Source organism: Notolepis coatsorum (genome assembly GCF_963971535.1).
Source record: "Notolepis coatsorum genome assembly, chromosome: 6".
Taxonomy (NCBI): Eukaryota; Metazoa; Chordata; class Actinopteri; order Aulopiformes; family Paralepididae; genus Notolepis; species Notolepis coatsorum.
Genome location: NC_140170.1, coordinates 32,605,768 through 32,858,941, shown reverse-complemented (window position 1 = coordinate 32,858,941; position 253,174 = coordinate 32,605,768). Strand labels below are relative to the sequence as shown.

The 253,174-nt window shown below is 43.2% G+C and overlaps 2 long non-coding RNA genes across 2 annotated transcripts; both read left to right on the top strand.

Annotated features, from left to right (window-relative positions):
- The first annotated feature begins 20,258 nt into the window (after positions 1 to 20,258).
- Positions 20,259 to 97,569, top strand: LOC311230382. Its single transcript, XR_014619799.1, has 3 exons — positions 20,259 to 20,354; positions 40,458 to 40,525; positions 97,432 to 97,569. It is a non-coding gene; the product is annotated as an uncharacterized lncRNA (long non-coding RNA).
- Positions 97,570 to 110,200: 12,631 nt separating this feature from the next.
- LOC311230368 lies at positions 110,201 to 158,443 on the top strand. The gene is made up of 3 exons (XR_014619793.1): positions 110,201 to 110,261; positions 121,074 to 121,141; positions 158,092 to 158,443. It is a non-coding gene; the product is annotated as an uncharacterized lncRNA (long non-coding RNA).
- Positions 158,444 to 253,174: the final 94,731 nt, after the last annotated feature.

Below are 253,174 nucleotides of genomic sequence, written 5' to 3'. Positions count from 1 at the left end.
GGGGTAAGGATTCAGAGGCGCCAGCCCCTAGGGGGGGGGGGGGGGGGGGGGGGGGGCGTTTTGGATTTGTGGTGAGTATGCGTACGCAGCGTTGCCTATTAAGTGGAGGGGTAGGTGTGCGTTGGGGTATTTGGTGCCAGCTATGAGAGTGTCAGATGTTTTGCCGACGATTCCCAAGTCAAGGAGGAGGAGGATGGATGCGGACCACTTTTTCAGGGTGGCTTTTCCCTGGTGGGGGACGTATGCGAACATGGGTGAACTGGACCATCTAGCTCGCGTGTTTGAAGACATGGCGGCTACGACCGCGAAAGGTTTGACCCTGGAGGCTCAGGAGTTACGGTCCTTAAGACTGATGGAGCTGCAGTCAAGGACAGGTTTGGACTTCCTGTTGGCAAGTTCGGGAGGCACGTGTGCATTGATTGGTCGGGAATGCTGCACATTTATCCCAGAAAATGACGTAGGTGGCATACAGGAGGTTATAGAGCATTTGAAGAATATTACTAGGGAGATGCAGCCCGCGCGGGAGGACTCGTGGGAGGGCTGGGGTCAAAGTTGGATGGGCTATATAGGATGGACAATTGCTAAGTATTTGCTGTGTGCTGTGGTGATGTTTGCGGTTATAGTGGTTTGTGTGAATGTTATCAGGGTGTGTGTGACGTACGTGTTCAGGACTCTCGGCGCGGTTGGTTCTGCGTCTGGGGACCCACACCGCTCGGTTGCGCCTGCGTATGCGATGATGGTGATAAGGGATGGCGCGGAGGGTGGCAGGGTGGGTGTGGGCGTTCCAATAAATCCGAGGTGCCCGGCGTCCGCGCTGGCAACTATTCTCTGATCTGGGTGGTGGACATTCAGGGTTGGGGAGTGGGAGGGCCGGGGCGTGCGTGTGGGTGTGAGGCGGGGGACGTTCCTGGACGACCGTGCGTTGCCGTTGGCAAGATAGGGTTGTGTATGCAATTGTGTTTTTTTTCCCCCATAGTAGGTACGTTTGGTTTGACTGTGTGATGGGGGGCGGTGTACCCGGGGTTCGGTGTTGGGTCTGGTCGGCTATGCATGGCCGTCCGGCAGGGCACTGGACTCTGGGGATGCTGGCCTGAAGGACGGGTGAGGTTGCCGGGATGCTGACTGCCTTGTACCTGTGGTGAGGTGGGTTTAGACCACTGTGGAGGGGCTGTCAAGGTCTCTTCAGTAAACAGGGTTGACACCTCACGGCGTGCGTGGCGCGGCGTCCGTGGCATTCTTTAGGTTACCTCTGGGGGACACGTGTCTGGGTGGCAGGTGTCCCCTGGGGGGTGTGGTACTAAATAATGGAAAAGAATGTGAAAAATGAATGTAACTATATTAATCAAGATGTTTTTGTTTTCCGAGGAGTATCAGAATTGGAGCAGGATCAAGCGGAAGTAAAGGAGAGCGGAGATTCAACAAAAAATAGGAACCCAGTGTGTTGACAGAGATCGAACGAGAAGAAAAACAGGGAGTAGAAACGGGTGGTATCACACACATGTATCAATTACAATTGTCTCATGTTTAAGAGTGTATGAGGAAAGTAAAAAGATACTCATACAGTGAATGAAAGGAACCTCTCAGGAATTTGATTATAAAGACAGAGTAAAGTACAAGTCCGGTTGATCAATTAACAAGAACTGTTGTCATTGTGTGCTCTGATCTCCAGCAGTTCGATTGGCCACGCGGAACACCACAAATCAGGTAAGAATAGGAATTTCAACTGAACAAGGGACAGAAGAGAATAGGAAGGGCCCACAGTGCCACTATTGGCTGTCCGAGTAGGAGTTAGTCACAAGAAGCATAGACACCTACACTTAGATAGGGATTACACAAGCTATTGTTCTGCCTGTTGCCATTGTTACAAGATAAAAAAGACAAGAGAAAAAATGGGGCGAAAAAGCGCATATAAGAAAATAAAAGACACAACCGACGCAGGTAAGTCGACCGTAATTGGGTGGATGGAAGAAAGTCCAGTACAAATTATTGCCAATGAACACGACACGACAAAAGGTAACAAATATTATTTGAACAAAGCAATTTATATATCAAAAAGATGGAATAAAAGATGGGAGCTTGAGAAACGTTGGCCAGTCGATGGTTCTTTTGATTTGGAGTTAATAGCTCTTATAGGAACACTAATTAAGGCATACAGATATCAGGGGAACGATGAGGAAAGAGCAAAGAAAAGGTTGCAAGAAACAAGCTTTTTAAAAGCTTATGCACGGGAAGCTGAGAGAAGAGAAAGTGAAAAGAAGGCCATTGCAAATGGCAATGATGCAGACAAACCTGTAGAGGGGGTAGTCCAGGTCACCATAACTCCCCTGGCCCCTGACACAACACCTGTCACCGCCCAAAGTGCAGTGCAGTTAGCCTCACCCACCCCAGCCTCCTATCTTATGGCCCAACAGGAAAGAATTGAGGGAGCTTTAGCACCCCCGCCATATGTCAGTAGGAATGGGGAGACAATATACCCCATCCTACCTTTATTAGAGATGATAAGCCCTTACCAGTTGACAGATGATCTGGGGAACAAAGAGAAGGGACAAGCAAAGACATCTATTCAGCTGACAGCTAGGCAACCAGATAGGTCAGCCTGGACTTGGTCAGACAGAGAGGGTGTGGCCGCCTCACGGCGACCAGACAGGTCAGCCCAGACTGGGTCAGTCAGAGAGTATGCGGCCACCTCACGGCCAAGGGAAAGGATAGAAGAGACGTCAGAGCGAACTAGAGTGATACAAGCAGCTGAAAGAAAGGGAAAGGAAGGCTATGAGGCAATGTTAAAAGAGAAAGAGTGGGAAAGGGTGAAGGAGACCTACGGCCAGCCTCAGAGAGTTTATGACCACCAGAGAGTTTATGACCACCAGAGAGAGTATGACTATCAGAGAGAGTCTGTCCGCCAGCCAGAGTACCTCAAAAGTCCCCCAGCTCCTGCGCCCCACTCGGTATACCGAGATCTCATTCCCCCCCAGCATTTTGCTTCCCCCCAACCCCAGTCCCGCAAGGGGGTAGCCCCTGGCAGTCACGAGATTGGTCTCACGACACAACAGTGGGCGGCTATAGATGCAGTAGGTGAGAAGCCGGAGGCTATCGACCTCGCACTTGGGGGGCAGATGACACGGATACAAGAGGATCTGACAGAGATAGAACAGGCGCTCACGGACTTGGACAGGGACCAAGTGGTCCTAGCAGGGCAAGTTCCCGACCACGCAAGCATGGAAGCGGAGGGAAAGGAATATCAGGAGTTCATGAGGGTGCGGGCTGGCATTGAGGGAAAGCAAATTGCCCTGAAAGACAAAAAAGGAGAGAAGCAAGAGGCCCTCCAGAAAGTACAAGAGGCTGTAAGGGAGAGAACGCAGACCAGATCACAGACGAAAGACAAGCAAACCCCTATCCGCATGACTCCTATAATAATAAGAGGACAGGACCTGGAATATCACCCCCTGAAGGCGTCGGACATGACACAGGTGACTGAGAAATTGCCGCCCCTCCAGAATGGGGCCAACCCTTGGATTGCCCAACTGGAGGAGTTGATGGTCGGCACAGAAATGGCAATGGGGGATGTCAAGAAAATATTGACAAACATGATGGGAAAAGACGGCATGGAAAAGATACTGGAGATGGCTCGCCTGCATGGCCATGTGGGGACTGGAGCGCATGATGCGGACCTGTTCACAGCGTACAGGGGAGTAATGTGGGCGGCCCTACGAGAAGCCTATCCAACGAGACTGCACGCAGACCAAATTCAGATTGGTACTTTGGAGACAATAGTGCACCCCAGGCTGTACGTACGACAAGCCTATGCCGCGTGGAAGAACACAACTGGTCAGGAGGCGGGACTTGACCCTATGCATGAAGCCTCGTTAAGAGCCAAGATTGAAAACGGCCTCCCCCTAGAGGTAAGACAAAGATTGGCCGAGGTGGTGTCATTGTCAAGGATGGCGCTGGACTTATATATTGATCAAGTAGAGCATTACGTTGACCTGTATCGGAAAAAAGAGCAAAGAGCAAAGGAGAAGGATACGGAGCAACAACGTAAGATCATGTATCAACAGCCAACCGATGCAGTGAAGGTAGTGGAATACCTTCAAGCCTTAGTCCAGGCCCCACAACCAAGAGGTGGGACAGGCTATGAAGGGGAACCACAGGAACAAAGACGGGCTCAAGTGGGAACACAAGGGGGTTATGCGCCAGACCAACAACAGAGGTCGAGAGGAGCAGTCGGGTGGCAACCACGAGGAAGAGGTGGAGGCAGAGGCCGGAATCCGAATGGATTTCCGGTGCGGAAGGTGGTGTGTTGGACGTGCGGGGGGATTGGTCATATCGCACGGGAGTGTGGACAGGACTGTCAAGCCAGAGGGGGAGACCAGGAAAGAACTTGGCAAGACCAAGATCAACCCCGAGTCCAAGACCAGAATGCGAACAATGGCCCGGTAAATCCAGCAAGAGGGCCAGATGAACCACTATGAAGAGGCCCAGAGAGTCCAATGGGGAGGTGTCAGCTGTCAGTGTCGTCTTTAAGGGAGGAGCCTATTGTGTGCGTAACGGTGAATGACAAATCTGTCAAGATGATGGCAGACACCGGTGCGGCCTACACGGTAGTACAACCCCAAGACGCGACGCACCTAACCATGTCCGGTCGATACGTACGGACAATTGGATTTGAGGGAGTAAACCAGCTGACGGCTGTTACCGAACCTGTGACTCTGAGATATCAAGGCAGGGAAGCGACTCTCCCTGTGCTGGTCTCGGAAAGCACACCTATTAACTTACTCGGCCGAGATGGGCTGGGGTTACTGGGGATGGACATTAAATGTACTGCGGAGGGTTGCGTGATAGCCGAACGAGAAGACCAGTACTATCAGATGGTACAACGAATTGACAGTCAACCACCAGAGATCTATTGTCTAGGGGGACTGGACCAAGAGCTACTTGGCCCCGCCTTACAATGGGAGAAATTTATCACTGCCAATATGCCTGAAGCAAGGGATCCAAAGACCCCCTATCACTGCACTCTGCAGTATCATAGAGATGCAAACTCGTCACAGACTAAGGAGTGGCTGAGGGTGCAACCTGACAAAGTACAGCTGAATGCTACCAATATCATATTGGGGCCACAGGGAGCAGCGTTACGTATTGCACGGAGCAACTATCTGCTTAAAGAGCACGGCATTATGGATAGTGTTCCCCATGTGACTTTGAAGGTAATCAGCTCATGTGATCAACAACACATAGGCGAAATGATGAAAAAAGCTGAAGGGATAGAATTTGAACAGATGAAAGAAAACAAACGGATCTGGATAAGCCCTGATAAAAGGTTTATTAAGATCATGGTTCAAGGCACAGGGATGGGTCGTCCCCAAACTGTGCAATTATCCCAAGAGACACTGGGAGAACTCCCTAATGCATCAAGCCTCCAAGAGGACATGATGGAGGCGGTGCCTGAGACGCTGTGGGCAAAAAACAGCACTGACATTGGACTAATCAAGTCCGCTCAACCTGTGAAGGTGGAGCTTAGACCTGGGGCCACCCTGCCTTGGAAGAAACAGTATCCATTGAAGGAGAAAGCGGTGGCTGGAATCGAGCCACAAATTAAAGGACTTTTAGCTGCAGGAGTCTTACGGAAAACAACTGATCCCCGGAGCAACACGCCGTTGCTACCCGTGGAGAAGCCTGATACCTCTTACCGGCTGGTGCATGATCTAAGAGCTATCAACGAGGTGTTACTTGACTATCCATCCGATGTCCCCGACCCCCATGTGCTATTGACATTTATCCCGTCGAAAGCTAAATACTTTACGGTTATAGATTTGTGTAGTGCATATTTTAGTGTGCCCTTGAGCGAGGAGTGCCAGCATTTTTTTGGTTTTACTTATAAGGATGAATATTATGAGTATACTAGGATCCCGCAGGGACTAAAGCATTCGCCACACATATTCAACAAAATCCTAAGGGAGGATTTAGAGGGGTTGGATAAAGTCGTGACCTCTAGGGTCATTCAGTACATGGATGATCTGATACTGTGCGCGGACGATCAGGAAACATGTCATCGCGATTCCGTGAAACTGTTGCAACTGTTGGCGGAAAACGGCCATAAAGTGTTGTTGAAAAAGTTGCAATATTGTAAACCTAAAGTGATCTATTTAGGACAAACTATTTCACAGGGCCATCGGGCTATTTCAGAAGAACATTTGGTGGCCATAAGGACGGCGCCCAAGCCTGTGACGGTACGACAGCTAATGGGATTTCTGGGTATAATGGGGTACAGCTCTCCTTGGGTCGAGAACTATACGGAAATAGTGAAACCATTGAGAGAGATGCTGAAAGAAACGGGCGTTGATAAACTGAGCAGTAAAGTGGTATGGACCGAAGATGGCTCACGGGCATTCGAAACAATCAAGTCCCGACTGTTAGAGGCGCCGGCCCTGGCGTTGCCTAACTATACCAAGAAATTCATACTCTACGTCTCTTCTTCACCAGATCAGAAGCAGGCGTGTGCGGTGTTGGCCCAGAACACAGGGGTGGGGGCGCGACCGCAGCCGATGGCGTACTACTCAATTGCCTACTCGGAAGTAGAGATGGGGATGGCTCCATGCTACCGAGAAATGGCTGGAGTGTATACGATGTACGAAAAAGCCGCAAGTATTATGATGGGATATCCAGTGGATATCATGGTGAGGCATGACTTAAAGAGTCTGTTGGAGTCCGGTAAATATGCACTAACGATGCCTCGCATTAAACACTACTACAGACTTTTGGAACAGGAAGATGTGACGCTGGTCAGGTGTTCCATAACGAACCCGGCAGCTGACATCCCTACGCCTGAGGATGGAGAACGCCACGACTGTTTAGTCGAAGTCGAGAGGTACTCTAAACTCAGAGCAGACTTGCAGGCATTTCCATTTAGCAGTCCAGATCTGGAGTTATGGACTGACGGCTCTTGCTATCGTGTTGGCGAGGGACTAAAAGCAGGTTACTCCGTGGTAAGGTCACAGGGCGAAGGATTTGTGGTAGAAAAAGCCGAAGCATTATCACAACCTTGTTCGGCCCAATTAGCAGAGTTGGTCGCACTGACGGAAGCATGCAACATGGCAGAGGGCAGAACTGTAAATATTCATACAGATAGCGCCTATGCTCACGGTACCGCATTTTTACATGGAACAGTGTGGAAAGGGCGAGGTTTTAAGAAAGCTGACGGAAGCGCCATAAAACATTGTAGTCAGATTAAACGGTTGTTAGAAGCAATTATGAAACCAAAGCAGATTGCGATAATCAAGTGTGCTGCCCACCAGTCTGACGAGTCAAAGATAACTCGAGGAAACAAAAGAGCAGACGAAGCTGCCAAGGAAGTGACAGGTGCTGACAGAGCAGGTAAGGTATTGGTTATCACACACGGAGTTGAGTTAGAGGACAAGATAACCTACAAGGATGTTTTGACTTTCCAGGAGGAGGCTAGTCAGGTAGAACGGAACCTCTGGATAACCAGGGGAGCTTGTCAGGATGATTCAGGTTTGTGGCGCAGCGTCAGTGGATTTGTGGTGGCTCCTGCTGGCCTGGTCGGACTGCTGATCCACACGGCTCACGACTTTTGCCATGCGCACAAAGGAGAGGTAAGGAGAAAAATCAGAGAATATGGCTTTTGGGCGCCAGATTTGACCAGTCAAATTGATCATGTGATACAGAGATGTGTAATATGTTTGAAAAACAATATACGTAAGGGGATTAGTGTGTCACCAGGACATATCCCCACGCCCAATGGCCCAATGCGAGACCTTGTAATTGATTACATTGACATGATTAAGCCCATTAATCAGAAGAGATATATTCTTGTCGTTGTCTGTCGTTTTTCAAGGTGGGTGGAGGCGTGCGCCACCCGGCACAAGGATGCAGCATCTGTGGCTAAGTTCCTATGCCAGGAGGTATGTCCCCGGTTTGGTTTAATGGACAGAATCAGCAGCGACAATGGAAAAGAGTTTGTCGACAAAACTGTACGTTTAATACTCCAACATTTAGGCATAAAACAGCGATTGGGGGCCGTTTATCATCCGCAGAGCCAGGGGATGGTGAAACGCATGAACGGGACGCTAAAAAACAAGCTGGTAAAGATCTGTCAACACACAGGATTGAATTGGTTGAACGCTCTCCCTCTAGCACTGATGGCATGCCGGTCAAGCGAGGTTCGCGGACTGCGTCTGACACCGCACGAAATTATGTTAGGTCGCTGCATGGTAGTACCAGGTTTGCGCGCGACAGGCAAAGGTCCAAGTTTGGACAAGTATTTAGACGCAAGTGGTTTGGCGCGAGACGAGAAGGGCCATACAAAGTCGTTCGAGCCACCGAGAGGGCTGTACAAATTCAAGGATCGCCTATGTGGTTTCACGTTACTCATTGTGTAAAAGCAATCGATACGGACCAAGAATGGGAACCTGAACCACAAGACCTTGAAGGTAAAACCGGGGCGTCGCAACCAATACATGAAGGCGAAGTGAAAGCGGCGGAAGATGAAATTGGGGTGGCGCTAACCCCAAACGATGGGGAAGACCCGGATGATTATGGCGAGCCAGACCGAGGGGGCCACGATTGGCCACAAGTAGAAGATGAAGGTTTTTTACAGGAACCAGACAGAGGAGAAGATTATGAATTGGAACATAATAATTTCTCCTCTGTGGACTTGGAGAAGGTACCAGAAGAACCGGAGGAACCAGTGCTTAGCACAAGCCCGGAACGAGATACTCGACCAAAACGAGTCATCCAGAAGCCTCAACGGTATACATAGGCGAAAGAAGGGATAGTGTAACTGATAGGCCTTGGAGAGGGCGTGTATATATTAATTTTTCATTTTTCATTAGCTAAGCTCTCTCCTTTTTTAGAAATGTTTAGATAATAAATGCAATGTAAGGTCTTTTTTTTCAGAGTGGATTGCACAAAACAGACACATTTGGTTAAAAAGACACATAAGTATAGTCTAAACCTGGTAATTGGTACGATCACCTTTTTGCATAAAGGGACGGACCTAGACTGAAGTGAAATTGATATAACTGATACATTGTGTATAACCTGCAAATGAGTGGAAATTGTTAAACGGTGTGAGTGAATAGAGAACTGTGTAAACATAAATGGATTCATAGTCGGTCAGTGGAAGAGGGAGCTAATGTGGGTGTTGAAAGCAATTGATACTAACAAATATGGAAAATGAGTCAGAAGGATTCTGGAAAGGTTTGGTTCTGAGGTAATTAGGCTAAACAGTAAGGTTAAAGTAATTATAAACAGTTTGATTGAGAAAATACTAACAAGTATATTGGGGATCATTAATCCCCAAACCGGGGAAACTGTGGTAGATTTCCACCAAAGCAAACTGTGTATATATTATTATTGTACAACAATCACGAGCTGCCTGTCTCAGACTTCCTCAGGGGAAGATGAAACAGGCGGGCGCTGATTAAGTGAGAGATAGTGACCGTTTGATCTTCCTGGGAAAGTCAACAAATGGGTGATTTTACAACCCAGTGCTCTAGAACCATCTGGTCAGAACAGATTGAATACAAAGATACTAAAGAAACTGCCTTGTAAGGCGCCAGACAAGTCCTAGGGGAGGGGCAGCTGTCTCTTCTGAAACAAAGGGACAATTTGATCAAAGGGGGACCGTTTGAATCCACTCTGTGACCTAATCAGTTCAAAACGTCACTGTAGTGATTTAGCCAATGGAGAGCTAAAAACAAGTGTTCTCCAATGAGAAAGCTCGAGGCGAGTTTTGGAAACGCCCGCTTGCCGTAACATTAGAGGCGGAGCCTAAATTTGGATATGGCCAAACTCCTCGCTAGGAGAGAGACACAAAAAAACCCACGAGACCAGACCAGGAAGCAACTACAGAATACACACTCTTTTTCTCCACTAGACCCAGCAGCAGAGAGACCGACGCAGCAAATCTACCGTTGAAGAAGCCGAGACACGAGAATGTTTATAGACAAGCCTTTTTATTGAGAATTTAGCCTGAATTCTACGAACCTCCGGCATAGGGGATGCATCTCGTAGGTTCATTGCACATTATTTCTTTTGTAACATCTGATTGAAATCCTTTTTCATTAAAAACGGATTCTCTTCAAACTGCTCGGACTTCGATTTATTCAACGGCCGCGCCGTGGTTCTCTCTCAGGTGTACGAGCAGAAACCAGATTATACATTGGTTATCTGCATTTGGCGAGAGTAGTACTTCCAAGAGCTTTGTAAGGTTTAAATCACAACGCAGAGTAGGACGATTAAGCTAGGAAGTTACTACACCTGGCACTGATGCCATCTACACCTGTGGCCTTCTTGATTTTGAGCTCACCCAGCATCGCAGCCACTTTGACTACTGACACCTTGCTTAAGCAGAACGAGTTTGCCTTAACCCCTCATTGGCTATAGTAGTTGGAAACAAAGTCATCACCAAACTGCTCTGTCTTGGGAGGTAGGTTAGAGACAAGCTTACCTGCTACCGATGTAAAGAAGTTATTAAAGATTGTGGCTACATTCTTTTTATCAAACTCCATTCCCTTGTCTGTGGACAGGCCTATGTTGGACTCAGTAGTCCTTTGGTTGGCATCGCCCCCACAGCCTAGCTGCTTGAGGGTTTTCCACAGTTTAGTTGGGTCATTGCTGTTCTCCTTGATGGTTTCTGCAAAGTATTCTCTCTTAGCTATCCTGATCATTTCCTGAGTCTGGTTCCTGAGTTTTTTGAAGTGATCAAAGTCAGCCTTATCTTGAGAACGGTTAAACTTGGCTAGGGCAGAGTCCCTCCGTTTGATACTATCACCTATGGTGTGGTCAAACCATGGGTCTGATCGCTGCTTCACTCTGGTTTGTCTAAGGGGGGCTACAGAGTTTATAACCTTCAAGAACAGAGATTTAAAAGTGCCCCATGCTTGGTCTACCTCATTGGCCCTGAGAACTTGAGACCAGTTCACTTGCTCTAGCTGGGCCCTCAGAATGTCCCCTGAGTAATTCTTGAGGGATCTGGCAAAGATAGTTTTATGACCAGTAAAAACCTTTCTCTGCACCTTCCTCGAACAATAAATGAGATAGTGGTCACTGATCCCATACTCTATGACCCCACTCCTGGGGATGTTCACTTTGTCTGTAACTAGGATTAAATCAATAGTAGTCTTGGATACATCAGTTACCCGAGTGTGCTCTGAGATCAATTGCTTCAGACTGAACTGTTTACAGAAATTGGTATAAACTTTGTGGGTTGGAACAGAGGGATTTGTGACATCAGTATTAAAATCGCCCATTAATATACATTCTTTCTCCTCCCCTCCCCAAGATGACAATACAGCCTCAAGGCTCTCATAAAAAGAGTTCGAGACTGGGGGTCTGTAGCAAATTCCAAATAGAATTGGCTTGGAATGGGGCTGGTAAATGTCAAAGAACAGGGATTCGATTTCATCAGTAGAGACCGATCTAAGCTCATAGTTTTGGAGGCCCCTCGTCACTAGAGGCCCACATTTTTATTTTTTTTTATTTTGGAGATCGATGTCATACTGTGACACTGAATGATTGGCACTGACTGACGCTCTCTGATTGGCCACTGACATGTTTGCCCAATTGCGTGACATTAACATTTTGACAGCGGTGAATCTTCTCCAGTCCTTGCGTGCTTTTGTTTCCTCACAACGTGACCAATTTGACATTTATGAAAAAGCAGCTCTGAATGCAGGTGTTCTCCAAACCTACAAGCGTGACCTACAACGAAGTAGAAAACGTAAAACCTTTGCAGATGAAGGGGGTGCAGATGATGTAAGCAGCCTACGTGATGGACGGAATCAATTCAAAGTTGAGACGTTTTATGCAATCATAGACAAACTGGTGAGCTGTCTTGATCATCGCCTCTCTGCCTACAAATACCTGTATGTCATGTATGTCCCTATGCCATAAATGTCATGATGTCATGTATGTTGTGTATGTCATACATGTCACTATGAATTGAAAATGGGGGACCCTGATGTAAACAAGACAAACGTCTTTCTCTGGTCTGCATCCCCTTAACAATTGTGTGTATTGATTTGAGCCGTACTGTATTGTACCCATTCTGCAATCTGTTAAATAAAGTTTTCATTCATTCATTCATTCAGGTGCAGCAGTTTTCCAAAACCGCAGATCCAACTACCCAGCCTCTGCCAGGGATAGGACCATTGGAGGCAAGAATCGCTACTTTAACAATGATTTACGTGCGTTCTGTTTACCAAATGGACAGACAGTCACGAGGGAATGGATCATGTACTCTCCATCAAATGGTAATATCTATTGTAACAGTAACACAGGACAAAAACACATTTCAACCCCCTCCCCTAATTATAATTTAAATTGACATTCACATTATATTCTTGTCTCCAAAGTGTATGCATGTTTTTTTTTCTTCCTGAGGATGGCGCCATCCCCCCATCTAAACATGATGTGTTTCTTTTCTCTTCTTGATTGATTGATTGAAAACTTTATTAACAGATTGCAGAATGGGTACAGTACAGTACAGCTCAATAATTGTTAAGGGGATGCAGACCAGAGAAAGACTTTCGTCTTGTTTACATCAGGGTCCCCCATTTTCAATTCATCATAACATATATGACATACATCACATACAGATAGACAGTACTGCTACATCTATACATTTATGACATACCAGATTTGCAAATACAGTACTGTTTGTGATACGAAAAGAGTCCAGAAAAGAGAGTATATACATTTGACGTAGAAACTGTACATTGGAGGGTAGGTGGGTGGGGTGGGTGGGGGGGTTTCATGTATATTAGAGGAATTACGGTATTTCCCTCAATGGATTTACCATAGGCAATATATTTTGTTATTGTTGTTATATGCTGGCCTGGCTGTGCAGTAAATACCATATAATGGTATGGTGTTAATGTTTACCAAGAGAGTAAGCCTACCTCAGAATTGTATAAAACGAAGTTATTATTATTATTATTATTATTATTATTATTATTATTATTATTATTATTATTATTATTATTATTATTATTATTATTATTATTATTATTATTATTATTATTATTATTATACCAGTATTGTGATTGCACTATTTTACTTTATTTAACTTTTTTTTACCACCTGTAATTGCACTGTTTACTATCGTATTTCATACAGTACTTAATGGTATGGTGTTAATGTTTACCAAGAGAGTAAGCCTACCTCAGAATTGTATAAAACGAAGTTATTATTATTATTATTATTATTATTATTATACCAGTATTGTTGTAACTGAGGGGTACAATTCCCTGACTGTATTACATAAGTATGGTATCATTAAACCACTACTGTCTTATGTACATTACTACTGGCCATACAGTACACAGGTATCTTTAGATGAACACTTCCCACAATGACTCGGTTCCACACAAAAGTTTTAAGAGGGTTTAAGAGTATTTATTAGCAGCAATGATAGTACATAATATACTTTACTTTGGATGCGCTTATAAGGCAAAGGAATGTGCGTAGGCAAATCAATAACGTATGTCCATTCTCATATTACGCAGGAGATAATAATACAACCTGAATCTTAGGAATTATATATATGGTACTCTAGTAAGGTAGCGGGATACTGGTAGGGTCCCTCCGGTTGTAAGCCAGCAAGGGGAGAGGATTTGTCGGTAGTAGAGTCTGGGTCAACGATGACTAGAGAGACTCCAAGTACAGGAGACGGTGCAATAATCTCTTGATCCGCAGACGAATACAGCTGTTCTCCGTAGCATGCAGCTCCGCATGGAAGAAAGCTAGCCAGCCTCAGGCTTCTGAGAGGCGGGCTCGACGTTGCTCCTCACAGGGTAAATCCCACACAATTGTGGGTGTAGGCGATTCTCCGCTCCATCAATTACAGGACCAAAGCAAATATAATCCAGCCGAAAAGGGCTATGTAGTCGTCGGTAGGTTATCCAGTGTACATGATCCACACGGTCCTCGTCTAGGGCTCCTCGGGTGAAAGCGCCAGGGTAAGCAGCCCAGCCTGGATAAGCACACTAGCTGGTACGAGGAAACGTTGGTGATGCTGGTCACTGTAGAACGGTAGCCGCACGATACACTATACATAAATAGACTATTACTGAATTAATAGAATAGGTCGAACTCGACGGTACAGCGTTAAACTCTGACACTTCAGTTATTAATTCGCACGCGGTCTCAATGCTCTATTTGGGGCCAAACAGGCCATACTTCACCGCACGTTGTATCGTGGGTGAGGCTTCAACTTATTGGGTAACTTTTCTTCTGTATTCACCTGCGCCGTATTTATACGTTAAGGTGAACAAACTAGTACCAGCCCTATTCCTGTCTCGTATCCTTGCGCAGAGCCGTTCATGTCCAGGCAAGTCTTTGGCGGTGACTTTGAACCAGACCTTGGAGGTATGGCAATGGCGCCTAAGGGACCGCTGTCCAATAAGAGAACGAAATATTATGGTCTGTACTAGGTTAAAGGGATATTCCGTGTATATGTACAAGGAATACACAAGGGATATCAAACGATATACAAATATTATGCAATATATATCAATCAATAAATATATATATTCGGTTTAATCTGATCCTTCGCAACAATTGTGATTGCACTATTTTACTTTATTTTACTTTTTTTGACCACCTGTAATTGCACTGTTTACTACCGTATTTCATACAGTACTTGGTTTCAATAAATGAACCCAGTACATTTTACTGGGTTCAAACTGACACAAAATGTTGATTTATTCATTATGATCTGTTTGAAAATTAGAAATATAGGCCTCTCTCTTATACATGCCTCCTCCTAATACAAGCCTGGTATCCACTATAGTTGAAACAAATACAAGCCGGGGTTACTATTAGAGGAATTACGGTATTCTATATATTTTTTAAAGTGACATATAAAAACGCCACTGTGCGTGCGTGCACGTGTGTGTGGGGTGGCCTCCACAAGAATCTGGCCCAGGGGCCTCTGAAGTCTTAATCTGGCCTTGCCCTCACCCACAGTCTGCGAATCAGAGGCAGAGTAGGGGAGTAGGGCGGGTCTTCACGGACTGCATGTTGTCTCTCTCTTTCAGTTCAAGTCGGAGCAGAGTTGGCAGCGCATCTACAGTAAACTCGCTCCCAGTTTTATCTCTGTGAGATAAATGTAGCTATTAGCCTATTTTTGCCAGCAGAAAAATATGGCATTTTCAAAGATGGTCAGTAAAAGAGAAGTCGACTGAAAAATATGCGTTCATCCTGAGTCCCAGCCAGGGGCGTAGCTGGAGATTCTGGGCCCCATGAAAGAAACAATTTGTGGGCCCCCAATCTATAAAAAAATGTGGGGCCCCCAATCTATAAAAAAATGTGGGGCATTTATTTATTGATGAAAACGCATAATATGGTTTTTACCTATTTTTTTTATAAACAGCTTTGTGATAGAATAAAAAAAAATGCACAGTGCATTTCCATAGCTGTGGATGAGTCCACTGACACCACTGAGAAGCCTGAAGAACCGTTCATGTTCTGAAGAACTGTTCATGTTCTGAAATGTTATTGCTAAAGATTGAGAAGATTGGATCAGTTGTACTTTTTTTTTGAATACTTGAAACCCTTTTTTTGTGGAATATTTGATGCGGCCCAGCCTCACCCAGACTCTACCTCCAGCGGCCCCCAGGTAAATTGAGTTTGAGACCCCTGATCTACATTCATTGCACACACATCCACACACTCACTTTAAACAAACACTCACCTTTAACATTCATTTTAGACACTTTTTAACACTTACACCATATTTTTTTATCTATTTATTACAAAAGGATTTGCACTACATCCCTACCTCATTTTTTAAATTTCTTTATTAAAGTTTGCATTTTTTTAAGATTGCATGTTGTACTACTTATAGGTTGTACTTTCATTTGTATATTGTATCATTTGTATAGTGTTTGGACTTTATTCTTTTTTACTGTATGAAGCACATTCTCAGGGGGCTGATTGATTGATTGATTGAACATTTTATTAACAGATTGCAGAATGGGTACAATACAGTACGGCTCAATACACACAATTGTTAAAGGGATGCAGACCAGAGAAAGACTTTCGTCTTGTTTACATCAGGGTCAATTCATAATGACATTTTATGACATACACGACATACAGGTAGGTATACAGTAGGCTTACTGTTACATTTGTGACATACAAAATATACAGTACTGTTAAACAGAGATCCTAACAGAAAATATATACATACCGAGGGGGAGGAAACTGTATACATTAGGAGGGGGTGGGTCACGGGTGGGAGGGTTCATACAGAACCAAGCATTTCACTGTAATAATGTACTTTATATGTGACTAATAAAACAAAACTTGAACTTGAACAAAGGTTTGCGGTGAACACAAATCTAAGGTTTGAAATAGTTTGCAAATGTTTGCCTTGGTCGTTAAACTTCTACGCACCTCGGAATGGTTGTTAACGTTAAACAAATAAAACTTCAAATTCACATTCAAGGTACTCAAACGCGCTGATTGTCTTCCACTACGGTAGGTGGCGCTGTCGCGAAAACACACGATGGTCTCCTGCTGGGCTGCAGCCAAATGCCACGTACACCAGTATCAGCCGCTTCCTGCCAATAGGGTCCAGCTGCAGCGCCGGAGATTCCTCTCAAGGGGTAAGCCTGTGGCAGCCACGAACCTACTTTCTATAAAAGCAGCTCGGAGGTGCGCTGTTTTAAGTGAGCGTGTGTTATTGGATTGAATGATTGATTGATTGATTGATTGATTGATTGATTGATTGATTGATTTGATTGATTGATTGATTGATTGATTGATTGATTGATTGATTGATTGATTGATTGAAAATGTTATTAATGTCCGGCGTCCGCCTTGTTTCGAACTGGTTATGCGTTGGCCCTCTTTCGAAGTGGGTTATGCTTGGGTGACTGCAACTTGTTCCTGTTTGCGGACGACTCAGCCCTGCTGGTCTCTGACCAGAACAAGTTACAGGTTGAAAAAGCCCTCAGCTCAGAATTAGGCAAAATCTGCATATGGCTTGCTGATAACAAACTATCATTACACATGGGCAAAACAGAGTCCATTCTCTTCAGTTCAAATAACAAACTCAGCAAGACCGACGGCTTCTCAGTTACAGTGGGTGACAATATTGTCACAAGGAAAGACGAAATTACCTACCTGGGTTCCATCCTAGAGGCAAATCTTTCCTGTGACAAAATGGCATCCAATGTAATAAAAAAAGTCAACCAACGAACTAGATTCTTGTACCGGATCTCCTCTCTGGTAAACAAGAATACCCTGAAGACTCTGGCAGGAGCACTCATTCAAGGGTACTACGACTATGCTTGCACCTCATGGTACCAAAGCACCTCAAAGGCACTAAAAACAAAATTACAAACATCTCAAAACAAACTGGTCAGACTACTGCTTGACTTTACTCCCAGAACCCACCTCACCCCTGCCCACTTTGACAACCTAGGATGGCTTAGAGTAGACGACAGAGTACAGCAACTTGCAATGGGCCTGGTCTACAAGATACACTACACGACCAAGGTACCCATGTACATGTCAAAATACTTCCCAAAGGTCAGTGAATACCACGACCACAATACCAGAGGGAGCTCCACAAATCATGTTAAACCCAGATTCGGCTCAAACAAGGGACAAACACGTTTCGCAATTATGCCACATCAATGTGGAACGCCCTACCCACAGCTGTAAAGGAATGTGAATCACTACCCACTTTCAAAACCACTCTCAAAGAGCACCTATGGGAGGCTGCAATTCGAAACTGGCCAATGTAAATGTCCTAACCCAACCCCCTCCAATGTACAGTAAATGACCAAGTATGGTTTTGTCAATATTCCAATGCACAGTTTTGCTTGTACAGTGTACCCCACCCACCCCTCCTACCCAGCCCCCACCCAACCACCTCCAATGTACAGCCCCCCCCCCCCCCCCAACCCCACCCCACCTACCCAACCTCCTCCAAGGTACAGTTTCTACATCAAACGTATATACTCTCTTTTCTGGACTCTTTTTGCATCACAAACAGTACTGTATTTGCAAATCTGGTATGTCATAAATGTGTAGCAGTACTGTCTATCTGTATGTCGTGTGTGTCATATGTCCTGATGAATTGAAAATGGGGGATCCTGATGTAAACAAGACAAAAGTCTTTCTCTGGTCTGCATCCCCTTAACAATTGTGTGTATTGAGCTGTACTGTACTGTACCCATTCTGCAATCTGATAACGTTTTCAATCAATCAATCAATCAATCAATCAATCAATCAATCAATCAATCAATCAATCAAACGCTCACTTAAAACAGCGCACCTCCCAGCTGTCTCCCTGCACAAAAAGGGCAGCAAATTAGACCCGGGTAACTACCGCCCTGTTTCTATCCTTACATCCATCTCGAAAGTCATGGAAAAAATAGTATACGAACAGATCGAAAAATACCTCGCGGAAAAAAATCTAATCTACGAATTCCAATCTGGCTTCAGAACATCCCACTCCACTGACACATGCCTTCTCTACTTGAACGACCACATCAAACAAGAGGTGGACGCGGGCAAATACTGCGGCATGGTCATGCTGGACCTACAAAAGGCCTTCGACACTGTCAATCACACCATTCTGATTGACAAGCTAAAAGCAATTGGTTTTGATAGTTTATCAGTGAGCTGGATACAATCCTACCTGGAGGGGAGGGAACAGATGGTGGAAGTAAACGGTACCCTATCCCCCCCCCTCACAGTGAGCTGTGGTGTTCCACAAGGAAGCATACTAGGACCGCTACTATTCCTAATTTATGCAAATGACATGTCGTCAGCTTGTGACTGCAACTTGTTCCTGTTTGCGGACGACTCAGCCCTGCTGGTCTCTGACAAGAACAAGTTACAGGTTGAAAAAGCCCTCAGCTCGGAACTAGGCAAAATCTGCATATGGCTCGCCGACAACAAACTATCATTACACATGGGCAAAACAGAGTCCATTCTCTTCGGTTCAAATAACAAACTCAGCAAGACTGACGACTTCTCGGTTACAGTGGGTGACAATATTGTCACAAGGAAAGATGAAATTACCTACCTGGGTTCCATCCTAGAGGCTAATCTTTCCTGTGACAAAATGGCATCCAATGTAATAAAAAAAGTCAACCAACGAACGCGATTCTTGTACCGGATCTCCTCTCTGGTAAACAAGAATACCCTGAAGACTCTAGCAGGAGCACTCATTCAAGGGTACTACGACTATGCTTGCACCTCATGGTACCAAAGCACCTCAAAGGCACTAAAAAACAAATTACAAACATCTCAAAACAAGCTAGTCAGACTACTACTTGACCTGACTCCTAGAACCCACCTCACCCCTGCCCACTTTGACAACCTAGGATGGCTTAGAGTAGACGACAGAGTACAGCAACTTGCAATGGGCCTGGTCTACAAGATACACTACGCGACCAAGGTACCCATGTACATGTCAAAATACTTCCCAAAGGTCAGTGAATACCACGATCACAACACCAGAGGGAGCTCCACAAATCATGTAAAACCCAGATTCGGCTCAAACAAGGGACTAAACACGTTTCGCAATTATGCCACATCAATGTGGAACGCCCTGCCTAAAGCTGTAAAGGAATGTGAATCACTACCCACCTTCAAAAACACTCTCAAAAAACACCTACGTGAGACTGCAATTCGAAACTGGCCCCTACAAATGTCCTAACCTAGTTGTACAGTAAATGACCAAGTAAGGCTTTGTCAACATTCCAATGTACAGTGTAAAATGTGTGTGTGTCCCCTACCCAACCCCCCCCCCCCCCCCCCCCCCCCCACCTCCAATGTACAGCCCTCACCCAACCCACCCAACCCCACCCCACCAACCTCCTCCAATGTACAGTTTCTACGCCAAATGTATATACACTCCTTTTCTGGACACTTTTGTATCACAAACAGTACTGTATTTGCAAATCTGATATGTCATAAATGTATAGATGTAGCAGTACTGTCTATCTGTATGTCATGTATGTCATATATGTTATGATGAATTGAAAATGGGGGACCCTGGTGGAAACAAGACGAAAGTCTTTCTCTGGTCTGCATCCCCTTAACAATTGTATGTATTGAGATGTACTGTACTGTACCCATTCTGCAATCTGTTAATAAACTTTTCAATCAATCAATCAAAACTCTATAGAAAGTAGGCTCGTGGCTGCCACAGGCTTACCCCTTGAGAGGATCCCCCGGCGCTGCAGCTGGACCCTGCTCCTTCCTGCAGTGAGTGTGGTCCTGCTGCTGCTGCTGCTCCTCTGTGCTGCTCGTGTCTCTGGTGGGACCGACCTCTGAGCCCCGTCCTCCTGCTGATGGAGGCTCGGCAGGTAGTGACTGACATGTGTTTTCTAGCTGCATGGAGAGAGTGTTGGAGGGGAGTTCTCCGTGATGTTATCTGTGTTGTTAGCAGCGTCCACAGCTGCTGCGTATCGTCGTGGTGGTTGATGTTGGCTAGTTAGCAACATTAGCTCTCTCTCTCTCTCTCGTCTGGTTTATTTGTTGTCGGTCTTGCTACACGTTCATTCCAATAGTTATTTTCGTTACTGTTAGTAGTTTTCCTTCTGTATCTGGAGCTAGTATCTTCTTAGCTGGTACCTCTGTATCTGGAGATAGTGTTACTGTGTTATCTTAGCTGGTACCTCTGTATCTGGAGCTAGTGTTACTGTGTTATCTTAGCTGGTACCTCTGTATCTGGAGCTAGTGTTACTGTGTTATCTTAGCTGGTACCTCTGTATCTGGAGCTATTGTTACTGTGTTATCTTAGCTGGTACCTCTGTATCTGGAGCTAGTGTTACTGTGTTATCTTAGCTGGTACCTCTGTATCTGGACTGCGGTCAAGTGAGCCGTCTTTTGCTTTTGCGTGGTCAAGTGAGCCGCTCTTGTTTTTCGAGTGCGCGATTAGTTCCAGGTTTACGGTAATGCATTAAAACAAGCCTGGGACGCTGTTGTAATGAACCGATGTGACTTTTGAACACAGTCTCACAAGTAGATCTTACAGAAATACTTAATATGACATTGAATGCGCATCGAATCAATAGGACGTTTAGTCTAATCAATAGGACGTTTCGTATGTGCAGTATTATTGAACATCGAATCAATAGGACGCGCAGTATATTCGATCACTAAACTAAAGCTACAGACAATTCCACAGAGGAACACTTCCGGTGAGGATTTCAAAGTAAAGGATGGCATGTGGTTCATTTCTATTATTTCATAAGTAGTTTATTACACTGCCATGTTTGTACTTAATACTTCTCAAGACTACTTGCACAAATAATATTAACTACTTTTACTGTGTACTTTGAGTAATTTGAGTTTCAAAGTCCTTTTTATAGAACAATGAGTATTTTCGACTAACTTTGATGTGGGATAAAAAAAGATTTTCCCATAAGCACTTTATGAAACTGCCATGGTTGTACTTAGTACCTCTTAGACTACTTGTACAAATTATATGAAATATTTTTACTGTGTACTTTTTGAGTAATTTGAGTTTCAAAGTCCCCAGAATCAGCATTTTCGACTAACTTTGATGTGGGATAAAAAAAGATTTTCCCATAAGCACTTTATGAAACTGCCATGGTTGTACTTAGTACCTCTTAGACTACTTGTACAAATTATATGAAATATTTTTACTGTGTACTTTTTGAGTAATTTCAGTTTCAAAGTCCTCAGAATCAGCATTTTCGACTAACTTTGATGTTGGATAAAAACAATTCTTCCCATAAGCACTTTATGAAACTGCCATGGTTGTACTTAGTACCTCTTAGACTACCTGTACAAATTATATGAAATATTTTTACTGTGTACTTTTTGAGTAATTTGAGTTTCAAAGTCCCCAGAATCAGCATTTTCGACTAACTTTGATGTGGGCTAAAAAAAGATTTTCCCATAAGCACTTTATGAAACTGCCATGGTTGTACTTAGTACCTCTTAGACTACCTGTACAAATTATATGAAATATTTTTACTGTGTACTTTTTGAGTAATTTCAGTTTCAAAGTCCCCAGAATCAGCATTTTCGACTAACTTTGATGTGGGATAAAAAAAGATTTTCCCATAAGCACTTTATGAAACTGCCATGGTTGTACTTAGTACCTCTTAGACTACCTGTACAAATTATATGAAATATTTTTACTGTGTACTTTTTGAGTAATTTGAGTTTCAAAGTCCCCAGAATCATCATTTTCGACTAACTTTGATGTGGGATAAAAAAAGATTTTCCCATAAGCACTTTATGAAACTGCCATGGTTGTACTTAGTACCTCTTAGACTACCTGTACAAATTATATGAAATATTTTTACTGTGTACTTTTTGAGTAATTTGAGTTTCAAAGTCCCCAGAATCAGCATTTTCGACTAACTTTGATGTGGGCTAAAAAAAGATTTTCCCATAAGCACTTTATGAAACTGCCATGGTTGTACTTAGTACCTCTTAGACTACCTGTACAAATTATATGAAATATTTTTACTGTGTACTTTTTGAGTAATTTGAGTTTCAAAGTCCTCAGAATCAGCATTTTCGACTAACTTTGATGTGGTATAAAAAAAGATTTTCCCATAAGCACTTTATGAAACTGCCATGGTTGTACTTAGTACCTCTTAGACTACTTGTACAAATTATATGAAATATTTTTACTGTGTACTTTTTGAGTAATTTCAGTTTCAAAGTCCTCAGAATCAGCATTTTCGACTAACTTTGATGTTGGATAAAAACAATTCTTCCCATAAGCACTTTATGAAACTGCCATGGTTGTACTTAGTACCTCTTAGACTACCTGTACAAATTATATGAAATATTTTTACTGTGTACTTTTTGAGTAATTTCAGTTTTAAAGTCCTCAGAATCAGCATTTTCGACTAACTTTGATGTGGTATAAAAAAAGATTTTCCCATAAGCACTTTATGAAACTGCCATGGTTGTACTTAGTACCTCTTAGACTACCTGTACAAATTATATGAAATATTTTTACTGTGTACTTTTTGAGTAATTTGAGTTTCAAAGTCCTCAGAATCAGCATTTTCAACTAACTTTGATGTGGTATAAAAAAAGATTTTCCCATAAGCACTTTATGAAACTGCCATGGTTGTACTTAGTACCTCTTAGACTACTTGTACAAATTATATTAAATATTTTTACTGTGTACTTTTTGAGTAATTTCAGTTTCAAAGTCCTCAGAATCAGCATTTTCGACTAACTTTGATGTTGGATAAAAACAATTCTTCCCATAAGCACTTTATGAAACTGCCATGGTTGTACTTAGTACCTCTTAGACTACTTGTACAAATTATATGAAATATTTTTACTGTGTACTTTTTGAGTAATTTCAGTTTCAAAGTCCCCAGAATCAGCATTTTCGACTAACTTTGATGTGGGATAAAAAAAGATTTTCCCATAAGCACTTTATGAAACTGCCATGGTTGTACTTAGTACCTCTTAGACTACCTGTACAAATTATATGAAATATTTTTACTGTGTACTTTTTGAGTAATTTCAGTTTTAAAGTCCTCAGAATCAGCATTTTCGACTAACTTTGATGTGGTATAAAAAAAGATTTTCCCATAAGCACTTTATGAAACTGCCATGGTTGTACTTAGTACCTCTTGACTACTTGTACAAATTATATGAAATATTTTTACTGTGTACTTTTTGAGTAATTTGAGTTTCAAAGTCCCCTAAGTCCTCAAATTACTCAAAGTACACAGTAAAAGTAGTTAATATTATTTGTGCAAGTAGTCTTGAGAAGTATTAAGTACAAACATGGCAGTGTAATAAACTACTTATGAAATAATAGAAATTACGTCCTATTGATTAGACTAAACGTCCTATTGATTCGATGCGCATTCAATGTCATATTAAGTATTTCTGTAAGATCTACTTGTGAGACTGTGTTCAAAAGTCACGTCGGTTCATTACAACAGCGTCCCAGGCTTGTTTTAATGCATTACCGTAAACCTGGAACTAATCGCGCACTCGAAAAACAAGAGCGGCTCACTTGACCACGCAAAAGCAAAAGACGGCTCACTTGACCGCAGTGTATCTGGAGCTAGTGTTACTGTGTTATCTTAGCTGGTACCTCTGTATCTGGAGCTAGTGTTACTGTGTTATCTTAGCTGGTACCTCTGTATCTGGAGCTAGTGTTACTGTGTTATCTTAGCTGGTACCTCTGTATCTGGAGTAGGGCTGCAACGATTAGTCGACATAATCGACGACGTCGATTATAAAAAATCGTCGACGAGAAATTGTTGCGTCGATTAGCCATCAAAAAAAAATATATATAATTTTTTTTTTTTTTTTTTTTTTTTTGTGCACTACCTATCTTTGTGAGAGTGGCTTCTCAGGGTTCCAGACAACATCATAACATGATGATCCCATAGCAAATTTTGGACATTGAAAACATTGTTCCCCTGCAGGAGATGATGATCAGACTAGACACACAATACATTACACACGCACTCCTCTCACTCACACACAGCGATCAGAGTAAGACACACACATACACACTCCTCTCACTCACACACAGCGATCAGAGTAAGACACACACATACACACTCCTCTCACTCACACACAGCGATCAGAGTAAGACACACACACATTCACACTCCTCTCACTCACACACAGCGATCAGAGTAAGACACACACACATTCACACTCCTCTCTCTCACACACAGCGATCAGAGTAAGACACACACACATTCACACTCCTCTCACTCACACACAGCGATCAGAGTAAGACACACACACATACACAAATTACACAGTACACACCTCTCACTCACACAGCGATCAGAGTAAGACACACACACATTCACACTCCTCTCTCTCACACACAGCGATCAGAGTAAGACACACACACATTCACACTCCTCTCACTCACACACAGCGATCAGAGTAAGACACACACACATACACAAATTACACAGTACACACCTCTCACTCACACAGCGATCAGAGTAAGACACACACAAATTACACAGTACACACACTCCTCTCACTCACACAGCGATCAGAGTAAGACACACACACATACACACACACACGGACTCCTCTCACACACAGCAAACAAAAGTTATTTAAAGTACACTTCCACTTTAATTTGTATTATTTAATTTATTTATCTTGTTATGAGTGATTGCTGTATTGTTCTTCAAATACATTTTCATTTAAAGTGGCTTAAAGATCCAAATTCAAATGTTTCATGAGTCATTATTTTAATTTGCTATGGGATCATCATGTTATGATGTTGTTGTTTGGTCCTGACAAGAGTCTCAAAGTCTGGGGTGATGGTAGACAAGCAACTCTGAGGTCATGCTCAATGTCCAATCTGTTCCTCTGCTCTGTCTTCAGCTGGACCAGAGCTGAGAAGCCACTTTCACAAAGATAGGTAATTAAAAAAAAAAAAATCCTTTTTTTTTTTTGTTGTTGTTGTTGTTGTTGTTTACATTGGTTTTCGATTAGTCGACTAATCGAAAAAATAATCGGCAGATTAGTCGACTACCAAATTAGTCATTAGTTGCAGCCCTAATCTGGAGCTAGTGTTACTGTGTTATCTTAGCTGGTACCTCTGTATCTGGAGCTAGTGTTACTGTGTTATCTTAGCTGGTACCTCTGTATCTGGAGCTAGTGTTACTGTGTTATCTTAGCTGGTACCTCTGTATCTGGAGCTAGTATCTTCTTAGCTGGTACCTCTGTATCTGGAGCTAGTGTTACTGTGTTATCTTAGCTGGTACCTCTGTATCTGGGGCTAGTGTTACTGTGTTATCTTAGCTGGTACCTCTGTATCTGGAGCTAGTGTTACTGTGTTATCTTAGCTGGTACCTCTGTATCTGGAGCTAGTGTTACTGTGTTATCTTAGCTGGTACCTCTGTATCTGGAGCTAGTGTTACTGTGTTATCTTAGCTGGTACCTCTGTATCTGGAGCTAGTGTTACTGTGTTATCTTAGCTGGTACCTCTGTATCTGGAGCTAGTGTTACTGTGTTATCTTAGCTGGTACCTCTGTATCTGGAGCTAGTGTTACTGTGTTATCTTAGCTGGTACCTCTGTATCTGGAGCTAGTGTTACTGTGTTATCTTAGCTGGTACCTCTGTATCTGGGGCTAGTGTTACTGTGTTATCTTAGCTGGTACCTCTGTATCTGGAGCTAGTGTTACTGTGTTATCTTAGCTGGTACCTCTGTATCTGGAGCTAGTGTTACTGTGTTATCTTAGCTGGTACCTCTGTATCTGGAGCTAGTGTTACTGTGTTATCTTAGCTGGTACCTCTGTACACTGGCGTAACTCTCTCTCAATGTGTGCCGGGGACAGATTTGGGGGCGTGGCGAGTGACGTCGATGGGGGGGGGGGGGGGGGTTAGGGCCCGTAGCCGCATTTCTGCAGACCCCTCTCTGATTGGTTGAACTCTATTTCTGCAGACCCCTCACTGATTGGTTGAGCGAAGCCCCTCTCTGATTGGTTGAGCGTGCGCATGCGCATGAGCCGCGACAAGCTCCTCCAGAAACTCCTCCAGAAACTCTGTTAAGCTCCAGAGAGAGAGGCTGAAAACCCACAGTTCTTGCCCGACGGATGGGAGCGAATCCCGGATCCGAGGTTTCTGATGACTACCCCCAAAACACGGAGGTTGCGAACGCAATTTATACGCATGGAAGTATTGATTACGCCATAACGAATCATTAAAAAAATATACCGTTAACTGGAATATGTTGTGTGTGTGCCTTTCTGAATATGATTTGGGAGGGTTATAATAGAAGAAAGACAGTGTAAACAATATAACGTTATGTGAATAAACTGCGAAATAATAACTAATTCCTTGGTCAATAGAAGTCTCTGTGATACTTTCTGAATATGATTTGGGAGGGTTATAATAGAAGAAAGACAGTGTAAACAATATGTTTGACGTATTTTAACACACACCTAGGCTGACGACCCGAGCTATTATTATGCAAAGACAAGTACTTTAGCGAGTGGGTACTTGGCCCTTGCAGGGCAAGAATGCGACCCCCATTTACTGCTCTTTGCATAATAATAGAACAGGTAGTCAGACTCAGCTCTTTGGACGGTAAAACGTGGGGGGGACACTATCCGCCGTCCCCGGCGTCAAATACGCCCCTGCCTCTGTATCTGGAGCTAGTGTTACTGTGTTATCTTAGCTGGTACCTCTGTATCTGGAGCTAGTGTTACTGTGTTATCTTAGCTGGTACCTCTGTATCTGGGGCTAGTGTTACTGTGTTATCTTAGCTGGTACCTCTGTATCTGGAGCTAGTGTTACTGTGTTATCTTAGCTGGTACCTCTGTATCTGGGGCTAGTGTTACTGTGTTATCTTAGCTGGTACCTCGGTATCTGGAGCTAGTGTTACTGTGTTATCTTAGCTGGTACCTAGATCTGGAGCTAGTGTTACAGTGTTATCTTAGCTGGTACCTCTGTATCTGGAGCTAGTGTTACTGTGTTATCTTAGCTGGTACCTCTGTATCTGGAGCTAGTGTTACTGTGTTATCTTAGCTGGTACCTCTGTATCTGGAGCTAGTGTTACTGTGTTATCTTAGCTGGTACCTCTGTATCTGGAGCTAGTGTTACTGTGTTATCTTAGCTGGTACCTCTGTATCTGGAGCTAGTGTTACTGTGTTATCTTAGCTGGTACCTCTGTATCTGGAGCTAGTGTTACTGTGTTATCTTAGCTGGTACCTCTGTATCTGGAGCTAGTGTTACTGTGTTATCTTAGCTGGTACCTCTGTATCTGGAGCTAGTGTTACTGTGTTATCTTAGCTGGTACCTCTGTATCTGGAGCTAGTGTTACTGTGTTATCTTAGCTGGTACCTCTGTATCTGGAGCTAGTGTTACTGTGTTATCTTAGCTGGTACCTCTGTATCTGGAGCTAGTGTTACTGTGTTATCTTAGCTGGTACCTCTGTATCTGGAGCTAGTGTTACTGTGTTATCTTAGCTGGTACCTCTGTATCTGGAGCTAGTGTTACTGTGTTATCTTAGCTGGTACCTCTATCTGGAGCTAGTGTTACTGTGTTATCTTAGCTGGTACCTCTGTATCTGGAGCTAGTGTTACTGTGTTATCTTAGCTGGTACCTCTGTATCTGGAGCTAGTGTTACTGTGTTATCTTAGCTGTTACCTCTGTATCTGGGGCTAGTGTTACTGTGTTATCTTAGCTGGTACCTCTGTATCTGGGGCTAGTGTTACTGTGTTATCTTAGCTGGTACCTCTGTATCTGGAGCTAGTGTTACTGTGTTATCTTAGCTGGTACCTCTGTATCTGGAGCTAGTGTTACTGTGTTATCTTAGCTGGTACCTCTGTATCTGGAGCTAGTGTTACTGTGTTATCTTAGCTGGTACCTCTGTATCTGGAGCTAGTGTTACTGTGTTATCTTAGCTGGTACCTCTGTATCTGGAGCTAGTGTTACTGTGTTATCTTAGCTGGTACCTCTGTATCTGGAGCTAGTGTTACTGTGTTATCTTAGCTGGTACCTCTGTATCTGGAGCTAGTGTTACTGTGTTATCTTAGCTGGTACCTCTGTATCTGGAGCTAGTGTTACTGTGTTATCTTAGCTGGTACCTCTGTATCTGGAGTAGGGCTGCAACGATTAGTCGACATAATCGACGATGTCGATTATAAAAAATCGTCGACGAGAAATTGTTGCGTCGATTAGTCATTAAAAAAAATTATTTATTTTTTTTTATTTTTTTTTGTGCACTACCTATCTTTGTGAGAGTGGCTTCTCAGGGTTCCAGACAACATCATAACATGATGATCCCATAGCAAATTTTGGACATTGAAAACATTGTTCCCCTGCAGGAGATGATGATCAGACTAGACACACAATACATTACACACGCACTCCTCTCACTCACACACAGCGATCAGAGTAAGACACACACATACACACTCCTCTCACTCACACACAGCGATCAGAGTAAGACACACACACATACACACTCCTCTCACTCACACACAGCGATCAGAGTAAGACACACACACATTCACACTCCTCTCTCTCACACACAGCGATCAGAGTAAGACACACACACATTCACACTCCTCTCACTCACACACAGCGATCAGAGTAAGACACACACACATACACAAATTACACAGTACACACCTCTCACTCACACAGCGATCAGAGTAAGACACACACAAATTACACAGTACACACACTCCTCTCACTCACACAGCGATCAGAGTAAGACACACACACATACACACACACACGGACTCCTCTCACACACAGCAAACAAAAGTTATTTAAAGTACACTTCCACTTTAATTTGTATTATTTAATTTATTTATCTTGTTATGAGTGATATTGTTCTTCAAATACATTTTCATTTAAAGTGGCTTAAAGATCCAAATTCAAATGTTTCATGAGTCATTATTTTAATTTGCTATGGGATCATCATGTTATGATGTTGTTGTTTGGTCCTGACAAGAGTCTCAAAGTCTGGGGTGATGGTAGACAAGCAACTCTGAGGTCATGCTCAATGTCCAATCTGTTCCTCTGCTCTGTCTTCAGCTGGACCAGAGCTGAGAAGCCACTTTCACAAAGATAGGTAATTAAAAAAAAAAAAAATCCTTTTTTGTTGTTGTTGTTGTTGTTGTTGTTTACATTGGTTTTCGATTAGTCGACTAATCGAAAAAATAATCGGCAGATTAGTCGACTACCAAATTAGTCATTAGTTGCAGCCCTAATCTGGAGCTAGTGTTACTGTGTTATCTTAGCTGGTACCTCTGTATCTGGAGCTAGTGTTACTGTGTTATCTTAGCTGGTACCTCTGTATCTGGAGCTAGTGTTACTGTGTTATCTTAGCTGGTACCTCTGTATCTGGAGCTAGTATCTTAGCTGGTACCTCTGTATCTGGAGCTAGTGTTACTGTGTTATCTTAGCTGGTACCTCTGTATCTGGGGCTAGTGTTACTGTGTTATCTTAGCTGGTACCTCTGTATCTGGAGCTAGTATCTTCTTAGCTGGTACCTCTGTATCTGGAGCTAGTGTTACTGTGTTATCTTAGCTGGTACCTCTGTATCTGGAGCTAGTGTTACTGTGTTATCTTAGCTGGTACCTCTGTATCTGGAGCTAGTGTTACTGTGTTATCTTAGCTGGTACCTCTGTATCTGGAGCTAGTGTTACTGTGTTATCTTAGCTGGTACCTCTGTATCTGGAGCTAGTGTTACTGTGTTATCTTAGCTGGTACCTCTGTATCTGGAGCTAGTGTTACTGTGTTATCTTAGCTGGTACCTCTGTATCTGGAGCTAGTGTTACTGTGTTATCTTAGCTGGTACCTCTGTATCTGGAGCTAGTGTTACTGTGTTATCTTAGCTGGTACCTCTGTATCTGGAGCTAGTGTTACTGTGTTATCTTAGCTGGTACCTCTGGAGCTAGTGTTACTGTGTTATCTTAGCTGGTACCTCTGTATCTGGAGCTAGTGTTACTGTGTTATCTTAGCTGGTACCTCTGTATCTGGGGCTAGTGTTACTGTGTTATCTTAGCTGGTACCTCTGTATCTGGAGCTAGTGTTACTGTGTTATCTTAGCTGGTACCTAGATCTGGAGCTAGTGTTACAGTGTTATCTTAGCTGGTACCTCTGTATCTGGAGCTAGTGTTACTGTGTTATCTTAGCTGGTACCTCTGTATCTGGAGCTAGTGTTACTGTGTTATCTTAGCTGGTACCTCTGTATCTGGAGCTAGTGTTACTGTGTTATCTTAGCTGGTACCTCTGTATCTGGAGCTAGTGTTACTGTGTTATCTTAGCTGGTACCTCTGTATCTGGAGCTAGTGTTACTGTGTTATCTTAGCTGGTACCTCTGTATCTGGAGCTAGTGTTACTGTGTTATCTTAGCTGGTACCTCTGTATCTGGAGCTAGTGTTACTGTGTTATCTTAGCTGGTACCTCTGTATCTGGAGCTAGTGTTACTGTGTTATCTTAGCTGGTACCTCTGTATCTGGAGCTAGTGTTACTGTGTTATCTTAGCTGGTACCTCTGTATCTGGAGCTAGTGTTACTGTGTTATCTTAGCTGGTACCTCTGTATCTGGAGCTAGTGTTACTGTGTTATCTTAGCTGGTACCTCTGTATCTGGAGCTAGTGTTACTGTGTTATCTTAGCTGTTACCTCTGTATCTGGAGCTAGTGTTACTGTGTTATCTTAGCTGGTACCTCTGTATCTGGGGCTAGTGTTACTGTGTTATCTTAGCTGGTACCTCTGTATCTGGAGCTAGTGTTACTGTGTTATCTTAGCTGGTACCTCTGTATCTGGAGCTAGTGTTACTGTGTTATCTTAGCTGGTACCTCTGTATCTGGAGCTAGTGTTACTGTGTTATCTTAGCTGGTACCTCTGTATCTGGAGCTAGTGTTACTGTGTTATCTTAGCTGGTACCTCTGTATCTGGAGCTAGTGTTACTGTGTTATCTTAGCTGGTACCTCTGTATCTGGAGCTAGTGTTACTGTGTTATCTTAGCTGGTACCTCTGTATCTGGAGCTAGTGTTACTGTGTTATCTTAGCTGGTACCTCTCGTACATTCATGTGTTGGCATTTTCTTTTTCAAACACCACAACCTCCAATGCATTTCTATGGCTTGTTTTAGTGCAAGCCCTACGTGCTTTCGTCATACGTAACGTAAGTCATACTAGGCTGAGCCTGAGCGCGTGGCATTCATTTGACATCACGTCCGTAATCACGCCAACCAGGAAATAACTAACGCTAATAGTTGTTGACTTGTCGTCGTCGGAAATTGATAACAATCACCACCAGATACATTCAGTGCTGGATCTAACTAAATGGATTTATAGAGACACATTTATGGAAAGTTCAGCCCCAGACCACAAAGCTTCAAGTCAAGTCAAGTCAAGAGTTTTAATTGTCACGGCATACAGGTATACAATGAAATGCGGGTGGTCTTGCCCGCAATGATGTGCAATACAGTGGTACATATAATAGAATCAAAAGAAGGAAACAACATTGTGCAGTAACAGGTAGCAGGTAACATGGAGTGACATCTCGGTATCTGTACATAGTTATTTACAGAGCATGTGGGACATGCTAGTTAGCTTTGGTAGTGCAATACACTGTTCCTGTTATTCTAATTTAAAGTGTCCTTTCCTTTGGCCATAAGTGTGCGTGTGTGCGACATGAGTGTGTGCCCGCTCATGTTAAAGTGTTAAGTGGCTGCTCGTGTGTGAGCGTGCACAGTGTGCGTGTCGTGTGTGTGTTCATGTGTGCTTGTGTGTGGACAGTTCAATGTTCTGAGCACTCAATGTTCATTGTTCATGGCTCTGATGGCCTGGGGGAAGAAGCTGAGCCTAAGCCGCTCTGTCCTAGTAGCTGGGGTTCGCAGGCGTCTGCCTGACCTCAGCAGCTGAAACAGGCTGTTATTGGGGTGGTGAGGGTCTTTCATTATCCTGCAGGCTCTGGATTTGCACCTCTTGTTGTATAGAACCTGCAGGGGGGGTAGTGCAATACCCGTGGTACGCTCGGCTGAGCGCACCACTCTCTGTAGGGCCTTCTTGTCCTGTGCCGTGCTGTTTCCATACCAGGCAGTGATGTTTCCGGTCAGGATGCTCTCTACAGCTCCTGAGTAGAAGGACTGGAGTATCTTCCCCGATACTCTGAACTTCCTTAACTGTCTCAGGTGGTAGAGACGCTGTTTCGCCTTCTTTACTACTGTGACTATGTGTGTTGACCATGTCAGGTCCTCTGAGATGTGGACCCCCAGGTACTTGAAGCTGCTCACCCTGTCCACGGTAGCCCCGTTTATCATCAGTGGTGTGTGTGTCTCCTGCTGACCTCTCCTATAATCCACGATCAGCTCCTTGGTTTTACCAATGTTCAGGAGCAGGCTGTTGTCCTGGCACCAGCGTTCCAGTACCTCAACCTCCTCCCGGTAGGCCTTCTCGTCGTTGTCCGAGATCAGCCCCACCACCACCGTGTCATCTGCGAACTTCACTATGGAGTTGGAGCTGAACTTGGCCACACAGTCGTGTGTGTAGAGTGAGTACAGCAGGGGGCTCAGAACACAGCCCTGGGGGGACCCGATGCTCAGGGTGATGGTGTTGGAGGTCTGACCCCCCACCCTGACCGCCTGGGGTCTTTCGCTCAGAAAGTCCAGTACCCAGGCGCTCAGGGCGGAGCTCAGACCTAGCTCGATCAGCTTGTCCACCAGTCTGGTGGGGACTATGGTGTTGAACGCTGAGCTGTAGTCAATGAACAACAGTCTCACATAGCCCCCCTTCTGACGGTCAAGGTGCGAGAGGGTGCTGTGCAGTACCTGGGAGACCGCGTCGTCGGTGGACCTGTTTGACCTGTATGCAAATTGCATAGGGTCCATATCACTGGGGAGGGAGGCACAAATGTGGTCCTTGACCAGCCTCTCGAAACATTTCATGACCACAGAGGTGAGTGCCACCGGTCTGTAGTCATTTGGACATGCTGGGGAGGGTTTCTTCGGCACAGGGATGATGGTAGACATCTTGAAGCAGGCAGGGACCACTGACTCCGCCAGTGATTGATTAAATATGGCGGTGAACACAGGGGCCAGCTGGTTGGCACAGGTCTTGAGTATACGTCCTGTTATGCCATCTGGGCCAGCAGCCTTCCTGGTGTTCACCTGCATAAATGCTCTTTTCAAAGGGTTAGCGTGACACGTGGCGGCGCAATGTTCTACTGGCAGCAAAAACAAGTGAGTCTCCGCCTCTGCGTTAGGATATTATGATATGAAAATGTAATTGTAGTGCGGTCAGACCCGGTTACGGGTTGTCTTTTCCCTTTATTTTCTTCTGAGTGCTTTGTTTAGATTAGATTAGATTCACTTTATTGTCATTACACAGTACAAGACAGTGCAACGAAATTGTGTACGTCCAACCAGGATGTGACAATCAACAATCAGTTGCAATAAAACACATGTAAATAAATCTGTGAAGTAAAGTAAGATAAGATAAGATATTCCTTTATTGATCCCCTTGGGGAAATTCAGGCATCATAGCAGCATGGGGGAAGGGGGGGCGGGGGTACAGGTAGTAAAAACAACACAAGCAGTGTAAACAATAGGTCAATATAATTTACTATCTAACTAACTGAAATATATATTCACAGTATTCACAGTGTCACATAAGGTGCAGTATGCATAAAGTGTTATAATTTACTATCTAACTAACTGAAATATACATTATTCACAGTATCACAGTATCCACATAAGGTGCAGTATGCCTAAGGTAGTGTTATTGTCCTCCTTGGGTTCCTATTAGTCCTAGGAGCCTGGAGGCCGCTAGTCGCTGCCCACTGTTGTGGAGCCTGATGGCCGCTGGTATGAAGGACTGTCCAAGGCGGTTAGTTGAGTGTCGGGGGGGTATGAGTCTGTGGCTGAACATGCTTCTCATCTTGACTAGCTTGTCGTAGAGGGGGTGGTAGGGGTTCTCCATGATGGCAGCCAGCTTCCTTCTCATCCCCCTCTCTGCCATCACCTCTAGTCTAGGTAGCTCGACTCTCACCACGGAGCTAGCCTTCCTCACCAGCTTGTTGAGCTTGTTGGTGTCCCTTGAGTTGATGTAGCCTCCCCAGCATGCCACAGCATAGAAGAGGACGCTGGCCACTACAGACTGGTAAAATGACTGCAGCCATTTATTGCACACGTTGAAGGACCTGAGTCTCCTCAGGAAGAACAGCCTGCTCTGTCCCTTCCTGTAGAGGGCATCTGTGTTATCCGACCAGTAGGGATGGGAATCGAAAACCGGTTCCGGTTGGAAACCGGTTCCTAATTGGCCGATGCCTGGAACCGTGTGGCTCCCGTGACTTTCGATTCCCTTATCGCTGCCAGGTTTTTCCTAGTTGCGTAATAATGTTAGCGTTAGCATGTAGCCATGGCAGACTCTATTTGATTCATTAAGGGCTCGAAATTGCCTGGGTTTTGGTAATATGCTCCCGAAATGCTCCCGCTGTTTGGCTACTTCTATGTGCAGTGAAAACTACTTGAATGCTTTAGAACATAGTCATTGATTTAGTTTAGGGTGAGCTAAAATTAGCCGCGGAGCTATCGCTAGCTAACGTGAGCTAACGCTATTTAATCAAGCTCACAAAGAGAGATAAACAGCTGACAGCGGATAGTACAGGTACAAATACAATAAAACAGCGGGTGGGGACTGTTGTGTAAACCTTGTACTCTTTAGTTCACATATAATAAGAGCCGGCTTGTTTGTTTACTAAGTCTCTACTCTGAGTCCGTCAGACAGGAAGTACCATGGTGCAACATACAAATGTGTCCGTGTAGCAACACAAGCCAATACCTTACAGGACAGGGGCCCGGGGAGGGAGCTCTGTGTGTCTGTGTGTGTGTGTGTGTGTGTGAGGCAGAAGTCAGAGGAATAACGACTGTTATTCAATAGATTAAATTAGTTTAAGAATAAAAAAATAAATACATTTTCAGAGAATCTCAAATACATTATTTTATTTAAGTGTAGGCTATAGTTAATGTTTTATTTTTTACAGTTTTTGTATTTTTCTGACATGGTAAATGGCTGCTTTTTTATATAGCGCTTTTATCCAATTACAATATACAATTTGTTCCTTACATTTTACCCAATCACTCACACATTCACACAACGACGGCGCAGGCAACCATGCAAGGTGCCAACCTGCTCATCGGGAGCAGTTAGGGGTTAAGTGTCTTGCTCAAGGACACATCGACACGCTGCCCGGGAGGAGCGGGAATCGAACCGGGAACCTCCGGATTGCCAGACGACTGCTCTACCTCCCGAGCCACTGTCGCCCCTGACATGGGGGCTCAACAATAAATGACAATCAGAAATGTCAAGTTGCATGTTGTTATTCTAACCAGCTTAGTTCTGTTGCATTTCCAATTTATTTATTTAAATTATAAATTGATCAGGTATCGATAAGAGAATCGAATCGATAAGCAGAATCGATAATGGAATCGTATCGATAAAATCCTATCAATTCCCATCCCTACCGACCAGTCCAGTTTATTGTTCAGGTGTACCCCAAGGAACTTATGAGTCCACCACCTCCACCTCCTCCCCTCGGATGGTGATGGGAATCGGGGGGGGCCTCTTCTTGCCAAGTGCAATGGTTGGCACAATGTGCGATGGTGAGGATAAAATAAATATTCATTTTAAATAAAATAAAATAAATCTACATAAACTATGGGCTATATACACAGGTATGCAGTGAGGTGCAGTGGGCTAAGTAGTGTTTTGATTCAGTAGTCTGACAGCTGAGGGGAAGAAACTATTCCTGGCCCTGTTGGTTCTGGCTGGGAGGCTGCGGTAGCGTGCCCCAGAGTGAGTACCCCGCAGGCGGGTAGCGTGCCCCAGAGTGAGTACCCCGCAGGCGGGTAGCGTGCCCCAGAGTGAGTACCCCGCAGGCGGGTAGCGTGCCCCAGAGTGAGTACCCCGCAGGCGGGTGAACAGTCCATGGTTGGGGTGAGAAGCGTCTCTGTCTCTGATAGGGATGGGTATCGTTAGGATTTTATCGATACTACTACTCTTATCGATACTGCTTAACGGTTCGGTACTTTATCGATACTCTTATCGGTTCTTTTTGGTTCTTTTTTTGCAAGAAAAAAAGACAATTAATTAAGAACAGAATCAACATTGCTTTATTATTTATAAATACAACTTTATAAATAAGTATTATAAATAAATATAATTTCTTCAGCAACAGCAGCAGCAATGTTCTTTTATATAACTTTATAAATAAATATAATAAATGAATATAATTTCTTCAGCAACAGCAGCAACAATGTTTTAAATGTGTCTGACTCTGAATTATAGACTTTTTATAATAAACAACAAATGCAAAAGGCTAACAGAACTGTGACACTCGTTCACCCTATCCTCTGTCATCCTTCCTCTAGCTGCTAGGGTGAAAGGACTTTGGGTGGTGGAGGGAGGTAGAGGGAAGGATGTGTGGTGGCCCTGGGCTCACTGGCCTGGGACACATTGGTGGCTGACGCCTCAGCTTGACGATCTATAAAAAGTTTAGATTGTAGTATTTGTAGCTAAACAATTATTTTGTTTATTAGCCTATTTGTAATAATTCGTTATTAGCCTAGGAAACTCCGTATCTTGGCTTACCGGCGGCAGTGGACGTGGATGCAGATGGAACACTGCGCGCAAGGCAGTCGAATACGCGCATTTCTGCACACTAATATCATGTTTTGCCAACAGATGTTTTGATAAATTGCTCGTATTGCCACCCTTACTGGCAAATGTTTTGTTGCACTTGTGGCAACGTGCGTTGTATATCCATACTTTCTTTAGAACGCTTCGCTCTATCCGCCATCACGAGTCACGGTGCATGCAGACTCAGAGCTGTCTGTGTCTGTGTGCAGCGCGCTTCAGCACAATAGTATCCAGCTGCAGCCGTTCAGACCAGCGCTTACAAGCCCCGCACATATTGTAAGCGCTGGTCTGAACGGCTGCAGCTGGAAGCATCTCCTTCAGCACGGAGAACTTTCATTAAGGAGTACCCGTATGTAGCACTACTAGCGAGCGACTCGCGAGGAGTGTGTGTAATAATGACTCGCTGTGGCTCGCTTCTCGTGCAGAGACAGAGAGAGGATAGATCGTTTGCAACTTTTAAATAATAATAATAATAATAATAATAATAATTTCTCTAGAGTATCGATAGCAGTACCGAGGACGTCGGAGCTTATAAATACTCCGGTATTTTCTAATATAGTACCGGTTCCCGTTTAAAACCGGGGTCCGGGGGGCATCCCTAGTCTCTGATGATGTTCCGTGCTCTCCGTAAGAACCGCTTCTCGTAGACTGATGAGATGGGGGGGGGGTCTTGTGACGTGAATGCATAGGGGAATAGGAGCGAGTGTTTTAATGATCTGATCTTAATAACTGATCTCCATTTTGACGCAAATACACCAGAATCGTCATTTAGAAATGAGATCGCATAGATGTATGAATCGAGATCGCGTTTTTATCGTGCAGCCCTATTTGCAATTGAATATTTCAAAATGCTTTACTAGTATCCTCAGGTCACATGGGTAGTTGCCTCTTTGACACCACCGGCACCTACTGAATAGCCAGAATAGGAGATGAGCCATGAAGTTTATTTATGTCTATAAATTAGGGTTGGACAGTATATATGGTATAAACGGTATGAATTTGCGCTATGGTATGGATTTTGACTATACCTTCATACCTTGTGACCGGTAGACTAGAGCAGCTAGTCACAGCAGTAGCAATGACGTTAACGTTACTTGACGATTCACTCGACGTTTGCAGTGGTCGTTGCATATTGTTTAATTGTACTGAGTTTTTCTCCACTTGCTCATGGACCTTGCCATATTTCTTCTTTATTTCAGATCCCCATTAGTCACTGCCTCAGCAGTGACTATTCTTCCTGGGGTCTAGATACAAACATATAAAAATCAAACAAGAATAATCAATAAAACAACATAAAAACAAATATCAATAAAACACCAATAAAATATACAAACAAATATAGAACATTAAACAAATCAAAACCAGACATACAAACAAATGTAGAACAATAACAAATATACAAACATATAGAAACAAATCAAATATCAGGCGGCTGGGTGGCATAGCGGAGATTGCGTTCGTCACCAATGCAAGAGACTCCGGTCTCGACTCCCCGAGTCGGCATTGCCTGCGGCTTGGGCCAGTCGTCATACTATCTCAATTGGCAGAGGTAGCGTGTGGAAAGTCGATGGGTGGCGATTGGACGTTGTGGACAGCGACTCCTACAGGTCGGTTGGGTGACGCCTGTACAGCAAAGACAGGAAGTATCGGGGGCAGCGTGAGCCCCCCACGCGTTACTCCTCGCCACTGAGTTCGAGCTGTTGCGGTGAAAAGATGCGACAGGCTGCCTCCTCGTGTACCGGAGGGGACACGTGATGCAAGGCTTCTATCCTCACTACAGCCGACCATTGGGAGGCATAGTCTAGCAACGTTCAAGACAGGGGAGGGGAGAATTGGCAATACGAAATTGGGATGGGAGAAAAATAGAAAATGGGGAGAAAAAGTGGATAAATCAAATCAATAAAACAACAAATATCAATAAAACAACAAACGGAGACAACTCAGAGAAAACTAAAAACGTGCTCAAAAACAGCACGACATTCCATACACTAATACTCTAATACTCCACCGCTCCAAATGTATCATCAAGGACCAGTCGCACCCAGCACATCACCTCTTTCAGCTCCTTCCCTCAGGGAGGAGATACCGGTCAATACATGCTAAGAGTACACGATTTAAGAACAGCTTTTTCCCCCAAGCAGTTAGACTGTTAAACACTCATTGACTGTCCCCTCACGTGCACCATGCACTTACCACTGCACTTGATAATCTCTGATTACCACCCATTATGCACTTTATTATTTAAAATATTCTGTTATGTACAGTGTTATGTGTTATGTGTTCATGTATGTATTATGTACTACGGTCTGTGGGAGCTCCCCTGAAATTTCGTTGTATACTGTGCAATGACAATTAAAAGTCTATTCTATTCAATGTGGAACGCCCTACCCAAAGCAGTAAAGGAATGTGAATCCCTACCCACATTCAAAACCGCTCTTAAAGAGCACCTACGGGAGGCTGCAATTCGAAACTGGCCACCGTAAATGTCCAAACCCCCCCACCCCCTCCTAATAGACGGTCTCCTCCCCACCGTATGTATATATTCTCTCCCCGCCGTATGTATATTTCTCTCCCACCCCCTCCAAATGTACAGTCTCCACCCCACGTATGTATATTTCTCTCCCACCCCCTCCTAATGTACAGTCCCCTCCCCATCATATGTATATACTCTGTCAGGATATATGGGTAACAGTACTGTATATTTGCATATCGTATATGTCACAAATGTAACGGTACTAAATACCTGTATGTCATGTATGTCCCTATGCCATAAATGTCACTATGAATTGAAAACGGGGGACCCTGATGTAAACAAGACCAAAGTATTTCTCTGGTCTGCATCCCCTTAACAAATGTGTGTATTGAGCCGTACTGTATTGTACCCATTCTGCAATCTGTTAAATAAAGTTTTCATTCATTCATTCATTCATTCATTCATTCATTCATTCATTCATTCATTCATTCATTCAGTCAGTCAGTCTATGCTTCAAATTATACTGTGATATAAATGTTAGACCATACTGTCCAGCCCTACTATAAATGCTGTGGATTTATAATAAGTGTATGGATGATAAGTGGATGCCCACTGTACTTGAGTAGGGTGAGTAACCTACATGCCATTACTGCTTTTTATCTATTGACTCATTATAGCTATTTTATTATCTTGAAATAATATAATGGCAAACGGGTGCTATTTGCAGATTTGAGCTCTGTGTTTGTTCTGTTCGCCCTCACCTGCTTGTCCAGAAGCTTATGGGGATAAACCCCTCAATAATCAAATGGTTCTATTCTCTTCTTACCAACAGGACACAACAAGTCGAGGTGAATGACACACTCTCTGAGGTCAAATTCTGCAGCACCGGGGTGCCTCAAGGTGCGGTGAGCTCCCCTCTCCTATTTACACTGTACACCAACGAGTGTAGCAGCAGGCAGCCTAACAATCATGTCCTGACATTTTCAGACGACACACTTATTCTGAGACTATTGAAGGCTGGCGACTGCCCCTCTACTTACTTTAAAGAGATCCACTCCTTTCAGGTCTGGTGTGAGAGACATCATCTCATTCTCAATACCACCAGAACCAAAGAGATGATCTATGACCCCAGAGAAGTGAGAGTACATGACTCTGTGGTAATTGGTGACTGTGATATAGAGCAGGTTGCATCATATAGATACCTAGGAATCCACATGGATAATCGACTGAAATGGGATGTAAATGTTGACGTTCTGTGTTCCAAACTAGCCCAACGACTGCACTTCCTCCGTAGTCTCAGACTGTTTGGTGTGAGCACGGCGATCATGACCACATTTTATAAAGCTGTCCTAGAAGCGTCTATACTTTCCGTAGCCGCATTTCTGGCAGACGCTCTCTGATTGGCCACTGTTGCCCAATCGCGTGACAAGCTGTGTTTTTGCCCATTTCCGCGTCGAACAGCCTGCAAACTACCTGGCGTTCTATCGCCATGCTCTAAGACAAACTCTAACCTTAACCAACTTCGAAAGAGTGCCTAAGCTTAACCGTCGAAATAACTTGCCGTCACGCTCTAAGACAAACTCTAACCTTAACCAACTTCGAAAGAGTGCCTAAGCTTAACCAGTGTAGAAACAGGCGTCGGCCAATCAGAGAGCGTCTTGCCAGAAATGCGGCTACGGAAAGTATAGACGCGTCCTAGAAAGCCTGGTGAGATATGGGATGGCAGCGTGGTTTGGTACGCTCACAATACAGTGTAAGTCGAAGCTTGAAAGGCTAGTGAACGCAGCGATGGAGGTGACCGGAAACACCAAGTATCCGTCACTCTAAAATCTATCTTGGAGAAAGTAGTGGTCAGCCAGGCACAGAGAATTCTTATCTCGAATATGAAGTTCTTCCCTCAGGGAGACTGTTCAGAGCAAGTAGATATAAGAGCAACCGCTACAAGCTCTCCTTCCTTCCTACATCCATCGCTCTCCTAAATAACACTAGAGGTCTATTCCTTTGAGGCACCACCTAACAGTGGGCTGTCACCTCTTTCTTTCTTGTCCAAGTCTTAATCTGTTGTAATTTAATTAGGGCAGGGTGCAATATGAAGCTTTTTGAAATTAGTTGACCTACTTATGTATGGTTAGACCATAATACAATAATACCTAATTCATGCGTGACTACTTTTTCTCCCTTTCCTCTCTCTCTCTCTCTCTCTCTCTCTCTCTCTCTCTCTGTGTGGTTAACGTTACAGTAACATTCATGTTTTTTTTAGGAGCAGCAGTACTGTTAGGCTACTGCTGGCCATTCATCAAGCGAGACATTGCTGATTGTTTATTTATTTTATAAGACTATGACTACCAACTGCCTAGCCAGCCGTGTATCAATCTTGGATGTAATGATAACATTACCACATTGGCTGTTTCGATGGCTCATTGATTTAACTACTGTAGCTAGCAAGCAAAGTTACTTACCGTTCTTTGTGCAGCTTCAAATGTCGAACGAAGTTGGAAGTTGTTGCGTCACCGTCTGTGATTTTTGACGCGCACGTTTTGCATACTGCAGATTTTTTGTTGACCACCACTTAGTTTTTATTTTATCTTATCCACTTTTTCTATTTTTCTCCCATCCCAATTTCGCTGTGCCAATTCTCCCCTCCCCTGTCTTGAACGTTGCTCGCATATGCCCCCCACAGGCCGCTCATAGGGAGGATAGAAGCCTTGCATCACATGTCCCCTCCGATACATGTGGAGGCAGCCTGTCACATCTTTTCACCTGCCAGCGGCGCGGACTCTCATTGGCGAGGTGTAACGTGTGGGAGGCTCACACTACCCCCGCCATTTCCTGTCTCTGCTGTGCAGGCGTCCCCCAACCGACCTGTAGGAGTCGCTGTCCACAAGGTCCAGATTACCACTCATCGACTTCCACCCGCCAACTCTGCCAATAGGGAGGTGTAGTCTGACGTCACTGGTTGTTCCACCCATATAGGGATTCATCATTGGGAAAATGGATTATCGGCTATTGTAACAATTCTGCCGCATGAACAGTGGCAAGCTTTCCATTTTTGCACAAAATGAGTTCCCTTCTACTACTAACATTATTGTTTAAGCATTTTTGGTTGAAATAAAGGTAGTTATAAGGTTTTTAATTTGTTGTAAAAAAAAGAACTACACTTACCAGCAGCCTGTTGTTCACTAGGCAGCCTGTTCAGTGCTGTCGTCTGATCCACGTCACGGCCAGCTGATACCACGCTACCTAGCTAGCTAACGTTAACGTTACCTCGCTAAACGTACTAGACGTTAGCAATGTCTACTGTCGTTAACAATTAAAAAATTGTGGCATGTAGAGGCGTTTCGGGACCGAGTAAAATGTACAGGTCCTCTTCTCAGACCTGTGCACTGCATGCATCATAGCTAGCTACACGTCACGTCCGGCTGATACCATGATAGCTAACTAACGTTACTGTGCAGCTTTACTCCCGCTGCTGGGGTGAAGGGATGGATAGGATGCCACTCAGTTGTAAAAAGGTTTTAATTCTTTTCTCCAACAGGTTACAAACCTTGAAACAAAACACACATTCAATCAATAACTACCACAATACTACTATCATTCTTAAAACAAATCGCTTACACACATTCACCAGTCCTCACTCGTTTCCCTTCGCTGCTGTCAAATTCCCCGCAACTTCTTGTTTACTGTTTCACTGACACCACGTGACGTATCTCGACCAATTACAGCCCACTCCTCGCTACGTCCCTGGATCACATGTGAAATGAATACACCTCCATTCACAACTTTAACCAAGCATACAGTGCCTCCATACATCCGAAATGACAATATAATTATAACCATAGCTCAACTACCACTAATCAACATTCACATAAACGCACAGCATAAAAAACAACACAAAAAAAACATTACTTATTTACAAACACAGACTAAAGTGCACCTAACCTCCACCACCACAATAGAAAGCTGCACACCTCCCACTTGGTATCCTGGTCTTTAGACCCAAGGAGACCACAACAGATAAACACTCTCCCTTGGTGGTGGACACAAGCCTCGGAACAAAGTTCCTCGGACACAAAGTTCTCGGAAGCGGCCCCAAGCTCCCAAGCTTCGAGGACAGACCCTCTTTTTGAAGATGAAGAAATGCCCCTTCAAGGACAAAAATGTCACATATTTATTTTGTTACAGCTTGAGTTTGAGATGTAATGTCTTCCATTTATTCTGTGAAACTGAAATCTCAGTTCCATTGCTAACAGGCTGTTGTAGTTTCCAGCTGTTTCAGAGAGCTTCTGTGCTCACATTCCATTCTTCCCAACTGTGCTATTAGACCATTGTTCTCTTCAGCATGTTTCAGCCTTTCAATTGAGGCAGAATCCATGACATGGGCAATGGCTGCATCATTCTCCTTCAGCTGTTGACCGAGTCCAGCAAGTAATTCCTTTCTTTGACTTATTTGAACGTTGATGCAGTTGATTTGCTCATCTTTGGCTTGCAATTCATTGTGTAGACAATGATGTTTGTTAACTGCCTCTCTCACTTTATCTGACTCTTTATGGAACTGTACGTGGAGATGCTCCACTTTCTCCTTCAGGGCAGAGGCCCCTTCACACTCATCATGGTGGATCTTCTCTCTCTCCTCAAGACTGTACTCAGTCATTTGCAACTGTGCTGATACTTTATCCAATTCACTTTTTAAAGAATTAATCTCAGACTGATGACTTTCTTGTGACCGTTTCATCATAGTATGTAAAGAGGCCTTTTCTTCCTCTAATGCAACACATTTCTCAGCCATGGTTAGCGACAAAATTGACAAATCTTTATCAGCACACTCTTTGCTTGCATCAAGTGCTTGGCCTCCCACTCTGCTCTCTCTATGGCTCCACCTCGGATTCGCCACTTGTTCACCGCTCGGCGGACCCAGCTGATGGCCCCCCCACAGAGCTTGGCCAAGCTGCTGAACCTTACACACAGCCTCTCTGGCATTGGGCAACACCAGGGTTTCGAGCGCCAGACTCGAAACCTCACCAGATTGCTTGGGCTGACTTCTTTCACGCCTCCCACTTTGACCGGACTGAACCCATGGCTTGAGAGAGAAGCCTCCAGCGGGGAGGATCTCTTCCACTCCTCTCGGGACCTTGTCCAGTTTCTGAGCCCTTTTTCTTTTGGTGTTTACCAGCTCGCAGGAGATCTCCTCCACCGTGATCGCTTTTGCTCTCATAGAGTGTGCAAAATGAGTCTTAGAGTTGTGGATTGACATCTCCATCTCCTCAAACAGATCAGGGTGCGTTCCCCCCACAGTCTTCCCTAGCGGGCCGTCCCACAGCACCAGATCTCCCACTCTCTTCATCCGCTGTGGAGCAAGCCGACCCTCCCGGTGGCTGATCAAGAGCTCGATCTTCTCTGGCCGGACCAGCTCCTCCGTTTTGACTTCTGGGAAGAATCTTTTAAGCTGCTTCGGGCTGACTACTCTGCCTGCTCGGGCGATTTCATCCAGGCCATAACAGACTATCTGGTGGGGACTCCATGTGTCCTCTGAAATACGCATCCTGACCTTGAGCAGGTACCTTTCTGTCTTGACTCTCACTTTCATCCCACCAACTCCATGCACAACCAACGTTATCTTCTCCCCTCTCAGTCTGAGTCTTTTGGCAGCTTGGTGGGTTATGTAGTTGGTGTCGGACGCAAGGTCTACTAGGGTCCCAATAGTTTGCCCTCCGTTTGTCATGACCTCCATGATCATCATAAGCACAGGATGCTCCCTCAGGCCATTTTTTCCACGGAGACTACCACCCTTACTGCTTGTGCTCATTGACACTGTTGTTTGGTTGGTGAATGCCCTTAAAATCTGGTCCGCTGCTTCGGGGGAGACGTTAGCAAGTGCCTTCTGTTGCACTTCTGAGAGTGTTCCCGTGTTTACGCCGCTTGATTCAACCCTTTGCTTTCCCATTCTCCTCTCCTCTCCTTTTTGCCCTCCTTCTGCAGAGCACATGAGGTAGTGGTGGTCGGAGGTCTCTCCCTTTTGGCAGCACTTCCTGCAAAGGAACCTGTCGCTGCATTCTCCATCCCTCTGATGGGATGTCAAACATCTCTGGCAGGCTTCATTCCTTTCGACGACGTCTCTCTTTTCAGCCAGACTGAGCGCTTTAAACCTTTTGCAGAAGAAAATTTTGCCTCCGTGCTCCTCATCTCCACACACGCTGCATTCTTCTCCAGTCGCAACCATTCCTGTTGCTTGTGTGAACGTCTTCCACTCTGGCTTGCTTGGCTTCTCGAACACTTCTGAGGGTCTTAGCTGCACCAACGCCTCAAGGACTACTTCTTCATTTTTTAAGAATTTTAGGAGAGCGTCAAAGTGGCCTTCAGGGGTGACATTGTTCACAGGTGCAGCTTTAAAGGTGAGCCAGCTCCTCAGCTCACATTCAGGCAGTTTGCTTTCAATAGCTTTGATAACAAGTGGATTCTTTATAGCTCCAATATTTCCTAAGTCTGTCAGGTCAGTAAGGGCCTTCTCAACAGCTTGGATGAGCTCTATTGTTTTTCTCGGCTGGTTACCTTTTGCCACCGGCAACTTCTCCAACTCTTCAATTATCTGAATAGCGATGGTGGTCTTATTCCCGAACCGGTTTTCAAGGACCCTAAACATATCATGAGCTGTGTCGTAGCTTGAGAGCCTAACGCCATTGATGATTCTCTCCTCCACACTGTCTAGGAGCTGGAATTTCTTTACTTCGGCTGACCCAGATGGATCTCCCTGTCGCTGGAGGTTTTCCCAGTCTCTTCGCCAACGGTGAAAGTCTCTCATGCAACCATTGAACTTTGGTAGCTGTATTGGGTGAAGGCGAACTCTCTGTATGGCTGCTGCTTGTGAGCCTCCCGCTTCCAGGCTTGCTATGCTAGCGCTGTGTGCTACCTCCCATGCTTTCCGCTGCGCCTTAGCCAGCTCGGCACGCTCTTCTGCGGCGGCCTCTGCCATTACCAACTGGATCTCAGCTGCCTTTTCTCTGGCATCTGCGGCCCTCTCCTCAGACCCAGCGCTAACTTCGGCTGCCTTTAGCCTGGTCTCGGCGGCTCTTCTTTCAGCCTCAGCGGCTCCTTTTTCAGCTTCTGCAATGTCGGAGGCGGCCTTTAGCCTGATTTCAATGGCTCTATCAGCCTGCTCTTTCTGGACCCTGCCGAATTCAACCACCCACCTTCGCCAGAGGTCAATCCTCTTGTCCTCCAGTACTTGCAGCTTTTTTCTAACCTCGCACGCAGCGCCTTCAGGGATCCACCCTTCCCAGACAGCTAGCAGACTTTCTGCCTTGGTGATGAGAGATTCCAAGAGTGTGACTTGTTCTTTACCATTTTCGTAGGTGATTGTTTCCAGGTTAACTTCTCCCGCACCTTCATAGCTTCTTTCTGCCCGTCCAATGGCTGCTTTTAGCTCGGTCTCTGCATATTTTGACCAAAGGTTGGAATGGATTGCCTGCTTCACCTCTTTTAATGTTGTATCACACTCTATGGTTACCCTCTTCAAGTCTGCTTTGGCTTTATCATCCACAGCCTCCATGTCGCCTGCTTCATCAATCAGACAGGCCTCACACACATAATTAGCTGCATGAAGCCTTTCTGCGTCCTCAGAAAGGGATTTCCACTCACTTTTCAATTCCTCCCGCAGCATAGTTGGCGCCATTCGCAAAATGCTGTTGGCCTTTCTTGTGAAAGCTGCCTTCACTTTGGCCCTCTCTTTCTTTAATTGATCCATTTTTATTTCTTTTTATTTATTTATTATTCATTTGACCATAAAATAAATAATTGTAATAATAAATAACCTAATAAATAATAACCTAATTGAGCGTACCCGTAACTCCTTATCTACCTTGTGTCTTCCGCCCTCTCTAGCTGCCTAAACTAGCTCAGAAGCTACTTCCCTGACTATCCTAGCCTAACTAGTCTTCAGCGGCGTTACCAGGCTCACCAGAGGTCCCCCCAGGGATACCGCCCAAAAATGGAAAACAATACAAATAAACAAAGTGGAGTAGGTTTCACCTTCTCCCGCCGGCTTGCCACCCAGGTACACTCAAACTAAGCTAAAGGTCTTGAAATTAGAGGGCTACTAATCAGCATACACCTTTATAATATGATTGGCATCATCGCAGGGCTAGTAAACAAACTATAGTTTTTATCCTCAACTGGATGGGGGACCCTGATGTAAACAAGACGAAAGTCCTCTCTGGTCTTCATCCCCCCAACAACCGTGTGCACTGAGCTGCACTGTATTGCACCCACTCTCCAATCCGTTAACAAAATGCTCAAACAAACAATCAACTGCCTTCATTGCTTGTCCACGTTAGCTTTGGTATGCTATTTGATAGCCAGTTTCAGTAGCTTGGCATTACTCCTGATCGCATTTGAAGTTGGCACTGACATCTGTCAAACCAAGTTTTCATTCATTCACTCATTCAGCTGCGTTAGCTTCCTTAGCTGTGTTAGCTGCTTGCATTAACATTTGAACCAGGTGAAAGTTCCTGCTCGCTGACCCGTATGGTCTGATGCGCGAGTTATTCCATTTACAACGACACAGGAGTACCTCATATCCCTCGGTTATTTTGTCCTTGTCTGACGGCGCGTTTCAGCCACTCTTCTGCCGCCGCCCGTGGTTTGTAACTGTGCAGCTTTACTCCCGCTGCTGGGGTGAAGGGATGGATAGGATGCCACTCAGTTGTAAAAAGGTTTTAATTCTTTTCTCCAACAGGTTACAAACCTTGAAACAAAACACACATTCAATCAATAACTACCACAATACTACTATCATTCTTAAAACAAATCGCTTACACACATTCACTCACCAGTCCTCACTCGTTTCCCTTCGCTGCTGTCAAATTCCCCGCAACTTCTTGTTTACTGTTTCACTGACACCACGTGACGTATCTCGACCAATTACAGCCCACTCCTCGCTACGTCCCTGGATCATGTGAAATGAATACACCTCCATTCACAACTTTAACCAAGCATACAGTGCCTCCATACATCCGAAATGACAATATAATTATAACCATAGCTCAACTACCACTAATCAACATTCACATAAACGCACAGCATAAAAAACGACACAAAAAAAACATTACTTATTTACAAACACAGACTAAAGTGCACCTAACCTCCACCACCACAATAGAAAGCTGCACAGTTACAAACTCAAAAACCTTATAACTACTACTGTTGTGTCCATAAGTTCCCTGGCAGAATACTTTGTCTGTGAGGACAAAAGTAAATAAGAACGATATATATAACGCTGTATAGCATATTCTCTAAAAAGTATACAAAGAGGAGATGACCATTTTAAATCAGGGCATGTAGAGCCCGCCGTAAAAACAATAACGTTATAAACTATACACAATATGTACAACGAAACAATGATTTACATTAGTATTTACAGTGATTTAATATGCAGTGAATACAAATAATGATAACGTGGTTGTTGCTTTTAGAAATGGTGTTTGGCTTCATCTGATAAATGGATATGATCACCAGAGAGATACTAGCCACAGATTCAGGGTCAGTTATTTTCCCATTGTACGAATTGTTAAGCTTATCGAATGCAGTGTTAATTTTGGCAGCTATTTTCATTTTAGTTTTAGGTTTAGTCAGTTTTAGTCAACTAAATATCTGAGCATTTTAGTCTTAGTCAGTTTTTGTCTCAATTTTGTCTTTTTTGTTTTCGTCTAGATTTAGTCGACGAAAACGGATGACATTTTTGTCTATTTTTAGTCAATGGAAAAAAACTTGTCAGAAATAGTCAACATGGAACATATTCTGATTTAAATTGCGTATTTATTTTTTAACCTAGGGGAATCTGAGTCGGCTGCACAAGTAATACACAGGAAGGGTGCACTCACTGTCGATCTGTGAATGGAGAAATAACTTAATAAGACATTATCTCTTGCCTTGCTCACCTGGCAGCGATTTATTTTAATGCTAAATATTAAATAACAGTAAAAGCAGCCAGTAACAGTGTCAACAACACTAACTAACAGGATACTGTCTGTGTTGTAAACAAACACACAGTAGTACAGTAGTACCGGTAGTTGAACTTGAGTAGATAATAGTAGTGCGTATAGTACACACAGTGGCAATCTGATTGCAATCTGCTTGCATAAACATATAAAATGATAAATCACATTTTGAGGTTTGTGTGTAAAGTGCCACATGGTGATGGAGGAGGTCTGGTTAGGGGTTAGAGTTAGAGATGGTCTAGAGGTCTGGTTATGGCCTATTAACCAGACCTAGACCACCTCTGACTCTAACCCCTAACCCAGTGCTTCTCAAACTTTTTCTGTCAGGCCCGCCTTTGGCGGACCAAAATATTTTGGGGCCCCCCCCCCCTCGCCCCAACAAAATAGTCATGAAATGGGCCATGTTTAAATTTATTGAAATAACACCAATATCGTGACCTTTCAAATTGGCCCTATATTTTGTTTTCAGAGCTGTCATGGATGAAAAGCCAGCTTCACACAGACACTGTATGTGGTGCTGAATGGTATCAACACCTTAACTGCTGCATCATGAGATACTTGGTGGGCCATGAGATGAGATAATAATAATAATAATAATAATAATAATAATAATAATAATAATAATAATAATAATAATAATAATACATCTATTTTATATAGCGCTTTTCCAGGTGCTCAAAGACTCTTCACATGGGCAGGAGAGACAAACTATGGCAAAACAAAAAACAGAACAAAACAGAACAAAAATAATACATTATACAAAATAAATACAATACAAAATAAAATAAAACCGACAGAATTAGAGGTCAAAAGCAAGATTGAAATACTTGATTGAGATACTTGGTACTCAGCACCACACTCTGAAACTAGCTCTCCAGGTGGATGTATCAGATGAGATTTCAAAGAGTTCTTCCAAGAGTTTGGATGGAGATGTGTCAGGAAGCTTTGTCTCAATGTTGTCTGTAAAGTTTTTTTTTATCCAGAGTAACTTGGTGATCCTTTTCTGTGTTTTATTAAATAATGATTTTCAGATTTTGAGAAATGGTATTTTCATGGAGAACAGTGCGGCTGCAACAGATAGCACTTTAGTGATAATTATTTGTAATACATTTTTTTTTTCTTTTTTTTTTTTTTATAAATCTCAAGGCCCCCCCACTTTGAGAAACACTGCCCTAACCAGACCTAGACCACCTCTCTGACTCTAACCAGACCCCAGGAGTATATGTTCAGCCTTATTATCTTCTGGAAATAACAAGCACTGATTGCAATGAAGAGACCCTTTTTGGACCATATGTCTAAACCTAAGGTTACTTTGCGTGCCATGGACAAGCTGTGCCTGCATTTATCTTGTTGTTCCACTATCCACATACACTTTGTCCACCAGGTTGGATACTTTAGTCTTTTTTGGCACTCTGAACCTTTTATCAAATGTTCGCAACATCATTATGAAATCCTCATCTTCCACTGTGCGTGCAGGGAGTGCTGAACCTTTAGAGCTGGTCTAGGTCTGGTTAGGGGTTAGAATTAGAGGTGGTCTAGGTCTGGTTATGGCCCCTATTAACCAGACCTAGACCACCTCTGACTCTAACCCCTAACCAGACCTAGACCACCTCTGACTCTAACCAGACCTAGACCACCTCTGACTCTAACCCCTAACCAGACCTAGACCACCTCTGACTCTAACCCCTAACCAGACCTAGACCACCTCTGACTCTAACCCCTAACCAGACCTAGACCACCTCTGACTCTAACCCCTAACCAGACCTAGACCACCTCTGACTCTAACCCCTAACCAGACCTAGACCACCTAGGCTCTGACTCTAACCCCTAAGTTAGGTTTGGTGATGGTCATTGGTCAGTGCTGGGCTGCTGCTGGCAGCGGTTTATTCTATAACAACAGGATACTGTAAACTAAACACAGTAGTACTAGTAGTACACACTGATTGCAATCTGCTTGCATAAAAACATTATGTAAAATCACATTTTGAGGTCAGTGAAGTGCCACATGGAAGAGGTTTGGTTAGTGGTTAGTGTTAGAGGTGGTCTAGGTCTGGTTAAGGTAACTTAGGGGTTAGAGTTAGAGGTGGTCTAGGTCTGGTTAGGGGTTAGAGTTAGAGGTGGTCTAGGTCTGGTTATGGCTAGGGATGCCCCGATCACGTTTTTTGCCACCGTTACCGATCACCGATCATCTTGAGCCATATCGGCCGATACCGATCCGATATCGATATTTTTTTATTAATTTTTTTTATTAATACAATATATATATTATATAATTATACTTGTAGTTGTATTATCTGCGAGATATCGCCACCACGCAACAAGTCAAAATGCTCGCTATCTCCACTGTCTGTGTGTATACTCTGCTTTGATCAAATCACATTCAGTATGCCCTCAGCAGGCTCTGCAGATTTACCCTAGACTCTGCAGATATACCCTACTCCCTCAGCTATCCCCGTTTGTGACTGCGATGCAAGCCGGGGCTCGAATACGCATCGAATGAGTGTTATAAGACATTGATATCAGGAGCTATCTGTAGCTACTGCTAGCCGGCTATATATAACGTTAAGACAACGTGAGCTAACAGAGGTATCATACACTAGTACTAGACTATTGCTGGAGCATTTGTTGATATCAGGAGCTATCAGTAGCTAGCCGGCTAGATACCGTTCGGTTAGACAATGCCTCATCATGTATTAAACTAAAAGTGAATAGTTGACTGGGTCATTTTATAACGGTAGCTAACGTTAGCTCATGGAGGTCTCGTCCCACTAGACTAGACTAGACCCGTGTTTACATGCATGCGGGAGGGGCTGGAGGAGGAGGAGCAGACGCCGCAGCTCTGTGTGCAGCTCCCGGTGTCTAAGACAGAACTCAGCGAGTGAGATCGGGTTTGACGATCGGCGAAAATAAAGCATTATCACCAATCACCGATCGCACATTTATACTGATTATTGGCCGATAACGATCGGTGGCCGATCGATCGGGGCATCCCTAGTTATGGCCCCTATTAACCAGACCTAGACCACCTCTGACTCTAACCCCTAACCAGACCTAGACCACCTCTAACTCTAACCCCTAACCAGACCTAGACCACCTCTAACTCTAACCCCTAACCAGACCTAGACCACCTCTGACTCTAACCCCTAACCAGACCTAGACCACCTCTAACTCTAACCCCTAACCAGACCTAGACCACCTCTAACTCTAACCCCTAAGTTAGGGTTGTGACTTAGAGGTGGTCTAGGTCCGGATAGGGGTTAAGAGTTGGTCTAGCCCTTTACATCCATCTATCTAAATAATAATAAATTATAATGAATGCTACAATAACAACCTAAATTAAAATGTTAAGTTTGTGTCAGTGAAACTTTCAGTCTGTCTGTAAAACTGAACTGAAAACGTAATGAACATATTTTGACCAGTCAATGGATAAAAGCAATCTGAACCTTACTCCTCCCAAATATAATGAACATATTTTGACCAGTCAATGGATGAAAGCAATCTGAACCTTACTGTCCTGTCCTCCTCCTCCCAAATGTCTCAAACACAAAACACCGTCTTTGATATCTGGAAAAGAAAATGTCAGCATTACCAGTAACTGGAAAGTGGTAACCATTACCGCATTCACAATTGACTATTTAGACTTGTTCTTGTTCATCTTGAGAAAAGCACTTTTTTCCAATATGTCTCTTGCTCTGTTGCGGCGGCCATTTGAGAGGTAACCAGTTACACTGAAGACACGTTCGGCAAAGGCTTGGGATGCTGGCAACGCCAGGAGATCCAAGGCCAGAGGTTTCAGATGTGGAAACACCATAGGACTCTGAGAAATCCAGAACTCGATAGCAGATTCCTCAACGTCTGTGTTAGCACTAGCAGCCTGGTGGTTGGACAGCCCTTCTTTGTAGTTCAGAATCTCCTGTCTAATGTTAGTGGTCTTGGGCGTCTTTGGCCTTGCTGGACGACTGGCACTGAAAAACTTGAACCTAGGCCGCTTTGCCAAGGGTGTCTCTGCTGAAGCCATGTTTTCCAGTTCCTCATCATCGGTCACCTGCTCCACTCGCACTTCCACTCTTCGGGACATGCTGTGAGCAATGTAGTCTTCTGCCTTTCGTAGAAGATCCTGCATTCCCTCGTCTTCATTCTCAATAAGGGTCTCAGCTGATACATGGGGGTCAACACAACATGCTGCTGCAGCAAGAGGAGAGAACCTGACGGCTGTGACGTCAAGGAAAACGCTGAAACGATTGTGCATGTTGAAAAGCATCTTCTGTGCCAGTGAAGCTGCCTCTCTGTAGGTTCTAGCATGAGCTACATTGAATTCAGACAGATGACTTCTGAGATCCAAAAGAGCAGCGCAACGAGGGAAAGGGATTGGGTGTCACTTTGCAGCATCTTTGTGTGCTCAGCCAATGGCAGTAGAAGGTCTCGCAGCATGCCAATCTTCTGCCACTCACTGGGCTGCAGGCTGTCCCCGCTCATGGATTCTGCTACAGCTGTGACGTGGTCCTTGAGTTGAAGACAACGCGCCATCATGGCGTGACAACTGGACCATCTGGTGAGACAGTCTTTGAGGAGGATGAGACCAGACCTCTGCAGCAAGCGCTCTGTGGCCACAGATGATTTGCTGAATTGGTTGACCAGGTGCCTTGTTTTGTCCAGCAGTCTTGGGATTGAGGCTTCCTTGTTCAGCAGCATGTTCACTACAAGCTGGAGGGTGTGCACAAGGCATGGGCTCCTCTCCATTGCTCCATAGGCAGAGTCGTCCCTACATGATGGAGATAAGAAAAAATACAAATGCATAGTTTAATGATCCATTTATTCTTTTTAACTTATTTATTCAATTCACAATGTTTAACCATTTAACGTATTAACTTATTTATTATGTATATGAAATTCAATTATAACCAGTTACCTATTTATTATTATTCAAATGAATATAGAATTATTTCAACTTCAAGCATCCTCTCCTTCCTGCAGCACATCGTTGTTGTTCTCCTCAATGTCACTCCTCAGAAGTCGTGGCCTCTTCTCCTGCAGTACGGAACGGGAACACAGCCACCATGGTGCTGCCATTGTCAGTGATCGTCGTGAGGATTTTCTCTTTTGGGATCCCCCAGGCTTCTATGCACTCCTCCACAAGCGCACTTATAGCTTGAGCAGTGTGGGGGTGAACCATTTCCTTCAGGTTCAGGAGAATATGTTCAGGCTTATTGTCTTCTGGGTTGAAATAACAAGCACTGATTGCAATGAAGGATGCAGTGAGACCCTTTTTGGACCATATGTCTAAACCTAAGGTTACTTTGCGTGCCATGGACAACCTGTGCCTGCATTTCTCTTGTTGTTCCACATACACTTTGTCCACCAGGTTGGAAACTTTAGTCTTTTTTGGCACTCTGAACCTTTTATCAAATGTTCGCAACATCATTATGAAATCCTCATCTTCCACTGTACGTGCAGGGAGTGCTGTGCGGCCGATCCAGGCGGCGACTGCCTCCTCTCTGCTTAGTTGCTCGAGGGAGTTCTGTTTGTACAAGGCGCCAAAGAAATCACCTGTGGATGGAGGCTTTGGCTGTAGTGTCTTGGGTTTCTTCACATCTGCAATCTAAGACAGGAATAAATAAAGTCAGAACAGATGCAACTTCTGAAAAGTCTAACTCTTCCACTATAGGTCAGAGGTTACGTAGTAGTACCTGGGACTGTATATTCTAGGGTGACCATATTGTGATTTCCAAAAAAGAGGACACTGCCCACTGAGTGCCCACAGCCTCAAGATACTTAAAGTTGACTCAAAGATGCCTTATAATTTTAATATATTTAAAGTATGCCTCCTCTGTAACTATGGATATAAAATTATTATTTATATAACAGAATTATATCTCTATAACCAAAGTTACTCAACATGCTTTATTATGCCTAGTTATCTGACAAATCTCAAGAAAATAACTTAAAAATCAACCTATAAATAACAAAATAGCTCTTTTCTTTCAAGCCTTACTAAATATGAATTCATGTTCTAAATAATACCTCTTTCTGTATAAAAAAATGCACCTTTAAAAATTTAGCTTCGTATCTTTTCAATGTAATGTAAATTATAACAGTAACCTCACAAAGATACGAATTAATAAAGTAACTAATAGTAGTAACTTAAAGTGTAATATATCCACCACAAATGGCTCCATGATATACTAGTCCAGGGAACAAAATAAGTACGCGCCAATGGCGGGCAGATTTAAGGTTTGGCGAGTAACAATGAGACGTGTGCCCGCCACCTGGCGAGTAACAAAATAGTTCATATCGATACTCTTATTTTGAAAATCCTGTGGCGGGCGGGTCTCATTTCCGCCCCAAGCGCAGCTCCAGCTATAATAACTATGGCTCCGGCAGCTAGCAACGCTCAGTTCATATCGATACTCTTATTTTGAAAATCCCGTGGTGTCGTGATTCATATCCGCTCGGCTCACAACACAGCAGTACTCATCTCAGTAGTAGCAGCAGTAGCGTCTGGAACACGCACATTGCAACAGAGCAAGGCTAGTGTGCCTATTTCACCACCCAAAACAAATCCCTGCTGTTTTATTCCGCAACGGGTCAAATGCATATAACATGCTTTGCAATCCTCGCCATTCCTTTATGACCACGTCGTGTTTAAGACCGGAATTAATGTTACGTTAGCATAAGCTAACAACAAGCTAAAACCCTGTTCAGAGCGATACAGAGAACAGCAGAGTGGGGACTGGGAAGGAGGGGGGGGGGGGGCATTCTCCCTTCTGTATGTGTGTGTGTGTGTGTGTGTGCGTTTGAAAAGATATGATGGAGTCAGGCGAGTATATTATATTGATAGTAAATGTACTGAGGGTGGACAGATAATGTTGATATTTAAACATAAATACAATACATAATAAATGTATGCATGATCATCATGCAACATAAAACAATTACAGGAACGGTTTGGGAGAGGAAGGGGTTTTAGGTTGCGTGTTCCAAAAAAATTTACTTAAAGTTTAAAGCTCAATATATCAAAACGTGGCACTTTATAGTGAACAGGAGGTCTATTTGTATTAAAAATAATAAATAGTTTTTCATTTAAATGTCTGGAAGAGCTAAAAAAAGAAAATTCCCCTAAATTTCTCATTTAGGGGCACAGACTATTTTTTAGTGGCACATTTTTTAATAACAATTTTACCATTATAGTGCAAAAAAATATGTTCCTCCTGCCTCATTACTTATTTAACATTTAAGTGCGTTTGTTTTCAGGTTTGTATCTTTTATAATGAACCAACAGAGTGTGTAAATCACTAATAGAACAAAAACAACAAACTGTGTGTGTGTGTGTGTGCGTGCGCTTGTGTAGTGCTCCTTGAATGAGATCACCACAACACACACGCACAACCATTGCATTAATCAGGAGGACAAGAAACTCTCCATACCTTTTTGTTTCACAATGAAAAGTGCTTTATAAATAAAATGAATTATTATTATTGTAAATAACCCCATGAAAGGTTTATTATTTGTATGGGTAATTACCTGCTTCTTTGTGATGTTACTGGTTTCAGGGTGTGCCTAAAGTGATCAATGTGTTGGGCCATTTATAGAGATCTATGCCAATTAATGTTTATGTACAGTATATCCGGGACTTTTTTTTATAAGAATTGAGAGGCCTACTACGGTATTTGTTATGTTACCTTTATTTTGAAAACCGTGTTGCGACGCAACCTTGTTTAAGTTTGCGCTTTTGACAGTGAAATGTTCAGTTCAACTTAGCTCGAAGGAAAGACTGTAATCAAAAAGGTTTAATTGACCCGTATGAGGCCATAGCACTTACGGTAGGACTTTGATTGTTTATAGAAGATGAATGTAATACTATGCAAAACGAGAAATAAACAGTGATTTTACCAGCAGTAAGTTGCAAGCCACTTTCATACGGGGAACCGTGACAATTATTAGTATTATCTTATTTGTATATTGTCTCATTATTAGATAGATAGGTTGATACTTTATTGATCCCTGGAGGGAAATTTAAGTAGACAGTATTTCACGTCCTAACACCAGTGGGCTACTCACGGCTGAACGTTAGAAGTGTCCGTGTCAATCATCACTGCCAGGTCCGACTTAATTTAATCGGCTATGGTCTCCACATCGGACGTGGTTGTCATAAGATGGACTGATATCCGCTCTGTTGTTCTTGCAGAGCAAAATTAGCAGCTTAAACTTATTGAAAGGAAGTTCACATTCAGTTTCGATTTGAATGTTTGCTAGGAATTATGGGATTTGGTGTTGGATGTATGGACTCTACCAGACGGGGACATGGTATTTAATCGCACGATAGACTACAACTACCAAGTATATAGCGTGACCCAGATTCACTTCACACGCAAATCTTTTTTTTCCACACACGGATCGCAGTAAATTCATTCATTGCCGACAGATTTTTTCACATCACCGCAGCGCGGCATTATGTCTCACTGTACAGCCCTGGTTGTAGGCTAATGTTTTACTATTTGTTTGTATTAATTTAGGAGTGAAATGCGAATGAAGGGTTGAAATCACTACTCGCAAGGTTGCCCCCAAATATTATTTACCACTCGCACGGGCCAAATTAAGGGGCAATTTGCGATCATCTCGTCGCAGTGTACAGCCCTAATACATGAAGAGAAATTTCGTCCTGGTTTTTGTAAATTACATTTTTGTGTCCTCAGTTGTGGTCAACGATATGTAATTAACTATTTAGTCGCGTTAGCGTCACGTGGTCTTCAATAACGTGACGTCACGTCTCGTTGTCGTCATGAAAAAAAAAATTGGGAGAGGAAGGGGTTTTAGGTTGAGTGTTCCAAAAAATTTTACTTAAAGGGGAACTATCTTATAAATGGCCTTTTTGAGTGTTTAGCATTGTTTCCTAGCTATGTGAACTTATATTAATATGATCTATGTCTCAAAATTCTCATATTGGCGCATTCTTCCAATTCTCCTCTCACAATATTCACCCTCACTGAACTGAGTCATTTGAAAATGTGCGCGATATGTGATGTCAGAGAGACACCGCTGCATGTTAATGTTCAGGCGGGGCCGAGCCGCGCAGTGGTTTAGGAGCCCAGGCTCAAAACGGCTCGAGATCTTGAGGTAGAAAAATGCTGTTTTTGAGGACTTGATTAGAAATACAAAACAATGAATAAAAAAATATATATATATTACAGAGGTGTTCCATAGACTCACAGGAATTGTGTAAAAGTGCCCAAATAGTGAAAGAAATAGTAAAATAGTTCCCCTTTAAAGTTTAAAGCTCAATATATCAAAACGTGGCACTTTATAGTGAACAGGAGGTCTATGTGTATTAAAAACAATAAATAGTTTTTCATTTAAATGTCTGGAAGAGCTAAAAAAGAAAATTTCAAATTATATTTTCGTTACCTTTTTTGAGTTGATCTAAATGTTACTGATTGTGTTAAATGGGCTTATGATATCATCTCTTATCGATTGCAGGCACCTGCATTGTATCGTATCGTGGTAGATATCGGCAAATATCGTATCGTTGTCCAAAGAATCGATATCGTATCGTGATGAAACTGGTGATTCCCACCCCTAGTAGAGTCCATACACCCAACACCAAATCCATAATTCCTTACACGTAACGTGTCTGGCTGTGTGATGTTGACTTGTCAGCATGAAAATGACAGCCAAACATGGCACTGCAACTAAATAACACATACAATAGGCACATTTGTGACTGTTACAAATATAACACGTTTTATACTTGTGCTACAAGATTTTGGCCTGTGCTACAAAACTGTATGGACGTATGGACTCTACCAGACGCGGAGATGGTATTTAATCGCACGATAGACTACAACTACCAAGTATATAGCGTGACCCAGATTCACTTCACACGCACATTTTTTCCCCCCACACACGGGCTATCACAGTAAAAAAACAGATTTTGTCATAGCACCGCAGCGCGGCATTATGTCGCACTGTACAGCCCTGGTTGTAGGCTAATGTTTTACTATTTGTTTTGATTAATTTTGGAGTTAAATGCGAATGAAGGGTTGAAATCACTACTCACAAGGTTGCCCCCAAATATTATTTACCACTCGCATGGGCCAAATTAAGGGGCAATTTGCGATCATCTCGTCGCAGTGTACAGCCCTGATACATGAAGAGAAATTTCGTCCTGGTTTTTGTAAATTACATTTTTGTGTCCTGAGTTGTGGTCAACGATATGTAATTAACTATTTAGTCGCGTTAGCGTCACGTGGTCTTCAATAACGTGACGTCACATCTCGTTGTCGTCATGAAAAAAACCTTTGATGAAGATCTTTCGTCATCATTATCGTTGACAAAATTAACACTGATCGAATGTAAGGGAAATCTGATCCTAGGTCTGCGACTAAAGCCAGGCGTCTACGCTGTGGTGACGTCAGTCAGCAGTGCCAAATAGCAGTGTAGTTTCCCAGCGAACGAAAACATAAACGTTGTTATTTTGCTACCTTTACGATTAATTGCGAATATTTTCATGTTGAGCTATAGATTGTGGATTAGGGCTGACCCCTATTAGTCTATTAGGCAACTAATCGGTCGAAAGGAGCCGTAGTCGACTGCCAACCCCTTAGTAAAAAATAAATAAAAAATAAAAAGAATTTATAATAAAAAATAAAAATCTTTTTTTATCATTCTTTCCAAAAGAAAAGAGGCCTAGAAGCGTGGCTAATGCTAATGGCACACATACCAGAGGCTAACTGCCTACGAAAACAGGCACAGAGGCACTGAAAGAGGATTTCACCCATCTAATGAACAGACTAGACAAATATCGAGATGTATCCATCAGTGGACCAATTGCATGCTTTTGCAGAGGACAAGAAGCCTTCAGTCGACTCCTTCAGACATTAACACCCCCCACAGCCCAAATGGAATGATAAAATAAAAATAAAAAGATACATTTTTTTTCTTTTTTTTTGTCGACTAATAGTCGACTAACGGCACATTTTGGCCAATCATAGTCGACTATCCAAATCCTTAGTCGGGGACAGCCCTATTGTGGATGAATACGCACAGAAAGGTACACCATACCAACGTTAATGCTTTATTTATCTAAAACGAGCCGATTTAGAAATGGTCAATGGGGAAATACATTAAGTAGAACAGAAGGTGGAACAGGAAAAAACGAAAATGACGTAACCACTACACATCCCTATAGTTAGTATGACGACCGGCCCAAGCCGGAGGCAACGCCGACAGCCGGAGTCGAACCCGGTGTCTCTTGCGTTGGTGACGAGTGCAATGTCCGCTGCGCCACCACGTAGTTTTTATAAGCAAATGAAGCAATCTTTGGTATCATTTTCCACTGGATCCGTCGTTCTGAATTGTAACGTTACTTCTTCGTGTGTTTCTCTCGCGCAACTTGATTGGATGCTGTCGGATTGTTTCAAACAAAGTGGATCTGGGAAATGAAGTGTCTATTAGCTGGAAATGAATTAATTCACGGCACATTTAATAACATAATTTTTTGAGAGAGTCCGCACTGGCAGGCGAAAAGATGTGACAGGCTGCCTCCTCGTGTGCCGGAGGGAACACGTGATGCAAGGCTTCTATCCTCTCTACAACCGACCAGTGGGGGGAATAGTCGAGCAATGTTTAAGACAGGGGAGGGAAGAATTGGATACACGTAATTGGGATGGGAGAAAAATTGAAAATAAGGAGAAAAAGTGGATACAAAAAAAACAGATATATGAAATGTTCCATAGCGTGATATAAGGTTTGATCCATAAGGTGACACTTAAATCTGTCATAACCTGAGACTAAAGGGGCTTTAGTCCCGGACTAAAGTTAAACCGACCTTAACCATAGCCATGATGTAACCACTCCTGCTCCAGAAACTGTTGACTAACTGGTAGGGCTGTAGGCCTACCGAATGCTTCGAAGCTTCGATCATAATGTTGACATTCGAATTCTAAATCAACATTCAAATTATTATTATAATATTTTTCAATCTGTTTAAACCAATGGGGGTTTTCTTCACAGTTGCAGTTAAAGATTAGGCTACACTAATATTATAATATTATACTATAAGACGTCACCATCACTTTCATACCAACCGTGCCCTTATTGGATTGTGTATGTTGACTAAACTGATTAGTTATATTCATTAAAGAAAGTTGATTTAATAAAAGAGACTCATTTAATCAGATTAATCACTTTATTCAAATTGAGGATTTAGTTTGAGAGAAAAAAACGTCCCTTAAAAAAATTTTATTAAGTACATTTCTTTTTTATAGACATTCGAAGCTTCGTTCGAATACTTCAATCGAAGCTTCGAATGTTAAAAAATGGCATTCGGTACAGCCCTACTAACTGGTGCTTGAAACAAAGTGGTTTAAGTCTAGAACTGTAGACCACTCTGGACTACACTGTGTTCTTAAACTATAAAACCCAGCTACATACCATTATAAACCTCTTACATGGTAATTAAACCTGAATAAAATCACCAAATTTCTCCTTCCTCTGACACTCTTCTCCATCCAGATAGCTGTCCTGTCAGGTCTGGGAAGAAACCAAGAGGCTTGGATGGAAGAAAAGGTATCTGCTGTGACCAGTGTGAGAAAAGCTTCAGTTCAAAGATGAATCTCAATAAACACCAACGCATTCACACAGGAAAGAAACTCTATTCCTGTGACCAGTGTGGGAAGAGCTTTAGTCAACTGAGTAATCTGCAATCACACCAGAGAATTCACACAGGAGAGAAGCCCTACTCCTGTGACCAGTGTGAGAAGAGCTTTAGGCAACTGAGTGCTCTGAAAACACACCAGAGAATTCACACAGGAGAGAAGCCCTACTCCTGTGACCAGTGTGAGAAGAGCTTTAGTCAACTGAGTGCTCTGAAAACACACCAGAGAATTCACACAGGAGAGAAGCCCTACTCATGTGACCAGTGTGAGAAGAGCTTTAGTAATCTGTCTAGTCTGAAAACACACCAGATAATTCACACAGGATGGAAGCCCTACTTTTGTGACCAGTGTGAGAAGAGCTTTAGTCAACTGAGTACTCTGCAAAGACACCAGAGAATTCACACAGGAGAGAAGCCCTACTTTTGTGACCAGTGTGAGAAGAGCTTTAGTCAACTGTCTCATCTTAAATCACACCAGATAATTCACACAGGAGAGAAGCCCTACTTTTGTGACCAGTGTGAGAAGAGCTTTAGTCAACTGTCTCATCTTAAATCACACCAGATGATTCACACAGGAGAAAAGCCCTACTCATGTGACCAGTGTGAGAAGAGCTTTAGTCAACTGAGTACTCTGCAAAGACACCAGAGAATTCACACAGGAGAGAAGCCCTACTCCTGTGACCAGTGTGGACAGAGCTTTAGTCGACTGTCTCATCTTAAATCACACCAGAGAATTCACACAGTAGAAAAGCCCTACTCCTGTGACCAGTGTGGACAGAGCTTTACTCATAAAAGTGCTCTGCAAACACACCAGAGAATTCACACAGGAGAGAAGCCCTACTCATGTGACCAGTGTGAGAAGAGCTTTAGGCAACTGAGTGCTCTGCAAACACACCAGAGAATTCACACAGGAGAGAAGCCCTACTCATGTGACCAGTGTGAGAAGAGCTTTAGTAATCTGTCTAGTCTGAAAACACACCAGATAATTCACACAGGATGGAAGCCCTACTTTTGTGACCAGTGTGAGAAGAGCTTTAGTCAACTGAGTACTCTGCAAAGACACCAGAGAATTCACACAGGAGAGAAGCCCTACTTTTGTGACCAGTGTGAGAAGAGCTTTAGTCAACTGTCTCATCTTAAATCACACCAGATAATTCACACAGGAGAGAAGCCCTACTTTTGTGACCAGTGTGAGAAGAGCTTTAGTCAACTGTCTCATCTTAAGTCACACCAGATGCTTCACACAGGAGAAAAGCCCTACTCATGTGACCAGTGTGAGAAGAGCTTTAGTCAACTGAGTACTCTGCAAAGACACCAGAGAATTCACACAGGAGAGAAGCCCTACTCCTGTGACCAGTGTGGACAGAGCTTTAGTCGACTGTCTCATCTTAAATCACACCAGAGAATTCACACAGTAGAAAAGCCCTACTCCTGTGACCAGTGTGGACAGAGCTTTACTCATAAAAGTGCTCTGCAAACACACCAGAGAATTCACACAGGAGAGAAGCCCTACTCATGTGACCAGTGTGAGAAGAGCTTTAGGCAACTGAGTGCTCTGCAAACACACCAGAGAATTCACACAGGAGAGAAGCCCTACTCATGTGACAAGTGTGAGAAGAGCTTTAGGCAACTGAGTACTCTGCAAACACACCAGAGAATTCACACAGGAGAGAAGCCCTACTTTTGTGACCAGTGTGGACAGAGCTTTACTCATCAAAGTGCTCTGCAAACACACCAGAGAATTCACACAGGAGAGAAGCCCTACTCATGTGACCAGTGTGAGAAGAGCTTTAGGCAACTGAGTGCTCTGCAAACACACCAGAGAATTCACACAGGAGAGAAGCCCTACTTTTGTGACCAGTGTGAGAAGAGCTTTAGTCAACTGTCTAATCTTAAAAAACACCAGATAATTCACACAGGAGAGAAGCCCTACTTTTGTGACCAGTGTGAGAAGAGCTTTAGTCGACTGTCTTATCTTAAATCACACCAGATAATTCACACAGGAGAAAAGCCCTACTCCTGTGACCAGTGTGAGAAGAGCTTTAGTCGACTGTCTGATCTTAAATCACACCAGATAATTCACACAGGAGAGAAGCCCTACTCCTGTGACCAGTGTGGACAGAACTTTAGTCGACTGTCTCAGCTTAAATCACACCAAAGAATTCACACAGTAGAAAAGCCCTACTCCTGTGACCAGTGTGAGAAGAGCTTTAGGCAACTGAGTGCTCTGCAAACACACCAGAGAATTCACACAGGAGAGAAGCCCTACTCATGTGACAAGTGTGAGAAGAGCTTTAGGCAACTGAGTACTCTGCAAACACACCAGAGAATTCACACAGGAGAGAAGCCCTACTTTTGTGACCAGTGTGGACAGAGCTTTACTCATCAAAGTGCTCTGCAAACACACCAGAGAATTCACACAGGAGAGAAGCCCTACTCATGTGACCAGTGTGAGAAGAGCTTTAGGCAACTGAGTGCTCTGCAAACACACCAGAGAATTCACACAGGAGAGAAGCCCTACTCATGTGACCAGTGTGAGAAGAGCTTTAGGCAACTGAGTCATCTGCAAACACACCAGAGAATTCACACAGGAGAGAAGCCCTACTTTTGTGACCAGTGTGAGAAGAGCTTTAGTAATCTGTCTAATCTTAAAAAACACCAGATAATTCACACAGGATGGAAGCCCTACTTTTGTGACCAGTGTGAGAAGAGCTTTAGTGAACTGTCTAATCTTAAAAAACACCAGAGAATTCACACAGGAGAGAAGCCCTACTTTTGTGACCAGTGTGAGAAGAGCTTTAGTCGACTGTCTTATCTTAAATCACACCAGAGAATTCACACAGGATGGAAGCCCTACTTTTGTGACCAGTGTGAGAAGAGCTTTAGTCATTTGTCTAGTCTTAAATTACACCAGATAATTCACACAGGTGAGAAGCCACATCATTGTGGTTTGTGTGATAAGAGATTCAGAACATTAGCATATTTGAGTAAACATGAGAAAATTCACTTGGAAGAGAAGATTCAGAGAAATGTCAAACCTGTCGGTTCATAAACAGGCCCTGAAGGTGTTGGACAAGAAACCCTTTTGCCACCACCACTGTACCATCCTCCAAAAACATGCCCTGCTAAGCTGGGAAAACATGCTGAAACTAAAAGATGCCAGCCTGATATATAAAGTCCAACACGGTCTGGCCCCACCACCTCTCTCACAGTTCTCAGGTCCTTCACACACACACTCAAATCATGGCTGTTACAAAATCAGGTCTGTGACCATAACCATTAGCAAGTCACATCGCAGTCCAGCTGTATGCTTGCCTACTAGCCTGACTGTCCTTATTGTGATTATGTGGTTATATGATTTATGATTATGTATATGTGTGATTATCATATGGTGTGCCTGCCTATACAGTGTTTATACATGTATAGCTTTGATTCGTCCCTGTACTGTCACGATCGGGGCTCGGGCCTTCCTCTGCCGTCATCCGGACATGCCCATACATGGGCTTCCTGCTGGAGCGTTCCCGCGCTGCCAGATGAGGATCAATCAGCGCGGCTGCAAGTGATTCCCTCATCAGGCGGCCCCTCCAGCACCCTTCTTCCTAGGACCCCCGCTCCAGCACCCTTCTTCCTAGGACCCCCGCTCCAGCACCCTTCTTCCTAGGACCCCCACTCCAGCACCCTTCTTCCTAGGACCCCCGCTCCAGCACCCTTCCTTCCTGGACCCCCGCTCCAGCACCCTTCTTCCTAGGACCCCCGCTCCAGCACCCTTCCTTCCTGGACGTCTGGAGCCTAACAAGGAGAACCCCTGCTCTCTCTCTCAACGCAAGACCTGTTCTCTCTGCCTCCAGCTGCACTGGAAGTGCACCTGTTCTCATTCCCCCCAAGAACATTATAACCCCTGTCTATCGCACATTCCTGTTATAACTCTGCCTGTTTGGGGAAGAACAATTAAAGAACCCTAAACCGCTCCATTCTCTCTCCTCCTGTTTGCTATTGGGCAAAAACCCCTATCCTCACATGTACACTGTTTTTATTTTTATTTTATTACATTTTTTTTTATAGATGCACAAAATGCCTAGAGAGTGAATGTACAGAATATGTTTTAAACTGTTTTTATATTAGCTTTAATATCCTTCTATTTTTGTCCATTTTCTTTTCTGTTTCTTTTCTGGCTTAAACATCTAGCCCAGGGACTACACCTGAAAACGAGCAACCCTGTTGGCATATTTACAGTTTTTTTTATTTGTATTAATTTATAAATGTATAAACTGTTGATTAATATGCACGGTCCCTCAAATAAACTGACTAAACTAAACTAAACCTGCACATTCTTAGGAGATAAATCCTACTGCTGTGACCAGTATTAGAAGAGTTACACTCATAATGATGCTCCTGAAATGATATCAACGTCATTCACACAGGAGAGAAACTATACCACTGTGGGGAAAACTTCACATGAAAAATAGGTACCATTTTAACTAATGTAGCAGGAATTTAAAACCATCCAAACTGATAATACACAACACACAGGGAACAAGGTCTACTATTGTGACCAGTGTGGGAAACGCTTCAGTACGCCATTACAGCTATTAGTCCATCAACAATCATAACAAAAATAGTGGTAGTAATATTTGGTTGTTCTTTTGAAAATGAAAAACTACTACCAAGAGCTTTTGACCTGCACAGAAGCCTCTGTGAGAGAGAAGCAGTAAGACACGGTTTTCATTGACGACAACAGTTGTGTTTCTGTCACTCTGAGGAGTGAGACAGACGGTGTGGATGTTCCAGGGACAATAGTCATGATATAAGAGTGAACACACATTTATTTAACCTTTATTTTACCAGGTAGTCACTAGACATCAATGATCTCTTTTTCGAGCAAGACCTGGCCAAAATGGCAGCAAAACAAAAACAAACATACAATACATAAACACAGACAGAGACATAAAAGGCAAAGTGGGGCAAGGGGATACGTTTGAGCTGCAGCAAACGAGATTGAATGGGATTGGGGGAGATAAGGGTAAAAAAGGTAGAAAGAGGAGGGAAGGTGAGGCTTTGCAGGAGGTTGCTGGGGAGAGAAGGTCAAGTTAATAAATATAAAATATAACACCACATTGTTCTGGTGTTTTAAATACTGGCAGGGTGTCCGCGGATCCTTAAAAAGTCTTAAATTTGTTTATCAATAATTAAGGCCTTAGTTTGTCTTAAAATGTCTTAAATCCATTTTCAGAGGTCTTAACAATGCCATAGAAAGGAAAGATAAAATGCCATGTCATCTTATGTTTTATTATGAAATCTGGGGAAAAACGGTTAACGGGAGATAAAGTCGGGAGTTTTTATTGACCGTGATGTAGCATCACGCAGACCGGAATGGGGCGGAACCAACACAGGTCCTTATGTTGGCCGGGAACCATTTCAGCAATGACCTGCACAGAAGCCTCTGTGAGAGAGAAGCAGTAAGACACGGTTTTCATGGCGCAAACTGGATTGTCGAGCCAGTTCTCGTTAAATTGGCACTTTCCCATATTAACGAGTGCAAATGCTAGACTAAACGTAACGTTACCGTTATCGCTTCGCCTTGCTAACGTTACGTTTAGTTTAGCATTTGCACTCGTTAATATGGGAAAGTGCCAATTTAACGAGAACTGGCTCGACAATCCACTGTTTGCGCCATGGTTGGTCCCAGTCAAAGACCATTACGAGGCCTGCTGCAACAACATGGTTGGTCCCAGTCAAAGACCATTACGAGGCCTGCTGTAACAACATGGTTGGTCCCAGTCAAAGACCATTACGAGGCCTGCTGCAACAACATGGTTGGTCCCAGTCAAAGACCATTACGAGGCCTGCTGTAACAAAAAAAAAGAGCAGTCGAGTCGTACATGCTGAGCGCTAAGTGTACCTCTGCAAAAACGGCGCCTGCAAACTACTATTTCGCATTTCTTTTCGGCCCCGCCATCTCAGGTAGGACTATAACATCTGCACCAACAGAAGTCTGGATAACATTCGGCTCCACGCCAACGCTTGAAGCTGAGGTCTTAACTTGAAAATAATCTATTCACGGATGTAAACAAGGACACGTTTAGATAGATAGATAGAAACTTTATTGCCATTTCAACACTGTTGATTGGGATTTGTCTTGGTGCCACGTACAGTACAGACAATGTTAAAAACATACAATATAAAAACACAAGAATACAATATAAAAACACAAGAGTACAATATAAAAACACAAGAATACAATATAAAAACACAAGAGTACAATCCCCACAATAAAGAGTTTTACACAAACAATTAAAAAGAAAAAATGCTACAATACCTAAAATAAATTGCTCTGTGTTCCAGTTTTAAAGTGCATATTGCCTTAAAGTGCATGTTGGCTGGTGCTAGCCCTTGTTGTGCAAAGTGCCTGTACATTTGTACTCGAGTTCAGGTGACGGACAGCCTCGGGATATGTACTGTTTTTAAAACGGGATGTCCTGCACCTGAGACTTTGGAGTCTTCTGCCAGAGGGAAGGGGGTTAAAGAGGTCGTAAGCAGGGTGAGAAGGGTCCCTGATCACCTTTTCCCCTTTCCGCCGGATTTGTGTGGCATAAATGGAGGCCACAGAGGGGAGCTCACAGCCGATGATTTTTGACGCTGTGCGTACAGTACGTTCTAAATGTCCCCTATCATGGACGGTGGTGTTTCCGTACCACACAGTCAATGAGAAGGTAAGGACACTCTCTACAGTGGCTCTATAAAAACTGAGCATCGCCTCCCTGGACACGCCAAACTTTTTAAGCTGGCGCAGGGAGTGGAGCCTCTGGTGGGCTTTGCTAATTATGAGGCTGGTGTTAACTTCCCATTTTAAATTATCACATATGGTGATGCCGAGGAATTTGAAGCTGTCCACCCTCTCCACCTGCTGGCCGTTTATGTACAGAGGAGGGTGGACTGCCTCCCCGCGCCGGAAGTCAACTATAATTTCCTTTGTCTTGGAGATGTTCAAAAGCAGGTTGTTCTCCTTGCACCATACAGCAAAGCTATCGACTTCAGCTCTATAGGCCGATTCATCCACGTTCTTAATTAGTCCCACTACTGTTGTGTCATCCGCATATTTAAAAAATCTTTTATGTTTGAACATTTGTGTTTATGTTCGATGAGAACTTCACCCACTATGTATTTTTTCCTCCCACCCACCCCCTCCTAATGTACAGTATCCTCCCATCATATGTATGTTAGGATCTATGGGTAACAGTACTGTATATTTGCATATCGTATATGTCCCAAATGTAACAGTACAGTACTATATACCTGTATGTCCCTATGCCATAAATGTCATGTATGTTGAGTATGTCATAAATATCACTATGAATTGAAAATGGGGGACCCTGATGTAAACAAGACAAACGTCTTTCTCTGGTCTGCATCCCCTTAACAATTGTGTGTATTGAGCCGTACTGTATTGTACCCATTCTGCAATCTGTTAAACAAAGTTTTCATTCATTCATTCAACCAAAGCACAAAAACAAAACAACTGGATGAATGAATGAAAAACTTTATTAACAGATTGCAGAATGGGTACAATACAGTACGGCTCAATACACACAATTGTTAAGGGGATGCAGACCAGAGAGACTTTCGTCTTGTTTACATCAGGGTCCCCCATTTTCAATTCATAGTGACATTTATGACATACACAACATACATGACATCATGACATTTATGGCATAGGGACATACATGATACAGGTATATAGTACTGTACTGTTACATTTGTGACATATAAGATATGCAAATATACAGTACTGTTACCCATAGATCCTAACAGAAAATATATACATATGATGGGGAGGAGACTGTACATTAGGAGGGGGGAGGGGGGGGTTTGGACATTTACGGTGCCCAGTTTCTAATTGCAGCCTCCATAGGTGCTCTTTAAGAACGGTTTTGAATGTGGGCAGGGGTAAAGTGGGTTTTAGGAGTGAGGTTAAGCAGTAGTCTGACCAGTTTGTTTTGTGATGTTTGTAATCTTGTTTTTAGGGCCTTTGAGGTGCTTTGGTACCATGAGGTGCAATCATAGTCGTAGTACCCTTGAATGAGTGTTCCTGTTAGAGTCTTCAGGGTATTCTTGTTTACCAGAGAGGAGATCCGGTACAAGAATCTTGTTTGTTGGTTGACTTTTTTGATACCCTGGGGAGGGTGGTAATAGTCATGTGTTCTGACAGGTATCAGTCCTATGGTGATAGTTATGTGTTCTGACAGGTATCAGTCCTATGGTAATAGTCATGTGTTCTGACAGGTATCAGTCCTATGGTAATAGTTATGTGTTCTGACAGGTATCAGTCCTATGGTAATAGTTATGTGTTCTGACAGGTATCAGTCCTATGGTAATAGTTATGTGTTCTGACAGGTATCAGTCCTATGGTAATAGTTATGTGTTCTGACAGGTATCAGTCCTATGGTAGTATGTGTTCTGACAGGTATCAGTCCTATGGTAATAGTCATGTGTTCTGACAGGTATCAGTCCTATGGTAATAGTTATGTGTTCTGACAGGTATCAGTCCTATGGTAGTATGTGTTCTGACAGGTATCAGTCCTATGGTAGTATGTGTTCTGACAGGTATCAGTCCTATGGTAGTATGTGTTCTGACAGAAATGTGGCTGTTGCACTTGCTGCTTGGCCCCTGGTATATTTTGTATAGCCATTATTTGCTATTTATGTTTGGTCACCCCTTTGTTGAAATTTATCCAATCCAGTTACTCCTTTAAGTTCAAGATTTTTAAGTTTCCAAGTTATGTTTTAATAAACATCTTTGGACCAATGTGTCTCTAAACTTAAACTAATTGGTGTCGTTGCATGATTTTTGCCATTTTGTTATTGTGAAATTGGTATTAAATTTAATTCTGAGTGGCATTAAAAAGTCTTAAAAAGCCTTAAATCTGACTGGGCTAAACCTGCAGATACCCTGACTGGGATCATAGGAACTTTCTGACCTCAGTATGGGGTGACCAGCCAAAAGCCAAGATGGTTAACAAACACACTTTGTACACACTGGAGGGGAAAACTGCTTCTCGTATGGATTTTTATATATTAATGTAGATACTAGTGTTTTTTTTAATCCAATGTCACACATATTGTCAACATTCCTAGTACTACACAATAAGTGTTTAGTAATGTTCCATGTATTGTCTTCATTGGTATTATATTAAAGGAATGGATGTTCCTTATATGAATTTATCATCTTTAGTGGTTTTTATACCATCTAACTGCTTGTGGGTTTATGGAAATTGCAGAGCAACCTGTTGCACAAGTAACTAACTATTTTGTCATTGTGTGTATATTGAGTAATGGCTGTACTATTGATGAAACTATCAAAACGTTATAGTTAGAAACTGGCCCCGGTAAATGTCCAACCCCCCCCCCCCCCCAAACCCCCTCCAATGTACAGTTTCTTCCCCTTCGAATGTATATATATTTTGTATGATCTCTTTCTCAAACTGTACTGTATATCTGTATGTCATAAATGTCTTGATGAATTGAAAATGGGGGACCCTGATGTAAACGAGACAAAAGTATTTCTCTGGTCTGCATCCCCTTAACAATTGTTTGTATTGAGCCGTACTGTATTGTACCCATTCTGCAATATGTTAATAAAGTTTTCAATCAATTAGGGGAGAGTGATGTAAGAAGTGCCAATTGTTACTTAAAGTGCCTTTAAAGCAAGGGGATTACAGTAATGCCCCCAACTAAAATATGTACATATAGTTTAGGATGCTGTGCATCCCTGGGGACAATCACTTTGGATCTTAAATAAACTGTTTCAGAAATATAGCTTTAGAAAAAAAAGTGGTTTTGTGGCACAACTTGCCCCCGGTGCGGGGTAAGCTGTGACATTAGAGAGAATACACTGGGGTAAATGTGCCATTGATAATTTTAAGTAAAACAGATCATTTTAATCTCAAAAGCGGTAAAAGCATCCTGCAGATCTTCATCTCCTTTCCAACCTGACGTATAGTCTTCCCCTGTTGCACCTCTTTCACTGCTCTTTCCAACTTCTCAAGAGGAGTTGAAACCCTGTCTGTCTTCCTTTTGTATCTGCGTGGCATGATGTATTTTGGTCTAAAATTAAGAATATCACATAGTTTTAGTGATCAAATGTAAGAGAATACAATGTACTATAAAATACAATAAAGTAATATATATAGTTAATAAGTTGGGGCAACTTACTGTGAAGTGCCACAGAACAACAGTGACCCTTTTGGAAATTGACATCCTGTTCGTTCCTTTATAACCAGTATATTCTTTATAGACCTATTTTTCACATGTAATTATATGCTTCATTATTCAATTATATGCTTCTGCGTAGAGAAGAAGGAATTGACGATGGACAATGACCTACCAGGATGACAGAGAGGGTGTGAAGTGCCACAGAACAACAGTGACCCTTTTGGAAATTGACATCCTGATTCGTTCCTTTATAACCAGTATATTTTTTAAAGACTTTAAAACTGAACTCTGGTTGGAAGACAGTGAAATGATTGTTCTGCTTAAAAAACGAAACTGAGCCTTTAATGTCTGCATAGGAGGTGTCTGTGAGAGCAGGCCCGCAGTGGGGAGTTAACCCTAAGGAATGTGGCCCTGAGATGCAGCAGGAGAGGAGAGTAAACTGTAATGTTAACCCTTACAGGGAGGAAGCAGGACAGACATGCATTTATGTTCTGAGGTGATGGGGCCCCCGGGGAGAGTAAAGGCTGAGGTTGTGAAATTTTAGAGTAAAGGGGAGTCTTGAAACGATAGAGAGAATCTTAAAAACATATAACAATTAAATGTTAAATGTTTACAGTAAAAGTTTTCATAATGTCATGCTTATAATTAACTCAGTAGAGAATAATACTAAATGATGTGTAAACTGTTTTTCTGGAGGAGGGCATCTCTGAAGATTCTCTGCTATAACCTCTAAGGAGTCTTGATAAGAAATCTTATGGATGGCCTCGCCCGGTACTGCCTGGTACCACATGGTTACCACAGGCAAACCCTTTGTTTGTTCTGAAAAATGGAGGGACTTTCTCTTACTTAAAAACACTAGGTAACTAAAAGTAACGCTAGTAAAAGGAGGAGGAGAGTCCATACTGACTACGTATTGTATTTTGGTTTGCTAAGCGAAAATGACATCCCTGTGACATCACTGTTTTTAGACCAATCGGAATATGATACAGGATCAATATAAAAATGAATGTTGCCCATTCAAGAGGCAGACCTTTTTGAGAGATTTGAAGATGTTGCTTGCAGACACCAGGCACAAGCCGTGCCAGATGAGATGTTTTTGTTTTATACTTCTTTTAACTAAATTGGAAATTTCCAATGAAGTCTCATTTGTAACTTGCCTTTTCTAATTAAAAATACTTCTTTATAATATATCTTTTTGTATCCATTCTTCTGACCAGACGGACGGGTAAGCATTGAAATGTGTTTTGCATTGTAACTTCACCCTTTGCGTTCTGATTTATGATGTAAAGACTTTAGAAACCAGCCGACAACCACGCGGTCCCGTAATGTTCCTGATTAATGATGTAAAACACTTTAGAAGTGTGGCTTTATCCAGACCGAGGCCTAAGGAGAAAAAATGTATATGTATATGGACTAAAGGTGGGTTCTGTATAAATGTGATTACCATACAGTGGTAATATGTGTAACCGAATAAGTGAAATGGATATCCTATGAATAGGAAAAGTCCTTCTCAGTGCAAAATAGAATAAGAATACTCCGCAACTCCAATCAATCAACCGCATGACTGGAGGGGACGGAGGGGTGCGTGTGTGGGCTTGGGTCGATTGGGTTTAACCCCTGCAGTTTGTAGACGCATTGAGTCCTGGACATCACAGACGTCGCAGGACGCTGCTTGAAGTTGAGATGCGGACCAATGAGTTATGGGGTTATCAATCTGACCTAGGCTTATGCCAGCACTTATCATGGCGTCCCTACGTTGGGCATTTATACTAACTAAATAGGTGCTAACGGCCGAAAATTAATTATAGATTTGACAAAAAATTAAAGTAGAAAGCTCTACTGGCGACTCGAGTGGAAGGCTCTACTCGGGGATATCACAAATGAATAGAAAGCTCTATCTTTGTGATTAAAGCAACGTTTACTCACAACTAAAGGGTAACGTAATGTTTATAGAGCTCTGGGGGGAGTTACAAGTGCAACATAATTTCGTGCTTTGCTCACAGGAATGCAGGCTAACTGGATGGCTACCTAGCCCAAAGCTACGTGACACGCAGCCAAAACGGCCGTTCACTGAATGTTCACTGGATGGCTACCTAGCCCAAAGCTACGTGACATGCAGCCAAAACGGCCGTTCACTGAATGTTCACTGGATGGCTACCTAGCCCAAAGCTACGTGACACGCAGCCAAAACGGCCGTTCACTGAATGTTCACTGGATGGCTACCTAGCCCAAAGCTACGTGACACGCAGCCAAAACGGCCGTTCACTGAATGTTCACTGGATGGCTACCTAGCCCAAAGCTACGTGACACGCAGCCAAAACGGCCGTTCACTGAATGTTCACTGGATGGCTACCTAGCCCAAAGCTACGTGACACGCAGCCAAAACGGCCGTTCACTGAATGTTCACTGGATGGCTACCTAGCCCAAAGCTACGTGACACGCAGCCAAAACGGCCGTTCACTGAATGTTCACTGGATGGCTACCTAGCCCAAAGCTACGTGACACGCAGCCAAAACGGCCGTTCACTGAATGTTCACTGGATGGCTACCTAGCCCAAAGCTACGTGACACGCAGCCAAAACGGCCGTTCACTGAATGTTCACTGGATGGCTACCTAGCCCAAAGCTACGTGACACGCAGCCAAAACGGCCGTTCACAGAAAGGCGAACTGGATGGCTACCTAGCCCAAAGCTACGTGACACGCAGCCAAAACGGCCGTTCACAGAAAGGCGAACTGGATGGCTACCTAGCCCAAAGCTACGTGACACGCAGCCAAAACGGCCGTTCACAGGAATGCAAACTGGATGGCTACCTAGCCCAAAGCTACGTGACACGCAGCCAAAACGGCCGTTCACAGAAAGGCGAACTGGATGGCTACCTAGCCCAAAGCTACGTGACACGCAGCCAAAACGGCCGTTCACAGAAAGGCGAACTGGATGGCTACCTAGCCCAAAGCTACGTGACACGCAGCCAAAACGGCCGTTCACAGAAAGGCGAACTGGATGGCTACCTAGCCCAAAGCTACGTGACACGCAGCCAAAACGGCCGTTCACAGGAATGCGAACTGGATGGCTACCTAGCCCAAAGCTACGTGACACGCAGCCAAAACGGCCGTTCACAGAAAGGCGAACTGGATGGCTACCTAGCCCAAAGCTACGTGACACGCAGCCAAAACGGCCGTTCACTGAATGTTCACTGGATGGCTACCTAGCCCAAAGCTACGTGACACGCAGCCAAAACGGCCATTCACTGAATGTTCACTGGATGGCTACCTAGCCCAAAGCTACGTGACACGCAGCCAAAACGGCCGTTCACTGAATGTTCACTGGATGGCTACCTAGCCCAAAGCTACGTGACACGCAGCCAAAACGGCCGTTCACTGAATGTTCACTGGATGGCTACCTAGCCCAAAGCTACGTGACACGCAGCCAAAACGGCCGTTCACTGAATGTTCACTGGATGGCTACCTAGCCCAAAGCTACGTGACACGCAGCCAAAACGGCCGTTCACTGAATGTTCACTGGATGGCTACCTAGCCCAAAGCTACGTGACACGCAGCCAAAACGGCCGTTCACAGAAAGGCGAACTGGATGGCTACCTAGCCCAAAGCTACGTGACACGCAGCCAAAACGGCCGTTCACAGAAAGGCGAACTGGATGGCTACCTAGCCCAAAGCTACGTGACACGCAGCCAAAACGGCCGTTCACAGAAAGGCGAACTGGATGGCTACCTAGCCCAAAGCTACGTGACACGCAGCCAAAACGGCCGTTCACAGGAATGCGAACTGGATGGCTACCTAGCCCAAAGCTACGTGACACGCAGCCAAAACGGCCGTTCACAGAAAGGCGAACTGGATGGCTACCTAGCCCAAAGCTACGTGACACGCAGCCAAAACGGCCGTTCACAGAAAGGCGAACTGGATGGCTACCTAGCCCAAAGCTACGTGACACGCAGCCAAAACGGCCGTTCACAGAAAGGCGAACTGGATGGCTACCTAGCCCAAAGCTACGTGACACGCAGCCAAAACGGCCGTTCACAGGAATGCGAACTGGATGGCTACCTAGCCCAAAGCTACGTGACACGCAGCCAAAACGGCCGTTCACAGAAAGGCGAACTGGATGGCTACCTAGCCCAAAGCTACGTGACACGCAGCCAAAACGGCCGTTCACAGAAAGGCGAACTGGATGGCTACCTAGCCCAAAGCTACGTGACACGCAGCCAAAACGGCCGTTCACAGGAATGCGAACTGGATGGCTACCTAGCCCAAAGCTACGTGACACGCAGCCAAAACGGCCGTTCACAGAAAGGCGAACTGGATGGCTACCTAGCCCAAAGCTACGTGACACGCAGCCAAAACGGCCGTTCACAGGAATGGAAGCTGACTAGCTCACCATCGGCTAACGAGCCAGTGCTAACACCCATGAACTGGCCCTAGCCAGATGGAAGCTAACTGGCTCACCATCGGCTAACGAGCCAGCGACTACGATGTCTCACAATCATTCCCACATCATAGAGGACGAGGAATTACCCTCGGATGAGGGATTGGGAGTTTTCATACCCGACCTGGGTCTGGACTACCTAGGAGAACGGGAGGAACACCAAGAGTCCCCTGAAATGTTTGCGGGAAGTGAGGAATTCACAGAACCAAGCAAATCACAATACCCAGAGCTGCCGGCTGTACAGCAGGCAGTAATTGGCACAGAAAATAAACCTTACGGTTGTGACCAGTGTGGAAAGAGCTTCAAGACGAAGCGTCACCTTAAACTACACCACGTGGTACACACAGGAGAGAAACCTTACTGCTGTGACCAGTGTGGAAAGAGCTTCAAGACGAAGCGTCACCTTAAAGGTCACCACTTGGTGCACACACAAGAGAAACCTTACTGCTGTGACCAGTGTGGAAAGAGCTTCAAGACGAAGCGTCACCTTAAACTACACCACGTGGTACACACAGGAGAGAAACCTTACTGCTGTGACCAGTGTGGGAAGACCTTCAAGACGAAGAGAGAGCTTAAAAGTCACCACTTGGTACACACAGGAGAGAAACCTTACTGCTGTGACCAGTGTGGGAAGACCTTCAAGACGAAGAGAGAGCTTAAAGGTCACCACTTGGTGCACACACAAGAGAAACCTTACTGCTGTGACCAGTGTGGAAAGAGCTTCAAGACGAAGCGTCACCTTAAACTACACCACGTGGTACACACAGGAGAGAAACCTTACTGCTGTGACCAGTGTGGAAAGAGCTTCAAGACGAAGCGTCACCTTAAAGGTCACCACTTGGTGCACACACAAGAGAAACCTTACTGCTGTGACCAGTGTGGAAAGAGTTTCAAGACGAAGCGTCACCTTAAACTACACCACGTGGTACACACAGGAGAGAAACCTTACTGCTGTGACCAGTGTGGGAAGACCTTCAAGACTAAGGCAGAGCTTAAACCCCACAGACAGCGGAGACAGCCATGCAGGGTGCCAACCTGCAAAACTGGAGCAGTTAAAGGTTATGTGTCTTGCTCAGGGACATTTCGACACACTACCTGGGACAAGCTGGAATCGAACCAGAAACCCTCCGATTGCCAGACGACCGCTCTGCCTCCTGAGACACTGTTTATGCAGGGTGAGAATGCGGTCAAGACGGAAGCGTCAATTAAAGAGCAAGGGTTGAATCATGAAGATTCTCAACGTGAACAATCCATAGATCTAGACCACAGGGAACTGACGGTGGAGGAATCACCACAAAATGAGGAGAGTGATGACGACTGGATGGTTATGTGTGTGGTTATGTCGGACCTGACATTTGAACCCACAAATGGAGACCCTGTTCTGCCACAGGATATTGGAAATGGACAGAACCAAGAAGATGATGTAGTCATTTTTCCTCTTTATGAGGCGCAAGGCTCCACCTCAAAACGAGCATCTCCCTCCACTGACATAGAGGCGTTCAGCTCTCTAGACGAGTACCTAAAGGCCAAAAACATCAATTATGAGCACTGTTCCATTTTCTATGGCCCAGAAGAGGAGGATGGCGACATTCAGATCAAGGATCAGAGCCCGAGGCCACAGATGACACCTTCAGGTGAAATTGAGTCTGAGCCTGAACAGGATGGGGAGCTAAATACCTCTGAAACTGAACACAGTTCTGATTACTCAACATATTGAGTAATAGCTCAAGAGAAGCTAGCACAAGGAGACGCTAGCTCACCAAAGGGGCTTCAATGGCCCAAATGATGGAAAGATAAATAAGAACCCCCGGTCAAGATCCAGGGGAAAACATGGGGGAGAAACTAACCCCAGAGCAGCAAGCAGAGATAAGGGCAACAAAGGGAGAAATTACCTTCTGGGGCCCTGACACATGACACTCAAGCAAGTGCAACCTGCACTTGACGGGAAAAACATGGGGGAGAAACTAACCCCAGAGCAGCAAGCAGAGATGAGGGCAACAAAGGGAGAAATTACCTTCTGGGGCCCTGACACATGACACTCAAGCAAGTGCAAACTGCACTTGACATACCGCTCATCTGTCAAGAGGAATAATATATAGTGTTATTGTCATTTAGGAAGAAACATGACATAGAATACTACATGCATTTTGTATATATTTTAAGTATAATATGTAAAGATGTCCGTCCTTGCTCTAAACCCAGAGTAAAGTAAAGTGAATTTGTAATCTATTTCATTCAGAAGGGATTTCCTGACAGCAACCATTTGGTAGGTTAGCACCCTACCAACCATATCAGCTGCATGAGATGTACACTCACCAGCGCCTATGGGTAACAAATTGAGACTCTGCAAACTCTCATCAAGCTTAGCACCTTGACGCGGGGGGACAGAGCGAGCATCAGGGTCTCTGTATCCGACGGGCCTATCAGATTTGTGGAGACTTGGAAGCCTCAGCATACAGGACGCTGTGGTGCTTAGGCAGCCAAGTCACTGGTTTATAGGTCTGTCAAAACGGATTGGAGGTTCCAGGGCTTAGAACATGAGTTCAAGTGAGTTGGGCTGTATACTAATTAAATAGGTATCAACAGCCGAAAGAATATTAACTGAAATAACTGCTGTCAGGTGCCTCTGGAGTAGAATTAGTTACAGATTTGAGTCAACCTTACTCAAGATTGATCTTATCGGCAGAACCTCTCCAACCAAGACTCTTCCTAATGTTCGAGATCTGGAACAATGGTGACGTAGATGGTCTGCAGAGCGCAGCAGACAGCCAAAAGTGAATTGGTAAAAAAATCTATCAGGAACAAGAGAGGGTTGATAAGTAACAGCTTGAAGTAGCGTTTACTCACGACTAAAGGGTAACGTAATGTTTACTTACAGTCGAAAACGTAGAAGGTTCTACTCAAAGAAAGAATCACACTTAAAGTATATTTTTGTGATTGCAGTGAAAGTTCACTCACGACTAAAAAGTTACATAATGTTTACTTACAGTCAAAAACGTAGCTCTACAGTAAGCTCTACACGCGACTAGAAACCTAAAATAAAAGGCTTAAAGTCATACTCGAGTAGAAATCTCTACTCGGGAAATATCACATTTCAATAGAAAACTCTATTTTTGTGATTACAGTAGCGTTTACTCACGACTAAAGGGTAACGTAATGTTTACTTACAGTTAAAAACGTAGAAGGTTCTACTCAAAGAAAGAATCACACTTAAAGTATATTTTTGTGATTGCAGTGAAAGTTCACTCACGACTAAAAAGTTACGTAATGTTTACTTACAGTCAAAAACGTAGCTCTACAGTAAGCTCTACACGCGACTAGAAACCTAAAATAAAAGGCTTAAAGTCATACTCGAGTAGAAATCTCTACTCGGGAAATATCACATTTCAATAGAAAACTCTATTTTTGTGATTACAGTAGCGTTTACTCACGACCAAAGGGTAATGTAATGTACAGGTAGCAGGTCACCTGAACTAGAAGTAACCTAATGTTTACTTAGGTTAAGTCCTGCATAGGTCCTGCTACTGTGACGGAAGTGGAACCAGCGTAATCATACAGGCTGGTGTTATCAGCAGGAGCTGAGTCTACAAGAGGCTACATAGCCTGGATCTACAAGAGGCTACCTAGCCTGAGTCTACAGCGGGCTAACTAGCCGGAGCTAATACCAGACATAACAGTAACTAACTACCCAGTCTGGACCGAGACAAGCACAACACAGGGTAGACCCCCTGTGCAAGAAGGAAGTGGACGGAAACAACAGTCCAAAAGGTCTGTGAACAATGTGCGCTGGTAAGGGGGACAAAACCTGAACCAGTGCCATCGAGAAGAATAGCAGGATCCTGGAATGAACCGACCTCCCTCCTTAGGATACACCAAGGAGACCGACAGTACAGTTCGGACCGAAAGGATCAGAACCTGCCCTATTTCGGGCCAGGAGCATTCTTAGACGGGGGGGGGGGGGGAGGTCCCCCGGAGTCAGCGGACGACGCAGCGAATGGCAAGAAGGAATATACTGACTCAGGTCAGAACTCGGAAATGGAGGAAGACCAGGATAGGTCAAGCTCCAGAGCATCCTCAAGGTCCTCATCTAGACCTCCCAGACCTCCTAGACCTCCCAGACCTCCCAGACCTCCTAGACCTCCCAGACCTCCTAGACCTCCTAGACCGGACAGAGAGACATCGGCCTGGACCCAGGTTACAGGGCGACGAGAGCCCTGAATGGACCTGAAAGAGAGAAAAGAAATGAGTCCTCTGTGGACTGCATCTGTGAAGTCCTGCGAGGCCTACGGACAGGGTCACACGACCAGGCCAACCACCCTTCAATAAAGGACTGCTGCTACAATTCTCGGGGACCCGTGGGGTCGCCCGAGAAGTAACAATTCAACCTACCTCAAACTATGGGAGAGATCCAAGAGGTCGGAGGGGGTGACCCCAAGATGACCAAGATGACCAAGATGACCAAGATGACCAAGATGACCAAGACGACAACAACCTGGGTGCATCGGCCGGGAACAACAGATGCAAGTCTTCCCGCCGGATACCAAGCCACGACGTGGCCCCTATCCTGTCGGGCCGTCCAGCCAGGGAACAACAGATGCAAGTCTTCCCGCCGGCTACCAGGGTACCGAGGTACCAAGATGGCAGAGGGGGTGTGGAGAGTCACGGCCACGTGACCCCGCAATCGCCATCTCGTCCCTCCAGTACATACGCTAATTGACGATGGACAATGACCTACCAGGATGACAGAGAGGGTGTGAAGTGCCACAGAACAACAGTGACCCTTTTGGAAATTGACATCCTGTTCGTTCCTTTATAACCAGTATATTCTTTATAGACCTATTTTTCACATGTAATTATATGCTTCATTATTCAATTATATGCTTCTGCGTAGAGAAGAAGGAATTGACGATGGACAATGACCTACCAGGATGACAGAGAGGGTGTGAAGTGCCACAGAACAACAGTGACCCTTTTGGAAATTGACATCCTGATTCGTTCCTTTATAACCAGTATATTTTTTAAAGACTTTAAAACTGAACTCTGGTTGGAAGACAGTGAAATGATTGTTCTGCTTAAAAAATGAAACTGAGCCTTTAATGTCTGCATAGGAGGTGTCTGTGAGAGCAGGCCCACAGTGGGGAGTTAACCCTAAGGAATGTGGCCCTGAGATGCAGCAGGAGAGGAGAGTAAACTGTAATGTTAACCCTTACAGGGAGGAAGCAGGACAGACATGCATTTATGTTCTGAGGTGATGGGGCCCCCGGGGAGAGTAAAGGCTGAGGTTGTGAAATTTTAGAGTAAAGGGGAGTCTTGAAACGATAGAGAGAATCTTAAAAACTATATAACAATTAAATGTTAAATGTTTACAGTAAAAGTTTTCATAATGTCATGCTTATAATTAACTCAGTAGAGAATAATACTAAATGATGTGTAAACTGTTTTTCTGGAGGAGGGCATCTCTGAAGATTCTCTGCTATAACCTCTAAGGAGTCTTGATAAGAAATCTTATGGATGGCCTCGCCCGGTACTGCCTGGTACCACATGGTTACCACAGGCCTTTGTTTGTTCTGAAAAATGGAGGGACTTTCTCTTACTTAAAAACACTAGGTAACTAAAAGTAACGCTAGTAAAAGGAGCGTATTGTATTTTGGTTTGCTAAGCGAAAATGACATCCCTGTGACATCAGTTTTTAGACCAATCGGAATATGATACAGGATCAATATAAAAATGAATGTTGCCCATTCAAGAGGCAGACCTTTTTGAGAGATTTGAAGATGTTGCTTGCAGACACCAGGCACGATGAGATGTTTTTGTTTTATACTTCTTTTAACTAAATTGGAAATTTCCAATGAAGTCTCATTTGTAACTTGCCTTTTCTAATTAAAAATACTTCTTTATAATATATCTTTTTGTATCCATTCTTCTGACCAGACGGACGGGTAAGCATTGAAATGTGTTTTGCATTGTAACTTCACCCTTTGCGTTCTGATTTATGATGTAAAGACTTTAGAAACCAGCCGACAACCACGTGGTCCCGTAATGTTCCTGATTAATGATGTAAAACACTTTAGAAGTGTGGCTTTATCCAGACCGAGGCCTAAGGAGAAAAAATGTATATGTATATGGACTAAAGGTGGGTTCTGTATAAATGTGATTATCAAGTAAAGCCATACAGTGGTAATACGTGTAACCGAATAAGTGAAATGGATATCCTATGAATAGGAAAAGTCCTTCTCAGTGCAAAATAGAATAAGAATACTCCGCAACTCCAATCAATCAACCGCATGACTGGAGGGGACGGAGGGGTGCGTGTGTGGGCTTGGGTCGATTGGGTTTAACCCCTGCAGTTTGTAGACGCATTGAGTCCTGGACATCACAGACGTCGCAGGACGCTGCTTGAAGTTGAGATGCGGACCAATGAGTTATGGGGTTATCAATCTGACCTAGGCTTATGCCAGCACTTATCACTTACCAAACAGAACATCTGGCACAACTTAAAGGAAAACTCCAACATTTTGGGAAATTAGCTTATTTAACATCTTCCCTGGAGTTAGACAAGAAGATACATACCTTTTTTGTCTCTCTGCATGCATTAGGCTTAGGGAATGCCCGCACCGTTAGCGTAGCTTAGCTTCATCACTGGAAGTGGGTCAGACCTTTACCCTGAAGTTCCCTACAGTCACGAAATACACTCCAAATACAACTCCAAAACGTTCCTGTAAACATGTTGTGACCTGTGTATTTACCACGTGGAGAAATAAAAAATAATTGAATTAGACATTTACGTTTTCTAAGCAAATATACTCGGAACTATTTTTTGCCGAACCACTCCTCTCTGGGCTCTGTGACTTCACGTCACCAGTGCTACTTTCTAACGTCGAGGTCAGTGTTTGTTTACATTTTCATTTCATTCAAAGGATCCAAACCGATTGAAGTTTATGGATACCATGACTGGTAAGTTTTAAGGCGCTACACAATAAATTAGTTATAATAATACCACAAGTGTGGATTCACTCGCCCAAACACTGTAGCCGTGCATCGCAGTCATGAAAGGGGCTAACTAGGTTGATAGTCCAGCAACGTTGTGACTGTCCTATTCATCAATCTCACAATATTCGCTAACGTTAGACAGATGGAATACAGCCTTCCATCTAAAAACATAAATGAAAACTTACCACAGTCATGGTATCCATAAACTTTGGATCCTTTGAATTAAATGAAAATGTAAACAAACACTGACCTCAACGTTAGAAAGTAGCACTGGTGACGTGAAATCACTGAGCCCAGAGAGGAGTGGTTTGGCAAAAAATAGTTCCGAGTATATTTGCTTAGAAAACGTAAATGTTGAATTCAATTATTTTTTATTTCTCCATGTGGTAAATACACAGGTCACAACATGTTTACAGGAACGTTTTGGAGTGTATTTCGTGACTGTAGGGAACTTCAGGGTAAAGGTCTGACCCACTTCCAGTGATGAAGCTAAGCTACGCTAACGGTGCGGGCGTTCCCTAAGCCTAATGCATGCAGAGAGACAAAAAAGGTATGTATCTTCTTGTCTAACTCCAGGGAAGATGTTAAATAAGCTAATTTACCAAAATGTTGGAGTTTTCCTTTAACCCAGGCCCTTTGGCACAAATCACCCCAAGCCTACCATTTTGAAACAAATGCATCCCCCAGCTGTTTTGAGCTAGCATCATGCTAACTGTATAGACTCATGGTGTAACTTACTAAAGCACTAAAACATGTGTGAACTGTTTTCAAAGTTGACTATAATTGTTCAAACACAGCAATCAAAAAACCTTGATCATACAAATTTTACTTTGGAGGGCAAAACAATGTTTTTTTAACTTAAATGTGTCTCCCTTTGCAGGTTGAGTGAAATGGATGCCTCTTCAAAAATATGTTGTCACATGACCAACTTCTTCTATGGTTTTCTAGATAACAGGTGACACTACTTGCCCCTTGGCACAAATGACCCCACTCTCCCCTATAGGGTTGGAATCAATTCAATCAAATAAAAATCAAAACAAGTTGTTTACTTTATGATGATAGAACATCCATTCACATTTACTTGTCATTAGGCTGGATAGTAAAACCTTTTCATGACAGAAGTTGTACAATATTTTAAATAAAATCTACATCTTGAATTAAAAAGTGAATTGATCCAAACTCATTAGAATGTATGATATGCTAATATGGGGCGACAGTGGCTCGGGAGGTAGAGCAGTCGTCTGGTAATCCGGAGGTTCCCGGTTCGATTCCCGCTCCTCCCAGGCAGCGTATCAATTCTCTTCGGTTCAAATAACAAACTCAGCAAGACCGACGGCTTCTCAGTTACAGTGGGTGACAATATTGTCACAAGGAAAGATGAAATTACATATCTGGGTTCCATCCTAGAGGCAAATATTTCCTGTGACAAAATGGCATCCAATGTAATCAAAAAAGTCAACCAACGAACTAGATTCTTGTACCGGATCTCCTCTCTGGTAAACAAGAATACCCTGAAGACTCTGGCAGGAGCACTCATTCAAGGGTAATACGACTATGCTCGCACCTCATGGTACCAAAGCACCTCAAAGGCGCTAAAAATACTGCAGGCTTGACCGTACTCAGAACCCACCTCACCCCTGCTCACTTTGACAACCTAGGATGGCTTAGAGTAGACGACAGAGTAAAGCAACTTGCAATGGGCCTGGTCTACAAGATACACTACACCACTAAGGTACCCATGTACATGTCAAAATACTTCCCAAAGGTCAGTGAATACCACGACCACAACACCAGAGGGAGCTCCACAAATCATGTTAAACCCAGATTCAGCTCAAACAAGGGACTAAACACGTTTCGCTGTAAAGGAATGTGAATCACTACCCACCTTCAAAACCACTCTCAAAGAGCACCTATGGGAGACTGCAATTCGAAACTGGCCCCTGTAAATGTCCAAACCCAACCCCCTCCAATGTACAGTTTCCCACCCCGCCCAACCTCCTCCAATGTACAGTATCTTCCCCCTCAAATGTATATACTCTCTTTGTAAACTCTTTGTACTCATTGTATATCAGTAGAACTGGTATGTCATAAATGTCTAGATGTAACAGTACTGTCTATCTGTATGTTATGATGAATTGAAAATGGGGGACCCTGGTGTAAACAAGACAAAAGTCTTTCTCTGGTCTGCATCCCCTTAACAATTGTGTGTATTGAGCTGTACTATATTGTACTCATTCTACAATCATGGCCGCCTAGTTATAGTTGAAAGTGGGGGTGCAAAATTATATATATATTTTTTTTGCAAGGGGTGGTTTGGAGGGGGTCCGGCACGACCCCCTCCACGGCAGATTTTTTTTACATTTAATGAACACCTGTATGTGCAATTTCCTGCAATATAGAGCCTTCAATCTTGACCAAAATAAAGCTGCTCTTTTCACTATAAAACTCAGTTTATATTGCAGTATGATAGCTATAATAATAATAACTTCACTGCGAGGGCTCTTTTAGCTAACGCTAGCTAGGCACGTATGATAGCCAATTACTATTATAATAATAATAATAATAATAATAACTTTCCCATCCTCCCAAAGCCCCTCCGGCCCCGTTCTCATCCGCAGCACCAACAACAACAACAACAACAACAACAACTAATTGACGCTATCAATAGCCCCAGTGAGCGCGGCGGCTGAATGAATGAATGAATGAAAACTTTATTTAACAGATTGCAGAATGGGTACAATACAGTACGGCTCAATACACACAATTGTTAAGGGGATGCAGACCAGAGAAAGACGTTTGTCTTTGTTATAATGTCAGCTTTATATATATATCTAGGGTTAATATTGATGCAGTATCTATATTAACCCACTAGAGGGAGCTATCGCCCAAGGCACATTATTTTGTGACTACAGATATATACGTGAGGTATTCTCCGTATCAGGGGCCGGCGTTCTTACCTGTATGACTAACGTGCGCAGAGTGTAAGACGCACCTGTATTGTATGCAGTGGTGCGTTATTGAAATCATCTGGAGTGACACGCACCACACACAGCTCCCGCGAATGCGCATTTAATGTCCCCTCGCTTGGGCACAGACTAAAGGCCTCTGCATGCTACAGCAAATTCAAAGCAACTTCGACACAACATCGACAAAGCAACGGTGTTGCAGACACTCTACCTTTATGCTTCTGCAAAATCAACGCGCAGCCTATGTAACATTGTACCCCGTATGTAGCTAGGTTCCCTAGATAGATGACGCTTCCCTTCTCAACCAACCCATTGATAAAAGCAGAAAAATAAGTATCATTTTTACTTCCGGGCGGGGGGTTTCAAAATAAAAGAGCGAGTCTAAAAGCACCGTAAATACGTTTATTTTTTACAATATCTAACGTTACACGAACCTAAACTAATCTAAAGTTAGTTTAGGTTCGTGTTAACTTTGGATAATGTACAAAATAAACGTATTTCCGGTGATTTTAGACGTCGCTCTTTTATTTTGAAAACCCCCGACCGGAAGTGTTATAGTGTCTGTTGCTAGCAGCTTGACTTTCTGTGCTTTTCGAGCTAACGTTACCGTAACATCATTAGTTTCCAATGGAGAGGACCTCGGCTCACATGCAGCTCAAACTACCTATTGGAATAAATTACTTGATTGATGTTTAACTTGTCCCTGTGTGTGTCCAGTCATTTCGACTAGCAAACGTTGTATTTAACGTTACCTCAGGACGGATACCATTGTATTTACTTGGTTAGCTAATGTAGCTAATGTGGATAGCATTTTGAATAGACCCAATGCTAGCTGGCTGGCTACATCTTTATTTACTAAATTATGGAGGCTTTTTAATCGTCAAGGTAAGAGGATTTGTCATGATCAACTGAAGGCGTATGCTATGGAACAATATGTGCTTGGGTTTTCAGAAAAAGGCGAGCTATGTGACGCTGATTATTTAGCGTCAACGCTGGCTTCAACAATGGAGGATATTATTCTCTGCGGGACTAATATTATTCTATGACAGCCCCGCCCCCATTCGCTAACCAACCAATCACTGCTACGCAATATCAACGCAACGGTTGTTCAGATTAGATTCTGGGGACATGTACGCAACGTCCAAGCAACACAGTCTACAAGACCCTCTAAAACAACCGCGCTGAAATCGCGCCGATGTTGTGTTGCAGTTGCTTTGAAGTTGCTGTAGCATGTAGAGGCCTTAAAGACAGTGCCTAATTGCGTCTACGAATGGAATGTAACACGTCTTCACAACAAGGTAGGTGTGAATGTGTCTGAGAACGTATTTAACACACCTGACGACCGGTGCTATTGATATGCAAATAGCGAGTGAGGTTACACACCGTGCTACCCAGTCCCATGAACAACGCATGCCTGATTGTATGGCTCCCGTTACCCACTAAACTACTCAACCAAATGGATCACAAGCGTGTTGTGTGGCTTACTTATTATTAGAGGTTACCACATATTTTTGGCGACGAGGATAAACTGGATTGGCGACGTGTCATCCCGGTTGCTTTTGTTTGTTGTTAGCGTGAGGCTAAAGCTATAGCTGGACGGCTAACGTATGAGCGACGCCGGCAGTGGTACTGAAGGAGCATCGCTCGGGGACGGGAGAGCATCGGGAGAAGAGGACGAGCCGAGTGTGGAAGAGGAGCCTCGCGCTCAGATGGCGACGTTTGGGACTATCAGTGAGTTCGTGGAAGCGAATGAGGACTGGACAGAGTACGAGGAAAGGTTGGGACATTTTTTCAATGCAAATGGGATTACTGATGTGGCGAAAATGCGCTCTATTCTCCTGAGTGTGTGTGGGGCTAAGACCTATAAGCTGATAAGGAATTTAGCTACACCACTGAAACCGGGGGAGATTCCATATGAAGACTTAGTCAAGCTTGTGGGGAACCACCACAACCCAAGACCCTCTGTGATAGTACAACGTTTCAAATTCCACAGTCTGTTCAGGAAGCAAGGTCAGTCTGTAGCCAACTTTGTGGCTGAGCTACGCCAACTGTCGGAACATTGTGAATTCGGGGCAGTGTTGGATGATATGCTCCGTGACAGATTAGTTTGCGGCATTAATAATGACCCCATACAGCGCCGCCTGCGCTGTTTTAAAAAAGCCCTAGAGATTTCCCAAGGTATGGAGATGGCTGCAAACAATGCTAGGGACATACAGAGGGGGAATGGGTTGTCAGTGTCACAGACAGTGCACCAAGTCAGAAGGGATCCTGCCTATAAAGAGACTGGTAAAAGTGAAGTGTTTAAAAAAGGGGTGGAATGTTTTAGGTGTGGGGGGTCGTCGCATTATGCAAATGACTGCAGATTCAAAGAGGCTGTCTGCCATAATTGTAATAAAAAGGGACACCTAGCAAAGAAGTGCAGGAGTTCAAAAGACAATAAAATGGGCAGGGGCAGGCCTTGGCAGGGAAAGCAGCGACAGGCTCAAGCCTCCACACACCACCTGGAAGAAACACATGAGGAAGCAGAGTGTGCATACAACATGTTCGGGGTGGGAACAGATGAGGAGCCACCTGAACCCTATTATGCCACGATCACTGTCGGGGGACAGGATGTAAAGTTTGAGATTGACTCAGGGGCTACTGCATCGGTCATCAGTGAGGAGACATACAGGAAGACATGGGGGTCTAACCTACCACCCATTAGCCCATCAAAGCTCAGGCTCAGGACATATACAGGTCAGCCCATACCTCATATAGGGGTGCTATATGTGGACATTTTAGCGGGGAATCAGAAGGCAAAGGCCAGGCTGGTTATAGCTAAGGGGGGGGGGGGGGGGCAAGTCTTTTGGGCCGTGATTGGCTAAGGAAAATTAAGCTAAACTGGCATAATGTTAAATATGTGCACACGACAGACACAACAGAGGACATCCTGCATCGGTACAGTGATGTTTTCAGGGACGAGCTGGGCACACTGAAGGGGGTAACTGTGAAACTCCATGTTGACCCTGAGGCCGCCCCAAGGTTTTTCAAGCCTAGGTCGGTGCCGTATGCCATGAAGGTCAAGGTGGAGGAGGAGCTGGAACGTTTGCAGAAGCAAGGCATCATTGAACCCGTCCAATTTTCAAGGTGGGCGGCTCCCATTGTGCCAATCCTGAAAGAGGATAATACAGCACGCATATGTGGAGACTACAAGGTGACGGTAAATCAGGTCTCTAAACTGGAGGAGTATCCACTACCAAGAGTGGATGACCTGTTTGCAACCTTGTCAGGGGGGAAGCTTTTCACAAAGCTAGACATGAGCCATGCTTACCAGCAACTGCAACTTGACGAAGAGTCAAAAGAGTATGTCACCATCAACACTCACAAGGGCTTATTTAAATACAATCGCCTTGTGTTTGGAGTGGCATCCAGCCCCGCCATTTTTCAAAAAACAATGGACACGCTGTTACAGGGTATCCCGCACGTAGCGGTATATCTAGATGATATCCTCATCACGGGGGCCACGGAGGCGGAGCATCTGGCTAACCTAGCACAGGTGTTGAAACGACTCTCAGACGCAGGACTGCGTTTGAAGCGTGCCAAGTGTGTGTTCCTGGCACCGAGCGTGACCTACCTGGGACACAGGATCACCGCACAGGGGCTCAGCCCTTTGGAGGACAAGGTGAGAGCCATAAAGGAGGCTCCAAGCCCAAAGAGTGTCCATGAACTGAGATCGTTTTTGGGCATGGTGAATTATTATGGCAAATTTCTGCCGGATTTATCAAATGTTTTGTCCCCACTGTACAAGCTACTGCACCTTGACACTAAGTGGGAGTGGAGTGGAGAGCAGCAGAGAGCTTTTAATGAAGTGAAAGAGCTGCTCCAGTCTGCAAAGCTGCTCGTTCACTACGACCCAGACAAAGAGATCATCGTCTCGAGTGATGCCTCGCCTTATGGAGTCGGAGCAGTGCTCTCACACATCATGGAGGATGGAGATGAGAAGCCTGTTGTTTTTGCTTCACGTACCCTAACAGCAGCGGAGAAGGGGTACTCTCAGTTAGATAAAGAGGGTCTAGCTGTTGTTTTTGCTGTGAAGCGTTTCCATCAATACCTATACGGACGGGCATTCACTATCACAACAGACCATAAACCTCTGATGAGTCTGTTCAGTGAGACAAAATGCATCCCACCGCTGGCCTCAGCCAGGATACAGCGTTGGGCTCTCACACTCTCAGCCTACCAGTACACTATAGTGTTCAAAGCGGGCAAGGATAACGCAAATGCTGACGCGCTGAGTCGACTGCCGTTACCAGAGACACCCGCCACTACATATGTGCCTCCAGAGACTGTGTTTTCATTGGAGAGGCTAGCAGAGACACCTATCAAAGCGACACAGATTAAGCAGTGGACAGAGAGGGACCCGGTCCTGTCTCGGGTCAAGACCTTCCTTTTGCAAGGTTGGCCCAGTGTCGTGGAGGGAGAGGAACTGAGGCCGTATGCTAAACGCAAAACAGAACTGAGCCTGCAGGACGGCTGCATCTTCTGGGGGTCGAGGGTCATCGTACCGCCCCCAGGACGGTCACAAGTTGTGGAGGAGATACATGAGACTCATCCAGGAGTCTCCCGGATGAAAAGCCTAGCGAGATCATACGTCTGGTGGCCAAGAATGGACGATGATCTGGAGAGCAAGGTAAAATCATGCACACAGTGTCAGACTAATCAGAACAATCCACCGCCTGCTCCGTTGCACCCATGGGAGTGGCCAGACCGCCCCTGGTCTAGGCTGCATGTAGACTTTGCAGGACCCTTTATGGGACAGATGTTTCTGATCATGGTAGACGCACACTCAAAATGGATAGAAGCCCATATCATGAACAATATCACAGCCCCCACAACCATAGACCAACTCAGACAAGTCTTCGCAGTCCATGGGTTGCCAGACACCCTGGTCTCGGATAATGGCCCAACATTCACCAGTGAGCTGTTCAGTGAATTTATGCACCAGAACGGCATTAATCACATTAGGACGGCGCCGTTCCACCCAGCCTCAAATGGTTTGGCTGAGCGGGCTGTTCAGACAGTGAAAGAAGGGTTAAAGAGGATGACAGGAGACTCTCTAAACACTAGACTTTTACGTTTCCTGTTTACCTATCGCCTCACGCCTCAAACGACAACGGGGCGCACGCCAGCAGAGATGCTGATGGGGCGTAGGCCCAAGGCGAGATTGGACTTGCTGCGTCCAGACATGAAGGCGAAAGTACAGAGGAAGCAGGAGAAGCAGAAGGAGCGTCATGATCAGCACGCAAAAGAGAGACAATTAGGACCTGAGGACAAGGTCTATGTGAGGAATTTCAGTACTATCAACAAGCAACAGTGGCTGCCTGGCGTTATTCTGAAACAGAGTGGCCCAGTTTCCTATGTCATTCAACTGACTGATGGACGTGTTTTCCGTAGACACCAGGACCATGTACGCCTACGCCACGACACCAGTTCAGAGACGGATCGCACCACGGTGGATACCCGTGGGGAACAGACTATGGGAGAATGTTGTTTGCCAGTGACTACGGTACCAGTGACAGACTCCCCAGGAGAGGTGTCTGTGTCCCCAAGTAGAGTTGACACTCAGACCCCTCTCATGCTCTCAACACCAGAGCCACCCAAACCTCAGTCACCTGTGGTGTGTCCGAGGTCACCAGCGGTATTGCGCAGGTCACAGCGTGATCGCAGACCTCCCGACAGACTGAACATTTAACGAGACAGTTATGAGAGTAATGACTGTTGGTAATATGTTTTTCAAGTGCCTTATTTGGTAAGCTGTTGCTAAGTCATTTATTTGGTATATATATATATTTTTGGAAAGTGTACAAGGATAAGACACTACTGTTATTATTTTTGTATTACATGGACATTTTGGTAATGTTGAAATTTAAAGGGGGAGGGGTGTTATAATGTCAGCTTTATATATATATCTAGGGTTAATATTGATGCAGTATCTATATTAACCCACTAGAGGGAGCTATCGCCCAAGGCATATTATTTTGTGACTACAGATATATACGTGAGGTATTCTCCGTATCAGGGGCCGGCGTTCTTACCTGTATGACTAACGTGCGCAGAGTGTAAGACGCACCTGTATTGTATGGCTCCCGTTACCCACTAAACTACTCAACCAAATGGATCACAAGCGTGTTGTGTGGCTTACTTATTATTAGAGGTTACCACAGTCTTGTTTACATCAGGGTCCATACTTTCGTGACTGTGCTCAGCACCGAGTGAATCCACAGTCACTTGCTCCTCAATGGGAAACCAACCTAGATTTACCATGAAGGACTGGTTCTGGCCGAACCGTTCGTTATACAAGTATCACAGAGACATTACAAAAGGTGCTCACAGTTGCACGAGGGGTTCGCACAGAGATATGGGATGGTTTGAAAGCTCGGCGTTGCTAATAAATATTTTTAATATTTTTTTATAAACTGCTCAAAGCGGCATTATTTCCGCCGTTGGGTGATCACAGCGCCTGCGCACCATCCCGTATCTCTGGATTCACTCTGTGCAGCGCCGAGGCTCACCATACGAGAAATATTCAGTTTCAATCTGTTTGCGCATTTAGTATACAGTCACAGTGTTCGACTTACGTGATGATTTGCTCCATTTTGATGTAAACGCCGAAGAATAATCCTCACAATGTTATCCAATATCCAGCCTGAATTTTTCAAGGGCTTTCGAAAAAGCCGCCTCCCCCAACATGTCGTATACGTCATGCCGACGAACCGTGGCCCGTGGGCACTGGATCAAACCATTAAAGTGGGGGGTCACACAATCTTTGGAAACTTAAAAACTTGCTATTAAGTGTCATTGCGTATTATTAATTTGATTGAAATTATGTAGTTATGGTTAGATAATATTTATATATTGGGGGGGGGGGGGTATATCAATGATCAAAAAGTGAGGGAGCAAAGAGACAAGTTTGCTCCACCAAGTTCAATACTGGTAGAGCACCCGCTTCGCCTGCTCTTATACGTAGGCGTCTATGAATACAATTATCAATCAATCAAAGTGTCCTTGAGCAAGACACTTAACCCCTAATTGCTCCCGATGAGCCGGTTGGCACCTTGCATGGTTGCCTCCACCATCATTCTCCACTTGCACAACGTGAAGTAGGCATTTCCGGTAGGTCTTTTCAATCAATAAAATATTTATAAATTATTTTAAGTAATAAAAAAGATCAACCAACGAAATCGATTCTTGTACCGGATCTCCTCTCTGGTAAACAAGAATACCCTGAAGACTCTGGCAGGAGCACGCATTCAAGGGTACTACGACTATGCTTGCACCTCATGGTACCAAAGCACCTCAAAGGCGCTAAAAACAAAATTACAAACATCACAAAACAAACTGGTCAGACTACTGCTTGACCTTACTCCTAGAACCCACCTCACCCCTGCCCACTTTGACAACCTAGGATGGCTTAGAGTAGACGACAGAGTACAGCAACTTGCAATGGGCCTGGTCTACAAGATACACTACACGAGTAAGGTTGTCGAACTCTTTAGGAGAAGAGAGCCAAATGTATTTTATTGACTCATATATTATTTATCCAAAACAAATGGTATAATTTAAATGTCCACTAAATGATAAAATGTACTCCTTGCAACTATTTAAGTAAATTGAAATTAAATTAACTTTAGGAGTAAAGAAATAATCATTTATATCAGGCATCTATGCGGGCAGCACGGGAGGACTTGACTGGTTTACCGTGTGGCATCTATGGGGGCAGCCCAGAGGACTTGCATTGAAACCCTGCATTATTTTTTTTCCTAGCGCATTTCTGGCAAGACGCTCTCTGATTGGCCGACGCCTGTTTCTACACTGGTTAAGCTTAGGCACTCTTTCGAAGTTGGTTAAGGTTAGAGTTTGTCTTAGAGCGTGACGGCAAGTTCTTTCGACGGTTAAGCTTAGGCACTCTTTCGAAGTTGGTTAAGGTTAGAGTTTGTCTTAGAGCATGGCGATAGAACGCCAGGTAGTTTGCAGGCTGTTCGACGTGGAAATGGGCAAAGACACAGCTCGTCACGCGATTGGGCAAACATGTCAGTGGCCAATCAGAGAGCGTCAGTCAGTGGCCAATCAGAGAGCGTCTGCCAGAAATGCGGCTAGGGAAAAAAATAACGCTGAGTCAGCTCATTGTGCTTAGTGAGTTGGCTGCATCAGACCAGGAATGTGATAGCCCAATGGTATGTTTTCATTCACCTTCCCTGCTTGCTTTATGTTCATGAGCTCTGCTTGCTTTATGTTCATGTGCTCGGCTATGTTCATGTGCTCTGCTTGCTCATTTGTGCTTTGCTTATGTTAGCTGTTAGCTCCCTAGCATATTAGCTAGCATGTTAGCTCTGCTCAACATGAAATGTTTGTAGCATGTTAGCTCTGCTCAGCTTGGAATGTTTGACATGCGGCCCGGTGCACCCTGAGAAATGGTGTTTCTGCAGTCTGTAGTGTTACATGGGCTGTAGGCCTGTAATGTTTGACATTACAACAGTTTGGATATATTGTTTGAACATTTTGATGCATGACATTCATGACATGGTTAAGTTTAAAGAATAATGTTGATTATTGGTGTAATAAATAAATAAATAATATATATAATATAGGTTATATGGTATGTGGTATATATATATAATAATAAATAAATAAATACATAAATAATATATATATAATATAGGTTATATGTGGTATATATATTATATATATATATATATATATATATATATATATATATATAATATATATAATATATATATATATATATATATATATATATAATAATAACATAATAAATAATAATACAAAATGTCAAATGTATTGGTAAATGCTGAATGAATGTTCTTAATGAAATGCATTTGGTAATTGTTTATTTGAATGAACTGATAAAATATAGGCTAAATGTATTAATGTTAATTATAATTTATGATATTATTATAGCCTATGTATTATGTTGATGTTGAAACATTTCCTTTCATACCCTTTCAGGTTTATAACCTGCTATTTGTGACTGCTATTGTGACAACCATTTGTCAACCAAATAAATGACAAACAAAGGTCCACGGAAGTCACAGAGTTATATCCTTCCTTTATCACATTGCCTGAGCCCTTCAAGTGGGGAAAACAAGAACAAACTTGACAAAGGTACCCATGTACATGTCAAAATACTTCCCAAAGGTCAATGAATACCACGACCACAACACCAGAGGGAGCTCCACAAATCATGTTATACCCAGATTCGGCTCAAACAAGGGACTAAACACGGTTCGCGATTATGCCACATCAATGTGGAACGCCCTACCCACAGCTGTAAAGGAATGTGAATCACTACCCACTTTTAAAACCACTCTCAAGGAGCACTCTCTAAATGTCCTAACCCAACCCCCTCCAATGTACAGTAAATGTCCGAACCCAGTAATACACAAGACCCTCTTCTTGGACCAAGTAAGGTTTCGTCGATAATCCAATGTACAGTTACCCCCACCCCGCCTACCCATCCCCCCCACCACCTCCAATGTACAGTCCCCCCCCCCCCCCAACCTCCTCCAATGTACAGTTTCTTCGTACAGTTTCTTAAGATAAATGTTTTAGCATTTATCGCTTTTTACTACTGGGCAGTCCAGTAGAGAGAGAGAGAGGAGGAACGGAAGACAGAGTGGGGGGAAGACATTCGGCAAATAACGACGGGTCCGGGAATCGATCCCGGGTCGGCCGTGCCGCGACTCAGCGCGTTATGTGGTTCGCCACTGGGGCGCCCTTTTTTACTCTTTTTGTATCACAAACAGTACTGTATTTGTAAATCTGGTATGTCATAAATGTATAGATGTAGCAGTACTGTATCTGTATGTCATGTATGTCATATATGTTATGATGAATTGAAAATGGGGGACCCTGATGTAAACAAGATGAAAGTCTTTCTCTGGTCTGCATCCCCTTAACAATTGTGTGTATTGAGCTGTACTGTATTGTACCCATTCTGCAATCTGTTAATACAATTTTCAATCAATCAAGTCTTCCGTGGTGAGTAGGCTTCTTCCGGTCCCATCAAAATACATCGTTTTCAGCAACTTTTCTCCCGTTATTTAAACAACTTTGTCGTCATTATAGAATCTATTTAATAAGCAAACGTTTGTCAGCAGGGTTTTTGGGCTGTATTTCATGTAAAAACGTTTACTGTTAGTTAGCCAAATTAGCATTTTAGCTAATATTATGAGACATGATCAATGAATTGCTGTTGTCACCATCACGTTTGTTAGATCCCCATATGGACTTGTTTGATAATCAGAAGACATTTTATCATGTTATGCCAATCTGGGAAGCGTTATTATGCTGCATGCATGTATTTTCTCCTGTTTACCTGCATGTAATGCTATCTGTAATGCTATCTGCAGGCTGTATTATACATCACCAACCTCACCAAGTCAAATGTACTTCTATGTGCAAGACATTGTACCTAAAAGAATGCAGCATTCTTTGTGTGATTCACAAAATAGACTGATTCTTTATGAAAATCTAATCCTTTCACATCTCGTTTTTGCATAAAGGGACCTGCTGTGAGGAGCATTCATTCAACATCCATGACCAGCAGCATGGCTCTTTTTTACACCAGATGCTTAGAAGAGCTACCAAGGATGAAAGTGACGGATGTCCACAGGATTGCAAAAGCGAGCAGTAAAGCATCGAACTCTTTGCTGGACAAGGGTTTTAAATTATGTGTGTCCAGCTATATCTTCGATTATGAAGGTGTTGTACATTTTTCCTTTACAATTTGTGTTGACAAATGACTCCAATGTAAACAAGCCATATTGCTTTCTTGGGTTTAAATCCTCTTAGTAGACCCTGTATTGAACTGTACTGTCATGTGCTTTTTGTATACAAACTGCTAATAAAGTATTAAATCAATCAAAAGTCAAACTTGTTTTCTTTTTGATCCACTTTTTCTCCTTATTTTTCTATTTTCCTCCCATCCCAATTTCATATTTCCAATTCTCCCCTCCCCGGTATTGAACGTTGCTCAACTATGCCCCCCACTGGTCGGCTGCAGTGAGGATAAAAGTCTTGCATCACATGTCCCCTCCGATACACGAGGAGGCAGCCTGTCACATCTTTTCACCTGCCAGCGCGGACTCTCAGTGGCGAGAAGTAACGCGTGGGAGGCTCACACTACCCCCGCTACTTCCTGTCTCTGCTGTGCAGGCGTCCCCCAACCGACCTGTAGGAGTCGCTGTCCACAACGTCCAAATCCCCACCCATCGACTTCCACCCGCTAACTAGCCAATCGAGTTAGTATGACGGCTGGCCCAAGCCGGAGGCAATGCTGACACCCGGATTCGAGACCGGAGTCTCTTGCATTGGTGACGAGCGCAATCTCCGCTGCGCCACCCAGCTGCCACAAGTCAAACTATCTTGTTATTCATCATGTCATGTTTTATGCCTGACAGTTTCAAATAAAGACAAGCTGACAGGTGAAGTCAGCATCAGAGCCTGTTGCTACAGGTCACTGAAGAAGAATGAAAAGCCCCACAGTTTAAGAGTAGGGTGAAATGGTGGAAGGGCGGTGTTTGTTCAGGGCTCCAGAGTACTAAACGTTTTAGTTGGTTGCACGGTGTGCCTAACTTTTTCATGTAATGCATAATTCAGGTGCACCTATACATACACACACATAGACAGACCTGCTAAATGTAAGGTGCACTGGTGCAACCAATTATAATTTTTAGATGCATTAACATATTTTTTATGTTAGAATAGCAGTTGCTCTAAATGTGCACATGGACAATTGTGAAGGACAAGAATTCAAAATGTTGGACATGAAGAGGGGCTTGGAGAATCTCCTTGGGGGGATATCTCCGTCTCTAGGGGGGGGGGGGGCTTCTTCAACAGGAGATTGTATAAATTAGCATGTACAGAAAGACCCAGTGCCCAGCTAACAGTGTATTGCACTACCAAAGGACCTAGCATGTCCTCCATGCTCTGTAAATAACTTATGTACATATACCCTGGAGTGTAATGAGATTCTTCTCACTGGAGACCTAAACTGGGATTGGTTGTCTTCTGCCTCAGATAGTTTTAAAACCATCTGTGATTCTTTTAACTTGACGCAACTAATTGATAGCCCAACCAGACCAAATCCTAAATGCCCAGATAAATCTTCCCTTCTTGATTTATTTTTAACAAATGCTCCACACAAATTTTCTGAAATTGGTGTTTTTGCTAATGACCTGAGTGACCATTGTGTCATCGCCACAGTCAGGCATGGTAAGCTCCCGAAAACAAGACCAAGGATTGTACAGAAACGGGATCTTAAGCACTTTTGTGAACAAGCTTTTCATCATGATTTATGGCAGTTTGACTGGTCCAGAATCTCCCTAATTAATGATGTGGAGTTAGCCTGGAAATCATTCTATGATACTTTTCTTAACATCATAGACAAACATGCGCCAGTCCGCAAATTTAGAGTGAAAGGCTGTGACAATCCCTGGTTTTCCCCTGAGCTGTCCAAACTGTTGAGAGAAAGGGATGTAGCCTGGTCTAAGGCCAGGAGCTCCAAGTCGGACACCGACTGGCTGACATTTAGACAGCTCAGAAACCAGTTTACTTCCCGTATTCAGAAGGCTAAATCTGAGTACTACTTGGCTAAAACTACCTGTAACCTAAAGGGCCCCAAAACATTTTGGAAGGTTATCAAGACCACTTATGGGAGTGACATCACAAATGAATTGCCACTCAGCATAGAAACTGAGTCCTGTACTGTGACTGATAAATTAACCATTCTTAATTCTTTTAACAAACATTTTATTTCATCAGGATCCTTGTTTGAGTCACTACAGCCATCAGACTCTGAACAGCAGGGGCCCCTTATGTCACCCCCCTCAAACTCAGAAACTGAACCCTTCAATTTATCTCCTTTTGAGGTGGTTGAGGTCCATAGGGCCCTAAAGAAGCTCAACTCCGACAAATCTGCAGGTCCGGATAAGTTGGAGCCTCATTTTCTCAAGGCAGCTGCTGATTTTATTGCAGAACCTTTAACTTACATTTTTAATCTCACCATCGAAAGCAATGAGATTCCATTAGTCTGGAAATCAGCCCACGTCCTCCCCCTGTTGAAAGGGGGTGTTCCCTCATCCCTTAACAATTACAGACCAATCTCAAAGTTGTGTGTTTTAGCCAAAGTCCTTGAGAAACTAATAAGTGAGCAGCTAAAAGATTTCTTAGACTCACATGGCCTGCTTTCCAAGAACCAGTCAGGTTTCAGAAAGAAGCATAGCACGATCACTGCTACTCTTAAAGTAGTCAATGATGTCATTGAATCACTGGATTCCAATAAATACTGTGCAGCTCTGTTCCTAGACTTATCCAAAGCCTTTGATACGGTTGACCATGCCATTTTATCGAAGTGTCTACATAAAATTGGTTTATCTAGGAAGGCTGTAGAGTGGTTTTCAAATTACCTGACGGATAGATCACAGTGTGTACAGTCTGCTGGTTTATCATCATCTTTCCTCCCTGTACTTAAGGGTGTACCACAAGGTTCCGTACTGGGACCTCTACTCTTCTCCATATATGTAAATGATCTTTGTATCAACCTGTCTAATGCTGCTTACCATTTCTATGCTGATGACACAGTAATTTATTGCTCATCTCCCAGTGTTGTGCAAACGATGGAGTTCTTGCAATCTGCCTTTGACATTGTTCAGTCACATCTTACCCAGCTTAAGCTAGTGTTAAATGCTGGCAAATCAAAGTTTATGCTCTTCTCAAATGGGAAGAGACTCCCAGCTGATCTTCCCACACTGGTTACTGCTGGAGGGACTGACATCGAAAGGGTTGCTTCCTACAAATATCTAGGCATTACAGTGGACGAGAACCTTACGTTTAAATCTCACATAGACAAACTTGTGTCAAAGCTGAAGCTTAAACTCGGCTTCTTTTTCAGAAACAGGTCCTGTTTTTCACTTAAAGTGAGAAGTCACCTGATCTCGACCACCTTCTTACCACTACTCGATTATGGTGACTTACTCTATATGTATGCACCTGATCAGTACCTTAGAAAGCTTGATACTGTGTACCATTCTGCCTTACGCTTTGTCACGGGATGTGGAAATCGAGTGCACCATTGCACCCTATATACCATTGCAAGTTATCCATCTCTACAAATACAACGATTTTCTAGATGGCTCTCTCTGGTGCACAAAGCTCTGCTTAAACTGGTTCCCTCGTACCTAAGTGTGCTTCTGTGCACAAAGCAATATAAGTATGCCCTTCGTTCTCAAGCTGTTCTAACACTGGAAGTTCCCCATATGAGAACTGAATTGGGAAAAAGGGCTTTTAAATATGCTGCTCCTTCATCTTGGAACAAGATACAGGAGGACCTAAAATTACCAGGACTGGTCACCCTCTGAGATTTCAAAGCCATTTTAAAATCCTACGAACTCAGTTCCCTTGGTCAGTGCAACTGTGTTTGATCATTTGCCTGAAATTGGAGCTTGATGTAAATGTTTTATCTGTATTTTATTGTGATGTTCTTTTTTATGTTGAAACTTTCTGCTGCCTTGCTTGGCCAGATCGCTCTTGAAAAAGAGATTTTAATCTCAATGATGCTTATCTGGTTAAATAAAGGATTTGATTTGATTGATTGATTGATTGATACCGATATGCCCTACTTTGTTACTTGTTTATTGCACAATGTTACTTGTTTATTGCACAATGTTGTTCTATTGGATTCTATTATATGTTATTGCACATCGTTGCGGGCAAGACCACCCGCATTTCATTGTATACTTGTATGCCGTGACAAATAAAACTCTTGACTTGACTTGACTTGATTCCCCTCCAAACCGCCAACGGGGGAAAGAGTGCTAGTCATATGGCTTATTTTATCTTCATTTCATTTTTATTATTATTTTTTCATAAATGTATAGTGATATCAGTGACATGGGAGGTACAGAGGTGGGCGGGCTGAGTTCAGTGGGGGGGAATGAATGGGGGTCAGAGCGGCTGAGCTTTGCCCAATGGGGTCCTGTGTGTTGCGGGGTCGGTGGGTGTGGGGTGGGGCTCTCTGTGACATGGGAGGTGGCGGGCTTGGCTCGGTGGGGGGAGAACCGGCCCCTCTCCTCTACTGGGCCTGGCCCAGTTGATTCAAGGGACCCGTGTGGCTGGGGGCCCGGCTCCGCGCACATCGGCCTGGGATATGTGGGAGTTCTACGGGCTTGGCTCAGGGGGGGAGCCATCGTCTCTGCGGTTTGGAAGGTTCTCTCCTGCTGAGAGCTCTAGTGCTGATACCTCACCACCTGCGATGTCTCCACAGCCTGGTTCCCCGCTCTCAAGCGAGCCAGTGAGACGCTACCCAGAGAGGCAACGTAAACAGCCTCAGAGACTTGCTCTGTAGCCTAAAGGCCATGTTGTTGTTGTGTGTTCAGACATGTTGGAAAACATAATGTCATAGTTAATAGACATTTGGTTAAGGGTTGATGTAGGCCATACATTTATTGTGGAAACATTTATTGTTATTACTTGTGTTTATATAGGCCTACCGTTAAGCTAAAGGGGGAGGATGTGTAATGTATGGAGTTAGTACAGGGACTACTTAACGTTAGTCTACATACGCCCTCTTGTCATGCATGCTTACGTTACGCACAGGTCATATAAATGTACTGCCGGGTTGGGGGTACGTCATTAAAGCCATGGGTTCAATGCTATCTCCATCTCCGTGATTCTTGTATTATGTATAATTCATCATGTTAAAACAAGTCACAGTGCTGTTTGTTCTGGTCAGTATAATTTTATATTGTATAAATATATTATATAATTATATAATATAATTATAAATATATAATTCAGTATAATTCATCTTTTTGAAAAACTGCTAGTGAAGGGCTACATCTGTTCCTCCCTCCCCAACACCTGGACCCCCTGCAATTTGCATACCACCCCAACAGGTCCACGGAGGACGCCATAGCCCATGTGCTGCACACGGCAGCATCACACCTGGACAAGAGGCAGGGGAACTATGTGAGAATGCTATTTATTGACTACAGCTCAGCATTCAACACCATAGTCCCCTCAAAACTCATAGCCAAGCTCAGAGACCTGGGCTTGAACTACAACCTTTGCCAGTGGGTCTTGTACTTCCTGACAGGAAGACCCCAGGTGGTGAGAGCAGGACACTGCACCTCCTCATCCATCACTCTCAACACAGGTGCCCCCCAGGGCTGTGTTCTGAGCCCCCTCCTCTACTCACTTTACACACATGACTGTGTGGCAAAGCTCAACACCAACACAATCGTCAAATTTGCTGACGACACAGCTGTGGTGGGCCTGATCTCTGCAAACAACGAGAGGGCCTACCTGGGAGAGGTAGAGAACCTGGCGCTGTGGTGCCGGGAGAACAGCCTCTCCCTGAACGTCAGCAAAACCAAAGAACTGATTGTGGATTTTTGGAGGTCAAGGGCAAAGGACTACAGCCCCCTCAGCATCTATAGGGCACCGGTCGAGAGAGTGAACAGTTTCAAGTACCTCGGAGTCCACATATCCGAGGACTTGACATGGACCACACACATAGACAGTGTAGTGAAGAAGGCACGGCAGCGCCTCTACTTCCTTAGGCGTCTAGGGACGTTCAAAGTGAGTCAGAAGATCTTAAATAACTTCTACTCATGCACAATAGAGAGCATGCTGACTGGTAACATCCCCTCCTGGTTTGGGAATAACACCGCACACGACCGCAGCAGACTGCAGAGAGTGGCTTGATCAGCCAAACACACAAATGGAGGTGGGCTTCCCACTCTCCAGGACATTTACACCAGGCGATGCAGGGCCAAGGCTAAGAGAATAATTAAAGACTCCAGCCACCCAAACAACTGCCTTTGAACTGCTGCGGTCAGGCAAGCGCTACCGGAGTCTCATGGCAGTACAGAGAGACTCAGAAGGAGCTTCTATCCCCAGGCAAGCGCTACCGGAGTCTCATGGCAGTACAGAGAGACTCAGAAGGAGCTTCTATTCCCAGGCAAGCGCTACCGGAGTCTCATGGCAGTACAGAGAGACTCAGAAGGAGCTTCTATTCCCAGGCAAGCGCTACCGGAGTCTCATGGCAGTACAGAGAGACTCAGAAGGAGCTTCTATCCCCAGGCAAGCGATACCGAAGTCTCATGGCAGTACAGAGAGACTCAGAAGGAGCTTCTATCCCCAGGCAAGCGCTACCGGAGTCTCATGGCAGTACAGAGAGACTCAGAAGGAGCTTCTATCCCCAGGCAAGCGCTACCGGAGTCTCATGGCAGTACAGAGAGACTCAGAAGGAGCTTCTATCCCCAGGCAAGCGCTACCGGAGTCTCATGGCAGTACAGAGAGACTCAGAAGGAGCTTCTATCCCCAGGCAAGCGCTACCGGAGTCTCATGGCAGTACAGAGAGACTCAGAAGGAGCTTCTATCCCCAGGCAAGCGCTACCGGAGTCTCATGGCAGCACAGAGACTCAGAAGGAGCTTCTATCCCCAGGCCATCAGGATGCTCAATGAATCTATGCAACACTAATCTACATTCATTGCACACACATCCACACACTCACTTTAAACAAACACTCACCTTTAACATTCACTTTAGACACTTTTTAACACTACACCATATTCTTTTATCTATTTATTACAAAAGGATTTGCACTACATCCCTACCTCATTTTTTTAATTTCTTTATTAAAGTTTGCATTTTTTTTAAGATTGCATTTTGTACTACTTATAGGTTGTACTTTCATTTGTATATTGTATCATTTGTATAGTGTTTGGACTTTCTTCTTTTTTACTGTATGAAGCACATTCTCAGGGGGCTGATTGATTGATTGATTGAACATTTTATTAACAGATTGCAGAATGAGTACAATACAGTACAGCCCAATACACACAATTGTTAAAGGGATGCAGACCAGAGAAAGACTTTCGTCTTGTTTACATCAGGGTCAATTCATAATGACATTTTATGACATACACGACATACAGGTAGGTATACAGTACTGTTACATTTGTGACATACAAAATATGCAAATACCATATATATATGGTCATGCTGGACCTACAAAAGGCCTTTGACACTGTCAATCACACCATTCTGATTGACAAGCTAAAAGCAATTGGTTTTTTTTTTATAGTCTATCAGTGAGCTGGATGCAATCCTACCTGGAGGGGAGAGAGCAGATGGTGGAGGTAAACGGTACCCTATCCCCCCCCCCCCCTCACAGTAAGCTGTGGTGTTCCACAAGGAAGCATACTAGGTCCACTACTGTTCCTAATTTATGCAAATGACATGTCGTCAGCTTGTGACTGCAACTTGTTCCTGTTTGCGGATGACTCAAGTTACAGGTTGAAAAAACCCTCAGCTCAGAACTAGGCAAAATCTGCATATGGCTCGCTGATAACAAACTATCATTACACATGGGCAAAACAGAGTCCATTCTCTTCGGTTCAAATAACAAACTCAGCAAGACCGACGGCTTCTCAGTTACAGTGGGTGACAATATTGTCACAAGGAAAGAAGATATTACCTACCTGGGTTCCATCCTAGAGGCAAATCTTTCCTGTGACAAAATGGCATCCAATGTAATAAAAAAAGTCAACCAACGAACTCGATTCTTGTACCGGATCTCCTCACTGGTAAACAAGAATACCCTGAAGACTCTAGCAGGAGCACTCATTCAAGGGTACTACGACTATGCTTGCACCTCATGGTACCAAAGCACCTCAAAGGCGCTAAAAACAAAATTACAAACATCTCAAAACAAACTGGTCAGACTACTGCTTGACCTTACTCCTAGAACCCACCTCACCCCTGCCCACTTTGACAACCTAGGATGGCTTAGAGTAGACGACAGAGTACAGCAACTTGCAATGGGCCTGGTCTACAAGATACACTACACGACCAAGGTACCCATGTACATGTCAAAATACTTCCCAAAGGTCAGTGAATACCACGATCACAACACCAGAGGGAGCTCCACAAATCATGTTAAACCCAGATTCGGCTCAAACAAAGGACTAAACACGTTTCGCAATTATGCCACATCAATGTGGAACGCCCTACCCAAAGCTGTAAAGGAATGTGAATCACTACCCACTTTCAAAAACACTCTCAAAAAACACCTAAGGGAGACTGCAACTCGAAACTGGCCCCTGTAAATGTCCGAACACAACCCCCTCCAATGTACAGTAAATTACCAAGTATGGTCTTGTCAATAATCCAATGTACAGTTTTGTTTGTACAGTTGTACAGTGTCCCCCACCCACCCCTCCTACCCCCCCCCCCCCCCACTCCTACCCAACCCCCCCCCCCCCCCCCCCCACACCCACCCAACCACCTCCAATGTACAGTACCCCCCCACCCCCACCTACCCAATCCAATGTACAGTTTCTACGTCAAATGTATATACTCTTTTTTCTGGACTCTTTTTGTATCACAAACAGTACTGTAATTGCAAATCTGGTATGTCATAAATGTATAGATGTAGCAGTACTGTCTATCTGTATGTCATGTATGTATGTCATATATGTTACGATGAATTGAAAATGGGGGACCCTGATGTAAACAAGACGAAAGTCTTTCTCTGGTCTGCATCCCCTTAACAATTGTATGTATTGAGCTGTGAATGAATGAATGAATGAAAACTTTATTAACAGATTGCAGAATGGGTACAGTGCAGTACAGCTCAATACATACAATTGTTAAGGGGATGCAGACCAGAGAAAGACTTTCGTCTTGTTTCCACCAGGGTCCCCCATTTCCAATTCATCGTAAATGTACTGTACTGTACTGTACCCATTCTGCAATCTGTTAATAAAGTTTTCAATCAATCAATCAATACAGTAGGCCTACTGTTAAACAGAGATCCTAACAGAAAATATATACATACTAGGGGGAGGAAACTGTATACATTAGGAGGGGGTGAGTGGGAGGGTTCATACAGAACCAAGCATTTCACTGTAATAATGTACTTTATATGTGACAAATAAAACAAAACTTGAACTTGAACAAAGGTTTGCGGTGAACACAAATCTAAGGTTTGAAATAGTTTGCAAACGTTTGCCTTGGTCGTTAAACTTCTACGCACCTCGGAATGGTTGTTAACGTTAAACAAATAAAACTTCAAGTTCACATTCAAGGTACTCAAACACGCCGATTGTCTTCCACTACGGTAGGTGGCGCTGTCGCGAAAACACACGATGGTCTCCTGCTGGGCTGCAGCCAAATGCCACGTTCTCTGGTTCACACCAGCATAGATATATATAGATATCTATGCACACCAGTATCAGCCGCTTCCTGCCAATAGGGTCCAGCTGCAGCGCCGGAGAATCCTCTCAAGGGGTAAGCCTGTGGCAGCCACGAACCTACTTTCTATAAAAGCAGCTCGGAGGTGCGCTGTTTTAAGTGAGCGTGTGTTATTGGATTGATGAATGAATGAATGAATGAATGAATGAATGAATGAATGAATGAATGAATGAATGAATGAATGAATGATTGATGTATTGATTGATTGATTGATTGATTGATTGATTGATTGATTGATTGATTGATTGAACATTTTATTAACACATTCTCTGCCACGCTTATATCCATCAATGTTTGATCACTGCCAGCTCTGTAAGTCTATGGAGATGTTTACCTTCTTTGCAGGGCTATAACTTTTTAAATTGTATTGCTAAATTGACATTACTATGGCCCATTCAACATCGATTATCTATCGTTCAGGATGTAGGAACGTTTTACTTTTTCATTCACACATTTATACGAAAATACCGTCTAGAGTATAAATATGTTTTTATCGTTTTCTGCAGTATTTCCCAGAACGTGAGATATAGGCATAAATGCATATATTAGATTATCAAATGCCGTTTGATACCGATCCACGCTATATAAAAAATTTCAACTGTACATGGTCCTAAACGTTATGACTGATCATGCGCGGGTGAACGGGGGGGGGGGGGGGTCGTTTATAATTCCGTGATAGTCGTTAAATGCTTCATGTAGTATGGGTGATATATAGATCACAGCAGTTTGTATGGTTAATAATAAAGAAAAACGCTGAAACTCACGGCAGCTTCCTCTTAGCGTTGGGCGATGATACTGGAGCAAACAGATCCCAGTTATGTGAAGGGGATCGAGTCGATCCATTTCCGGTTTGTATAATAATAATAACAGCCCAAATCATGTAGATTATTGAGTTATGGCAACGATCCATATCCACGGTGTGTGTCTTGAGTCCCGCGACGATAAACGAGTGGCCGGACGGAATTAGGGGACGGACCAAGCTGCAACGGGCATATCCGGTTTGGCAACTCGCCGATCAGCCACAAGGTGGCAGTATTGAAGCGTTGCAGAGTTGTGCTGAGTCCCGCAGCATCTGACAAGGCTCCGTGAGTGAAATATGAATACCATGGTGAAAATATGAAATATGATCAGAATAACGTTGTACGCCGTGATCTGGCAGAATTCGCATGAACTTGAAACCCGTCTTAAGCCGTTTCCGGCGGAGAAAGTGTTAATGTCCGCCTTGTTTCGAACTGGTTATGCATTGGCCCTCTTTCGAAGTGGGTTATGCTTAGAGTTCGGAATCAGGGCTGGTGGTCTATCGCCCTGCTCTAAAGATAAACTCTAAACATAACCGACTTCGAAAGAGGGCCAAAGCATAACCAGTTCGAAACAAGGTGGACAATTTTCAATCAATCAATCAATCAATCCAATAACACACGCTAATTTATGCAAATTACATGTCGTCAGCTTGTGACTGCAACTTGTTCCTGTTTGCGGACGACTCAGCCCTGCTGGTCTCTGACCAGAACAAGTTACAGGTTGAAAAAACCCTCAGCTCAGAACTAGGCAAAATCTGCATATGGCTTGCTGATAACAAACTATCATTACACATGGGCAAAACAGAGTCCATTCTCTTCAGTTCAAATAACAAACTCAGCAAGACCGACGGCTTCTTAGTTACAGTAAGTGACAATATTGTCACAAGGAAAGACGAAATTACCTACCTGGGTTCCATCCTAGAGACAAAATGGCATCCAAGGTAATAAAAAAAGTCAACGAACGAACTAGATTCTTGTACCGGATCTCCTCTCTGGTAAACAAGAATACCCTGAAGACTCTGGCAGGAGCACTCATTCAAGGGTACTACGACTATGCTTGCACCTCATGGTACCAAAGCACCTCAAAGGCGCTAAAAACAAAATTACAAACATCTCAAAACAAACTGGTCAGACTACTGCTTGACTTTACTCCTAGAACCCACCTCACCCCTGCCCACTTTGACAACCTAGGATGGCTTAGAGTAGACGACAGAGTACAGCAACTTGCAATGGGCCTGGTCTACAAGATACACTACACGACCAAGGTACCCATGTACATGTCAAAATCTACACGACCACAACACCTTCCCAAAGGTCAGTGAATACCACGACCACAACACCAGAGGGAGCTCCACAAATCATGTTAAACCCAGATTCGGCTCAAACAAGGGACTAAACACGTTTCGCAATTATGCCACATCAATGTGGAACGCCCTACCCACAGCTGTAAAGGAATGTGAATCACTACCCACTTTCAAAACCACTCTCAAAGAGCACCTACGGGAGGCTGCTATTCGAAACTGGCCCCTGTAAATGTCCTAACCCAACCCCCTCCAATGTACAGTAAATGACCATGTATGGTTTTGTCAATATTCCAATGTACAGTTTTGCTTGTACAGTGTCCCCCACCCACCCCTCCTACCCAACCCCCCCCCCACCCAACCCCACCCCACCTACCCAACCTCCTCCAATGTACAGTTTCTACGTCAAATGTATATACTCTCTTTTCTGGACTCTTTTTGCATCACAAACAGTACTGTATTTGCAAATCTGGTATGTCATAAATGTATAGATGTAGCAGTAGCCTACTGTCTATCTGTATGTCGTGTGTGTCTTATGTCCTAAAGACCTATATGTCCCTATACCATAAATGTCTATATGAATTGAAAATGGGGGACCCTGATGTAAACAAGACAAACATCTTTCTCAGGTCTGCATCCCCTTAACAATTGTGTGTATTGAGCCGTACTGTATTGTACTGTACCCATTCTGCAATCTGTTAATAAAGTTTTCAATCAATCAATCAATCAATCAAACGCTCACTTAAAACAGCGCACCTCCCAGCTGCTTCTATAGAAAGTAGGCTCGTGGCTGCCACAGGCTTACCCCTTGAGAGGATCCCCCGGCGCTGCAGCTGGACCCTGCCCCTTCCTGCAGTGAGTGTGGTCCTGCTGCTGCTGCTAGCGCTGCTGCTGCTGCTCCTCTGTGCTGCTCGTGTCTCTGGTGGGACCGACCTCTGAGCCCCGTCCTCCTGCTGATGGAGGCTCGGCAGGTAGTGACTGACATGTGTTTTCTAGCTGCATGGAGAGCGTGTTGGAGGGGAGTTCTCCGTGATGTTATCTGTGTTGTTAGCAGCGTCCACAGCTGCTGCGTATCGTCGTGGTGGTTGATGTTGGCTAGTTAGCAACATTAGCTCTCTCTCTCTCTCGTCTGGTTTATTTGTTGTCGCTCTTGCTCCACGTTCATTCCAATAGTTATTTTCGTTACTGTTAGTAGTTTTCCTTCTGTATCTGGAGCTGATTGATTGATTGATTGAAAAGTTTATTAACAGATTGCAGAATGGGTACAGTACAGTACAGCTCAATACATACAATTGTTAAGGGGATGCAGACCAGAGAAAGACTTTCGACTTGTTTACATCAGGGTCCCCCATTTTCAATTCATCATAACATATATGACATACATGACATACAGATAGACAGTACTGCTACATCTATACATTTATGACATATCAGATTTGCAAATACAGTACTGTTTGTGATACAAAAGTGTCCAGAAAAGGAGTGTATATACATTTGGCATAGAAACTGTACATTGGAGGAGGTTGGTTGGGTGGGGTGGGGTTGGGTGGGTTGGGTGAGGGCTGTACATTGGAGGGGGGGGGGGGGGGGGGGGTTGGGAAGGGGACACACACACATTTTACACTGTACATTGGAATATTGACAAAGCCTTACTTGATCATTTACTGTACAACTAGGTTAGGACATTTGTAGGGGCCAGTTTCGAATTGCAGTCTCACGTAGGTGTTTTTTGAGAGTGTTTTTGAAGGTGGGTAGTGATTCACATTCCTTTACAGCTTTAGGCAGGGCGTTCCACATTGATGTGGCATAATTGCGAAACGTGTTTAGTCCCTTGTTTGATCCGAATCTGGGTTTTACATGATTTGTGGAGCTCCCTCTGGTGTTGTGATCGTGGTATTCACTGACCTTTGGGAAGTATTTTGACATGTACATGGGTACCTTGGTCGCGTAGTGTATCTTGTAGACCAGGCCCATTGCAAGTTGCTGTACTCTGTCGTCTACTCTAAGCCATCCTAGGTTGTCAAAGTGGGCAGGGGTGAGGTGGGTTCTAGGAGTCAGGTCAAGTAGTAGTCTGACTAGCTTGTTTTGAGATGTTTGTAATTTGTTTTTTAGTGCCTTTGAGGTGCTTTGGTACCATGAGGTGCAAGCATAGTCGTAGTACCCTTGAATGAGTGCTCCTGCTAGAGTCTTCAGGGTATTCTTGTTTACCAGAGCGGAGATCCGGTACAAGAATCGCGTTCGTTGGTTGACTTTTTTTATTACATTGGATGCCATTTTGTCACAGGAAAGATTAGCCTCTAGGATGGAACCCAGGTAGGTAATTTCATCTTTCCTTGTGATAATATTGTCACCCACTGTAACCGAGAAGCCGTCGGTCTTGCTGAGTTTGTTATTTGAACCGAAGAGAATGGACTCTGTTTTGCCCATGTGTAATGATAGTTTGTTGTCGGCGAGCCATATGCAGATTTTGCCTAGTTCCGAGCTGAGGGCTTTTTCAACCTGTAACTTGTTCTTGTCAGAGACCAGCAGGGCTGAGTCGTCCGCAAACAGGAACAAGTTGCAGTCACAAGCTGACGACATGTCATTTGCATAAATTAGGAATAGTAGCGGTCCTAGTATGCTTCCTTGTGGAACACCACAGCTCACTGTGAGGGGGGGGGATAGTGTACCGTTTACTTCCACCATCTGTTCCCTCCCCTCCAGGTAGGATTGTATCCAGCTCACTGATAAACTATCAAAACCAATTGCTTTTAGCTTGTCAATCAGAATGGTGTGATTGACAGTGTCGAAGGCCTTTTGTAGGTCCAGCATGACCATGCCGCAGTATTTGCCCGCGTCCACCTCTTGTTTGATGTGGTCGTTCAAGTAGAGAAGGCATGTGTCAGTGGAGTGGGATGTTCTGAAGCCAGATTGGAATTCGTAGATTAGATTTTTTTCCGCGAGGTACTTTTCGATCTGTTCGTATACTATTTTTTCCAGCTAGTATCTTCTTAGCTGGTACCTCTGTATCTGGAGCTAGTGTTACTGTGTTATCTTAGCTGGTACCTCTGTATCTGGAGCTAGTGTTACTGTGTTATCTTAGCTGGTACCTCTGTATCTGGCGCTAGTGTTACTGTGTTATCTTAGCTGGTACCTCTGTATCTGGAGCTAGTGTTACTGTGTTATCTTAGCTGGTACCTCTGTATCTGGAGCTAGTGTTACTGTGTTATCTTAGCTGGTACCTCTGTATCTGGAGCTAGTGTTACTGTGTTATCTTAGCTGGTACCTCTGTATCTGGAGCTAGTGTTACTGTGTTATCTTAGCTGGTACCTCTGTATCTGGAGCTAGTGTTACTGTGTTATCTTAGCTGGTACCTCTGTATCTGGAGCTAGTGTTACTGTGTTATCTTAGCTGGTACCTCTGTATCTGGAGCTAGTGTTACTGTGTTATCTTAGCTGGTACCTCTGTATCTGGAGCTAGTGTTACTGTGTTATCTTAGCTGGTACCTCTGTATCTGGAGCTAGTGTTACTGTGTTATCTTAGCTGGTACCTCTGTATCTGGAGCTAGTGTTACTGTGTTATCTTAGCTGGTACCTCTGTATCTGGAGCTAGTGTTACTGTGTTATCTTAGCTGGTACCTCTGTATCTGGAGCTAGTGTTACTGTGTTATCTTAGCTGGTGCCTCTGTATCTGGAGCTAGTGTTACTGTGTTATCTTAGCTGGTACCTCTGTATCTGGAGCTAGTGTTACTGTGTTATCTTAGCTGGTACCTCTGTATCTGGGGCTAGTGTTACTGTGTTATCTTAGCTGGTACCTCTGTATCTGGAGCTAGTGTTATTGTGTTATCTTAGCTGTCGTCTGTTCACATCCTATTGTAACCGAGAGATTTGAACTCGTGATCTTGCCACAGGATTTTCTAAATAAGAGTATTTGATATGAACCGATCTGTTTACGTTGCATTGATCCTATTGGATCATTGATAATTAGATTGATGTATTCATCTGGATCCTTGTATCGTCCGATCCCTAGTAGCCACTCTGCCGGACTAGGTAGGGAGGGGTTTTAGTTTGTGTGTGGTGTGATAATTAACAATGTTGACATTTAATTTAGAATTTAGACTTTAGTTTTACAACTGAAATAACATTTTTGTTATTACAGAGGGAGTAAAGTACAGGAAAAAAGGTACCGATATTGATTCCCAGGTACTGGTACCGGTATCGGTTCAAATGTGAATGGTCCCCAACCCTAGTTGTAGGTGAAGAGGTATTCAGTGTGGTTCTGACACTGGGTCTGTAGTAAACAGATGAGCATCACGTTCTGTTCAAGTAATGTAACGTGACATGAGTAATAACGTTATTATTTGAAATTATGTAATCTTATTGAGCTCAATAGGGCACAATAAATTACTTTGCTCTTTCGATGTCATACATCACTCTCCCAGCAGCTTCCTGTGGGGGGCAGGTGTGGAAGTAAGTAGGCTGATTATGGTGATTTGTGCGTTGCCCTCCCTGCCACAGGTGATTTTATTTTTTGCATACATTTTTAACAAAATAATGATGTAGGATAAATATAATTATAAAAGAAAATCCTGCCTCTGAATATCATAGTCCAATCAGCAGCAGTATCTAATTTAGTTCTAGAATGAATCTCTGAATCACTGTCTGACACTCCATGGGGCGACTCCCCTCTGGATGCTGATCGCCCCTCAGTCCTCTCCTACATTCATGTGTTGGCATTTTATTTTTCAAACACCACAACCTCCAATGCATTTCTATGGCTTGTTTTAGTGCAAGCCCTTACGTGCTTTCATCATACGTAACGTAACGTAAGTCATACTAGGCTGAGCGTGTGGCATTCATTTGACATCACGTCCGTAATCACGCCAACCAGGAAATAACTAACGCTAATAGTTGTTGACTTGTCGTCGTCGTCGGAAATTGATAACAATCACCAGATACATTCAGTGCTGGATCTAACTTAAATCTAAATGGATTTATAGAGACACATTTATGGAAAGTTCAGCCCCAGACCACAAAGCTTCTGGAAGGGTTAGCGTGACACGCGGCGCAGCAATGTTCTACTGGCAGCAAAAAAAAGTGAGTCTCCGCCTCTGCGTTAGGATATTATGATATGAAAATGTAATTGTAGTGCGGTCAGACCCGGTTACAGGTTGTCTTTTCCCTTTATTTTCTTCTGAGTGCTTTGTTTAGATTAGATTAGATTCACTTTATTGTCATTACACAGTACAAGACAGTGCAACGAAATTGTGTACGTCCAACCAGGATGTGACGATCAACAATCAGTTGCAATAAAACACATGTAAATAAATCTGTGAAGTAAAGTAAGATAAGATAAGATATTCCTTTATTGATCCCCTTGGGGAAATTCAGGCATCATAGCAGCATGGGGGAAGGGGGGGCGGGGGGTACAGGTAGTAAAAACAACACAAGCAGTGTAAACAATAGGTCAATATAATTTACTATCTAACTAACTGAAATATATATTCACAGTGTCACATAAGGTGCAGTATGCATAAAGTGTTATAATTTACTATCTAACTAACTGAAATATACATTATTCACAGTATCACAGTATCCACATAAGGTGCAGTTTGCCTAAGGTAGTGTTATTGTCCTCCTTGGGTTCCTATTAGTCCTAGGTCAATGTATTGCAGCAGTCGCTGCCCCCTGTTGTGGAGCCTGGAGGCCGCTAGTCGCTGCCCCCTGTTGTGGAGCCTGGAGGCCACTAGTCGCTGCCCACTGTTGTGGAGCCTGATGGCAGCTGGTATGAAGGACTGTCCAAGGCGGTTAGTTGAGTGTCGGGGGGGGTATGAGTCTGTGGCTGAACGTGCTTCTCATCTTGACTAGCTCGTCGTAGAGGGGGTGGTAGGGGTTCTCCATGATGGCAGCCAGCTTCCTTCTCATCCCCCTCTCTGCCATCACCTCTAGTCTAGGTAGCTCGACTCCCACCACGGAGCTAGCCTTCCTCACCAGCTTGTTGAGCTTGTTGGTGTCCCTTGAGTTGATGTAGCCTCCCCAGCATGCCACAGCATAGAAGAGGACGCTGGCCACTACAGACTGGTAAAATGACTGCAGCAGTCTATTGCACACGTTGAAGGACCTGAGTCTCCTCAGGAAGAACAGCCTGCTCTGTCCCTTCCTGTAGAGGACCTCTGTGTTATCCGACCAGTCCAGTTTATTGTTCAGGTGTACCCCAAGGAACTTATGAGTCCACCACCTCCTCCCCTCGGATGGTGATGGGAATCGGGGGGGGGGGGGGGCTCTTCTTGCCAAGTACCATCGCACATAGACAATGTGCGATGGTGAGGATAAAATAAATATTAATTTTAAATAAAATAAAATAAATCTACATAAACTATGGGCTATATACACGGGTATGCAGTGAGGTGCAGTGGGCTAAGTAAGTAGTGGTTTGATTCAGTAGTCTGACAGCTGAGGGGAAGAAACTATTCCTGGTCCTGTTGGTTCTGGCTGGGAGGCTGCGGTAGCGTGCCCCAGAGTGAGTACCCCGCAGGCGGGTAGCGTGCCCCAGAGTGAGTACCCTGCAGGCGGGTGAACAGTCCATGGTTGGGGTGAGAAGCGTCTCTGTCTCTGATGATGTTCCGTGCTCTCCGTAAGAACCGCTTCTCGTAGACTGATGAGATGGGGGGGGGAGGGGAGTGGGGTCTTGTGACGTGAATGCATAGGGGAATAGGAGCGAGTGTTTTAATGCAACTGATCTCCATTTTGACGCAAATACACCAGAATCGTCATTTAGAAATGAGATCGCATAGATGTATGAATTGAGATCGCGTTTTTATCGTGCAGCCCTATTTGCAATTGAATATTTCAAAATGCTTTACTAGTATCCTCAGGTCACATGGGTAGTTGCCTCTTTGACACCACCGGCACCTACTGAATAGCCAGAATAGGAGATGAGCCATGAAGTTTATTTATGTCTATAAATTAGGGTTGGACAGTATATATGGTATAAACGGTATGAATTTGCGCTATGGTATGGATTTTGACTATACCTTCATACCTTGTGACCGGTAGACTAGAGCAGCTAGTCACAGCAGTAGCAATGACGTTAACGTTACTTGACGATTCACTCGACGTTTGCAGTGGTCGTTGCATATTGTTTAATTGTACTGAGTTTTTCTCCACTTGCTCATGGACCTTGCCATATTTCTTCTTTATTTCAGATCCCCATTAGTCACTGTCTCAGCAGTGACTATTCTTCCTGGGGTCTAGATACAAACATATAAAAATCAAACAAGAATAATCAATAAAACAACATAAAAACAAATATCAATAAAACACCAATAAAATATACAAACAAATATAGAACATTAAACAAATCAAAACCAGACATACAAACAAATGTAGAACAATAACAAATATACAAACATATAGAAACAAATCAAATATCAGGCGGCTGGGTGGCGTAGCGGAGATTGCGTTCGTCACCAATGCAAGAGACTCCGGTCTCGACTCCCCGAGTCGGCATTGCCTGCGGCTTGGGCCAGTCGTCATACTATCTCAATTGGCAGAGGTAGCGGGTGGAAAGTCGATGGGTGGCGATTGGACGTTGTGGACAGCGACTCCTACAGGTCTGTTGGGTGACGCCTGTACAGCAGAGACAGGAAGTATCGGGGGCAGCGTGAGCCTCCCACGCGTTACTCCTCGCCACTGAGTTCGAGCTGTTGCGGTGAAAAGATGCGACAGGCTGCCTCCTCGTGTACTGGAGGGGACACGTGATGCAAGGCTTCTATCCTCACTACAGCCGACCATTGGGAGGCATAGTCTAGCAACGTTCAAGACAGGGGAGGGGAGAATTGGCAATACGAAATTGGGATGGGAGAAAAATAGAAAATAAGGAGAAAAAGTGGATAAAAAAAAATCAAATATCAATAAAACAACAAACGGAGACAACTCAGAGAAAACTAAAAACGTGCTCAAAAACAGCACGACATTCCATACACTAATACTCTAATACTCCTCATAACCACTAGACAAAGACATTCCAAATCAATACATAACCCAACACAAGAACCCATTCATTAGACACAGATTAGACCCAACCAAAATCAATCTCTTTCTGCATTACAGCCCTTCTTAGTCTCCTCTTGAATCCCACCTTACTGGTAATTGAAACCAAAATACTGTGGAAGTCTATTCCAGTAGGACATTGCCCCGTACAATACAGTTTTCTTTAAGGCTTCAGTTCTGGGTCTCAGCTAGAGATGTTCCGATACCATTTTTCTTTCCCGATCCGATTCCGATACCTAAGCTTTGGGTATCGGCCGATACAGAGTACTGATCCGATACCAGTGCATACATTTAAAAATAAAAATTATATTATATAAACTTTATTTTAAATTTTTTTTACAGCTACAGAGATACTGTTTCAGGCCATGTTTAGACGGAAACGCTCGCGGGTGAATCCGGCAAAATATTTTTTCGGATGTGCCTTTTGTTCATACGGCAACAGCGTTTTTGCAGGGAGAATCCGCAAAAAAGTGAAACCACCTTCCTGGGTGGAAATCCTAGAAACGATACACCTTCGCGCTATCATCTGAACAGTCAAACCGCATAAAACTATGACGAAAGGGTTCTCAAGGCTCTCGTCGCGTACTGCTTATGTCACCCACGGAATTGTTGTTGGTGTTGGGACATTGGTTCCGCACGGACGTTATACGTTTTTGCACTTGCTATCCAGTCGGCTCCGGTTCAGTTAGCTAGTAGTAACGTCTATGTTGTGATTTTCGATGCAAAATAAATATTCAACATTCTCTTTTGAGACTCCGCCTCAAACTGTTATCATATGGCACTAAAAGCTAAACATTGTCACCGGTATGGCTGTCCGCAACATGTCATTAATTGCGTGCATGTGTGCGAGAGGTCGATCAGTGACGACACTTAAGTTAGCCAGTTAACGTGAGCTAGATGGAAAGACAATGTAACGTTACTGGTGAAAAAGTGATTTACCTTGGAATACTCCTTTGCCAACTTGCTGTACTTTGCTTGCAGGTCTGCATCCATTATTTCTGGATTATGAATAGCCCCAACTTTAGACAAGGTAACGTTAAAGATAAAACTAGCTTTTCAGCTAGCTCTTCAGCTAATTCTAACACCAGCAAGCGAACACATCAGAGCTCCCCGTCACACCGCTCTGTCGGGACGATGGCATTTAAGAAAGTATCTGCTGTTAAAATGACAAACGGCATTGACACTTTAATTCATGGTGGATTAAAAACATGTTTGTTTTATAATGCTCACTCTCAGCAGGAGGATACCGCACGTGTTGTTGATAAATTACGTCATATGGTATCGGAGCATAGATTTGACACGTACTCACCGATACCAGCATTTTAGGCTGTATTGGAGGCATTTCCGATACTGGTATCGGTATCGGAACAACTCTAGTCTCGGCAGGGTGAACCGACCCCTCAAGGCTTGTCTAGTGCCTTAGCCACCAGCTGCGAAAAGAGGCACACAGGTTTATGTAAAGTATAAATATTTCTCATAAACAAAATAAGACTACACACTAGTCTCTCATTGACTCTCATCCATGACGTGAATTTTTTCAACACTGTTTCTAATTGAGCTATGCAATGCAAGTCTTGCAGCTCTATTTTGAGTAAGCTGTATTATAGTTTTGGCATTTCAATTTGGCTAAGGAGGCTGAGAGGAGACTTGCTTTAGCGCAGCAACGGGCTAACGTTAGCCACTAAGCTAACTTGACCCCGCGGCACCAGTTCCATTAGTGAGGAAAGGGGGGGGGGTTATATTGACGAGGCTTGACAACAGAGGTTCAAAGATAACTTCACATTTATTGGCTATTCGTTTCTTTATATCGCTTTATCCATCGGGCATCCCGTTTCCAACTGTGTTGACAATTTCATTTCAACCTTTATTTAAAATCGTAAGCATCTGAGGTTTCCCTCATTTACAGAAACGACGATTGTACAGTACATAATAAAAACAATATTCACAGAAATTTAAACACCAGAGTAAAACAAATAAAAAACGTTTAAAAATCATTTTTAAATATCAACTAAAACAGTTACAGGTAGTCACACAATGGTCTGAAATCATACATTTAAACATTCCAAGGGAAGGGAGAACCTCCAATTTTAGCGTGAGTTGAAGGACATTCCATGAGTTAGAGGCATCAAAGGAAAAGGCTGACTTCCCTAGCTCAGAACAAATCTGAGGAACCCTAAGAACCATCCAGTCATTCGATCGAGTTGAATAGGTTCCAATATTCCAATTTAACAGTGAGGAGATATAAACAGGTTGTTTACCAATAAGGGCTTTAAAAATAAATAAATACCAGTGTTTGTTGCGCCTTTCTGCAAGAGAAGGCCAACCCACCCTATCATGACATGACATCCTGGGACCTGGTGTGACATCATCAACTACTCTCTGGTAAACAAGAATACCCTGAAGACTCTGGCAGGAGCACTCATTCAAGGGTACTATGACTATGCTTGCACCTCATGGTACCAAAGCACCTCAAAGGCGCTAAAAATAAGATTACAAACATCACAAAACAAACTGGTCAGACTTCTACTTGACCTTACCCCTAGAACCCACCTCACCCCTGCCCACTTTGACAACCTAGGATGGCTTAGAGTAGACGACAGAGTACAGCAACTTGCAATGGGCCTGGTCTACAAGATACACTATACGACTAAGGTACCCATGTACATGTCAAAATACTTCCCAAAGGTCAGTGAATACAACGACCACAACACCAGAGGAAGCTCAACAAATCATGTTAAACCCAGATTCGGCTCAAACAAGGGACTAAACACGTTTCGCAATTATGCCACATCAATGTGGAACGCCCTACCCAAAGCAGTAAAGGAATGTGAATCCCTACCCACATTCAAAACCGCTCTTAAAGAGCACCTACGGGAGGCTGCAATTCGAAACTGGCCACCGTAAATGTCCAAACCCCCCCACCCCCTCCTAATAGACGGTCTCCTCCCCACCGTATGTATATATTCTCTCCCCGCTGTATGTATATTTCTCTCCCACCCCCCCACCCCCTCCAAATGTACAGTCTCCACCCACCGTATGTATATTTCTCTCCCACCCACCCACCCCCTCCTAATGTACAGTCCCCTCCCCATCATATGTATATACTCTGTCAGGATCTATGGGTAACAGTACTGTATATTTGCATATCGTATATGTCACAAATGTAACTACTAAATACCTGTATGTCATGTATGTCCCTATGCCATAAATGCCATAAATGTCATGTATGTTGTGTATGTCATAAATGTCACTATGAATTGAAAATGGGGGACCCTGATGTAAACAAGACCAAAGTATTTCTCTGGTCTGCATCCCCTTAACAATTGTGTGTATTGAGCCGTACTGTATTGTACCCATTCTGCAATCTGTTAAATAAAGTTTTCATTCATTCATTCATTCATTCATTCATTCATTCATTCATTCAGTCTATGCTTCAAATTATACTGTGATATAAATGTTAGACCATACTGTCCAGCCCTACTATAAATGCTGTGGATTTATAATAAGTGTATGGATGATAAGTGGATGCCCACTGTACTTGAGTAGGGTGAGTAACCTACATGCCATTACTGCTTTTTATCTATTGACTCATTATAGCTATTTTATTATCTTGAAATAATATAACGGCAAACGAGTGCTATTTGCAGATTTGAGCTCTGTGTTTGATACTGTTCGCCCTCACCTACTTGTCCAGAAGCTTATGAGGATAAACCCCTCAATAATCAAATGGTTCTATTCTCTTCTTACCAACAGGACACAACAAGTCGAGGTGAATGACACACTCTCTGAGGTCAAATTCTGCAGCACCGGGGTGCCTCAAGGTGCGGTGAGCTCCCCTCTCCTATTTACACTGTACACCAACGAGTGTAGCAGCAGGCAGCCTAACAATCATGTCCTGACATTTTCAGACGACACGCTTATTCTGAGACTATTGAAGGCTGGCGACTGCCCCTCTACTTACTTTAAAGAGATCGACTCCTTTCAGGTCTGGTGTGTTTGGTGTGAGCACAGCGATCATGACCACATTTTATAAAGCTGTCCTAGAAACGTCTATACTTTCCGTAGCCGCATTTCTGGCAGACGCTCTCTGATTGGCCACTGTTGCCCAATCGCGTGACGAGCTGTGTCTTTGCCCATTTCCGCGTCGAACAGCCTGCAAACTACCTGGCGTTCTATCGCCATGCTCTAAGACAAACTCTAACCTTAACCAACTTCGAAAGAGTGCCTAAGCTTAACCGTCGAAATAACTTGCCGTCACGCTCTAAGACAAACTCTAACCTTAACCAACTTCGAAAGAGTGCCTAAGCTTAACCGTCGAAATAACTTGCCGTCACGCTCTAAGACAAACTCTAACCTTAACCAACTTCGAAAGAGTGCCTAAGCTTAACCAGTGTAGAAACAGGCGTCGGCCAATCAGAGAGTGTCTTGCCAGAAATGCGGCTACGGAAAGTATAGACGTGTCCTAGAAAGCCTGGTGAGATATGGGATGGCAGCGTGGTTTGGAGCGCTCACAATACAGTGTAAGTCGAAGCTTGAAAGGCTAGTGAACGCAGCGATGGAGGTGACCGGAAACACCAAGTATCCGTCACTCTAAAATCTATCTTGGAGAAAGTAGTGGTCAGCCAGGCACAGAGAATCCTTATCTCGAATATGAAGTTCTTCCCTCAGGGAGACGGTTCAGAGCAAGTAGATATAAGAGCAACCGCTACAAGCTCTCCTTCTTCCTACATCCATCGCTCTCCTAAATAACACTAGAGGTCTATTCCTTTGAGGTGCCACCTAACAGTGGGCTGTCACCTCTTTCTTTCTTGTCCAAGTCTTAATCTGTTGTAATTTAATTAGGGCAGGGTGCAATATGAAGCTTTTTGAAATGAGTTGACCTACTTATGTATGGTTAGACCATAATACAATAATACCTAATTCATGCGTGAGTACTTTTTCTCCCTTTCTCTCTCTCTCTCTCTCTCTCTCTCTCTCTCTCTCTCTCTCTCTCTCTCTCTCTCTCTCTCTCTCTCTCTCTCTGTGTGGTAAACGTTACAGTAACATTCATGTTTTTTTTAGGAGCAGCAGTACTGTTAGAGCAGCAGTACTGTTAGTGCTTGCATTCTTTCATTTATTTGCATTCATCTAAAAAATGTTTGGACCCTATGGTGTTCTTGTTCTGTTCTTGACTTATTGTTATGTTGTCTTCTTGACTTGTTTAAAGAAGACCTGTACGGCCCATGGGGACATTAACGTGTGTTGTCGGGCCCTATAAATAAATTTGATTTGATTTGATTTGCTGGCCATTCATCAAGCGAGACATTGCTGATTGTTTATTTATTTTATAAGACTATGACTACCAACTGCCTAGCCAGCCGTGTATCAATCTTGGATGTAATGATAACATTACCACATTGGCTGTTTCGATGGCTCATTGATTTAAATACTGTAGCTAGCAAGCCAAGTTACTTACCGTTCTTTGTGCAGCTTCAAATGTCGAACGAAGTTGGAAGTTGTTGCGTCTCCGTCTGTGATTTTTGACCCGCACGTTTTGCATACTGCAGATTTTTAGTTGACCACCACGTAGTTTTTATTATTTTATTTTATCCACTTTTTCTCCTCTTTTTCTATTTTTCTCCCATCCCAATTTCGCTGTGCCAATTCTCCCCTCCCCTGTCTTGAACGTTGCTCGCATATGCCCCCCACAGGCCGCTCATAGGGAGGATAGAAGCCTTGCATCACATGTCCCCTCCGATACATGTGGAGGCAGCCTGTCACATCTTTTCACCTGCCAGCGCGGACTCTCATTGGCGAGGTGTAACGTGTGGGAGGCTCACTCTACCCCCGCCATTTCCTGTCTCTGCTGTGCAGGCGTCCCCCAACCGACCTGTAGGAGTCGCTGTCCACAACGTCCAGATTACCACCCATCGACTTCCACCCGCCAACTCTGCCAATAGGGAGGTGTAGTCTGACGTCACTGGTTGTTCCACCCATATAGGGATTCATCATTGGGAAAATGGATTATCGGCTATTGTAACAATTCTGCCGCATGAACAGTGGCAAGCTTTCCATTTTTGCACAAAATGAGTTCCCTTCTACTACTAACATTATTGTTTAAGCATTTTTCGTTGAAATAAAGGTAGTTATAAGGTTTTTAATTTGTTGTAAAAAAAGAACTACACTTACCAGCAGCCTGTTGTTCACTAGGCAGCCTGTTCAGTGCTGTCGCCTGATCCACGTCACGGCCAGCTGATACCACGCTACCTAGCTAGCTAATGTTAACGTTACCTCGCTAAACGTACTAGACGTTAGCAATGTCTACTGTCGTTAACCATTTTAAATCGGGGCATGTAGAGTTGTTTCGGGACAGAGTAAAATGTACAGGTCCTCTTCTCAGACCTGTGCACTGCATGCATCATAGCTAGCTACACGTCACGTCCGGCTGATACCACGGTAGCTAACTAACGTTACAAACTCAAAAACCTTATAACTACTACTGTTGTGTCCATAAGTTCCCTGGCAGAATACTTTGTCTGTGAGGACAAAAGTAAATAAGAACGATATGTATAACGCTGTATAGCATATTCTCTAAAAAGTATACAAAGAGGAGATAACCATTTTAAATCAGGGCATGTAGAGCCCGCCGTAAAAACAATAACGTTAAAAACTATACACAATATGTACAACGAAACAATGATTTACATTAGTATTTACAGTGATTTAATATGCAGTGAATACAAATAATGATAACGTGGTTGTTGCTTTTAGAAATGGTGTTTGGCTTCATCTGATAAATGGATATGATCACCAGAGAGATACTAGCCACAGATTCAGGGTCAGTTATTTTCCCATTGTACGAATTGTTAAGCTTATCGAATGCAGTGTTAATTTTGGCAGCTATTTTCATTTTAGTTTTAGGTTTAGTCAGTTTTAGTCAACTAAATGTCTGAGCATTTTAGTCTTAGTCAGTTTTTGTCTCAATTTTGTCTTTTTTGTTTTCGTCTAGATTTAGTCGACGAAAACGGATGACATTTTTGTCTTTTTAGTCAATGGAAAAAAACGTGTCAGAAATAGTCAACATGGAACATATTCTGATTTAAATTGCGTATTTATTTTTTAACCTAGGGGAATCTGAGTCGGCGGCACAAGTAATACACAGGAAGGGTGCACTCACTGTCGATCTGTGAATGGAGAAATAACTTAATAAGACATTATCTCTTGCCTTGCTCACCTGGCAGCGATTTATTTTAATGCTAAATATTAAATAACAGTAACAGCAGCCAGTAACAGTGTCAACAACAGTAACTAAAAGGATACTGTCTGTGTTGTAAACAAACACACAGTAGTACAGTAGTAGTTGAACTTGAGTAGATAATAGTAGTGTGTATAGTACACACAGTGGCAATCTGATTGCAATCTGCTTGCATAAACATATAAAATGATAAATCACATTTTGAGGTTGGTGTGTAAAGTGTCACATGGTGATGGAAGAGGTCTGGTTAGGGGTTAGATTTAGAGGTGGTCTAGGTTTGTTTAGGGGTTAGAGTTAGAGATGGTCTAGAGGTCTGGTTATGGCCTCTATTAACCAGACCTAGACCACCTCTGACTCTAACCCCTAACCAGACCTAGACCACCTCTCTGACTCTAACCCCTAACCAGACCTAGACCACCTCTCTGACTCTAACCCCTAACCAGACCTAGACTGTCCACCTCTCTAACTCTAACCCCTAACCAGACCTAGACCACCTCTCTGACTCTAAGCCCTAACCAGACCTAGACCACCTCTCTGACTCTAACCCCTAACCAGACCTAGACCACCTCTCTGACTCTAACCCCTAACCAGACCTAGACTGTCCACATCTCTAACTCTAACCCCTAACCAGACCTAGACCACCTCTGACTCTAACCCCTAACCAGACCTAGACCACCTCTCTGACTCTAACCCCTAACCAGACCTAGACCACCTCTGACTCTAACCCCTAACCAGACCTAGACCACCTCTCTGACTCTAACCCCTAACCAGACCTAGACTGTCCACCTCTCTAACTCTAACCCCTAACCAGACCTAGACCACCTCTCTGACTCTAACCCCTAACCAGACCTAGACCACCTCTCTGACTCTAACCAGACCCCAGGAGTATATGTTCAGCCTTATTATCTTCTGGAAATAACAAGCACTGATTGCAATGAAGAGACCCTTTTTGGACCATATGTCTAAACCTAAGGTTACTTTGCGTGCCATGGACAAGCTGTGCCTGCATTTATCTTGTTGTTCCACAATCCACATACACTTTGTCCACCAGGTTGGATACTTTAGTCTTGTTTGGCACTCTGAACCTTTTATCAAATGTTCGCAACATCATTATGAAATCCTCATCTTCCACTGTGCGTGCAGGGAGTGCTGAACCTTTAGAGCTGGTCTAGGTCTGGTTAGGGGTTAGAATTAGAGGTGGTCTAGGTCTGGTTATGGCCCCTATTAACCAGACCTAGACCACCTAGACTCTAACCCCTAAGTTAGGTTTGGTGATGGTCATTGGTCAGTGCTGGGCTGCTGCTGGCAGCGGTTTATTCTATAACAACAGGATACTGTAAACTAAACACAGTAGTACTAGTAGTACACACTGATTGCAATCTGCTTGCATAAAACATTATATAAAATCACATTCTGAGGTCAGTGAAGTGCCACATGGAAGAGGTTTGGTTAGTGGTTAGTGTTAGAGGTGGTCTAGGTCTGGTTAGGGGTTAGTGTTAGAGGTGGTCTAGGTTTGGTTAGTGGTTAGTGTTAGAGGTGGTCTAGGTCTGGTTAGGGGTTAGTGTTAGAGGTGGTCTAGGTCTGGTTAGGGGTTAGTGTTAGAGGTGGTCTAGGTCTGGTTAGGGGTTAGAGTTAGAGGTGGTCTAGGTCTGGTTAGGGGTTAGTGTTAGAGGTGGTCTAGGTCTGGTTAGGGTAACTTAGGGGTTAGAGTTAGAGGTGGTCTAGGTCTGGTTAGGGGTTAGAGTTAGAGGTGGTCTAGGTCTGGTTATGGCTAGGGATGCCCCGATCACGTTTTTTGCCACCGATACCGATCACCGATCATCTTGAGCCATATCGGCCGATACCAATCCGATATCGATATTTTTTGATTAATTTTTTTTTATTAATAAAATATATATATTATATAATTATACTTGTAGTTGTATTATCTGCGAGACATTGCCACCACGCAACAAGTCAAAATGCTCGCTATCTCCACTGTCTGTGTGTATACTCTGCTTTGATCAAATCACATTCAGTATGCCCTCAGCAGGCTCTGCAGATTTACCCTAGGCTCTGCAGATATACCCTACTCCCTCAGCTATCCCCGTTTGTGACTGCGATGCAAGCCGGGGCTCGAATACGCATCGAATGAGTGTTATAAGACATTGATATCAGGAGCTATCTGTAGCTACTGCTAGCCGGCTATATATAACGTTAAGACAAAGTGAGCTAACAGAGGTATCATACACTAGTACTAGACTATTGCTGGAGCATTTGTTGATATCAGGAGCTATCAGTAGCTAGCCGGCTAGATACCGTTCGGTTAGACAATGCCTCATCATGTATTAAACTAAAAGTGAATAGTTGACTGGGTCATTTTATAACGGTAGCTAACGTTAGCTCATGGAGGTCCCGTCCCACTAGACTAGACTAGACCCGTGTTTACATGCATGCGGGAGGGGCTGGAGGAGGAGGAGCAGACGCCGCAGCTCTGTGTGCAGCTCCCGGTGTCTGAGACAGAACTCAGCGAGTGAGATCGGGTTTGACGATCGGCGAAAATAAAGCATTATCACCAATCACCGATCGCACATTTATACTGATTATTGGCCGATAACGATCGGTGGCCGATCGATCGGGGCATCCCTAGTTATGGCCCCTATTAACCAGACCTAGACCACCTCTGACTCTAACCCCCAACCAGACCTAGACTAACTCTAACCCCTAACCAGACCTAGACCACCTCTGACTCTAACCCCTAACCAGACCTAGACCACCTCTGACTCTAACCCCCAACCAGACCTAGACCACCTCTAACTCTAACCCCTAACCAGACCTAGACCACCTCTAACTCTAACCCCTAAGTTAGGGTTGTGACTTAGAGGGGGTCTAGGTCCGGATAGGGGTTAAGAGTTGGTCTAGCCCTTTACATCCATCTATCTAAATAATAATAAATTATAATGAATGCTACAATAACAACCTAAATTAAAATGTTAAGTTTGTGTCAGTGAAACTTTCAGTCTGTCTGTGAAACTGAACTGAAAACGTAATGAACATATTTTGACCAGTCAATGGATGAAAGCAATCTGAACCTTACTGTCCTGTCCTCCTCCTCCCAAATGTCTCAAACACGAAACACCGTCTTTGATATATGGAAAAGAAAATGTCAGCATTACCAGTAACTGGAAAGTGGTAACCATTACCGCATTCACAATTGTTCATCTTGAGAAAAGTACTTTTTTCCAATATGTCTCTTGCTCTGTTGCGGCGGCCATTTGAGAGGTAACCAGTTACACTGAAGACACGTTCTGCAAAGGCTTGGGATGCTGGCAACGTCAGGAGATCCAAGGCCAGAGGTTTCAGATGTGGAAACACCATAGGACTCTGAGAAATCCAGAACTCGATAGCAGATTCCTCAACGTCTGTGTTAGCACGAGCAGCCTGGTGGTTGGACAGCCCTTCTTTGTAGTTCAGAATCTCCTGTCTAATGTTAGTGGTCTTGGGCGTCTTTGGCCTTGCTGGACGACTGGCACTGAAAAACTTGAACCTAGGCCGCTTTGCCAAGGGTGTCTCTGCTGAAGCCACGTTTTCCAGTTCCTCATCATCGGTCACCTGCTCCACTCGCACTTCCACTCTTCGGGACATGCTGTGAGCAATGTAGTCTTCTGCCTTCCGTAGAAGATCCTGCATTCCCTCGTCTTCATTCTCAATAAGGGTCTCAGCTGATACATGGGGGTCAACAACATGCTGCTGCAGCAAGAGGAGAGAACTTGACGGCTGTGACGTCAAGGAAAACGCTGAAACGATTGTGCATGTTGAAAAGCATCTTCTGTGCCAGTGAAGCTGCCTCTCTGTAGTTTCTAGCATGAGCTACATTGAATTCAGACAGATGACTTCTGAGATCCAAAAGAGCAGCACAACGAGGGAAAGGGATTGGGTGTCACTTTGCAGCATCTTTGTGTGCTCAGCAACTGATTGACCAGGTGCCTTGTTTTGTCCAGCAGTCTTTGGATTGAGGCTTCCTTGTTCAGCAGCATGTTCACTACAAGCTGGAGGGTGTGCACAACGCATGGATGGGAATCGAAAACCGGTTCCCGTTGGGAACCGGTTCCTAATTGGCCGATGCCTGGAACCGTGTGGCTCCCGTGACTTTCGATTCCCTTATCGCTGCCTACAGTTGCGCAATAATGTTAGCCGTTAGCATGTAGCCATGGCAGACTCTATTTGATTCCTTAATGGCTCGAAATTGCCTGGGTTTTGGTAATATGCTCCCGAAATGCTCCTGCTGTTTGGCTACTTCTATGTGCAGTGAAAACGACTTGAATGCTTTAGAACCTAGTCATTGATTTAGATCAGGCTGAGCTAAAATTAGCCGCGGAGCTAACGTGAGCTAACGCTATTTAATCAAGCTCACAAAGAGAGATAAACAGCTGACAGCGGATAGTACAGGTACAAATACAATAAAACAGCAGGTGGGGGCTGTTGTGTAAACCTTGTACTCTTTAGTTCACATATAATGAGAGACGGAATGTTTGTTTACAAGACTGTAAGCCAGGAAGTACAGTGGTGCAACATACAAATGTGTCCGTGTAGCAACACAAGCCAATACCTTATAGGACAGGGGCCCGGGGAGCTCTCTCTCTCTCTCTGTGTGTGTGTGTGTGTGTGTGTGTGTGTGAGAGAGAGAGTGTGTGAGTGAGAGACAGAAGTCAGAGGAATAACAACCTGTTATTCAATAGATTAAATTAGTTTAAGAATAAAAAAATAAATACATTTTAAGAGAATCTCAAATACATTATTTTATTTAAGTGTAGGCTATAGTTAATGTTTTATTTTTTACAGTTTTTGTATTTTTCTGACATGGGGGCTCAACAATAAATGACAATCAGAAATGTCAAGTTGCATGTTATTCTAACCAGCTTAGACCCCTACGCTCTGCATCTTCTGGCCGCCTCAGACCTACTCCTATCCAAGCTCCCGGAGGGTCATCAAAGAGAAGTCGCCTATTCTCAGTCCTTGCCCCACAATGGTGGAATGAACTACCCACCCCAGTTAGGACAGCCGAATCACGTCCAATCTTTCGCCGTCGACTAAAGACGCACTTCTTCAACCATTATCTGAATAAAAAAATATATATCTAACCCTAACTAACCGTACTGTCATGCACTTGTCCTAATAAACTAACCTACACTTTAGCACTCAACACTTTGATGAACATTGTTGCTCAGCTGATAGAGTTGTGCCCTTCCTGATGGCTTGTCGTACAGAACTTGTAAGTCGCTTTGGATAAAAGCGTCAGCTAAATGACTAAATGTAGTTCTGTTGCATTTTCAATTTATTTATTTAAATTATAAATTGATCAGGTATCGATAAGGGAATCGATAAAGAATCGAATCGATAAGCAGAATCGATAATGGAATCGTATCGATAAAATCCTATCAATTCCCATCCCTACGCATGGGCTCCTCTCCATTGCTCCATAGGCAGAGTCGTCCCTACATGATGGAGATAAGAAAAAATACAAATGCATAGTTTAATCCATTTATTCTTTTTAACTTATTTATTCAATTCACAATGTTTAACCATTTAACGTATTAACTTATTTATTATGTATATGAAATTCAATTATAACCAGTTACCTATTTATTATTATTCAAATGAATATGTCATCCTCTCCTTCCTGCAGCACATCGTTGTTGTTCTCCTCAATGTCATCCTCTCCTTCCTGCAGCACATCGTTGTTGTTCTCCTCAATGTCATCCTCTCCTTCCTGCAGCACATCGTTGTTGTTCTCCTCAATGTCGTCCTCTCCTTCCTGCAGCACATCGTTGTTGTTCTCCTCAATGTCATCCTCTCCTTCCTGCAGCACATCGTTGTTGTTCTCCTCAATGTCATCCTCATTGTGCTCAGAGTCCGACTCCTCAGAAGTCGTGGCCTCTTCTCCTGCAGTACGGAACGGGAACGCAGCCACCATGGTGCTGCCATTGTCAGTGATGGATTTTCTCTTTTGGGATCCCCCAGGCTTCTATGCACTCCTCCACAAGCGCACTTATAGCTTGAGCAGTGTGGGGGTGAACCATTTCCTTCAGGTTCAGGAGAATATGTTCAGGCTTATTGTCTTCTGGGTTGAAATAACAAGCACTGATTGCAATGAAGGATGCAGTGAGACCCTTTTTGGACCATATGTCTAAACCTAAGGTTACTTTGCGTGCCATGGACAACCTGTGCCTGCATTTCTCTTGTTGTTCCACATACACTTTGTCCACCAGGTTGGAAACTTTAGTCTTTTTTGGCACTCTGAACCTTTTATCAAATGTTCGCAACATCATTATGAAATCCTCATCTTCCACTGTGCGTGCAAGGAGTGCTGTGCGGCCGATCCAGGCGGCGACTGCCTCCTCTCTGCTTAGTTGCTCGAGGGAGTTCTGTTTGTACAAGGCGCCAAAGAAATCACCTGTGGATGGAGGCTTTGGCTGTAGTGTCTTGGGTTTCTTCACATCTGCAATCTAAGACAGGAATAAATAAAGTCAGAACAGATGCAACTTCTGAAAAGTCTAACTCTTCCACTATAGGTCAGAGGTTATGTAGTAGTACCTGGGACTGTATATTCTAGGGTGACCATATTGTGATTTCCAAAAAAGAGGACACTGCCCACTGAGTGCCCACAGCCTCAAGATACTTAAAGTTGACTCAAAGATGCCTTATAATTTTAATATATTTAAAGTATGCCTCCTCTGTAACTATGGATATAAAATTATTATTTATATAACAAAATTATATCTCTATAACCAAAGTTACTCAACATGCTTTATTATGCCTAGTCATCTGACAAATCTCAAGAAAATTACTTAAAAATCAACCTATAAATAACAAAATAGCTCTTTTCTTTCAAGCCTTACTGTAACTGAGGGGTACAATTCCCTGACTGTATTGTTAGATATGATATTTAATACCACTACCTCATGTACTTTAACTTCTGGCCACCCAGTACAAGATATAAGTATGATGAACACTTTCCCACCTGATGAAACGAACCAACACAAATGTACCAAATCGAAGGTTTAATACAGCAAAGGGTGTATACAACGATCACTTAATTACATTTATGATTTGAAATATGGAATATGCACTTTTATGGCAAATGAGTATTCGTAGGTAAATCAACATTGAATGTCCAATCTCTGGTTGCGCAGGGAGTAAGTATACAACCTGGAATATTTAGGAAACGATAGCGATGGTACTTAAATGATTATAGCTGGATACACTAAGGGGGGGGGGGGTCCCGCTGGTTGTAAGACAGTAGGAGGTGGGGGTTAGAGAAGCCGCTGGCGGTATCCCATCTGGCCGACGGTGTCTTGGGAGAATCCAAAGTCTTGGACACGGTGCCCACAGAACCTCGGGCCGCAGACGAATACAGCTGGACCCTCTGTGGAACGGTATCTGCCGGTCCACAACGGAGAGACGTGAGGCGACCTCACGTGTAGAGCGCCGTCTCACCTGGAGTCCTCTCCGGGGGGTAATTCCAACACTCAGCAGTGTTGGCCTTTATCCATGGAATAATCAAAGCACACAAAGCATAATCCAAGCCGGGGAAGGCTCGCCGTCGTCCGGGTAGAGTAATCCAATATACAGGTCCAGTCGCTCTTGGCCCGGAGCTCCTCGGATGCAATCACCACTAGGGGTCTGACCAGCCTGGTTAAGCGTCCAGATAACGTCAGGAACGATGGGGGTACTGATAACTTTAGAACTCTAACCGAACGATGCACCATACATAAATAGACTATTATTAGCTTAATAGAATACGTCCAACTCGACGGTATAGTGCCAAACTATGACTATTCAACTATTAATCTACACGATATCTCAATGCCTATTCTGGGCCAAGTAGGCCTTACTACACCGCACGTGCGTCGTGGGGAGGCTTTTGCGTCTGTCACTCTGTTGGAGGGTAAAGAACTGGACTAAAAGAAAGTTCTACTTTACTAGCGTCATATATATATGCGCTATGAACAAATAGTACCATTCGTACCTCGCCCGACATATTACTGCGCGGAACCGGGGCTTTGCCTCGACATGTTAGGCGGCACGATTGAACTTGGACCTAGGGGTATGGCAACCTGGCGCCAGGTTCTCGTCCAATGGTAGAATGAAACTATTATGGGCTGTTTAGTAGAAACGGGGATATTCAATGCATATTGTACAAGGAATATACAGGGGATATCAAACGATATACAAATACAATTAAATATATATATATAAATAAATATACATATTCGGTTTAATCTGATCCTTCACAACACTTACTAAATATGAATTCATGTTCTAAATAATACCTCTTTCTGTATAAAAAAATTCACCTTTTAAAAAAATTTGCTTCGTATCTTTTCAATGTAATGTAAATTATAACAGTAACCTCACAAAGATATGAATTAATAAAGTAACTAATAGTAGTAACTTAAAGTGTAATATATCCACCACAAATGGCTCCATGATATACTAGTCCAGGGAACAAAATAAGTACGTGCCAAGCGCCAATGGCGGGCAGATTTAAGGTTTGGCGAGTAACAATGAGAGGTCTGCCCGCCACCTGGCGAGTAACAAAATAGTTCATATCGATACTCTTATTTTGAAAATCCTGTGGCGGGCGGGTCTCATTTCCGCCCCAAGCGCAGCTCCAGCTATAATAACTATTGCTCCAGCAGCTAGCAACGCTCAGTTCATATCGATACTCTTATTTTGAAAATCCTGTGGTGTCGTGACTCATATCCGCTCGGCTCACAACACAGCAGTACTCGTCTCAGTAGTAGCAGCAGTAGCGTCTGGAACACGCACATTGCAACAGAGCAAGGCTATTGTGCCTATTTCGCCACCCAAAACAAATCCCTGCTGTTTTATTCCGCAACGGGTCAAATGCATATAACATGCTTTGCAATCCTCGCCATTCCTTTATGACCGCCGTGTTTAAGACCGGAATTAACGTTACGTTAGCATAAGCTAACAAAAGGCTAAAACCCTGTTCAGAGCAATACAGAGAACAGCAGAGTGGGGACTGGGAAGGAGGGGGGGGGGCATTCTCCCTTCTGTATGTGTGTGTGTGCGTTTGAAAAGATATGATGGAGTCAGGCGAGTATATTATATTGATAAAATGTACTTAAAGTTTAAAGCTCAATATATCAAAACGTGGCACTTTATAGTGAACAGGAGGTCTATTTGTATTAAAAACAATAAATAGTTTTTCATTTAAATGTCTGGAAGAGCTAAAAAAGAAAATGCTCCTAAATTTCTCATTTAGGGCCACAGAATATTCTTTAGGGGCAAATTTTTTTATAACAATTTTACCATTATAGTGCAAAAAAATATGTTCCTCCTGCCTCATTACTGTGGTCCTTTTTATTTAACATTTAAGTGCGTTTGTTTTCAGGTTTGTATCTTTTATAATGAACCAACTGAGAGTGTGTAAATCACTAATAGAACAAAAACAACAAACTGTGTGTGTGTGTGCGCGTGCTTGTGTAGTGCTCCTTGAATGAGATCACCACAACACACACACACCATTGCATTAATCAGGAGGACAAGAAACTCTCCATACCTTTTGTTTCACAATGAAAAGTGTTTTATAAATAAAATTAATTATTATTATTGTAAATAACCCCATGAAAGGTTTATTATTTGTATGGGTAATTACCTGCTTCATATTTGTGATGTTACTGGTTTCAGGGTGTGCCTAAAGTGATCAATGTGTTGGGGTATAGAGATCTATGCCAGTTAATGTTTATGTACAGTATATCCGGGACTTTTTTTTATAAGAATTGAGAGGCCTACTACGGTATTTGTTATGTTACCTTTATTTTGAAAACCGTGTTGCGACGCAACCTTGTTTAAGTTTGCGCTTTTGACAGTGAAATGTTCAGTTCAACTTAGCTCGAAGGAAAGACTGTAATCAAAAAGGTTTAATTGACCCGTATGAGGCCATAGCACTTACGGTAGGACTTTGATTGTTTATAGAAGATGAATGTAATACGGGACTTCCGGTTTAGCTGCGATATGTAGCGCACGCATTTGGCAATAGCTCCGCTCCCATCAACGTTAATTTCGTTTAAAAACCTTATTTGGACAATACCAAAAGAGATTAGACCACATCGTATGTATTGATAAGACCTTCTACTAACTATATCAAAAGACAACATGGTTAAGGATAAGGGAAGGACGGGAAAGAAACAAGAATCTGCAACTTCAGCGACGCAGAGTGAAACACGATCAAGAAGATACGTTCAAGGCGACGCGGATACAGATCCGTTGGCGACAAGCCCCGACGAGGAGAATAAAGAGCAAAATACACCGGGACCATCGACTACTGTCCCCGACAGAGAGACAACAGTTGTCAATATAACAGGAGCGACAGGAACAAGCTCCGTGAGAAATATAGCAGCTGATATTGAGAAGATAATAGCAGACAAACCCATCGTCATCGTCACTGCACCTATATCACCAACTGACACAAGCAGTACAACCACACCACCCGATTTCAACACACTGACTAACCTGATGAAAGAACAGATTACACACATCGAGGAACTCAAAGCACACGTCGATGCTAAATTCGATCACATCGATGCTAAATTAGAAGAAGTCAAGAAAGCGGTCGCTGCACAGTCCGAGCGAATACGGTGACAGATATTACACGGGCAGTCAAAGCGAACGAAAACACCATCTGCAGTGGCATGACAGAAATGGCAAAAGAGATAGAAAGTGTGAAAGAAGCATGCCGGAGGGAAATACAAGAGGTTAAAGATGAAGCGATGGAGAGGCTACTCGAAACCCAACGCTACCACAGGCGAAATAACATCCGCATTGTAGGGCTTGATGAAGCAGTAAATTGCGCAGACGACAACTTTCCAACAGTGCTATCAGTGATTTTGGGTAACAACCTTCCAAACACAGTGCCGAAAGTGGACCAAGTTTACAGAATCGGCTCTCGGGAGCAAAGAAACAACGGGCCAAGAGTCATCATTGTTACTCTGCGGAAGACATCAATAAGAGATGACATCATCAAAATTGCTCGCATCCAACGTGGGAAGCTGAAACATGGTGATAATTCAATATTTATCTACGAAGATCTAAGCAAAGACGCCATCGCTCGACGTCTACCATACAAGGAGGTGATGCAAAAATTGTTCAAGTCTGGTCACAAGCCAAGGCTAACATACCCGGCGCTGTTATCGATCGTGGGCAGGGACGGCCGCAGGTTTGGATTACACACACCTAAAGATGCTGAGGATTATTGGAATCGATATGGAGCAGATACCCCAAGGCAGAACGACATTGTCTGAAAACAGATAAGCCGATTCTCTGTGTATATCAGTATTATAATGACTTTTATTGTGTTCATCAAAGTAGCAGATGATATGCAGGCCGTCTATACCAATGCGTATTGTGTATAATACGATTCGTAATACATTATAATTTCAGACCTCTGGTCTCCGGGGAGACAAGAACATATCATTGGCAATAAGATCAATCTGGAATATTCTGGGTTTATCGCCCGACTGCCCTGGATCTCTTAGATCATTCTGGAACACAACAGCAGTCTATTAGTACTAGTGTATTCTACAACCTTCTAGAATATAATGTACCATGACAACGTAGGCCTGCAACTCTAACATTAAACATCCGGTGTGTGTAAACATAGCATATAATCAATTGACTGAAGTTCAATCAGTCCTTAATAATACTTTAAAAATCAACCACACCTAAACGTATGAACACAACAAGGTTATTCTAACAATTTAAGTAATCACTCCACTGATGAAGTGACTGGCACATTGAAGCTCTAAAAGGCGCTGTTTTTCTATTTTATCTAATCACTTAATTCGGTTCTAGTGGCTTCTCCACGTTGAGTATTAATCTATCTCTCACTCCTTATCTTTATCTTTTTTTTTATTATTCAATTTTTTCTCTCTTTCTTTTAACTTACATTGTTCTTTTCCATTGTTCTTCACATTAAGGTATCAATATTTCTCTACAATCTTTTCCTTTTTCCTGACTTTCCTACATGTTAGTAGAGGGTTCAAATGAATATGTCGATGAAAGTTTATTCTTTTTTTTTTTCATTTTTCACAATATTTCATTACAGTAAGGGAAGGTGCAAGACCAAAAGCGACATTCTATTGTATTAGAATGAAAATGTTAGATCCTATGGCAATTAGCATAGGAAGATTAGGATTACAATGCTCAGTTTGGGCAATCCGGTGGCCTAAGGGAGGGAGTCATACGCGGAGGATGTGTTTTTGGAACACAGGCCTGTACGACTCTCTGGGTGAGGGGAAAATAGGGGATTTTTATTTGTATATATATATGTTTTTAAGCTCGGCTCTCAACGGGACCTCAATAATTGGATGTACATCTATTGTAGCTTCGCACTCCAGAAGCATTACCAAAAACTACACAAAAACATGCATAGATTATGGCTAGTTTGAATATAATGATATGGAACACCGGTGGGATAAACAAACAACACAAACGCAAAAGCGTGCTCACACTGATGAAAAAAGAACATGTGGACGTGGCTCTACTAAGCGAAACGCACATTTTAGAGGAAGACATAGATACGTTAGCGGATAACATATACCATAATATTAGTCACTCTTCTTTTGGTACGAGAACTCGAGGTGTAGCCATAGTCGTCAGACGTAAATTAAATATCGAATTAAAAGGGGTATGGTCGGATGCTGAGGGGCGTATAACTATAGCTAGGATTGTACATAATAACAGGAAAATAGCGTTGGCAGCGGTATATGCCCCAAATTTGTACGAAGTGGGTTTCTTCACTTCACTAACCGGTGAAATGTTAAACCATCCCGAGTACTCATTTATAATAGGTGCAGATTTTAATGCCATTTGGAATCCAAGGATGGACAAATCTTACCTTGCCTTTTCCAGCGAACAAAAAAATTCATCTAAAGCATTAAAAGATTGGTCAAAGACTACAGGGGTAATTGATTTATGGCGTTCACTTAATCCCACAACCCGAAAGTACTCCTGTCGATCGGCGAGACACAACACATTATCCAGAATTGATTACGTCTTTGCATCCCCGAGACTATTTGATAAATATGAAGTGGAAATGATACCCAATGCGCTTTCAGATCACTGTTATTTAATCCTAAAAGCAACATTTGGTATACTATCTTCCCGGGCCCCAAGATGGCGTTTTAATACTATGCTGCTTAACAACAAGGAATTCATTACACAACTCAAAGAAGCTCTCACAGTATTCCTACGGGAGAATGCGAACGCGGTGCAAGACCCCAGAATAATATGGATGTCGGTAAAGGGTATGATCAAGGATTTCACGGATAGATTTTCCTACATATTGCGCAAAAATCAATGCACAAAACTGTCTGAAATGGAAACGCTTTACTCAACGTTATTTAATTCTTTAAAATACAACAACTCAACTAGACTAGAAAATCAAGTTAACGTTCTAAAAACAGAGATCAATGCAATATACAGACAAAAATCGGAAATGCAAATACGCAGCACAAGACAACAGCAGTATTTCCAAGGTTCTAAACCTAGTCACCTATTAGCCATGCGATTAAGAATTAATGCAAAATTTGCAGATATAACTGCCATTAGAAAACAACAAGTACTTGTAACAGACCCCAAAATAATAAACGATACATTCAAAGAATTCTACTCAGACTTGTATAATTCAGAAACGACCTTTGATCAAAACAAATTGGACACATATCTCAATCAAATTATTCTCCCTAAACTTTCGGAGGACGACGCTAAACAGTTAGAAGCACCGATCACAAGGCGGTTAGGTGGTCGAGCGGAGATTGCGTTCGTCACCAGCCCCGGAGCTGTGAGCTTGGTTCGCCTGTTCGAATCCAGCTCACAGCTCCGGGGTTGTCACCAGCTTGGCTGGCCGTCTGCACTGATACAATTGGCTGTATCAGAGGGTGGGAGAAGCTGGCGGGGTGGGTCCGGGTCGTTGTAAACAGCGACTCCTACAGTTCGGTCGGGGCGCCTGCTAAGCGCGGATTGGACGTGAGGGGGATAGTGTGGTCCTCCCACAGGCTACGCCCTCTCAATGAGAATCCGCGCTGCCAGGTGAAAAGAAGCGGTGATTGGCTGGACGTGTGTCGGAGGAAGCACGTGGTAGCCTCCACTCTCCCAAATGATCTGACTGTGGGGGGTAAAGCGCAGCGACCAGGAAGGGACTGGGAATTGGCATACGACTAACATTGGGATGGGAGAAAATCGGAGGAAAATGGAGGGGGAAAAAGACCAATAAAAAAAAAAAAAAAGAAGCACGATCACATTAGAAGAACTCAAGAAGGCCATATCCGGAATGAAAAATGGTAAGGCTCCGGGAAGAGACGGTATCCCATCAGAAATGTACCTTTCTTGTTGGGACATATTTGGACCCTTATTACTAAATATGATCTTATACTCAGTCAAGGAGGGGAGCTTCCATAAACACCACAATATCGCACTCATTTCAGTCCTTCTCAAAAAAGACAAAGACCCCACCGAGTGCGGTAGTTACAGACCTTTAAGCCTCCTCGGAACCGATGTCAAACTGTACTCTAAGGTATTAGCCATCAGATTGCAAAAGCATATGACGTCTTTAGTTCATCCGGACCAAACTGGCTTCATAAGAGGTCGCCTGATCAATGATAACATAAGACGAATACTGCACGTACTAGATGCAGACAAAGAGGACACCACACCTAAGGCGATGCTATCCCTGGATGCTATGAAAGCATTTGACAGGCTGGAATGGTCGTTTCTATGGGCAGTATTAGAAAGGATGGGGTTAGGAAAAGGATTCATTGATATGATTAAAGTATTATACAAGGACCCATCGGCCATGATTACAACAGGCACATTCATCTCCGAAATCTTTCCGGTATCACGCTCAGCCAGACAGGGTTGCCCTCTTAGTCCCGGACTATTCGATCTATCATTAGAGCCTTTAGCACAATATATAAGACAATCCCAATACATAGAACCAATCGTAATCAAGGGCACACAACATAAAATTTGTTTATATGCGGACGACGTAATATTGTTCATGCAAAACCCCAACACCACATTGCCGCATCTACTCAAGCTGATAGAGAACTTTGGTGATTTATCGGGATTTAAAATAAATTGGCCGAAGTCGGCTTTCCTTCCACTTAACATCCATGCAAAAAAAGACACAACCCTCCCAGGTGCGATACCCATGGTAAAACATTTTAGATGCTTGGGTGTGGAAATATTTTCCACCATAAGACAAACTGTGAAGCACAATTACACAAAAATACAGAACAAAATCAAAGACGACCTGGACAGGTGGGCAAAACTTAAAAACTCAGTACAGGCAAGGGTATCAATAGTTAAGATGGATGTATTACCAAGAATCAACTTCATCAGCTCAATGCTACCGTTACCCCCTCCAGAGGGCTACTGGAAAAGATTACACTCCTCCACATACAAATTTATTTGGAATAACAAACCACCTTGCATAAAAAGATCCACCGCACAGAGAAATAAAGCAGACGGTGGCATGGCAGTTCCAGATTTTTTACAATATTTTAAGGCTTTCACATTAAGACCATTGACAATATGGTTTGATCCCCAGGCTTTGGTATCTTGGAGAGAATTGGAAGAAAACATAGTAGCCCCACAGAGACTGAAGGACATAGCACACACTAAACTTCCAATCAAGCACTGTGAGCGGAAATTTGGCCCCATAATTACCCATGCAATCAGAACATGGCGGGAAACACAAAAAATATCCTAACCCTCAAAAATGGCATAATCACACTCCCATATTCAATAACAATGCACTCTTAATGGGAAAACGTCCTATAAGATTCCCTATATGGGAAGAGCAAGGCATACACTCATTAGGGGATATTTTTAATAACCAGGGCTTCTGTAGTTATGGAGAAATATGCACAAAGTTTAACCTCACCGAGTCCACATGGCTTTTTTACATACAGTTACGCCTATGTTTGAGGTCTCACGGTGTTCCATTACACATACCAGTTGAACACCACAGATACCACAAATTTTTCTATGAAAGAGAAACATTGGGAGGTTTTGTATCAGGTTTTTATTATCAATTACTAACGTCCTCGTATGAAACCCTTCAACTAGACACTGTCTGGAGGAGGGATATTCCAGACCTGGAAAGTGACTTTGATTGGCAAGAAGTATGGGCAAATGTCCGTCTTACATCAAGGAACCCGGACCATCAACAAATCAATCTTAACTATATTCACAGGACATACTTGACTCCTACAAGACTGAACAGAATGGGCCTGAAACAGGACTCAAAATGCTCCCAATGTACAAATGGAGACGAAGGGACATTTATGCACATGTATTGGGACTGCCCACCAGTTAAGGCATTCTGGAAAGATGTGACCCATCAATTATCAAAACTCGTATCTTGGAATATACCAGTACACCCCTCTGTATTGCTTTTAAATGATGTTTTTGAGTTTGCAGTAAATCCACAGCTAAAGAGATTGGTCTTATCGGGTATCACAGTAGCTAAAAAACTGATCGCATCACGCTGGTTTCAACCGGAAAAAATTTGCCGGAAAGTTTGGTCTCTTACATATCTCGATGTGATATATCAAGATATATCTACAGCAAGAATTCTGGGTCTCAACGAATCCAAAATGTCAATGTGGGTAGAAGTGGTGGAGAGAATAAAAGCTAGCTTATAATGGTAGTGTCTGGTTAGGAGTGAGGGATAATGGAGGTACTATCCAAGGAGGGGTCCGGGAGGGGGGGGTTCGAGCTAGAGCATATGTGTGTAGGGTTTTAGAAAATAGGTATTAGGGGTATGTCCTATATAAACATTTATATAATTGTTAATTTCGCTGGATATACACTGTATACGGCTAAAATGTTATTATAGACTTTTTTTTTGTCTTGTTTCTGTACTTGCATGTAATTTTAACCACCTTGACTGTTAATTTCATTATGCATTATGTGTTGAGTACTGACTTTTAATAATTTTTGTTTTGCAATAATAAAAAAAATATAAAAAAAAAAAAATAAGATGAATGTAATACTATGCAAAACGAGAAATAAACAGTGATTTTACCAGCAGTAAGTTGCAAGCCACTTTCATACGGGGAACCGTGACAATTATTAGTATTATCTTATTTGTATATTGTCTCATTATTAGATAGATAGGTTGATACTTTATTGATCCCTGGAGGGAAATTTAAGTAGACAGTATTTCACGTCCTAACACCAGTGGGCTACTCACGGCTGAACGTTAGAAGTGTCCGTGTCAATCATCACTGCCAGGTCCGACTTAATTTAATCGGCTATGGTCTCTTATCATCTCTCCACATCGGACGTGGTTGTCATAAGATGGACTGATATCCGCTCTGTTGTTCTTGCAGAGCAAAATTAGCAGCTTAAACTTATTGAAAGGAAGTTCACATTCAGTTTCGATTTGAATGTTTGGTAGGAATTATGGGATTTGGTGTTGGATGTATGGACTCTACCAGACAGGGTCATGGTATTTAATCGCACGATAGACTACAACTACCAAGTATATAGCGTGACCCAGATTCACTTCACACGCAAATCTTTTTTTTCCACACACGGGCTATCGCAGTAAATTCATTCATTGCCGACAGATTTTTTCATAGCACCGCAGCGCGGCATTATGTCGCACTGTACAGCCCTGGTTGTAGGCTAATGTTTTACTATTGTTTGTATTAATTTAGGAGTTAAATGCGAATGAAGGGTTGAAATCACTACTCACAAGGTTGCCCCCAAATATTATTTACCACTCGCACGGGCCAAATTAAGGGGCAATTTGCGATCATCTCGTCGCAGTGTACAGCCCTGATACATGAAGAGAAATTTCGTCCTGGTTTTTGTAAATTACATTTTTGTGTCCTCAGTTGTGGTCAACGATATGTAATTAACTATTTAGTCGCGTTAGCGTCACGTGGTCTTCAATAACGTGAAAAAACCTTTGTTGATGAAGATCTTTCGTCATCATTATCGTTGACAAAATTAACACTGATCGAATGTAAGGGAAATCTGATCCTAGGTCTGCGACTAAAGCCAGGCGTCTACGCTGTTGTGACGTCAGTCAGCAGTGCCAAATAGCAGTGTAGTTTCCCAGCGAACGAAAACATAAACGTTGTTATTTTGCTACCTTTACGATTAATTGCGAATATTTTCATGTTGAGCTATAGATTGTGGATTAGGGCTGACCCCTATTAGTCGACTAATCGGTCGAAAGGAGCCGTAGTCGACTGCCAACCCCTTAGTAAAAAATAAATAAAAAATAAAAATAATGTATAATAAAAAATAAAAATCTTTTTTTATCATTCTTTCCAAAAGAAAAGAGGCCTAGAAGCGTGGCTAACGCTAATGGCACACATACCAGAGGCTAACTGCCTACGAAAACAGGCACAGAGGCACTGAAAGAGGATTTCACCCATCTAATGAACAGACTAGACAAATATCGAGATGTATCCATCAGTGGACCAATTGCATGCTTTTGCAGAGGACAAGAAGCCTTCAGTCGACTCCTTCAGACATTAAGTGTAAAAAAAACATAGATTTTTTCTTTTTTTTTTCGACTAATAGTCGACTAACGGCACATTTTGGCCAATCATAGTCGAATATCCAAATCCTTAGTCGGGGACAGCCCTATTGTGGATGAATACGCACAGAAAGGTAATGGGGAAATACATTAAGTAGAACAGAAGGTGGAACAGGAAAAAACGAAAATTACGTAACCACTACACCTCCCTATAGAGTTAGTATGACGACCGGCCCAAGCCGGAGGCAACGCCGACAGCCGGAGTCGAACCCGGTGTCTCTTGCGTTGGTGACGAGCGCAATGTCCGCTGCGCCACCCAGCCGCCCCCCACCACGTCGTTTTTATAAGCAAATGAAGCAATCTTTGGTATCATTTTCCACTGGATCCGTCGTTCTGAATTGTAACGTTACTTCTTCGTGTGTTTCTCTCACGCAACTTGATTGGATGCTGTCGGATTGTTTCAAACAAAGTGGATCTGGGAAATGAAGTGTCTATTAGCTGGAAATGAATTAATTCACGGCACATTTAATAACATAATTTTTTATCGTTGGGCATGGGGGAAGGTATCAAGTCTTCTCAAGTCAAAAGGCTCAAGTCCAAGTGAAGTCACGAGTCATTGGTGTTGAACTCAAAGTCGAGTTGTAAGTCTTTTTTGATTTTGTCAAGTCTAAAGTCATCAAATTTGTGACTCGAGTCCAAGTCATGTGACTCGAGTCCACACCTCTGCTAAAAAGCTATTTATCATTTTTGGCTGGTAAAAAATCTGCCTGGCTGGTATTTTTTTTATTTGATTTTTTTTATCTACCAGCCACCTTGGCTGGTAAGCCAAAAAGTTATTTTTGTTCCATGTATCGTTACAGATATATGAAATTGGGGGCGGCTGGGTGGCGTAGCGGAGATTGCGCTCATCACCAATGCAAAAGACTCCGGTATCGAATCCCAGTCTCAGCATTGCCTTCGGCTTGGGCCGGCCGTCGTACTGGCTCATTTGGCAGAGTCAGCGGGTGGAAGTCGATGGGTGGGGATTGGACGTTGTGGACAGTGACCCCTACAGATCGGTTGGGAGACGCCTGCACAGCAGAGACAGGAAATGGCGGGGGTAGTGTGAGCCTCCCATGCGTTACACCTCGCCAATGAGAGTCCGCACTGGCAGGCGAAAAAATATGTGACAGGCTGCCTCCTCGTGTGCCTGAGGGAACACGTGATGCAAGGCTTCTATCCTCTCTACAACCGACCAGTGGGGGGCATAGTTGAGCAACGTTCAAGACAGGGGAGGGAAGAATTGGATACACGTAATTGGGATGGGAGAAAAATAGAAAATAAGGAGAAAAAAAAAAATCCATAGCGTGATATAAGGTTTGATCCATAAGGTGACACTTAAATCTGTCATAACCTGAGACTAAAGGGGCTTTAGTCCCGGACTAAATTTAAACCGACCTTAACCATAGCCATGATGTAACCACTCCTGCTCCAGAAACTGTTGACTAACTGGTAGGGCTGTAGGCCTACCGAATGCTTCGAAGCTTCGATCATAATGTTGACATTCGAATTCTAAATCAACATTCAAATTATTATTATTATTTTTTTCAATCTGTTTAAACCAATGGGGGTTTTCTTCACAGTTGCAGTTAAAGATTAGGCTACACTAATATTATAATATTATACTATAAGACGTCACCATCACTTTCATACCAACCGTGCCCTTATTGGATTGTTTATGTTGACGAAACTGATGAGTTATATTCATTAAAGAAAGTCGATTTAATAAAAGAAAAAGACTCAGATTTAATCAGATTAATCACTTTATTCAAATTGAGGATTTAGTTTGAGAGAAAAAAACGTCCCTTTTTTAAGTACATTTCTTTTTTATAGACATTCGAAGCTTCGTTCGAATACTTCAATCGAAGCTTCGAATGTTAAAAAATGGCATTCGGTACAGCCCTACTAACTGGTGCTTGAAACAAAGTGGTTTAAGTCTAGAACTGTAGACCACTCTGGACTACACTGTGTTCTTAAACTATAAAACCCAGCTACATACCATTATAAACCTCTTACATGGTAATTAAACCTGAATAAAATCACCAAATTTCTCCTTCCTCTGACACTCTTCTCCATCCAGATAGCTGTCCTGTCAGGTCTGGGAAGAACCAAGAGGCTTGGATGGAAGAAAGGTCTCTGCTGTGACCAGTGTGGGAAAAGCTTCAGTTCAAAGATGAATCTCAATAAACACCAACGCATTCACACAGGAAAGAAACTCTATTCCTGTGACCAGTGTGGGAAGAGCTTTAGTCACCGACGTAATCTGCAATCACACCAGAGAATTCACACAGGAGAGAAGCCCTACTCCTGTGACCAGTGTGAGAAGAGCTTTAGGCAACTGAATACTCTGAAAACACACCAGAGAATTCACACAGGAGAGAAGCCCTACTCCTGTGACCAGTGTGAGAAGAGCTATCGTCAACTGAATACTCTGAAAACACACCAGAGAATTCACACAGGAGAGAAGCCCTACTTTTGTGACCAGTGTGAGAAGAGCTTTAGTCGACTGTCTAGTCTGAAAACACACCAGATAATTCACACAGGATGGAAGCCCTACTTTTGTGACCAATGTGAGAAGAGCTTTAGTCAACTGTCTCATCTTAAATCACACCAGATAATTCACACAGGAGAGAAGCCCTGCTCCTGTGACCAGTGTGGACAGAGCTTTAGTCGACTGTCTCATCTTAAATCACACCAGAGAATTCACACAGTAGAAAAGCCCTACTCCTGTGACCAGTGTGGACAGAGCTTTACTCATCAAAGTGCTCTGCAAACACACCAGAGAATTCACACAGGAGAGAAGCCCTACTCATGTGACCAGTGTGAGAAGAGCTTTAGGCAACTGAGTACTCTGCAAACACACCAGAGAATTCACACAGGAGAGAAGCCCTACTCATGTGACCAGTGTGAGAAGAGCTTTAGGCAACTGTATACTCTGAAAACACACCAGAGAATTCACACAGGATGGAAGCCCTACTTTTGTGACCAGTGTGAGAAGAGCTTTAGTCAACTGTCTAATCTTAAAAAACACCAGATGATTCACACAGGAGAGAAGCCCTACTCCTGTGACCAGTGTGAGAAGAGCTTTAGGCAACTGTATACTCTGCAAACACACCAGAGAATTCACACAGGATGGAAGCCCTACTTTTGTGACCAGTGTGAGAAGAGCTTTAGTCAACTGTCTAATCTTAAATCACACCAGATAATTCACACAGGAGAGAAGCCCTACTCCTGTGACCAGTGTGGACAGAGCTTTAGTCGACTGTCTAATCTTAAATCACACCAGAGAATTCACACAGTAGAAAAGCCCTACTCCTGTGACCAGTGTGGACAGAGCTTTACTCATCAAAGTGCTCTGCAAACACACCAGAGAATTCACACAGGAGAGAAGCCCTACTCATGTGACCAGTGTGAGAAGAGCTTTAGGCAACTGAGTACTCTGCAAACACACCAGAGAATTCACACAGGATGGAAGCCCTATAAGAACAATTAAAGAACCCTAAACCGCTCCATTCTCTCTCCTCCTGTTTGCTATTGGGCAAAAACCCCTATCACATGTACACTGTTTTTATTTTTATTCTATTTTATTAATTTTTTTTATAGGTGCACAAAATGCCTAGAGAGTGAATGTACAGAATATGTTTTAAACTGTTTTTATATTAGCTTTAATATCCTTCTATTTTTGTCCATTTTCTTTTCTGTTTCTTTTCTGGCTTAAACATCTAGTCCAGGGACTACACCTGAAAACGAGCAACCCTGCTAATGTTGGCATATTTACAGTTTATTTTATTTGTATTAATTTATAAATGTATAAACTGTTGATTAATATGCACTGTCCCTCAAATAAACTGACTAAACTAAACTAAACCTGCACATTCTTAGGAGATAAATCCTACTGCTGTGACCAGTATTAGAAGAGTTACACTCATAATGATGCTCCTGAAATGATATCAACGTCATTCACACAGGAGAGAATCTATACCACTGTGGGGAAAACTTCACATGAAAAATAGGTACCATTTTAACTAATGTAGCAGGAATTTAAAACCATCCAAACTGATAATACACAACACACAGGGAACAAGGTCTACTATTGTGACCAGTGTGGGAAACGCTTCAGTACGCCATTACAGCTATCAGTCCATCAACAATCATAACAATAATAGTGGTAGTAATATTTGGTTGTTCTTTTGAAAATGAAAAACTACTACCAAGAGCTTTTGACCTGCACAGAAGCCTCTGTGAGAGAGAAGCAGTAAGACACGGTTTTCATTGACGACAACAGTTGTGTTTCTGTCACTCTGAGGAGTGAGACAGACGGTGTGGATGTTCCAGGGACAATAGTCATGATATAAGAGTGAACACACATTTATTTAACCTTTATTTGACCAGGTAGTCACTAGACATCAATGATCTCTTTTTCGAGCAAGACCTGGCCAAAATGGCAGCAAAACAAAAACAAACATACAATACATAAACACAGACAGAGACATAAAAGGCAAAGTGGGGCAAGGGGATACGTTTGAGCTGCAGCAAACGAGATTGAATGGGATTGGGGGAGATAAGGGTAAAAAAGGTAGAAAGAGGAGGGAAGGTGAGGCTTTGCAGGAGGTTGCTGGGGAGAGAAGGTCAAGTTAATAAATATAAAATATAACACCACATTGTTCTGGTGTTTTAATACTGGCAGGGTGTCCGCGGATCCTTAAAAAGTCTTAAATTTGTTTATCAATAATTAAGGCCTTAGTTTGTCTTAAAATGTCTTAAATCCATTTTCAGAGGTCTTAAAAATGCCATAGAAAGGAAAGATAAAATGCCATGTCATCTTATGTTTTATTATGAAATCTGGGGAAAAACAGTTAACGGGAGATAAAGTCGGGAGTTTTTATTGACCGTGTTGTAGCATCACGCAGACCGGAATAGGGCAGAACCAACACAGGTCCTTATGTTGGCCGGGAATCATTTCAGCAATGACCTGCACAGAAGCCTCTGTGAGAGAGAAGCAGTAAGACACGGTTTTCATGGCGCAAACTGGATTGTCGAGCCAGTTCTCGTTAAATTGGCACTTTCCCATATTAACGAGTGCAAATGCTAAACTAAACATAACGTTACCGTTATCGCTTCGTTACGTTTAGTTTAGCATTTGCACTCGTTAATATGGGAAAGTGCCAATTTAACGAGAACTGGCTCGACAATCCACTGTTTGCGCCATGGTTGGTCCCAGTCAAAGACCATTACGAGGCCTGCTGCAACAACATGGTTGGTCCCAGTCAAAGACCATTACGAGGCCCGCTGCAACAACATGGTTGGTCCCAGTCAAAGACCATTACGAGGCCCGCTGCAACAACATGGTTGGTCCCAGTCAAAGACCATTACGAGGCCTGCTGCAACAACATGGTTGGTCCCAGTCAAAGACCATTACGAGGCCTGCTGCAACAACAAAAAAGAGCAGTCGAGTCGTACATGCTGAGCGCTAAGCGTACCTCTGCAAAAACGGCGCCTGCAAACTACTATTTCGCATTTCTTTTCGGCCCCGCCATCTCAGGTAGGACTATAACATCTGCACCAACAGAAGTCTGGATAACATTCGGCTCCACGCCAACGCTTGAAGCTGAGGTCTTAACTTGAAAATAATCTATTCACGGATGTAAACAAGGACACGTTTGTGTTTATGTTCGATGAGAACTTCACCCACTATGTATTTTTTCCTCCCACCCACACCCTCCTAATGTACAGTATCCTCCCATCATATGTATGTTAGGATCTATGGGTAACAGTACTGTATATTTGCATATCGTATATGTCCCAAATGTAACAGTACAGTACTATATACCTGTATGTCCCTATGCCATAAATGTCATGTATGTTGAGTATGTCATAAATATCACTATGAATTGAAAATGGGGGACCCTGATGTAAACAAGACAAACGTATTTTTCTGGTCTGCATCCCCTTAACAATTGTGTGTATTGAGCCGTACTGTATTGTACCCATTCTGCAATCTGTTAAACAAAGTTTTCATTCATTCATTCAACCAAAGCACAAAAACAAAACAACTGGATGAATGAATGAAAAACTTTATTAACAGATTGCAGAATGGGTACAATACAGTACGGCTCAATACACACAATTGTTAAGGGGATGCAGACCAGAGAGACTTTCGTCTTGTTTACATCAGGGTCCCCCATTTTCAATTCATAGTGACATTTATGACATACACAACATACATGACATCATGACATTTATGGCATAGGGACATACATGATACAGGTATATAGTACTGTACTGTTACATTTGTGACATATACGATATGCAAATATACAGTACTGTTACCCATAGATCCTAACAGAAAATATATACATATGATGGGGAGGAGACTGTACATTAGGAGGGGGGAGGGGGGGTTTGAACATTTACGGTGCCCAGTTTCTAATTGCAGCCTCCATAGGTGCTCTTTAAGAGCGGTTTTGAATGTGGGCAGGGGTAAAGTGGGTTTTAGGAGTGAGGTTAAGCAGTAGTCTGACCAGTTTGTTTTGTGATGTTTGTAATCTTGTTTTTAGGGCCTTTGAGGTGCTTTGGTACCATGAGGTGCAAGCATAGTCGTAGTACCCTTGAATGAGTGTTCCTGTTAGAGTCTTCAGGGTATTCTTGTTTACCAGAGAGGAGATCCGGTACAAGAATCTTGTTTGTTGGTTGACTTTTTTGATACCCTGGGGAGGGTGGTAATAGTTATGTGTTCTGACAGGTATCAGTCCTATGGTAATAGTTATGTGTTCTGACAGGTATCAGTCCTATGGTAATAGTTATGTGTTCTGACAGGTATCAGTCCTATGGTAATAGTTATGTGTTCTGACAGGTATCAGTCCTATGGTAATAGTTATGTGTTCTGACAGGTATCAGTCCTATGGTAATAGTCATGTGTTCTTACAGGTATCAGTCCTATGGTGATAGTTATGTGTTCTGACAGGTATCAGTCCTATGGTAGTATGTGTTCTGACAGGTATCGGTCCTATGGTAGTATGTGTTCTGACAGGTATCAGTCCTATGGTAGTATGTGTTCTGACAGGTATCAGTCCTATGGTAATAGTTATGTGTTCTGACAGGTATCAGTCCTATGGTAATAGTTATGTGTTCTGACAGGTATCAGTCCTATGGTAGTATGTGTTCTGACAGGTATCAGTCCTATGGTAATAGTCATGTGTTCTGACAGGTATCAGTCCTATGGTAGTATGTGTTCTGACAGGTATCAGTCCTATGGTAGTATGTGTTCTGACAGGTATCAGTCCTATGGTAGTATGTGTTCTGACAGGTATCAGTCCTATGGTAATAGTTATGTGTTCTGACAGGTATCAGTCCTATGGTAGTATGTGTTCTGACAGGTATCAGTCCTATGGTAATAGTTATGTGTTCTGACATGTATCAGTCCTATGGTGATAGTTATGTGTTCTGACAGGTATCAGTCCTATGGTAATATGTGTTCTGACAGGTATCAGTCCTATGGTAGTATGTGTTCTGACAGGTATCAGTCCTATGGTAGTATGTGTTCTGACAGGTATCAGTCCTATGGTAGTATGTGTTCTGACAGGTATCAGTCCTATGGTAATAGTTATGTGTTCTGACAGGTATCAGTCCTATGGTAATAGTTATGTGTTCTGACAGGTATCAGTCCTATGGTAGTATGTGTTCTGACAGGTATCAGTCCTATGGTAATAGTCATGTGTTCTGACAGGTATCAGTCCTATGGTAGTATGTGTTCTGACAGGTATCAGTCCTATGGTAGTATGTGTTCTGACAGGTATCAGTCCTATGGTAGTATGTGTTCTGACAGGTATCAGTCCTATGGTAATAGTTATGTGTTCTGACAGGTATCAGTCCTATGGTGATAGTTATGTGTTCTGACAGGTATCAGTCCTATGGTAATATGTGTTCTGACAGGTATCAGTCCTATGGTAGTATGTGTTCTGACAGGTATCAGTCCTATGGTAGTATGTGTTCTGACAGGTATCAGTCCTATGGTAGTATGTGTTCTGACAGGTATCAGTCCTATGGTAGTATGTGTTCTGACAGGTATCAGTCCTATGGTAGTATGTGTTCTGACAGGTATCAGTCCTATGGTAGTATGTGTTCTGACTGAAATGTGTCTGTTGCACTTGCTGCTTGGCCCCTGGTATATTTTGTATAGCTATATTTGCTATTTATGTTTGGTCACCCCTTTGTTGAAATTTATCCAATCCAGTTACTCCTTTAAGTTCAAGATTTTTAAGTTTCCAAGTTATGTTTTAATAAACATCTTTGGACCAATGTGTCCCTAAACTTAAACTAATTGGTGTCGTTGCATGATTTTTGCCATTTTGTTATTGTGAAATTGGTATTAAATTTAATTCTGAGTGGCATTAAAAAGTCTTAAAAAGCCTTAAATCTGACTGGGCTGAACCTGCAGATACCCTGACTGGGATCATAGGAACTTTCTGACCTCAGTATGGGGTGAGCAGCCAAAAGCCAAGATGGTTAACAAACACACTTTGTACACACTGGAGGGGGAAACTGCTTCTCGTATGGATTTTTATATATTAATGTAGATACTAGTGTTTTTTTTAATCCAATGTCACACATATTGTCAACATTCCTAGTACTACACAATAAGTGTTTAGTAATGTTCCATGTATTGTCTTCATTGGTATTCTATTAAAGGAATGGATGTTCCTTATATGAATTTATCATCTTTAGTGGTTTTTATACCATCACTGCTTGTGGGTTTATGGAAATTGCAGAGCAACCTGTTGCACAAGTAACTAACTATTTTGTCATTGTGTGTATATTGAGTAATGGCTGTACTATTGATGAAACTATCAAAACGTTATAGTTAGAAACTGGCCCCGGTAAATGTCCAACCCCCCCCCCAAACCCCCTCCAATGTACAGTTTCTTCCCCTTCGAATGTATATATATATTTTTTTATGATCTCTTTCTCAAACTGTACTGTATATCTGTATGTCATAAATGTCTTGATGAATTGAAAATGGGGGACCCTGATGTAAACGAGACAAAAGTATTTTTCTGGTCTGCATCCCCTTAACAATTGTTTGTATTGAGCCGTACTGTATTGTACCCATTCTGCAATATGTTAATAAAGTTTTCAATCAATTAGGGGAGAGTGATGTAAGAAGTGCCTATTGTTACTTAAAGTGCCTTTAAAGCAAGGGGATTACAGTAATGCCCCCAACTAAAATATGTACATATAGTTTAGGATGTTGTGCATCCCTGGGGACAATCACTTTGGATCTTAAATATACTGTTTCAGAAATATAGCTTTAGAAAAAAAAGTGGTTTTGTGGCACAACTTGCCCCCGGTGCGGGGTAAGTTGTGACATTAGAGAGAATACACTGGGGTAAATGTGCCATTGATCATTTTAAGTAAAACAGATCATTTTAATCTCAAAAGCGGTAAAAGCATCCTGCAGATCTTCATCTCCTTTCCAACCTGACGTATAGTCTTCCCCTGTTGCACCTCTTTCACTGCTCTTTCCAACTTCTCAAGAGGAGTTGAAACCCTGTCTGTCTTCCTTTTGTATCTGCGTGGCATGATGGATTTTGGTCTAAAATTAAGAATATCACATAGTTTTAGTGATCAAATGTAAGAGAATACAATGTACTATAAAATACAATAAAGTAATATATATAGTTAATAAGTTGGGGCAACTTAACAAACAGAACATCTGGCACAACTTAAAGGAAAACTCCAACATTTTGGGAAATTCGCTTATTTAACATCTTCCCTGGAGTTAGACAAGAAGATACATACCTTTTTTGTCTCTCTGCATGCATTAGGCTTAGGGAACGCCCGCACCGTTAGCGTAGCTTAGCTTCATCACTGGAAGTGGGTCAGACCTTTACCCTGAAGTTCCCTACAGTCACGAAATACACTCCAAATACAACTCCAAAACGTTCCTGTAAACATGTTGTGACCTGTGTATTTACCACGTGGAGAAATAAAAAATAATTGAATTAGACATTTACGTTTTCTAAGCAAATATACTCGGAACTATTTTTTGCCGAACCACTCCTCTCTGGGCTCAGTGATTTCACGTCACCAGTGCTACTTTCTAACGTCGAGGTCAGTGTTTGTTTACATTTTCATTTCATTCAAAGGATCCAAACCGATTGAAGTTTATGGATACCATGACTGTGGTAAGTTTTAAGGCGCTACACAATAAATGGGTTATAATAATACCACGAGTGAGGATTCACTCGCCCAAACACTGTAGCCGTGCATCGCAGTCATGAAAGGGGCTAACTAGGTTGATAGTCCAGCAACGTTGTGACTGTCCTATTCATCAATCTCACAATATTCGCTAACGTTAGACAGATGGAATACAGCCTTCCATCTAAAAACATAAATGAAGACTTACCACAGTCATGGTATCCATAAACTTCGGATCCTTTGAATTAAATGAAAATGTAAACAAACACTGACCTCGACGTTAGAAAGTAGCACTGGTGACGTGAAATCACTGAGCCCAGAGAGGAGTGGTTCGGCAAAAAATAGTTCCGAGTATATTTGCTTAGAAAACGTAAATGTCGAATTCAATTATTTTTTATTTCTCCATGTGGTAAATACACAGGTCACAACATGTTTACAGGAACGTTTTGGAGTGTATTTCGTGACTGTAGGGAACTTCAGGGTAAAGGTCTGACCCACTTCCAGTGATGAAGCTAAGCTACGCTAACGGTGCGGGCGTTCCCTAAGCCTAATGCATGCAGAGAGACAAAAAAGGTATGTATCTTCTTGTCTAACTCCAGGGAAGATGTTAAATAAGCTAATTTCCCAAAATGTTGGAGTTTTCCTTTAACCCAGGCCCTTTGGCACAAATCACCCCAAGCCTACCATTTTGAAACAAATGCATCCCCCAGCTGTTTTGAGCTAGCATCATGCTAACTGTATAGACTCATGGTGTAACTTACTAAAGCACTAAAACATGTGTGAACTGTTTTCAAAGTTGACTATAATTGTTCAAACACAGCAATCAAAAAACCTTGATCATACAAATTTTACTTTGGAGGGCAAAACAATGTTTTTTGAACTTAAATGTGTCTCCCTTTGCAGGTTGAGTGAAATGGATGCCTCTTCAAAAATATGTTGTCACATGACCAACTTCTTCTATGGTTTTCTAGATAACAGGTGACACTACTTGCCCCTTGGCACACATGACCCCACTCTCCCCTATAGGGTTGGAATCAATTCAATCAATTAAAAATCAAAACAAGTTGTTTACTTTATGATGATAGAACATCCATTCACATTTACTTGTCATTAGGCTGGATAGTAAAACCTTTTCATGACAGAAGTTGTACAATATTTTAAATAAAATCTACATCTTGAATTAAAAAGTGAATTGATCCAAACTCATTAGAATGTATGATATGCTAATATGGGGCGACAATGGCTCGGGAGGTCGAGCAGTCGTCTGGTAATCCGGAGGTTCCCGGTTCGATTCCCGCTCCTCCCAGGCAGCGTGTCAATTCTCTTCGGTTCAAATAACAAACTCAGCAAGACCGACGGCTTCTCAGTTACAGTGGGTGACAATATTGTCACAAGGAAAGATGAAATTACATATCTGGGTTCCATCCTAGAGGCAAATATTTCCTGTGACAAAATGGCATCCAATGTAATAAAAAAAGTCAACCAACGAACTAGATTCTTGTACCGGATCTCCTCTCTGGTAAACAAGAATACCCTGAAGACTCTGGCAGGAGCACTCATTCAAGGGTAATACGACTATGCTCGCACCTCATGGTACCAAAGCACCTCAAAGGCGCTAAAAATACTGCAGGCTTGACCGTACTCAGAACCCACCTCACCCCTGCTCACTTTGACAACCTAGGATGGCTTAGAGTAGACGACAGAGTACAGCAACTTGCAATGGGCCTGGTCTACAAGATACACTACACGAGTAAGGTTGTCGAACTCTTTAGGAGAAAAGAGAGCCAAATGTATTTTATTGACTCAAAATTACATATATTATTTATCCAAAACAAATGGTATAATTTAAATGTCCACTAAATGATAAAATGTACTCCTTGCAACTATTTAAGTAAATTGAAATTAAATTAACTTATGAAATAATCATTTATATCAGGCATCTATGCGGGCAGCACGGGAGGACTTGACTGGTTTACCGTGTGGCATCTATGGGGGCAGCCCAGACGACTTGCATTGAAACCCTGCATTATTTTTTTTCCTAGCGCATTTCTGGCAAGACGCTCTCTGATTGGCCGACGCCTGTTTCTACACTGGTTAAGCTTAGGCACTCTTTCGAAGTTAGTTAAGGTTAGAGTTTGTCTTAGAGCGTGACGGCAAGTTCTTTCGACGGTTAAGCTTAGGCACTCTTTCAAAGTTGGTTAAGGTTAGAGTTTGTCTTAGAGCATGGCGATAGAACGCCAGGTAGTTTGCAGGCTGTTCGACGTGGAAATGGGCAAAGACACAGCTCGTCACGCGATTGGGCAAACATGTCAGTGGCCAATCAGAGAGCGTCTGCCAGAAATGCGGCTAGGAAAAAAAATAACGCTGAGTCAGCTCATTGTGCTTAGTGAGTTGACTGCATCAGACCAGGAATGTGATAGCCCAATGGTATGTTTTCATTCACCTTCCCTGCTTGCTTTATGTTCATGTGCTCTGCTTGCTTTATGTTCATGTGCTCGGCTATGTTCATGTGCTCTGCTTGCTCATTTGTGCTTTGCTTATGTTAGCTGTTAGCTCCCTAGCATATTAGCTAGCATGTTAGCTCTGCTCAACATGAAATGTTTGTAGCATGTTAGCTCTGCTCAGCTTGGAATGTTTGACATGCGGCCCGGTGCACCCTGAGAAATGGTGTTTCTGCGGTCTGTAGTGTTACATGGGCTGTAGGCCTGTAATGTTTGACATTATAACAGTTTGGATATATTGTTTGAACATTTTGATGCATGACATTCATGACATGGTTAAGTTTAAAGAATAATGTTGATTATTGGTGTAATAAATAAATAAATAATATATATAATATAGGTTATATGGTATGTGGTATATATATATAATAATAAATAAATAAATAAATACATAAATAATATATATATAATATAGGTTATATGTGGTATATATATATATATATATATATATAATAAACATAATAAATAATAATAATACAAAATGTCAAATGTATTGGTAAATGCTGAATGAATGTTCTTAATGAAAATGCATTTGGTAATTGTTTATTTGAATGAACTGATATAATATAGGCTAAATGTATTAATGTTAATTATAATTTATGATATTATTATAGCCTATGTATTATGTTGATGTTGAAACATTTCCTTTCATACCCTTTCAGGTTTATAACCTGCTATTTGTGACTGCTATTGTGACAACCATTTGTCAACCAAATAAATGACAAACAAAGGTCCACAGAAGTCACAGAGTTATATCCTTCCTTTATCACATTGCCTGAGCCCTTCAAGTGGGGAAAACAAGAACAAACTTGACAAAGGTACCCATGTACATGTCAAAATACTTCCCAAAGGTCAATGAATACCACGACCACAACACCAGAGGGTGCTCCACAAATCATGTTAAACCCAGATTCGGCTCAAACAAGGGACTAAACACGTTTCGCAATTATGCCACATCAATGTGGAACGCCCTACCCACAGCTGTAAAGGAATGTGAATCACTACCCACTTTTAAAACCACTCTCAAGGAGCACTCTCTAAATGTCCTAACCCAACCCCCTCCAATGTACAGTAAATGTCTTAACCCAGTAATACACAAGACCCTCTTCTTGGACCAAGTAAGGTTTCGTCGATAATCCAATGTACAGTTACCCCCCCCCCCCCCCCCCCCCCCACCACCTCCTCCAATGTACACTTTCTTCGTCAAATGTATATACTCTCTTTATTTGATTTTTTTTATTTAATTTTTTTTTTAAGATCAATTTTTTTATCGTTTATCGCTTTTTACTACTGGGCAGTCCAGTAGAGAGAGAGAGAGGAGGAACGGAAGACAGAGTGGGGGGAAGACATTCGGCAAATAACGACGGGTCCGGGAATCGATCCCGGGTCGGCCGTGCCGCGACTCAGCGCGTTATGTGGTTCGCCACTGGGGCGCCCTTTTTTACTCTTTTTGTATCACAAACAGTACTGTATTTGTAAATCTGGTATGTCATAAATGTATAGATGTAGCAGTACTGTATCTGTATGTCATGTATGTCATATATGTTATGATGAATTGAAAATGGGGGACCCTGATGTAAACAAGATGAAAGTCTTTCTCTGGTCTGCATCCCCTTAACAATTGTGTGTATTGAGCTGTATTGTATTGTACCCATTCTGCAATCTGTTAATACAATTTTCAATCAATCAATCAATCAAGTCTTCCGTGGTGAGTAGGCTTCTTCCGGTCCCATCAAAATACATCGTTTTCAGCAACTTTTCACCCGTTATTTAAACAACTTTGTCGTCATTATAGAATCTATTTAATAAGCAAACGTTTGTCAGCAGGGTTTTTGGGCTGTATTTCATGTAAAAACGTTTACTGTTAGTTAGCCAAATTAGCATTTTAGCTAATATTATGAGACATGATCAATGAATTGCTGTTGTCACCATCACGTTTGTTAGACCCCCATATGGACTTGTTTGATAATCAGAAGACATTTTATCATGTTATGCCGATCTGGGACGCGTTATTATGCTGCATGCATGTCTTTTCTCCTGTTTACCTGCATGTAATACTATCTGTAATGCTATCTGCAGGCTGTATTATACATCACCAACCTCACCGAGTCAAATGTACTTCTATGTGCAAGACATTGTACCTAAAAGAATGCAGCATTCTTTGTGTGATTCACAAAATAGACTGATACTTTATGAAAATCTAATGCTTTCATATCTTGTTTTTGCATACAGGGACCTGCTGTGAGGAGCATTCATTCAACATCCATGACCAGCAGCATGGCTCTTTTTTACACCAGATGCTTAGAAGAGCTACCAAGGATGAAAGTGACGGATGTCCACAGGATTGCAAAAGCGAGCAGTAAAGCATCGAACTCTTTGCTGGACAAGGGTTTTAAACTATGTGTGTCCAGCTATATCTTCGATTATGAAGGTGTTGTAAATTTTTCCTTTACAATTTGTGTTGACAAATGACCCCAATGTAAACAAGCCATATTGCTTTCTTGGGTTTAAATCCTCTTAGCAGACCCTGTATTGAACTGTACTGTCATGTGCTTTTTGTATACAAACTGCTAATAAAGTATTAAATCAATCAAAAGTCAAACTATCTTGTTTTCTTTTTTGATCCACTTTTTCTCCTTATTTTTCTATTTTCCTCCCATCCCAATTTCGTAATTCCAATTCTCCCCTGTCTTGAACGTTGCTCAACTATGCCCCCCACTGGTCGGCTGCAGTGAGGATAGAAGCCTTGCATCACGTGTCCCCTCCGATACACGAGGAGGCAGCCTGTCACATCTTTTCACCTGCCAGCGCGGACTCTCAGTGGCGAGGTGTAACGCATGGGAGGCTCACACTACCCCCGCTACTTCCTGTCTCTGCTGTGCAGGCGTCCCCCAACCGACCTGTAGGAGTCGCTGTCCACAACGTCCAAATCCCCACCCATCGACTTCCACCCGCTAACTAGCCAATTGAGTTAGTATGACGGCTGGCCCAAGCCGGAGGCAATGCTGACACCCGGATTCGAGACCGGAGTCTCTTGCATTGGTGACGAGCGCAATCTCCGCTGCGCCACCCAGCTGCCACAAGTCAAACTATCTTGTTATTCATCATGTCATGTTTTATGCCTGACAGTTTCAAATAAAGACAAGCTGACAGGTGAAGTCAGCATCAGAGCCTGTTGCTACAGGTCACTGAAGAAGAATGAAAAGCCCCACAGTTTAAGAGTAGGGTGAAATGGTGGAAGGGCGGTGTTTGTTCAGGGCTCCAGAGTACTAAATGTTTTAGTTGGTTGCACGGTGCGCCTAACTTTTTCATGTAATGCATAATTCAGGTGCAGCTATACATACACACACATAGACAGACCTGGCGAGCACAGAAAGACTCAGAAGAAGCTTCTATCCCCAGGCCATCAGGCTGCTAAACGAACAATGAATGAACACTACACAACAACAACCACCAAACGCACATAGCACACACATCCACACGCACACACTCACTTTAAACAAACACACTGTAGCACCCACTCCACACACTTATAGCACACACCCACTTTAAACAAACACACTGTAGCACCCACTCCCCACACTTTATATTTATGGATGAAGGATTGCACTACAACTCGTACACCTTACTGTAAATTGTACCTAAAATTGTACCTCATCCCATTTCTGCTTTGCACTAGATAGTACTGTACATTAGTACACTGCATAGTATTGTGTATTGTATATTATATGGTAACTCAGAACATTGTACATATGTCTATACCGAACACTGTGACCTCATTTTCTTCTTCTAAATTCATGCTATATTATGTTATTATGTTATTTGATACTATCTTGTCTAGCACAGTCTCTGGAGCGTAACAGTAAGAAGCATTTTGTATGAAAGTATTCTGTACTTCTGTATGACAACTATTAAAGAACTTGAACTTGAACTTGAACTAAATGTAAGGTGCACTGGTGCAACCAATTATAATTTTTAGATGCATTAACATATTTTTTTTGGGGTGCATCTGATTCCCAAATGGGTGCCCTCTGGAGCCCTGTGGGTGCTCTCGTCAGTCACGTTATTGACTTGACTCATATGGGCTATTTATGGCCTAGTTTTCTGTTTATGGCCCGTTCCAGTTCTGTTGATTGCATGTTCATGTTGTTCTCTGTTCATGGCTGGGTTCTCTGTTCATGGTCTACCTGCTTGCTGGTAAGTATCACAGCAGTGTTATCATTAGCATAATATGGAGTTCTGTTGATTTTGTTCTCTGTTCAAAGCCTGTTCATGGCTGTGTTCTCTGGTCATGGTCTACCTGCTTAATCATTACTGCTGGTAAGTACCAAAGCAGTGTCGTATATTCTATGTACATATTATAGGTTAACTACAGTGCACACAGGTTGTTAAACTGGATAGAAGAAGATATAAATATTGGAATGGTTCCCCTTTATGACTCCTAGCCAGAGGGGAAATAACTGCAGTCAGGACAACCGAACTAGGATTCAACTCATTATTTATTGCCAAGAGGCCCAAAAGGTGGATATAGCAGGTTTCTACATACATGGATTATTTCATATTACAATCATAATGAATAAATGGTTATAGATGCTTTCACATTCAAACAAGTCCTACACACATATTCACATGGTTATTCAATGAAAGGAATGTACTGTGCAATCACATGATCAACCCTGGTCCAGTACAATTACATTAAACTGGACATCACAAACCGTTGTTAATCAGAATCAGGGTTTTACTCACGCATTTGCAAAGTACATTCTCTGGTGGCAGCGGTTGGAGGCTCAGACGTGGTGGGTGTCTGGCCTCCTGAATTAACACTGTGTTTCCCTTTTTATACTAGACATGACATCACAAGTTTAGACTGCTTTTAGCCAATCAGTTTCATCAAAATATGGAGTTGTACCAATCAGGTGTCTTGATACTAACAACAAGAGGTTTGCTGTTTTCTGTATTCTTCCGCTCTCTCTCCCCAGAGACCTTCTCCATATTTGGGCATATTGTCAGCCCAGGGGGGGTTTGGCTCCTTCGGTCGCTTGTGGCAGAGAGGCTCATTTCTCCCATGTGGATGAATCAGACATTTTGACATTTCCTGTGTACCATTTGATTACTAAAGCATTTCCAATGTACATGATTCGTGTAATGAATTATAGATATCTAGTATTAACACAGTGTATTCTTTGCCTATAGTTTGATACCAAATTGCCTATATGAAATAATCACAAGCCTGTATTTTCCAGACTATCTATATAAACACAGTTTTCACAGAGAAGTAGCAGAATTGTTCCATTCTCTTCACAACAGTTGCAATTGCAAATGACATTCAAAATCCCCTGACATCTCATAAGTCAGATTCTAATGTAATATTCAATGTGTATGTAATTTCCTTCAGTTGATATCAAATAATCTATCTGAAATACTACAAACCTGTCTATATATATATTACTACAGTTCTAGACTAAGCAGCCTATATTTGAATTAACTATCATAACAGGTATTTGCAGTTTCAGTAATGACCCAACAGTCTGCTTGTCTCTATTCTGTAATTGTATGGACTTAAACAGTTCTACACATTGGTCCTGTTCCACAGAGGCATATCAGTTCCATTTAGCCTCCTGTTCCCTGATACCATGCTCACATCCCGGAATGTGGTGTTGATTCACACCGATTAGCAGTTGGCTTGTGGGGGTTGGTTGGCTGTTCCCGTTTCTGCTGTTATCTGATGCCACTGTCACCCCCCAGCTTTGGCCTGGTGACTACACAGCGTTCTCTGGTGAGCTATTCACGATGTTTAGTGTAGACCTGTCAGTTGAAACTGCCCCCAGGATCTAACCCCCACCCTGTTATCTGGCATTTTGGTCCCCAACAGTTTACACATTGCACATTAGTTCATCATTTTCAAGTCAAAGTTACCACATTTCACCCTTTGACATTTTAAATAATGTCATAAAAAATACATTGACTTGAGTTTTAAACATATTATTATCTTGTACATATCATCAAGTCTTCTTTCTTCTTGTCCCATCAATCCCCTTGTCTATGGCCGCCACCCAGGAGGCTAATAACCCGCTTATCAGCCCCCTAATTAACTTTTCCTGCCTTTGTGATCCTGTGTTTACCACATGGCTATCACTGGGCTCTGATCCTCCGGCTCATTAGCCAGAGGCTAGGTTATCAACCAGAAATTTTGAATATACTAAATGGAAAGAGAACTAAAATAATCAAAAGTAAATTGAATCTGAAAAACACAACTTAAAACCAGTTTTCTTAGTCTATTGAAAAGATGTTCAACACTTTTAGATTATCTGGTGGTGTGAGAGAGAACATACATTAGTTTCACAATATTGCACTCATTTGTTCTCTGAATTAATATTCCTTCCTGCTAGTTTTTACTTAAGATAGATTTAAGATATTTGCACAATTAATCAATTGGTTTCTCATTTCTACCCTTCCCCCCTATGACCATGCAATGGTCATACAACTTTACCGTATCATCACACCTTCACCTTGTCACAGCTCATCCGGGCAGAGAATGGCAGAACACCCCAAAAAAATATCACAATCTGCCATATCGTCTAACTCCCCTAGCCTATGTGTATGCTACTAACCATCCCTGCATTGTGTCTAATCCACCAGCCCTCCGTTTGTGCTCCTACCAATCCAAATGTACACAAACAGAAACCATCAGTGTCTTTTCGTTCAGTTACCTCCCTGTTTCCCACACCCCAATTCAATTTCACATTTCCCAGAGGACCTTGCTTACATATTTTGCTCAGTCTCAGACCAGCTCCGCCCCCCTCCTGTGCTTGCCAGCCAATGGCTGTAGCCATGTTCCAGGCCAGGTCTCATGGCTGCAAATCCGTCATAGCTTTCTTTGTCCACGACGATCCGCCCCAGGCTTATAGGTCAACGGTTCTCTTTAGTCAGATATCTTTTTCCAAACTTACGTACCACATCTGTCCCCACAAGCCCAGCCCGGCCCCCCTCAGGGGTCATATAGGAGGCGGGGGTATCTGTCTGCAAGAATCCCCTCCCCATAATTTGGTAATTACTCACCCTTGGATCGAAAAGAAACAGGAACACAACTGAACATTCACTCTACCGTGCCGTAATCTAATGTAATGTAATGTCATACTCATCTACCATAACTCCTGCACATGCGTTTGTTCTGCCCACTCCCCCCGACCGAGCTGTGAGGAGACAAAAGCACAAACACAAATTCTGATTACGCACCAATTAATAACTTCAAGAGAAAACCTCATTGATGAATTCATACACATGTGCAATGAGCCACTTAGCTTTTCAGACACCTTGTCCTGACGTTTCTCCAGCCTTCGCTCTTATGGCACATGTCCCATCTCACCAGATCATGAAATTTTTTTTGGGAATTCAAGAAAAATAAAAATAATCAAAACCAAATATTCCAGTAACACATATTCAAACACACATGTGGTATCTCCCCTTGTGAACCCTTCATGCACACCGAAAAAACATTTAACCCTTGTGCCTTGTTAAGTAACTGACAGAGTTGTCACCTTAGTGCATGAAAAGATTGCATCACGTTCAAGGTCATAAAAAACTTAATTTGTAATATTTCGTTCCAATTCTTTTTTTATGAATACCACTATGAACCTAACTCAACATATCTATCAAAGATTCCAAATATTTCCGTTTGTAGGGTTATGGTTAGGGTTAGGGTTAGGGTTGGGGTTAGGGTTGGGGTTAGGGTTGGGGTTAGGGTTAGGTTAGGGGACTGTTGAGCAAGTGTTGGGGTGGGCACGGGCACAGGGATGAGATTTTACCTTCTCCTAATCTTTCTGTCTGGGTAACCCTAACCCTAACCCTAACTCTAATGGCAAGAAATAAACCACTATGGACGGTTTGAAAGCTAATATTGTTAACTTTTGTGTTAGAGGGTTTCAAAATCTAATCTTTTCAAATTCTGTGAATATATGGAAAATAAGCAAACGGACACAATTTCATGACATAATAATCAACACAGCCATCGTTGTACACAGAAACACAAAAAAATATAGGCAAAAAACACAAAATAGTCGCTAAGGGGGCAGAAGAGTTAAGGGGAGACACTGCAGGTGAATAGGGTAAGAAAATTAACTAATAGATATCACAATGAAACTTCCCCAGTTGATTACTTATATTAAGACAAGACTTTTTTGTATTACAAGTTTTCTGAAATTGTATGTTTAAATATGCAAATGAGGCATGATCTACTTAAATATGCACTAATTTGCATATAATTCCAGGACAGAAATCTGAACATTGGATAAAGCCATTTTCAAAATTATAGTTTCATTTTGTTGACATATTAGAGCCAAAGGTTATTACAGAGGGGATTTTGCATATCTCTTTTTATCACTCCATAAATCAGAAAATACTCCATTCAGTCCATTTTTATGGTAAAATTCCATATTTCGCCATGTTTTTAGGAATAAAATGTGATATAAATCAGGGTATGAATGCGATATCAACAAACCCTTCTGTAAATACCTTCAGAACATAGATATGAATAGAACTGGAAGTTTTGGTGTATGTGAGTGCTACTGAAGTGGAGATTTCTGGCTCAGAGTATGAGGAAAAACTCTTAAAACTCATTTTTGGGAAAACGCCTTCAAAGTTCTGTATTGTAAAATGCCATACTTTTTTTTTAAACAGATATTTACAAACACAATACCTAATCAAACCATTAGTAATAGACAACCTAAACACATGCCTGATAACTGAATAATAATAATAATGATGTTATTGAACTGAACAGAACTACACACAGGCTACAAACAGTGTAGTACAGTGTAGTACCCCCTAATAGGCAAAACATATTTGAATAGATATCACTATGAAACTTTCCCAATTTGTTATGTACATATAAACTAAGAAAAAATATATTGCAAGTTTTCTGAAATTTATGTTTATATATGCAAATGAGGCACTTCCCCATTAAATATGTGTACATTTATGGATGCAATAAGGCAAAATGATGTCAAATAAACAACTAAATGTGTGTTATTGACGTTTTATTGTCACTAGTTTCATAGAAGACATGTTTAGGAAGCAAAATATAACAAAATCTCAAAATCAACAAAAAAAGTATATTTGACTATTCACCTGCAGTGTCTCGCCTTAAAGAAAAAAATAATAATTAAAACCACATACACACAGCTCCATCACCCCTGTGGTGACACACATGCACTCGTTTCGCACACACCATCCAAACACATCCAGTCCATAAAAATCTAAAAGTAAAAAGAGAGAAACTAAAATTAAAATCCAAACATCTCACATCAACCTTGTATATTGAGTCCCAAAGAAATTAAATAACATTAAACTCTCACACACCTCCAAAGAAAATGAAATACATTTAAAACTCTACCCTAATCTCACACACAGCTTCAATCACTTCACTGAAATTAAAAAGACATATAGACAAAAAAAACAGACGCCAACCTACACCCACAGATATTAGTGAAACACTACAAAGACAGACTTTCACTCAACCCTGTTTCACTCAACATTTTACTCATGCAAACAAAAACTACGTCATTCAACATATAGCTTCTCAAACACAACAAAACAAACAAACACTTCCTCACACAACTCATTAGTCAACATCGCCTTCACAACCAATGTTAGTTATTCTTCCTCCCTTCTCTGCTCTCCTCTCAGCTAATTTAGTTCACACCAATTTCTGCTCCTCTTCCCTCACTCTAAGAAAAGGATAGTACCCCTTCTCAACCTGAAGCTACCGTGGCCTACTAGAGCCACGATACCCCCAAGCTATTCCCTTATCAAACAGTTATCATTCAAAAGTCATAATCCAAATGAATGATTCCCCTATTGATTTTTTATTCACTCACACCTCAACTGCTCCCTGAATTAGCTCCAACTATTTCACCTCCTGCTACCCCTTATCACCAACATGCGGCCTTTGATGATGCACTCTTTTTGTCCCTGTTGTAAATAGCCCTATCTCCCCACTTCCTGCTCTCTACATTCTCACCTCTGACCTCTACTCCCCCTGGCTGTAGTCAACAACAGCTATCCTACCATCCCCCCTGACACTTTGTGACCTATTCTAAGACATTCCTACCACCCCTTTGACCCTCCTGAAAACAACAAAGGGTTAACACACACGCTTTCTCCCTTCAGGGGCAGCTGTCCCCCAGAGTTAGATTGTCAATGCTTCCACACAATATCATTACTTTAAATACATATTACAGATACAGCCAGAATTAGTCCTGGAACAACTGTTTGGGGGCCGTTTTGATGCCGTTTGGCATGGTTAATGTTAACAATGACCAGCGGGGGCGCTCTCATACAGCTGGTGACAACGTGCCGAGGTGCCTGCTTTCTGTTCATTCCGGAAGAGCTCCGCCCTCGGCAAAGTGAGAGAGAGGCAGAGAGAGAATGGACTAGGAAGTAAATATCGCGTCTCGTCTGTTGACAGTGGATTTAGCTCTCAATCGGTAAGCTCTTAATTAATATACATTACTATTGAAATGCATTTTTACTTAACTTTACAGCATTATTCAAACGTGATAGGAAGTTATGAGTCATCAGCCGTTTATATGCAGTCCGTTTTGCCTACAGATTATACATGGCAAATGGTGTAGCCAGCCAGCTCACATAGACTAACGTTACGTAACTTTCTCAGATAGCAATCTAACATTATGTTAGTGGAAATCAAACAACTCTAACCCAATACTAATAAGTTGTTTCACATTCTTGTTGGGTGTTACACTATGAATGACGGTATAGCGCTCTGTGTTGTTGCCCATGACGTTAGACGTTTGAGGTGACGTTGTCACAACCGTTACATATGTACAAAATATACTGTCTCATAAATATACTCTTCCAATATATAAATATAAGAGACGAAGATCATAGTGGTAGATCGACCTAACCACCTCCAATGTACAGTTCCCCCACCCCACCTACCATACCTCCTCCAATGTACAGTTTGTACATCAAATGTATATACTCCTTTTTCTGGACTCTTTGTATCATAAACAGTACTGTATTTGCAAATCTGGTATGTCATAATTAAATGTATAGATGTAGCAGTAGGCCTACTGTCTATCTGTATGTCATGTATGTCATATATGTTATGATGAATTGAAAATGGGGGACCCTGATGTAAACAAGACGAAAGTCTTTCTCTGGTCTGCATCCCCTTAACAATTGTATGTATTGAGCTGTACTGTACTGTACTGTACCCACAGATGCATTTCCATTGGCTAATGGTCGAGATATAAATCACTTGTTACTTGATATTACTGTAAATCATTTGACATCAAAAATAGTATATAGTAATAATAGAATATATACATTTGAGGGGGAATAAACTGTACTTTAGAGTGAAAGAAAAATGACATGTGAACAAGTATGTTGTGTGCCAGGTTAATGTACTCTACTATTTTTGTATCACAAACAGTGCTGTATATGTACAGTTTATTCCCCCTCAAATGTATATACTCTATTATTACTATATGCGAGAGAGCCCCCCCCAACAGTGCTGTATATTTGTACTACAACTATGCTTGCACCTCATGGTACCAAAGCACCTCAAAGGCTACTTTCACTACTACACTACAGACGGTTATATATCGTATTTGCTTATCGCGTCCCGCTCTGAGCCTTATGAGATACCCCTTATCTCCTATGGTACCTATTGTACCCCAACGAACAACCAAATGCACCCACACCTGAAGGGGCCCCCGCCCCTATGGAGGCGTAGCCTATATAACCATGACTCTGGTCACCAAACACTCTTCCTCTATTTTCGTTCCATCGTATCGGCTGCGTGCACCATACGTAACTAGCAGGATGAAAAGATCAAGGAAGATTCATAATGTTGAAAGCTTACCGGAAGTTGCTGGCCCCTGGCATCTTCGAAGCATGTTTTCAGCGACACAACGGGCCTATGTTGATGTTCCTCGTCTGATGGCAGCCAGACCAAGGTTCAGCTGTGCAAGATTGGCTGTCGGGCCAGCTTGTACCCAGGTAGGCCCTGTGTCTTCAGGCATGGGTATTAGTGTTAGTAATGCTGGTTTGTTTTGTTACACAACCATGTTGTGTGTTGGCGCCGGGGGCAGGATGGTTTGGTGAACGTTTTCACTGCAGTGAACGGTTTCCAAACGGTCTTGGACGTGCTGTTAAACATCTAATGCTATGCTACATGCTATCGCTAATGCTACATGCTACCACTACTGCTACATGCTAACTGCTACGCTGTTCTAATGTCTCCGCCGTGAGATGTTGTCACTTCTCCCTCCTCTTGCCCGGTTCATCAATGAAGGTCAGTCGGTAGCTGTTGTGGTTTTTTTTGCTGAGTCCTATTTACCTTTTTTACGGGTAAATGGGTTGACAACAGGGTAGGCCGTGGCTAGGTAGCCTAGCCAGATACGCTACCCTTGTGTTCCGGCGGGGTCTGTGGAACGGTGTCCCCATCTGGGGCCGATGCGTGAGCTCGTCGGTGTAGCAGTAGAGCTATACTACTGCAGGATGGGACTTAACGGCGGGTTATGGCTCAGCTGGCTAGTTCCTATCCACATTGGCGTCGGGTAGTGGGGCTATGGGTCCAGCCGACATGGTAAACATGTTGCGTGTCTGTGCGCAGGCGGTTGTTGATCTGGGTCCCACATCGCCTCACGCTAGGCTGTAGTAGTGTAGGGGCAGGGCCGCCTGGGAGAAATGTGAGGGCCTGTGCGAGATTTAAACGCGAGGCCCCCCACCCCCTGAGGCGGCCCTGTGTAGGGGGCTACTGTTTCGTTCTGTCACTCTGCTATGAGAAGGTCTGTTTTTGCTACAGCTTTCTCTCCTCTCAACCATTTATGCTGACGGTCAATCGGTGTCTACTGGGGGAGTAGTGCGGGGGGGGCTTTGTTTACCTTTTTTGGTAAATGGGCTAAGCTAGGGCTGGTGTGCTGTTGTGAATATTTTGAATGAAGACGGGACTAGTTCGCTCTGGTCCGCCTCCCCTTAACGTGTGTATATGGGTTTGCTCATTCTACAGTATTTTGTGGGTTAGTTCTTTTATTCATTTAACCCTTTCATGGTGCACACCACAGTGGAGGTTGCTGTTTGCAACCACCACTGGTGCTCCGTGTTAACATCAGTTCTTTGTTTTTGACATATTGAAACAGTGCCCCGCCCGGCCGACGCCTTGGGTGGGTCGGCCTGGCGAGTGGCTGGTGGGCTGCTAAAGCCTGTACCGCCACGGTATGGAATTGGCAGCGATTAGAACTGTGTTTGAATTGCTGTTTTTTTTTCTATTAAAAAAATTGTGTCTGGTGGCGGGGCCTTGAGGGCCAGCCGACGTCGACACATCGCGCGAGGTTGTTGACGTTATTAGCTTTGACCCAGCCGCAAGCTATAACCGCTCAGGGTTCCCCTCTCCGCAGGGGATTTTGGTCTTCTGCTGGAGCGCGGGCGGTATTGTCCTAGGCCCTACACCGCCTCACACCGCGCAGCCAGAAGAAGAGAGAGCACGGCCTCGTCAGCAGCGATGACGAGGCCCTCGACAGGCGGCCATGTTTTCCCCCGCCGGAGGTATCCTGGGCGTTGATTCGACAAGTGTCCACAAGGCCGACAGCCTTGGCGGCCGAGGGATCGGCCATGTAGGATGGGTTCGGCTTGAACAAACAAGCCGTCACCGTCCTGCCGCGAGCAGCCCGCTCTCCGATCACTCCCTTCCCCAACACCAGCGGAAAAAGTGGGCTCTGATTGTTTCCTTTGGCTGCGGGCCGCGTGCCTTCGTTGAAGCGTGGGCGGCCCCACTTTCACTTCTCATGGGGACAGGGGCTGACACCCAGTTGATGGCTGAGCCTGGGTCTGTCCGTGAGAATGTTGTGCTGTCAAGCGACTCCCACACCATAAGCTGTGTTGGTTGAGCCTGGTGTTACGTCTGTCAACTTAAGTGTTGTCAGCAGGGGGGCTCGAAACCTTTTGAGGCACACAGTGCGGGCTTCCCCGGCCTCGCCTTCGCCAGGCCAGGTATCATGTTGGTGCCTCCCACTCCTGAAATATTGGCAGTGGTCGCAGGCATGCGTGATTTGGGGTGGTAGTAATATCACTGCAGGGCTACGGTGTGTAGGAACCCATGGGGGCCTTACACCTTGCATGTCCGGCTGCAGAACAACTCCTTCAGCATGTTCTGGAGGGGTGTTCAGTGGGGGGGCTTTTTTCACCTAGGAAGCCCCCCGTATCAAACCGGCCCTTTCTGTCGGGGTCCCCCCTTGGGTGCGATTGCCTCGTGGGTGGTGTCAGGGTCAGATGTCCCGACACGGAACGCGCTGCTCGCACGGTTCCAGGGTTGGCTACGCACAGCGGGGGGACCGGGCCAACTATCTACAGTTCCTGGCGGACCTGCGCCACATGGCGGCAGGTGCGTTGGGAGTGTCATCACATATGACTACGGCAGTACCATATGTCGAGGTGGATGGAGAGAACGCTGAGGCGGGGACTTGTGTTTACACAACCCCACCCGTTTTCAGGTTTGGTACAGACCCTATTGTCAGGGTCTCCAGCAGTGACAGCTCTGGTCAACGAGATCCAATCTCTGTGGACGAAGCAAGCCATCGTCGTGGCGTTCTCCTCCCGGTGTTCTCTGCCTGAGAAATCGGGAGGGGGGGGGTGTCAGTCCCAGGCTGGACCTGTCCCACGGGAAGGTTCAGCATTTTTTGGATCGTCTCCTGCCTGTTGAACACTGTCAGGTGGGGGTCTGGTTCTCCTCCATAGACCTGTAGGATGCGTATGCGCATCTCCGATCTTCCATCCTAGGGCTTACCTACGCTTCCTTTGCAGGGTTAGCGTATGAGTACCAGAGGCTGCCGTTCGGTTTTCTCTGGCTCCCCGCATCTTCACCAAGTGCGTGGAGGCCGCACTGGGGCCTCTGCGTCGTCAGGGGTTACGGAGTGTTCTGCCCTGACGACGTTCTGGTCCTTCGCTGTCAAGGTGGATCGTCAGGTCTCGTACCAGGCAGGTCTCTACCAGCCTGGGGTTGCTGTAGACTGGATGTAGAGTACTCCTCTTCCCAGTCAACGGTTGGAGGGCTATGGGCATCCCTCTCAGAGCGTGTTGTCAACACGCTCGGGAGGTTCCGTCCTAGGACGGTTACGGCGCTGTCTCACATCGCGTTTTCACCGACGCCTCCCTCGCTGGTGACGCGTCGGGCCAACGCAGTAGGGGGCAGCTGGCAAACCATGCTGCCCGGTCTGCGCTACGTTCAATTTGTTGGTGTTGAAAGCGGTCCTTCTGGTCCACGAATGGTGTTGATCAGGACGGACGATACGACGTCAGTGTCGTGTATCGACAGACAGGGAGGAGTACGCTCTCCCTGTCTGCACCAGGCGGCGGGCGGCTGGCTATGGGCGTCCTCCATCTGCGCGGCCTGAGGGCTCCCCACATCCCCGGCAGGGAGAATGTGGGTGCAGGTGTACTGTCGCGGGGCGGTCCTCATCCTGACGGGTGAGGATTACGTCTGGACATAGCCAGGCAGGTCTGGGACCGATGCCGTGCCGCCAGGGATTCTTCCCCATACATCTGTTAGGTCAGTTGTTGGGACGGGTACGTTGAGCGGCGCAGGTTCTTGATCCTGATGGTGTTACCATCCGGAATGCGCATGCTCCCTCCACTGTCGCGCTTACGCGGGCAGATGACGTATGTTCCAAGTGTGGTGATAGGCGGGGGGCCGGGACTCAGCCTCCTGCCCCCTGGATGCTGTCCTTGATAGACTGTCGGCTTCGACGGTGAGGGTATATGCAGCAGCTATATCCTCCTATCATGAGGGGTTTGAGGGGATGTCTTGTTCAGCCACCCTCTTGTGAAGCGTTTCCTGCTTGGCGCTCGACGCGTTAAGCCGGTGCAACGCTCCTGGGCTCCGACTTGGGATCTTCACCTGGTCCTCGGTCGGTTGTCCTTGGCCCCGTTTGAGCTGCTCGAGCAGGCGCCGTTGGAACAGCTGTCGTTCAAGACCGCGTTCTTGCTGGCCGTCACCTCCGCTGACGCGTGGGTGTGCTTTGTGCTCTCTCGGTACGACCAGAGTGCCTGTCTTTCGTTCCGATTGCGGTGCCACTCTGCGGCCTAATCCTGCCTTCGTGCCTGTAAATATCCGGAGTTCTTCCGCTCCAGGGATATTGTGGTTCAGGCGTTTCATCCGCCTCCTCACGGTGGTGAGTTAGATGCGGGCCTTCACCTGTCATGTCCGGTCCGTGCTTTGGGTATTGCCTCAGCCGTACTCAGGACCTCGGGGTCACCGTTCAGCTTTTTGTCTGTCACGGTGGTTCTCATGCCGGTAAGGCACTATCGAACAACGCCTGTCCCATTGGTTGTGCGAGGCATTGCCCTCTGCTACACGTTGGCTGGGCAGGATCCCCCTGGGGGCGTCAGGGCGCACTCCACTCGTGGGGTGGCTGCCTCTGCCGCTCTCCTGGGTGGGGCCTCGGTGGAGGACATCTGTGCTGCAGCTTCATGGTCCTCCCCGGGCCCCTTTGTAAGGTTTTACCTCATGGACATGACCGGGGGTTCTGTCTCCCAGGCGGTTCTGGGGTCTGTGGCCTTTCCTGCTTCCCGTCCTTTGGAAGGGTAGCAGGAGTGTATGGGTATGGGCCACAGTGTGTTGAGTCACACGTGGTTCCGCCTGTGCGGTGTGTTCAAGGGGTTCTAGTTCCCTCTTGTTCGCATTCAGGTGGAGTTGACTGCGCCCCCCCTTCATTAGGAAGGATGGGGTGACAGGGCTCCCCGCATCCCTTGATGTGGGCTTACGGGTCCTCAGGGGGTACATCTGTTGGGTCTCGCGTCCGCTCTAACCCATATCTCATAAGGCTCAGAGCGGGACGCGATAAGCAAATACGATATATAACGATAGGTTATGTATATAACCTAGTTATATTAGTATTGGCTGAGCGTCCCGCTCTGCGCGGCCATGAGTTCCCTCTTGAGGGATCTTTTCCTGGAACGAGATTTGGCGAGGAAGAGTGTTTGGTGACCAGAGTCATGGTTATATAGGCTACGCCTCCATAGGGGCGGGGGCCCCTTCAGGTGTGGGTGCATTTGGTTGTTCGTTGGGGTACAATAGGTACCATAGGAGATAAGGGGTATCTCATAAGGCTCAGAGCGGGACGCTCAGCCAATACTAATATAACTAGGTTATATACATAACCTATCGTTTTTAACCTGAGGATAACTGAGCACTGCCACCTCATTAGCCGTGTGTGTGTGTGTGTGTGTGTGTGTGTGTGTGTGTATTGAGCATGTCATAAATGTCATGATGTCATGTATGTTGTGTGTGTCATAAATGTCACTATGAATTGAAAATGGGGGACCCTGATGTAAACAAGACAAACGTCTTTCTCTGGTCTGCATCCCCTTAACAATTGTGTGTATTGAGCCGTACTGTATTGTACCCATTCTGCAATCTGTTAAATAAAGTTTTCATTCATTCATTCAGTGAGATGCTGGAGAAGCAGCTGGAGAAGCAGCAGCAGCAACAACAACGGACTGGAGCGGTGAGATACTTCTACTGCTCCACTAAGGTCTTCCAGACCTATGCAGCAGAAGGACTCACTAATCCCAGGATGCCATTCCAGGACTTTGTTGAGACAGAGTTTTTTCAGAGGGAGCTGGAGGCCTTGAAGCGGCAGGGGATGTTTTATTCCCCATGTCTTTATTCTCCTTTATTTTATATATCAGAGGATTTGGATTACACTGTAGTGTGGTAGTGAAAGGTTTAACCTTCTGTAGTGTGGTAGTGAAAGGGTTAACCGTCTGTAGTGTGGTAGTGAAAGGTTTAACCTTCTGTAGTGTGGTAGTGAAAGGTTAACTGTCTGTAGTGTGGTAGTGAAAGGACACTTACATTGGAATACGCTGGCTGCAACCCCCACACCATTGAAATGCTAATTGTCCACCACCTACTGTAGTATTTATCGTTGCCATTTGAGAGTTCACACTCTCAGTCATCAAAAAGGATCATGGATCATCTTTAGACAAATAAATTGATACTAATAATTGATTACTTTGAACCTTGCACCTTATTAAACCTTGTCTAAAGATTAGATTAGATTAAAATGTATTGTCATTATACAGCACAAGTACAGTACAATGAAAAGAGGTTTGGCATCCAACCAGAGTGCAAATGTAATATACAATGTACATGTGATTCAACTGTAAATATACAAATTCTGAGTCTGTGTTCTAATCATGTTGAGCTCAGTTGTAATCCAATCTTACCTAGCTGACCAATACCTGTTCCCTATTTGGTTTTGTGTCAGTCTTGTTTCTCTGATCCTATTTCTGAAGATGCATTTCCATTGGCTAATGGTCGAGATATAAGTCACTTGTTACTTGATATTACTGTAAATCATTTGACATCTATTGCTGACTGTTCATACATTTGTTACAATAAAGATGCAAATAATTGTTATCTCTTGTCCAATCAGAATAATTTTTTTTATTACAAAACATTGAGATATCAAACAGAAAAATGGTATTGTTTACATCAGGGTCCCCCATTTTCAATTCATAATAGTTGCTATATGACAAATGACTGAACACTGGGACCTCTATTTTTACTTGTCTAGCACAGTCTCTGGAGCGTAACAGTAAGAAGCATTTTGTATAAAAGTATTCTGTACTTCTGTATGACAACTATTAAAGAAACTTGAAACTTGAACATATGGAAAACAGTGGTAAACATTGGTACAACATTGCTAGAACAGATGACGGCTCACTTGAGGCACGACTGTGAGTAAGTCCCACACACGTGAGGTGGTACCACACAATTTTGCAGTGACAAGCTACAAGCTCAGGCAGTGTGACTTTATAAAAAAAATCCTGTGCCTTTGCTAGTAGTGTCGTCCAGAAGTCCACATCTGGCATGAGTCGCACCACCACACAGTCTTTCGTCGTCCACACAACAAAGTCACAAAAGTTTGACATAGTCACAAAGATCTGAGTTTGTGTTTGCCTGTAGTATTTGTGTGCCCGCTTCAAGCTAAACATCCCGTCTGTACATTCAAGGCAAAAGTTTTTATCTTCAGAAGCCTGCAGGATAGTGTTGTAGCGGTGCTTGGATGGGCATTTCACTTCCAGACAGCCTTTCCCACAACATGTACAGTGAGTGAGCCCATCAGGGGATGCACCAACTTCTGGAAATGAGTGATTTATTACAAACCCACATTCCACTGTCAGGTTCTCGATCTTGGGTGCCATCATTGTTATGAAGGTCTGCCTTGCTTTTTCCTCGTTTTCTATTCCCCATTTCATGGCCTCTGGAATTTTCTCAAGTTTTGTTTTCTTTGGGTAGCACACAGCATTCACAGTAGAGATGGCTGGCTTGGTGACACTGGTGGACACCACGTCATGGATCTTCGAAGCTGTGATTCTTCCAGCTCTGAATGTATACCAGCCGTAGGATTTGTATTACAAGATTCTGCCACGCCAGCCATGCATGTGCAATGGGCAGTCTCCACTTTGCCACTTGAATGAAGGATAACCCATGGCTCGAGTGGAGCTTCCCTTAGCCGCTGAGAGTGCAAAACCTAAGACATAAATATAATTGAAATTAGTATAGAATAAATAAACAACAACACTCATAAGAAGCTTCACTTTAACAGCTAATCACCACCACAGGCTAAAATCAAAAAGTGCAAAAACAGTGCCACTGAAGGGACAATGTACAATGCATTGTACCAGATATAGCTATGAGCTCATTTACATCTGCAGTCCCTGTACACTAACATTAGGTGAATTGATTGGGGGACCCTGATGTAAACAAGACGAAAGTCTTTCTCTGGTCTGCATCCCCTTAACAATTGTGTGTATTGAGCTGTACTGTATTGTACCCATTCTGCAATCTGTTAATAAAGTTTTCAATCAATCAATCAATACTCTATCACTGCACAGAAATTAGTCATTTTCTTTTGAAAGTGGTCATCAATGGTTACAGGCAGCCATACTGAAATAAGTATAATGACACAAACATTCCGTGCAATCTGTTAAATAAAGTTATTTCATTCATTCATTATTTCCACCGTTGTCCCTGGAGTACACGTTACGTTACCTCGTTCGTCGTCTGTGTAATAACAAAGCCATCGTAGTTTCAGTTGCATTCCAGATCCATCCTGTTGTTGACATGTCCTTAATTCTTTGAAAACATAACGTTACTGAAATGAATAAGGAATGCAATGTTCGCTAGCTTCACAATAAAGTCTCTCTCAGTCTCGCGCCGTCCCAACGTTGACAGTGGCTCGTCTGTTATCGACACAAAGGCACAGTGATGAATGAGGAAGTCAATAGACCGCCGCCGGTCGACTTTGCGCCTCCTGGCGGCATAAAACAGAACAGCAGCCTGGGTTCCTAATTAATTCCAACAACGTGATATCACCGTGCGCGCGTCGCGGCAAAGCGTCCATGAAAACTAAAGGCTTCATCTGTACATACAAACCATAGTGCCTTTACCCACTATCTATACCCTACAATGTAACCAAAGTACACTCAAACAAACCTACATAATCATTACTAATAATGTCATTACAGCAACAAAACATCATAACATCATAAAACAGATCTATTAAATCTTCATTAAAAAGATTTAAAACAGATCTATTAAATCTTCATTAAAAACGTCATTGTATTACAATACTTAATTCTACGTCCATCTACACCCCAACAAGTCTCCATCATTAAATTATCATTCTTATGATTTAAAGACTTGCAGCAAACATCAATAAAAACATGATCCTATTTAAATCAACAGTGTATTACAATCTAACAATTCAACATCAACGCATTCAATACTAACAGCTTAAGCAAATCTTTGTCAAAGAAATAGGTCAAATAGGTCTTTGTCAAATAAAAACAAAGCTTGAAAATGAATGACATTGTGCTAACATGTGTTCTTATTAATCGTTCAGACCAGCGAGCAGTGGGCCTGTCCACATTTAAGTCCCTCTGGAGGCAATTACTGAGTCATATCACAGCAATCAAACCAATGTATGATCTTTGCTGGGTGTGTCAGAAGAACAACTATCTGGTTAGTGAACATCACAGTATTATGAACTTTGAACTGCAACTTCTGTATGAAAAGTGTTATACAAATACAGTTTATTATTATTAATATTAATATCATCATTTACTTAACTTTTTTTTCAGATTTTCAGAAGTGCCAATCTGCCAGAGGCTGAGAAGTCTGCAAAGCTGAAGCAGCAGGAACAACATCTGGAGCATGTAACCTCCGAGCGGGCTGCCTACAAGGGCATGCTTAAAGCCGCCAAGGAGATCGGTGATGGTCTTTCTCTGGGTGGTCATGTGCCACCGGCAAGCAAGCCCATGAGAATGCATTACAGTTTCGACTACACTCAAAAGGTGACTACATACCAAGCCCTCTTTCACAACCATCATGTTATAATTGTTATAACTACTGCATTGCTCCCTTTTTTTTCTTTCTAAAATCCTTATTCATTTATTGCAGGTGCATTATCCATCAGACCCACTTCAGCCAGGGCCCATGTACTTCTTGGCTCCACGCAAGTGCAGCATATTCGGTGTTTGCTGTGAGGCGATTCCACGGCAAGTCAACTATTTGGTGGATGAGGGGATGGAGTCCAGCAAAGGTAGCAACGCCGTCATAAGCTACCTGCACCACTTCTTCAAAGACCATGGTCTTGGGGAGACAGATGTTGACCTTCACTGTGACAACTGCAGTGGCCAAAACAAGAACAAGTACATGTTGTGGTACTTAGCGTGGCGAGCGCTACATGGTCTTCACCATCGTGTCAATCTCCACCTGCTGATTGTAGGCCACACAAAGTTTTCCCCGGACTGTTTCTTTGGGCTTCTCAAGCAGTGTTTCAGAAAGACCAAGGTGAACACTCTTGATGAGATTGCAGCAGTCGTAAGGGACAGCTCAGTGGCTGGAGTCAACATACCACAGCTAGTGGGAAAGGAAGATGGCACTGTAATCGTGCAGTCCTACAACTGGCAGGAACATCTGGGGCCTTACTTCAAGCCACTGCCACAGATCAAGCAGTACCAGCACTTTAGGTGGGTGTGGTCACTGTGTGTTGTGTATTTACTGTAATTAATTATTCACACTTTAGTGCAAAGAATGTCATTGGCAAATGATACAAATGCATTGATATTGTTATGTGCCCTGTACTAACGTTTCACTTTATTATTGCAGCTTTGATTCCAAGGAACCTGGTGTGGTTGTGGCAAAGATGTCTATTGATGGCGCTGAAACCAGATTCCAGCTGCTCCGTGACGTCCGTGTCCTGCCGCCTATAGATGGACTTCCTGTGCTGCCACCACCGGGACTGGACTCTGCAAGACAACACTATCTGTTCCACAAGATCAGAGAGTTCTGTGATGAGGAAGCCCAAGACATCACATGCCCAGCACCAGCCAAAGTATCCAGCGGCGGTTCAAAAAGACCACAGTGATCATCTGGAGAGGCCATCAGAACATTGAACATTGACTTTAGCATGTCTATTTTTATCATGCTTATTTTTCTCGTGTTATTTTAAATGATAATAAAATCTTGAAACTTGATTTGTCTTGTTTATTATCAGGGTCCCCCATTTTATTAAAACTAATATAGTACATTATAGTAGAGTATAGTAGCATAGTATAGTATATTATAGTATAGCAGATAGTATTTATTTAGTATTTTATTTTGATGTAGCCTTTCCTTCAGCCAATACCTTGACCCCCAACATTACATGGCTTATGTGAGGCTTCCAACAAATAAACATAACAAAAGAGCTTGACGCAAGGTGTTAACCCCATAGAGAGAGGGGGGCCATGGAATACAATGCATTCTGGGTAGGGTTGTAGTTGACTAACTCACAGGTGTGAACCTCTCCACAAAGTTCACAGGCCATTCATCTCTGAATGCGTTTACTCATATCACCATGATTCATAGGATGTAGCTTGAAAAATATCCCACCAAAATGTTCAAGTGATGGCTTATTTTTAAGGTATGAATCTGTACTTTCACAATATGTAAAAAAAAAATTGACATTGCCTCAACAAGTCCATCGTCCCCACGCCCAGTCAGATATTCCCAGCACGTTCGTGACTCAGAGTGAACTTGTCATTGATTCTGTCAAGATAAGTCTTCCAAAATAACTATTTGGAAAATTTTCGAGAATAAGACCCAATATTGTCACCCACTGTAACTGAGAAGCCGTCGGTCTTGCTGAGTTTGTTATTTGAACCGAAGAGAATTGACACGCTGCCTGGGAGGAGCGGGAATTGAACCGGGAACCTCCGGATTACCAGACGACTGCTCTACCTCCCGAGCCACTGTCGCCCCATATTAGCATATCATACATTCTAATGAGTTTGGATCAATTCACTTTTTAATTCAAGATGTAGATTTTATTTAAAATATTGTACAACTTCTGTCATGAAAGGTTTTACTATCCAGCCTAATGACAAGTAAATGTGAATGGATGTTCTATCATCATAAAGTAAACAACTTGTTTTGATTTTTAATTGATTGAATTTAAAGTGAATTGATTCCAACCCTATAGGGGAGAGTGGGGTCATTTGTGCCAAGGGGCAAGTAGTGTCACCCGTTATCTAGAAAACCATAGAAGAAGTTGGTCATGTGACAACATATTTTTGAAGAGGCATCCATTTCACTCAACCTGCAAAGGGAGACACATTTAAGTTAAAAAAACTTTGTTTTGCCCTCCAAAGTAAAATTTGTATGATCAAGGTTTTTTGATTGCTGTGTTTGAACAATTATAGACAACTTTGAAAACAGTTCACACATGTTTTAGTGCTTTAGTAAGTTACACCATGAGTCTATACAGTTAGCAGCGGCGTGGCTCAGGGGTAGAGCGGGTCGTCCAATGATCGAAGGGTTGGTGGTTCGAATCCCGCTCAAGCCCATATCCATCCCACTGCCGTTGTGTCCTTGGGCAAGACACTTAACCTACTTGCCTCGTATGAATGTGTATGCATGTGAATGAATGTTGGTGGTGGTCGGAGGGGCCGTAGGCGTTGATTATTCGCCACGCTTCCGTGAGTCTGCCTCAGGGCAGCTCTGGCTGCAATTGTAGCTTACCACCACCGGTATGACTGTGTATGAACGAATAATGGACTCTGTAAGCGCTCTGGGGTCTCTGGGGTGTCACGAAGAGCGCTATATAAATCCAATCCATTATTATTATTATTATTAGCATGATGCTAGCTCAAAACAGCTGGGGGATGCATTTGTTTCAAAATGGTAGGCTTGGGGTGATTTGTGCCAAAGGGCCTGGGTTAAAGGAAAACTCCAACATTTTGGGAAATTAGCTTATTTAACATCTTCCCTGGAGTTAGACAAGAAGATACATACCTTTTTTGTCTCTCTGCATGCATTAGGCTTAGGGAACGCCCGCACCGTTAGCGTAGCTTAGCTTCATCACTGGAAGTGGGTCAGACCTTTACGCTGAAGTTCCCTACAGTCACGAAATACACTCCAAATACAACTCCAAAATGTTCCTGTAAACATGTTGTGACCTGTGTATTTACCACGTGGAGAAATAAAAAATAATTTAATTCGACATTTACGTTTTCTAAGCAAATATACTCTGAACAATTTCTGGCCGAACCACTCCTCTCTGGGCTCAGTGATTTCACTTCACCAGTGCTACTTTCTAACGTCGAGGTCAGTGTTTGTTTACATTTTCATTTAATTCAAAGGATCCGAAATGATTGAAGTTTATGGATACCATGAATGAAGATCTGCAGGATGCTTTTACCGCTTTTGAGATTAAAATGATCTGTTTTACTTAAGATTATCAATGGCACATTTACCCCAGTGTATTCTCTCTAATGTCACAGCTTACCCCGCACCGGGGGCAAGTTGTGCCACAAAACCACTTTTTTTTCTAAAGCTATATTTCTGAAACAGTTTATTTAAGATCCAAAGTGATTGTCCCCAGGGATGCACAACATCCTAAACTATATGTACATATTTTAGTTGGGGGCATTACTGTAATCCCCTTGCTTTAAAAGCACTTTAAGTAAAAATTGGCACTTCTTACCCCACTCTCCCCTAATTGATTGAAAACTTTATTAACATATTGCAGAATGGGTACAATACAGTACGGCTCAATACAAACAATTGTTAAGGGGATGCAGACCAGAAAAATACTTTTGTCTCGTTTACATCAGGGTCCCCCATTTTCAATTCATCAAGACATTTATGACATAGATATACAGTACTGTTTGAAAAAAAGAGATCATAAAAAAATATATACATTCGAAGGGGAATAAACTGTACATTGGAGGGGGTTTGGACATTTACCGGGGCCAGTTTCTAACTATAACGTTTTGATAGTTTCATCAATAGTACAGCCATTACTCTGTCAATATACACACAATGACAAAATAGTTAGTTACTTGTGCAACAGGTTGCTCTGCAATTTCCATAAACCCACAAGCAGTTAGATGGTATAAAAACCACTAAAGATGATAAATTCATATAAGGAACATCCATTCCTTTAACAGAATACCAATGAAGACAATACATGGAACATTACTAAACACTTATTGTGTAGTACTAGGAATGTTGACAATATGTGTGACATTGGATTAAAAAAAACACTAGTATCTACATTAATATATAAAAATCCATACGAGAAGCAGTTTTCCCCTCCAGTGTGTTAACCATCTTGGCTTTTGGCTGGTCACCCCATACTGAGGTCAGAAAGTTCCTATGATCCCAGTATTTTAAACACCAGAACAATGTGGTGTTATATTTTATATTTATTAACTTGACCTTCTCTCCCCAGCAACCTCCTGCAAAGCCTCACCTTCCCTCCTCTTTCTACCTTTTTTACCCTTATCTCCCCCAATCCCATTCAATCTCGTTTGCTGCAGCTCAAACGTATCCCCTTGCCCCACTTTGCCTTTTATGTCTAGGTCTGTGTTTGTGTATTGTATGTTTGTTTTTGTTTTGCTGCCATTTTGGCCAAAAAGAGATCATTGATGTCTAGTGACTACCTGGTAAAATAAAGGTTAAATAAATGTGTTCACTCTTATATCATGACTATTGTCCCAGGAACATCCACATCATCTGTCTCACTCCTCAGAGTGACAGAAACACAACTGTTGTCGTCAATGAAAACCGTGTCTTACTGCTTCTCTCTCACAGAGGCTTCTGTGCAGGTCAAAAGCTCTTGGTAGTAGTTTTTCATTTTCAAAAGAACAACCAAATATTACTACCACTATTAGTGTTATGATTGTTGATGGACTGATAGCTGTAATGGCGTACTGAAGCGTTTCCCACACTGGTCACAATAGTAGACCTTGTTCCCTGTGTGTTGTGTATTATCAGTTTGGATGGTTTTAAATTCCTGCTACATTAGTTAAAATTGTACCTATTTTTCATGTGAAGTTTTCCCCACAGTCAGGGCCGGACTGGGGAAATAATTCATACCGGGAGATATAGCGCGAAATATAGCCCCAATCAGGCCACTTTTTAAGTGGGGGGTCTGGGGGTCCCCCACCCGGAAAACTTTAGTTACAAAGACTTAATTTCCTACATTCTGGTGAATTTTAGTGCATGTGAATCACAAACTAATGAGCCAACAATTGCTTAGTACAATGTACTGTTATGAACCTCAAATAAAACTGTTGTGGCACTAGCAATGGTACTCTCTCCACCTTCAAAAAGAAAAAAGCAAGAGCACAACATATTTTTCTATTTACTATTATAATACAGTTAACCACTCTCTCCACCTATTCAAACAAGGCAAGAGCACAATACCATATTCACTTTACTGATGCACTACCCATCAACAGTTAAAATAGCCCTTTACACAAACATTAAATAACAGACCTTTCATTACAATACTATAATAACAGTAGCCACTGCCAGAATAGTGACACATGTATCACGTGTGGTGAGCACACGCATGCATGCACAACGAAGACAGAAGATTGTGTTGTCTCAATCATTTTAACTATAAAATGAGCTCAAAGTATAAGCTCACTGACTGAAATTTCCAACAAAAAGCAATTGTCAAATAATATTGATCACATTAACTAGACTAGATGTTTTTGAGGAAATTAGAAAGGGAACAACAACTTAACCCTTGTGTCTGATCAGATTCTTATTTTTTTGATAACTTTGCAGTGATTATGTTTGTAGCCAATGTGGCAAAGGTGTGTAATCTTTGAATTATCTTGGAATTATTTTGACTCTTGTAGTAGTTTTTAATCGAACATAGATCCTAAACCTCATTGAATCTTTTATTCCCAATAGAAAAAGGTCATAAGATTAAGCTTTGATTAGGAAAACAGCTGCCTTAGATAGTCAACGCAATAACCCTCACAACAGGTTGTGTGCCGGGCCACTCAAACAGCCGGTTGTAAAAGATAAAGAAACTGTTTGAACAAGCTTCCTTCTTCCCCTTCGGGAGTGATAGAATAATAGAGCCACCTGGTTCCTTTAGGGTGGGACAGGAAGGATTTCAGATAAGCCCTAGCTAACACAATGAGGTGATGAGGTCCCATGAAGTTGTTATCAGCTGCTTCGCGGCCTGGGGACAGAAGGACATTCAACTGTTCTGAGTAGTGAATGTTTACCATCAATATGAGACTGTTAGGCTGGAGCTTGGTAAATCATGGAGGAACATATTATTAATGAACGCTAAAGTATAAACTGTATAAAAGAAGATATTGATGTAAGCTAAAAGAATGATTAGGCCTGTTAGCTATTCACTGAAAGTCAGCAGACTGTGTTACAGATTTAATCCCCTGCAAAATAAGACTAGTTTCACTTAAGGTGAAATTAGGCTTAATGGTAACAGAATGTGTTCAATTATGATATCTCTGTGTTTATGTAATCAAGGGCAATTCAAATATATATATTATGAGATCAATAACCCAAATATTAAGTTGGTGGACGGTGTTTGTTATTTGACTGGAAAACAGAGGAAAGATAGAGCTGGCTGTGAAGCCAACCTCCTATTTTCACATTTAAACTTAGTAGGCCTGGGATTGGAGGAAAACATCTGATGATGTCACTTTGGTGACGTCACGCAGACTCCAGGCTTTTGGATATAAGAGGGGGTGTGGTGACGATGTCGGGAGGACACTCTGAAACGAAACCACCAAGGAACCACACCCACCTCTTCACACAGAGAGACGACGACGCGGCAGAGAGGAGACTGGACACACAAAGAATGTTTTGGAGGGAGAACAGACCTTTACCTTTGTTCATCAGCAACAGAACAAAGACAACTCAACAACTACAATTCAACAATCTACTTTCTTAGTCTAGTTGGGATCGCAGATGGCATAGTGTCTCGTGATCACAACTATAGCATTCTTTATTTTAATTGAAACAGATAATTTTTGTATGATTTTGTGGATCTTAATAAACCACTACTTTTGAAATAACTACCTTCTCCTCCATTTCTCCTGCTGTGCCGCTTGTCGTCAAACAAAGACCTTTGTTAAAAGTACTTTCCAGGGCTTTTAAGGTTTTGAACACAACGCAGAGCAGATTAGATATTAGGTTCTGATTATATCAGAACAATTAGCCCAGAAAAGTACTACACTCTCTCTTTCATAAATTGTTTATTCAACTTCAGCCCCAATCATAACCACCACATATTGTTTTTTGTAATGTCAGATTTAACAACTCCTTTTGGGAGTGTGCCATCTGCCATTCCATTCGCCGCCTCCACGGTCAATCAGTTGTATCGCCTGGTCCCGCCTCCACCAATCACAAGCGGCAGCACGGCTCCATTGTGTGTGTGTGTGTCCGCGTGAGGGAGAGAGTCAGATAGTTCTCCAACTCTGTAGCAGACAGTGAAATCCTGGTTGTTCCCCACCCACCTGGTTATCTAAAAACTACCGCGCCGCCGCCACAACTAGAAACAATGGCCTGGCAAAAAAAATTATTAAAAATTATAATAAAAAAAATATATATTTTTTTTTAATATATTTTTTTTTAATTTTTGATCTGTGCAGGCCAGGCCACCGGGCCTGCCCACAGTGGTATAGTTTCTCTCCTGTGTGAATGATGTTGATATAATTTCAGGAGCATCATTATGAGTGTAACTCTTCTAATACTGGTCACAGCAGTAGGATTTATCTCCTAAGAATGTGCAGGTTTAGTTTAGTTTAGTCCGTTTATTTGAGGGACAGTGCATATTAATCAACATTTATAAATTAATACAAATAAAAAAAACTGTAAATATGCCAACATTAGCAGGGTTGCTCGTTTTCAGGTGTAGTCCCTGGGCTAGATGTTTAAGCCAGAAAAGAAACAGAAAAGAAAATGGACAAAAATAGAAGGATATTAAAGCTAATATAAAAACAGTTTAAAACATATTCTGTACTCTCTAGGCATTTTGTGCATCTATAAAAAAAATAAAAATAGAATAAAAATAAAAACAGTGTACAGGGACAAATCAAAGCTATACATGTATAAACACTGTATAGCCAGGCACACCATATGATAATCACACATATACATAATCATAAATCATATAACCACATAATCACAATAAGGACAGTCAGGCTAGTAGGCAAGCATACGGGGGCTGGGCAGCTGGACTGCGATGTGACTTGCTAATGGTTATGGTCACAGACCTGATTTTGTAACAGCCATGATTTGAGTGTGTGTGTGATGGACCTGAGTGTATCAGTACTGCGGATGTGTGATGGAATGGTGTTCCAGAACTCTGCAGCTCTGATCGAGAAGGCTGATTTGCTAAATGCGCTTTTTCTACCTTGGATGATGACATTTCCCTCTAGCACTGTTCTGGTGAACCTGCTGCTTTCTGTTAAGAACTGTGAGAGAGGTGGTGGGGCCAGACCGTGTTGGACTTTATATATCAGGCTGGCATCTCTTAGTTTCAGCATGTTTTCCCAGCTTAGCAGGGCATGTTTTTGAAGGATGGTACAGTGGTGGTGGCGAAAGGGTTTCTTGTCCAACACCTTCAGGGCCTGTTTATGAACCGACAGGTTTGACATTTCCCTGAATCTTCTCTTCCAAGTGAATTTTCTCATGTTTACTCAAATATGCTAATGTTCCGAATCTCTTACCACACAAACCACAATGATGTGGCTTCTCACCTGTGTGAATTATCTGGTGTGATTTAAGACTAGACAAATGACTAAAGCTCTTCTCACACTGGTCACAAAAGTAGGGCTTCCATGATCATCCTGTGTGAATTCTCTGGTGTGATTTAAAGGTGACATGCATTATAAATGTAATTTTTTAGTCTCTAGCATTGTATTATAGTAATAGGAGTTAGTATCAATGTGTTTTTGTGTCTAAATACCATATTGGCGGATAGCTCTCATTCAGCTCAGACCATTTCCTGCTTGATTTAATTAGGTTGTTCTGATTTGAGGCGCATGCTGACGTCAGTGGGTCTCATTCCCGAAAATTTTCCAAAGATATATTCTGGAAGACTTATCTTGGAACCACTGAGACATAATCTATGACAAGTACACTCTGAGTCCTGAACGTGCTGGAGATATGTCTTAAGTGGCTGAAACGGTCGCAGAAATTATATGATCTGATATCTGCTTGGAGAATGGCATTCTGTCGTAAACTCCAAAGCGCGTTCCCGTTCAGCTCATTTGCATACAGAACACCGCCTCCATAGTTCCTTATAAGGCAACTAGTGACGCAGTTGTGTGAAATGGAATGGCGGAAGTGCTTTGCGAGCCGCGTGATTACGAAACCTAGCGTCAGTCAGTGCCAATCAGAGAGCGTCTCCGAGAAATGCGGCTAGGTTTCGTAATCACGCTTGCGCCCATCAAAACTAGATTAGATTAATGTATTGGCATTATACAGCTCGCGGTACACACCTGCCGCAGCTCGCGCGCACACACAGACACACACACACACGTGCGCAGTACTGTATATGAATGAATGAATGACATATAATATATATAGCCTACGGCGGGTGTAATGAATGAACGCAGTATATGGCTTATTATTCCATAAACCTATAGGCTACTGTTCATTCGTAGGCGCACACAAGACTTGTTATGGAATATTAATGCAGTCTATTTCCACCGATTAGCTTTAGTTCTTATTTATTTATCCACTGTCATTTCAGTGTTGGTGTAGGCTATATAGTGTATTTCAATATAAGTTTAATTGATTAAGGATATATTCGAAGGAATGCAGGTTTATAGCTATATCAACCCCCTCCAATGTACAGTAAATGACCAAGTATGGTTTTGTCAATATTCCAATGTACAGTTTTGCTTGTACAGTGTAAGTCTATCCCCCACCCATCCCTACCCAACCTCCTCCAACAGTTTCTACGTCAAATGTACTCTCTTTTCTGGACTCATTTTGTATCACAAACAGTACTGTATTTGCAAATCTGGTATGTCATAAATGTATAGATGTAGCAGTACTGTCTATCTGTGTCATGTGTGTCATATATGTTATGATGAATTGAAAATGGGGGACCCTGATGTAAACAAGACGAAATTCTTCCTCTGGCATCCCCTTATGTAATTGAGCTGTACTGTACTGTACCCATTCTGCAATCTGTTAATAAAGTTTTCAATCAATCAATCAAACAAAGGTATGTCCCATTGTATACCAATCAATGGGATACATTGCATGTTGACCTGCATTCTTTCAAATGTATATAATTAATCATTAAAACAGATGTGTAATAAATAAGAAATACAAATTCCACAGAAGGCATTAAATTATTATTATTTTCAATCATTTCACAATAATTGCATAATTGTGTTTGAATATCTGAGTAATTATTTGTCCAAAATAGCTGGTTCAGATATGGTTAATCCAGCTGCCCTGTGATCAGATGAATCCATATTATTTATTTTTAAGACATCAAATTCGTAATTTCTTATCGTACAAATATTGTCATATTTATTTTAATTATGATTAAGTAATTAATTCCAAGGAGGCCTGTAGCGTTGACGTGAAGGAATCACTATGAGAACACAGTCTGTCAAGTTATAATAACATTTTAAATTAGTCAATCAATCATGAGATTTGATCGTGGGCTGAGAGCATATTTAAGTGTGCTCCTCAGCACTCTTAGATCTGCTCTCAAATAAGATCTCAGGAAAATTTGAAGACTCCCACTCCCAGCCCTAATATGTCTTAAATAGGCAGAAATCTGGCTAAGACGAAATATTTTGTCGTAACTTCGTTCGAGAATGAGACCCAGTGAGTGGAAACCACTTCCTCAAACTGCGAGGCAGAGTGAAACCCGACACCTCTGCATGCACTCTCCGAGGGAGAGAGAGAGAGGGAGAGAGGGAGAGAGAGGGAGGAGGGAGAGGAGAGAGCCCGCGTTTGCGTGTTTCATTCTTAGTCCCGCTGAGGGAGAGAGAGAGGGAGGAGGGAGAGAGAGAGGGGGAGAGAGAGAGAGGGAGGAGGGAGAGAGGAGAGAGAGAGAGGGAGAGAGAGAGAGGGAGGAGGGAGAGAGGAGAGAGAGGAGAGAGCCTGCGTCTGCGTGTTTCATTCTTAGTCCCGCTGAGGGAGAGAGAGAGGGAGGAGGGAGAGAGGAGAGAGAGAGAGGGAGAGAGAGAGAGGGAGGAGGGAGAGAGGAGAGCCTGCGTCTGCGTGTTTCATTCTTAGTCCCGCTGAGGGAGAGAGAGAGGGAGGAGGGAGAGAGGAGAGAGGAGAGAGAGAGAGGGAGAGAGAGAGAGGGAGGAGGGAGAGAGGAGAGAGAGAGGGAGAGAGGAGAGAGAGAGGGAGAGAGGAGAGCCTGCGTCTGCGTGTTTCATTCTCAGTCCCGCTGAGGGAGAGAGAGAGGGAGGAGGGAGAGAGAGGGAGGAGGGAGAGAGAGAGGGAGGAGGGAGAGAGGAGAGAGGGAGGAGGGAGAGAGAGGGAGGAGGGAGAGAGGAGAGCCTGCGTCTGCGTGTTTCATTCTCAGTCCCGCTGAGGGAGAGAGAGAGGGAGGAGGGAGAGAGGAGAGAGAGAGAGAGGGAGAGAGAGAGAGGGAGGAGGGAGAGAGGAGAGAGAGAGGGAGAGAGGAGAGAGCCTGCATCTGCGTGTTTCATTCTTAGTCCCGCTGAGGGAGAGAGAGAGGGAGGAGGGAGAGGAGAGAGAGAGAGGGAGAGAGAGAGGGAGGAGGGAGAGAGGAGAGAGGGAGGAGGGAGAGAGGAGAGAGAGAGAGAGGGAGGAGGGAGAGAGGGAGAGGGAGGAGGGAGAGAGGAGAGAGCCTGCGTCTGCGTGTTTCATTCTTAGTCCCGCTGAGGGAGAGAGAGAGGGAGGAGGGAGAGAGGAGAGAGAGAGAGGGAGAGAGAGAGAGGGAGGAGGGAGAGAGGAGAGAGGGAGGAGGGAGAGAGGAGAGAGAGAGGGAGGAGGGAGAGAGGAGAGAGAGAGAGGGAGAGAGAGAGAGGGAGGAGGGAGAGAGGAGAGAGAGAGGAGAGCCTGCGTCTGCGTGTTTCATTCTTAGTCCCGCTGAGGGAGAGAGAGAGGGAGGAGGGAGAGAGAGAGGGGGAGGAGGGAGAGAGAGAGAGGGAGGAGGGAGAGAGGAGAGAGGGGGAGGAGGGAGAGAGGAGAGAGCCTGCGTCTGCGTGTTTCATTCTTAGTCCCGCTGAGGGAGAGAGAGGGAGGAGGGAGAGAGAGAGGGGGAGGAGGGAGAGAGAGAGAGGGAGGAGGGAGAGAGGAGAGAGGGGGAGGAGGGAGAGAGCCTGCGTCTGCGTGTTTCATTCTCAGTCCCGCTGAGGGAGAGAGAGAGGGAGGAGGGAGAGAGGAGAGAGAGAGAGGGAGAGAGAGAGAGGGAGGAGGGAGAGAGGAGAGAGCCTGCGTCTGCGTGTTTCATTCTCAGTCCCGCTGAGGGAGAGAGAGAGGGAGGAGGGAGAGAGGAGAGAGAGAGAGGGAGAGAGAGAGAGGGAGGAGGGAGAGAGGAGGGAGAGAGAGGGAGAGAGAGAGGGAGGAGGGAGAGAAGTTGCAGAATCTCATGACTAAACATCTCGACTTGGGCCCCACCCCACTTAACCCAATGCAGTTTGGATTCCGTGCCCTTCACTCAACAGAGTCAGCCAACTGTCTGTTTGTTGAAAAGGTCAACCATAATATCCTCCTAACCAAACTAACTCACTTCAATTTCTCAGCTGCTACAATAGAATGGTTTAGATCCTACTTATCAAACCGAAAACAATGTGTCACGGTCAATGGCGCCAAGTCCCCATATCTAGACAACCCTGTAGGTGTCCCTAAGGGATCAAGCCTTGGGCCCCTGCTATTCTCCCTGTATATCAATGACCTGCCAAATGTGTGTCCCGAACTCAATGTACAGATGTATGCCGATGACGCAGTCATCTACACACAGGGCAAGGACATAGAGTTGATTACATCTAGGCTCACATGCGCACTAGACAAGGTACAATGCTGGCTAAACAGCACCTGTCTCCTACTTAATGCGAAAAAGACTGTGTGCATTGTTCTTTAGCAAGCATCCAGAAACCATCAAGCGGTCCAATGTGTTCCTGAGGAAGGAGGGGAGGAAGGAGGGAAGGAAGGAAGAACTAGAACTTGTTTCCCACTTAAAATTCCTTGGGGTCATCTTGGACTCAAACCTGACCTTTAAGAAACACATAAAGAAAGTGAGGAACACCATCAACTTCAACGTTTCCAACTTCAAACAAATACGGCCCTCCCTAACACTTGAAGCCGCAAAGACATACCTACACTGTATGGTCTTCTCCCACATTGAATATTGCCTTCTAAACTGGTCATTTACTGGGGCCACAGCCATGAAACCCAAAGAACAACTTTACAACAGAGCATTGAAGGTATATGACAGGAAACAGTACTCATCCTGGATAAGCATAACATTTAAAATTTTGAAAACCTCAGACGTTATAAAAGTTCCTGCTTTGTATATAAATGCCTGCACAGATTAGCCCCTCCCCCTCTCAAGGAGTTTATCCATGAGAAAAGGAACACTGGATTAGCCACTAGGTCAAACACCAGAGGGGATTGTGAGGTCCATTTTAGAAAGACCGCCTTCAGCAAAAAATGTCTATCGATAAAGGGAATGTTGTTAGTGATGTTGTACTGACTGAATGTCATGTTAGTGTGGTCATGTCAGTAATGTCAGTTTTTATGAATAAACGTTGTATGGTCCGTTTTGTGTTTGTTTTATGTTAGGACTACGGGTGGAAATTAGCCCTGTGCTATTCCCGGCATATTTCCATCCTTATCATGCTGTGATGTTATGCATACACATGTAAATGATGTTCATTAATTTGCATTGGCCTTAATAAACAAATCTTAATCTTAGGGAGAGAGGAGAGAGCCTGCGTCTGCGTGTTTCATTCTCAGTCCCGCTGAGTCCGGGGCGCTCACTCTCTCTCTCCCTCCCCCCCTCTCTCTCTATGTCTACCAGTCGCAGACTGTGTGGGCTGACTGTCACTCAAAAGTGCTTATGGGCGGAGCCAGGCCATAACAGCCTGAAATCCTGAGGCTGAAAAATTATGGTTTTGAGTACTTGATTAGAAATATAAAACAATGCATTTAAAAAAATAAAAAATAAAATTACAGATGTCTTCAATAGACTCACAGGAATTGTGTAAAGTTGCCCAAATAGTGCTAGGAATAGCAATGCAGGTCCCCTTTAAGACTAGACAAATCACTAAAGCTCTTCTCACACTGGTCACAAAAGTAGGGCTTCCATCCTGTGTGAATTCTCTGGTGTGATTTAAGATGAGACAGTCGACTAAAGCTCTCTGGTGAATTCTCTGGTGCGATTGCTGATCATGTTGACGACTAAAGCTCTTCCCACACTGGTCACATGAGTAGGGCTTCTCTCCTGTGTGAATTATCTGGTGTGATTTAAGATGAGACCGTCGACTAAAGCTCTTCTCACACTGGTCACATGAGTAGGGCTTCTCTCCTGTGTGAATTATCTGGTGTGATTTAAGATGAGATCGTCGACTAAAGCTCTTCTCACACTGGTCACATGAGTAGGGCTTCTCTCCTGTGTGAATTATCTGGTGTAATTTAAGATGAGACAGATTACTAAAGCTCTTCTCACACTGGTCACAAAAGTAGGGCTTCCATCCTGTGTGAATTCTCTCGTGTGTTTTCAGACTAGACAGTCTGAAAACTACTAAAGCTCTTCTCACTCTGGTCACAAAAGTAGGGCTTCTCTCCTGTGTGAATTCTCTGGTGTGTTTGCAGAGTACTCAGTTGACTAAAGCTCTTCCCACACTGGTCACATGAGTAGGGCTTCTCTCCTGTGTGAATTCTCTGGTGTTTTTTAAGATGAGACAGTTGACTAAAGCTCTTCTCACACTGGTCACAAAAGTAGGGCTTCTCTCCTGTGTGAATTCTCTGGTGTTTTTTAAGATTAGACAGTTGACTAAAGCTCTTCTCACACTGGTCACAAAAGTAGGGCTTCCATCCTGTGTGAATTATCTGGTGTTTTTTAAGATTAGACAGATTACTAAAGCTCTTCTCACACTGGTCACAAAAGTAGGGCTTCTCTCCTGTGTGAATTCTCTGGTGTGTTTGCAGAGTAATCAGTTGACTAAAGCTCTTCTCACACTGGTCACATGAGTAGGGCTTCTCTCCTGTGTGAATTCTCTGGTGTGTTTTCAGATGACTCCGTTTACTAAAGCTCTTCCCACACTGGTCACATGAGTAGGGCTTTTCTCCTGTGTGAATTCTCTGGTGTCTTCGCAGATCACTTTGATGAGTAAAGCTCTGTCCACACTGGTCACAGGAGTAGGGCTTCTCTCCTGTGTGAATTCTCTGGTGTGATTTAAGATGAGACAGTCGACTAAAGCTCTTCTCACACTGGTCACAGGAGTATGGCTTTTCTCCTGTGTGAATTCTCTGGTGTAATTTAAGATCAGACAGTCGACTAAAGCTCTTCTCACACTGGTCACAGGAGTAGGGCTTTTCTCCTGTGTGAATGATCTGGTGTGATTTCAGACTAGACAGTCGACTAAAGCTCTTCTCACACTGGTCACAAGAGTAGGGCTTTTCTCCTGTGTGAATCATCTGGTGTGTTTGCAGAATACTCAGTTGACTAAAGCTCTTCTCACACTGGTCACATGAGTAGGGCTTCTTTCCTGTGTGAATTCTCTGGTGTATTTTCAGACTAGACAGTCGACTAAAGCTCTTCTCACACTGGTCACATGAGTAGAGCTTCTCTCCTGTGTGAATTCTCTGGTGTCTTCGCAGAATACTCAGTTGACTAAAGCTCTTCTCACACTGGTCACATGAGTAGGGCTTCTCTCCTGTGTGAATTATCTGGTGTGTTTTCAGACTAGACAGTCGACTAAAGCTCTTCTCACACTGGTCACATGAGTAGGGCTTCCATCCTGTGTGAATTCTCTGGTGTGTTTTCAGACTAGACAGTCGACTAAAGCTCTTCTCACACTGGTCACAAAAGTAGGGCTTCTTTCCTGTGTGAATTCTCTGGTGTGTTTTCAGATCACCCAGTAGCCTAAAGCTCTTCTCACACTGGTCACAGGAGTAGGGCTTCTCTCCTGTGTGAATTCTCTGGTGCGATTGCAGATGACATCGGTGACTAAAGCTCTTCCCACACTGGTCACAGGAATAGAGTTTCTTTCCTGTGTGAATGCGTTGGTGTTTATCGAGATTCATCTTTGAACTGAAGCTTTTTCCACACTGGTCACAGCAGAGACCTTTTCTTCCATCCAAGCCTCTTGGTTTCTTCCCAGGCCTGACAGGACAGCTATCTGGATGGAGAAGAGTGTCAGAGGAAGGAGAGATTTGGTGATTTTATTCAGGTTTAATTACCATGTAAGAGGTTTATAATGGTATGTAGCTGGGTTTTATAGTTTAAGAACACAGTGTAGTCCAGAGTAGTCTACAGTTCTAGACTTAAACCACTTTGTTTCAAGTTAGTAGGGCTGTACCGAATGCCATTTTTTAACATTCAAAGCTTCGATTGAAGTATTCGAACGAAGCTTCGAATGTCTATAAAAAAGAAAAGTACTTACATTTTATTTTATTTTTTGGACGTTTGTTTTTCTCAAACTAAATCCTCAATTTGAATAAAGTGATTCATCTGATTAAATGAGTCTTTTTCTTTTATTAAATCAACTTTCTTTAATGAATATAACTCATCAGTTTCGTCAACATAAACAATCCAATAAGGGCACGGTTGGTATGAAAGTGATGGTGACGTCTTATAGTATAATATTATAATATTAGTGTAGCCTAATCTTTAACTGCAACTGTGAAGAAAACCCCCATTGGTTTAAACGGATTGAAAAAAATTATAATAAGAATGTCGAATGTCTCAAAAATTTCAGACCAGAATGTGGCAAGGCTGGGGCAGGACCAGAACATGTGGGTGTGATCGGCAGGGGATTGTTTGCATCTATTACATGCGTCAGAGATGTTGGGATACATTCGAGAGAGTCTCGAGTTTGTGTAGTGGACTTTGTGTATAACCTTGCACTGTGTGAGGCCGTGTCTCGCACAGATGGAAGATGAGTGGACAGAGTCCAATGCCCAACTCCAATACTCATCAGACAGTTCAATTCCCAGCTCCCGCTCCCACGAGTTCTTAGGGCCGGTTCCTGGGGTATCCGTAGCGGAGCTAATCAGGTTGTAGATGTTGGAGATTAGCTGTTTTTTGTGAATCTATAAGGGTTTCAGGGGGCCGACTAGGGAATTTGGGGTTCTGGTTCTGTGTGAAGTGCCTAATTTGGAAGAAACGAAACAGGTGGGATATGGGAAGGTCGCATTTCTTTACGAGGTCTGGAAAAGACATGAAAGTCCCTTGGTCATAGAGATCATTAAAAGTGGTTATCCCTTTGTCAAACCAGACTTGAAAGGAAGAATCAGTGCAAGAGGGCAGGAATAAATGATTGTTAAAAGTGGGGGAGAGGTCAGAGGCCCTATGGAGGCCGAGGCTTTTCCTGATTTGAATCCAAAATCTTTGTGGCGTCGACCACCATTGGGTTTGCAGAGAGTCCAGTAACCGACATAGGGAGTTGGGAGCACAGCAGAGAGCGAAGAGAGTATCTAGAGGAAGAGAGTTCCATGTCGACCCACACCGGGCCTAAGTTGTGTGTCGTGCCCCTCATCCAATATAAAAGTTTGTGTATGTTACACGCCCAGTAGTAGTGCTGGAAGTTAGGCAGTGCCAGTCCCCCTAGCTCTTTGGGGAGTTGTAGTATTGATCTCCTCATCCGTGGGATCTTATTGCCCCAGAGGAAGGAGCTTATTAATCGGTCAAGTGTTTTAAAGAACGATTTCTTAATGAGGACTGGGATATGGGTGAAGAGATATAAAAACTTTGGTAGCACTACCATTTTAATTAAATTGACTCTGCCCACTAGAGACAGTGGAAGACATGTCCACCTGTTGAAGTCTAGTTTGCACTTTTCAAGAAGAGGTGAGAAGTTTTTCGAAAACATTGTTTGGATTGAGTTGGTGATGTTAACCCCTACATATCTGAATCCATCTGTTGTATACTTAAAGGGGAAGAAAGTCTGGGGTATTTTTTTGGCTGAGGAGTTGATTGGAAAGAGTTCGCTTTTATGAAGGTTTAGCTTATAGCCCGAGTAGAACCCGAACTTGTCCAGTATATTAAGAATTATAGGGAGAGAGGCGGTCGGGTTAGATATATACAGCAGGAGGTCGTCTGCATATAGGGACAGTTTATGAACTTTTCCGACCCGTGGGATGCCTTCAAACCAGTGGCCAGTGGTTCGATGGCTAGGGCGAACAGAAGGGGGGAAAGGGGGCAGCCCTGTCTGGTGCCTCGATGAAGGGGAATGGGGCTGACTGAAGTCCGTTTGTATGGACTGAGGCGACTGGGTGGGTGTAGAGTAACTTAATCCAGGCAATAAAGTCAGGGCTAAAACCGAATTTCAGCAGTATAAAGAAGAGGTAGCCCCACTCCACTCTGTCAAAGGCCTTCTCTGCATCCAGGGAGACAATTACTTCTGGTGACAGAGTTAGGGGAATTGAGGATATTAAGAAGCCTTCTAGTGTTATGAAAGGAGTGTCTACCCAGCATGAATCCTGTTTGGTCAATTGAGATTAAACTTGGTAATACAGCCTACAACCTTACTATCACCCCTGATCCTCTTGTGGCCTTGTTCGCTGTTCCTCTGCAACCTCTACCCTCCAAAATGTCACACTCTGTTCTTGCCTTAGGCCTGCCGCGATAAGCAATACATCGATTAATTGCCGCGATAATTAAAATTAATGCAATGATAATTGCTATTTGCGCGTTTGTTTTAATGAGGCAGAACCAGTGCCCCTTGTCAGTCACTGTCCGTGTTGGGAGGCGGGCCGCTGGCTTTACTACAGAGCACAGCACGGGAGCTCCGTGGGGCAGTAGCAACGCCACATATAGCTTAACTACATTTCTCAATGGTGTTGCTCCTTTTAACCAAGTAGCGTTATTTATAGTGTAACGTTAGCTATTTTTAGACCCAAGTAGTTACTCGCTACTGCCCGGAGAAACTGGACTGCTAAATAAAGATGAAAGATCGAGTGTTGATTCTCATTCAATGCTAACAACATTAGCTAAATAGCTAACAAACGAAATACAACGTATAGCATAGCTACAACACAGAATAACGTTAATACAATTACATGCATCATTGTTTACAATGAACGGGTGGGGCTAGTCAAAGGACTGGACACGGGGACAAGTTAAACATGAATTAATTTATTATAACGTAGTAGGTAGTTTCGAGTCGTGCTGCAGTGCCTACGCACCACAGCTATTCTATTATATACTGCTTTGACGCTTCCTCCTCATCGTTGATTGCCTGTAGTAGTTGCATCTAACATTCTCTGGTGTGTTTGCAGAGTAATCAGTTGACTAAAGCTCTTCTCACACTGGTCACATGAGTAGGGCTTCTCTCCTGTGTGAATTCTCTGGTGTGTTTTCAGATGACTCCGTTTACTAAAGCTCTTCCCACACTGGTCACATGAGTAGGGCTTTTCTCCTGTGTGAATTCTCTGGTGTCTTCGCAGATCACTTTGATGAGTAAAGCTCTGTCCACACTGGTCACAGGAGTAGGGCTTCTCTCCTGTGTGAATTCTCTGGTGTGATTTAAGATGAGACAGTCGACTAAAGCTCTTCTCACACTGGTCACAGGAGTATGGCTTTTCTCCTGTGTGAATTCTCTGGTGTAATTTAAGATCAGACAGTCGACTAAAGCTCTTCTCACACTGGTCACAGGAGTAGGGCTTTTCTCCTGTGTGAATGATCTGGTGTGATTTCAGACTAGACAGTCGACTAAAGCTCTTCTCACACTGGTCACAAGAGTAGGGCTTTTCTCCTGTGTGAATCATCTGGTGTGTTTGCAGAATACTCAGTTGACTAAAGCTCTTCTCACACTGGTCACATGAGTAGGGCTTCTTTCCTGTGTGAATTCTCTGGTGTATTTTCAGACTAGACAGTCGACTAAAGCTCTTCTCACACTGGTCACATGAGTAGGGCTTCTCTCCTGTGTGAATTCTCTGGTGTCTTCGCAGAATACTCAGTTGACTAAAGCTCTTCTCACACTGGTCACATGAGTAGGGCTTCTCTCCTGTGTGAATTATCTGGTGTGTTTTCAGACTAGACAGTCGACTAAAGCTCTTCTCACACTGGTCACATGAGTAGGGCTTCCATCCTGTGTGAATTCTCTGGTGTGTTTTCAGACTAGACAGTCGACTAAAGCTCTTCTCACACTGGTCACAAAAGTAGGGCTTCTTTCCTGTGTGAATTCTCTGGTGTGTTTTCAGATCACCCAGTAGCCTAAAGCTCTTCTCACACTGGTCACAGGAGTAGGGCTTCTCTCCTGTGTGAATTCTCTGGTGCGATTGCAGATGACATCGGTGACTAAAGCTCTTCCCACACTGGTCACAGGAATAGAGTTTCTTTCCTGTGTGAATGCGTTGGTGTTTATCGAGATTCATCTTTGAACTGAAGCTTTTTCCACACTGGTCACAGCAGAGACCTTTTCTTCCATCCAAGCCTCTTGGTTTCTTCCCAGGCCTGACAGGACAGCTATCTGGATGGAGAAGAGTGTCAGAGGAAGGAGAGATTTGGTGATTTTATTCAGGTTTAATTACCATGTAAGAGGTTTATAATGGTATGTAGCTGGGTTTTATAGTTTAAGAACACAGTGTAGTCCAGAGTAGTCTACAGTTCTAGACTTAAACCACTTTGTTTCAAGTTAGTAGGGCTGTACCGAATGCCATTTTTTAACATTCAAAGCTTCGATTGAAGTATTCGAACGAAGCTTCGAATGTCTATAAAAAAGAAAAGTACTTACATTTTATTTTATTTTTTGGACGTTTGTTTTTCTCAAACTAAATCCTCAATTTGAATAAAGTGATTCATCTGATTAAATGAGTCTTTTTCTTTTATTAAATCAACTTTCTTTAATGAATATAACTCATCAGTTTCGTCAACATAAACAATCCAATAAGGGCACGGTTGGTATGAAAGTGATGGTGACGTCTTATAGTATAATATTATAATATTAGTGTAGCCTAATCTTTAACTGCAACTGTGAAGAAAACCCCCATTGGTTTAAACGGATTGAAAAAAATTATAATAAGAATGTCGAATGTCTCAAAAATTTCAGACCAGAATGTGGCAAGGCTGGGGCAGGACCAGAACATGTGGGTGTGATCGGCAGGGGATTGTTTGCATCTATTACATGCGTCAGAGATGTTGGGATACATTCGAGAGAGTCTCGAGTTTGTGTAGTGGACTTTGTGTATAACCTTGCACTGTGTGAGGCCGTGTCTCGCACAGATGGAAGATGAGTGGACAGAGTCCAATGCCCAACTCCAATACTCATCAGACAGTTCAATTCCCAGCTCCCGCTCCCACGAGTTCTTAGGGCCGGTTCCTGGGGTATCCGTAGCGGAGCTAATCAGGTTGTAGATGTTGGAGATTAGCTGTTTTTTGTGAATCTATAAGGGTTTCAGGGGGCCGACTAGGGAATTTGGGGTTCTGGTTCTGTGTGAAGTGCCTAATTTGGAAGAAACGAAACAGGTGGGATATGGGAAGGTCGCATTTCTTTACGAGGTCTGGAAAAGACATGAAAGTCCCTTGGTCATAGAGATCATTAAAAGTGGTTATCCCTTTGTCAAACCAGACTTGAAAGGAAGAATCAGTGCAAGAGGGCAGGAATAAATGATTGTTAAAAGTGGGGGAGAGGTCAGAGGCCCTATGGAGGCCGAGGCTTTTCCTGATTTGAATCCAAAATCTTTGTGGCGTCGACCACCATTGGGTTTGCAGAGAGTCCAGTAACCGACATAGGGAGTTGGGAGCACAGCAGAGAGCGAAGAGAGTATCTAGAGGAAGAGAGTTCCATGTCGACCCACACCGGGCCTAAGTTGTGTGTCGTGCCCCTCATCCAATATAAAAGTTTGTGTATGTTACACGCCCAGTAGTAGTGCTGGAAGTTAGGCAGTGCCAGTCCCCCTAGCTCTTTGGGGAGTTGTAGTATTGATCTCCTCATCCGTGGGATCTTATTGCCCCAGAGGAAGGAGCTTATTAATCGGTCAAGTGTTTTAAAGAACGATTTCTTAATGAGGACTGGGATATGGGTGAAGAGATATAAAAACTTTGGTAGCACTACCATTTTAATTAAATTGACTCTGCCCACTAGAGACAGTGGAAGACATGTCCACCTGTTGAAGTCTAGTTTGCACTTTTCAAGAAGAGGTGAGAAGTTTTTCGAAAACATTGTTTGGATTGAGTTGGTGATGTTAACCCCTACATATCTGAATCCATCTGTTGTATACTTAAAGGGGAAGAAAGTCTGGGGTATTTTTTTGGCTGAGGAGTTGATTGGAAAGAGTTCGCTTTTATGAAGGTTTAGCTTATAGCCCGAGTAGAACCCGAACTTGTCCAGTATATTAAGAATTATAGGGAGAGAGGCGGTCGGGTTAGATATATACAGCAGGAGGTCGTCTGCATATAGGGACAGTTTATGAACTTTTCCGACCCGTGGGATGCCTTCAAACCAGTGGCCAGTGGTTCGATGGCTAGGGCGAACAGAAGGGGGGAAAGGGGGCAGCCCTGTCTGGTGCCTCGATGAAGGGGAATGGGGCTGACTGAAGTCCGTTTGTATGGACTGAGGCGACTGGGTGGGTGTAGAGTAACTTAATCCAGGCAATAAAGTCAGGGCTAAAACCGAATTTCAGCAGTATAAAGAAGAGGTAGCCCCACTCCACTCTGTCAAAGGCCTTCTCTGCATCCAGGGAGACAATTACTTCTGGTGACAGAGTTAGGGGAATTGAGGATATTAAGAAGCCTTCTAGTGTTATGAAAGGAGTGTCTACCCAGCATGAATCCTGTTTGGTCAATTGAGATTAAACTTGGTAATACAGCCTACAACCTTACTATCACCCCTGATCCTCTTGTGGCCTTGTTCGCTGTTCCTCTGCAACCTCTACCCTCCAAAATGTCACACTCTGTTCTTGCCTTAGGCCTGCCGCGATAAGCAATAAATCGATTAATTGCCGCGATAATTAAAATTAATGCAATGATAATTGCTATTTGCGCGTTTGTTTTAATGAGGCGGAACCAGTGCCCCTTGTCAGTCACTGTCCGTGTTGGGAGGCGGGCCGCTGGCTTTACTACAGAGCACAGCACGGGAGCTCCGTGGGGCAGTAGCAACGCCACATATAGCTTAACTACATTTCTCAATGGTGTTGCTCCTTTTAACCAAGTAGCGTTATTTATAGTGTAACGTTAGCTATTTTTAGACCCAAGTAGTTACTCGCTACTGCCCGGAGAAACTGGACTGCTAAATAAAGATGAAAGATCGAGTGTTGATTCTCATTCAATGCTAACAACATTAGCTAAATAGCTAACAAACGAAATACAACGTATAGCATAGCTACAACACAGAATAACGTTAATACAATTACATGCATCATTGTTTACAATGAACGGGTGGGGCTAGTCAAAGGACTGGACACGGGGACAAGTTAAACATGAATTAATTTATTATAACGTAGTAGGTAGTTTCGAGTCGTGCTGCAGTGCCTACGCACCACAGCTATTCTATTATATACTGCTTTGACGCTTCCTCCTCATCGTTGATTGCCTGTAGTAGTTGCATCTAACATTAGTAGCTAACGTTAAAACTAACCTAAAGTTAGTTGTTCACCAACAATCTCAATATTTGTTTTATCATTAGCTCAAAAACACAGAACCGGACGAGACAAGTTGGCCGCTCATAGGTGCCGCTAGGATAATAACAACAATACTTCAGGTCCGGTCGGTGGGCTTCAAAATAAAAGTCTAAAACACTGGAAAAGACGGAGCGGTGGGCTTCAAAATAAACGTTTTGGGAAATAAATTTCTCAAAAAAAAATTCTCTAACCGGTCGCAATAATATCGCTTATCGCGATATTTTCGGGGGCAATTAATCGCCCAGCAAAATGTGTTATCGTGGCAGGCCTCTCCACTTTATTGGCCAGGCGACTTATTCTTTTTAAGTGGAAACATACTCAACCTCCATCTCACAATAGGTGGGTTAAGGAACTACTAATATCTATTAATCTTGAAAAGCTCAGATTCTCCCTCAAAGGCCCTACTGGCTCCCTGAATACCTTTGAGAAGACTTGGAGACCCCTTTTAAAGCACATAGAATCCTTGACATCCCTGCCTGGTTGTGACGACTGAGTCCCCCCCCCCCCTCTGTTTTTTTTCCCTATTTTTATTTATTTCTTAAAATGTTTTGTCTTTTCATATCATTTTTTTATCATCAGTTTTTTTTATTTTTTACTTTTATTTTTCTGTCACACATTTTTTATTTTTTATTTTCGTGTATTATATGTATGTTTGTTGTCGCTCTTCGTGGGGGTGGGGTTAGGGGATAGGAAAGGGAAATGGGAAAAAAAAATGGAAGATGCATAATATGTATAACTGTCTGCATAATTTTGAAAACTCTTCCAATAAAGAAAGTTATTAAAAAAAGAATTCGAATGTCAACATTATGATCGAAGCTTCGAAGCATTCGGTAGGCCTACAGCCCTACCAGTTAGTCAACAGTTTCTGGAGCAGGAGTGGTTACATCATGGCTATGGTTAAGGTCGGTTTAAATTTAGTCCGGGACTAAAGCCCCTTTAGTCTCAGGTTATGACAGATTTAAGTGTCACCTTATGGATCAAACCTTATATCACGCTATGGAAATTTTCATATATATATTTTTTTTTGATCCACTTTCTCCTTATTTTCTATTTTTCTCCCATCCCAATTTCGTATATCCAATTCTTCCCTCCCCTGTCTTGAACGTTGCTCGACTATGCCCCCCACTGGTCCCTATATGTGTGGAACAACCAGTGACCAGGGGCGGATTTAGGATTGTAGGAGATCCGGGGCTTAGCCCAGACTTCGACACCACAACCTTTAGTATACCACCACCTTAAAGCGGACAAAAGGCACTAGAGAACACTTACATTCACACCCTTTAATTAATGAAGCAAACTATAATCATAATTAATAATAATAATAATAATAATAATAATAATAATAATAATAATAATAATAATAATAATAATAATAATAATAATAATAATAATAATAATAATAATAATAATAATAATAATAATAATAATAATAATAATAATAATAATAATAATAATAATAATAATACACTGTGTTTGTATAGCACCTTTCATACAAGAATTGCAGCTCAAAGTGCTTCACAGCAGTACAAAAAGACAGGCATAAAATGAGCACAACATTGGCAGATCAAGAGCAATGCATAAAGTGCAGACATAAAGCATAAAATAGATAGCAGTAAAATAGACAAAGTCAAGGTAAGACATAGAACATTAAATCACATCGTTTTTCATATTAGGATCTAAGATCTAGGGTTAACTTGCCGAACGTTGAGTGCCAGGACCCCCGAAAACCAGAGTATAGTCGGGTTTTCATCGTTGTTTCTTTTATTCGATATTTCCATTCATAAAGACATGCCGGCAGCCTGTGTTATCACTGGGGATGGGTCTGAGATCTCAAAAGTCCAATACCGCCGCCTAACACCGTGCGGCCGCTATTGCACTCCATTTGAAACGATGTGGCTTGGTGTCTGTCATTTTGGAAATGACACCAGACCACCCTGAAACTACACTCATATTCACGATGGTATAAAACGGAGATGTATGGATGGAAAAATTATCTGTTTTTTGCATCTTGACCGGAAGAAACTCAATGACAATCGACTATATTATTAGATCCATAGCTATAATATATAATATAGCTTTAGGCCTGCAAACACAGCCACGTATCCCCATGTTAAAAGGCGCTGGCCTTTCAACAGTAACAGTAAACAGCGCCATCTGGCGCTGAAAGTGTTAATATGCGTCTTTGTTTACGGTTTGATGATCACTGATACAAAGTAAAATAGTGCAGTGCAATAAAATAGTTAGTAAAATAGAATAAAATAATGCAATAGTGCATTGCAATAAAATAGTTATCATCGTATTTTTTCGGGAGGCCGGTAAGGAGTGCATTACAGTAGTCGAGTCGGCTTGAGATAAAGGCATGGATCTGGTTTTCAGCTTCCTTTTGATTTATAAATGGCCGTACTTTAGCTATGTTTCTAAGGTGGAAGAATTATGTTTTTGTCAACTTGTTGATTGTGATTTAAAGCTTAGGTCTGAGTCTACCATAACACCAAGACTTAACTCACTCAAATACTGTTAGCAGCTGGATAGACTACAGATGGAAATTAGCTTCTGCTAAATCTGGTGCAAACATATTTTCATGTAACAATGATTAATTGTCAAAAAAAAAAAAAAAAAAAAAAAAAAAAATTAAAATAGATTCAGGGCTTTTCAGAAAACATTCGGGGCTTGAGCCCAAGTAGCCACCCCCTAGCCCCGCCCCTGCCAGTGACGTCAGATTACACCTCCCTATTGGCAGAGTTGGCGGGTGGAAGTCGATGGGTGGTAATCTGGACGTTGTGGACAGCGACTCCTACAGGTTGGTTGGGGGACACCTGCACAGCAGAGACAGGAAATGGCGGGGGTAGAGTGAGCCTCCCACACGATACACCTCGCCAATGAGAGTCCGCGCTGGCAGGTGAAAAGATGTGACAGGCTGCCTCCACATGTATCGGAGGGGACATGTGATGCAAGGCTTCTATCCTCCCTATGACCGGCCTGTGGGGGGCATATGCGAGCAACGTTCAAGACAGGGGAGGGGAGAATTGGCACAGCGAAATTGGGATGGGAGAAAAATAGAAAAAGAGGAGAAAAAGTGGATAAAATAAAATAATAAAAACTACGTGGTGGTCAACAAAAAATCTGCAGTATGCAAAACGTGCGGGTCAAAAATCACAGACGGAGACGCAACAACTTCCAACTTCGTTCGACATTTGAAGCTGCACAAAGAACGGTAAGTAACTTGGCTTGCTAGCTACAGTAGTTAAATCAATGAGCCATCGAAACAGCCAATGTGGTAATGTTATCATTACATCCAAGATTGATACACGGCTGGCTAGGCAGTTGGTAGTCAGTCTTATAAAATAAATAAACAATCAGCAATGTCTCGCTTGATGAATGGCCAGCAGTAGCCTAACAGTACTGAGCTGCTCCTAAAAAAAACATGAATGTTACTGTAACGTTAACCACACAGAGAGAGAGAGAGAAGAAAGGGAGAAAAAGTACTCACACATGAATTAGGTATTATTGTATTATGGTGCAACCATACATAAGTAGGTCAACTCATTTCAAAAAGCTTCATATTGCACCCTGCCCTAATTAAATTACAACAGATTAAGACTTGGACAAGAAAGAAAGAGGTGACAGCCCACTGTAATACTATATACGTCCAAATCATGTTGTTTATCGAGTTATTGGCAACGGATCGCTATCCAGTGTATCAAGCTCGAGTCCCGGGAGCGATAGCGAGTGGCCGGACGAAATATGGGTGAGCACGACTTCCTGCCGCTCACTTACGGTTTGGGCGATTCGCCGATCGGCCACCAGATGGCGGTCTTGAACCGTTGGAGAGTTGAGAGGAGATCAACAGCAAGTCTCAAGTCTCCGTGGGTGAAATATGATTGCCATGACAGATTTTTGAAATATTGATCTCAAAGACGCCGTACGACGTCATTGGCAGATTAAGCATGGCGAGAAATGACGTGGTAACACGTTCTTGGCGAAGAAAGGGTTAATGTCATTAACATTACGTTATCAAACATAGTATAAAAATGTATATTACTATTGAGTGAAAGACGTGATTTATTAAATCTGTTTTGATCAGACGCCGATGTCAACGTCACTCTCCCCACCCTCTCACATTAGCAGGTGAGCAGCTCACCAGCATTTGATGGCATTTTGAAGACAGACAAGATGGAGCGTTTATCAAACTATAAAAACACAAAGGAAAAGGAGTCTGAGAAGCAGATTCCCCAGGTCCTCAAATAAAAAAATGTAAAGCGGAGTACGATGGAGTCGTGGGGATTAGACTGGGTAGGGGTTGAGGAGGATGCTACCGGTCAACATATCATTTATTGCAAAGCTTGTTGTGAGACTCCAGCTGCAAACATGGCTAGTGTTCGAGGAGCTTGTGTGGATCTATTTGTCCACGGGACGAAGACTGTCAAAAAATTTGGTATAAGGATGTTTAATAACCGTTTATCATAAAAATTCAGTGCCCCCGAAATACAAAAAAAGCCCCGGAAAATCAATTAAGGGGGGCAAAAAAAAAACTTGAATTTTTTTTTAAATTTCTAACCCTGCACCAGGATGTCATTGTCAACACAGCTGGAAACGGGATGCCCGATGGATAAAGCGATATAAAGAAACGAATAGCCAATAAATGTGAAGTTATCTTTGAACCTCTGTTGTCAAGCCTCGTCAATATAACCCCCCCCCCCCCCCTTTCCTCACTAATGGAACTGGTGCCGCGGAGTCACGTTAGCTTAGCGGCTAACGTTAGCCCGTTGCTGCGCTAAAGCAAGTCTCCTCTCAGCCTCCTTAGCCAAATTGAAATGCCAAAACTATAATACAGCTTACTCAAAATAGAGCTGCAAGACTTGCATTGCATAGCTCAATTAGAAACAGTGTTGAAAAAATGCACAAGGAACGGTCATGGATGAGAGTCAATGAGAGACTAGTAGGGCTGTCTTAAATACTTCGAAGCTTCGTTCGATGGCACAAGCTTCGAACATTAAAAAAAAATCGAAGTTAAAAAAAATAAAAATAAAAATAAAATTTCAACAAAAAAAAATCAATTTTTTTTTTTTTACTTCGGTGTGTGTGTGTGTGTGTGTGTGTGCGCATGGGGCCATTGGGTGGGGCCGGGGGACAAATACACTGGAGGAAAGTAACCCAGCTCAGCACTGCCCAAATTATATCATCACTATTGCCTGTTTGAAGGATATCATCCTCAAACACATACACCACCTACACGCCTATTCTCAGTCCTTGCCCCACAATGGTGGAATGAACTACCCACCCCAGTTAGGACAGCCAAATCCCGTCCAATCTTTCGCCGTCGACTAAAGACGCACTTCTTCAACCATTATCTGAAATAAAATTAAAAAAATCTAACCCTAACTAACCTTACTGTCATGCACTTGTCCTAATAAACTAACCTACACTGTAACACGCAACACGTTGATGAATATTGTTACTCAGCTGATAGAGTTGTATCCTTCCTGATGACCTGTCGTACAGAACTTGTAAGTCGCTTTGGATAAAAGCGTCAGCTAAATGACTAAATGTAAATGTGAATGTAAATGCCTTGTAGAATTCCACACATAAGAAAGAAAGATACTGGGATGAATAAACAAAATAGGAAATAAAATGTAGAAATGCATGCAATACATAAATAAATATGAATCTCCATATATGAAATAGAACATTTAGATAAGGTGCTACTGAGATGTTTTGGTGAGTTCTTTGTTTTTTTGTGGAAGTAGCCCTTCTTAAAAATGCATAAACATTCACTGATAATTGGTCTGTAGTGGAGTCTACAAGGTCTACATTGCCGGACCTTGTAGACTGACATAATTCTGTGCATAGTTTAGTCTACACAGGCCATATTTCAAATAATCAAAATCTTACTTCATTCATCTTAAACATTCTTGATTTGGGGGATTGGTAGTTCCCATGAAATCTGAAGTTGTTCAAACGACAACAGCGATCCACCTTGAATTAAATCACACAGTCACGAAAGGGGCTACTTAATTCATTAATCCAATCCACTTTATTTATAGAGCACATTTAAAAACAACAAAGTTTACCAAAGTGCTGTACAAGTCCCACAACATAAGATAAAAAAAAAAAAAAAAAAAAAAAAATTATAAAAAAAAAAAATTAATTTTTTTTTTTTTAATTCGAAGCTTCAAATTAAAATCGAAGCTCAGCCCCGAAGCTTCGATTGCCAAAAAAAAATTCGAAGGTCAGCCCTAGAGACTAGTAGTCTTATTTTGTTTATGAGAAATATTTATACTTTACATAAACCTGTGTGCCTCTTTTCGCAGCTGGTGGCTAAGGCACTAGACAAGCCTTGAGGGGTCGGTTCACCCTGCCGAGACTAGAGTTGTTCCGATACCGATACCAGTATCGGAAATGCCTCCAATACAGCCTAAAATGCTGGTATCGGTGAGTACGTGTCAAATCTATGCTCCGATACCATATGACGTAATTTATCAACAACACGTGCGGTATCCTCCTGCTGAGAGTGAGCATTATAAAACAAACATGTTTTTAATCCACCGTGAATTAAAGTGTCAATGCCGTTTGTCATTTTAACAGCAGATACTTTCTTAAATGCCATCGTCCCGACAGAGCGGTGTGACGGGGAGCTCTGATGTGTTCGCTTGCTGGTGTTAGCATTAGCTGAAGAGCTAGCTGAAAAGCTAGTTTTATCTTTAACGTTACCTTGTCTAAAGTTGGGGCTATTCATAATCCAGCAATAATGGCTGCAGACCTGCAAGCAAAGTACAGCAAGTTGGCAAAGGAGTATTCCAAGGTAAATAACTTTTTCACCAGTAACGTTACATTGTCTTTCCATCTAGCTCACGTTAACTGGCTAACCTAAGTGTCGTCACTGATCGACCTCTCGCACACATGCACGCAATTAATGACATGTTGCGGACAGCCATACCGGTGACAATGTTTAGCTTTTAGTGCCACAGGATAAGAGTCTGAGGCGGAGTCTCAAAAGAGAATGTTGAATATTTATTTTGCTTCGAAAATCACAACATAGACGTTACTACTAGCTAACTGAACCGGAGCCGACTGGATAGCAAGTGCAACAACGTATAACGTCCGTGCGGAACCAATGTCCCAACACCAACAACAATTCCGTGGGTGACATAAGCAGTACGCGACGAGAGCCTTGAGAACCCTTTCGTCATAGTTTTATGCGGTTTGACTGTTCAGATGATAGCGCGAAGGTGTATCGTTTCTAGGATTTCCACCCAGGAAGGTGGTTTCACTTTTTTGCGGATTCTCCCTGCAAAAACGCTGTTGCCGTATGAACAAAAGGCACATCAGAAAAAATATTTTGCCGGATTCACCCGCAAGCGTTTCCGTCTAAACATGGCCTGAAACAGTATCTCTGTAGCTGTTAAAAAAAAATCTAAATAAAGTTTATATAATATAATTTTTTTTTTTTTTTATGTATGCACTGGTATCGGATCAGTACTCGGTATCGGCCGATACCCAAAGGTATCGGAATCGGAATGGGAAGGAAAAATGGTATCGGAACATCTCTAGCCGAGACCCAGAACTGAAGCCTTAAAGAAAACTGTATTGTACGGGGCAATGTCCTACTGGAATAGACTTCCACAGTATTTGGTTTCAATTACCAGTAAGGTGGGATTCAAGAGGAGACTAAGAATGGCTGTAATGCAGAAAGAGATTGATTTGGGTTGGGTCTAATCTGTGTCTAATGAATGGGTTCTTGTGTTGGGTTATGTATTGATTTGGAATGTCTTTGTCTAGTGGTTATGAGGAGTATTAGAGTATTAGTGTATGGAATGTCGTGCTGTTTTTGAGCACGTTTTTAGTGTTCTCTGAGTTGTCTCCGTTTGTTGTTTTATTGATATTTGATTTTTTTTTTATCCACTTTTTCTCCTTATTTTCTATTTTTCTCCCATCCCAATTTCGTATTGCCAATTCTCCCCTCCCCTGTCTTGAACGTTGCTAGACTATTCCTCCCAATGGTCGGCTGTAGTGAGGATAGAAGCCTTGCATCACGTGTCCCCTCCGGTACACGAGGAGGCAGCCTGTCGCATCTTTTCACCGCAACAGCTCGAACTCAGTGGCGAGGAGTAACGCGTGGGAGTCTCACGCTGCCCCCGATACTTCCTGTCTCTGCTGCGTCACCCAACCGACCTGTAGGAGTCGCTGTCCACAACGTCCAATCCCCATTCCCCACCCATCAACTTTCCACCCGCTACCTCTGCCAATTGAGATAGTATGACGACTGGCCCAAGCCACAGGCAATGCTGACTCGGGGAGTCGAGACCGGAGTCTCTTGCATTGGTGACGAACGCAATCTCCGCTACGCCACCCAGCCGCCTGATATTTGATTTGTTTCTATATGTTTGTATATTTGTTATTGTTCTACATTTGTTTGTATGTCTGGTTTTGATTTGTTTAATGTTCTATATTTGTTTGTATATTTTATTGGTGTTTTATTGATATTTGTTTTTATGTTGTTTTATTGATTATTCTTGTTTGATTTTTATATGTTTGTATCTAGACCCCAGGAAGAATAGTCACTGCTGAGGCAGTGACTAATGGGGATCTGAAATAAAGAAGAAATATGGCAAGGTCCATGAGCAAGTGGAGAAAAACTCAGTACAATTAAACAATATGCAACGACCACTGCAAACGTCGAGTGAATCGTCAAGTAACGTTAACGTCATTGCTACTGCTGTGACTAGCTGCTCTAGTCTACCGGTCACAAGGTATGAAGGTATAGTCAAAATCCATACCATAGCGCAAATTCATACCGTTTATACCGTATATACTGTCCAACCCTAATTTATAGACATAAATAAACTTCATGGCTCATCTCCTATTCTGGCTATTCAGTAGGTGTCAAAGAGGCAACTACCCATGTGACCTGAGGATACTAGTAAAGCATTTAGAAATATTCAATTGTAAATAGGGCTGCACGATAAAAACGCGATCTCGATTCATACATCTATGCGATCTCATTTCTAAATGACGATTCTGGTGTATTTGCGTCAAAATGGAGATCAGTTGCATTAAAACACTCGCTCCTATTCCCCTATGCATTCACGTCACAAGACCCCACTCCCCCCCCCATCTCATCAGTCTACGAGAAGCGGTTCTTACGGAGAGCACGGAACATCATCAGAGACAGAGACGCTTCTCACCCCAACAATGGACTGTTCACCCGCCTGCGGGGTACTCACTCTGGGGCACGCTACCCGCCTGCGGGGTACTCACTCTGGGGCACGCTACCGCAGCCTCCCAGCCAGAACCAACAGGACCAGGAATAGTTTCTTCCCCTCAGCTGTCAGACTACTGGATCAAAACACTACTTAGCCCACTGCACCTCACTGCATACCCGTGTATATAGCCCATAGTTTATGTAGATTTATTTTATTTTATTTAAAATTAATATTTATTTTATCCTCACCATCGCACATTGTGCCAACCATTGCACTTGGCAAGAAGAGGCCCCTCCCAATTCCCATCACCATCCGAGGGGAGGAGGTGGAGGTGGTGGACTCATAAGTTCCTTGGGGTACACCTGAACAATAAACTGGACTGGTCGGATAACACAGAGGCCCTCTACAGGAAGGGACAGAGCAGGCTGTTCTTCCTGAGGAGACTCAGGTCCTTCAACGTGTGCAATAGACTGCTGCAGTCATTTTATCAGTCTGTAGTGGCCAGCGTCCTCTTCTATGCTGTGGCATGCTGGGGAGGCTACATCAACTCAAGGGACACCAACAAGCTCAACAAGCTGGTGAGGAAGGCTAGCTCCGTTGTTGGAGTCGAGCTACCTAGACTAGAGGTGATGGCAGAGAGGGGGATGAGAAGGAAGCTGGCTGCCATCATGGAGAACCCCTACCACCCCCTCTACGACGAGCTAGTCAAGATGAGAAGCATGTTCAGCCACAGACTCATACTAGGCTTGGGCGGTATCACTTTTTTCATACCGTTATACCTTGATTATATAATACCGCAGTGTACGGTATTGAACGGTATGACTTTCATTTTCATCAGCGGGGGGGGGGGGGGGGGGGCAACCCGTGGCAACCCGTGTTACCAAGTAAACAAGTCGCGGAGATGGCCAGTTAGCCCGCAGCATCCGAGTGCTACTATCATTAGCTCTCAGAATGGAGCCACTAGCCAGAAGCCCGCAGCATCCTAGTAATACTAACGTTAACTCTCAGAAGTAGCCAGGAGCCCCGCAACACCCTAGTACTAGTAACATTAGTATTGTGTATTCAAAAACACACCGGACTGCGACGTAACGTTTTACCGTTTATTTGCTTGTTCCACCAGTCCACAACAACACACACTCGTTACCACAACGTTTTACGGTATTTTCACAGCACTGTCGCAACATTACCGTAAAGCGTGACCACCGTTGTGATACACATACACAACCATAGATATCTATGTACACAACAGTTAGCTCTCAGAACAGCCAGTTAGCCTGCAGCACCAGGCAGCAACAGTAAGCGTGTCTCGACTCTCCCTAGTGTGTACTCCTCCTGTGTATAGAGAACCAGCTCTGCGGCTCGCTGCCTCGCTCCACTAGTGACTCGAGGACTGGTCTCGCCCTCTGCTGGCGCGTGTGTGCAGTGCACTACATCCAACCACTGTTAAAACAACGTTTCACTGTAATATAAACTGAAATGGATCTGTGATTTTGACGGTATTGATTTTCAATACCGTCGGTATCTCTAAATACCCCGGTATAACTTAATACCGTCATACCGCCCATGCCTAACTCATACCCCCCCGACACTCAACTAACCGCCTTGGACAGTCCTTCATACCAGCGGCCATCAGGCGCCACAACAGTGGGCAGCGACTAGCGGCCTCCAGGCTCCTAGGACTAATAGGAACCCAAGGAGGACAATAACACTACCTTAGGCATACTCCACCTTATGTGGATACTGTGATACTGTGAATAATGTATATTTCAGTTAGTTAGATAGTAAATTATAACACTTTATGCATACTGCACCTTATGTGACACTGTGAATACTGTGAATATATATTTCAGTTAGTTAGATAGTAAATTATATTGACCTATTGTTTACACTGCTTGTGTTGTTTTTACTACCTGTACCCCCCGCCCCCCCTTCCCCCATGCTGCTATGATGCCTGAATTTCCCCAAGGGGATAAATAAAGGAATATCTTATCTTATCTTACTTTACTTCACAGATTTATTTACATGTGTTTTATTGCAACTGATTGTGGATTGACACATCCTGGTTGGACATACACAATTTCGTTGCACTGTCTTGTACTGTGTAATGACAATAAAGTGAATCTAATCTAATCTAAACAAAGCAGTCAGAAGAGAATAAAGGGAAAAGACAACCTGTAACCGGGTCTGACCGCACTACAATTACATTTTCATATCATAATATCCTGACGCAGAGGCTGAGACTCACTTGTTTTTGCTGCCAGTAGAACATTGCGGCGCCGCGTGTCACGCTAACCCTTCCAGAAGCTTTGTGGTCTGGGGCTGAACTTTCCATAAATGTGTCTCTATAAATCCATTTAGTTAGATCCAGCACTGAATGTATCAGGTGATTGTTATCAATTTCCGACGACGACAAGTCAACAACTATTAGCGTTAGTTATTTCCTGGTTGGCGTGATTACGGACGTGATGTCAAATGAATGCCACGCACTCAGCCTAGTATGACTTACGTTACATACGATGAAAGCTCCAGATACAGAGGTACCAGCTAAGAAGATACTAGCTCCAGATACAGAGGTACCACCTAAGATAACACAGTAACACTAGCTCCAGATACAGAGGTACCAGCTAAGATAACACAGTAACACTAGCTACAGATACAGAGGTACCAGCTAAGATAACACAGTAACACTAGCCCCAGATACAGAGGTACCAGCTAAGAAGACACTAGCTCCAGATACAGAGGTACCAGCTAAGATAACACAGTAACACTATCCCCAGATACAGAGGTACCAGCTAAGATAACACAATAACACTAGCTCCAGATACAGAGGTACCAGCTAAGATAACACAGTAACACTAGCTCCAGATTAGGGATGCCCCGATCACGTTTTTTGCCACCGATACCGATCACCGATCGTCTTGAGCCATATCGGCCAATACCGATCCGATACCGATCGTTTTTGATTAATACAAAAATTTATAAAAAATTATATAATTTTTTTTTTATAAAATATATATATTATATAATTAGACTTGTACTTGTAGTTGTATTATCTGCGAGACAACGCCACCACGCAACAAGTCAAAATGCTCGCTATCTCCACTGTCTGTGTGTACATACTCTGCTTTGATCAAATCACATTCGGCTCTGCAGATTTACCCTAGGCTCTGCAGATATACCCTACTCCCTCAGCTATCCCCGTTAGTGACGGGATGCATATTCAAGCCGGGCTTCGAATATGCATCGAATGAGTGTTATAAGACATTGATATCAGGAGCTGTCTGTAGCTACTGCTAGCCGGAAATATAACGTTAAGACAACGCCTCAGTGAACTATTTAGTTGAATGGGACATTTCGTTTTGAACAGTGAGCTAAGCTAACCTGAGCTAACAGAGGTATCATACACTAGTACTAGATAACTAGACTATTGCTGGAGCATTTGTTGATATCAGGAGCTATCAGTAGCTAGCCGGCTAGATACCGTTCAGTTAGACAATGCCTCATCATGTATTAAACTAAAAGTGAATAGTTGACTGGGTCATTTTGTAACGGTAGCTAACGTTAGCTCATGGAGGTCCCGTCCCACTAGACTAGACTAGACCCGTGTTTACATGCGTGCGGGAGGAGCTGGAGGAGGAGCAGACGCGCAGCACTGTGTGCAGCTCCCGGTGTCTGAGACAGAACTCAGCGAGTGAGATCTGTTTTGACGATCGGCGAAAATAAAGCATTATCACCGATCACCGATCGCATATTTATACTGATTATCGGCCGATAACGATCGGTGGCCGATCGATCGGGGCATCCCTACTCCAGATACAGAGGTACCAGCTAAGATAACACAGTAACACTAGCTCCAGATACAGAGGTACCAGCTAAGATAACACAGTAACACTAGTCCAGATACAGAGGTACCAGCTAAGATAACACAGTAACACTAGTCCGGATACAGAGGTACCAGCTAAGATAACACAGTAACACTAGCTCCAGATACAGAGGTACCAGCTAAGATAACACAGTAACACTAGCTCCAGATACAGAGGTACCAGCTAAGATAACACAGTAACACTAGCTCCAGATACAGAGGTACCAGCTAAGATAACACAGTAACACTAGCTCCAGATACAGAGGTACCAGCTAAGATAACACAGTAACACTAGCTCCAGATACAGAGGTACCAGCTAAGATAACACAGTAACACTAGCTCCAGATACAGAGGTACCAGCTAAGATAACACAGTAACACTAGCTCCAGATACAGAGGTACCAGCTAAGATAACACAGTAACACTAGCTCCAGATACAGAGGTACCAGCTAAGATAACACAGTAACACTAGCTCCAGATACAGAGGTACCAGCTAAGATAACACAGTAACACTAGCTCCAGATACAGAGGTACCAGCTAAGATAACACAGTAACACTAGCTCCAGATACAGAGGTACCAGCTAAGATAACACAGTAACACTAGCTCCAGATACAGAGGTACCAGCTAAGATAACACAGTAACACTAGCTCCAGATACAGAGGTACCAGCTAAGATAACACAGTAACACTAGCCCCAGATACAGAGGTACCAGCTAAGATAACACAGTAACACTAGCTCCAGATACAGAGGTACCAGCTAAGATAACACAGTAACACTAGCTCCAGATACAGAGGTACCAGCTAAGATAACACAGTAACACTAGCTCCAGATACAGAGGTACCAGCTAAGATAACACAGTAACACTAGCTCCAGATACAGAGGTACCAGCTAAGATAACACAGTAACACTAGCTCCAGATACAGAGGTACCAGCTAAGATAACACAGTAACACTAGCTCCAGATACAGAGGTACCAGCTAAGATAACACAGTAACACTAGCTCCAAATACAGAGGTACCAGCTAAGATAACACAGTAACACTAGCTCCAGACAGAGGTACCAGCTAAGATAACACAGTAACACTAGCCCCAGATACAGAGGTACCAGCTAAGAAGATACTAGCTCCAGATACAGAGGTACCAGCTAAGATAACACAGTAACACTAGCTCCAGATACAGAGGTACCAGCTAAGATAACACAGTAACACTAGCTCCAGATACAGAGGTACCAGCTAAGATAACACAGTAACACTAGCCCCAGATACAGAGGTACCAGCTAAGATAACACAGTAACACTAGCTCCAGATACAGAGGTACCAGCTAAGATAACACAGTAACACTAGCCCCAGATACAGAGGTACCAGCTAAGATAACACAGTAACACTAGCTCCAGATACAGAGGTACCAGCTAAGATAACACAGTAACACTAGATCCAGATACAGAGGTACCAGCTAAGATAACACAGTAACACTAGCTCCAGATACAGAGGTACCAGCTAAGATAACACAGTAACACTAGCTCCAGATACAGAGGTACCAGCTAAGATAACACAGTAACACTAGCTCCAGATACAGAGGTACCAGCTAAGATAACACAGTAACACTAGCTCCAGATACAGAGGTACCAGCTAAGATAACACAGTAACACTAGCTCCAGATACAGAGGTACCAGCTAAGATAACACAGTAACACTAGCTCCAGATACAGAGGTACCAGCTAAGATAACACAGTAACACTAGCTCCAGATACAGAGGTACCAGCTAAGATAACACAGTAACACTAGCTCCAGATACAGAGGTACCAGCTAAGATAACACAGTAACACTAGCTCCAGATACAGAGGTACCAGCTAAGATAACACAGTAACACTAGCTCCAGATACAGAGGTACCAGCTAAGATAACACAGTAACACTAGCTCCAGATACAGAGGCACCAGCTGAGATAACACAGTAACACTAGCTCCAGATACAGAGGTACCAGCTAAGATAACACAGTAACACTAGCTCCAGATACAGAGGTACCAGCTAAGATAACACAGTAACACTAGCTCCAGATACAGAGGTACCAGCTAAGAAGATACTAGCTCCAGATACAGAAGGAAAACTACTAACAGTAACGAAAATAACTATTGGAATGAACGTGTTGCAAGACCGACAACAAATAAACCAGACGAGAGAGAGAGAGAGAGAGAGAGAGAGAGAGAGAGAGAGAGAGAGAGAGAGAGAGAGAGAGAGAGAGAGAGAGAGAGCTAATGTTGCTAACTAGCCAACATCAACCACCACGACGATACGCAGCAGCTGTGGACGCTGCTAACAACACAGATAACATCACGGAGAACTCCCCTCCAACACTCTCTCCATGCAGCTAGAAAACACATGTCAGTCACTACCTGCCGAGCCTCCATCAGCAGGAGGACGGGGCTCAGAGGTCGGTCCCACCAGAGACACGAGCAGCCTGGTCTACAAGATACACTACACGACCAAGGTACCCATGTACATGTCAAAATACTTCCCAAAGGTCAGTGAATACCACGATCACAACACCAGAGGGAGCTCCACAAATCATGTTAAACCCAGATTCGGCTCAAATAAGGGACTAAACACGTTTCGCAATTATGCCACATCAATGTGGAACGCCCTACCCAAAGCTGTAAAGGAATGTGGATCACTACCCACTTTCAAAACCTCTCTCAAGGGACACCTACGGGAGACTGCAATTCAACACTGGCCCCTGTAAATATCCTAACCCAACCCCCTCCAATGTACAGTCATTTACCTAGTATGGTTTTGTCAATAGTCCAATGTACAATTTTGTTTGTTTGTACAGTGTATCCCCCCCCCCTCAATGTACAGTTTTGCTTGTATATACAGTGTGCCCCCCCCCCCCCCCAACCACCTCCAATGTAGATTACCCAGTATGGTTGTCAATATCCCAGTGTACCCAACCCCCCCCCACCCAACCTCCTCCAATGTACAGTTTCTACGTCAAATGTATATACTCCCTTTTCCTGACTCCTTCTGTATCACAAACAGTACTGTATTTGCAAATCTGGTATGTCATAAATGTATAGATGTAGCAGTACTGACTATCTGTATGTCATGTATGTCATATATGTCCTGATGAATTGAAAATGGGGGACCCTGATGTAAACAAGACGAAAGTCTTTCTCTGGTCTGCATCCCCTTAACAATTGTGTGTATTGAGCTGTACTGTATTGTACCCATTCTGCAATCTGTTAATAAAGTTTGCAATCAATCAATCAATCAATCAGCACAGAGGAGCAGCAGCAGCAGCAGCAGCAGCAGGACCACACTCACTGGAGGAAGGAGCAGGGTCCAGCTGCAGCGCCGGAGGATCCTCTCAAGGGGTAAGCCTGTGGCAGCCACGAGCCTACTTTCTATAGAGGCAGCTGGGAGGTGCGCTGTTTTAAGTGAGCGTTTGATTGATTGATTGATTGATTGATTGATTGATTGATTGATTGATTGATTGATTGATTGATTGATTGAAAACGTTATTAACAGATTGCAGAATGGGTACAGTACAGTACAGCTCAATACACACAATTGTTAAGGGGATGCAGACCAGAGAAAGACTTTCGTCCTGTTTACATCAGGATCCCCCATTTTCAATTAATCAGGACATATGACACACACGACATACAGATAGACAGTACTGCTACATCTATACATTTATGACATACCAGATTTGCAAATACAGTACTGTTTGTGATGCAAAAAGAGTCCAGAAAAAATTGTATATACGTTTGACGTAGAAACTGTACATTGGAGGAGGTTGGGTAGGTGGGGTGGGGTTGGGGGGGGGGGGGGGGCTGTACATTGGAGGTGGTTGGGTGGGGGCTGGGTAGGAGGGGTGGGTGGGGGACACTGTACAAGCAAAACTGTGCATTGGAATATTGACAAAACCATACTTGGTCATTTACTGTACATTGGAGGGGGTTGGGTTAGGACATTTACAGGGGCCAGTTTCGAATAGCAGCCTCCCGTAGGTGCTCTTTGAGAGTGGTTTTGAAAGTGGGTAGTGATTCACATTCCTTTACAGCTGTGGGTAGGGCGTTCCACATTGATGTGGCATAATTGCGAAACGTGTTTAGTCCCTTGTTTGAGCCGAATCTGGGTTTAACATGATTTGTGGAGCTCCCTCTGGTGTTGTGGTCGTGGTATTCACTGACCTTTGGAAAGTATTTTGACATGTACATGGGTACCTTGGTCATGTAGTGTATCTTGTAGACCAGGCCCATTGCAAGTTGCTGTACTCTGTCGTCTACTCTAAGCCATCCTAGGTTGTCAAAGTGGGCAGGGGTGAGGTGGGTTCTAGGAGTAAAGTCAAGCAGTAGTCTGACCAGTTTATTTTGAGATGTTTGTAATTTTGTTTTTAGCGCCTTTGAGGTGCTTTGGTACCATGAGGTGCAAGCATAGTCGTAGTACCCTTGAATGAGTGCTCCTGCCAGATTCTTCAGGGTATTCTTGTTTACCAGAGAGGAGATCCGGTACAAGAATCTAGTTCGTTGGTTGACTTTTTTTATTACCTTGGATGCCATTTTGTCACAGGAAAGATTTGCCTCTAGGATGGAACCCAGGTAGGTAATTTCATCTTTCCTTGTGACAATATTGTCACCTACTGTAACTGAGAAGCCGTCGGTCTTGCTGAGTTTGTTATTTGAACTGAAGAGAATGGACTCTGTTTTGCCCATGTGTAATGATAGTTTGTTATCAGCGAGCCATATGCAGATTTTGCCTAGTTCTGAGCTGAGGGTTTTTTCAACCTGTAACTTGTTCTGGTCAGAGACCAGCAGGGCTGAGTCGTCCGCAAACAGGAACAAGTTGCAGTCACAAGCTGACGAAATGTGCATAAATTAGCGTGTGTTATTGGATTGATTGATTGATTGATTGATTGATTGATTGATTGAAAATTGTCCGCCTTGTTTCGAACTGGTTATGCTTTGGCCCTCTTTCGAAGTCGGTTATGCTTAGAGTTTATCTTTAGAGCAGGGCGATAGACCACCAGCCCTGATTCCAAATTCTAAGCATAACCCACTTCGAAAGAGGGCCAACGCATAACCAGTTCGAAACAAGGCGGACATTAACACTTTCTCTGCCGGAAACGGCTTAAGACGGGTTTCAAGTTCATGCGAATTCTGCCAGATCACGGCGTACGACGTTATTCTGATCATATTTCATATTTTCGCCATGGTATTCATATTTCACTCACAGAGCCTTGTCAGATGCTGCGGGACTCAGTACAACTCTGCAACGCTTCAATACTGCCACCTGGTGGCTGATCGGCGAGTTGCCAATCCGGATATGCTCGTTGCAGCTCGGTCTGTCCCCTAATTCCGTCCGGTCACTTGTTTATCATTGCGGGACTCAAGACACACACCGTGGATATGGATCGTTGCCATAACTCAATAATCTACATGATTTGGGCTGTTATTATTATTATACAAACCGGAAATGGATCGACTTGTTGTATTGTTCTTAATTGTGAAAAAAGTATGCACTGTAATGTCAAACCACGTTCCATTTTGTACCTGTATAAAATGGCGAATAAAGTAATCTGAATCTGAATCTGAATCTGACTCGATCCCCTTCACATAACTGGGATCTGTTTGCTCCAGTATCATCGCCAGGCACGTTGGAACTTTAAATCGGTAGGGGGTGCGGCCTTTGAGCCGCAGCGGGGGGGTCGCCAGATGATACAAAAATTTAATTAAAGAAAAGTAATTTTTATTTTTTTTTTGCAGTCAGGCCACTGAACTTAGAAGCAGGCCAGGCCAGTGTTTCTAGTTGCACCAGCGCAATAGTTAGATAACCTAGGTGGGGAACAACCAGGAGATCACTGCAACTCACACAAGTTTGAGAACTATCTCTCTCTCTCTCTCTCTCGCATGTGATTGGTGGAGGCGGGACCCTTACATAAACTGCTAATCATTGACACATGCTAGCCTGTAATAATCCCCCTCAGAAAAATCGACTTTGCATTTGATATATTGCAAATATATGCCATCACACACACTGGCATTTAAAGGGTTAAAATTATAAAATGAATATGTGGTGTTATGATCAGGGCTGAAAATACATAAAAATCTGTGTTGTTGCTAATCATACATATGCTAGCCTGTTTTTTAACAATAATTTGTGATGCCATCACAAACACTGGCATTTAAAGGGTACAAATAAAAAAAATCCCTGCACCAGATTGTAGGAAATGAAGTCTTTGTAACAAAAAAAATCCTGGTGGGGGACCCCCAGACCCCCTGCTTAAAAAGTGGCCTGACTGGGGCTATATTTTGCACTATATTTCCTGGCCTGAATGATTTCCCCAGTCCGGCCCTGGTTAAAAGCCTCCAATGCTTATTAGTGTGTGCGTTTGAACGTTTGCATGTTTCAACCATACATTTCCGTTTTACCTCCTATAATAGTGGGGGTCGCGGCTCTCTGACACCGTTTTTTTTGGGTCGCAGCCTGAAAAGTTTGGGAACCCCTGGTCTAGCCTGTACCCCCCAGACATGTTGCTGGCCCCGTCAAAACAGTATCCTATGGGCAGGTCGAGGCGTAAAAGTATTGTATACACAAAAACAGCGTCTCGGCTGTTGTGTCTGGGCCGGGCATTGTAAAAACCCCAAAAGAAGTTCTGAGCTTCCAAGTTGTCATTGGCGAACTGTATATTACACGAGAATTGTTCTTTTCCAGTGAGTGACATCAGTGGTTCCGTCAGCGCTCAAGCCAAAGAATGGGCTTTTGGATGCTTTGCCTCTAATTTGTCGCTGAATATCATGGGCAAACAGCTGTAATATTTCGTTTTGGATGTTGTTGGACATCCAGTTGTCTCTCTTTTGGAGCCAATTCTTCAACTCGGGATCAGACTCGGTGCACACTCTTTCCATCATGAGCTGCCATAACACTCCATCCCTATTTGCATCACCCCTCAGTGGAAGCCCCTGGCGCCCGAGGGGGGGTATAGGGGAACAGACTCAGTTAACTCTTCAATACCTGATGCTGAGGCTGAACCTGTCGTCTCTGTCTCTCTCTGACGTTTATCAGATTTAGTGGGACTGTCACTGGGACCGGCGGGACGTTTCGAAAAGAAATCTGATATTTTTCTTTTCTGCGAGTGAGAGATTCTGTGCTAGCAAAGTCTGACTACTAGCTAAAATCGACTGACTGCGCAAGCACTGTATCACAGTAGCTCAGTGGTTCGTGGCGCGTGGGAAGGGCGGGAGACGGGAGGTGAATACAATTAGTTGTTTCACCTGTCATTCAATCAGTCTGTGACAGTCTGTCATCACTCGAAAATCTACTCTGCTGCAATCTTGTCGGTTTTACACGTATGATTGTGTACGTACAGTAGTGTAATGAATGAATGAAAACTTTATTTAACAGATTGGAGAATGGCTACAATACAGTACGGCTCAAAGAGCCGGGGTCCGGAACAGACTGAGGTCCAAACGACACAGAACCACATTGCCCAGCATATTGTTGGCCAATGTGCAATCGATAGGAAATAAACTGGACGACATCAGAGCACGGATCCAATTCCAGAGGGACATTCGGGACTGTAATGTCCTCTGTTTCACAGAAACTTGGCTGAGTCCAGATGTCCCGAATCACGCAATAGAACCGGCAGACCACTTCTTTGTCCTCCGCAAGGACCGGACGGCAGAGTCACTAAAGACGAAAGGAGGCGGCATTGCCTTCATGATAAACAAGGAGTGGTGCGATATAGGCAACGCAAAGGAATTGTCTAACCACTGCTCCCCAGACCTGGAGTTTATCACGATCAAATGTCGACCCTTCTTTCTTCCGAGAGAGTTGACGTCCATCATCCTCATCGGAGTGTACATCCCACCACACGCGAACACTGGGGCCGCACTTTCAAAGTTACACGACGAGGTAAACAAACAACAGACAGCTAACGTAGACGCTGCTATTTTGGTTCTGGGCGATTTCAACAGCGCGCGTCTTAAAAAGGTGTTGCCGAATTTCTATCAGCATGTGACCTGTCCCACCAGAGGCGAGAACATATTAGACCATGTATACTCGCAATTTAAGAATGGGTACAAGTCACAGGCTCTTAGCCCATTCGGTAAGTCCGATCACGCCGCCATTTTTCTTTTGCCAAAGTATAAACAAAGTCTCAAGCGAACGCCGGTGGTCTCGCGAGAGGTTAAGCGTTGGACCGTGACGTCAGAGGAGACACTCCAAGCTGCACTTGAATGCACAGACTGGAGGGTATTCCGTGATAACACAGCCAATATTAACGAATACACTGAAACGGTGCTTGACTTTGTCTGTACTCTGGTAGAAGAAACAATCCCCTCTACCACAATTAGAATCTACCCAAATCAAAAGCCCTGGGTATATAAATCCGTCCGTGAGGCTCTGAAAGTGCGCACATCAGCCTACAACACCGGGCTGGTGACAGGCAACATGGAAGAACACAAGACGGCAAGATACAACGTCAGGAGAGCAGTAATAGAGGCAAAACGGCGTTACAGGGATAAAGTTGAACTTCAGTTTGAACAAGCTGACTCTGGAGGCATGTGGCAGGGCCTCAGAACAATGACATATTACAAAGGCACCTCCCTCAAACTGAACAGTGACATCTCCTTAGCAAATTATCTCAATTCCTTCTATGCGAGGTTTGAGGCTGTGAATAACAACACCAGCCTACAAACCACGGCAATGGGGGGGGGGTCTGCTGATGGAGACTCAGTGTTCAGGGTAACAGAGCATGAGGTGAGACGGATCTTTAAAAAAGTGAATATCAGGAAGGCAGCAGGACCGGACGGCATCCCCGGCCGCGTCCTAAAAGTCTGTGCCGACCAACTGGCCCCGGTATTCACTGACATCTTCAACCTGTCCTTGGAACAGGCTGTCATCCCCACCTGTCTGAAGAAGTCCACCATCATCCCTGTACCCAAAAAATCTACGCCCGCTTGCCTCAACGACTACCGCCCTGTAGCCCTCACCTCCATAGCCATGAAGTGCTTTGAGAAGCTAGTGAAGGGCTACATCTGTTCCTCCCTCCCCATCAACCTGGACCCCCTGCAATTTGCATATCGCCCCAACAGGTCCACGGAGGACGCCATAGCCCATGTGCTGCACACAGCAGCCTCACACCTGGACAGGCTGGGGAACTATGTGAGAATGCTGTTCATCGACTACAGCTCAGCATTCAATACCATAGTCCCCTCCAAACTCATAGCCAAGCTCAGGGATCTGGGCTTGAACTATGACCTCTGCCAGTGGGTCTTGGACTTCCTGACGGGCAGACCCCAGGTGGTAAGAGCAGGCAACTGCACCTCCTCATCCATCACGCTCAACATAGGGGCCCCCCAGGGCTGTGTTCTGAGCCCCCTCCTCTACTCCCTGTACACACATGACTGCGTGGCACAGCGGAACAACAACACAATCATCAAATTTGCTGATGACACAGTAGTGGTGGGCCTGATCTCTGCCAACGACGAGAGGGCCTACCTGGAAGAGGTAGAGAATCTGTCACAGTGGTGTCAGGAGAACTGCCTCTCCCTGAACGTCAGCAAAACAAAAGAGATGATTGTGGACTTCAGGAGGTCGGGGGTCAAGGACTACAGCCCCCTCAGCATCGACGGGGCACCGGTTGAGAGAGTGAACAGTTTCAAGTACCTCGGAGCCCACATATCCGAGGACTTGACATGGACCACACACATTGACAGTGTTGTGAAGAAGGCACGACAACGCCTCTACTTCCTCAGGCGCCTAAGGAAGTTCCAAGTCAGTCAGAAGATCCTTAGGAACTCCTACTCATGTACAATAGAGAGCATCCTGACTGGCAACATCACCTCCTGGTTTGGGAATAGCACTGCACAAGACCGTAGCAGACTACAAAGAGTGACATGTTCAGCCGAACGCACAATTGGAGGGGGGCTTCCCACCCTCCAGAACATTTACAACAAGCGGTGCAGGGGGAAGGCTAAGAGAATTATTAAGGACTCGAGCCACCCGAACAACTGCCTCTTTGAACTGCTGCGGTCAGGCAAGCGATACCGGAGTCTTAAGGCGAGCACAGAAAGACTCAGAAGAAGCTTCTATCCCCAGGCCATCAGGCTGCTAAACGAACAATAAACACTATGCAACAACCATCAAATGCACACAGCACACACACCCACACGCACACACTCACTTAAACAAACAACACACTGCAGCACCCACTCTCCACACTTTAGATCACACAAACACACTTTATATTTATTGATAAAGGATTTGCACTACAACTCGTACACCTACTGTAAATTGTACCTAAATTGCACCTCATCCCATTTCTGCCTTGCACTATATAGTATTGTATATTAGTACACTGCATAGTATTGTATATTATATGGTAACTCAGTTACGTCTATTCTGCATCGAACATTGTACATATGTCTATACTGAACACTGTGACCTAATTTTTTTACTTCTAATTTACATGCTATACTATGTTATTTTATTTCATACTTATCTTGTCTTGCACAGTCTCTGGAGCGTAACAGTAAGAAGCATTTTGTATAAAAGTATTCTGTACTTCTGTATGACAACTATTAAAGAAACTTGAACTTGAAACTTGAACTTGAATACACACAATATTAAAATGGTGAAGTGCTTTGAGCAGGATAAACTTATAATATACAGTGTTACAGTTATACAGTTACAGTATATAATATACAAATATATAAATACTGTCGTAAAAAAACATAAATTATTTTTTTTGCAATAACTGGGGGGGGGGGGGGGGGGGGGGGTGCTGCAGCACCCCCCGCACCCCCCCTTCCAACGTGCCTGATCATCGCCCAACGCTAAGAGGAAGCTGCCGTGAGTTTCAGCGTTTTTTCTTTATTATTAACCATACAAACTGCTCTGATCTATATATCACCCATACTACATGAAGCATTTAACGACTGTAACTGCCCCCCGGCTTGGTGTTGAAATAAAGATGCGGTTATGTTTCGTACAGATGCTTTTATTTGTTTTCTCTTTTGCATTTCAGCTTAGCAGTACTGTAGCTTTTCTTTGGTAGTTTGTCGTTTGTACAGGTAGTGACGGTTGCCTCATTTGCTCCGTTTGCACCCCGTTTGCACCGTGTTTGCACCCCGTTTGCACCGTGAAAACTGCATAGGACAGTCAAACACAAACATATAATTAGTTACATAGTTCACAGTTCAATATTGTTCACATGTTGTTCATTATTATACCAACATGTTCAAACAAACAATTGCATTCAAAGATATTTAAAGGTGAACGCGTCTTTCATAACAAAGGCACTCAGGGAAAAACAATGATAAATAATAACGTTACTTGTCCGGCAGCAGGTGCCTTTGATTAGAAGCTACTCCGTGAGTGCACCACTTTACATGTTTATAAATGTTTGGCGGTTACACACATAAATATACAACAACATATCTTCAACAACAGTAATAATAATAATACATTTGAGTGTTCGACATACCTTATTCCGCTTTACCAAGGGTAGTTATTTAACTGGAGTAAGGTTCTTCTATCATACATAATTCGCTGCCTGCTCCGTCGTTATCTCTGAGTTACTTCCGCCTTTGTCACACAGGAAGCTGTGACCTTTATACTATAGGAAAGACGAGCTCTGCCCCCATGTGGACATTAATGAAAATGCACAAGTGGCTCCGAAATATTCTTTTCTTAAATAGATAAATAGAGAGCTCAGTATTCTGAGCCAATACAGAGAAGTTGATCATCTAGACCAACGCAAATCAAAGCTTACTGACAGTAAAGATGATAGGCATCTTTACCCTTGGCGGTCAGTTACACTCCCACCAAATCCTGCTATGACGGATAAGCACAAAACAATTAATTTAGTCATACAGGATTTCCTTTTAGATTTCACATAGCATCAAAATAATACAATTCAAGCGTTTCTATACTAATTACTCTCGAGGAGGAGTACCAATTTCTGGATCGGTCGCTCGAGGACTGAAGGTCTGGTAGAGTGATCTTTTCGCTCCCCAGTCTGTATTTTTACCCGACGTACTAGACCGTCGCTCTCTTGAGTGGCTTCGACGACCCGACATAGTTGCCACTGGCTTCTTGGCAGGTTACTGTCCTTGAGGATGACTATGTCGTTCACCTTGAGGTTATGCCGTGGTACGTGCCACTTCTGGCGTGTAGAAATGTTCAGGAGGTATTCCTTCTTCCAGCGGCTCCAGAATTGTTCGATTAGGTACTGGACTCTGCGCCATCTCTTGGTTGCATACATGTCCTCTTTAACAAATCTCCCAGGGGGTGGAAGAGCGATTTTAGACTTCATCATGACGAGATGGTTTGGTGTTAAGGGTTCTAGCGCCATAGGATCGTTGATACCATCTACTGTCAGTGGTCGGCTGTTTACAATAGCTGTAGCTTCATAGAAGAGTGTTCTAAGGGAGGCGTCATCAAGTCTGCCTGGACACAGAGCGATAGTGGCGTTCAGCACATTTCTTACTGTCCTGATTTGACGTTCCCAGACACCACCTGCATGGCTGGCGGATGGAGCGTTGAAGACAAATTCACACTGTTTCTCTGCTAGAAAGATCTCCAGTAAACTGGCGTCACATTGTTTGAGTGCTTCTTTAAACTGGTTTCTAGCTCCCACGAAGTTAGTACCGTGGTCGCAATGAAGTTGCCGAACAGCTCCTCTGAGGCTGATGAAGCATCTCAAGGCGTTAATGAATGAGTCTGTTGATAAGTCTTCAAGCATCTCGATGTGGACAGCTCGTGAAGCTAGGCAAGTTAGTATCAGGTCATACCTTTTGTACTCCTTTCGAGCCTTTTTAATCAGGAAGGGGCCGAAGCAGTCCATGCCACTGTATGAGAAAGGCGGTGAGTCTTCCACACGCTCTTTAGGGAGTTCAGCCATTTGCTGTTCTTCAGTAGGTCGTCGGAGTTTCCTGCATCGTACACAGTTGTGAATCAGCTTGGCTACTAATTTGCTCCCACCAATGACCCAGAATCCATTTGCTCTCAGTTCCATTTGGGTTTGACTTCGGCCTTGGTGACAAACTTGAGCGTGGTGATGAGCCGTAATTAGCTTGGTGATAGGGCTGTCTTTTGGCAAAATGATGGGATGTTTCATTTCTTGACTGAGGGATGAGCGTCTCAATCTTCCACCCACACAGAGAAGTTCTCGATGCAGAATTGGATCAAGGGAATGAAGAGCACTTGAACTTGGAAGAGCATCTCCTTCCTGGCATCTCTTAATTTCCTGAGAGAAGGCTTGCTGCTGGACAAGCTTGATCACTATTTTGGCAGCTCTTTCTCGTTCTTCGACTGTCACCAGTTCGGTGTTGTGTACTTTTCCCGATCCCAGCCTCTTGATTCTTGCGACTACTTTCAGGATCTTTGACCATGAAGAGATCTGATTTAGGCGAATTAGAATGTCTGTACAACTGTTAACTTTGGTTGTGAAAGCTTGGACAGCCTTAACTTCAGGATCGCCTACGAGTAGGTCTGCGAAGGGATTCAGTTTGGGATGTACTTCTTGCTCCCAGAGAAATGTAGGACCTGACATCCAGTTTGTTGAAGGAATGTGAGATGCCTGAAGGCCTCTGGAGGCATGATCTGCCGGGTTCTCTGCTGTTTCGATATAGTGCCATTTACTTGGGTCAGTGTTTTCTCTTATCAGTTGGACTCTGTTCGCGACGAACACATGGAACCTTCTTGCCTCATTATTGATGTAGCCCAGAACTACTTGTGAATCTGTCCAGAAGAATTCTTCATCGAGCTTCATCTGCAGTTCTCTTTTCAGCAACACACTTAATTTGGTTGCGACCACTGCCGCTGAGAGCTCTAGTCGTGGGATGCTTGAGACCTTTGTGGGTGCTACTCTTGCTTTGGCCATCACAAGACTGGAGTGTACTGTATTTTTGTCATTTTTGTACCTGAGGTAGGAACAAGCGCCATACCCCATGCTGCTGGCATCGGCAAAGTGATGCAGTTCCGTCTTGATGATGTTGCCGAAGTCATGTGGGTGATAGCATCTAGGGATTGTGAATTCCTTTAAGTTATATAGCCCGATCTTCCATTCCTCCCACCGTGGCTTTAAGTCATCTGGCAGTGGATCGTCCCATCTTATGCCTCTGCGGCATAGTTCTTGGAGTATGCGTTTTCCGCTTAGGGTGAATGGGGCAACAAACCCGAGTGGGTCATAAAGAGAGGCGACGGTGGAGAGGATTCCTCGACGGGTTGAAGGCTGGTCTTTCATGTTGACATTGAAGCTGAAGGTGTCGTTGTCTATAGACCACTGAAGGCCAAGTGCATGCTCAGTTGGGGTCACTTCCAGCTTAAGTTCGAGAGGGTCAGTGATTGTTGCTCTTTCTGAGGGTTTCACACAGTCGAGGACGTCTTTGTGGTTAGAGTTGAATTTGTGGAGGCGTAGGCCTCCTCGTTTGCACAATTTTTGTGCCTCGATGATCAGTTTCTTGGCCTCTTCGACTGATGAAACGCTGGCTAACCCATCATCAACGTAGAAGTTCTTCTCAATGAAGGCTGAGGCTGCTGGGTAGTCTTCTCTATGTTGGTGTGCCAGGTACCTTAGGCCAAAATTGGCACATCCAGGAGACGAAGCAGCTCCAAAGAGGTGAACTGCCATCCTGTATTCCTGTGGTTCCGTTTCCAAATCACCTTCCCTCCACCACAGGAACTTGAGGTATTTTCGAGAGTCAGGGTGGACGAAGAACTGGTGGAACATTCTTTCCACGTCGCAGATTATGGCTACGTCTTCCTTTCTGAAGCGGCATAGAACTCCTATTAGGGAGTTGATTAAGTCGGGACCGGTCAATAGACAGTCATTTAGGGAAACTGCACAGAATTTAGCTGAGCAGTCAAACACGACCCGTAGCCTGCCAGGCTTTTGAGGGTGGTAAATGCCGTGATGAGGAAGGTACCAAGCGGTCTCTCCATATGAAGTGGTATGGTCAAGTTCTGCGTCACCTTTCTCGATGATGTCTTTCATGAAAGCCTTATAGCGTTTGTGATACTCTTTATCCGTCTTTAGTTTCTTCTTTAGAGACTGGAGGCGGACTGTAGCTAGTCTCTTGTTGTTTGGTAGGGATGGTGGGCTGCTACCCTTGAAAGGTAGAGGCATCTCGTAGTGCCCATCTTCTTTCTGTCTGATGTTCTCGCTGAGGAATTGTATGAAGTGAACATCTTCTTGAGACACGTACTTGTCCTCGTAGTTCCTTTCAGAGAAGTCCGACTCAAGTACTTTAAGTACATCTGTTGTAGACGGGGCTGGTATTTCTTTTACTGACACTCTATGTACAAAGCTCTGGCTCCCTTGTCGGTCCAGATGAGGGTTAGGTAGGTGGTTCCTGCTTAGTGCGCTTGCTTGGGCTAGACTGAAGGACTCTTGGTTCACAGTTGCTCCAGGAGATACTTGACGTTGGAATGTTGGATGTAGCAGAGCACTATCTTCAGGTTTTTGGTGAGCAGTTTTTATTTCATGATCAGTGTTTTCTTCTTCTTCTTTGTTATCTTGATCACTTCCAGAACCGTATGCCCTCACTCGGGCTGTTGCTACCTTAACTTCATTTTCTGCTTGTAGCTGCTGTAGCTTCATCCTTTCCGTCTCCAGCCTACGTCGACTCTCCACCTTCATCTGCTCCATTTCCGTTAGCATGGCTGCCTCTTCCTCCTCTAGTTTGAGGAGATTTGTTTGCAGAGCCTGTATTCCCCAGATGGCCTTCACCTCTTCCTCTTTAGCTGCAAGTTCAGCTTCCATCCTTCTACTTGACGCTTTATTCAGTGCTATCCTCACTCTCTCCTTTTCATGTCGTTCATTACAATCTTCTTCCTTTGTTTCCAATCGTTTACAAACAAGTTCCTGTGTGTCTGTCGTCAGCTGGATACAGGCGTCCATTTTATCTGCTATCTCTGGAGTTGTGGCATGATTGCATAGAATTGACTCATACACACTATATACTAGGTCACAACTTGTTTGAATGTCTTGTTTTAATTTTCCAAGTTCTTCTGTCGGACAGAAGGCTCTCAGTTTTCCTCTAATTTCCTTTGCCATCTTCCTCCAGGTGTGGTAAACCTTGTTAAATACCTTCTCATTTTTCATATTTTCCACCTCACGATTCTCCTTTCCTTTCTCCGTTAGAGTTCCTCTGCGAGCACCTGTCCTGTTCTGTTCCATCTCCAAGAGGTTGCCAGCATCGTCTTCTTGGGCCGACATTGTGCTTGTTCACACACACTCAAAATATCAAATAAATAGATGGTATTTAAGAGTTCCACTTGCTGGGATGGATATCAGACAGCATAATATTCATTAAATATACAGGAGTTGCCACACGTCCGTGGTATTGCTGGGATGGATACCAGACAGCATAAGGGTAATTAGATATACAGAAGTTGCCACACGTCCGTGGTTTTGCTGGGATGGATACCAGACAGCATAGGGTTAATTAGATATACAGGAGTTGCCACACGTCCGTGGTTTTGCTGGGATGGATACCAGACAGCATAGGGTTAACTCAGTAGGTTCATTCTTCCTTCTCTTCATACATGTATTTTATTTAGTGTAGGGTCCTCAACATACATGTATTCTCTTCGGAGTAAGATCTTCAACATACATGTATTCTTTTCGGAGTAAGGTCTTCAACATACATGTATTTTCTTCGGAGTAAGATCTTCAACATACATGTATTTTCTTCGGACTAAGATCTTCAACATACATGTATTTTCTTCGGAGTAAGATCTTCAACATACATGTATTTTCTTCGGAGTAAGATCTTCAACATACATGTATTTTCTTCGGAGTAAGATCTTCAACATACATGTATTTTCTTCGGAGTAAGATCTTCAACATACATGTATTTTCTTTGGAGTAAGATCTTCAACATACATGTATTTTCTTCGGAGTAAGATCTTCAACATACATGTATTTTCTTTGGAGTAAGATCTTCAACATACATGTATTTTCTTCGGATGGTGGTCTTCATTGTACATTTATCCACTTCAGAATAAAGTCTTCATAATACATCCATCCTCTTCAGAACATCTATCCTCTTCAGAGTAAGGTCTACTTCACATTTATCCACTTCAGAATGAGGTTTCATAATACATTTATCCTCTTCAGAGTATGGGTTTTACTCACTGTTTATCATCTTCAGAGTATGGGTTTACTCACTGTTTATCATCTTCAGAGTATGGGTTTTACTCACTGTTTATCATCTTCAGAGTATGGGTTTTACTCACTGTTGATCATCTTCAGAGTACGGGTTTTACTCACTGTTTATCATCTTCAGAGTATGGGTAAGTCTTCGCTCACCACTGGTCGGTAAGTTTTCACTGTAACTGCCCCCAGGCTTGGTGTTGAAATAAAGATGCGGTTATGTTTCGTACAGATGCTTTTATTTGTTTTCTCTTTTGCATTTCAGCTTAGCAGTACTGTAGCTTTTCTTTGGTAGTTTGTCGTTTGTACAGGTAGTGACGGTTGCCTCATTTGCTCCGTTTGCACCCCGTTTGCACCGTGTTTGCACCCCGTTTGCACCGTGAAAACTGCATAGGACAGTCAAACACAAACATATAATTAGTTACATAGTTCACAGTTCAATATTGTTCACATGTTGTTCATTATTATACCAACATGTTCAAACAAACAATTGCATTCAAAGATATTTAAAGGTGAACTCGTCTTTCATAACAAAGGCACTCAGGGAAAAACAATGATAAATAATAACGTTACTTGTCCGGCAGCAGGTGCCTTTGATTAGAAGCTACTCCGTGAGTGCACCACTTTACATGTTTATAAATGTTTGGCGGTTACACACATAAATATACAACAACATATCTTCAACAACAGTAATAATAATAATACATTTGAGTGTTCGACATACCTTATTCCGCTTTACCAAGGGTAGTTATTTAACTGGAGTAAGGTTCTTCTATCATACATAATTCGCTGCCTGCTCCGTCGTTATCTCTGAGTTACTTCCGCCTTTGTCACACAGGAAGCTGTGACCTTTATACTATAGGAAAGACGAGCTCTGCCCCCATGTGGACACTAAATGAAAATGCACAAGTGGCTCCGAAATATTCTTTTCTTAAATAGATAAATAGAGAGCTCAGTATTCTTAGCCAATACAGAGAAGTTGATCATCTAGACCAACGCAAATCAAAGCTTACTGACAGTAAAGATGATAGGCATCTTTACCCTTGGCGGTCAGTTACAACGACTATCACGGAATTATAAACGACCCCCCCTCCCCCCGTTCACCCGCGCATGATCAGTCATAACGTTTAGGACCATGTACAGTTGAATTTTTTAATATAGCGTAGATCGGTATCAAACGGCATTTGATAATCTAATATATGCATTTATGCCTATATCTCACGTTCTGGGAAATACTGCAGAAAACGATAAAAACATATTTATACTCTAGAGTCTAGACGGTATTTTCGTATTCTGTGTGAATGAAAAAGTAAAACGTTCCTACATCCTGAACGATAGATAATCGATGTTGAATGGGCCATAGTAATGTCAATTTAGCAATACAATTTAAAAAGTTATAGCCCTGCAAAGAAGGTAAACATCTCCATAGACTTACAGAGCTGGCAGTGATCAAACATTGATGGATATAAGCGTGGCAGAGAATATGTTAATAAAATTTTCAATCAATCAATCAATCAATCAATCAATCAATCAATCAATCAATCAATCAATCAATCAATCAATCAATCAATCAATCAATCAATCATTCAATCCAATAACACACGCTCACTTAAAACAGCGCACCTCCGAGCTGCTTTTATAGAAAGTAGGTTCGTGGCTGCCACAGGCTTACCCCTTGAGAGGATTCTCCGGCGCTGCAGCTGGACCCTATTGGCAGGAAGCGGCTGATACTGATGTGAACCAGAGAACGTGGCATTTGGCTGCAGCCCAGCAGGAGACCATCGTGTGTTTTCGCGACAACGCCACCTGAATGAATGAATGAATGAATGAAAACTTTATTTAACAGATTGCAGAATGGGTACAATACAGTACGGCTCAATACATACAATTGTTAAGGGGATGCAGACCTGAGAAAGACGTTTGTCTTGTTTCCATCAGGGTCCCCCATTTTCAATTCATATAGACATTTATGACATACACAACATACATGACATTTATGGCATATGGACATATAGGTATTTAGTACTACTACTACCGTAGTGGAAGACAATCAGCGTGTTTGAGTACCTTGAATGTGAATTTGAAGTTTTATTTGTTTAACGTTAACAACCATTCCGAGGTGCGTAGAAGTTTAACGACCAAGGCAAACGTTTGCAAACTATTTCAAACCTTAGATTTGTGTTCACCGCAAACCTTTGTTCAAGTTCAAGTTTTGTTTTATTTGTCACATATAAAGTACATTATTACAGTGAAATGCTTGGTTCTGTATGAACCCTCCCACCCACCCCCCCTCCTAATGTATACAGTTTCCTCCCCCTCGGTATGCATATATTTTCTGTTAGGATCTCTGTTTAACAGTACTGTATATTTGCATATTTTGTATGTCACAAATGTAACAGTACTGTATACCTACCTGTATGTCGTGTATGTCATAACATGTCATTATGAATTGACCCTGATGTAAACAAGACGAAAGTCTTTCTCTGGTCTGCATCCCTTTAACAATTGTGTGTTAAATCAGCCCCCTGAGCTGTAGTCAATAAATGGCATTCTCACATAGTTCCCCTGCCTCTTGTCCAGGTGTGATGCTGCTGTGTGCAGCACATGGGCTATGGCGTCCTCCGTGGACCTGTTGGGGTGGTATGCAAATTGCAGGGGGTCCAAGGTGTTGGGGAGGGAGGAACAGATGTAGCCCTTCACTAGCAGTTTTTCAAAAAGATGAATTATACTGAATTATATATTTATAATTATATTATATGTAAGGGATAATGTATAGCTACGAGGTCATAGTCATGCAAAATAATTGACCGACACGGAGTTTAAAATACAGAGCCGCCTCGGCGAGGTGTTTTAAACGTCAGTGAAGGTCAATTATTTTGCGATGATGACCGAGTATAGCTATACATTATCCCGCTTATTACATGGCTAGCTTACGAACAATATACCTAATTCATTTTACAAAATCGACAAGACGAGATAATGCAGACGCAGTTGTTCTGTGGCTCTATCAGCCCAAATAAAGTGATTAGAACACCGGCAGCCCGGCAGGTGTGTCTGATTGCACTGAAACAGTGTGCGTCAGTGGGGCTAAGCCGCTTGATTACTCCAGCTGCGAAAAACAATAATCACCGGTGGTTATCGAAAAAGAATTCACCGCTGTCGGGGGCTATTGACCAACCACAATCAAGCATTTCGGCGAATGTTAAAACGCCATGTAATAAAATTATATAATATATTTATACAATATAAAATTATACTGACCAGAACAAACAGCACTGTGACTTGTTTTAACATGATGAATTATACATAATACAAGAATCACGGAGATGGAGATAGCATTGAACCCATGGCTTTAATGACGTACCCCCAACCCTGGCAGTACATTTATATGACCTGTGCGTAACGTAAGCACGCATGACAAGAGGGCGTATGTAGAATAACGTTAAGTAGTCCCTGTACTAACTCCATACATTACACATCCTCCCCCTTTAGCTTAACGGTAGGCCTATATAAACACAAGTAATAACAATAAATGTTTCCACAATAAATGTATGGCCTACATCAACCCTTAACCAAATGTCTATTAACTATGACATCATGTTTTCCAACATGTCTGAAGACACAACAACAACATGGCCTTTAGGCTACAGATCAAGTCTCTGAGGCTGTTTACGCTGCCTCTCTGGGTAGCGTCTCACTGGCTCGCTTGAGAGTGGGGAACCAGGCTGTGGAGACATCGCAGGTGGTGAGGTATCAGCACTAGAGCTCTCAGCAGGAGAGAACCTTCCAAACCGCAGAGACGATGGCTCCCCCCCCTGAGCCAAGCCCGTAGAACTCCCACATATCCCAGGCCGATGTGCGCGGAGCCGGGCCCCCAGCCACACGGGTCCCTTGAATCAACTGGGCCAGGCCCAGTAGAGGAGAGGGGCCGGTTCTCCCCCCACCGAGCCAAGCCCGCCACCTCCCATGTCACCGAGAGCCCCACCCCACGCCCACCGACCCCGCAACACACAGGACCCCATTGGGCAAAGCTCAGCCGCTCTGACCCCCATTCATTCCCCCCCACTGAACTCAGCCCGCCCACCTCTGTACCTCCCATGTCACTGATATCATTATACATTTATGAAAAAATAATAATAAAAATGAAATGAAGATAAAATAAGCCATATGAATAGTTTCTTTAATAGTTGTCATACAGAAGTACAGAATACTTTCATACAAAATGCTTCTTACTGTTACGCTCCAGAGACTGTGCTAGACAAGATAGTATCAAATAACATAGTATAGCATGTAATTTAGAAGTAGAAAAGTAGAAAATGAGGTCACAGTGTTCAGTATGGACATATGTACAATGTTCGATGCAGGATAGACGTAACTGAGTTACCATATAATATACAATACTATGCAGTGTACTAATGTACAGTACTATATAGTGCAAAGCAGAAATGGGATGAGGTACAATTTAGGTACAATTTACAGTAAGGTGTACGAGTTGTAGTGCAATCCTTCATCAATAAATATAAAGTGTGGGGAGTGGGTGCTACAGTGTGTTTGTTTAAAGTGAGTGTGTGCTATAAAGTGTGTGGGGTGGGTGCAACAGTGTGTTTGTTTAAAGTGAGTGTGTGCGTGTGGATGTGTGTGCTATGTGCGTTTGATGGTTGTTGTTGTGTAGTGTTCATTGTTCGTTTAGCAGCCTGATGGCCTGGGGATAGAAGCTTCTTCTGAGTCTTTCTGTGCTCGCCTTGAGACTCCGGTATCGCTTGCCTGACCGCAGCAGTTCAAAGAGGCAGTTGTTCGGGTGACTGGAGTCTTTAATGATTCTCTTAGCCTTGCCCCTGCAACGCTTGTTGTAAATGTTCTGGAGGGTGGGGAGCCCCCCTCCAATTGTGCGTTCGGCTGAACGTGTCACTCTTTGTAGTCTGCTTCGGTCTTGTGCAGTGCTATTCCCAAACCAGGAGGTGATGTTGCCAGTCAGGATGCTCTCTATTGTACATGAATAGAAGTTCTTAAGGATCTTCTGACTGACTTGGAACTTCCTTAGGCGCCTGAGGAAGTAGAGGCGTTGTCGTGCCTTCTTCACAACACTGTCAATGTGTGTGGTCCATGTCAGGTCCTCGGATATGTAGGCTCCGAGGTACTTAAAGCTGTTGACTCTCTCAACCGGTGCCCCGTCGATGCTGAGGGGGCTGTAGTCCTTGACCCCCGACCTCCTGAAGTCCACAATCATCTCCTTTGTTTTGCTGACGAATAGCACTCTTTCCCCCGTTGGCGGTTTGGAGGGGAATCAGCTCTCCTGTTGAACAAGCCCCCCCCCCCCCCTAGAGACGGAGATATCCCCCCAAGGAGATTCTCCAAGCCCCTCTTCATGTCCAACATTTTGAATTCTTGTCCTTCACAATTGTCCATGTGCACATTTAGAGCAACTGCTATTCTAACATAAAAAATATGTTAATGCATCTAAAAATTATAATTGGTTGCACCAGTGCACCTTACATTTAGCAGGTCTGTCTATGTGTGTGTATGTATAGGTGCACCTGAATTATGCATTACATGAAAAAGTTAGGCACACCGTGCAACCAACTAAAACGTTTAGTACTCTGGAGCCCTGAACAAACACCGCCCTTCCACCATTTCACCCTACTCTTAAACTGTGGGTCTTTTCATTCTTCTTCAGTGACCTGTAGCAACAGGCTCTGATGCTGACTTCACCTGTCAGCTTGTCTTTATTTGAAACTGTCAGGCATAAAACATGACATGATGAATAACAAGATAGTTTGACTTGTGGCAGCTGGGTGGCACAGCGGAGATTGCGCTCGTCACCAATGCAAGAGACTCCGGTCTCGAATCCGGGTGTCAGCATTGCCTCCGGCTTGGACCAGCCGTCATACTAACTCAATTGGCTAGTTAGCGGGTGGAAGTCGATGGGTGGGGATTTGGACGTTGTGGACAGCGACTCCTACAGGTCGGTTGGGGGACGCCTGCACAGCAGAGACAGGAAGTAGCGGGGGTAGTGTGAGCCTCCCACGCGTTACACCTCACCACTGAGAGTCCGCGCTGGCAGGTGAAAAGATTTGACAGGCTGCCTCCTCATGTATCGGAGGGGACACGTGATACAAGGCTTTTATCCTCACTGCAGCCGACCAGTGGGGGGCATAGTTGAGCAACGTTCAAGACAGGGGAGGGGAGAATTGGAAATACGAAATTGGGATGGGCGGAAAATAGAAAAATAAGGAGAAAAAGTGGATCAAAAAAGAAAACAAGTTTGACTTTTGATTGATTTAATACTTTATTAGCAGTTTGTATACAAAAAGCACATGACAGTACAGTTCAATACAGGGTCTGCTAAGAGGATTTAAACCCAAGAAAGCAATATGGCTTGTTTACATTGGGGTCATTTGTGAACACAAATTGTAAAGGAAAAATGTACAACACCTTCATAATCGAAGATATAGCTGGACACACATAGTTTAAAACCCTTGTCCAGCAAAGAGTTCGATGCTTTACTGCTCGCTTTTGCAATCCTGTGGACATCCGTCACTTTCATCCTTGGTAGCTCTTCTAAGCATCTGGTGTAAAAAAAGAGCCATGCTGCTGGTCATGGATGTTGAATGAATGCTCCTCACAGCAGGTCCCTGTATGCAAAAACGAGATGTGAAAGGATTAGATTTTCATAAAGAATCTATTTTGTGAATCACACAAAGAATGCTGCATTCTTTTAGGTATAATGTCTTGCACATAGAAGTACATTTGACTTGGTGAGGTTGGTGATGTATAATACAGCCTGCAGATAGTATTACAGATAGCATTACATGCAGGTAAACAGGAGAAAAGACATGCATGCAGCATAATAACGCTTCCCAGATCGGCATAACATGATAAAATGTCTTCTGATTATCAAACAAGTCCATATGGAGGTCTAACAAACGTGATGGTGACAACAGCAATTCATTGATCATGTCTCATAATATTAGCTAAAATGCTAATTTGGCTAACTAACAGTAAACGTTTTTACATGAAATACAGCCCAAAAACCCTGCTGAAAAACGTTTGCTTATTAAATAGATTTTATAATGACGACAAAGTTGTTTAAATAACGGGAGAAAAGTTGCTGAAAACGATGTATTTTGATGGGACCGGAAGAAGCCTACTCACCACAGAAGACTTGATTGATTGATTGATTGAAAATTGTATTAACAGATTGCAGAATGGGTACAATACAGTACGGCTCAATACACACAATTGTTAAGGGGATGCAGACCAGAGAAACACTTTCATCTTGTTTACATCAGGGTCCCCCATTTTCAATTCATCATAACATATATGACATACATGACATACAGATACAGTACTGCTACATCTATACATTTATGACATACCAGACTTACAAATACAGTACTGTTTGTGATACAAAAAGAGTAAAAAAGGGCGCCCCAGTGGCGAACCACATACCGCTCTGAGTCGCGGCACGGCCGACCCGGGATCGATTCCCGGACGCGTGAATATTAAAGGCAACCAACTTGTGTTCAGCTTTTCCTTCAGCGTTTCTCTGATTGGCCACACGGCCACGTGACCGCCCTAGCACACGCCCTTATCCGCTGAGAGACGCGGCAGACGCGGCAGAGAGTGAGCTGGGATCATTTGGTGGTCGAACCAGTTCAGACAGAGGTGTTTATTTATATTAATAAACATATCTACTAGAAACACTGGTGTTCTGTTGTGTGACTGTGCTAAACTCTTCCACAACAATAAAAATCGCTACTTTACATCAAGGTGAACGCTGTTAGTAATGCTGCCACCACCCACTTCAATGACAGAGCTCTCATATTTGCGAATGCATAAACTATATCTTAAATTATGGCTATGTGTCTAATATGGCTGTCGCGAAGTCATTGATAAGCGACAGCCATATTAGACACATAGCCATAATTTAAGATATAGTTTATGCATTCGCAAAATATGAGAGCGCTGTCATTGAAGGGCTTCTACAACGGAGCACGGCCGCTGCTGCGTCAAGCCGCGGGCGGCGCACGGAAGCCGGGGACAAACCACCGCGTCGCCCCGCTGGCGCTTCAGCAGCCTCCACGGCCGAAATAACATATAACGTTACAGCGTACAGTTTCACACTGATGTACAGTGACACCCAGCAGAGTTTCTAGTTACAGTAGTGACGCGTGAATCGAGATAGTCCTAACAGTGTTTATTATTAAGAGTCAGATAGTCCGCACAGTGTTTATAGTGTCTCCTAACAGTGTTTATTATTAAGAGTCAGATAGTCCTAACAGTGTTTATTATTAAGAGTCCTAACAGTGTTTATTATTAATTAATGTCATAAACCAACTACCAGATTTATTTTGCACCAGGGAACTTGAAGGTTCCTGCCGCTTGTGCTCGCGGCAAAAGGGGGCGGGCTAGCGGCGTGGGGTCGTGGCCAATCAGAGAAAAGTTGAACACAAGTTGGTTGCCTTTAATATTCACGCTTCCCGGACCCGTCGTTATTTGCCGAATGTCTTCCCCCCACTCTGTCTTCCGTTCGTCCTCTCTCTCTCTCTACTGGACTGCCCAGTAGTAAAAAGCGATAAACGCTAAAAAATGTATATTAAAAAAAATAAATAAATAAAAAAAATTAAATAAAGAGAGTATATACATTTGACAAAGAAACTGTACATTGGAGGAGGTGGGGGGGGGGGGGGGGTTGGGTAGGTGCGGCGGTGGGGGGGGGGGGGGGGGGGACTGTACATTGGAGGTGGTGGGGGGGATGGGTAGGCGGGGTGGGGGTAACTGTACATTGGATTATCGACGAAACCTTACTTGGTCCAAGAAGAGGGTCTTGTGTATTACTGGGTTAGGACATTTACTGTACATTGGAGGGGGTTGGGTTAGGACATTTAGAGAGTGCTCCTTGAGAGTGGTTTTAAAAGTGGGTAGTGATTCACATTCCTTTACAGCTGTGGGTAGGGTGTTCCACATTGATGTGGCATAATTGCGAAACGTGTTTAGTCCCTTGTTTGAGCCGAATCTGGGTTTAACATGATTTGTGGAGCTCCCTCTGGTGTTGTGGTCGTGGTATTCATTGACCTTTGGGAAGTATTTTGACATGTACATGGGTACCTTTGTCAAGTTTGTTCTTGTTTTCCCCACTTGAAGGGCTCAGGCAACGTGATAAAGGAAGGATATAACTCTGTGACTTCTGTGGACCTTTGTTTGTCATTTATTTGGTTGACAAATGGTTGTCACAATAGCAGTTACAAATAGCAGGTTATAAACCTGAAAGGGTATGAAAGGAAATGTTTCAACATCAACATAATACATAGGCTATAATAATATCATAAATTATAATTAACATTAATACATTTAGCCTATATTATATCAGTTCATTCAAATAAACAATTACCAAATGCATTTTCATTAAGAACATTCATTCAGCATTTACCAATACATTTGACATTTTGTATTATTATTATTTATTATTTTTATTATATATATATATATATATATATATATATATATATATATATATATATATATATATACCACATGACCTATATTATATATATTATTTATTTATGTATTTATGTATTTATTTATTTATTTATTTATTATATATATATATATATACCACATAACCTATATTATATATATTATTTATTTATTATATTTATACAATAATCAATATTATTCTTTAAACTTAACCATGTCATGAATGTCATGCATCAAAATGTTCAAACAATATATCCAAACTGTTGTAATGTCAAACATTACAGGCCTACAGCCCATGTAACACTACAGACCGCAGAAACACCATTTCTCAGGGTGCACCGGGCCGCATGTCAAACATTCCAAGCTGAGCAGAGCTAACATGCTACAAACATTTCATGTTGAGCAGAGCTAACATGCTAGCTAATATGCTAGGGAGCTAACAGCTAACATAAGCAAAGCACAAATGAGCAAGCAGAGCACATGAACATAGCCGAGCACATGAACATAAAGCAAGCAGAGCTCATGAACATAAAGCAAGCAGGGAAGGTGAATGAAAACATACCATTGGGCTATCACATTCCTGGTCTGATGCAGCCAACTCACTAAGCACAATGAGCTGACTCAATGACTGACTGAATGAGCTGGGGTTTCAGCGTTATTTTTCTTCCTAGCCGCATTTCTGGCAGACGCTCTCTGATTGGCCACTGACTGACGCTCTCTGATTGGCCACTGACATGTTTGCCCAATCGCGTGACGAGCTGTGTCTTTGCCCATTTCCACGTCGAACAGCCTGCAAACTACCTGGCGTTCTATCGCCATGCTCTAAGACAAACTCTAACCTTAACCAACTTCGAAAGAGTGCCTAAGCTTAACCATCGAAAGAACTTGCCGTCACGCTCTAAGACAAACTCTAACCTTAACCAACTTCGAAAGAGTGCCTAAGCTTAACCAGTGTAGAAACAGGCGTCGGCCAATCAGAGAGCGTCTTGCCAGAAATGCGCTAGGAAAAAAAATAATGCAGGGTTTCAATGCAAGTCCTCTGGGCTGCCCCCATAGATGCCACACGGTAAACCAGTCAAGCCCTCCCGTGCTGCCCGCATAGATGCCTGATATAAATGATTATTTCTTTACTCCTAAAGTTAATTTAATTTCAATTTACTTAAATAGTTGCAAGGAGTACATTTTATCATTTAGGGGACATTTAAATTATACCATTTGTTTTGGATAAATAATATATGTAATTTTTAGTCAATAAAATACATTTGGCTCTCTTTTCTCCTAAAGAGTTCGACAACCTTACTCGTGTAGTGTATCTTGTAGACCAGGCCCATTGCAAGTTGCTGTACTCTGTCGTCTACTCTAAGCCATCCTAGGTTGTCAAAGTGGGCAGGGGTGAGGTGGGTTCTAGGAGTAAGGTCAAGCAGTAGTCTGACCAGTTTGTTTTATGATGTTTGTAATTTTGTTTTTAGCGCCTTTGAGGTGCTTTGGTACCATGAGGTGCAAGCATAGTCGTAGTACCCTTGAATGAGTGCTCCTGCCAGAGTCTTCAGGGTATTCTTGTTTACCAGAGGAGATCCGGTACAAGAATCTAGTTCGTTGGTTGACTTTTTTGATTACATTGGATGCCATTTTGTCACAGGAAATATTTGCCTCTAGGATGGAACCCAGGTATGTAATTTCATCTTTCCTTGTGACAATATTGTCACCTACTGTAACTGAGAAGCCGTCGGTCTTGCTGAGTTTGTTATGTGAACCGAAGAGAATTGACACGCTGCCTGGGAGGAGCGGGAATCGAGCCGGTAACCTCCGGATTACCAGACGACTGCTCTACCTCCCGAGCCACTGTCGCCCCATATTATTAGCATATCATACACTCTAATGAGTTTGGATCAATTCACTTTTTAATTCAAGATGTAGATTTTATTTAAAATATTGTACAACTTCTGTCATGAAAAGGTTTTACTATCCAACCTAACCACACACACACACACACACACACACACACACACACACACACACACACACACACACACACACACACACACACACACACACACACACACACACACACACACACACACACACACACACACACACAACACACACACACACACACACACACACACACACAGCAGCAGCTCTCACATGGGCTGATTGGTAACCAATTAACTCTCACTGACTGCCACCTTAATCAGGACTCAATCAGCAGCAGCTGGTGGTACTGCTTTTAGCAGGTTCAGTCTGTGGACATTCAACATGGTGCCATATAGGGGTGGAGGGGAACGAACTGGCGGATACGTTTGCAAAGGAAGCAGCTAATACAATAGAAATAAATCTGGATGTGAGTTACAGCAAGGCAGACGTTAAAAGTATAATTATGATCTCTCATGAAAATGAGAGATGTGGGCAGAGGTACGAGGGAAGAAGTTATTGTTTCAAGAATGAGATTTGGACACACTGGGCTAAATAGTACACTTAGGATAATGGGCAAACATGAGACGGGTAGGTGTAAGTATTGTAGTAGGCAGGAAACAGTGGAGCATGTGTTAGTGGAGTGTAGCAAATACAAACAAGAGAGACAGATCCTCAAAGAAAGATTTGAGAGAGACCACATCAAGCTGGAGGTGAGAGAAGTGTTGCGACTGAGCTCAGGGAATGTGGGGTATAGGACCATTTTTCATTTTCTAAATAGTACAGGTTTGAGTGGTAGGATATAGAGTAGACAATAGTGATTATCATGTGCATAATCCATCTAGATCCACACTCCATTTCAGTAGGTGGCGGTAATGCACCAAAACGTTAGTGCCAACCGCCAATACAAATCAGAAGAAGAAGAAGAAGACATTCAACATGGACTGTGCATGTGCTTTGCGCACAACCCGCATAGGCAGCCGGTAAGGATATTTGATTGTGTGTATATATGGGGATGTATTTATTTATGTATGGTTTAAGTGTTAAGTTGGGAATGTTTTATGTATGGTTTAAGTGTTAAGTTGGGAATGTATCTATGTATGGTTTAAGTGTTTACTTTAAAGTATGTTACATTACTAGCCCACATTAAAGTATGTTACATTACTAGCCCACACTAGCCTCACTAGCCCACATTTAAAGTAGTCACAAGAGAGTAATCATATTTGTACATTGCATAGGTTTTAGAGTGGTATGATGCATAATTGGTAGAGTAAGTTAATTAACTTTAAACTTCCAATGTGTATTTTATTTCCTGTATTTTTCTGTGTTTTGTTCTAAAGGTTTTTTACCTAAAAAACTGAATTGCTAAATAGCTAATTGCCAAACGCAAATAGTAGAACCATATAAAGACCATCTACTGGCAAAAAATGGCTGAAGTAGGAAGGAATGCAAAAACCTTTGAATATCAATAAATGGAGAAAGAAGGTCATTCTTGACTCTCGGTCTGGTTCTTGAGTGAAATCCAGTTAACCCTTCGGGTGAGCAAGCAAACATCCTTCCAAGTTGGGGATAGAGCACAAGGTCAATATTCAACAAACACATACAACTTGACAGTAAAAAAACGCAAGACCGGGGAACTGGAAAACCTGGAAAAAAGGACAACCCTGAACCCTGGAAAATCAATACAATTAATTCAACTCGCACCCCAAAGCCAACATGTCTGAGATTGAGGAGAAGTCTGTTGAGGATCTCAAGGGAGAGAGAACAATTGCAAAAAGAGTGTTCTCTCGTCTGGCCAACCGCATTGCCAGGACCCATGAGGACATGTCTGAAGGGGAGCTCAAGGACACTTTCAATGAACTCGCAGCAGGAGCCAATAAAGTCTTGGAAATCAATGACGATTTGACGTCCGCATTCATTACAGAATTGAAGGGGAAGACTGGGTTGTCAGAGCACCAAAAATCTGACCTAGAAAAGACTGCAAATGAATGTGAGTCAAAACTGATGGAGGTCGGAAATCTGATTAAGAAGACACTATGGGCCAACTTTGGGGACACTGACATGTCCACAGTGCTACAGGCAGAAGATAATGGGTGTGAACACGCTGAGAACATAAAACCTGACTGGAAACAGGAGGCATACAACTTCACACTCAAGCACCGAGAGGGACTGGTAAAGACGGCAGAAGAGGCCTATGTTCGGTGGAAGCGATGGATCCCTTCAGATGGGCAGCTTCATTTTCAGAATCGCCTAAAGCCTCTCAACCTCCACGTTCCCAGATTGGTTGCCAAAATGGCCGACATCATACAGGCCAGTGCAATAGAGGAGGCAGAGAGGACGCCGGCACCATCACCACACACACACCCAATGCCAGCCATCAGGTTGAAGCCAACAGCCCTTCCCAGGTTCACTGGAAATAAACAAGCCTTCTATAGGTGGAGGAAGGATTGGGAAGCACTCCAGAGGCAGGGTGAGCCAACGGGCTCACAGGAGGGGAAAAGGGTCCAGTTACTCGACAGTCTAGACAACAAGATCATGAGGGACCTCCGCCTCAGCACCTACGACACCGCAGATGATATCTTCCGTGTCCTAGGAAACCGCTATGGCAACCAAACGGCAATTGCCATTGAAATAGTGGAGGAGTTACAGAGAATACCAGCTGTCAGAAGTCATCAGCCATGGAAAATAGTTGAACTTATCCAAGCTGTGGAGAAGGCGCTTCAAGACCTGAGTGACCTTGGCGATACAGGTGCTATCAAGAATCCACTGGTAACAAAATCCATTGAAGGAAAACTCCCAGATTCTCTAGTAAAGGAGTGGTTTGTCTATGTCACTGACGGGAGAAATGCTGTGGCACCAGCCAATCGGTCTCTTGGCATTCCTCAAAGAGCAAGAGAGCATATATGAGCAGCTCGAGCAACTGAGGGATGAAGAGCCAAGTAGAAAGGGCTGAGCCAAGGTTTGCCAGAACAAGATCTACCAAGTCAGACAACGACCAAGGGCGCGTAGTCTGTGGAGATGGAAAGCACAAGAGGAAGCTATACTTTTGCAACCAGTTTCGAGCGCTCAAGTTGGCAGATACAAATAATGCAGTAAGAAAGCTGGGAGCATGCAAGAGGTGTCTCGAGGTTCATGATAACCGTTCATACTGCAAGCCTGGCTTCCTGTGTTCAAACCACATCTGCAAGGAGGAGCACACTCCTGAGCATCATTACTGTCTGTGTCCTAATGCTGAGAGAAGGAGGAGCAGTGCAGGTCAGAGGAGCACGGTTTGTTCAGATGAAGAGAAAAGAAGGAAGACGAATACAGACAAGCAAGAGGAGTTCTTCAACAAGCTGTCACCAGAACTAGCCAAGCAGTGTCGAGATGCCTTTTCAAACATGGTAACAAAGGCTGCCAATGAGCAGCCAGGCCTTCTAGTGAAGAGTGGATTACAAGAGCATCCAGTTATGATGATGCTTCTTGAGGTCACTGCAAATGCTGGACAGAAAATTGGAACATTAATTGATCTAGCTTCAGACACCAATTATATAACCCACAAGGCTGCAAGCAAACTGAATCTCAGAAGTGAAGAGATCGCCCTCATCGTCCATGGAGTCGGGGAGATGAGAGTTCAAGTGGAGACAAAGCGGTACCTTTTCAAGATCCAAGTGAGCACTCCAAAAGGCACTCGGAGAGCATACCAATTGGTTTGTTATGGATTAGACAGCATTGCAGATGTCCACAAAAGTGTGATCCCCAAGAGACTGCAGAAACTCTTTCCAGACATATCCCTGGAAGAACTCAAAAGACCCAGAGACATAGATATTCTCATCAGCCACAGGGAAGGTCGACTAGCACCTCAGAGGATCAGAGTTGTCGGAGACCTCATGCTGTGGGATGGACCACTGGGAAAGACGATCGGAGGAACTCATCCTGATCTCTTTGAGGAGCTCACCATGTCAGCCCACATGTCCAAAACACACTTTGCAAGGTCAATGAGAGTGGCCGCTGTAAAGTATGAGGAGCTCAGAAGAAAGATCCCAGAGCAACTCCCACCAACCAAAGGTGACATCCAGGAGTCAAGGACTTCAACCACAAATCTTGAGGAACATCATGTACTCCATGATAGCTACGTTGATAACATTCTCACATCCCACAACAACCTTGACCAGCTGGAAACCATCACAGCGAATGTGGAGCGGATCCTGAAAGCTGGAGGTTTCAAGCTCAAACCTTGTGTCTTCTCTAGGCAAAGTGGGAGGAAGGAGTGCAACGACAAGTTGGAGGGTTTAGTCTTGCCAAACCAAATGCGCAGTGACGACAACAAGGCACTTGGCCTGGGTTACATAGTAGAGGAAGACGAGCTACACGTCATGTCTGCAATCAATTTCTCGAAGAGAAAGCAAAAGATGCGACCTAGCCAAGACCCCCTGCAAAAGCAAATCAGAACCCAGACACCAAACCCCCTCAGACGCAGAGAACGAGGAAGCTATGGCTATCAAAAACTCTTTGCCAATAGGATCGGGGAGATCCAAAGCAATACAAGCACCCAGGAATGGTGGTGGATTCCTGGTCCACAAAACACTACTGATGTAATCACCAGAAGAGCCGGCCCCCAAGACCTAGTTGAAGACTCAGATCAGCCAAAGAGCTAGCAGCCACTGCCAGGGAAAGCATCAACGAGCTGCAAAGGAAGGCATTTGTTGCTGTGCTGACAAGGGCCAAGGCAAAGGAGCAAGAACCAAAACAAAATCAGAACCAGGTCCAAGCAGAAAAAAGGAGACCAACCCGACTGGTCAAAACTGTCGCATGGACCTGGAGGGCAGCGAAAAAGTTCATTGGACAAAGTCCAAGGGCCATGGACAGCCCAAAGTGGGAGGCTGTCTCACCAGCAGGAGTCATCTCGGGAATAGAACAAGAGGATGGCTTAAGAGACATTTTCCTTGCTGTGCAAGAGGGCACAACCTTCCCAAGCACCACTACAGAAAGGCTAGTAGTCTACAAGGACCAAGAATCTGGGCTGTTGGTTTGTGGTGGCCGAGTACAGGCCTTCGAAGAAGACCAAATTGTTGTCACCATCCTACCTTATGACGCCTGGGTATCCACACTGTTAGCGCGGGAGGCCCACAATGAGAGTCACGATGGAGTGGCCGGGACCTTGCTCAGAATGAGAAGGAAGGCGTGGGTCATAAAGGGGAGGAGAATCGCACAGAAAGTTGTCAATGGCTGCATGGTGTGCAAGAAGGCAAGAGCAAAGAAATGTCAACAAGTGATGGGCAACTTGCCACCAGAACGGACCGAACCTGCTGCGCCATTCGAGTTCACAGCAGTAGACCTCTTCGGACCCTACCAAGTGAAAGATGATGTCAAGAAAAGAGTGGCACTAAAAGTCTGGGGAGTGGTCTTTTGCTGCATGGCTAGCAGGGCCATCCACACAGAAGTAGTGAACACCTTATCAACTGAAGGTTTCCTGATGGCCTATCAAAGGTTCACAGCCATCAGAGGGCATCCAAGGAAGATCTGGTAACCCGCATAGGCAGCCGGTAAGGATATTTGATTGTGTGTATATATGGGGATGTATTTATGTATGGTTTAAGTGTTAAGTTGGGAATGTTTTATGTATGGTTTAAGTGTTAAGTTGGGAATGTATCTATGTATGGTTTAAGTGTTTACTTTAAAGTATGTTACATAACTAGCCCACACTAGCCTCACTAGCCCACATTTAAAGTAGTCACAAGAGAGTAATCATCAAAAATCAACATTTTGGGAAATTAGCTTATTTAACATCTTCCCTGGAGTTAGACAAGAAGACATACCTTTTTTGTCTCTCTGCATGCATTAGGCTTAGGGAACGCCCGCACCGTTAGCGTAGCTTAGCTTCATCACCTGAAGTTCCCTACAGTCACGAAATACACTCCAAATACAACTCCAAAACGTTCCTGTAAACATGTTGTGACTTGTGTATTTACCACGTGGAGAAATAAAAAATTATTGAATTAGACATTTACATTTTTTACATTTTCATTTAATTCAAAGGATCCGAACCGATTGAAGTTTATGGATACCATGACTAGGGTGACCAGGTCAAAATGGTTCAGTCGCAGGACAGCAGCACTGTTTTTGCGGGACAATGCGGGACACGTAGGTGAGGGTGAAAAAAAAGTAGAAAAAAGATTTATTCTTTTTTTATTGCTAATTAAAATTAAAGAAATGTATTTATTATTTAAATGCCTTTATTTCATATTCGACGCAGATAGTAGGCTATATCAAGTTCAAGTTCAAGTTCAAGTTCTTTAATAGTTGTCATACAGAAGTACAGAATACTTTCATACAAAAACTGTTACGCTCCAGAGACTGTGCTAGACAAGATAGTATCAAATAACATAATAACATAATATAGCATGAATTTAGAAGAAGAAAATGAGGTCACAGTTGTTCGGTATAGACATATGTACAATGTTCTGAGTTACCATATAATATACAATACACAATACTATGCAGTGTACTAATGTACAGTACTATCTAGTGCAAAGCAGAAATGGGATGAGGTACAATTTTAGGTACAATTTACAGTAAGGTGTACGAGTTGTAGTGCAATCCTTCATCCATAAATATAAAGTGTGGGGAGTGGGTGCTACAGTGTGTTTGTTTAAAGTGGGTGTGTGCTATAAAGTGTGTGTAGTGGGTGCTACAGTGTATATAGCACATTTTGTTATTAATCTTATTAAACTGTATAGATCCTTCACCAATCACCTTCTCAGCCGCTACTGTCTATGTCACAAACATCTTTATTTAATCACACTTTCATCATTAAGCAGGTAACCATCAATCTTGGTATCCAAGCTGATAAAATCACTCCATTAATAGAAAGAGCAGGAGCTAAGTCTTTTCAGCCATCTTTTCCTGAGCATTATTAGCAGTGAAGTGTAGAAGAGAGGAGACGGAATGCGATGGTTGATCTTCACAATATAATAATGTTTTTATTGTGAATAGCGGATCACTCAGTTGCTCATATAACAAAAAGGGTGAGACCCAAAGTCTCCACAAACCCTATATAACATAAAGAAAAGGTGAGACGGCACAGTCTCCGCAATATGTGTCTGGTGAACCCACAAAGTTTTTTAAACAATGCAGAGTCCAGTTTGCTGCTGATATTAAGAGCTTCAGCTGCTTCGCGAAGCTCTTGGAAGCTGAATGCTCTCTTCTTGAGAGCCAAGCATGACACCTGTTTCAGGTAATTCTGATCAGAGAAATCAAACCATTTGTCTAGGTAAGCGAGCGCTCTCTGATAGAAAATTAAAAAGTCCTGTTCAATCGCAGCAGCCTGTGCGGTAGGAAACCTCTGCATGAGAGCACTGGTCTCGAATCCAAAATAACGGTCCTTTGATCGTTGTTCAAGTTTCAGTCTTAGACTGGTCATGAGCTGGAAAAGCTCACAGACAGTTGTGTCATCCCCCTCAACTTCAAGCACTGCGTCGTAAAAAGCTTAGGCTATTCTGCAGAAACATCAGGTATGACTGACGTCACACACACTGCAGCTGCCTTGGACTGTCTGACAGTGACAGGCAGCACGACTCGCGAGACTCGAGTCGAGCTGCTCCGCTCGGCTGCGCATTGGTTTGACGTCGCCAGATTTTTTTATTTTAAATATAAGAGGGTATTGGAACGAGGCCTTAAATGAACAACATTTAAAAAAAAATATTAATAATATTTGAATAATAAAAAATATATATATATAATAATAATAATAATTAAAAAAAATCTTTGAATTGCGGGACACTGTTCTGTTGTAGCAGGACGCGGGACAAATGTCCCAATATCAGGACTGTCCCGTGTAACAGGTGGGCACCCTAACCATGACTGGTAAGTTTTCATTTATGTTTTTAGATGGAAGGCTGTATTCCATCTGTCTAACGTTAGCGAATATTGTGAGATTGATGAATAGGACAGTCACAACGATGCTGGACTATCGACCTAGTTAGCCCCTTTCATGACTGCGATGCACGGCTACAGGGTTTGGGCGAGTGAATCCACACTCGTGGTATTATTATAACTCATTTATTGGGTAACGCTAGCCCCTTAAAACTTACCACAGTCATGGTATCCATAAACTTCGATTGGTTTGGATCCTTTGAATGAAATGAAAATGTAAACAAACACTGACCTCGACGTTAGAAAGTAGCACTGGTGACGTGAAATCACTGAGCCCAGAGAGGAGTGGTTTGGCAAAAAATAGTTCCGAGTATATTTGCTTAGAAAACGTAAATGTCGAATTCAATTATTTTTTATTTCTCCATGTGGTAAATACACAGGTCACAACATGTTTACAGGAACGTTTTGCAGTTGTATTTGGAGTGTATTTCGTGACTGTAGGGAACTTCAGGGTAAAGGTCTGACCCACTTCCAGTGATGAAGCTAAGCTACGCTAACGGTGCGGGCGTTCCCTAAGCCTAATGCATGCAGAGAGACAAAAAAGGTATGTATCTTCTTGTCTAACTCCAGGGAAGATGTTAAATAAGCTAATTTCCCAAAATGTTGGAGTTTTTCTTTAAGTTGTGCCAGATGTTCTGTTTGTTAAGTTGCCCCAACTTATAATTATTAACTATATATATTACTTTATGTAAGGGATAATGTATAGCTACGAGGTCATTGTCGCAAAATAATTGACCGACACAGAGTTTAAAATACCGAGCCGCCTCGGCGAGGTGTTTTAAATGTCAGTGAAGGTCAATTATTTTGCGACAATGATCGAGTATAGCTATACATTTTCCCGCTTATTACATGGCTAACTTACTAACAATATACCTAATTAATTTTACATCGACTCGCAACACTGGTTCTGGCTCCGCTGAGTGCTCGTCGCTCCGCCCCCCAGCAGCTTCCCCGGCAGCCGGCAGTGTCTGATTGCACTGATGTCAGTGGGCTTGATTGCGAACAGCTGCACACAGCGGTCATTATTGTCCCACAGCGGTCATTATTGTGTAATATCGGACCTCTGACGCGCGCTATTGACCAATCACAAGCAAGCATTTCGCCGAATGTGAAAACGCCATGTAATAATGTATTTTATTGTACATTGTATTCTCTTACTAATCACTAAAACTATGTGATATTCTTAATTTTAGACCAAAATCCATCATGCCACGCAGATACAAACGGAAGACAGACAGGGTTTCAACTCCTCTTGAGAAGTTGGAAAGAGCAGTGAAAGAGGTGCAACAGGGGAAGACTATACGTCAGGTTGGAAAGGAGATGAAGATCTGCAGGATGCTTTTACCGCTTTTGAGATTAAAATTATCTGTTTTACTTAAAATTATCAATGGCACATTTACCCCAGTGTATTCTCTCTAATGTCACAACTTACCCCGCACCGGGGGCAAGTTGTGCCACAAAACCACTTTTTTTTCTAAAGCTATATTTCTGAAACTGTTTATTTAAGATCCAAAGTGATTGTCCCCAGGGATGCACAACATCCTAAACTATATGTACATATTTTAGTTGGGGGCATTGCTGTAATCCCCTTGCTTTAAAGGCACTTTAAGTAAAAATTGGCACTTCTTACCCCACTCTCCCCTAATTGACTGAAAACTTTATTAACATATTGCAGAATGGGTACAATACAGTACGGCTCAATACACACAATTGTTAAGGGGATGCAGACCAGAAAAATACTTTTGTCTCATTTACATCAGGGTCCCCCATTTTCAATTCATCAAGACATTTATGACATACAGATATACAGTACTGTTTAAGAAAGAGATCATAAAAAAATATATATATACATTCGAAGGGGAATAAACTGTACATTGGAGGGGGTTGGACATTTACCGGGGCCAGTTTCTGACTATAACGTTTTGATAGTTTCATCAATAGTACAGCCATTACTCAATATACACACAATGACAAAATAGTTAGTTACTTGTGCAACAGGTTGCTCTGCAATTTCCATAAACCCACAAGCAGATGGTATAAAAACCACTAAAGATGATAAATTCATATAAGGAACATCCATTCCTTTAATATAATACCAATGAAGACAATACATGGAACATTACTAAACACTTATTTTGTAGTACTAGGAATGTTGACAATATGTGACATTGGATACAAAAAAAACACTAGTATCTACATTAATATATAAAAATCCATACGAGAAGCAGTTTTCCCCTCCAGTGTGTACAAAGTGTTTGTTAACTGTTAAGAGCTACAGGCAGTCTCCATCTATCTCAATCACCTACTCGAGATAGAAGCCTGTGGCCGCTCGATATCCCCCAGCGAGGTGCTAAACTCGCCAAGTTCTCGAGTCAATTACTATTTCTTGTCAAGCTTACTTCATAGTTACTGGTTTAATTATATCCAGTTGATATGAAATGTAAGCATAGAAGAGTTGTTAACCTCTTCTTGTTTGTAATAAACCGAATGTATGTCTAGGAGAACTCTTATTGCCTATAATAACAATAATATCATTATTATCATTGTTATCATCATTATCATTTTACGAAATGCCTGTTATGCTGCTTCTCTGGAAGCCTGATGATCTTACGTCACCGTAACCGCCAATGTCCTCATTTGTGAGGGATGGT